This window comes from Nomascus leucogenys, chromosome 4 (genome assembly GCF_006542625.1).
Source record: "Nomascus leucogenys isolate Asia chromosome 4, Asia_NLE_v1, whole genome shotgun sequence".
Classification (NCBI taxonomy): domain Eukaryota; kingdom Metazoa; phylum Chordata; class Mammalia; order Primates; family Hylobatidae; genus Nomascus; species Nomascus leucogenys.
The window spans coordinates 93,248,593-93,536,950 of NC_044384.1; the positions used below are offsets into that span (position 1 = coordinate 93,248,593).

Here is a 288,358-nt window from a genome sequence, read left to right on the forward strand (position 1 = left end):
AAGACTGTAGGACATAATGTCAACACACGAAAATCAATTGTATTTCAAAACACTAGCAGTAACTGATTGGATTCTGATCTGAATTCAATTGAAATTTTTTAAAAACAGCATTGACAAAACCTTAAAAAAAAAATACTTAGGCAGAAATCTAATAAAATGTGCAGGATCGATATACTGAAAACTATAAAACACTGATGAAAGAAATCAAAGAACACCTAAGCAAATATAGAAACAGGCTGCACTTGTGGATGGTAACATTCAATATACTTAGGATGACAATTTCCCCAAAATGTTCTATAGATTTAACACTATTCTAATAGATATTCTATCAAGATTTTTTTTGTAGATGTAGATAAGCTGATTCTAAAACAATTTTGAAAAAGAAGAGCAGACCAGGTGTGCTGGCTGATGCCTGTAATCCCCGAGGCCAAGGCAGGTGGATCACTTGAGGCCAAGGGTTCAAGACCAGCCTGGCCAACATGGTGAAATCCCATCTCTACTAAAAATATAAAAATTAGCTGGGCCTGGTGGCACACACCTGTAATCCCAGCCTCTTGGGCGGCTGAGGCGCTTGAACCTGGGAGGCAGAGGTTGTAGTGATTTGAGATCACACCACTGCACTCCAGCCTGGGTGACAGAGTGAGACTCCTGTCTCAAAAAAAAAAAAAAGCAAGGTTGGAAGACTCACTCTACCTAATTATCAAAATTACCATATAAATACAGTAATCAAGACTGAATAATATTGAAGAAGGGATAAACACACAGATCAATGGATCAGAATACAGAGTCCAAAAATAGATCCACTCAAAATGGCCAATTGATTTTGACAAGGGTCCAAAGGTAATTCAATGAAGAAAAGATAGTCTTTTCACCAAATGATGTTGAAACAACTGGACAACCAGAGGCTGAAAAATCTCAGATCTAAACCTCACACCTTAAACAAAAATTAACTCAAAGTGGACCATAGATCTAAATGTAAAACTATAAAACTTCAGAAAAAAACATAAAAGAAAACTTTGCAACCTGACAGTAAGCAAGGAGTTTGTAGATATGACACCAACACATGAACCATTAAAAAAAAAAGTGACAAATGGAGTCTCATCACAATTTAAACTTTTTTCTTTGCAAAAGTCACTGTTAAGAGAATGAAAAGACATCTCACACTGGGAGAAAATATTTGCAAATCACATATTCAAAATAGAACTTGCATCTAGAATAGGTACATAGATATCAATTGTAAGAAGCTATAAGAAAACAAATGACTGATTTAAAAATGGACAAAAGATTTGAACAGACATTTCTTCAAAGATGATATACAAACAGCCAATAAGCACAGTAAGAGATGCTCAATATCATTAGCCATTAGCGAAGCACAACTCAAAACCACCATGAGATATCGCTACACACCTACTAGAGAGGCAAAAACCAAAAACAAACAAATGATAATACCAAATACTGATGAGAGTTCCCGTTGTGGAGCAACTGGGGAGAATACAAAATAGTGTAGCCACTCCAAAAACAGTCTGACAATTCCTTAAAAGTTAGGCTGGGTGCAGTGGCTCATGTATGTAATCTCAGCACTTTGGGAGGCTGAAGTGGGCAGATTGCTTGAGTTCAGGAGTTTCAGACCAGCCGGGGCAACATGGCAAAACTCCATCTCCACAAAATATACAAAAATTAGCCAGACATGGTGGCATGTGCCTGGTCCCAGCTACTTGGAAGGCTGAGGTGGGAGGATTGCTTAAGCCCAAAAGGCAGAGGCTGCAGTGGGTCAAGACAGCACTACTGCATTCCAGCCTGGCAATAGGACAAGATGGCAGCTTTTGCCACTTCTATTCAACATAGTATTGGAAGTCCTAGCCAAAGCAATTGAGCAAGAAAAAGAAATAAAAGGCATCTAAATTGGAAATGAAGGAGTAAATTGCCTTTTTCCTCACATGACAAGATCTTATATGTAGAAAACCCTAAAGACTACACACACACACACACACACACACACCCCTATTAGAACTACATTTGATCTTGGCCAAAAGGCCAAGAAGTGATTCTGTTAGAATGAATGAACAAATTTAGCAAAGTTGCAGGATACAAAATCAACACACAAAAACCAGTTGTATTTCTATACATTGATAATAGACAATCTAAAATGAACATTAAGAAAATAATTTGATTTACAATAACATCAAAAAGTATAAGGCCAGGCATGGTAGCTCACACCTGCTATCTGAACACTTTGGGAGGCCAAGGTGGGAGGATTGTTTGAAGAGTTAGAGGCTGCAGTGAGCTGTGATTGTACCAGTGCACTCCAGCCTGGGCAACAGAGTGAGATCCTGTCTCCAAAAAAGAAAAAAAGAAAGTCAAGATAACAGAAGAAGCAGCTTCTGCTGACCAAGATGCAGCAGATAAGCTCCCAGATGCCTTTAAGAAACTCACTGAGGCTGGGTGTGGTGGCTCATGCCTGTAATCCCAGCACTTTGGGAGGCAGAGGTGGACAGATCACCTGAGGTCAACATAGTGAAACCCCGTCTCTACTAAAAACACAAGAAATTAGGCAAACTGGTGGCAGATGCCTATTATCCCAGCTACTTGGGAGGCTGAGGCACAAGAATTGTTTGAACCTGGGAGGCAGAGGTTGCAGTGAGCCGAGATGGCACCACTGCACTCTAGCCTTGGTAACAGTGAGACTCCATCTCAAAAAAAAAAAAAAAAGAACTGATGAGAAATGATGTCTGCCTGAGCAGGTTTTTATGCAGATAAAAGTGCCCTGTTCTGGAAAATAAAATGCTATGAAGAACATTTATTAGTAAGGAAGAGAAGGGAGCACCAGGAATGAAGGTAGGAAGGGATGAGCTAACTCTACTGCTTTGTGCAAATGCAGTCAGGTTTATGATCATGACTGCCCTTATCTGTAAAGCTGCTAACCTCTGAGCCTTGAACGGAAAGGATAAACACCAGCTGCTGGTCTTTTGTTTGTACAACAACAAGGCATGGACAATGAGAACCCTTTTTCTGGACTGGTCTCATCGATGCTTTGTCCCTGAACTCAGGAAGTAACTTGATAGTAAGGAATTGCCTTTTAAAGTTCTCTTAATATTGGACAATGCCCCTGGCCACCCAGAACCCCATGAGTTCAACACTGAAGGCGTTGAAGTTGTTTACTTGTCCCCAAACATGAGGTCTCTAATGCAGCCTCTAGATCAGGGGGTCATAAGGACCTGCAAGGCTCATTACACACAACAGTCTATGGAAAGGATTGTCAGTGCTATGGAAGAAAACCCAGATAGAGAGACTATCATGAAAGTCAGAAAGGATCACACCATTGAACATGCCATCATTGTTATGGAAAAGCTGTGAAAGCCTAAATAAATAAATAAGTTAATTGAATAAAAATTAAAAGCTGTGAAAGCCATCAAGCCCAAAACAAAAAAGGTGGGAAGGTGTGGGGTGGAGGGTTTCAAGATACGGATCTTGGGGAAATTAAAGTGCTAATAGAAGCCATACCAGAGGAATTAATAGAAGACGACTTGATGGAGATGAGTGCTTCTGAACCAGTGCCAGATTATGAGGAAGAAGACATAAAAGAATCATTACTAGAAAAGAAATTAACATTAGACCGTCTGACAGAAGGGTTCTCATTATTCATGACTGCTTTTTACTTCTTTTACATGGACCCTTCCATGATATGGGCACTAAAACTACAGCAAATGGTAGAAGAGGGATTGCTATCATATAGAAATATTTTTAGAGAAATGAACAAAAAGTCAGAAATTAATTACATTGCATTTCTGTAGTTTCCCTGAGTATGCCCACTTCTCCTGCCTCCCCTTCCACCTCCTCTGCCTCTTCTGCCTCTGCCACTCCTGAGACAGCAAAATCAACCCTTCCTCTTCCTCCTCCTCCTCCGCCTACTCAACAGGAAGTGAAGAGGATGAAGACCTTTGTGATGACCCACTTCCACTTAATGAACAGTGAATGTATTTTCTCTTCCTTACGATTTTTTAAATAGCATTTTCTTTACTCTAATTTACTCTATTAAGAATATAGGTCGGGGCTGGGCGCGGCGGCTCACGCCTGTAATCCCAGCACTTTGGAAGGCCGAGGCGGGCGGATCACGAGGTCAGAATATCGAGACCATCCTGGCTAACACGGTGAAACCCCGTCTCTACTAAAAGTACAAAAAATTAGCTGGGCGAGGTGGCGGGCGCCTGTAGTCCCAGCTACTCTGGAGGCTGAGACAGGAGAATGGCGTGAACCCCAGGGGGCGGAGCCTGCAGTGAGCTGAGATCGCGCCACTGCACTCCAGCCTGGGCGACAGCAAGACTCTGTATCAAAAAAAAAAAGAAACCCTGTCTCTACTAAAAATACAAAAAATTAGCTGGGCGTGGTGGCAGGAACCTGTAGTCCCAGCTACTCGGGAGGCTGAGGCAGGAGAATGGCATGAACCCAGGAGGAGAAGCTTGCAGTGAGCAGGGATCCTGCCACTGCACTCCAGCCTGGGCGGCAGAGCGAGACTCCATCTCAAAAAAAAAAAAAAAAAAAAAAAAAAAAAAGAATATAGGTCGGGCGCAGCGACTCATACCTGTAATCCTAGCACTTTGGGAGGCTGAGGCGGGTGGCTCACCTGAGGTTGGGAGTTCAAGACCAGCCTGGCCAACATGGTGAAACCCTGTCTCTACTAAAAATACAAAAATTAGCCAGGCATGATGGCGCATGCCTGTAATCCCAGCTACTTGGGAGGCTGAGGCAGGAAAATCGCTTAAACCTGGGAGGCAGAGGTTGCAGTGAGTCCAAATTGTGCCACTGCACTCCAGCCTGGGTGACAAAGCGAGACTCCATCTCAAAAAAAAAGGCAGTATATAATAGATATAACCTACAAAATGTGTTAATTGACTGTGTTATTGTAAAATTTCTAGTCAACAGTAAAGCTATTTGTAGTTAAACTTTGGGGGAGTCAAAAATGATACATGGATTTTTTTTTTTTTTTTTTTTTGAGACAGAGTCTTGCTCTGTCACCCAGGCTGGAGTGCGTTGGCGCGATCTTGGCTCACTGCAAGCTCCGCCTCCTGGGTTCACGCCATTCTCCTGCCTCAGCCTCCCAAGTAGCTGGGACTACAGGTGCCCGCCACTGTCTCACGCATCCGTGTGAAGAGACCACCAAACAGGCTTTGTGTGAGCAACAAGGCTGTTTATTTCACCTGGGTGCAGGTGAGCTTAGTCTGAAAAGACAGTCAGCAAAGGATGGTGGGATTATTATTAGTTCTAATAGGTTTTGGGATAGGCGGTGGAGTTAGGAGCAATGTTTTGTGGGCAGGGGGTGGATCTCACAAAGTACATTCTTAAGGGTAGTGGGGAGATTACAGAGAACCTTCTTAAGGGTGAGGGAGAAACAAATCACAATGGTGGAATGTCATCAGTTAAGGCTATTTTCACTTCTTTTGTGGATTTTCAGTTGCTTCATGCCATCTGGATGTATACGTGAATGTCACAGAGGATATGATGGCTTAGCTTGGGCTCAGAGGCCTGACAGCCACCACATCTGGCTAATTTTTTGTATTTTTAGTAGAGACGGGGTTTCACCATGTTAGCCAGGATGGTCTTGATCTCCTGACCTCATGATCCACCCTCCTCGGCCTCCCAAAGTGCTGGGAGTAGAGGTGAGCCACCGTGCCCGGCCGACACATGGATTTTTGACCGCAAGGAGGATCAATGCCCCTAATTCTTCAAGTTCAAGGGCCAACTAAATACCAAATTCAACTCAAAATGTATCATAGACCTAAATATAAGAGCTAATATTATAAAACCCTGAGAAGGAAACATACGGGAGCAGCTCCATGACATCTAAGTTAAACATTTCTCACATATGACACCAAAAGCACAGACAATAAAACAAGAAAATAGTTAAATTGGACTTTACCAAAATTAAAAAATTTGTGCAACAAAAGACACTATCAACAGAGTAAAAATGCAACCCAAGGAATAAGAGAAAATAATTATATCTGATAAACGATTAATATCTAGAATATATAGAGAGAAACGTCTACAATTCACAGCAGAAAAAAAAAACTATTTAAAAATGGACAAAGGACTTGAATAGACATTTCTCCAAGGAAGATATGCAAATGGCCGATAAGCACGTGAAAAAATACTCAATATCACTAATCATTGGGGAAACTAAAATCAAAATTACAATGAGATATCACTGCAAACACATTAAGATGGCTATTATCTAAAACAAACATAAACATGGCTGGGCATGGTGGCTCATGCTTGTAATCCCAGCACTTTGGGAGGTCAAGGCAGGCAGATCACTTGAGGCCAGGAGTTTGAGACCAACCTGGCCAACATAGCAAAACCCCATCTCTACTAAAAATACAAAAATTAGCCGGGCATGGTGGCACATGCCTGTGGTCCCAGCTATTTGGGGGAGGGGGTGCTGAGGCATGAGAATTGCCTGAACCCAGGAGGCAGAGGCTGCAGTGAGCCAAGATCACACCATTGCTCTCCAGCCTGGGCAACAGAGTGAGACTCCATCTCAAAAAATAAATAATTAATTTTTTAAAAATTTAAAACACAGCAATAAAACAGAAAATAAGTGTTGTTGAGGATGTGGAGAAATTGAAAGCTTTTATTGTATGTATTCTGACTCTTCCACTGACCAGTTACCCCAACCAGTCCACCCCATCTCTCTCTCCCTTTCCTCAGGCCTTTCTATTCCTTGAGACACAACAATATTGAAATTAGGCAGGGTGCAGTGGCTCACACCTGTAATCCCAGCACTTTGGGAGGCCGAGGTGGGAGGATCATGTGAGCCCAGGAGGTCAAGGCCACAGTGAGCCATGATTGTGCTACTGCACTCCAGCCTGGGCAACAAAGCAAGACCCTGTCTCCAAAAAAAAAAAAAAAAAGAAAAAGAAAAAAAATTAGGCCAAATAATAAGCCTAAAACAGTCTCAAAAGTGTTCAAATGAAGGGAAGAGTCACACGTTTCTCATTTTAAATCAAAACCGAGAAATAATTAAGTTTAGTAAGGAAAGCATGTCAAAAGCCAAGATAGGGTGAAAGATAGGTCCCTTGCATCAAACAGCCAAGTTATGAATGATAGAAAAAACTCTTGAAGGAAATTAAAAGTGCTACTCCAGTGAATACACAAATGACAAGAAGGCAAAAACAGCCTTTTGCTAATGTGGCGAAGGTTTGCGTGGTCTGGATAGATCAAACCAGCCACAATATCCCCTTAAGCCAAAGCCTAATCCGGAGCAATTCTTAAATTCCATAAAGGTTCGGAGAGTGAGGAAGCTGCAGAAGAAAAGTTGAAAGCCAGCAGAGATTGGTTCATGAGGTTTAAGGAAAAAAGCTGTCTCCATAACATAAAAGGGCAAGGTGAAGTAGCAAGTGCTAATAGAGAAGCTGCAGCAAGTTCTCCAGAAGATCTAGCTAAGATCATTGATGAAAGTGGCTACACTAAACAATAGATTTCCCATGTAGACGAAACAGGCTTCTATTGGGAAAAAGATGCCATCCAGGACTATCATAGCTAGAGAGGAGAAATCAATGCTTGGTTTTAAAGCTTCAAAGGACAGGCTGACTTTTTTGTTTTTGTTTTTGTTTTTTTGAGACAGTCTCACTCTGTTGCCCAGGCTGGAGTGCAGTGGCAGTCATGGCTCACTGCAGCCTTAAACTCCTGGGCTCAAGTGTGATCCTCCTGCCTCAGCTTCCCAAGTAGCTGGGACAACAGGTGCATGCCACCATGCCCAGCTAACTTTTAAAAAATTTTTTGGACTGGGCGCGGTGGCTCACGCCTGTAATCTCAGCACTTTGGGAGGCCGAGACGGGCGGATCACGAGGTCAGGAGATCGAGACCATCCTGGCTAACACAGTGAAACCCCGTCTCTACTAAAAATACAAAAAATTAGCCGGGCGTGGTGGCGGGTGCCTGTAGTCCCAGCTACTCGGGAGGCTGAGGCAGAAGAATTGCTGGAACCCAGGAGGCGGAGCATGCAGTGAGCCGAGATCATGCCATTGCACTCCAGCCTGGGCGACAGAGTGAGACTCCATCTAAAAAAAAAAAATTTTTTTTTTGTAGAATCGGGGTCTCCCCACATTGCCCAGGCTGGTCTCATATGGGCTCAAGCAATCTTCCTGCCTCAGCCTGCCAAAGTGCTGGGATTACAGGCATGAGCCACCATGTCCAGCCCAGGCTGACTCCTTTGTTAGGGGCTAACGCTGCTGGTGATTTTCAGTTGAAGCCAATGCTCATTTACCATTCCTAAAATCCTAGAGCCCTTAAAAAAATTCCACTCCGCCTGTGCATTAATAAACGGACAAACAAAGCCTGGGTGACAGCACATCCATTTACAGCAAGGTTTACTGAATATCTTAAGCCTACTGTTAAGAACTACTCCTCAGAAAAAAGATCCCTTTCAAAAGATTAGTGCTTATTGACAGTGCACATGATCACCCAAGGAGATGTGTAAGACGTACAAAAAGATTAACATGTTGTTTTCATGCCTGCTAACACAACAGCCATTCTGCGCCATTCAAGAAGTAATTTCAACTTTCAAGTTTTGTTATTTAAGAAATACACTTCATGCCAGGTGAGGTGGCTCACGCCTATAATCCCAACACTTTGGAAGGCTGAGGCAGGAGGATGGCTTGGGCCCAGGAGTTTGAGACCAGCCTGGGCAGCATGGCGAGACCCTGTCTCTACAAAACATTTAAAAATTAGCCAGGTGTTGTGGTGCATGCCTGTGGTCCTGAGGTGGCATACACCTGAGGAAGCTCAGGCTGGAGGATTGCTTGAGCCCAGGAGGTTGAGACTGCAGTGAGCTGTGATCATGCCACTGCTCTCCAGCCAGGGTGACAGAATGAGACTCAAAAAAAAAAGAAGAAATGCACTTCATCGGCTATAGCTGCCACTGCACTCCAGCCAGGGTGACAGAATGAGACTCAAAAAAAAAGAAGAAATGCACTTCATAAGGCTATAGCGACTCCTCTGATGGATCTTGTAAATTGAAAACCTTTCAGAAAGAATTCACCAGTCTAGATGCCATTCAGAACCTTTGTGATTCATGGGAGGAGGTCAAAATATTAACATGAACAGAAGTTTGGAAGAAGTTGATTCTCACCTACATGGATGGCTTTGAGGGGTCCAAGACTTCGGTGGAGGAAGGAACTACACATGTGGGAATAGCAAGAGAATTAGAAGTGGAACCTGAAGATGTGACTGAATTGCTACAATTTCATGATCAAACTTGAATGGATGAGGAGTTGCTTCTTAAGAAAATGGTTTCTTGAGATGGAATCTACTCCTGATGTAGATGATTGTGAACATTTTTGAAATGGCCTCAAAGGGCTGGGCACAATGGCTCATCTATAATCCCAGCACTGTGGGAGGCCAAGGCAGGTGGATCACTTGAGCCCAGGAGTTTGAGACAAGCCTGGGCAACATAGTAAGATGTCATCTCTACTAAAAACGTTTTGAACAAATAAAATTAATTTTAAAAAAGAAACAACAGCAAAGGATTTAGAATATTTCATAGCCTTAGTTGATAAAGCAGTGACAGACTGGAGGAGACTGACCAATTCTGAAAGAAGTTCTGTTGGGGGTAAAATGCTATCAAATGGCATCACGTGCTACAGAGAAACCTTTGTGAAAAGAAGAGTCAATTGACATGGCAAACTTCAGTGTTGTCTTATTTTAAGAAAATGTCGCAACCACTCCAACCTTCAGCAACCATCACCCTGATCTGTCAGCAGCCGTCAACATCAAGGCCAGGCCCTGGGCCAGCATAATGATTATAACTCAGTGAAGCTCAGATGAGGTTAACATTTTTTAGTAATAAAGTATTTTTAAATTAAGGTATGCACATTTTTAGACATAATCCTATTGCACATTAATAGACTACAATAGTATAAACACAACTTTTATATGTGCTGGGAAACAAAACAATTTGTGTGACTTGCTTTATTGCAATATTTGTGTTATTGTGGTGACGTGGAACCATACCTGCAGTATCTCCAAGGTATGCTTGTATACCCAAAAGAAGTAAAAGCAGGCATTCAGACAGATATTTGTATACCAATATTTATAGCAGCTTTATTCACAAATCCAAAAGGGGGCGGCAATCCAATGTCCACCAACAGGCAAATGGATCAGCAAAATGTGGTGTAGGCATACAGTGGATAACTATACAGCCTTAGAAAGAAATGAAATTCTTTTTTTTTTTTTTTTGAGATGGAGTCTTGCTCTGTCGCCCAGGCTGGAGTGCAGGGGTGCAATCTTGGCTCACTGCAAGCTCCGCCTCCCGGATTCACGCCATTCTCCTGCCTCAACCTCTCTGAGTAGCTGGGACTACAGGTGCCCGCCACCACGCCCGGCTAATTTTTTTGTATTTTTAGTAGAGACGGGGTTTCACCGTGGTCTCGATCTCCTGACCTCATGATCCGCCCGCCTCGGCCTCCCAAAGTGCTGGGATTACAAGCGTGAGCCACCGCGCCCGGCCGAAAGAAATAAAATTCTAACATGTGCTACAACATGGGTGAACCTTGACATGCCAAGTGAAATAAGCCAGATACAAAAAAGACAAATATTGGATGATGCCACTTATATGAGGTACATAGTCAAATTCATAGAGACAGAGAGCAGAATGGCGATTGCCGAGGGGTAGAGTGTTGGGGTGATCAGACCCAACACCAGGTCATGGGGGTGACAAAGTCCGGCAGAGTCAAAGGATTGAGAAAAAGACAGTGAGAGAAAAAGGTGGGACACCGGGGGCCATCGCTATCGTATGGAGGCTGCGAAGGCCCCCAGCTCTGAGAGCCCACGGTATTTATTGGTAATCCAACAAAGAAACAGGTGGTGAGAATGTGGAGGTCAAAAGAGCACGTTCCATTAAGCACATGATTTACAGCTGTGATGGTTTAGCATTTATATGGAACATGTTCTGCTACTTAAGATAGTGGGAACAGGAGCCTAGCAGGGCTAGAAGCAAGCAGCCAGCAAGTCTAGACACATTCCAAAGGACATTATGCAAGCCCTGCCTCAGTTTTCCTCCCAACACTCAGCTTTTTCCCAACAGTGGTGGGAGGGGAGAATGAAGTTATTGTTTATTGGTAGAATTTTAGCTGGGGAAGATAAAACAGTTCTGAAGATGGATGGTGGTGTGGCTACGCAGTGTGAATGTGCTTAGTGCCACACAACTGCACAACTAAAAACGGTAAATTTTATGTTACGCACATTTTATCACAATTTTAAAACACAATCTAATTAGAATATGGTCAAAAGACATAAACACACACTTTCACCACAGAGGATGAGCTGTCACCAAAGATGGATGGCAAGTCAGCACATGAAAAGATGATCAGGCTGGGCACAGTGGCAATGGCTCATGTCTATAATCCCAGCACTTTGGGAGGCCAAGGTGCAAGGATCATTTGAGGCCAGGAGTTCGAGATCAGCCCAAGCAACGTGACAAGACCCCTGTCTCTACAAAAATAAAATAAAATTCGCCAGGTGTGGTGGCGCACACCTGTGGTCTCAGCTATTTGGGAAGCTGAGGTGGGAGGATCGCTTAAGCCTAGACAGCAAGGCTGCAAGGATTTGTGATTGTGCCACTGCACTCCAGCCTGGGTGACATAGTAAAACCCTCTCTCAAATAATAATAATAATAACATTACCAAGTGCTGGAAAGGATCCAGATGTCTCATACATTGGGGACATAACATAAATGACACAGCCACTCTGGAAAAACAGTTTGGCAGATTCTGAAAATTTAAATATACACATACCATTACAATCATACAATTACCACACAATCATACAATCTACGATTTCCTGCAGAAGTGAAAGCTGATGCTCACCCCTAAACCTGTAAGCCAATGTTCTGTGGTGAGCAGGTCTACATAAACCCCCAAAGACAAAGAGAGGTGAGAGGCTGAAGACAAAGGGTGAAAAATCCAGTTTCTCAGAAGGAAACATTTAATAGGGACTTACAAACAGAAGTGGCATCTCTGGCAGCCAAGAGATGGTGGATGCCTACACCCACCTTCTTTCTGGAAAATATTCTTTAACTAGCAAGCTGTTTTTGGTAAAACATATGCAGCTGGTCATGTCTCAGACCCTCTTATGAAACAACTAGGGACCACTGGGGAAGTTAGATAAGCATCTTTATGAGGGGTTATCTATGTACAGGCATTGTTTCTCTATGAGGAGTTGGAAGCTATGGGCATTGTTTCTTGACCTTGTTGTGGGAATGGGAACGAGTTGGTACGCAGACATCAGTCATCGTGGCAGTTTCGCTTCAAAATGGTGTTACTCTTGCCATGCAGCAGGCTGTTTTCCTACAACCAATGTTGGTAACAGCGTTATTGGTAATAGCTAAAACTGGATATAGCCCAAATGTCCTTCAATGGGTGAAAGGGTAAATTAATGCAGCCATAGAACAATTTAGCAATAAAAAAAAAACAAAAAACAAATTTGTCCAGGCACGGTTGCTCATGCCCATAATTCCAGCATTTTGGAAGGCCGAGGCAGGTGGATCACTTGAGGTCAGGAGTTCGAGACCAAACTGGCCAACATGGTGAAACCCCCGTCTCTACTAAAAATACAGAAATTAGGCGAGCGTGGTGGCACGTGGCTATAGTCTCAGCTACTTGGGAGGCTGAGGCAGGAGAATCGCTTGAACTTGGGAGGCGGAGATTGCAGTGAGCCAAGATGGTGCCATTGCACTCCAGCCTGGGCAACAGAGCGAAACTCTGTCTCATTAAAAAAAAAAAAAGGAAAAGAATTTGATACATAATTTGAATGGATCTTGAGGGCATGTCAGCTGATGACAAGAACCAATCTCAAAGAGCTACATATTGTATGATTCTTGAACGAATGATATTGAACATTCTTGAAATAACAAGTTATAGTACTTGAGAATAGATCAGTGGTAGCCAGGAGTTAGGAGTTGGGGTAGATGTGACTGTGAGGTAACAAGGAAGTTTCTTTATGGCGAGGGAACAATTCTGTATTCTGATTGTGGTGGTAGCTACATGAAAATGTACGTGTGATAAAACTCTACAGTATTACACACACACACACACACACACACACACACACACACAAATATATATACAAACTGATGAAATCTGAATAAAGTCTCTCCTGGAGTTAATAGTACAGTTGTACCAATCTCAGTTACTGGGTTTTGACAACTATGGCTATATATTATAATTGGGTAAAGGTACACAGAAAATCTTATTATTATTATTTTTAATAGAGATGAGGTCTCACTATGTTGCCCAGGCTGCTCGCAAACTCCTGGCCTCAAGTCATCCTCCTGCCTTGGCCTTCCAAAGTGCTGAGATTGCAGGCGTGAGCCACCGCACCCGGCCCAAAAACCTTGAATGAAGGACTTTCTGACAACTGACAAAGAACCCAAAATGTTCTTAAGGGCAAATATTCCATATAACCCTGCAAAGATTTAGTTCTGAGAGAAGCCTAGTTGGCCAATTTACACCTTGAAATCTCTTTTAGGAAAATCTAGTGAGCATAGAGATGCAGTCATTTTGAAAAGATTATGTATTTAAAATTCACCACTTTGACCTTTGTGTTTTTTACTCTGTAAACTAAAAATAAAATTATAAGCCCCCCAATCAACTGAATGGACCCTCACCCCCTTGGCCAAGGGGATTCCCCAAGACAACCTGAAAAACAAGTTCAGGCCACTAGATGGGAAGGGAGACAGGATACCCTCAGTATACTTTCCTCCCTTTAGAGTTTAGGTGCAACTGACCAGCATTAACATTAAAATAGAGATCTTAAGACTGACAAAACAGACTCTTTATAGCAATAAGATACCAAATTCCAACCTGACTCTGGTATAGCATCATATGACAGATAACAGGGTCTAAAGGAAATACAAGTATTTTACCCTAAAATATATTTACTTGACATATTTTGGAATGGCCCTGCAAAGCCTTGCCTTGGGGAAATTTGCATTCTGTAGAGAATCCCCTTCCTTTTCCAGGTCTTTCCCTGATCTAGGAGAAATTTAACTAAGAGTCTGACACCTTTGAAGGTCTGATAAGAGACATTTACCATCTATTTACTCTGAAGCCTGTCACTCAAAGGATTCATCTACCTAACAAAAACCTTGGCTTCCACAACCACTCTTATCTTAACTCAAGCATTTCTTTATGCTGACTTCAACTCTTCAGGCAAAGCTTAACTTTTTCAACCAACTGCCAATCAGAAAATCTTTGCATCCATCTATAACCTGGAAGCATCCCACCCCCAACTTGGAGATGTCCCACCTTTCCTGGCTCAACCAATGTATACCTTACATGTTGATTTATGTCTTGCCTGTAATGTCTGTCTCCGTAAAATGTATAAAACCAAATGGTAACCCAACTACCTTGAACCCATGTTCTCAGGACCGCCTGAGGCTGTGTCCTGGGCCAAGGTCACTAAATTATAAGGCTCAGAATAAACTTCTTTAAATATTTTACAGTTTGACTTGCTTCGTTAATAGCTTTTAAACAGAAAATTCCACCCAGCCTTTCCAAACTGGCCAGTTTGAGTTTGAAAGGAAGGCACATGTACTAATGAATATACTTCTTGTCAGGCCTCTGAGCCCAGCTAAGCCATCATATCTATCCCCTGTGACCTGCACGTATACATCCAGATGGCCTGAAGCAACTGAAGAATCATAAAAGAAGTGATATTTAAATGGCCTGTTCCTGTCTTAACTGATGACATTCCACCACAAAAGAAGTGAAAATGGGCCGGGCGCAGTGGCTCAGGCCTGTAATCCCAGCACTTTGGGAGGCCGAGGCAGGTGGATCACGAGGTCAGGAGATCGAGACCATCCTGGCTAACATGGTGAAACCCCGTCTCTATTAAAAATACAAAAAAATAAGCTGAGCGTGGTGGCAGGCGCCTGTAGTCCCAGCTACTTGGGAGGCTGAGGCAGGAGAAGGGCGTGAACCCAGGAGGTGGACCGTGCAATAAGCCGAGATCGCGCCACTGCACTCCAGTCTGGGCAACAGAGCGAGACTCCGTCTCAAAAAAAAAAAAAAAGAAAAAAAAGAAGTGAAAATGGCCGGTCCTTGCCTTAAGTGATGACATTACCTTGTGAAATTCCTTCTCCTGGCTCATCCTGGCTCAAAAACCTCTCCCACTGAGCACCTTGTGACCCTCACTCCTGCCCGCCAGAGAACAAACCCCCTTTGACTGTAACTTTCCTTTACCTACTCAAATCTTATAAAACGGCCCTACCCCTATCTCTCTTCACTGACTCTCTTTTTGGACTCAGCCCGCCTGTACCCAGGTGATTAAAAGCTTTATTGCTCACACAAAGCCTGTTTGGTGGTCTCTTCACGCGGACGCGCATGAAACTTCTAATGTGTCTAAAATGTCCACAGTCATTATTTCAAAAGAACATTCTCAGCTGGGGCCTGTGACTCACATTACCTTCCAGACTAGCTACACAGACTCAGTGTTCCTGGCTTTTCTGGATCTCTGTATTAAATATATCTCAAGAATACTGTCCTTTGTTTAGACCACAGTCCACATCCTGGCTTCTCTTTGGGCTATCATTCCTTCATCTTGATGTCTCTCTCAGAGGTATGTGAACCACAGCAACTCCATCTTGAATAGGAGCTGGGTAAAGTGAGGCTGAGACCTACTGGTGACAGACAAGACTAGCTGGATTTCCTAGGCCGACTAAAAATCCCTAAGCCTAGCTGGGAGGGTGACCATATCCACTTTTAAACACGGGACTTGCAACTTAGCTCACATCTGACAAATCAGGTAGAAAAGAAAGCTCACAAAAATGCTAATTAGGCAAAAACAGGAGGTAAAGAAATAGCCAATCATCTATCACCTGAGAGCACAGGGGGAGGGACAATCATCAGGATATAAACCCAGGTATTTGAGCCGGCAACGGCAACCCCCTTTGGGTCCCCTCTCATTTTATGGGAACTCTGTTTTCACTCTATTAAATCTTGCAACTGCACACTCTTCTGGTCCGTGTTTGTTATGGCTCGAGCTGAGCTTTTGCTCGCCGTCCACCACTGCTGTTTGCCGCCGTCGCAGACCCGCTGCTGACTTCCACCCCTCCGGATCCAGCAGGGTGTCTGCTGTGCTCCTGATCCAGCGAGGCACCCATTGCTGCTCCTCATCGGGCTAAAGGCTTGCCATTGTTCCTGCACGGCTAAGTGCCCAGGTTCATCTTAATCGAGCTGAACGCTAGTTGCTGGGTTCCACGGTTCTCTTCCGTGACCCACGGCTTCTAATAGAGCTGTAACACTCACCACATGGCCCAAGATTCCATTCCTTGGATCCGTAAGGCCAAGAACCCCAGGTCAGAGAACAAGAGGCTTGCTGCCATCTTGGAAACGGCCCCTCACCATCTTGGAAGCTCTAAGAACAAGCCCCACCACCATCTCCTTAACACTGGATTCCCAGTTAGGGCATTCTCAGTCACAGAATGAGATAAGAGGTCAGCACAAGATACAGGTCGTAAAGACCTTGCTGACAAAACAGGTTGCAGGAAAGAAGCTGGCCAAAACCCACCAAAACCAAGATGGCGATGAGAATGACCTCTGATCATCCTCACTGCTACACCCCCAACAGCGCCATGACAATTTACAAATGCCATGGCAACATCAGCAAGTTACCCTATATAGTCTAAAAAGGGGAGGCATGAATAATCCACCCCTCGTTTAGCATATAATCAAGAAATAATGGGAAAATGAGCAACCAGTAGCCCTTGAGGCTGCTCTGTCTATAGAGTAGCCATTTTTTTTTTTTTGAGACGGAGTCTCGCACTGTTGCCCAGGCTGGAGTGCAGTGGCGCAATCTCGGCTCACTGCAAGCTCCGCCTCCCAGATTCACGCCATTGTCCTGCCTCAGCCTCCCAAGTAGCTGTGACTACAGGCGCCCGCCACCATGCCTGGCTAATTTTTTTGTATTTTTAGTAGAGACAGGCGTTCATCATATTAGCCAGGATGGTCTCGATCTCCTGACCTCGTGATCCGCCCATCTCAACCTCCTAAAGTGCTGGGATTACAGGCATGAGCCACCGCGCCCGGCTGCCATTCTTTTATTCCTTAACTTTCTTAGTAAACTTGCTTTTGCTTTGCACTGTGGACTCGCCCTGAATTCTTTCTGTGCAAGATTCAAGAACCCTCTCTTGGGGTCTGGATCGGGACCCCTCTCCTATAACATCTTTCTGGTGACCACTGAAGGGACTACAGTGCAGAAACCCTAGACCCAAACCCCTTACTTACCAAGGTTTTCACCAAAAGTAAAAGTTGCTAAGAGTTAACATTGTAACACGTATTTGAGACTACTAAAGAAACAGTTCTTCTATATGTAAGGCGTGTAGGGAAAGCGAAATGTGTTTTAGGTAAAAGATTATAAGACGTCACGGGAATGTGGATTTTCTTGACTAAAGGGTTAAAGGATTGTTTTAAGTTAAAAGGATAAAGCTAAAGGTTTGAGCAAGTTTTGAAAAGTTTATAAAAAATGAATCTTGTAAAAAGAATTTATTTGTGTGAACATATTGGCTAAAGTTAAATGGGTATTATTCAGTTTTTCCATAAATTAAGCATTGGACTAAAAGTACAACAGGTTTTTCTTAGAACACTAATCTGCTCTTTCACAAAAAAAGTAAAGGGTTAACGAAAGGTTTATGAAAGTCTTACCTATGGTCAAACTAATTGAGTATTCCTAATTTATGCAATATAGTTATTTGCATAAGTGCAAATAAGTATCTGTTTTCTTTTGCAACAGGACACAATCGGAGAAACTGTTATCAAGGCTTTGACTGGAATGGCATGTTTTCTTTTAAGGAATTAAACTTAACCTATAGAGCCAATAGAAGCCCCTTGGGGAACTGGCCTCATACCTTGCCTACACAGTCCTTGTACAGGGTTTCTGACCTGTGGTAAGTAAAGAATGTCACTTTCTAACAGACCCAGGAACTCCAAGTTATCTTGGAACTTCAAGAAGAGAGGAATTTACCCAACTCATAGGTATTTGAGGGTACAAACCCATGGCAAAAATCTTATCTAAGATTCCTTCTTTGGAACAGAGTTCCAGGAAAGCCAATTTAAAAAGAGCTTATGTGGCTGGCTGCGGTGGCTCACACCTGTAATACCAGCACTTTGGGAGGCCAAGGTGGGCAGATCAGTTGAGGTCAGGAGTTTGAGACCAGCCTGGCCAACAAGGTGAAATCCTGTCTCTACTTAAAATACAAAAATATTAGCAGGGCACGGTGGTGGGCACCTGTAATCCCAGTTGCTTGGGAGGCTGAGGCAGGTGAATCACTTGAGCCCAGGAGGCAGAGGTCGTAGTAAGCCAAGATCGCACCACTGCACTCCAGCCTGGGTGACAGAGTGAGACTCCATCTCAATAAATAAATAATAAAAAGAGCTTATGTGAAAAATAATTATTCTTGCTACACTTTATACAAATAATCAGGCCAAGTATAACAAAGCAAATCAGTCTTACCAAGATTTGTCTTTAGTAAAAATGGGAAACTGGAGAGAGAAATATTATGTTTCAAGAACTATAGTACACTGGTTATTAGATTCTAGTCTCATCAGTTGTTTTTAAGTTTGTTTCTGCAATTTAGGCTAACCCAGCTTATTCCTGTGAACCAACCAGTGATCTCTGACTGCTGCTCAAAACAAACAAGAGTGATGGTGTCAGGCCTCTGAGCCCAAGCCTGCACGTATTCATTCAGATGGCCTGAAGCAAGTGAAGAATCACAAAAGAAGTGAAAATGGTCGGTTCCTGCCTTAACTGGTGACATTACCTTGTGAAATTCCTTCTCCTGGCTCGTCCTGGCTCAGGAGCTCCCCAACTGAGCACCTTGTGACCACCACTTCTGCCAGCCAGAGAACAACCCCCTTTGACTGTAATTTTCCACTACCTACCCAAATCCTGTAAAACAGCCCCACCTCTGTCTCCCTTCGCTGACTCTCTTTTCGGACTCAGCCTGCCTGTACCCAGGTGATTAAAAAGCTTTATTGCTCACATAAAGCCTATTTGGTGGTCTCTTCACACGGATGTGCGTGGAAGATGGGTAATGTAAAAATCTGAATCGATGTTCTAATTCTGAACACACTGGAATCAGCTAGCAATCCCACATCAGCTTGGTTCCAACAGTTGCTCAGTTCATGGAAAGCCTTCTAATTTAGTTTACTTGGGATAATTTTACTTATTTTGCTTTACTCTTGTGGAATATATTGCTATTGTACTCTTTGTGTAGGAGTACAGGATAAGTTTACTGAATGTTTTCTTAAACTGAATACTTATTAATCTTCCAGATATCACCTTTTGTCAGAACTTGGAGTTATGAATGGCCCTCACCATACTGATGTTTTCTGAGCTCCTCTCTACCCTGAACATAAGGGACCCTCATAGTTAAGCAGGAATATCATCATCCCTATTCGGCCTGAAGAAGTTACAGAAGATGCATCTTCATCCCTCCGAAACTTTTAGGATTAAAGTTTCTCTTATAATAGGGAGGAGGCAAATGTCAGAGGCATGTGAACCAGAGCAACTGCATCTTGAATAGGAGCTGGGTAAAATGAGGCAGAGACCTACAGGGCCGTATTCCCAGAGAGTTAGGCATTCTCAGTCACAGGATGAGATAGGAGGTCAGCACAAGACACACGTCATAAAGACCTTGCTGATAAAACAGGTTGCAGGAAAGAAGCTGGACAAAACCCACCAAAACCAAGATGGCGATGAGCGTGACCTCTGGTCGTCCTCACTGCTACACTCCCACCAGCGCCATGACAGTTTATAAATGCCATGACAATGTCAAGAAGTTACCCTATATGGTCTAAAAAGGGGAGGCATGAATAATCCACCCCTCATTTAGTATAAAATAAAGAAATAATCATAAAAATGGGCAATCAGCAGCCCTCAGGGCTGCTCTGTCTATGGAGTAGCCATTCTTTTATTCCTTTACTTTCTCAATAAACTTGCTTTTGCTTTGCACTGTGGACTTGCCCTGAATTCTTTCTTGTGTGAGATCCAAGAACTCTCTCTTGGGATCTCGATCTGGACTCCTTTCCTGTAACATCTCCTTTTGCTTGGCAAATCTGATCCTGAAATCTTTTGGTGCTAGGTGGTGGGAAAGGTGGGAAGGACTGATTCACTTTTTCATTCTGAGCACCACCCACAAACTTTTGGGGGCTGAAATCTCAAGTTCAGGAGTTTCTCAGGGATGCTGTGGCAGTCTAGGAAGTGCTGGCCATTCCTGAGGCTTCCTGGCAGGGACAGTTGGGACTAGATGATGGTGGCAGGCGAGGGAGACTCAGGTGTTGATTGCATACTTGAAGATCTTCTGTCCATTTTACAGATGAAACACTCCCAGAAAGTAAATGTCATCTCTATGCAGCTGTACCCAAATTTCTATCTTTAGCCCTGACTCGGCTCTAGGCTCCAGCCAACCTGGGTATGTCCCAGTCATCCAAAGAATAAAGGCTGGCTACAGTGGCTCATGCCTGTAATCCCAGCACTTTGGGAGGCTGAGGCGGGTGGATCACTTGAGGTCAAGAGTTCAACACCAGCCTGGCCAACATAGTGAAAACTCATCTCTACTAAAAATGAAAAAAATTAGCAGGGCATGGTGGCAGGTGCCTGTAATCCCAGCTACTCGGGAGGCTGAAGCAGGAGAATAGCTTGAACCTGGGAGGCAGAGGTTGCAGTGAGGGCCACTGCACTTCAGCCTGGGTGACAGAGTGAAACTCCGTCCCAAAAAATAAACAAACAAAGATACACTCTTACTTCCCCAGCTCCTGGCACTCACACTGCCCCAGGCTCCTCCCTTACCCCATCTATCCATCCAACGACAAAAATCCAAAATTTTCCTCTGCTCTTCCCTAGCACTTACAGCATTCCTATTGATTCTAGCCCAAATAGATCTCAAAACTGTTCCCCTCCTCTCCATCTGGAAGTTGCCTCCTAGTCTGGCTCTGTTGCTGCCACAGACTTCCCAGCATCCGCCTGCTCTGCCTTTGCCTCCACCCCCTCCCATTCCCAGTCAGCAACCTACTGGAAGTTGCAAATTCCTAATTTGGCAGCCTGCAGTTGTGATCCATAGAAGGGAACGTTTGGAATGTCTTGGGGATGGGTGGAGACTGGGTCCCCAATTGTCCCATCTGACCCCCAAGGGCCAAATTAAGACTAAGGAGCTTCCAGAGGTTGTCCCTATGGCCAAGTGTTTGGCAACTCCCCATAAGGGAGAAGACCACCTCTCATATTGTCTTATGCCCAATTTCTGCCTCCAAAGAAAGAAAAAGTAAAAACTAAAAGGCAGAAATGAAATCCACAAGCAGACAGCCTGGTGCCACACCCTGGGCCTGGTAAAGATCGACCCCGACCTAATCGGTTATGTTAACTATAGATTACAGACATTATATAGAAAAGCACTGTGAAAATCCCTATCCTGTTCTGATCTAATTACCGGTGCATGCAGCCTCCCAGTCACGTACCTGCTGCTTGCTCAATCAATCACGACCCTCTCACGCACACCTCCTTAGAGCTGTGAGCCCTTAATAGGGACAGGAATTACTCATTCGGGGAGCTCGGCTCTTCAGCTAGGAGTCTTGCCGATGCCCCGGGCCGAATAAACCCCTTCCTTCTTTAACTCGGTGTCTGAGGAGTTTTGTCTGCAGCTTGTCCTGCTAAACCCATAGGGCCGCCCTTCTCTAAAGTTGTTGTAACCTTCCCCCAAGCAGGACCCCAACTTCTGCTTTAGGAAGCAGTGGGAAAAAGACCATGCTTTAGAGTCAAGACAGTCCTAAATTAAAATATCGGCTTATTTAATCAATTTTTGCTTCAAATTAACCATCTTCAAAACGGAGATAATAATAACACTAATTACCCAAGTGGCGTACTGTGAGAACGAGCTATACAGCACATATCTCAATGCTTGGCTCACAGTAGGTGCTTAATGCAATCAATGAAAGCTATGATGTGCATTATAAGGAATCAACAGACAGCACTGTCCAGGGAAGCTAGGCTCGCTCATGAAGTGTTAAGTTCCCCATCACCAGAGAGTGTGCAAGCACTTCTTGGTGCCCAAAGGATTCCAGCACCCACAACAGGTTGGCCCAACTCTTAAGGTCTCTCCAGCTTCCAGAGATCATGCTCCTCAGTGTCTGACTTCTAGTCCCCACGCTTCAAGTAACACCGACCAGGCACGTGTGCCCAGCGTGCACCCCGCGTGTCGGTCACCGCCTACTGTCAATGAAGTTGATTTGAGGCGGCTCCAGGCAGTGGGGCACGGCCACCCACACGCCACCTCGGCCCGGCCCCGCGGCCCCTCACCCGGTGGGCGGGTGGGCGGGTCACGCAGGCGCCGCGCCTTGCCATTGGCCCGCGCCGGTGGAGGCGGGGCCTGCTCACGTCTGCCGGCCCCTCTGTGTTGTCATTTGGCAGCGGATAGAGGACACGATCAAGATGGCGGCGGTGTCTGGCTTGGTGCGGAGACCCCTTCGAGAGGTAGGCAGCAGTGCGCGGCCTGTATTCCCACGCGACCCCTGCCCACCCTGCGTCCCGCCGTCATCTTCCTCTCTCCCTGCCAGGTCTCCGGGCTGCTGAAGAGGCGCTTTCACTGGACCGCGCCGGCTGCGCTGCAGGTAACAGGCGCGGGCGCTCGTCGGGCGAGGGCGGGGAGGGTCCCCCTTCTCTCGGGAAGGAGGCCGGAGTCGCGCCTGCGCTGTGGCCTTCCGGCGCAGTGGGCCTTGAGTTTGTGGAGCCAGCATCCTCCGTGGAGCTCCTGCTGCCTCTGTCGCCGCCTGGCGCTTATCACACCGGCGAGTCAACCACCTCACAGCTGGCTGGGCAATGGGGGAAAACTAAGACTAGGCGTTTCCTCCCTCACTCCATGTTTTTTTCTTTAAATTGCAGCAAAATAGACCTAACTTAAAATGTACTTTTTAGAAGCGTATAATTCAGTGACATTAAGTACATTCACCATTTTGTACAACCGTTAACCACCATCCATTTCCAGAACTTTTTAATCATCCCAAACAGAAACTGTCCATTACTCGGTAACTCCTCATTTCCCTTCCCCAAACCCCTGGTAACCCCTGTTGTACTTTTCTGTCTCTATGAGATTGCCTATTTTAGAACTTCATATAAGTGGCATCATTTGCCCTTTTGTGTCTGGCTTATCTCAGCGTAATGTCCTCAAGGTTCATCCATGTTGTAGCATGAGTCAGAGTTTGATTCCTTTCTAAGGCTGAATAATATATATATGTATATTTTTTTGAAATAGTCTCCCTCTGTCACCCAGGTTGGAGTGCAGTGGCGCGATATCAGCTCACTGCAACCTCCACCTCCTGGGCTTAAGGGATTCTCGCGCGTCACACTCCTGAGTAGCTGTGATTACAGGCGGGTGCCACCATACAGGGCTAATTTTTGTATTTTTAGTAGAGACAGGGTCTCACCATATTGCCCAGGCTGGTCTTGAACTCCTGGCCTCAACTGATCTGCCTGCCTTGGCCTCCCAAAGTGCTAGAATTACAGGCATGAGCCACCTCTCCCAGCCCGACATTTTCTTTTTTTTTTTTTTTTTTTGAGACAGGGTTTTGCTCTTGCTGCCCAGGCTAGAGTGCAATGGCACTATCTCAGCTCATTGCAACCCCTACCTCCTGGGTTCAAGCAATTCTGCCTCAGCCTCCTGAGTAGCTGGGATTACAGGCGCCCACCACCACACCCGGCTAATTTTTGTATTTTTAGTAGAGAATGGGTTTCACCATGTTGGCCAGGGTGGTTTCGAACTCCTGACCTCAAGTGATCCACCTGCCTTGGCCTTCCAGAGTGCTGGAATTACAGGTGTGAGCCACCGTGCCTGGCCTTGTTTTGTCCATTGTGAATAATGCTGCTGTGAACATTGGTGTGCAAGTATATGCTTGAATCCCTGCTTTCAATTATTTGAGGCATATACATGGAAGTGGAATTGATGGATTGTATGTTAATTCTCCTCTCCTTCCTTTAACTAGATTTTACCATTCATTATATTAAAATAGCAACTCCTACATTCTGGATGCAAAGTATTTGGCAGTGCTTGGCACCTAGTGAACACTCATACATTAACACATACAGTCAAAGACCAACTATGTGTAATAGAAATGTTACTTTTAGAATTCTTTGAGTTTTTAGAGAGAAGCTTGTTGTAGTGTTTTTATATTGTATGCTGTGGGCAGCCTAGGTAAATATAAAGGAAGAAAATCTTAGTTGAATCCCAAATAATTCTGTATTGACTGTTTTTGCATACCTGTGACAGGTGACAGTTCGTGATGCTATAAATCAGGGTATGGATGAGGAGCTGGAAAGAGATGAGAAGGTATTTCTGCTTGGAGAAGAAGTTGCCCAGTACGACGGGGCATACAAGGTAACTAAAATACATGAAAGTTATACAAAATTGAGGTCATTGTTACCCCCAGATACACTTAAGGGATCGACTCTTAATTGTAGGTTAGTCGAGGGCTGTGGAAGAAATATGGAGACAAGAGGATTATTGACACTCCTATATCAGAGGTAAGCCTTCCAGTGGGAAGCAGACCCTGGAGGGCATGTCTGTTAGTGTCCATTATCCTCATTTTTATGGATTTTCACTTATGTTTATATTTTACTTTATAGATGGGCTTTGCTGGAATTGCTGTAGGTGCAGCTATGGTATGTAATACTCTTTATGAAACTTATCCAAAGACATTTCTTAGTTTCTTTTTTTTTCTTTTGAGACGGAGTCTCACTCTGTTGCCCTGCCTGGAGTGCACTGGCACCATCTCAGCTTCCAGATTCAAGCGATTCTCGTGCCTCAGCCTCCATAGTGGCTGGGATTACAGGTCGCGCCACCGTGCCCAGCTAATTTTTGTGTTTTTTATTAGAGATGGGGTATTACCATGTTGGCCAGGCTGGTCTCGAACTCCTGGCTTCAAGTGATCCGCCCGCCTCGGCCTCCAAAGTGCTGGGATTACAGGCGTGAGCCACTGTGCCCATCTCCAAAGAGATTTAACATCACCTTTTAAAAACATCATTTGGGAAAAAACCAAAAAAATACCAAGTAGGTAGATGTGGTGGTGCTTGCCTGCACTCCCAGCTACTCGGGATGCTGAGAAAGGATTACTTGAGCCCAGGAGTTAGAGGCTGCAGTGAGCAATGATGTGTGCCACTGCACTCCAGCCTGGGTGACAGTGAGACCCTGTCCATAAAAAATAAAAATAAAAAATAAAAACATTATTTGAGTGTTGGAAGACTTGGAGTGATTGTTTGCTACTGTTTGTTGCTGTTTCTAGTCTTTTTAACATCCACGTTTTTGATTTTACAGGCTGGGTTGCGGCCCATTTGTGAATTTATGACCTTCAATTTCTCCATGCAAGCCATTGACCAGGTTATAAACTCAGCTGCCAAGACCTACTACATGTCTGGTGGCCTTCAGCCTGTGCCTATAGTCTTCAGGGGACCCAATGGTGCCTCAGCAGGTGTAGCTGCCCAGCACTCACAGTGCTTTGCTGCCTGGTATGGGCACTGCCCAGGCTTAAAGGTGGTCAGTCCCTGGAATTCAGAGGATGCTAAAGGACTTATTAAATCAGCCATTCGGGATAACAATCCAGGTGAGCACAGGGACCCTTTGGTTTTTTTTGAAGATTGAAAAACTAAAATGATATATTTGCACAGAGGAAACCATTAAAGTCTTAGTTAGGCTTAGATATATCGTATACAATGTTAATACTTTATATAGTAAAGACAGTAAAGAATGTGCTTGCTTTTCCTATTTCCGACTATAAGGGGGCCAGCTAGGTAAAGGGGACATTTACTGCACACCCACAATACTGGTTTGATAGATAAAATTATATTGACCAAACTACAAATTTAAGTACCTAAACTGCTCTCAAGGCTGCCGGTCATAGTAGAGATAAGGCTAATCAGCACAATGAAACTTTTCACAAGATGAATGATATTGCTTTCTATACAGTTTTAGTCATTCTGGATGCGATTAATTACTTTTGTTTAAATATTTATGTTTTTCAGTGGTGGTGCTAGAGAATGAATTGATGTATGGGGTTCCTTTTGAATTTCCTCTGGAAGCTCAGTCAAAAGATTTTCTGATTCCTATTGGAAAAGCCAAAATAGAAAGGCAAGGTAAGAAAACTAAGATATATAAACAGTATTTTTAATCCAGCCGCTCAATTTTGGTAAAATTTAATCTAGAAGTTACTGTTATTTACTTTGACTGAAAAATTATAGGATGAGCTCAAGAACGTGTGATGCCCCAATTTCTCATTAGTTGTGCTTTTCTAGATCTCAGTCTGGTAGGTTTGTGTTTCATTTCTAGGAAGGCTGCCACATTCCTCAGCTCACTGGAATGAAGTTGAGTTGAAGACTTTATGAATGAACAAGAGCCACAGCTGGCTGCACAGTGGTGTAGCATCTTCAGTTTCAACCTCATCTCTGATCTGTGACCACTCTGTTTTCAGGAACACATATAACTGTGGTTTCCCATTCGAGACCTGTGGGCCACTGCTTAGAAGCTGCAGCAGTGCTATCTAAAGAGGGAGTTGAATGTGAGGTGAGTGGACATTTACTTGTTCTTAAAGAATTAGAAGGGCTCCTTTTAGATTTAAGACCCAGAAGAGTTCTGTAACAGGTTAATTAGATGTAAAACCTTGCTTTGTCACTCATTTCTGTCTCTGCTTAAAGCTGGGAACCTGCCTGCAGTTCACATACTTAGCTTTTTACCACTCAGGTCACTTAGGTTCTGGATCTTTTTTTTTGAGAGACAGCAGGAGCTCTCTGAATCTCTTCCGGTTCTCAGTGATACCCCCCGAGAGAGAAAAAGACAGGGTTTTGTTCTGTTGCCCAGGCTGAAGTGCAGTGGCTGGATCATGGCTCACTGTAACCTTGAACTCCTGGGCCCAAGTGATGCTCCCACCTCACCCTTCTGAGGTTCTGGATCTTTTAGAAACCTACCATGTGCTAGTTATACTTGGGCAAGTTATATACTCTAAATCTGTTTCATCAGCTATAAAATGGGGATAATATAAATACTGTCCCATCATAGGGCGGTTGTGAGAATTACACTTAGTGTAGTGCTTGGTACATAACAGTATTCAGCTGTTGACTGTTACTCATTTTGATGAGGGAATTTAAAGTGAAGGAGGATTGGCTGGGCATGGTGGATCACCTGAGGTCAGGAGTTCGAGACCAGCCTGGCCAACATGGTGAAACCCCATCTCTGCTAAAAATACAAAAATTAGCCGGGCGTGGTGGTCTATGCCTGTAACCCCAGCTACTCCAGAGGCTGAGGCAGGAAAATGGCTTGAACTGGGAAGGCGGGGGTGGCAGTGAGCCGAGATCACGCCACTGCACTCCAGCCTGGACAACAAGTACAAAACTCCGTCTCAAAAGAAATAAAAAAGTGAAGGAAGATAAATGAATCCTATAACTGCACAGAGCTGCTTGTGGTAGACATACAGATCTTTGTTTTAATTAAAATTTTTCCTTTTACAATTTGTACATTCATGTACCTATTCATAGGCAGATTAGATTTTCCTAGATACAAAGATTAACAGGAAACAAAAAAGGAAATGGTGTTATGGGGATGAGGCTCTATTTGTGCTGCAGTAGCTCTGTAAACTTGATTATATTACCTGTTTAGGTGATAAATATGCGTACCATTAGACCAATGGACATGGAAACCATAGAAGCCAGTGTCATGAAGACAAATCATCTCGTAACTGTGGAAGGAGGCTGGCCACAGTTTGGAGTAGGAGCTGAAATCTGTGCCAGGATCATGGAAGGTATTTCAAAGAAACTGGTTCTAGAATAGTCAAGCTATACCAAACATCATGTACCTGAATATGTACAGGATAAAGAGAGAGAAAGCTAGGAGTGGCCAAACGACTTGAACTTTAAACTTGTAAGTTTGGCATTTATCCTCAGGCAGATATTTTGAAAGCAAATCCAGAAAGCGGTTCCCCATAATTAGCATTCCTTAAACATTTTCTCTTCCTGGTCAGCCACACCTCTGTGCCAAGGTGGTAGTGCCCAGCTGGCATTTGCTCTCTCTCAGTTGAGCCTTCCTTCTCTTAGGTCCTGCGTTCAATTTCCTGGATGCTCCTGCTGTTCGTGTCACTGGTGCTGACGTCCCTATGCCTTATGCAAAGATTCTAGAAGACAACTCTATACCTCAGGTCAAAGACATCATATTTGCAATAAAGAAAACATTAAATATTTAGTTTGGACTTGAATATCAAGTCGTTGAAATTTATTTGAAATACTTGCTGGCACTGCACCTGGATTTGTACTGCAAGACCTGACTACTCATAAAGGAAAACGATTTCTAAAGCAACAGCAGGTAGTTTTGTACAGGGAAGTTTAAATGTATTTGTGTATGGAAAACTCTCCACTCTCCTGCCCTAGACGCCATGCTTCCTTTTGTCTGTTACGGTTGCCATGTTCTTTGAATAACAAATTATATAACATTTTACCCTCTCTCACCACAAGGACAAAGTATGGATGTGGCAGAGTCCTGATGAAAGATATATCCAAACAAGATAACTTATATGTATAAAATTAAAGCATATAATACACATTTACTGTTTGTTTTGATAAGGAATAAAGGAATTCCTAACATTACTAATTTTTTTTTTTTTTTTTGAGACAAGGTTTGGCTCTGTTCCCCAAGCTGGAGTGCGATGGCACAATCTGGGCTCACTGCAGCCTCCGCCTCCCAGGTTCAAGTGATTCTCCTGCCTCAGCCTCAGGAGTAGGAAATTAGCCACCACATCTGACTAATTTTGGTGTTTTTAGTAGAGGTGGGGTTTCACCATGTTGGCCAGGCTGGTCTTGAACTCTTGACCTCAGGTGATCCAGCCGCCTCGGCCTCCCAAACTGCTGGGATTACAGGCTTGAGCCACCACACCTGGCCATGACTATTGTATTTTTATATTGAAAGAATTGGCTGAGCTGGGCGTGGTGGCTCATGCCTGTAATCCCAGTACTTTGGGAGGCCAAGGCGGGCAGAACACGATGTCAGGAGATCGAGACCATCCTGGCTAACATGGTGAAACCCTATCTTTACTAAAGCCGGGCACGGTGGCATGTGCCTGTAGACCCAGCTGCTTGGGAAGCTGAGGCAGGATAATTGCTTGAACCCAGGAGGCGGAAGTTGCAGTGAGCCGAGATGGCGCCACTGCACTCCAGCCTGGGCAACAGAGCAAGACTCTGTCTCAAAAAAAAAAAAAAGAATTGGCTGGGTGTGGTGGCTCAAACGTGTAACCCTAGCACTTTGGGAGGCCGAGGTGGGTGGATCCCTTGAGTGTAGGAGTTCAGGACCAGCCTGGGGAACATGGCAAAACCCCATCTCTGCAAAGAAAAGATAGTAAAAAAAAAGTCAATGTGGGTAGAAAACTTGAAATTCTATTAAGAAATTAGTGTTGCCAGGCCACAGTAGCTCATGCCTATAATCCCAGCACTTTGGGAGGCTGAGGCAGGGATTGCTTGAGCCCAGGGGTTCTGAGACCAGCCTGGGGCAACGTTGCAAAAACCCTGCCTACAAAAAAACAAAAAAAAACCCAGGTATCTGGTGGTGTGCCTATAGGAGGATCGCTTGAGCCCTGGGAGGTCAAGGCTGCAGTGAGCTGTGATTGGGTCACTGCACTCCAGCCTGAGTGAAAGAGCGAAACCCTGTCTTAAAAATAACAACAAAAGAAATTAGTGCCATGTGGAAAATAAGCTGATACTGTACAAGACCACCTGTTTGTATTCATACATCTGAACTATCCAAAATAGTCAGCAAAACTGACTTCAGAAGGACTCAGGCCTCACAAGCCTCCATCAGGTAATCACCTAGGTTGCATCACACTTGAAACAGGAACTTCTCCACAAACTCTCCAAATGCCGAATTCTAATAGCATTCTCTTTAAAATTATGGCAAAGTTTATATCAGGTGTTTTTCCCATTTCCAAAGATCATATATTCTGTCAAATACTGCCCTCTTCAGAAGCTGAGATGGAAAAGATGGGTTTAAATTAGTTAGAGGAGCATATAGGTGGTACCTAATTTAAGTAGCAAAACAGGATTTTTAGTTCTTAGAGGAAAAGTGAGACAAAAGAATAGAGGCAGAATAGGTAGGAAGGAAACCTTAGACTGTGTGAATCTATTCTTTGTTAACAACAGATGCTACAAAAAGTTCTCATTTGAAATATCTCGTCAAGCTACAGACAACACGTTTTCTTGACATGATTTTAATAAAAAATACAGCTGACATTTATCACAGATTACATGAAACTATACACAATGACATTCTCTGCATAGTAACCAACACTGATGTGTGTACTTCAATTTTTTAATGGATTATTTATAATCCTTTAAAGTGCAATTTATTGAAAGGTTTAAGCAAATCAGGATAAAGGATCTAATAAATGACTAACATTAAAGAGATGTTATATTGATATATTTAGATAAATCTTTCAAAAATCATAATTGATTTCTATAGATGCCAAATTTACTTCTGTTGTAACAATGACCTGCCCCCTCAAACCCCAAACTTAATTGCTGAGGATTAAGAAGATCCTCTAATTGGCAAGAGCTTTTTCTGATGTTAATATTTTTGTCTGTTTCAATACATTCTAACTAAAAAGAACTATGGGTCTAGAGTAGTTGCTTTAGCAGCCCTGAGTTCTATAATCACAATGGTATTCCTGTTAGAACTTAAGAGAATGTTGTGAATGTTCCCCATTCTATTTGAGGGGAAAATGAAGAACTCAGTTGCTTTCTGATTCAGCAAAGTGACTATGCTTTGGGCTATAGTGTTAATGTCTAAGATAAAGGTAGCAAAAATTGGAGTTATCTAAGAATCAGAAAATGCTTTAGAGAAATGAACTGTAAGAGGAATGTTTCTAGGAGCTGTCTGATGGGGTAGAAGGGATTGCAACACAAAGGCCAGTTACTGCTGTGATTGAATATTGTCATTGTTTTTCTGTCTGTTTCCTTTAGTTGGTGAAAATATTTCAATGTGCTGCTGCCCCAGAAGCATGCCCATTAGAGGATAAACAGGACTCCTTTACAGGGTTAATAAAGGAGCAGAATCTTAAGGGAGCAATGCCAGCCTAACTTTATTCTGCTTAAAGAATTATTTCCCTCTTGAAAAGCTTCTTACATGAGCATCTGCAAAATAGTACTGTTTGTGGCTGTACTGGCTCAGCAATTACTTTCCCAGGAAGAGCGTAGTTTGGGGGGTAGGGGTGAGTAGGAATAAAAAAGAACTTTTCCCTCCAAGTGTAAACAGGAAGCTTCAGCCGATCTTCGGAGCACTGTGATCACAGGTTTTGGCTTTCCTCAAAGTTCCTTTTTGGAAATTCTGGATGGAGCTGAGCAAGGCCCCTCGGCTCATGCCATTCACAGCCTGAGATGAGAGCTGGGCAGGTGTCTCGGTGCTCGCAGGAGGCAAGGGAGCTGCTGGTGGTGGTGGAGGTGGAGGAGGTGGAGGTAATGCAGATATCCCTGTGGAGGAAAAAGGGGACAATCAGTATTCATCTCCGCAGCTGCCCTGCACACACGCTACTGCTCAGTCCTGAGCACAACGGACTGGTGAAAGTTCACATGTTTTCCTCAGAGGGACCAACATACCTAGTACTGTATGAGTTCTTAAAATACTAAACAAAGCTAGAAGCATCAAAGGGGAATTAAAAGTTGCCATGTTTCTCAAACAATAGTCATCTTAAAGGCTGTTGGAACAAATAATTACAGATTACATGAAACCATATATGGTGACATTCTCTGCATAGATGAGGCTCTGACCCCATTTGCAAATATTAGTAATAGTCCCCCAAGAAGAGTTCCATCTATCAGTTACTTTAGCCAGGTACCAGGAAGCTCTGTCTGCTTCTGAGCTAGCAATTAAAGATAGACATCTGCATGATGGAGTTGGGCTTCCTGAATGTCAGTTATTCATACGGGATGAACAGTTCTTTCACTGCTCCAACACAATATTTGAAGGATGTGATTTTATGTAAAATGACAAACCACTCAGGATTCTCAGCAAGGAATCAGTGCCTCCTGGGTTATGCATTTCCCAGAGGAGTCTGTCTCAATAATTTCCTATTAGGTTGCATTAAAGAAATATAAAATGCTAATAACTGTTAGCAATGCAAAGCAGGGGGCAGAGGGGTCTCTCTGCCATGGTATTCTTACAGAGAAATCCTTCTCAAGTACTATTCTCTCCATTGTGGCCCAACCAAGGAACAGGACAGAACTGCACTAAATGTGTCTTTGATGAAGCATCAGGAGAAACTAGAATGTCGTGCTGTACCGCAGTGGGCAAGGAGAGGGAAACTGGGCAGGTGTCTAAAACTTCCCTCAGCTTCCAGGCACATGGACTTTGCAACTCAAATTTTATATTTTGGAATCAATGAATGGTTCTCTCAGGACAGAATAAACACCGAGTTCAGAAAAAGCCTTGCCTTAAAGAATGTTCCTGTGCCACAGTTAGTTGCCTCGTCTCCTGTGACCTTACAGCTCTCTGAGACTCTGCCTGTCAGATGCTGTCTCTGTCCCTCCCAGGGCTACTCCAGGGAGACATTCTGCCAGGTGGTTTCCCCTACACTGCTACTGAGTTGTGATAACAGGTAAAGCTACCCTACTTAAGTTTGTATGGATGACTGGCTCAGAATCACCAATACGATACTCAAGTAAGTACATCCTTTTCACCGAGTGTGACAGGTATCGGTTAAAGTCTTACAATAGAAAATCACTTACCTTTCTTTACATCTTTTACTCAAACCTAAGGCAGCTGAAATTAAGGAATCACACAAATACACACACTCATGCTCTGCAATCTTGGAATGCTCAAATATAGCAATACAAATAAAGATTAAATACAGACAAATGACCAACATGTTCATTGGTTCTACACAGTAACAACTGATGAATGAAATTCTGTTATGTTTTATGCTAAGGTGGATTGTGGGAAAATGTTCCTGGCTTTATGTCACAGGGTTACAGAGATAAAAAGGACTTTAAACCTGAAGTAACTGTTGAAGTGGGAAAATGGAGAATAAGCGTGTGTGTGTGATAAGCATTCCTCTGAAGAGGACTTCTGGAGAGCAACCAGTGAAATACCAGGAGGAGGGGAGACCTCTACTGAAGGTTTTTGGAACTGAGTCTCTTGACTACAACACCAAGTGGGCCCAAAGGAGTGAGCTCTGCCCACTTGGGGGTGAGTAGGTGCCAATGCCCTTCCCCAGCACCCTCCCACCCAATAGCCAGAAAAGGGCAGTGGAATCTGGACTTGATATTCAGGGCCACGTAGTGTAATAGAAGGAGCTCCAGGGTTTTTGTCTCCCAGGTTTGTGCTTTGACCCCCGGCAGAAGAATCACTGTGCAGTTAAGGACAGGCTCTCGGCTGCGGCAGTACTTGGGAGTTCTACTAAAGACTGACTAGCCCTCCAGGCAAGGATTCTGGGAGACGGGAGACGGGCCTCAGAGCTGGGCTCGGGTAGGGGCTGCCATCTTGGCACATAACAAAACTGCTTGGCCTCACAGAGAAGCAACCCTTGGTTTTGGCCTCATTACCAGGCCCTCAAAATTAGAAGTGCAAATGCGCCACCACAGAGTTTGGGAGTTGAGGGTGGGGTTCAGTACATGGATTTTCCACTGTCCAAGTAAAGGCTGAAACTTGTCACTTTAAATGAGTCTCTTTGAAAATGTAGGTGGTGTGAATAAATACACCGTCCAAAGGGCTCCAGGGCTCCAGTAAAGCAGATGGAAGGAAAGGAGGACAGGCAGCAGGATCTCCCTGATGTGGCCTCAGCAGGCTGGAGCAGTCCAGTGGGGCTTGATGTCCCAGCAGGTCCACTTTTCCTCACTGGGCCTGCAACAACCATGGTGGCTCTTATGTACAACCAGGGCAAGGAAGGCCAGACCCAGCTTGCCAGTTTGGAACACTCTGGAGGGAAGAAGAGGTCTAGGGGTCAGAAGGTGGAAACTGGAGGCGGCAGGAACACAGACCTGGGACTCAGTCTCACTCACTCTGCCCCATTGATTGTTTTTGGCTTTTCCTTTTGGCCCTTTCCACGGTCCACAAGCTTCCTGAAAGGTCCGTTGGGGCTTCAGCTATAACATGTGGCTAACAATGGAGGGAAGACGGGGCAGGGGCAACAAGGGCCAAATGAAAGTTACCATTTGGCCTGTGACAAACCTGGGAACAACTGCCTGCCGCCTGCGCTCTCTCCACCCCTAAAATGTGAATGAGTCCTTCCTGCCAAGAGACCTCCAATACCCTTATCTCCAGGCCACATACGAGAGCAGGCCGATTCCATGTTAGACTGATGATACCTGAATTCGCACCCAGGAAGGGGGATGGGGATGCTGCCAACAGCTTACCTTCAGTTATGACCAGGTCAGTCCCGATTTCTCCCATCTCACTTTCTCTTAGACAAAATCCCTGAGAGCCAACTACTTACTCCATCCACCCCAAAATCCTCTCCACCAAACCACATGGGAACCTGGCAGTCCAGCAGAGAGGCCCTGTCAGAGGGCAGAGAATGCTGCAGCGAGAGCGTAGGTCAGATCTAGGAAGGAAGGAATGCCAGGCCAGAAACCCCCTCAACAGCCTTGTGGACAGGATGTCTGAGGGTCCCCCCTCAACTCCTTTTTTTTTTTTTTTTTTTTTTTTTGAGATGGAGTCTCACTCTGTTGCCCAGGCTGGAGTGCAGTGGCGCGATCTTGGCTCACTGCAAGCTCCGCCTCCCAGGTTCAAGCGATTCTCTGCCTCAGCCTCCCGAGTAGCTGGGATTACAGGCGCGTGGCACCATGCCCAGCTAATTTTTGTATTTTTAGTACAGATGGGGTTTCACCATGTTGGCCAGGCTGGTCTTGAACTCCTGACCCTTGTGATCCATCCGCCTCAGCCTCCCAAAGTGCTGAGATTACAGGCGTGGGCCACTGCGCCCGGCTCCCTTCCCCGCTGACTCTTAGGCCCATGTTAGCAGCCAGCAGTGGGTAATCTACAGGTCTCTCTAATTCTGAGCTCCTTTGTGGTCACATACAGGAGGGGAGACCAAGTGGCCATGAGACCACACTAGGGTAACACCAGACTTACCAGCCACCCTCGGGAGAGAACCGAAGCAGGCAAGCCCCCAGCTCTCGGGAGAACCACCTTCTCCTCTGGCCTCAGGCAGGTGAGGAGGCTGTACTCCTGTTACAGCTTGAGAATTATAAAGGATGCTTACAAAAGAACTGTTTTTCCCTACCGTCAGTTATAAAAGCCAGTAAGTTGTCTCCCTGTAACCAAGAGCTCAAGTGCCTAACACTCCTCTTCATCAGAGTAACTAGGAACCAACATTTTTGCAGCAACAGGACTTTGAGAGTTATGGTTTCCAAAATTAAAATATACCAAAATGCCATGCAGTTGATTTGCAGGTTTTAGAGCTGTATTTTAAAACTGAAATCAGAGTGAAAATGAAGATTTTGAAGGTCATGATGAAAATGAAATGAATATAGATGAAGTCACTGGGTGCTTTTTAAAGATGCTGTATTTCATTTAAATATTCAGATAAGGAAATAGTCTCAAATCTGCTTTCCCACTTGTTCATCACTTCAGCAATCGAGACACTTTGGGTCCTATTTCACACACAGAAACAGAGCATCTTTAAAGTTTGAGAAATCAGCATAGTTTACTTTACCGAAAATTCACGTTCAAAATGGTGCATGCTCTACTGAAAACAGCAAAGAGAGAGAGAGAAAGGGGGGACACAAGTCATTATTCAGATTTTAGTGTCATTTAATCAAATAGTAAGACAGTAAAATATTAGTCTGAATCACAAGCTGATTATTCTCACTTCGAAACTAGGATATACTCAAATTAACCACAGCACTGGTTTGTAAACACGATTGTAAGCCTTTTAAAACATGGCAAATGTATTTATAGAATAACCAATGAATCGCTTTTCGAGCCACCTAATGAGTCACTTTCTTCACGTTCTTTGTCCTCTGAGCCAGTTAGATACTATTTTTATTTATTTACAAGCACGATGCTCACTTCAGAAGAGCCATGAAGGTTTTACCTCTGAAGAGCAGAATGGATATGAGGAGTGTGCTTAGTTCTATTATTAAACAAGGACGGTTGATCAAGAGGGGAGAAAAATGAAAACCCATAACTTTTTTCCAAGCAAGTCTTCTAGAGTCTACAATAGATTTGTCTCTTTAAAGTTGGGAGGAGTGTGAGCAGGCCTAAGGCCAGAGATTCTGGGCAGGCATCCTCAAGGCGGAAGCACTGGGCCCCTCCCTGAGGCCCTGTGAGCCCCTCCCTAGAGGCTGAATTGGGCAGTGAAACTTACTTAAGGCCATAAAGCCGTTTTAAAAAGGAAAGCAAGGCAAATGTTTTTCTTGTCTTCTTTTAAACTGACTAGATCCCCAGCTAAATGTGAAGGATCATGCTTTGGTAAATCTCAGAGTTCCTAATGAACCAACTCTGCCCCACAGCCTTCTCCTGGAAAGGGGCTGGGAAATGGAAAAGAGGCCCTCCAGCCTTCTCAGTACCATTGTCCCCCAAGGCTAGCCAGAGAAACATGAATCCCTCCTTCTCCAAGGTGGGTCATAGAAACAGAACCCCTTTCCCCAAAGCCAGCCATCATACCTAAAAATATTACTCTCCCTCCACTTTCTGTGTAAAAACTGTCCATAAAGAAATCACTTGGCTGGGCATGGTGGCTCACGCCTGTAATCCCAGCACTTTGGGAGGCCAAGGTGGGCAGATCACCTGAGGCCAGAAGTTCGAGACCAGCCTGGCCAACATGACAAAACCCTGTGTCTACTAAAAATACAAAAAAGGAGCTGGGCGTGGTGGTGGGCACCTGTAATCCCAGCTACCTGGGAGGCTGAGGCAGGAGAATTACTTGAACCCAGGAGGCAGAGGCTGCAGTGAGCCAAGATCGTGCCATTGCACTCCAGCCTGGGCAACAAGAGTGAAACTCCATCTCAAAAAAGAAAATAAATCACCTGACCTACCTTGTCTGACTATAAGTTGTAAGACCCCCATTCCAGAGATGGTCCTGCTCATACCCAGAAGGAAGGAATGCTTGCTCAGAGAGGCTGAGAATAATCTAGACAGACAGACTTGCTGGGTTTCCCCATTCAGCCTATTAGCATTAGATCATAGCCTTTTCCTCCAATCATATTTCCACACAGCTGTCCATACTTTGTTGAACCTAAGCATAAAAATGGACAATTTTCCCTGTACCTTTGGGTCTTTATTCGGAAGGCTCCTGTGTATACACACTAAATAAACTTGTATGCCTTTTATTTTATTAATCTGTTTTGTGAGTTGAATTTTAAGCACACCTTCGGAGGGCGGGCTCCCACACCTCTTCCTCTGCAGATTTGAAACTTCCCTTTCTCTCCACTCGTTCTTGCAAACTGGGTTTTCTACAAACTGCCAGCTCTCTCACCTCAAAATTATTGCTTAAAACATAAAACTACAAGCAAGAACAGCTAGAATTATCTGATTGCAAGACATTCATAGTTCATACCTGATAGTGCTTTACTACTTATAAAGCCTCGCCATGCATGCCATCTATCTAATAAAGAGCGAGACTTCTTTTAAAAGACAGCCTCAAAAAACAGAAATTATTTGTCCAAGGTCATAGCGGGAATGTAGCAGAGCTAGGACTCAAGCCCTGGTTTACTGACTCAACATTCAGGGTTCTTTTCACACCAGCCAACCACAGTATTTAAGAGCACGGGCCCTGCAGCGCACCCTGAAGAAAGCAGGCACTCAATACATCAATGGGGTAAATGAACAAAGACAGAACAAGTTACACTCCTGGCTCTAGCACCGCCCTAACTTGTGTGACCTTGGTCAAAGTCTCTTGGCCGGGCGCGGTGGCTCACGCTTGTAATCCCAGCACTTTGGGAGGCCGAGGCCGACGGATCACGAGGTCAGGAGATCAAGACCACGGTGAAACCCCGTCTCTACTAAAAATACAAAAAAAAATTAGCCGGGCGTGGTGGCGGGCGCCTGTAGTCCCAGCTACTCCGAGAGGCTGAGGCAGGAGAATGGCGTGAACCCGGGAGGCGGAGCTTGCAGTGAGCCGAGATTGCGCCACTGCACTCCAGCCTGGGTGAAAGCGCGAGACTCCGTCTCAAAAAAAAAAAACAAAGTCTCTTAATCCTACTAGAGCGTCAGTTTCTTCAACTAAAATGGAGCTAAGCTGGAGTCCACTCACACTGGATAAGAAGGTATTCATGATGATTAACTGAAACAAGTGACTATAAAGCAACAGTGCCTGGCATAAAATAAGTGCTTCAAATATATTAGATATAATTATTTTATTTATTTTTTTTTTTGAGACGGAGTCTCGCTCTGTCGCCCAGGCTGGAGTGCAGTGGCGCAATCTCGGCTCACTGCAAGCTCCGCCTCCCGGGTTCACGCCATTCTCCTGCCTCAGCCTCTCCGAGTAGCTGGGACTACAGGCGCCCACCACCACGCCCGGCTAATTTTTTGTATTTTTTAGTAGAGACGGGGTTTCACCGTGGTCTCGATCTCCTGACCTCGTGATCCGCCCGCCTCGGCCTCTCAAAGTGCTGGGATTACAAGCGTGAGCCACCGCGCCCGGCTAGATATAATTATTTTAAATAACAATTTAAGGTCCTCTGCCTACTTAGCTTTCCCAAAATACTCTTTTACAAACCCATTTTTTAAAAAAGGCTGGGTGTGGATGGCTCATGCCTGTAATCCCACCATTATGGGAGGCCAAGGTGGGAGGATCACTTGAGCCCTAGAGGTCAAGACTAGCCTGGGCAACATGGCAAAACCCGTCTCTACAAAAAAATACAAAAATTAGCCAAGGGTGGTGGTGCACGCCTGTAGTCCCACTCAGGAGGCTGAGGTGGGAGGTTAAGGCTGCAGTGAGCCGTGATTGCACCACTGCATTCCAGCCAAGGTGACAGAGAGAGACCCTGTCTCAAACAAATAGATAGCAAGGCAACAGGCCTGTCTAATCCCAATGGAGGGTGGGAGGGAATATTTGTGTGTGTGTAAATTGGGACCTTTAAAACCAATCAGTTCTATGAATAGAGTATAAATACTAGTTGGTGATATTACCATGAAATAAACCAGGATAAAGAATTTTAAAGTCCTGGAAAAAGTGACCTTCCTCAGGCAGAAAACAACCTTTTGCAGAAAAGACAGTGCTAGAAATGTTCTTACTGAAAAAACAGGGGTCTCAGCAAAAGAGTATTAGAGAATCCCAACCCACCCAATGGAACTGCCAGCAGACTTAAACTCCCATCAGCTTGGTAAGGACCTCAAGAAGGAGCCCCCAGAGAAGAAGCTACAGTAAGAAGAAGAAGCTACAGTAAGAAGAAGAAGCTACAGTAAGAAAAGGGAGAGGCCCCAGCCCTTACACAATTGCTGGAAAGGGCTCATAAGGGTAAGACCCCTTCACTTAGAAACAGATTAAAACCACCTTTAGCTGCCATAAATGTGCTTACAACCGATGCTTTCGGGAAGAAAGGCACTGCTGCTGAATTCAACTTACCTAAGCTGATCTATTGCTGCTGATCTATTGCTGAGCAAACTGCCAAAGGCCAGAGTTCACAGTGGATTTAGGATTTAGAGTGTGCTTGATTAGAAAGAACTGTGGAGGCCAGGTGCTGTGGCTCACATCTATAATCCCAGCAATTTGGGAGGCTGAGGTGAGAGGAGTGCTTGTGCCCAGGAGTTTGAGACCAGCCTGGGCAACATGGTGAGACCCTTGTCTCTGCAAAAATTTAAAAATTAGCTGGATGTGGTGGTGCACGCCTATAGTCCCAGCCTCTCAGAAGGCTGAGGCAGGAGGATCACTTGAGCCCAGAAGAAGGCCGACCTCCAGTTCTGCAAGAAAGAACAGCCTAAGCATGGGCTGGCCAGCCAAAAGTTGCAATCCTGGCCGGGCACCGTGGCTCACGCCTGTAATCCCAGCACTTTGGGGGCCGAGGCGGGTGGATCACTTTGAGGTCAGGAGTTCAAGACCAGCCTGGCCAACGTAGCGAAACCCCATCTCTATCAAAAATACAAAAAAATTAGCTAGGCATGGTGGTGAGTGCCTATAATCCCAGCTACTCGGGAGGCTGAGGCATAAAAATCGCTTGAACCCAGGAGGCGGAAGTTGCAGTGAGCCGAGATCGCACGACTGCATTCCAGCCTGGGCGACAGACCAAGACTGCCTCAAAAACAAAAATGGTGTAATCCCTAGGCTCAGAGTCCTGCTCTCACTCTCCAGAGGCCTTGAAGGCAGAACAAGCCTATGTAAATCAAAGATTTACCAAGCATCTCCTACACACGCCCCATACCCTAGAAGAAGGAAAGCTGTACAGAAAGGCCAAGCAGAATCTGAACAAACAGGCCTTGCTGGGGTTAGATCATACCCTTTTTGTCCAAACACGCTGAGATGGAACTGGGACCGCCCCCAACTTTTAGGGACCTGTAAACCTCAAGGCATGGAAATAAGGGAAAATCCAAATGTTCCTTTAAGAAAAATTCCAGGCATCCAGCTAGCCCTAGAAGTAATTAAGTAACTTGGTAAACAAGAAGGTAATAAGTGGCTTAAGAACAATAGCCAAGGAAGTTAAAGCTCCAGAGAAGTTCCCTTGCCCTATAGAAACTAAAGATAAGATCTTAACATATGTCCCTGAGTTGTCTTTCAAAGGCTCGGGCCCCCACTGAAAACCCTCACCACAAAGATCCCAGATGAGGAGGAAAAGAAGAGTAAACTGTACCTATTATCCATACCACCGTCCTTTGTTCTAAGTTTCTTCCTGAAAGGCTTGGACAAAGTCACTCCCGCTAGCAAGTTAGCGTTTTTCTACTGACCCCAAAATTCTTAGAGCTTCTGCAACTAAGATCAACTGCAAGTCAGATCTCTGAAACTACCTGTGAGCACCCCCTACCCCCAAGATGTCCCACCCTTTTAAGCTTAAACCAATGTGCAGCCTCGGTGTACTGATTTATAATTTTGCCTGTAGCTTCTGTTTTCCTGAAATTTACCCCACCGTTAAAAATCCTTGCCTTACTATAAGCCATCTGGAAGGTCAGATTTTTTAGCATTTTGCTGCCTGGTCCTCCTTGCACAGCACTCTGCAATAAATGCCTTCCTTTCTATCACTGCAACAGCCTTGGTGTGGGTATCTGATTTTATTGCACTGGGTGAGCAGAACAAAATTGGGTTCTATAACAACATTTCTATATGGTTGTCAATCATGCCTATCCAATGACGTCTCCATAAAAGGCCCAAGAGGGCAGGGTTTGGAGAGCTTTCTGATAGCTGAACATGCGGAGGTTCCTGAAAGGTGATGTGCCCAGGGAAGGCAGGGAAGCTCCTTCCCCACACCTAGCCCTGTGCATCTTTTCATCTGTATCCTTTGTAACATCCTTTATAATAAACCAGTAAACATGTTTCCCTGCATTCTGTGAGCTGCTCCAGCAAATTAACGGAAACTAAAGAGGGGGCTATGGGAACTCCTACTTGAAGCTGGTTGGTCAAAAGTTCTGGAGTCCCATCCTTGCAAATGGTGTCAGAAAGAGCAGGTAGTTTTGGGGACTGAGCCCCAACCTGTGGGGTCTGACGCTATCTCCAGGTAGATAGTGTCAGAATTGAATTGGAGGACACCCAGCTGGTGTCCACAGCAAAACTAACTGCTTACTTGGTGGTGGACAGAACCACTCCCCCACGCCCTGACATTTGGTCACAGAAGTCTGTCTGTGTTGATTATTATTGTGTTGAGTGCAGAATAGGGAAAAACACTTTTGAGTGTGAGTTTTTCCTAAACAGTGTCTATCATTTTGGAGCTTCTGAGAGGCACCGGAAATGTGACTCCATGAGAGCTAGGGCCTTGTCTAGCCATTTCTGTAATCCAGGGCCAAGCACAGTCCTCAGCAAACCATAGGTTCTCAGTAAATGCACCTTGACTACATCTTGAATGGATAAACTCCCTTGGGTTGAAATGCTTAGGACCTGAAATGCTAGGTTGCAGGCAACTGTTAAATATTAGTTACCATTTTCATGAGATGCATTACAGGAAATGCCCAGCAGTGGTCAGATTGCAGGCTGAGTCAATTTCATCAACAAAACATTAAGGAGGTAAAAGAAAGGAGGAGCCAATATTTGCTGGGAACCTCTCATCTCTGCCAGGCACTTTCACTCTGCCATTGTGCTGGGGCCTCACATGTGTTTTCCTTCTAAATCCTCAAGACTCCCCTTCAGGCTGGGTGCTATCAAATTCACAGGAATGCCCCTCCCACTCACCTCCAAGTTTTCCCAACATTGACTCTAATTACACAAGATTCCTCTTTTTTTCTCTTATTCTAAAAGTTACCTTATCTCATGCAAACTTGCTACTGTATGAGACAGCACCCATTTAAACACAGATAAATTACAGAATTCCCCCCAAGAGTCCAAATAGATTGTAAATTCCCAAAGGCATTTAGAGATGAGAACCAGCAGTCAACTGAGCAGGGGCAGATCTAACCACACAGACAGGGGCCGTGAACCCTTAAACAGATGCCTCAAGTACCTTGCTTGTTAAAGGAGGATTTCTGGATTCTCACTATTAATTTTCTCCAATTTTCTTAATATGCCTAAGTGGTGTTAAATTAATATCCTATCTTCTATATAGTCTGGGCAGTAGATCACCAGACATTTCTGATCAGCCTGAACAGTTTGTCTCCACAAAAGACAAAAAAGCCCTATTTTCTGTCTTGATCAACATTTGGGGGCTTTCTTGGGAAATCTGCTGACAAAGTAAGATAAGGACAAGAATATCCTCCCATGGACCAGGTACTTTGCTACCCAAAACAGGCCCTAGAACATTCAGCAGTAAGGCACCAGTAACCACCCTCAGCCAGAAGTAAGTCATTCACAGTAGTCCCCTTGTGTTTGCTCTCATTTTCCTAGGAGGGTCAGTTAGAAGCATTTGAGTGGAGTTGAAGAATGCTCTTGGCAGCTCCTGGGTGCTGTGTTAGGTATTAATAATGAATATGGGATCAACTCATATACCAACCCCCTGCCAATGACTCTCCCTTCACACAGCTGTAGGAACCCTTCCAGGCACAGCCAGCAAGCTCTGAGTGGCAGAAGCAGCTCCTTGCACATCTGGAACAACTGGTTCATTTAAGAAGCAAAAGGAGATACTGGTGTCCCAATTGTTTTTACTGGGCTTGCAAAAGACTTTAGGAGAGACATCTTAGTTCAAAAATAAAAGAAAGATAGTATTATGGGGCTACTCCACAAAATTAGGGATTATTTTTATAAACAGTCTCCAAGATAATTGCTTTTTACAGTTTTCAATCAAAACTAGTATCTAATTTACAAAAGTGAAGCAAAGGCTAATAACAGAAAAATATTCAGATAATTAAATACATTACAGAGCAAAACAGTCAAATCGTTGCCAGAAAATCAGAAATGCAGTGACTCTTTGACTCGTCCACCTAGGCATCTTACCAGTTGTGCTCTGTGACAAAACTGACCCTATGGACAGGCTCCCTGAGGAGAGAGGCCTGGCAGGACAGGACCCCTGGGCCACAGCGCATTTGTGTTGTTCAGCTAAGCACGTACCAAGACAGGCTCCAATCTGAGAAGATCTGCATGAAGCTTTTCAGCAAAGACAGCAAGCTGGAGCCCAGGGGTGGCTAGTGGCCCTGAAACTGGTCCATTCCCTGTGAACGCTGAGCTTGGAAATCTAGCCCCTCAGCTCTCCCAAATGACACTGCTAATTTGCACTCACACTGATCTCTCTTGAGAAAGCTGCTGCTATCTAACCCCTGAAATTGTTGGGCCAAGGCAGGAAGAGGCAAAGCCTGCTCCTCCTGTTGGTGGAGAGGAAGGTGGCATGTCACTTTACTCCATCACTAACCTGATGTAGAGGGTGGAGTTGGCGATGACGGGGACGTGAGAGGTGAGCTGGCCCCAGATCCTGCTAAGATAAAACAGAGAAACCCTCATGGGGACCAATGAAAGACATTTGGAATTTGGCCCAGGCTGGGACCCACTGCTGTCTGAGAATCTACACTTGGCTAATGTGTGAGCCTTGTGAAACGAGATGATGAGGGACAAAAAACTCAGAGACTGGACCCAATGACAGGCTTTTACTCTGGTGCAGGGTCCACCTCCTTCCCCAAGCCACTAAAAGCTCCTTGCCTCCCACTGCTCCCCATGGCCTGCCTGGTTTGAAACTCTGCACAATCAACAGCTTAGGCAATTGGCTGCCGTATCTTTTCCTGACCCAACCTCCACTCCTGGGTAATGACAAGTGACAGAAGCCACAAGTGGTACAGCAGACAGAGAGGTGCAGAGCAGCCTGCTAGAGGCTTCCAAATGAAGGGAGCACTCCCTACAGCATCCACCCAGTAACGCGTTCTGCAGAAGTTCCATTTTATCAGCAGGTAGTGTCAACTAGATAGGGTCAGTCTATTCAGTTTACGGATTTCACAGCCCTTTTCTTATCTAGAATAAGTAAATGTCCTTATTCACATTAAAACAATGTGAATCCCAGCTGTTGCATGCCTTTTCTGGATCTAGTAACCTTATTATATTTCAAATATTCCCAAGTTCTCAGCATCTCCCCATTACTTGGCGATCCCTAGAAAATATCTTCCTGAGCTGACATGAAGTAGCTCAATGAGCAGAGGTTCCTACATAAGACTTTCTGTGGACACAGAAAGCCCCCTCCCACACATAGAGATCCTATGGAGAGGTTAACCAAATCTCCCTAGTCAGGTGCTTTCTGAGCTGATGGGCACACACACCCAAAGGGAGGGCTGCCATCACATGCCTGAGAAGCCACCAGAGCTGGTGTGGTTAAGGCCCCAGCCATCACTTCACTCACTACCCACAGGACATGTTGGTGTCTCATGGACACTGGCCATGATGAGAAATGTCCTGATTAAACCACACCTCCCTCCAGTTTAATGCTTTTCTACTTGCAATATTCCTTCAGTTCCCTATAAAATATGAGGGTGTTTTACTGAAAAAGGAGGTAAAACTCAATGCATGCTGTCTTTATACTGTTTGTAGTGCTAATGAATTTTAATAGGGAGAAGATTCACTGCTTGACTCCAGTAAAGTTTGGGAATTATCTGTATATATCCATCAACTGCTACTTCATTTTCCTAAACTCCTGAGGGCACTGGGGTATCCTGAAGTCCTTGAGTCCTACCTGGCTGCATGTGACACAGCTTTGCAGGCAGGTAGGGTCTTAGAAGGTAGAGAGCACATTGTCAGGCTTTCTCTGCTGTATAAAAAATTAGCTACTGGACAGAATGACTGCTGGTTGGAATCATGAGTCTCAGCATAATAATGACCATCACTGGTCCATGTCCCTCCCATCAACCATGGCGAAGATAGGCTTCCAACTGAAATTACCCGCCAGCCACAACAGCATTCACCCCTGAGGAGCCCGCGCTGGTCCTCATTGGGACCTCCCCTCCTTCCTCTCCTTTGCAGCTCTTCCTGAGCCCTTCTCCAGTCTGGACTCTGCAGTGGTGTCAGTGTGACTCTCATTCTCCTTCTGGAGTTTACGGGCTTTCTCTATTCAGGGCTGCCAATCTCCAGCTCTGGCCACGCCACTTGCATTCTCCAGCTGTGGCTCATGCAGCCCTCTGGGCTGCAGCCTAATCATCTTGTACACTTTTCTCCTCCCGCCCCAGGCAGACATTCTCCTCCCTGACTTCACTGAGAAGACTGAGGCATGACCTGTGAATACCCCCAATTTCCTCCCTTCTAAACATCTCTGCCTCTTCACCTGCCCCCACCAAATCCTACTGCTAGGAAGAGATGCATGGGTTTCCTCAAAGCTGAGACTGATAGCTGGGCTTTGGATGCTAACCCCTTGGCTTTCTACCTGCCATGGTGCCCCTGTCAGTCACCGTCTCTTTTGCATCTTCAAATTCCCCCTCTCTGCTCTATCCTTCCTCTGCCTAAAAGTATAAGCAGGTATTCCTCAACCCCAAAATCTCCCCTTCCCATGACCCTCCAGGGCTAAGCTAAAACTGCTTGGTAACTAAGGTGAAACCTTCCCTTCTCTATGTGGGCTCTACTTCACAGATTCATAAACTAGAAAAACTGGAAGGCCCCCAGGGATCATTCAATCTGGCTCTGATTTCCAAAGATGGGACGTTATGGCCCAAAGCCAGCAGAGCTGGGTGAAGGGCAGCTGGGAGTGGCAGCAAGGACTGCCAACTCAGGACAGTGCTCTTTGTACCATCTCGGTTTCTTGCCATCCCCACACACCATCGAGTCCTTTCCTTAATTCACACAGGAGGGCACATCCTCCCACCATATGGGGTCCAGAGCGGCGGGCAGGATTTAAGGTCATTTCTGTTCATGCAGGCTCTACTAAAAAATAGGAGGCCTTACATTTTAAGTCAGGTCTGTTTTCTTTCCATGACTAATGCTCCTGTGTCTTTAGTTGATCAAGTGCTGCCATCAGTGAAGAAGGTGAGTTACCCAATTACCTCAGAATTCTCTTCTAGCATTTGAGTGCTGTAAGCCTATGAATGCTGTTGCAATCTTTCATTAGAGACAGAGTTATTTTGTTCTCTGTAGTCATTACTACATTGCCCAGTTTCTGGTCAGCAGAACTCAAGACCTCTTGACCAACTAGAGACTCCTGATCCTGATCTCTGGGTCCTGGGCCCCATTACCATCTATAACCAGTTACCTGAATTATTGGAGTTGCTGTACTTCACTGAATGCTCTTCACTGTTTTCAAGAGCAGATCGTTTTGACTTCTTTAAGAATAAAAGAAAAGGGGGAGGAAGGGAGAGGAAAGCAAAGAATAAACACAGTGAAGCTGGGAGTTAGAATAAAAATATTTTCCAGGCATACCATTAAACTAGATACAGACAAGGTAATATTCAGTCCCATAACTTAATACAGTGAAGAAGTCACAGCCAAAACTAAAGGGGGAAATAAAACAAAAAATGCTGACTTTACTATCTCAGGCCAATCGTTTCCTCCAATTACATTATGCCATAATCTGCCCAGCAAGCTGGGAAACTACATGGGCCATTTCTCTGCTGATTATCATATGGCTCTTTTTTTTTTTTTTTTTCCAAAAAAAGCTGCACCCCAGTCATCTGGAAATAGTCTTAGCTTTCAAGGAGATATAGCACAGCATCTGTCATTAAATGGGCACCATTAACCTAGAACTTTCTTCACATGTACTCAAGAACTCATAGAGGGAATGCAGAGAGACACCAGGCTTACCTTTCGAGCTAAAATCTTTCTTTTTTTTCTTTCCTCCTCAGATCCATGGTGGGACTGAGCTCTTGTCAGTCTTCGATGCTGGTGAATCTTTAAGAGACCATAAGATGTAAGCATATCCCACATAAGGCAGCTTCCTAATGAAAATCTTCTCCAACATGTTTTGGCAAACCATATTTTATTGGGATAAAAAAAATCTTTCCTTGCTCAGGCTGTCTACTTCCTGGCTCGGGTCTGGATGCCAGGTAGAGGAGTATGCCAGAGGAAGAGGACCTTTCTCATGCTCCTAATGCCTTCCTGCCTTTCCCTCTTTTACAGAAGAAGAATGTGGTGAGACAGCATGGACAATGCATGCCCCCAACTACCACCAGCCGGCATGCTCTGATCAGAAACCCAGACTGCCCTTCCTGGACATGTTTGTTTCCCACATAGACTAAGCAGGACTGAGGGCAGGACTATCAAGTATTCAGCTCTGCAGGGCAGAGCCTAAAGGCTGGCTGAGAGTAAGTATGCTTAAAATATTTGTGGAGTGAACGGTCAAATGTCAATCACTATAAAAACCACGGCAGAAGATGGGGACACTAAAAGGCAAAGAGGAACCGTTATCAATTTACCTGTTTCTGTTCTTCAATTAGTCTCTTCTCTATACATTCTTTGGCAATTCTCAATGCCTCTTTTAACTTTGTAGGGATCTAAAAGGAGAGAAAAATACATCATCCATTGAAAAAGGTGGCTGGAGATACTTCTAAGTCCTGGAGTAAATGAAGGAGCAGGTGGTTATCAAGAGTCATTTCGGCCGGACACGGTGGCTCACGCCTGTAATCCCAGCACTTTGAGAGGCCGAGGCGAGCGGATCACGAGGTCAGGAGATGGAGACCATCCTGGCTAACAGGGTGAAACCCTGTCTCTACTAAAAATACAAAAAATTAGGCAGGCGTGGTGGTGGGCGCCTGTAGACCCAGCTACTCAGGAGGCTGAGGCAGGAGAATGGCGTGAACCCAGGTGGTGGAGCTTGCAGTAAGCTGAGATTGCGCCACTGCACTCCAGCCTGGGTGACAGAGTGAGACTCTGTCTCAAAAAAAAAAAAAAGTCATTTGGAATAAAATCAGTTAAAGCTTTCCATTCAAATCCTACTCCAGCCACTTACGGTATCCCTAACACACTCACTTCTCTAGCATTTTTTAGCAATGAACACATAAACTAAAACATAAATAAACATGATATGTTTCAAGTAATTCAAGTAATTCTCAAGGGCTGTAAATTGCCAAAACAATCTGAAAAAGAAAAAGTTGAGGGCCTCACATTTCCTGATTTTGAAACCTATTATGTAGCTATAGTAATTAAAACAGTGTGGTACTGATATGCAGGCAGATACATAGACCAATGGAAAAGAAGAGAGAGCCCAGAAATAAATGCTTGCAGATATGGTCAAATAATCTTTGACAAGGGTTCCAAGAACATACAATGGGGGAAAGGACAGTATATTCAATAACGGTGCTGGGAAAATTGGATATCCACATACAAAAGAATGAAGTTGGACCCTTACCTTACACCATAAACAAAAATTAACTCAAAATGGATTCAAAACCTAAACGTAAGACCTAAAACTATAAAACTCCTAAAAGAAAAGACACAGGGGAAAAGCTTCATGACACTGGATTTGGCAGTGATTTCTTGGATATGACACCAAAAGCACAGGCAATAAAAGAAAAAAAATTAAACTTCATCAAAATTTACAACTTTGGTGCAGCCGGGCATGGTGGCTCATGCTTGTAATCCCAATACTTTGGAAGGCTGAGGTGGGTGGATCACTTGAGGTCAGAAGTTCAAGACCAGCCTGGCCAACATGGCAAAACCCCGTCTCTACTAAAGATACAAAAATTAGCCAGGTGTGATGGTGCACACCTGTAGTCTACTTGGGAGGCTGAGGCAGGAAAATCGCTTGAACCTGGGATGGCAGAGGTTGCAGTGAGCTGAGATTGTGCTGCTGCACTCCAGCCTAAGCAACAGAGCGAGACCCTGTCTCCAAAAGAAAAAAAAGAAAAATAAATAAATAAATAAAACACTGGTGCAACAAAGAACAACGGAGTAAAAAGACAACTCAAGGAATGGGACATAATATTTGCAAATCATAGGTCTGATAAGGGGTTAACATCCAGAATATACAAAGGAACTCCAACAACTCAACAACAAAATATAAGTAACCCAATTAAAAAGAGGCAAAAGACATAGACATTTCTCTAAAGAAAATATACAAATGGCCAAAAAACATATGAAAAGACACTCAACGTCTTCAGTCATTAGAGAAATGTAAATCAAAACCACAATGAGACATCACCTCACACCCATTAGGATAGCCACTATTAAAATAATAAAACAAGTGTTGGTGAGAATGTGGAGAAACTGAAACCCTTGTACACTGCTGGTGGAAATGTAGAGTAGTACAGCTGCTATGGAAAACAGTATGGAGGTGCCTCAAAAAACTACAAAATGGAACTACCATATGAGGAATTCCACTTCTGGGTATATATCCAAAAGAATCGAAAGCAGGATCTCAAAAAGATATTTGCACACCCATGTTCACTGTAGCATTATTCATCACAGACAAGAGGTAAAAGCAGCCTGAATGTTCATCAACAGATGAATGGATAAAAAAAGTGTGGCATATATATACAATGGAATATTACTCAGCCTTAAAAATAGAAGGAAATCTTGTTACATGCTACAATATAGATGAACCTTGAGGACATTATGCTAAGTGAAATAAATGATTCACAAAAGGATAAATACTTATATAAGGTTTCTAGAGTAGTCAAGATCACAGAAACAAAGTAGAATAGTGATTGCCCAGAGCTGCGGGGAGGGAGAAATGGGGAGTCATTATTCTATGGGTATAGAGTTTCAGGTTGTAAGCTCTAGAGATCTGTTATACAACAATGTGAAGATAGTTAACACCACTAAACTGTACACTTAAAAATGGTTCAGAGAGTAAATTTTATATTGTATTTTTTATCACAATTAAAAATTTAAAAATTAGGCCAGGCACAGTGGCTCACACCTGTAATCCCAGCACTTTGGGAGGCCATTTGGGGCCAAAAGTTCAAGACTAGCCTCGGCAACATAGTGAGACCCTGTCTCTACGAAAAAATTAAAAAATTAGCAGGGTGTGGTGTTATGCGCCTGTTGTCCCAGCTACTGAACAGGCTGAGGCAGGAGGATTACCTGAGCCCAGGAGATTGAGGCTGCACTGAGCCCCGTCATTGCACCACTGCACTTCAGCCTGGCAACAAAAAATCGCCTACTTAAAAAAAAAAAAATTAAAATTAAAAATTAAAAAAATTGGCCAGGTGCGGTGGCTCACGCCTGTAATCCCAGCACTTTGGGAGGCCGAGGTGGGTGGATCACCTGAGGTCAGGAGTTCGAGACCAGCCTGACCAACATGATGAAACCCCATCTCTACTAAAAATACAAAAATTAGCCAGGTGTGGTGGCACATGCTTGTAATCCCAGCTGCTTGGGAGGCTGAAGCAGGAGAATTGCTTGAACCCAGGAGGCGGAGGTTGCAGTGAGCCGAGATCACGCCATTGTACTCCAGCCCAGGTGACAAGAGCGAGACTCCGTCTCAAAATAAAAAAAAATTTTAAAAATTATATAAAGCTTATTGCAACACACACAAATTCAACCATTTATTATTTTATAACTTCAGAGATATTTTCTTTGTGAGAGATTTATGTTCTGAATTTTACAAGATTAAACTTTCCCAGCTTTTCCTGTTGGGAGACATTCCTAACCACAGCCCAGTTTGTGTCTGAGCCTATCATTTCTTTTTTTTTTTTTTTTTTTTTTTGAGACAGAGTCTCACTCTGTTCCCCAGGCTGGAGTGTACCGGCATGATCTCAGCTCACTGCAACCTCTGACTCCATCATTTCTCTTTTTTTTTTTTTTTGAGACAGAGTCTCACTCTGTCGCCCAGGCTGGAGTGCAGTGCTGTGATCTCAGTTCACTGCAACCTCTGCCTCCCGGGTCCAAGCAATTCTCCTGCTTCAGCCTCCCGAGTAGCTGGGATTACAGGCACCTGCCACTAAGCCTGGCTAATTTTTGTATTTTTAGTAGAGATGGGGTTTTGCCATGTTGGCCAGGCTGGTCTGGAACTCCTGACCTCAAATGATCCACCTGCCTTAGCCTCCCAAAGTGTTGGGATTACAGGCGTGAGCCACCGCACCTGGGCCATTTCTTAATTTATTAGCATTTTAAACCATGAGGAGTCCGGTCCTGGAAGATAAGACCCCCAGATCATGTTGAACTTTTTGTCTTTATTATTCTGTAAAAATTCCAAATTAAAAAAAAGCTGTAATTAGGTAATACAGTCACATGGTTTAAAATCCCAAAGGTATAAAAGGGCACATACACACATACACAGTGAAGTCTCCCATCTACTTCCATGGAGGAAACCAATGTTACCAGTCTCCTGTATATCTTTCCAGAAAGTCAGTGTACATACAAGAATTAATGTTGGATTTTAAAATCATACTATCTTTGCTGTATAGGCTCTCTGGCTTAGGGGAAGAGCGAGGTCTAGTACTAATTCCTGAATCCTAGAGGTCGGACTGTCAGGGTTGGAGGAGAATATATTTATTGACAAGGCTGAAGAAATTTCCCAAGATGTTTCAGTGAAGAAGACATTAAATTTAAATGTTTTTTCTCTCCTACTTCAGATCCAAACAAGCTATTATTGTCAGAATTCCTCTAACTGGCAAAACAGAACAGAGGAATGTACCTCTCTCACTGATACAATCTTCTAACCTTGCCTTGGTTTTCTTTCTTTTTTTTGTTTTCTAAATTTATTTTCATCCTAATAGTAGTACTTGTTCTTTTGGAATATAGAAAGGAGAGGGAGAATTACCTTTTATCCTCCCACACAAAATCGCACTCACAGTGAGCACTGCCAAGAGCCATGGCCTAAACAAGGAGTTTCCATAGATGACCTCAGTTGTCTAATGACAACAGACATGCATTACTCACCAATTTTACACGAGTACATGCAGACTCAAAGATTAAGTGCTTGCCCATAGGTCAGCAGCTCTCAACTGGGAGTAATTTTGTACACCACCCCCCAGGAAACATTTAGCAATGTCTGGAGACATTTTTGGTTGTCACAGTGCAGGAAAGGGGGCAAGGAGTATTGTTGGCATCTAGTGGTGAGGTTAGGGATGCTGCTTCACATCCTACTGTGCACAGGCAGCCCTCACAACAAAGAATCATCTGGCCCAAAACGTCAAATACCGTGGTTGAAAAACCCTGCTGTAGATAACAGCTAATATTGTAAGAACAAAGTAATATATCATTCTGGTTTTTTGGGTTCCGAAGCCCATTCTCTTTCCATGACACACAACACCACTGCTTCCCAGGAGAAGACCTCCTTCCAGGCTTGTTTCTAGATAGATATGTTGTTTTACACATTATCTTATTTTTTATACCTAAGCACAAACCTAAATCATTTTCCATATTACTACAATGTCTTTATCAATTTCACTTTTAATTATATTATCAAATAGATGTACCATAAATTATTAAACTAGCCCCTAATTGTAGGACATTTAGATTATTTCCAAATTTTCCCTATTATATATCTTTTCTTTTTTTGGCTAAAAATACAGCTAACTTTCAAAGTCAACTTAATTATGTCACAAACCAAAAAACGATATAATTGTCTTTACCTTAAACTGTGGTTTTTCAGAAGTGGTTAGTAAAACATCGCTGAATAATCTGTAAAGAAAAGAAACAAACAAAAATCTTTCTTGAACCAGGTGCACTCTCAGACTAGGATTAAAGCAGATTAAGACACCTTTAGCCCATGAGGTCTCCCTTCCCTGCACCACATACTCCAGCCCCGGGCCCAATCCACCATTCCATGTTCATTAACAAATGCAAAGGGGTTTGCAGGTGGCCCAGTGTGACCCCTTTCCCACTGTTACTAGGGTATCTGGGCCAGCTGTGTACTAGAGGAGGTTTCCCCGCTATGGGCAATATTTTTAAGAAATTACTTTTGTGAATGCTAATTTGCAAAAATATTGCAAATAATATGTGCAGTAGATATTTCTAAATAGAATAGTTTTCTGCTATTTTTCTTGCCTCAGAAGAGGATAAAATTTATTCTAGAGTTCAGTAACATAAAAATGTTCAAGTAAGTAGAAAGGAATTGTCCTGATTGGAATCTAACAGGAAAGTAATTTTCTCCTAAGTATTTCTCATGCTTCATTTTTAAAAGTAGTAGCTTTTGGAGGAAATCAATTCTCTCTTCAAAAATATGTTACTGGCTGGGCGCGGTGGCTCACGTCTTGTAATACCAGCACTTTGTGAGGCTGAGGCAGGTGGATCACTTGAGGTCAGGAGTTTGAGACCAGAGTGGGCAGCATGGTGAAACCCCATCTCTACTAAAAATACAACAATTAGCCGGGTGTGGTGGTGCATGCCTGTTGTCCCGGCTACTTGGGAGGCTAAGGCAGGAGAATCCCTGGAACCCAGGAGGCAGAGGCTGCAGTGAGCTGAGATTGCACCACTGCACTCCAGCCTGGGCAACAGAGCGAGACTCCGTCTAAAAAAAAAAAAAAAAGCTATGTTATTGCAAAAAAGTAAACAACACTGGTTCTACTTAGGGGGAGAGGTGGGGAGAGCAGCAGAAATAATAACTATTGCATACTGGGCTTAATAGCTAGGTGATGAAATATGTACAACAAACCCCCCGTGATGTGTTTAACTATGTAGCAAACTTTCGCATGTACCCCCAAACCTAAAAGGTAAAAATAAAAAAAAAAATGATTTAAAAATTACCCATGTGACCAAAAAAAAAAAAAAAAGTATATTATTAAAAACAATAGCATGGGCCGGGTGCAGTGGCTCACACCTGTAATCTCAGCACTGTGGGAGGCTGAGGCAGGCGGATCACTTGAGGTCAGGAGTTCAAGACCAGCCTGGCCAACATGGTGAAACCTTGTTTCTACTAAAAATACGAAAACTAGCCGGGCGTGGTGGCGCGCACCTGTAGTTCCAGCTACTCGGGAGGCTGAGGCAAGAGGATCACTTGAACCCGGGAGGCGGAGCTTGCAGTGAGCCAAGATCACACCACTGCACTCCAGCCTGGGTGACAGAGGGAGACTCCATCTAAAAAAAAAAAAAAAAAAAAAAAAAAAAAAAAAAAAAAAAAAAAAAAGAAAAGAAAAGAAAAGAAAAGAAAAAAACAATAGCATGAACTCGGTGACCTGGGCACAGTGGCATGCGCCTGTAGTCCCAGCTACTCCAGAGCTAGAGGTGGGAGGACCCTTTGAGCTCAGGAGTTTAAGACCAGCCTGCGTAACACAGCAAGACTCTCAAAAAGAAGGAGGGGGGAGAGGGAGGCGGAGGGGGAGAGGGAGGCGGAGGGGGAGAGGGAGGCGGAGGGGGAGAGGGAGGCGGAGGGGGAGAGGGAGGCGGAGGGGGAGAGGGAGGCGGAGGAGGAGGGAAAGAAAAGAGGAGAGGAGAGGAGAGGAGAGGAGGAGGGGGGAAAGAGGGAAAACAATAGCATGAACAACTCTGAACTGCTGGGTAAAACAGGTCAAAGAATAGAAATGGTTGCTTGGGTAGCACCGAAACAGCTATAAGTAAGTCTTTCTTTGAATATGCCTCCTGCCCCTCCCCTACTTTTTAAAGAGATGGAGTCTTGTTATGTTGTCCAGACTGCCCAGGAAGTCCTGGGCTCAATCAATCCTCCCATCTTGGCCTCCTGAGTAGCTGAAACTACAGGCATGTGCCAGTATGCCTGGCTGAATATCCTGCGCCCCCACTTTGTTTTATTTTTTATTTTATTTTATTTTTTTGAGATGGAGTCTCGCTCTGTCATCCAGGCTGGAGTGCAGTGGCGCGCTCCAGTGCAAGCTCTGCCTCCCGGGTAGCTGGGACTACAGATGCCCGCCACCACGCTCGGCTAATTTTTTGCATTTTTAGTAGAGACGGGGTTTCACCGCGTTAGCCAGGATGGTCTCGATCTCCTGACCTCATGATCCACCTGCCCTGGCCTCCTAAAGCGCTGGGATTACAGGCATAAGCCACCACGCCTGCCCCTCACTTTGTTTTATTTTTGAGACAGGGTCTCACTCTGTCATCTAGGCTGGAGTGCAGTGGCGAGTTCACAGCTCACTGCAACCTCAAATTCTTAGGCTCAAGCGATTCTACCACCTCAGCCTTCCAAGTAGCTGGGATTATTACAAGGTGCACACCAACACACCTAGCTAATTTTGTTGTTGTTGTATTTTTTGTAGAGATGGGGTTTCGCCATGTTAGCCAGGCTGGTCTTGAACTCCCGAGCTCAAGTGATCCGCCTGCCTCAGCCTCCCAAACTGCTGGGATTATAGGTGTGAGCCACTGCGCCCAGCTATATTACTCTTTTTTGAAGACTGGAACTTCATCACAAGTAGAAAAGACAGGATTAGCTTTCCCCACAGGGCTCCTCAGGGCCCCGTCTGTCCCTCAGCCATACATCTCTTTACTTCCAGAGGACACATTTTAATTGAACATGGTTTACGCCTGTCCAGGAGCTCTTCTCATGGCTGAAGCCCACATGGTAGAAAGACTTAGGTGAAGAAAAAAATATTTGGATTCACTTAAGGACTGGAAGACTGAGAGAAAGATGTAAGAGCTTTGGAATGGGGAGTATAAATGCAAACTCAAGTAAATCAACCTGTATACAGGCAATTTCCTAAGTACAAGCGCATTTTGCTAGAAAAGTTTGTGTGAAAGTTGTTTTCCAGACTGGGTCTGTCTTTCCATATTCACATTGTTTGTTTTGTTTTGAGACAGAGTCTTGCTCTGTCGCCCAGGCTGGAATGCAGTGGTGAGATCTTGGCTCACTGCAACCTCTGCCTCCCCAGTTCAAGTGATTCTTCTGCCTCAGCCTCCTGAGTAGCTGGGATTACAGGAGTGTGCCACCACGCCCAGCTAATTTTTTATATTTTCTTAGTAGAGACAGGGTTTCACCACACGTTGGCCAGGATGGTCTGGAACTCCTGACCTCAAGTGATCCACCCGCCTCAGCCTCCCAAAGTGCTGGGATTATAGGCATGAGCCACTGCCCGGCCCACATTATTACATTATTATTAATGGTTGCTGGTTTGGCGACAGACGCTTCAGTGTGTGTGGAACAGCAGAATGTCACATCCACGGGGCAGGGGCTTGGTTTCCTCTTTTCATTATAGTGCCTAGGACAGCAGCTGGCCTCCAGAAGGCCCTCTCTAAACACTTGTGGAGAGAAAGAACCAGGAACCTGAAGTTATCTCTACCTTCTCTGAACTCTGCCTGCATGCCCTTCAAGTCGTCCCCTGCCTTATTTCCCCATATTATTGTTTTCAGAGTATATCTGTTATACGATAAGCTGGTGCAGACAAAGCACCAGATACACTGCACGGTGTGTGATATTCAAAAAAGATCAGCTGATTCAGTAGTAAGTATAACTAACACTTAATGAGCACATATTAAGTGCCGGGTCCCTACTAGGAATCACCTCATTAAATCCTCCCAACTACCTTCTCAGGTGGGAACTTATTACATTCCCATTTCACAGTTCACAAAACTTTACTTCCAGAGGTTAGGAAACTGTCTAAGGTCACCCAGGTAGAAGTGGTGAAGCTGGAATCCACCCCAGCTTCTGTCTGACCCCAGGCACACCCTTCTTAACCACTCTGCTGCCTTTCCATGAAAGAACGGAAAATGCACCTGAAGGGAAGGCCCCACAGCACTATTTCAGCTGCCCTGGTTATCTATTCATAACCCAGTTCCAGAGAAAATGTCTTCTGAGCTCCAAGACCCTAGAACAGTGCCTAGTACATGCTAGAGTTTAATAAAGAGTACCCAGTGAGTAAATTCACAAGCAAAAGCATGGGTGCTCAGAAACACGTTGCCCTCTTCCTGGAGCCAACTGGTTTGCTGGGGGCCAACTGGTTTGCTGATGCAGGGTCAGAAAGGAGCCACTTGAGAGGGCCCTCCTTCAGTATTTCCTAAGCTGGGGGCTGCAACACGTACACACACTTAATGCTAATGTACGTACACACAATGCTAACGTTGAGTGAGGAGATACATATGAAAATGACACAGATGTTAAAGGATAGCCATCAGACCAGGAGAGCAGAGAGGTCACAAACAAAGGGTGAGGACATCATGCTGCAAGTGCCCATCAGCAAGCAGGCCACGCCAACTCTGCAGGGACCGCAAGAGTCTTTACTACAGTACCAGGTGCTTGGACACAGTGGTCTGATGTTCAACATAGTTATCAAGATTACAACCAACGCATATGATTGACTTACGGCATCTGTAAGAGCCGGGAGATGGTAGGCATGCCATTTTTACAGGCTTCACAAGACAGCGTAGACTCCAACACGGCCACTTGAAATGAACAGATACACAGTTTAGTTCCACAGAACACGCTGGCAAATCCACTTGCTGATGAAAAGTTTGACACCGCTTTGCAATAACTGTCTGCGGGCTGATCAGGACAGTGTCAAAAATCTTCACACACAGACAGATGGCATACGTGGGGTGGGGGAATGTTGGCAACACTGGCGTTACCGATGACTCAAAAGAAATGGTTTAGAAACTACATGCTGACAGAAAGCTAAATATATTTCAAAGATAATTGGAGGAAGGATTCAAGATATCATTCATAAAAGTGTTTGTTCTCTTGAAAGAGATGTAAACACTACACAGAAGTAAAATTCTGAACTTGAAAGACATTTTGCTGCTTGCCTGCTTTTCATCAAAACCAGCACACAAAATGCCAATTGTTGATATCTCATCATCCAACACCTTGGATGCTATTAACAGGAGCAGCCAGATTTTTTTACCCATACGTCACTGTTCAGTTTCAGCGGTTCAAATTCAACACAATATAGTCCCAGGGCCTGTTCTCTTGAATTGCCTCTTTTGACACAGTAATGCTTGGTGAAGGGTGGACTTGCGTATTTCCAAGGCACAGGGGTCCAAGAGCTACCCTGCCCTCCCCTCTCTCTGCTCCAGCTGTGTGCCAGCCTGGCTGTGGAGGGGATGAAAGGGTCCTGGATGAGTCTGTACCAGTTCCTGCATCCCTCGTTCCTAAAGTTGCTCTCACTTGTCCTCCAGCTCCCCTCAGCCCCCACAGGTAATGCTGTAAGAGCTCCTGGATCCAATTTGTCTGGGTGTCTGCATCCTGCCTGCCTGCCCTAGGTCTGGGCCTGCTAGGCTCTTATCTACTAGGCTTCTGGCCTATGGCATTTTTGTTTTGTTTTGTTTTTGTTTGAGGCAGAGTCTTGCTGTGTTGCCCAGGCTGGAGTGCAGTGGCGCAATCTTGGCTCACTGCAACCTCGACCTCCTAAGAGGCGGGTTCAAGCAATTCTCATGCCTCAGCCTCCCAAAAAGCTGGGATTACAGGCATGCACCTCCACGCCCAGCTAATTTTTGTATTTTTAGTAGAGATGGGGTTTCATTATGTTGGCCAGGCTGGTCTCAAACTCCTGACCTCATGTGATCCACCCACCTCAGCCTTCCAAAGTGCTGGGATTACAGGTGTGAGCCACCATGCCTGGCCTCTCTTGTTTCTTACAAGTCTCACTTCAGTCTTGATCTGACGGCTGACACCTGCCTGAGTCCTCAAGAATGGCTTCAAGTTGCCTGGCTCTGGCTTCTGCATCACACTCATGGAGGCCATACTTCTCTCTACATCTTCCTGCTTCCAAAGCTCTAAAGCATTTTACGAAAAGTTCCCAGAAATTTCAGATAGCCTGGCAAATGGACAAGCCACCTGAATTTTCACAGAAGTATATTTAAGTAAACTACTCAAATTTGGTCTACTTTTAAATTGGGTAAGAATTTCTGGCTGTGGAGGATAGCAACTTCCTCTGGATCTTTCCTGGACTCTGGAAAGGGGATGAGTGGCTCTGCATACTACCAGGGCCCAGAAGACCCTTCCCAACCCCATACTGACCCACAGCCATGGACGGGGCAGGAGGGAAGGAGTCCACAGGCACCGAGTCTGGCGGTCGTCCATAAGTCATTTCATACAGTAAGTGGCCAAAGCAGTGGACATCCACACTTTCCAATGTCTGTGGAAGAAAGAGCAGCAGCGTGTTCACCCTTCACTTTGGCTTTGTGGACCCCCGCGCTCCTGCCCCAAGCCTTCTCTGAGAAACAAAGCCCAGGGATAGCCCCACTCCTAATGGGTAATGTAAATGCAACTCCAAAGCCTTTTGTAAAACATCATGAGGTATCCCAAAAGTCTTGGTCCGACCCTCCACAGTTTTCCAATGAGTGAGTCCACCTCTCTCCTTACCCCACCCACCATTTCAACTCAGCCTCCCAGAGATACAGCAGTGCTCGAAGGGCTGATGGGCAAGGCCTGTCCCAACTATACCTTTCACTACTTGGTGCATATTTCCTACATGGGCAGGTCATGGGGATAATTGACACCTAAAAATGAACCTGCTATTTCATTACTTTAGCAACTTACATTGATTTTCCTGAATTGTGAAAAATAAGATCGGTAGAAGGCAGGCAGGCCCAATAAGGAATTTTCAAGGTCTAGCAGCCGGCAAGTGTCCCCATCCAGCATCACATTGGAGGCGTGAAGATGCCCATAAGGGAATCCTTTGTCATGAAGAAACTTCAGTACCTATCAAAACATATGGGAAAGTTACATTTTCCCCAAACTCATTCAGATATAAGACAAATTAAACTTTGTTTTTTAGTCAATATGTTTTGAAACAAAACCAAACAGGTCACTGGGAAGATTCCTGAAGAAAAATGCCACCTCTACCCATTTGTTTGGAAAAGGAAGTGAAGCTGAACGCTTCCTAGTTTTGAAGCTGTGAGATGCAACATCAATTCTTTCTTTCCCCAAAAGAATAGAGAAGCAGCCTGCATATGCTTGGAATTAATAATTCTGATGCCAAAAGTCTCTGCTTTAAGCACTTTCTGATTCCAATAGGCCAGCTATCTTCAGGGCAAAGTCTTGATCCTCCTGCATAGATGAGTGAAGCTATCATATCAGTGCTTCTGCCAGTAATTCAGAAAAAGGGGTTGAACTAGAAAACATCTCTAGTTCAGTCTCTCCTCCAAATATATTTAGCTGTTTATTAATAGGAACACACAACAGGATCCCAGAAAAAGCAGTAAATCTTTTGGCTGCCATGTAAATAATCAGCGGCTTACCCAGTAAGAGAGATGCCTAGATACAGCCCTGCAACGTCCTGGTGAACTAGAGCAGTGATAGCCAAGTGGGGTGCCCAGAACAATTCACTAAGGACTACAAGAAAATATTACAACTTCTCTTCCTAGTTGTTGTTTTTTAAAAATATTATTTTTTTAACTTATAATATACAAAATATATTACTAGTATGCTGTCTCCATCCAAACAAATATAATATATATACACACACACACATATATGTACGTGCATAGTAGTACACACATATAATTTACAGTTAAATAGACATAACATTGGGATATTAAATTGGTTATTACTGATGGGGTTGCATAATCCCAGAAGCTTGGAGAATCCTGATCTAGAGGGTGATGTCGGAAAGGCTTCTCACTGTTGGTTATACTTCTGTAAGGGAGCCATATGGCTATGCATATGACATAACAAAATCAAAAACCTTGGCACGGGGATAAAGAGCAACCAAAGATAATATAAAAGTTGGTATCCACACAGTAAAGTTCTTAAAACTCAGACACTAAATTGCAATAGCTAAAGCTTTAAGAATTTTGTAGACCTAAGTGACTGTTGCCTTAGTCTCAAATATTTACTTGTTGAGGCAAAATATGACAATGTAATCAGTTTATAAGTAATCAGACAACTTAATTGATTTTGGATATTACTTAAGAACTTATCCAGGTGAATAATGCAATTTTGGATGAAATTTGAATGCAACTTAAACAAAAGTACCTCTTACCTCTAATATTTGACGTCCATATGTTTTTATTTGCTGGAGTTCCAGACCCTGAATCTTCTTAGGGTTGCAGTACTTCTTTAGAAATGGGTCTTTTGGTTTTGCCTTTGGAAAAGAACAAAGAACACATAAGAAAGCAGCAGAGGGGCCAATATCTGCACACAGACTCCCTGACCAGGCAGGATTCTACAGACGCTAGGGGCGCCAGAGACGGCCAGCTGCAAGATGTGAGTTTTTAAAATACAACAGTCTGCGTTGTTAATAGAAACAGGCTGACCCAGGTTCCATCCCTTCTCTAGCCCAGTGAAGATGTTTCTGGTCTTGCCCTTAGCAGACCCCAAAGTCTTGCACATTGTTCGAATTCTTCAGTACTGCTTTGTTAAGTGCAAAACACAAACTTAAAAACTGACCTAAGAGAGCAGCTTGCAATGTAATGGACATAATTATTAAATGTTCAACCTTTCCTCACATGGGAAAAGGAATGCTCTTTAACCAAACTAGGTAGAGTTTTTATTGCATGAATAAAAATAAATTCCAAATAAAATCAAAACTAACATCAAATCCTCAGGGCCTAGCCTCTGGAGTCTTAGAGACTAAGTATCAATAACAGGTTCTAAAGGAACTTGAGAATTCCTTATGACCATGAACTTGCACAGGTACCTTGTAGATCAGATCCTTCAACGTTCCCTTTTCGTTAAACATCCTAATTAGCAATGCTGAGGATTCATTAGCTGTGGCAAAGGTAACCCGATAGATGTAAGGGTGCTGTCAAAACAAAAAAGAAATTCACACTGATTTGCGTCAGGAACTAGGTACTTTTAAATCCAGGATCTGGTTATGCGGAGTCAAGTAGCACTGTGGTGGTTTAGTTGCATATGAATGTAGTGATATTCCCTGAACACATGGCATTTTCAAGTTATTCAGTTACCAGCTAGTTCCTCCTTTTTCAGATGGAGGAAGGGACATAAACTGTAGGAAAAAGGAAAACAGGAAACAGATAATGGATGTGGTAAACTCCACAAATGAAGGGGTCCTCTTTGGTGTGTGCACTCTCATAAGTCAGGCAAAAGTGTGGTGGAAGAGATAAAATGTCCGAGTTTTGAGGATAATAGTGTTAATATCCTGTCTCTGTAAATCAGTAAAGAATACAGCCAAATCTCAGAACAGCCAAATGGAGACCAGGATCAATGTGTCTTTGCTCACAGCTTTGCCTAACATTCCGCACTGCTGTTTGGGTGCCAAGCCAAGAAGCATACTGGCCTGAAAACAGGCAAAAGTAGCATCTTCTGGAATCTCAGCCCTTTCCACAGTAGCTGGCATGAATCTTCCTACCCTTCTATAGATTTTTGCAACATAAAGATTCACAGTGTCCTCCTCAGATGGGGAAACTGACATTAAGCAACTGGGGTGGAGAAAAGACAAATTATTTAATGAGTGAAAGGCAAGTGCTCTTTTTCCCTAGAATTCTGGTTACATGAAACAAACTGGGTCCAGACAGGTATTACAATGTTCATTAGCTCAAAGGAGTATCATGAAAATTTAAACGAATGGGAGCTGAGCTATGGAGGGATTTTGGAGGCTGGCATGCAGCAGGTTGCAGGGTGGAAAGGTGTACCCGGGAAAATACAGTAATTGATCATGAAGTTCTCCTGATCATCACATCAAAATGGTTGCTGCTGACTTTTTAACAGCTTTATTGAGATATAATTCACACGCCATTACTATTCACACGTTTAAACTGTACAAGTCAATTATTTTCAGTATATTCAGTTATACAACCATCATACAATCTAATTAATTATAGAACATTTTCAACACCCCAAAAAGAAACACAATGGGTAGAATAAAATTCCTTGAGTACATACTAATACAAATTTTTTTAAAAGGGAGAAGAGAAGCTCTTTAGAGTAGAATGCCAACTAATAAGTAAATACAGAAGGAATAATAGAGTTAGAAAATCATATTAAATGCTAAAATGCTAGTGGGCTTGATAAAGAACAGAATATGTAGTCTCACAATATCTCCTTACACATTGGTTATAAATTATAGGTATTTACCTTAAGAAATTAAGTATGGGTATAATGTTTAGCAAAAATTGTTCACTATGGCTTTTTTCTTTTTTAAAAAATAAGAGCAAAAAGCTGGAGGTGATCTAAATGTCAATAGAAGATTGAGTAAACTAAGGTATAGCCAATGATAATTCTATACAGCCCATAATAATGATGCTATATTTATTGACAACTAAAGATGCTCATGGTACACCATTAATGAAAAAAAATCAGGTTTTAAAGCACTACATATATAATTTACTTTTTTATCATAAAAATTCTTAAAAAGTAACAACTGAACATTTTGGTTCATACTTCTGGTTGACTGGGATTACTGGTGAATTTTCTTTTCTTTTCTTTTTTTTTTTTTTCTTTTTTTTTTTTTGAGACGGAGCCTGCTCTGTTGCCCAGGCTGGATTGCAGTGGCACGATCTCGGCTTACTGCAAGCTCTGCCTCCCGGGTTCACACCATTCTCCTGCCTCAGCCTCCCTAGTAGCTGGGACCACAGGTGCCCGACACCACGCCCGGCTAATTTTTTCTATTTTTAGTAGAGACAGGGTTTCACCACGTTAGCCAGGATGGTCTCAATCTCCTGACCTCGTGATCCGTCTGCCTCAGCCTCCCAAAGTGCTGGGATCACAGGTGTGAGCCACCGCGCTCGGCTTATTTTCTTATTTTTGCTTATCTGCCTTCTGACTTTGCTACCATTACTATGCACCATTTATATATGCTTCTTTTTTTAAAGAAGCACATCTATTAAAAGAAATTTAGGGCCGGGTGCAGTGGCTCACACCTGTCATCCCAGCACTTTGGGAAGTCAAGGCAGGCAGATCGTGAGGTCAGGAGTTCAAGACCAGCCTGGCCAACATGGTGAAACCCCATCTCTACTAAAAATACAAAAATTAGCCCGGTGTGGTGGTGCACACCTGTAATCCCAGCTACTTGGGAGGCTGAGGCAGGAGAATCGCCTGAACCCAGGAGGTGGAGATTGCAGTGAGCCGAGATCGCACCACTGCATTCCAGCCTGGGTGACAGAGAAAGACTCCATCTTGAAAACAAAAAAAAAGAAAAAAAAAAAAAGAAATTTAGGACTAGGTCCTGACAGCCTGTGTCACACAACCAATCAAGCTCTAAGACTAAAGTGTCTTTTTGGCCTCACATTGCACCTCATTAATAGCTTGGTTTTGCTAGCTTGACAAGACACTATACGGCCAAAAACAAACTTGCCAAACCAAGTGCACAAGTCAGCGTTAATTGTGTTCAGTTCGCTAGTGATTCATTCCAGGGAACTACATCTTCATGCAGACAAGATAAAGAATGTCCACGTTAACTCAATTTCCTGGCCAGATTAGTCTTTGCTGAACACATTCTGCACATATTTTGAAATATATCAGTGTGGTTCTTTGCACTGAAGGCCCTGGATTAGAGCTGTGTAGTGGCGTAAATAATATCATGTATTCCTAAAGGTCATCTGGGTAGCCTGTGAGGGTAGTTAACTCAGATAGAAAAATGTCTATTTTGCCTTTTCTTCACCCAGCTTATCTAAATCCTCATTAGTTCTGTTTTCTTAGGCTGGAAAGAGTATCTTTCAGTTCCACTGATATAAACACCTTCACCAAGAACAAGAGGCTGGGAGAAGTGGCTGCTTCCCTACTCTCATCTTTGTTTAAAATTCAAAGTCTATATTTAAATTACTATGCTTCATGGGTTGTGCAGATGTCATGAATGCCATTTCAAATAGCCTATGATCTAAGAGATTAGCCCTACACAATTTCAGTCTGAACTGAAATCCACTGTATCTCCCCATTCTCTTTTCCAGCTTTTCTGTCCATGTTCACCCAGAAAAAATACTGTGACTCTGTCATCAGCACTGAGAATAAAAGAAAGACATATACTCACCAAACAAGAAGGCAGAAGTTTGATTAGACACTGAAAATCTTTATCTGACAAATACTTGTCCGGGCCAAGGTCAGCCTGAAAACATGGAAGGGAATATCAGGGTACTGCTTTGGTCACCAAAAGAAAAATTCCTTGTCTTTCCTTTTAATTTTATTATCCAAAATATGGCTGGAAACCAAAGATGAAAACAACACTAAGTCTGGCTGCCTCAAGACCTTTCTGGAGAAGCAGTGTGTAAAAATACCAGACTTAACTGTAATCTTATCTAATTCCATTAACCAAATGTATCACTAAAACTCTCAAAGTCAAAGAGATAAAGTAATGCCCAAGTATTTTTTTTTGGAAGTAAACTCCAAAACTATAAACCCTAAAGAGATTCCAGAGAATTATTTTAAGCTGTTCTTATTTCTTTCCAAATGTTTACTAGTTGACCAAGTATAATTGCATTTATATAACCAAATGCACAGGAAAATGACTCAAAATGACTTTTCTTTGACATGGACCAAGGAAACCTTTACATCATCACTTAAGAGCACAGTACAATTTTGTAATTCTCTTGTCAAATCTGCTTTCATTAACCCATCTAAAGTCACTGAAGGAGACCGAAGCAAAAAGCTAGCTTACCCAGCTTAACACTAGCCGTTCCTTTGGCTGATTTTTAATCTTCATCAAGAAATATTTCTTCCTTATTCTCCAACCTGCCATAAAAGCAAAAATGTGCTTAGAGCTGCACAATTTTTGCAACAATTGATATGTTTCACTAAGTAATCAAGAAAAATTAAGTTTGGCAATATTATTCGCAGCTACATAGGCACAAGTAAAAGAACCATTTGATAACGTTGACACAGTAAAGGCTATACTTAAAAAGAAACAGTAATTGAAGAAATTATTCACGGAAAAGGCAGGAAAATAGCACTTCAGTTTAGATTTAGTGAAAAAGATGAAGAAGGAATGGTGTTTCTGAAAGTTATTACCATCCAAATCCTTTGATGGGGCTTTAACCAAGGTTCATTAAGTATTAACAGTTAACAGCTGTATCCTCAAGCAGTTGGGATGCAAAAAGAAAAAGTCACCTGCATTTAAGCATGTTCCTGGGATACATATCAGAAAGCATGACTAAGGATCCAGTTCTGTGATCTGTCTTTTTAACAGAATGAGGGTGCCAATGTCTCACCTATGTCTTTCAAAGGTTCCACCACCTCCCACTTTGGTTCTGATCGGAAGAACATGGAAACCTGTTGTAAGGCAATCTCTGCAAAGACATTTTAGAAACCCATTAGTCAGACATATCAGGAAAGGGCCATATGCTGAAGATATTATTCTTGTAAATAAATCCTCATAGTCTATGACCTTTTTTAAAAACTTAATTACCAATAATAATAATAATAATAATAATAAAGAAAGAAAATAAACACAAACTAAATGCAATGTGGGATTTTAGATTGCACCCTGGAATAGAAAAAGCACACTAGCAGAAAAACTGGTAAAATCTGAATAAAGCCCACAGTTAATAGTAACATTACTAATATTCACTTCTAGCTTTGATAAATGTGCCATGGTTATATAAAATATTAACATTAGGAGAAACTGGGTGAGAAGTATATGGCAATTTTCTGTACTATCATTGCAACTTCTTTTGTTTAGTTTTGTTTTTTGTTTTTTGAGATAGGGTCTCACTCTGTTGCCCAGGCTGGAACTCAGTGGCACAATCACAGCTCACTGCAACCTCAACCTCCTGGGCTCAAGTGATCCTCCCACCTCAGCCTCCCGAATAGCTGGGACTACAAGCATGGGCCATCACGCCTGGCTAAATTGTTTTTGTTTTGTTTTGTTTTGTTTGAGACGGAGTTTCGCTCTTGTTACCCAGGTTGGAGTGCAATGGTGCGATCTCGGCTCACCGCAACCTCCACCTCCTGGGTTCAAGCAATTCTCCTGCCTCAGCCTCCTGAGTAGTTAGGATTACAGGCATGCGCCACCATGCCCGGCTAATTTTGCATTTTTAGTAGAAACAGGGTTTCTCCATGTTGGTCAGGCTGGTCTCGAGCTCCTGAACTCAGGTGATCCGCCCACCTCGGCCTCCCAAAGTGCTGAGATTACAGGCATGAGCCACCATACCCGCCCAACGCCTGGCTAATTTCTGGTGTGTGTGTGTGTGTTTTTTTTTTTTAGTGACAAGGTATTTGCCATCTCACCCAGGCTGGTCTCAAACTCTTGGCTCAAGAGATCCGCCCATCTTGACCTTCCAAAGTGCTGGGAATACAACCATGAACCACTGCACCCAGCCCACTGCAATTTCTATGTAAATCTAAAATTATTCTAAAATGTAAAGTTTATTTTAAAAATTATTAATAATGTGAAAATGTATATTTTTCAAAACTGGAAAATCTAGAATATGTAATCTAGCTGGTCTAAGCCAAGAATTCAGTATATGCACCAGACCACAACCCAAGCCCAAAACTCAAAACGTGTTCTAAAGTCAGCTGGGAACAGTATTTAATGTTGCTCCAAGTACTATTTATCCCATCTGGAATTATAGCTTTCATCAACAAAAAAGTGATTAGCCTTAAATATATACTAGAAATAAAAGCCAGTGTACAGCAACAACATGGTTCTATTGTGGAAAGTCTCCGAGTGCCTGTTTACTGGGAAAAAAAAATCCATCCTCTTTTTGTGTTCATTTATCATGAAAATGCTTCCCCCTTTTAAGAAGACAATGAGAAAGGAAGTTCTTTAAAATTCTCTGCATTAAGAAATTATGAAAATAGCTGTGCTTTTACATTTCCTGTAAAAAGCAACATCTGTAATTTGCCATTTCCCCTCATTGCAGTGAGTAAATGAAGCCACTCCAGATCCTTGAAAGCAAACAGCAATCCTCCAAATGCACTGTGGAATTTCACTTCTGCCTAGCATTAACTACATTCCAGGCAGACTGGTGAGGCATGAGGGATTCAGTAGAAATGCTCTCCATGTGTCAAAATGACCTTGTTTGGAATTCACATGTCAAGAGCTTGGCAAACAATATCATTTGGATATATTTTATAGTATATTTTGAGTTAAGAGATCAGGGAAGAAAACAATTTACTAGCTATCTGTTTACTGACTCAATATGTAAAGTGTCAATGGCATCTACTCAGAAGAAAACATGTGATGTGATGACCAAATACAAAACTGGCTCCATTCACATTTGTTCTAACTACCCCGGAGTGTGACAAACCATCTGGAAGATCTGGGTGCAGCAGAAACACACAGACTTTCATTATCAACACTGGAAACTTTGTACCTCTTCTATAATTCATGTTAATATAAAGTGTTTTTAGTATTTCCAAAGTAACTCGAACATAAAGAAACTTAAAAGGAAATTAAGTGAAAAATCATTCATATCAACTCTGAGAAGGAGCATGAAAAATAATTCTCTAACGTGTACAATGTCATTCTAAAAGACTGACAGTGACACGGAATTCCCTACAAAATCATTATTCAGCAATATCTACCGTATGCTACTATGTGCCATACATTGTTTTAGGAATAGGGGAAATAGCTGTGAACAGATGGAACATACTGGATTTCTCACTGATAAACTGAGGACTGTGAAATAGCTTTCTTCATTTACGGGGAATTGGAGAAAGGACAATTTCTTCCCACTGAACTGTGATTTACTGTCAAATAAACTGCATGACTATCATGTGCCAAATAATAACCCCCTCCTTCCACAGACTCAGGCAACACATTTCAACCCTAAATATCTACTCCTTTACTTAGAAGCCTTTACTGGTTCCCCACTTCCTTGCCCAAATCAAGACCAAACTTATAAACCGAGTGTTCAACCAACCTCTGGCTTTAACCTACCTTTCTGGCTTTATCTCCCACAGTGTGTGGGGTCTCTCTGCACTCTGAGATTTGCCTACCATGGCCCCTAAAGACTGGCCTGCCCCCACTCCCTCAGTATTTTCCATCTGGCCCAGACTCAGCCCAGATGTTCTGCTCCATTAGCCAGGACTCTCTCCCTCTCTCCTTCTTTCTCTCCTCTGTACACTCTCAGTGCTCTATGTGTCCCTCTCTTATGGGATTACCTGCGAATGTCCTCTATTAGGGCTACTCTCTTCCACTAGACTGTATGCTCTGGCTGGAAGGGTAAAGCCAGGATATATCTTCTCAAGCTGCTCTGCCCAGAGCACTGACCACTGCCTCTTGGCCTGGCTACCTTCTACTCACCCCTCAGATCTCCGTGTAGGAATGAACTCTTCCGGGAAGCCTTCTTTCAACTTTAGGTGTGGATCATCCATGCCCCCACCCCCTTCCCCAAGGTGCTCCCTTGGCAGAGTAACATTTACTCTGCCACAGCCATCACCTGTCAATCTCCCTGTGTAACTGTCATGGAGTAGGAAGTGGGGGAATTATTCTTTCCTCCTGGCTGTATACATAGCACCTAGCACACAGTAGATGCTCAATAAGTATCTGATGAAGCAGGAATCAAGGGTTCAATTGTGTTCAGCAGATGTGGAAACTCTCTCCCATTAGAACATGAAATCCATGAGACGGAAGGCATCTGCCCTCTAGTTCTGACACAGGAACTGACTGACATATGTGGAAAAACTGCATGCTCAGAAAGTGCTGATAAACAAGCTGGAGACAGGAAATGGAGAGCACAGCCTTCAAGTCCATCCTGTGCTTCCCACAGAGCTCAGTTGTACCAGGCGCCCCCAGTGCGAGCAGTCATTGAATTCCTCGATCACAGCCCCATGGAATGACTGCAGGGAACAAACACTGACTCCTCTAGCACTGGAGCTAGGGTCCAGACCCCTAGTCCACTACAGCAGGTTGCACTGCAGAGAGGCCTGCAACCTCACCAAATACCCTGCTGTTGTTCTAAATATAGTCCTCTTTCCCCACTCTCTCCCTTTTTATATCCTGGAGTCCACTACTGTCCTACCTTTTCAAGGGATTCCTGGGGCTTTAGGCCTAAAAGGGGAACTTCAGCACTCCCTGGTCTATTCCCCCTCCCCAGCCTCTTGTTTTATAGGTCAGGATGTGGGCCCACAAAGAGGAAATGCTGCTAATGACAAAGCTGGGACCAGGATACAGGCCTCTTGATTTCTGGTCCAAATGACTTTTGCGTGGACATTAAAACCCCCTTACTCCACCGGGCACGGTGGCTCATGCTTGTAATCCCAGCACTTTGGAAGGCTGAGGCGGGCGGATCACGAGGTCAGGAGATCGAGACCACAGTGAAACCTCGTCTCTACTAAAAATACAAAAAATTAGCTGGGCGTGGTGGCGGGCGCCTGTAGTCCCAGCTACTCAGAGAGGCTGAGGCAGGAGAATGGCGTGAACCCGGGAGGCGGAGCTTGCAGTCAGCCGAGATTGCGCCACTGCACTCCAGCCTGGGCGACAGAGCAAGACTCCGTCTCAAAAAAAACAAACAAAAAAAACCCCTTACTCCAAGAGGGTATAAGGACTGAGGCAGTAAGATGGCTACAGTGCAGTGAGGCTTTTAAATTATAGAAGTACCTTGTTAAAAAGATGAATATTGTAGGTCAGGCGCAGTGGCTCATGCCTGTAATCCCAGCGCTTTGGGAGGCCAAGGTGGGCGTTAGCACGAGGTCAGGAGTTCAAGACCAGCCTGGCCAACATGGTGAAACCCCATCTCTACTAAAAATACAAAAAAATTAGCTTGGCGTCGTGGCAGGTGCCTGTAATCCCAGTTACTCAGGAGGCTGAGGCAGGAGAATCACTTGAACTGGGGGGCTGAGGTTGCAGTGAGCCAAGACCACGCTACAGCACTCCAGCCTGGCCAACAGAGTGAGATTCCATCTCAAAAAAAAAAAAAAAAAAGTAAGGGGGATATATATGTGAGATAGATTCTCAACACAAACTTCTCAGGACCAGGAGATACCTGTTTTCCCTGCACAACAGCTGGCCCTCAATTAGACTTTCTAATTCAAATGAACACCTCACAACTCCCTCACAGAAGACCAAGGGTCTACATTTCCTTTCTGAGGATTGGCTCTTCTGGAGAAAACCTGGAAAAGAAAGAAAGGCCCAGCAGCCCCAGGCTGGGGACCCAGGGAAGAGAGAAGGAAGCTGCCAATGTCCTGAGAGCTCCTGGTTAGCCATCCCCTGGGAGCAGAATGCCATCACAGTCCCCCTCCAACAAGGCACCCTCACCCTCCATCAGAGTGAGGACCAGGAAAAGTGCTCTGCTGATTCTGGCCACCACTTGAACACAGAACTCAAATCCTGCTGAAATGAAGCTGGGTGGTGACTGCAGACCATGTGGAAAATGAGAAGAGGTGGAGACATTACCCACATTAAAAGGGAAAAGTGGGCCAGGCACAGTGGCTCATGCCTGTAATCCCAGCACTTCGGGAGGCTGAGGTGGGCAGATCATTTGAGCTCAAGAGTTTGAGACCAGCCTAGTCAACAAAGCGAAACCCCCTCTCTACATACAATTAAAAAATTAGCTGGGCATGGTGGTATGCACTTGTAATCCCAGCCACTCAGGAGGCTGGGGCACAAGGATCACTTGAACCCAGAAGGTCATGGCTGCACAGAGCTGGGATAGCGCCACTGCGCTCCAGCCTGGGCAACAGAGTGAGACCCTTGCTCAAAAAACAAACAGGGAAAGCGGCCCTGCTTAGAGAAGTGCCACAAAGTGAGGGTCATGCAGGGTATGTTCTGTGGGCCATGCTGTGAATCTCGGGAATGGTCCTGTCAAGCTGGCATGGAGGTGGTGGCCTATGCTTCCTTTTCCTGAGGTGGCTGGTACGTCAGCCTTGAGGCTAGACAAACTCTGAAATTTCATTCAAAGGGGGAAATAAATCAACATCTCTCTGAAAACAGCATCCATCACCTATTGTTTCATTCCAGGATTGTGCCCGCTGAATAGCGGCCAGCACAGGTTCTGGCAGGAGTTTCTGGTGGTCTTTTTATATCCCTGCCCACATCTGCTTTGGACTCCTGACCCTCTACCATGCTGGAGGCCTGGGGGTGGGGAGGGGGAGTGGAGATCAAAGACGACAACAGCATGTGGGGCAGGTACAGAAAAAAGCAGAGAACCGACAACTGTCAGAATAGACAACCTTCTAGAAGCCACAGAGCATTTTAACTTAAACACTCAGACCAGACTAAAGTCACACAAATGTACAATCCTGGCTAGGGCCCTCCCTTTCTGGGGGCCTTAGTTGAACTCATTTATGAAAAGAGAGGGTTAGACATGATACATCTGCTCTAAGATCCCTTTTAGCTCTGACCCCACGAGACTCAATGTACTTCTGGTGCCAGCTCCCTGAGAGCAAGGAACACATTTATTTGTGCCTGCATCCCCAACACCCAGCACACATCACATTTGTTGAATAAATGGCATCATTACACGTGCACTACACCTTGAAGCTTACCCTCAGGAGAACATTAGCAGGCACTCGCAGGGAATGAGGGAGATAAACCACTGAGTGGGCCTGGGTTAGGGCTGATTTGACAAGTCAGTCCAGATGGCCTGCTGTCTGACAATTTTGGGAACAATCAAGGTGAAACATTGAGAAATGAAAGCCACAAAAGATGCTACTTTGACAGAATTCAAGCTGTCCCTAGAGCCCCATTCCTATCTGTGGTATCTTTTCTCTTCCGTGAACAAAAAAACAAGTGGAGGCAGGAATGGAATCCTTGTAACAACTCAATGCTCCATTTGGTAACTTACTGTAAGTGTGAGTTTGAAATAAACTTTCCTTCTCTTGGTTACACTCTAGAAAGGCATTTTCCTTAGCCCTGCAGAGCACTTCGGTTAGGAAATGGCAGGTTCATCATAGCGGGAAGCTTCTCACGCTTTAATGTGCATGCAAATCACCTGGGGACCTTGTTAAAATCAATCTTGATTCAGGAAGTCTGGGATGAGGACTGAATTCTGCACCTTCGACAAGCTCCCAGTGATGCCAATGCTGCTGGTCAGAGAACCACACTGTGAGTTACAAGCCTCAAGGGCTGTGGTTTTCAAACTTGGCTCCATATTGGAATCACTTGGGAAGCTTTACAGACTACAAGCTCCACCCACAGAGACTCCGATTTAATCAGCATGCACGCAGCCTGGGCATGAGAAATTTTTTTAACGCTCCCCAGGTGATTTTACTATGGAGAAAAACTTGGTGCCTGCCAAGTAGACATCTGTTTCCCCTCTCTGAAATAGGAATATTTTGGTGAATGAATGGGTATGAATAAATAAATAAAAGTGAAATAGGAATAAAAGTGCCTCTCTCTAATTACTTCAAAAGCAGTGTTTTAAGGACTCAATTATCTGATATGGTGTATTCTCTTAGCAAGTAAAGTAACAATATCCATAGTTCCACTTAGAAAGTCTCTAAAGCATGGTTTCTCTTTAACAAATCAGGTGAAACAATGGTTTCTACTGTTCTTTTCAAAGTGACACCAGAATGTATTAAATATTTAGTTTCTCATTCTGCTGACATCAGGCTTAGGTTATGGATGCCAGCTTTGAGTGTAATCCGTACTGGAAGAGAAGCCCTTTCAGCCACAGTACCTTGGCGGCTGCCCTGATCCAGGAAAGATTTGGAAGAGAATGACTTCCTATGCTTTGCACTGAGTAGGTCTCAGGGAGCAAACAGGAAGACACAGAAAGGACCCTTCTGAATCACTGCTGTGTTTAAAGTAAATTCCCAGAAAAAACAGAAACACACAACATATCGTAAATACAAAAACAGAGCCAAATACAAATCAGATTAAGATTATTGTATGTACAAGGTGTTGATTAGAGGTCAAAAGTAATATAAAAAATTACTGTATGCGTTATTGTGGATTAATTATTATTATTATTATTTTTTTTTTAAGACAGAGTCTTGGCCGGGCGTGGTGGCTCAAGCCTGTAATCCCAGCACTTTGGGAGGCCGAGGCGGGCGGATCACGAGGTCAGGAGATCGAGACCATCCTGGCTAACACGGTGAAACCCTGTCTCTACTAAAAATACAAAAAATTAGCCGGGTGTGTTGGCGGGCGCCTGTAGTCCCGGCTACTCGGGAGGCTGAGGCAGGAGAATGGCGTGAACCCGGGAGGTGGAGCTTGCAGTGAGCCAAGATCGCGCCACTGCACTCCAGCCTGGGGGACAGAGCGAGACTCCGTCTCAAAAAAAAAAAAAAAAAAAAAAAGACAGAGTCTTGCTCTGTTGCCTAGGCTAGAGTGCAGTGGTGCTGTCTCGGCTCACTGCAATCTCCACCTCCCGGGTTCAAGCGATTATCCTGCCTCAAGCTCCCGAGTAGCTAGGATTACAGGCATGTGCCACCATGCCTGGCTAATTTTTGTATTTTTAGTAGAGACAGGGTTTCACCATGTTGGCCAGGCTGGACTCGAACTCCTGACCTCAGGTGATCCACCCGCCTTGGCCTCCCAAAGTGCTGGGATTACAGGCGTGAGCCACCGCGTCTGGCCTATTGTAGATTACTTACACTCTGTTCTGTCAGGGAAGACAATAAAGGCAAGAGTATAAGTATATATACAATAATTTCTCTTCCATATTTTTCTGTGCAGACTTTACAAACATTTTGGAAGTAAATTATTTTCTTCTTATACATCTACAGTAAACTACAATCAAGAAAATCTTAGTAAATTCATAATATGCTATAACAAATGTGTATACATCCCCATTTTGAGAAAACGTTTCTCCCACATACGTTAATTCCACCAAGGGACAGTGCCTCTTTAGCCATGTGACCATAGCTCACAGATTCCTTCGCTTACCAGTGTAGTTTGCGGAATAGTTGTTTGGATCTAAAAACTTCTTAACCAGCTCACAGTTAGACAAGATATGATTTGTGGTGATCACGTTGAGATAGTTCTGAAGACCTTTCTGCCTTTCAGCTATGAATTCACGGTCCATGTTACCAATCAATTTTTTGGGAGGAAGAGGTAGACTTAGGCCTGCAATCTTAAAAAAAAAAAAAAAGTTACACTCATGTCATCCACAAATAAGAATCAATACAAAAATCTTGACCTATCATATTTCATTAAACCTAAGACAACGTAGATTTTAGATGCATCCTAATTTCAGTGATATAAAAATTGTGAAAAACTGCATTTAGAATTGATAAAATACTGTATTAAGCATATTTTATTTTATTTTTGACATGCAGTCTCACTATGTCACCCAGGCTGGAGTGCAGTGGTGTGATCTTGGCTCAATGAAACCTCCACCTCCTGGCTTCAAAAGATTCTCCTGCCTCAGCCTCCTGAGTAGCTGGGACTACAGGCATGTGACACCACGCCCAGCTAATTTTTGTATTTTTTAGGAGAGACAGGGTTTTACCATGTTGGCCAGGCTGATCTCAAACTCCTGACCTCAAGTGATCCACCAGCTTCGGCCTCCCAAAGTGCTGGGATTACAGGTATGAGCTACCACACCTGGCCAAGCATAGTAATTTTAAAACTTTATTTTTTTAATGTGCTTTTATTTTTACTAAAGTTACATAAAAACATAATTTCAAGAGTAACTCACTTTCTTAAATTATTACTGGCAGTCCCATGACACCCCTCACCCCTACCAGGTGACATAACCATTCTCTGCTCCTCTAAGATAGCCACATTCGAGTCTCTCAGCTGATCTTTTGACAATGGGGAATGCTCATACTGTCATGGCTTGATTTTTCATTTTTAGGCATTATCTGTAGATTTCCCATTATGGAAGATGAGGATTAAGTTCTCTTTCACAATCCTGACCTCATCTCACACACATCCTGTCCCTAATCCTCCTGACATCATTATATTATAATTTTATTTGGTACAATATTCACATTTACCTTAAGTAAATAATATTCACAACTGAGCTAGAGCCATACTTACTTTTCCTTTACAGCAACTTGTAGTCTTTTTTTTTTTTTTTTTGGTTTTCTATTCAACTTGAAAGTCTCCATCCAAGCCTTCTCTCAACACACTCAGATGCACAGCTGCGTCAGTTTTATCTTTTGAAGGGTACCTTCCAGAGTCCAACAACCTACTCCAAGCAGGACTGGCGGTCCCTACACTGCTGCAAAGCTGGCATCCTGGGACCTCCTTTCATCCTTATCCTAGAGATGTTTTTGCTTTTGTTGTACTAAATCCCATTTTGTATCCCCTACCTTCCTTTTTGTACATAATTCCCTTGTTTTTGGTACAGTGTACCCTCTGTTGGTTTTTTTTTTTTTTTTTTTGAGATGGAGTCTTGCACTATCGCCTAGGCTGGAGTGCAGTGGCGCGATCTCGGCTCACTGCAAACTCTGCCTCCCAGGTTCACGCCATTCTCCTGCCTCAGTCCCCCAAGTAGCTGGGACTACAGGCGCCCACCACAACACCCGGCTAATTTTTTTGTATTTTTAGTAGAGACGGGGTTTCACCGTGTTAGCCAGGATGGTCTCGATCTCCTGACCTCATGATCCACCCGCCTCAGTCTCCCAAAGTGCTGGGATTACAGGCGTGAGCCACCGCACCTGGCCCTCTGTTGGCGTTAAAAAGGAGAGCAAGAGATACATTTTTTTGAAACCTTGCATATATAAGGATGTCTTTATCCTCCCCTTATACTTGATTTATAGCTAGTGTTGATGTGGAATTTTAAGTTGGGAATACATTTTCTTCAGAATTTTATTTTTATTTATTTCTTTATTTACTTATTTACTTACTTACTTTGAGACAGAGTCTCGCTCTGTCACCCAGGCTGGAGTGCAGTGACGCAATCTTAGCTCACTGCAAACTCCGCCTCCCGGGTTCAAGCAGTTCTCCTGCCTCAGCCTCCAAGCAGCTGGGATTACAGGCATGTGCCACTGCACCCGGCTAATTTTTGTGTTTTTAGTAGAGATGGGGTTTTACCCTGTTGGCCAGGCTGGTCTCGAACTCCTGACATCAAGTGATCTGCCTGCCTCGGCCTCTCAAAGTATTGGGATTACAGGCATGAGCCACTGCACCCAGCCTTTCTTCAGAATTTTAAATAAATATTTGGTTGTCTTCTAGTTTATAGTGCTGCTGTTAAAGGTTCGAGCATATTGATGCCTTTTTTTTTTTAAGAGATAGGGTCTTGCTTTGTCACTCAGGCAAACACTTAGCTGTGTGTGGTGGCGTGATCACAGCCCGCTGTCACCTCGAATTCCTGAGCTCAAGAGATCCTGTCACCCCAGCCTCAGAAGTAGCTGGGACTACAGGTGCACGCCACCACACACAGCTAACCATAATGATTCTTGATCCATTTTTTGTTGTTGTTTTCCCATAAGCTTTCAGGATCTTCTCTGTGACCTCAGTTTGTGACTTTCATGTGTCTGTTTTCATCCCTCATGCTGAGCACTCAGTCCTTTCAAACTAAAAACTAATCTCAAGTTCTTTGGCATTTTATTGTATTGTTAGGTCATTATTTCTTCCCCTCCATGCCTTCTGCTTTCTTTTACTGAAACTCCTATTTTTTCAATGTTGGACTTCCTGGACTGCTCCTGTAATTTTATCTTTTTAATTTTCTGCTCTTTTTGTTTTGTTTTGTTTTGTTTTTGAGACAGGTTCTCACCCTGTCACCCAGGCTGGAGTGCAGTGGCATGATCACCGCTCACTGTAGCCTCAACCTCCTGAGCTCAAGCAATCCTATCACCTCAGCCTGTACAAGTGGTGCACACCTGTAGCTGGGACTACAGATGTGCACCACCATGCCCGACTAATTTTTGTATTTTGCTTTTCTTTTTTTTAAAGAGTATTTCCTTTATCTTTTAGCCCTTCTAAATAGATGTCTACTGTTACTTTTTATTTGTAAGTATTCTTTTCTATTCTTTTTCTTCCTTAATAGCACCCTGAATGTAATACCATTTCTTATCTCTCTGAGAAGACAAAAGACAAACTTTCTCAAGTGTCTAAAGCATTCTTCTCACTGCATACCTTCTGCTTCCTGATGGTTCCTTTTTTTCCTATTTGTTTTGGTCACTTTCGTGTTAAAAGTCTTTCTTGGTGGGAGTCAGGTATGAACAGGAACTGGGATTTAAGGGCGACACGTCAGAGGTATCCCAGGTCTCCTTTTTGCCAGAATTACGGGAAGATAATGTTGTGGGATGTGAGCAGTGAAATTTAGGAAAAGCAGAGAGTCCTACAAAACATATCCACAGGAAGACAATTAAAGGGCAACTTACACCAAGCAGGTGAAACTCTAACACTTCAAAAACAGATGAGGAAGAACGTGGCAAATTTTTACCAAAGCTAAGTATTGAACACGGAGAAAAAGTAAACTAGTTCTTAGGTATAAAAATAAAGGGCTACCGGGAGCAGTGGCTCACGCCTGTAATTCCAGCACTATGGGAGGCTGAGGTGGGTGGATCACCTGAGGTCAGGAGTTCAAAACCAGCCTGGGCAACATGGTGAAACCCCGTCTCTACTAAACATACAAAAATTAGGCAGGAAAGGTGGTGGGCACCTGTAATTCCAGCTACTCAGGAGGCTGAGGCAGGACAATTGCTTGAACCCAGGAGGCGGAGGCTGCAGTGAGCCAAGATTGCACCACTGCCCTCCAGCCTGGGCGACAGAGCAAGACTCTGTCTCAAATACTACTACTACTAATAACAATAAAGGGCCACCAAAATATATAAGCTAGTATCTGATCAGACTAGTTATGTCTACATACTCCTTAAAAAAATGAAGTCCGGATAGGCGCGGTGCCTCACGCCTGTAATCCCAGCACTTTGGGAGGCCGAGGCAGGTGGATCACCTGAGGTCGGGAGTTTGAGACCAGCCTTACCAACAAGGAGAAACACCGTCTCTACTAAAAATACAAAAAATTAGCTGAGTGTGGTGATGCATGCCTGTAATCCCAGCTACTTGGGAGGCTGAGGCAGGAGAATCACTTGAACCCGGGAGGCAGAGGTTGCAGTGAGCCGAGATCACACCATTGCACTCCAGCCTGGGCAACAAGTGCGAAACTCTGTCACAAAAAAAAAAAAAAAAAAAGAAGAAGGAGAAGAAAAATGAAGTCCAAATCCAATGAAAACATTTAAATAAGAAACAAAAATGAGTCCTGTAGGAGTCTGGTGACCCTTGGTTATCAGCCCATATTCAAGAGTGGAGCACCAAAAGTTGACTGGAACCTCTGGGTGAGTGCCCTGGGGTTTATCTACTGTGGGCTTTATTTTATCAGATGACCCTATGCAGCTGTTTTACTGGACAAACCTTTAGTTCTTTCCTCTTAGGCTGGACAGATTCCCCTAAAACAATCTTCTAATACCCTGCCTGAAAAGTCTGAAGCCTGACTGCCAGAATTCTGGGAGTTGAGACAAAGAAGGAAGCTAGGGAGGGAGTGGGGTCCTCATATATATTATGTACATGTTTTCAAATGTGCCTGCATTTCCCAGCCTAAAGACTGTTTGACTCTCTCCAGAAAATAAACTTACGGTTTTTTGCTAGAGGGAGGAGGGCAGGCATAAGTTGTACGGACATGGGAGATTGGGGGATCTGACTGCTTCTTAAACAGACATGCAACTCCTTGACCTTCACCCCACTCTGGGGGCAGCACCTGGTACTGCCAATGCTGGAACCTTCCACGGGTTCTGTGATGTAAATTGAGACCCAATGAGATTATCTGCTTCCCATCTCAGAATTCTGCCTTCCTACATTTGCTTAATCAGTTAGCTCTCACCCACTGGATTTTCAGCTTAAAGTGTTTTATTGTGGTTTTTTCTTCTCCTGTTCTGTTTGTCCTTCAGAGTGTGTTTGTGTATATAAACAATCCACTGCTATTCTAGACTGATTTGGGGAGGGAGGAAAAGTAAATACAGGTACTCAATCTACTATCATTTTCCACATTATTTAAAACTTTTAGTCTTTTCTTTTTTTTTTTTTTTTAAGAAAGAGATAGGTCTCACTATGCACTTGAACTCCTGGTTGCAAGTAATCCTCCCACCTCAGCCTGCCTCTCGAGTAGCTGGGACTGTGAGTTTATTTTTTAAACATAAAAAGCAAAGCATGAGATCAGCATTTTAATTTAATGAGCAAAGTCACTTTCAAAGAGTAGTACTATTCTAGACTTGTGCTTATATTAGAGCAGTCCAGTGGCATGTGTATTGATCAAGGGTAAGGTCTAAAGAGAAGGGCATCTTGAATTCAGAAAAGGATGTAATCTAAACCATTAAATTGGGGAAACCTAACTAAGATTGTTCCATTCTGTATTTTTCAAACAACAATGATGCAGCCAAATGAAGACCTTAAACTTGATACTGGAAAAAATGAAAAGGTTGGCAGATAATTCTAAATTGCCAATTTCTCAAATATAATTACGAAAATATGTCAGAGCATACACAGAGTAAATTTTCTATCACAGCATAATTCATTTCCAAATAAGATAATCAAATTTCACATCATTTGCCTCATTTATACAGTTAGGCTTTATCTAATAGCAGTTTCTTTTTTAGCTGAATAAAATGCATACATATGAAGAAAGTACATCACTTAGCTATTGCACATCCAAGCTAATCACTTTATTTTTTGGTTCAAGGACATAATGAATTAAATCAAGGGTAGGCTGGGCACAGTGGCTCATGCCTGTACTCCCAGCACTTTGGGAGACCAAGGCAAGTGGATTACCTGGGGTCAGGAGTTAGATACCAGCCTAACCAACATAGCAAAACCCCATCTCTACTAAAAATACAAAAACTAGTCAGGCATGGTGGTACACAACTGTAATTTCAGCTCCTCAAGAGGTTGAGGCACAAGAATCGCTTGAACCCAGGAGGCAGAGGTTGCAGTGAGCCACGATGGCACCACTGCACTCCAGCCTGGGTAATGGAGTGAGACTCTGTCTCAAAAATAAATAAATAAATAAATAATAAATAAAGGGTAATATATTACCCAAAACACAACTGATGTATCTTTCCTGAAACTACTTTATGAAGTTGCAGAAGATCATCTCATTTATGTGTGTGTATGCTAAGTTATCACTTAATGTTGTCTATAGGTTCTTACAAACTGGGACTTTAAGCAAAATGAATAACAAGACTAATTTTTTTTTTTTTTTTTTGAGATGGAGTCTTGCTCTGTCGCCCAGGCTGGAGTGCAGTGGCGCAATCTCGGCTCACTGCCAGCTCCGCCTCCCGGGTTCACGCCATTCTCCTGCCTCAGCCTCTCCGAGTAGCTGGGACTACAGGCGCCCGCCACCACGCCCGGCTAATTTTTTTTTTGTATTTTTAGCACAGACGGGGTTTCACCATGGTCTTGATCTCCTTACCTCGTGATCCGCCCGCCTCGGCCTCCCAAAGTGCTGGGATTACAAGCGTGAGCCACCGCGCCCGGCCTGCCAACAAGACTAATTTTACCATAGGCTAATTAATTAATTAATTTTATTTATTTATTTTTAGACAGAGTTTCGCTCTTGTCACCCAGGCTGGAGTGCAATGACACAATCTCGGCTCACTGCAACCTCTGCCTCCTGGGTTCAAACAATTCTCCGGCCTCAGCCTCCCAAGTAACTGGGATTATAGGTGCCCGCCAACATGCCTGGCTAATTTTTGTATTTTTAGTAGAGATGGGGTTTCACCATGTTGGCCAGGCTGGTCTCAAACTCCTGATCTCAAATGACTCACCCACCTCAGCCTCCCAAAGTGCTGGAATTACAGGTGTGAGCCACCACGCCCAGCCAGGCTAATTTATATAAACAAGAATTAACTTCCTACAGCATATTTCTGGTCAAAAAACATCAGCAAACTTCTAAAGACTTAAAACATGTCTAATAATAAACAATGAAATAAATATTACCTATATATAATTTAAGAAAGATTAATAAAAACAAGAGAATTATTATTTGGGAGGGTAGCTGTTGTTAACTTGGTGTATTTTTGCACTTAACATTCATTACTTAAAGCAATTATATAGATATTAAAATGTAATTAAATAATCCAGAAGAAATGGAAAATTACTTAAGCAATTATAATGCTTAGCATTGGTGAGATTTTACCAACTTAACAAGATAATTATTTACGCCATGTTTCCAGTTTAGGGTCTCAGGTGGCCAGAGCCCATCCCATGTCAGGGTGCACTCACACACACCCACACTCACATGGGGACTATGCAGACATGCCGGTTCACCTAACCTGTACGTCTTTGGGACATGGGAAGAAACTGGAGTACCCAGAGAAAATCCACGTAGACATGGACAGAACGTGCAAACTCCATTCACACAGTGGCCTTGGTCGTGGATAGATTTATTTTTTTCTCATCAACATTACAACCAAACAATGTTGAACAAAACAGTGTTATCTGAGAACCTGCTGTCTTAGCCCGGGATATGGTTACACAGGCACAGAAAAAATGTCTGGGAGAACTCACACCAACTGCTTAACAATAACCATTTCTAGGAGTGGGTTGGTTCATTAATTTTTATTTCTCTACTGTGAAATGTTTACAGTGTTCATTTACTACTTTTTTTTCAATTAAAGAAAGAAAATTGCTTTTGTTTATCAAACTGATTGTATATGGATCAAGGATTTTTAAAATACCATTACCTAGTATCAACAGATTTGCCTGCACTACCACATAGCAGCAGCCCCAGCTGAGTCCACATCACTCAGAAAGGAGTCACATCTGACATAATTGGATTCAAATCCCAATATTCTGGCTCCTTTTCTTTCATTGTGGGGATGTGAGAATGAATTTCATAAAGTATCTGTTTTGAACTTTGTGGCTTCCAAGCTTCAACCAATCCATTTTGTCAAGCTTCATTTCACTTTTTTAAATGTATTGCTCTGCCCAGACATCCCATCAGTTCTTTCAAACTGTCAGGTGAAACAAAGAGCTCTTTTGCTAACAGCTGCAATTATAATGTCCCTGCTATGTCAGACAGACCGGAAGTGGTTTTCCTGCCCTAAGTTTAAGATCTCACAAAAAAAAAATTCCTAAAGGTACTCAGACTATGCAACATATGTGTTATTTTAAAACCCCGTCTCTTAAGATTATTCAAGAGACACTTACTTTCTCTTTCAGCTTTCTCCTAGAATTTCTAAACTGCTTACCAATTACAGAATAGAAAATTTAGAACTCCAATGGCTAATCAGAAGGGAGGGAAAAAAATACTACACATGGAATAATAAAGTCTCTAAGCCACTGATTTCCTAGACACCTCCACACTGATGACTTCAAGCCAGGATGCCTCATCATCTCACTTTCACTACCTTCCTCTTTAACATGCCCTATGGATTCCCTTCTTGAGTTCCTTATAGAAGGAGAAGAGAACAAGGCAGCCAGCAGAGGAGTCCCCAGAGTTCCATGCACAATTGCAGAGTGAAAATGGAAAGGGGAGCCCAGCCACCATGGCTCACACCTGTAGTCCCAGCATTTTGGGAGGCCAAGGTGGGTGGATCACCTGAGGTCAGGAGTTTGAGACCAACCTGGCCAACATGATGAAACCCCCATCTCTACTGAAGATACAAAAAAATTAGCCAGGCATGATGGTGGGCGCCTGTAATTCCAGCAACTTGGGAGGCTGAGGCAGGAGAATCGTTTGAACCCGGGAGGTGGAGGTTGCAGTGAGCATGATCTCGGCTCACTGCACTCCAGCCTGGACAACAGAGTGATACTGTCTCAAAACAAAACAAAAAAAAAGAAAGAAAATGGAATGCAGGGAATGATTCCCAAATTGGGATTTAGAGCCCAAAATTATATGACAAACTATATTACAGTTTCAAGAAGACTAGCTTTTATCTGGAGAGAAAACTTTCTTTTTTTTTTTTTTTTGAGACAGAGTCTCGCTCTGTCGCCCAGGCTGGAGTGCAGTGTGGGATCTCGGCTCACTGCAAGCTCCACCTCCTGGGTTCACGCCATTCTCCTGCGTCAGCCTCCCGAGTAGCTAGGACTACAGGCGCCGGCCACCACACCCTGCTAATTTTTTGTATTTTTAGTAAAGACAGGGTTTCACCATGTTAGCCAGGATGGTCTCGATCTCCTGACCTCGTGATCCACCCGCCTCGGCCTCCCAAAGTGCTGGGCTTACAGGCGTGAGCCACCATGCCTGGTGAAAAACTTTCAACCTCAATCTGTTCATCACTCCTTACTTCCAACATCAGATCTTAATGATCTGCAAATTGCCTTCAACCATATTCCAGTCAGTATCCTAGGGAGTTCTAAGCTTTCAACAGACCCTCAATTTGTCTCAACCCCCTGCTGTCCCCTGGAGTACAGTAAAGTCTCTCCAAGGTCAACAATGGGCAATAAAATTCTAATTACAAAACACTTGTGCTATAAGAGACCTCAGAAGTCATCTAGTTCAACCCCTTTATTTCAGCGGCGAAAGTGAAACCCAAGAGAAGAAATGATGGACTCGGCCGGGTGCAGTGGCTCACGCCTGTAATCCCAGCACTTTGGGAGGCCGAGGTGGGTGGATCACGAGGTCAGGAGATCAAGACCATCCTGGCTAACACGGTGAAATTCCGTCTCTACTTAAAATACAAAAAATTAGCCGGGCATGGTGGTGGGCGCCTTGTAGTCCCAGCTGCTCAGGAGGCTGAGGCAGGAGAATGGCGTGAACCTGGGAGGTGGAGCTTGCAGCGAGCAGAGATGATCACACCACTGCCCTCCAGCCTGGGTGACAGAGCAACTCCATCTCAAAAAAAAAAAAGAAAAAGAAATGATGGACTCAAGGTCTCAATGCTGGAAGGGGCAGGGCCTGGGTTCCTTCTCAAGTCTAAGGAACAGAGACTGAGTTCTTTCTCTCTCTGCCCAGTTCCCAACATTTCAACAGCCTGCTTCTTTCTCTTCGTTGTATGCTGTCTCCCTGCATGGCTGCTAATTTGATGTTGCATTTAAAATAAGGTGGTGATTTTTCTTCATTGTTTCCACAAAATATGCTCACTATAAAAAGTCTGGCAGCCTGGCCAACATAGTGAAACCCCATCTCTACTAAAAATACAAAAATTAGCCGGGTGTGGTGGCGCATGCCTGTAATCTCAGCTACTCGGGAGGCTATGGCAGGAGAATCGCTTGAACCCAAGAGGCAGAGATTGCAGTGAGCCAAGATCATGCCACTGCACTCCAGTTTGGGTGACAGGGCGAGACTCCGTCTCAAAAAAAAAAATGTTTAGAAAATGCAGCTTTTGCCGGGCACGGTGGCTCACGCCTGTAATCCCAGAACTTTCGGAGGCCGAGGCAGGCAGATCATGAGGTCAGGAGATCGAGACCATCCTGGCTAACACGGTGAAACCCCGTCTCGACTAAAAAAACAAAAAATTAGCCGGGTGTGGTTGTGGGCGCCTGTAGTCCCAGCTACTCGGGAGGCTGAGGCAGGAGAATGAGGTGAACCCGGGAGGTGGAGATTGTAGTGAGCCAAGATCGCACCACTGTACTCCAGCCTGGGCAACAGAGTGAGACTCCGTCTCAAAAAAGAAAAAGCAGCTTTTTTCTGTTTTTCCGCTTACATAGCCTACATGTGCTTGTTTGTGGAGAACTTGGAAAGTACAGAACGTTAAACAAAACAAAACAAAACAAAACAGAAAAAGACATAACCTATAATTCCGCCACCTGGGGCTCACCATTAACATTTTGGCATATTTACTTGCAATACTGTTTTCCAAACATTTCTTGTAATTATATGGCATATATAATTTTGCATTCTGCTTTTTTTCACTTAGACATGTTCCTATTGGACTCAGACAACTCTGCATATGTGTATTATATTTCTCTTTCTTCAGCAGGAACTCATTTATCTGTCAAAAGGGTAATTGGACACTGAAAATCATGGTCACAGTTTTATTCTGAGGTTTGAGTCTTTTTGGTCTGTTTTATGGATATTGTTTTAAATTATTTCACTGCCAAAAAGCTGTATGTGCTTTCTTCTGTTTGTTTGCTTGAATCCAGTAAAACCTCCCACTGAAATGATGTCTGGCCATATTCTGCCCAACACAAGCCAACATCAATATATGGGGATATTTGCATTTGAAATAAGATGCACTTTGAAAGTCCCCATTTTAAAAGGTAAAATTACACGGAAACAAGAATAAAATTCACTATATTAAAAAGGCCGTAAGTGAAGAGTTGTGGAGAAACCTTATCACCCCAAAGTATGAGTAAATGAGAGATAAAACTCTCCTCCCCACCCTCTATTCTTAGAGGCTAAGTCTAGGCAATTTCAATTTCAAAAATATTTCTCCCACAAATTCTTACTCAGCCTGGCTGAATGACATTGTACAAAGATCACTCCCCCTTTATGCACAAGCAAAGGTTCGCTTGAGCATAAAGGCAGAAACAGTTAGTAGGCCCACTGTTAATTGCCAAATGCTTACACCACTGTGGAAATGTCACATGGGCCACTGCACTGGGGAGAGGCGGGCTTGAGGAGAAAATCCACTGCTGGAATAAACTGCACATTGATGCCTTATCTACAATGTCATCATAGGCCCAGCTCTTGTCTGAGTGCAAAGAAGATGCTATTAAAATCCATAAATAAAACCAATTAAACCCAGTGATGAAAATCTGATCTCTGCCAATAATTCTATCTGAAGACTCAAATGGGTCATACTAAAATTAAAACACAAAAAGACAATATGTGTCAAATGCATGACAAGTACGGCAATTACATAATCATCTGCAGATACTCAGGCCCCTTTCTTCAAAAGGAAAACAAGGCATTCATGCTTTCAGCAGCATTATAAATAATGTTAAAGTGTGGGCTCTACAAATACTTATTTCCTTTTTTGTTTGTTTGTTTTTTGAGACAGAGTCTCGCTCTGTTGCCCAGGATGGAGTGCAACGTGGTACAATCTCGGCTCACTGCAACCTCCCCCTCCTGGGTTCAAGCGGTTCTCCTGCCTCAGCCCCCTGAGTAGCTGGGATTACAGGCACCCATCACCACACCCAGCTAATTTTTCTATTTTTAGTAGAGACGGGGTTTCGCCATGTTGGCCAGGCTGGTCTTGAACTGACCTCAGGAGATCCACCCACCTCAGCCTCCCGAAGTGCTGGGATTACAGGAGTGAGCCACCACAGCTGGCCCAAATGCTTATTTTCTGAAGTCTTACCAACAAAACGTGGCCTTCTGAAGGAAAAGACGTATTATGCTTCCTCCTAGTGCACAGTCCTCCTGACCTTTGTGGGCAAGATCAGAGGTCACTCAGAATGAGTGATGATGGCTAGCTCACCAATGACGGGAGCAGTCCTTTTTCTCCTGGCTGAGTCCTTTACCTCATAAGCCATGCACTCTTCCTCAGGTTTAAAGGGTTTTATGTTACCAATCAAACCTGAAGTATGACACACAAGAACGCAACAGTCTTCAGTAATCCAAGGCATTTGAAGACCCGCCTGCCAGGTGAAGACATAGCTGGTATTGGCAGGACTTCCTAAGGTGCTAAAGCCCCTCTTGGACCCTTTAACCATTACCAACACTGGCTGTGTTTCTAGATGAAGACCTTGCAGCTCATGCTTCTTCCCATTATGGCCCTCACATTAGGAACATTTAAAACAATGGGATTTCTAACTGCATATTTAGGATAAAAAAGTTAAACAGAAAAAGGTTGAGTCTCTCAGTTACTGCTGCATGTTGATCTGCAGAGCTGATATGTAGCCTAGTTCAATGAAGAGATTCAGAGTCCCAGCTCCACCTAAGTGAGCAACGCTAGCAATCCATGCAATCATTCCTCATCTGTTAAAAGGAGATATTACGTCAGCCTCCTATGACTGTGGTAAGGACACAATGGTACTTGGTTGCAAGGGCGAGGTGATTATTAATTATAAATCACATGTTGATTCCCAAAAGTTTATTTTTGGGAATACTTTACATCATCTGTGTAAAATATGAATTTATTTTCTTTGACAGGGAAATGTGCTAATTTCTTGTTTTTGATATTGCTATTTCCAACCAGTTTTTTTTTTTTTTTTTTTTTTTTTTTGAGACGGAGTTTCACTCTTATTGCCCAGGCTGGAGTGCAATGGCGTGATCTGGGCTCACCACACCCTCTGCCTCCCAGGTTCAAGTGATTATCCTGCCTCAGCCTCCCAAGTAGCTGGGATTATAGGCATGTGCCACCACGCCTGGCTAATTTTGTATTTTTAGTAGAGATGGGGTTTCTCCATGTTGGTCAGGTGGTCTTGAACTCCTGACCTCAGGTGATCCACTCGCCTCAGCCTCTCCAAGTGCTGGGATTATAGGCGTGAGCCACTGTGCCCGGACTCCAGCCAGTTTTTTAGACACCCCAAGTAATCAGTGTGTGTAATTAGAATTTCAAAACATTTACCTGTAAGCTGTTGTTAAGCAAATCAAAGTCACTGTATCTTCTAACAATCTGTAAGAGACAAGAAGTAGTGTTTTGATTCAGCAAAGACTATCTCTTTTCATTTCTTTATTTAATATGTATTAGTATTAGTAATATTGGCATTCTAGAGCTCAGGCACTTGTGCTAAGGGTAGTAGGGCTTATACCTGGTGCTTAACTGTTTAACATGACAAGCCTAGAAAACAGACTTAGCAGTGCCAAGCGTCGGCTGGGCCATGGGAAACTGGTTAATACCTGTCAAATTCACAAGATGCCAAGAGATAAGTGAGAATATTTATTTTTAGGGCAAACAGCCCTTCAAATGTCTTTCTTATTAACCAGGCACCTAGAAAGATGAATGAGTTAAAAAAAAAAAAAAAAAAGTTGTACTGAGCATGGAATCAAAGCAAGAGGAAATGGACAGTTTTGAGGCCGTTTCACCTTTGTCCTGTGTCAAACTTCCCCCAGGTGAGCTCCCACCACCCTGGAGACTGGACTGCATTGCAGGCAGAGCTGCCACACCTCGCCCTGATTCCCCAGGGTTCCCCCTCTTGACAGACAGTCCACCTTCCATTGTCTACACATTCTTTCTCAGTTGTATTGATGCCATTGATTAGGCTATAGTCAAATTCTACTAGTTCTTCAGGCCCTGATCAAGAAAATAATTTTGGTTTGAAATAGTTTGACTTTAACCTTTATTGGTGATTTTCAAATGTTAATGTGCAGGAAAGTATTACCTGGATATCACCTAGAATCCTACTGGGGCTCAGAAAATGATATCCCAGTATGGTACTTTGGCATGCTAAGTACTTTGAACTAAAGGAGATTAGAAGGCCTCAGAAATGGGCTGGGCACAGTGGCTTGTGACTGTAATCCCAGCACTTTGGGAGGCTAAGGCGGGTGGATCACCGGAGGCCAGGAGTTCGAGACCAGCCTGGCCAACATGGAGAAACACATCTCTACTAAAAATACAAAGATTAGCTGGGCATGGTGGCGAGCACCTGTAGTCTCAGCTACTGGGGAGGCAGAGGCACTAGAATCGCTTGAGCCTGGGAGGCAGAGATTGCAGCAAGCAGAGATCACTCCACTGCATTCCAGCCTGGGCAACAGAATGAGACTCTGTCTAAAAAAAATAGAAGGGTTCACAAATGAGTTATTCTTTCTGGTCTTCTGCCCTCCTGTCTCTAGCCCCTCTACCTCTCACAAAGTAAGCCATAAAACCTAGAGGTTGCTCTCTCCCTTCTCCCTTGAGGACACTCATTCTAAAGGGGTCCTGCCCCATACCCAGGAGGAAGGCAGGCTACACGGACAGACCAAGAAGAACAGACAGGGCCAGGCACAATGGCTCATACCTACAATCCCAGCACTTTGGGAGACCAAGGCAGGAGGATCCCTTGAGCTTAGGAGTTAAAGACCAGTCTGGGCAACATAATGAGACCCCTTTTCTACAAAACTAAAAATTAAAAAAAGAAGAACAGACAAGGCCAGGCACGGTGGCTCATGCCTACAATCCCAGCACTTTGGGAGGCTAAGGCAGGAGGATTGCTTGAGCTCAGGAGTTCAAGACCAGCCTGGGCAACATGGCCAAACCCCATCTCTACAAAAAATACAAAAAAATTAGTTGGGCATAGTGGTACCTGCCTGTAGTTCCAGCTACTCAGGAGGCTGAAGTGGGAGGATCACTTGAGCCCAGGAGGTCGAGGCTGCAGTGAGCTGTGATCACACCACTGCCCTCCAGTCTGGGCAACAGAGCAAAACCCTATCTCAAAAAATAAAAATAAAAACATAAAGAAATTGTTTGTTCAATCACATTCTACATGGCTATCCATTCTTCATCAAATCAAGCATAAAAATGGACAGTTTTCCCCAGGTCTTTGGGTCTTCATTTCTGGAAGTTCCTGTGTCACATAAAACTTTGATTGGCCAGGTGTGGTGGCTCACGCCTATAATCCCAAAACTTTGGGAGGCTGAGGCAGGCAGATCATGAGGTTAGGAGATTGAGACCATCCTGGCTAACACGGTGAAACCCCGTCTCTACTAAAAGTACAAAAAAATTAGCTGGGCATGGTGGCGGGCACCTGTAGTCCCAGTTACTCGGGAGGCTGAGGCAGGAGAATGGTGTGAACCCAGGAGGCGGAGCTTGCAGTGAGCTGCTGAGATCATGCCACTGCACTCCAGCCTAGGCGACAGAGTGAGAATACGTCTCAAAAAAAAAAAAAAAAAGCTTTTATTAAATAAATTTGTTACGCTTTTCTCTTATTAATCTGTCTTTTGTTATAGGAGTGTTGGCCACAACCTTTACCATGGGTGAAGAAAGGTATCACACCTCTCCGCCCCTACAACCCCACCCATTGAAAATCTAATCAGTAGGTCTAGGATGGGGCCCAAGAGTCTACATTTTTGTTGAGTACCCCTGGGTTTCTAATGCATTGGATCTAGAAAACTGCACCAAGGGTTGATCTTTCTGGTAGGACACTGCTGTTGACCCTGTTTGCCAAATACACATCAAAAAGTAAGGTCATCCCTGATAAGAGCCAAGAGGCAAAAGATCATAGAGTGGTTAACCACAGAGAACGAGCAAATTCCAACTCTATTCTGCCAATGATCTGTGACCTCAGAAGTTACTTACTTCACAAATGTAAAATGAGGACGATACTACCACATAGGACATTTTTAAAAGGTTAAGTGAATTAATGTGCTTAAACCAGTGAACACTTAATACATGCTCGATAGATGTTAAATATAATAATTATTCAAACAAACAGTAGTTTGAAATTTCAGGCAAAGAAAAGACCAAGTTTGGACAACTGCGTGTAAGAGGCTGCTTAAGGTAGAAGGTTAAGGTTTGAGCTGGGCTGTGAAGGAGCAGGTAAGATTTTTGGGAGAGAAGAAGGGTTGCGGCGAGGTGGAGGTGGTAATTATAATTACTAAAACAGGAAAGAAAGGGCCCCTATGCAGAATTCAGCCACCCTCTGTAAGTCAACTTGGATGGGAAGGACCTCTCGATCTCTCCAGGAATTCTTTTCTCTCTGAGGCCACCACTGAAGAAAGCAGAGCCTGGGGCACCAAGAAGACCCTCCCCTAGAGACAATGAGGGAGCTAGCACCAGAAGCTGCCCATGAGTGGACCTGAGATCCATAAAGTGTAGTGGCCCAAACTGTATAATAGCCAAGACTCAATCTCATCTTTCTACCTGGTAGAATGAACTCAAACCATAGCTACTGGGGAGGAGGTGTGAATTTCTAGAAAGAAAACAAGAAATTTGCATACACTATTTGCTCTGGGTTGAGGTGGGGAACAAATTCCTAGATACACTCAATAGTAATATCAATCATACACAATTTAACCAAACAACTGGGGACAGGAAAGACTCTTATCATACTTGTCTTAAAGCTAAAGATTTATAGCTAAAAGAAACATGATTTATATTTATGCATGTTCTGATTTGTCCAGACTTTTAGATGCCCCAAGTCAGGGTTTTAGTCATGCATTTAAATATTTTTCTAATTGACCAAAAAAAAAAAAAAAAATGCTTACCTGCCAGCTGTTTTCCACAGAAATTCCTCTTTGCACTCGAATAATATATTCCTTAAAAAGAGAAGGGAAAAATAGCCTCAGTTATAAAACCCCCAAATCAGGGAATCAAAAATAAGTTTTAAAAAATCAGATAAAATAGACTTCAGAGCAAGGAAAATTACCAGAGACAGAAAGAAAGGGACATTACATAAAAACAAAAGGGTAATCTACCAGGAAGACATAGCAATCCTAAATGTATATGCATCAAACAACAGAGCTGTAAAATATGTGAGGCAAAAAACTGATAAAACTGAAAGAAGTGACAGACAAATCCAAAATTATATTTGAAGACTTCAATACTCCTCTGTTAGGAATTGATAGAAAAACTAAACAGAACACCAACTAGGATATAGAAGAACTTAACAATATCATCGGCCAACGGGATTTAATTAGCATTTATAGAGCACTCCATCCAGTAACAGCAGAATACACATTCCTTCCAAGTCATCATGCATATCATAGACCAATACAGATCATATCCTGAGCCATAAATCTCAAAATATTTAAAAGAACGAAAATCATACAAACTAGAAATCAGTAAGACTGGTAACAGGAAAATCTCCACAACAGTTGGAAACTAAACAACATACTTCTAAATAATCCATGTTTTAAAGACAAAATCTCAACGGAAATTAAAAAATATATACATTGAACTGAAAGAAAATACAGCATATCAAAATCTGTGGGACATGTCAGCTAACATAGCACTGAGAGGGCAATTTAAGCACTAAAAGCTTATATTAGAAAAGAGAAAAACTGTCAAATCAATAACCTAAACTTCACCTCAAGAACCTAGAAAAAGAAGAGCATAATAAACTCAAAGCAAGCAGAAGAAGGAAAAATAAAGAGCAGAAATCAATAAAATTGAAAACAAAGAAATAGAGAAAAGTCAAGAAATAAAAAGCTGATTATTTGAAAAGACCAATAAAATTGACAAAATAAAGATAAGACATGTATTATTAATATCAAGAATGAACTAGGATACCACTACAGACTGTGCAGATATCAAATGGATAAGGGAATGCTATGAATGATTCTACATATATCAATTTGACAACTTAGATGAAATGGACCACTTCCTCAGGAACACTAAATACCACAACTCACTCAATATGAAATACATAATTTGATCTTTATAATGATTTTTTTCTTTTTTTCAGACCGAGTCTCACTCTGTCGCCCAAGCTGGAGTGCAGTGGCACGATCTCAGCCCACTGCCACTTCCGCCTCCTGGGTTCAAGCAATTCTCCTGCTTCAGCCTCCCGAGTAGCTGGGATTACAGGTGTCTGCCGCTGCGCCCGGCTAATTTTTGTGCTTTTAGTGGAGATGGGGTTTCACCATATTGGCCCGGCTGGTCTCGAACTCCTAACCTCAAGTAATCCGCCCACCTCGGCCTCCCAAAGTGCTGGGATTACAGGCGTGAGCCACTGCGCCCAGCCTATAATGATTTATAATTAAATTCATAATTAAAAAACTACCCCCCCCCCAAATATGCATCAAGGCCCAATGGTTTCACTAGAGAATTCTACTAAGTGTCTTAAGAAGAATCAACACCAATTCTCTACAAACTCTTCTAAAACACAGAAGAGGAAGGAACACTTCCCAATTCACTTGATGAAGTCAGTATTACCCAGATCCCAAAACCAAAGACAGTGCAAAAAAAGAGAACTACAGATCAATACCATTCACAAACATAGGCTCAAAAATCCTCACCAAAATATTAGTAAATTGAATTCAGCAATTTATAAAAAGAATTATATACCATGACCAAGTGGGGCTCATTTTAGGGACTCAAGGCTGGTTCACCATTCAGAAACCGATAGATGTAATCTGCCATATTAACAGGCTAATCAAGAAAAATCACATGATCATATCAAATGATGCAGAAAAAGCATCTGGCAAAACTCAACATCCTTTCACGATAAAAGCTTTTAGAAAAATAGGAATAGAGGACACTTTTTTGAGTTGATGAATAGGTTCTACAAAAAACCTACAGCTGGCATACTTAATGGTGGAAGACTCAATATTTTCCCCTAAGATCAGGAACAAGGCAAGGCAATGTGTTCTCCTACTCAACAAACTACTGGAAGATATAGCCAGTGTAGTAAAAATAGTAAAAGAAATAAATGGCATACAGATCAAAAGGAAGAAATAAAACTGTTCCTATTTTTAGACAACATGATAGTCTATGTAGAAAATCCCTAGGGATCTACAAAAAAACTGGAATTAATAAATTCTTAGGCCAGACTCAGTGACTCATGCCTGTAATCTCAGCACTTTAGCAGGCTGAGGTGGGAGGACTGCTTGAGTCCAGGAGTTTAAGACTAGCCCAGGCAAAACAGCAAGACCTCATCTCTACAAAAATAAAAAAAATTAGCCAGGCATGGTGGCACATGCCTGTAGTCCCAGGAGGGACTCAGGAGGCAGAGGGAATGCTTGAGCCCGGAAGGTCATGGCTGCCGTGAGCCATGTTGGCACCCACGCTCCAGCCTTGGCAAAAGAGAGAGACCCTGTCATTAATTAATTAACTGAGTTCAACAAGGCCACAGAATACAGTATACAAATATCAATTGTGTATCTATATACTAGAAATGAACATATATAGGTATAAATTAGAAATACAATGCCATTTACAATTACTCAAAAAAAAATACTTGGAGGGAAATCTAAAACATGTATAGTACTTGTATGTCGAAAACTACAAACCACTGATAATGGAAATCAAAGCTCTGAATAAACGAATAGAAATAAAGATTTCAATTATCCCTAAATTGATATACATGTTTAAAACAAATCCTATTAAAAAGTTTTTTTTCCAAATATAGGCAAGATTATTCTAAAATGTAGATGGGGCCAAGTCAGCGGCTCATGACTATATTCCGAGCATTTGGGGAGGCCAAGGCGGGAGGATCGCTTGAGCTCAGGAGTTCAACCAACCTGGGCAACATGGTGAAACTCCATCTCTACAAAATATAAAAAAATTAATTAGCCAGGCATGGTGGTATGCACTTGTAGTCCCAGCTACCAGGAAGCTGAGGAAGGAGAATTGCTTGAGCCTGGGAGGCTGAAGCTGCAGTGAGCCAAGATCATGCCACTGCACTCCAGCCTGGGCAAGAGAGCAAGACCTTGTCTCTAAATAAATAAATAAATAAATAAAGTATGAGCAATCAGTCTACCTGATGTCAAAACTATTACATCAATACAGTAATCAAGACTGTGTAGTGTCGGTGGAGGCATAAACATATATGTCACTGGAAGACAACAGAGAACTCAGAAATAATTCCATATAAGTATGCCTAATTAAATTTTTGATGAAAGTGCAAAGGCAATTCAATAGAGGAATGATAGCCTTTTCAACAAATGGTGCCAGAGCAATTGGACACTCAGCAATGAAATGAACCTCAACCTAAGATTCATGCATTGTATTCACACATTGTACTACCAAAATGAATTATGTACTTAAATGTAAAACGTAAAACTGTAAGACTTTTAGGAAAAAAAATAGGAGAGAAAAATCTGGGATCCAGGTTTAGGCAATGAGTTCTTGACAGCAAAAGTATGATCTATGTAAGGGAAAAATTGGACTTCATCAAAATTAAAAACATTTTTCTATGAAAGAACAAACATTTTTAAAAAATCCAATCAGAAAATGGGCAAATGTTAAGAATACATTTCACTGAAGAGGATATACAGATGGCATACATGAAAATATATTCAACATTACTAGCCCTCAGGGAAATGCAAATTAAGGCCACTATACACCTATCAGAATGGCTTAAATAAAAAACAGTAATAACACCAAATCCTGGCTAGGATACAGAAAAACTGGATCACTCATACATTGCAGATGGGACTATAAAATGGTACAGCTACTCCAGAACAGTTTGGAAGTTTCTTTAAAAACTACATATGCAACTACCATACAACCCAGCAACTGTATTCCTAGACATTTATTCCAAAGAAATGAAAACTTATATTCACATAAGAATTTATACACAAATGTTCATAGCAGTTTTATTAGTAAAAGCCTCAAAGTGGAAACAAGACAGATGTCCTTCAATAGGTGGTTAAATTCTGCTATATCCATACCATAGAATACTACTCAAGCAAAAAAAGAACTATTAATATACACAATAACTTGGATGGATCTCCAGAGAATCATGCTGAGTGGAAAAAAAAAATCTTGAAAGGTTATATACTGTACAATTCTATGTATATAACATTCTTGAAGTGACAAAATTACAGAGATGGAGAACAGATTAATGGTTACCTGGAGTTAAGGCTGGGGTAGTGAGATGGGCGTCAGAGGGAAGCAGTGTGGCTACAGAAGAGCAAAGTGAGGAATGCTCGTAATAATGGAAGTGTTCTCTATCATGACTGTATCACTGTCAATATCCTGGTTATAATATTGTACTATAGGTTTGCAAGATGTTACCACTGGATAAAATTGAGTAAAGGGAATATGGGATCTCTCTGCATTTTTTTGTTTTTGTTTTTGAGACAGAGTCTTGCTCTGTCGCCCAGGCTGGAGTGCAGTGGTACAATCTCAGCTCACTGCAACCTCCGCCTCCCGGGTTCAAGTGATTCTCCTGCCTCAGCCTCTCAAGTAGCTGGGATTACAGGTGCGTGCCAACACGTCTGGCTAATTTTTGTATTTTTAGTAGAGATGGGGTTTCGCCACCTTGGCCCGGCTGGTCTCTAACTCCTGACCTCAGGCGATCTGCCCACCTCGGCCTCCCAAAGTGCCAGGATTACAGGCGTGAACCACCGCGCCCAGCCAAAATGAGAAGTTTTAATAGCTTCCCCAGGTAGTAATTATTAAGTAGGCATGAAACACAGACCTAGAGCTGTCTCCAGTTTATACACACAGGACATTATGATGAAAGTATAAATTAAATCATAAAGAATGTTATTGTTTCCTCAAATGTTCAGAACTGTTTTATTAACTTTTTTTTTTTTTTTTTCAGTTGGGGTCTCACTTTGTTGCCTAGGCTGGAGTACAATGGTGCAATCTCAGCTCACTGTAACCTCCACCTCCCGGGTTCAAGTAATCCTCCTGCCTCATCCTCCCAAGTAGCTGGGACCACAGGCATGCACCACCACCCTCGGCTAATTTTTGTATTTTTTGTAGAGACGGCGTTTCACCATGTTGCCCAGGCTGGTCTCAAACTCCTGGACTCAAGTGATCTGCCCACCCTGGAATTACAGGTGGGATTACAGGTATGAGCCACCGTGCCCGGCCTGGGGCTGGGATTACAGGTATGAGCCACTGCACCCAGCCTGTTTTACTAACTTCGAGTGGTATCATGTAGGCATTACTCACAGTCACTACTCAACAAATCCTTTCTACTGAATTAATTCCACTGATTTAAATGGGTTATTTAGAAAATAAAGCCAAATGAGATGTTAACCTAGTAACTACATTTTAAAATTGATTGTATTACACTATCATTCATTTATATGCTGTTTATTTGGCAAAGGCTGATAAATTCCAAATAAGCAGGAACTTCTGCCTCTCCTGGATTATGTTAAGGATGGTACATTCAACGTTCAACAATATCTGCTCAATTATTATGTACTTGGCATGGTTTTATATGGGGTTATAAACATTTCAAAACTGACTTGTGTAGTGTGACAAATCTCTCTCTCTTTTTTTTTTTTTTAAAAGATAAGGTGTTACTCTGTCATCCAGGCTAGAGTACAATGGCATGCAGCCTCGACCTCCTGGGCTCAAGCAGTCCTCCCACCTCAGCCTCCTGAGTGGCTGGGACTACAGGTGCACTCCACCATCTCCAGCTAATTTTTAAATTTTTTGTAGAAACGGGGTCTCAGTGTTGCTCAGGCTGGTCTCGAACTCCTGGCCTCCAGCAATTCTTCTGTCTCAGTCTCCCAAAGTGCTGGGATTACAGGCATGAGCTACCATGCCCAGCCTCAGGCAAATCTCTTAAGCAATATGCTAATGCAATTATTTCTTAATACATAAAGATAAAATGCTAAAAACAACTGCCAGTCTTACATTTGGAGATCAGTCCTTTAGCGTTTAAATGTTCCTGTCGTCTCAGGTTTGTTTTACTGACACATTTTCTTGGCTTTTACATTCTTATAGAAATGTAATTCTTGGCATGTATAATTGGGTAACTCCAAACAACTACACATAAACAAATTTTTTTTTATGTCTAGAGGGAAAAAATGTTAAATCACAAAAATCACTTTGCGCATCCATTGCTTTGTGTATCAGAGGAATAATGTTTTTTTTGTTTTTTTTTTTTTGAGACAGAGTCTCACTCTGTGGCCAGGCTGGAGTGCGGTGGCGAGATCTCGGCTCAGTGCAACCTCTGACTCCCTAGTTCAAGCGATTCTCCCACCTCAGCCTCCCAAGTAGCTGGGATTTACAGGCACGTGCCACCATGCCTGGCTAATTTTTGTATTTTCAGTAGAGAGGGGGTTTCACCATGCTGGTCAGGATGGTCTCGATCTCCTGACCTCATGATCTGCCCACCTTGGCCTCCCAAAGTGCTGGGATTCCAGGCGTGAGCCACTGCGCCTGGCCATCAGAGGAATAATTTTAATGTTTAAAATTCCAGCTCAGTGTTGGGCACTTAGAAGCTACTAAGTAAGAATTGGCTGGTCTCCTTTATATAAACACATATAAACTACATAGCTTTGAGTTTAAAGTTTGGACATGTGTTTTTATGAAGATGTTGTTGCCAATTGTGAGCATGGATTAAGCACCTATCACGTTCCAAACCCGTGCTTTGTTCATGCTGGGGAAATGATTCTCAACAGAAAAGTGCATTCTGACGAAAAAGATACTGCGTTCCATTCCTTTCCTGTGTATAGATATAATTTAGATTAAAAAAATAAACTTGGCTATAAAACACACAATAATGTTTGGGGAAAACATTTGGCATATGGGAAGCAGTAGCAACAAGACAATGCCTGCGTCCTGATGTCAGGCTGTGACATCCCAAAATGATATCCTAGTTAATGTTTCTGCCAAGACACTCTATGTTAGGTCAGTGTTCTTAAAAGGGGGGTGATTCTGCTCAGCAGACATCTGGCAATGTCTGGAAACATTTTAGGTTGTCACAGGGGACAGGAGTGCTACCTAATAGGTAGTGGCCAGGAATGCTGCTAAATGTCCTGTAATGCACAGGAGACCCCCAGAACAAAGAACCAACTGACCCCAAATGCCAAAGTACCAAGGTTGAGAAACTGGGGATCAGGTGAGTAGAAGAGGTCACACCAGCCCATAGAGGCTTAGGATACAGGATGGAGTGGGAGTTACTTCTGCTGTCATCTGCCCTGGACCATGGCCCACTGCTATCCTACATGCAACACCATTTGTAGCATGTGCATGTCTACCTACAGGGTGCGCTTAGTTACTGGTAGCCCCAAGGCACCACCCATTGTGTTTCCCCTGTAAAGGAACATTAAGAATGAGCCTCCAGAAGTAGAGTAGGATGGTGGTTACCATGGGGTGGGAGTGGGAGTAGACCAAGAAAGAGATGATGTTGGTCGAAGGTTTCTAGTAAGACATGAAGAATATGTTGTGGTGATCTACTGCACATCATGGTGATTGTAGTCAATAATAATGCGTATTTCAAAATGACTAAAACAGTGGATTTTAAATATTCTCACCACAAAGAAATGATAACTACATGAGGTGATAATATGTTCATTGGCTTGATTCAACTATTCCACAAAGTATATATAGTCATGCACTGCATAATGACATTCCAGTCACAACAGACCACAAATATCATGATGGTCCAGTAAGATTTTCTTTCTTGGTTTTTTTTTGGAGACAGAGTCTCACTTTGTCACCTAGGCTGGAGTGCAGTGGCATGATGTCATTTCACTGCAACCTCTGCTTCCCGGGTTCATATAACTCTCCTGCCTCAGCTTCCCAAGTAGCTGGGATTACAGGTGCCCACCACCAAGCCAGGCTAATTTTTGTATTTTTAGTAGAGATGGGGTTTCACCATGTTTGCCAGGCTGGTCTGGAACTCCTTACCTCAAAGTGATCCGCCCACCTCGGCCTCCCAAAGTGCTAGGATTACATACAGGTGTGAGCCACAACGCCTGGCCAAGGTCCAATAAGATTATAATGGAGCTAAAAACATTTCTATTGCCTAGTGACATCACAGATGTCTTAACATTATAGCGCAATGGATTACTCATGTGTTTGTAGTATGGTGGTGTAAATAAACCTACTGCTTTTTATAGTTATTTCAGAGTATACTCCTTCTACTTCGAAAAGAAAGGTAACTGTAAAACAGCCTCAGACAGGTCCTTCAGGAGGTATCCAGAAGGCACTGTTATCATAGGAGAGCTCTGTATGTGTTATTGCCCCAGAAGACCTTCCAGTGGGACAGGATGTGGAGGTGGAAGATAGTCATACTGATGATCTTGATACTGTGTAGGCCTAGGCTAATGTGTGTGTTTATGTCTTCGTTTTTTTTTTTTTTTTTTTTTTTTTTGAGACAGAGTCTCGCTCTGTTGCCCAGGCTGGAGTGCAGTCGCACAATCTCGGCTCACTGCAACCTCCGCCTCCCAGGTTCAAATGATTCTCCTGCCTCAGCCTCCCACGTAGCTGGGACTACAGGCGTGTGCCACCACGCCCAGCTAATTTTTGTATTTTTAGTAGAGATGGGGTTTCACCATGTTGGCCAGAATGGTCTCCATCTCTTGACCTCATGATCTGCCTGCCTCAGCATCCCAAAGTGCTGGGATTACAGGTGTGAGCCACCACACCCAGCCTGAATTTTTCTAGATTGCTCGATATACCAACCAGCCTAATCAAAAGGGAAATGTTTTCACCTCAAGTTTCCAATGCTGTGAACAACAACAAAAAAAGAGGCCGGGCGCAATGGCTCACGCCTCTAATCCCAGCACTTTGGAGGCCGAGGAAGGTGGATCACAAGGTCAGGCGTTCAAGACCAGCCTGGCCAACATAGTGAAACCCTGTCTCTACTAAAAATACAAAAATTAGCCGGGCATGGAGGTATGCATCTGTAGTCCCAGCTACACGGGAGACTTAGGCAGGAGGATCACTTGAACCCGGGAGGCGGAGGTTGTGGTGAGCCGAGATTGCACCACTGCACTCCAGCCTTGGCAACAGAGCAAGACTCCGTCTCAAAAAAAGAAAAAAACCACAGCTGCCTACTGCTTGCAACCAGGCTGTATCTCTTATTAAAGCAAAGAGAAGAGAGCCCTGGAGACCAGCAGAAACTCGACATTTAAAGTCAGGCCTCCACCTCCTGAGCTGGAGTCAGCAGCCTGGGATCCTCCAATGAATCATTCCCATCTTTACTGCCCTCTCCGAGGTGGAACAGGATGGACAGAGTGCATAAAAGAGAAGATAAAGTACCAAGGCCCATCAGGCATGGAAAGGAGAGCTAACAGCCCTGCAGGGCAGGCCTGAGTCAGATGGATTTCAGCCTGCCACCAAACCCTGCCATCTGCTGCCACTTCCCCAAAGGGCCCACTCCTTTCTGCCCCTCCTCTTGACACAACACCCCCTATCTTGGCATGCCAGGGAGGCTGCTGTGTCAAGCCCTAGCATGTGGGCATTCTGGCAAATCACTGAGGTCTGGTGCTGAAGTTTTTCAAACTGGAAATGCACTTGCACCAGGACCACGTGATTTCTGACTTAAGTGAGGGAGGAAAAGAGAGAATTAACTTAAAACGAGCACTGATCATGTGCTGGGAATTTTGCTAAGCCCCTAACCCAATACTTCTCATTAATCCTCACAGCCACCCTAGGTGGTAGATCTCAGCTCAGCGAGATCGAATGAGCTATCCAAGGTGGCATAGCTAGGATGCAGCTGGCTGGGAACTGGAACCCAAGTCCTGCTGACTCCCAACACCGTCCAACCTGCCAGACATAGCTGGCAACGCGGGGAAGTCCTGAGGCCAGGCTCTTTCTGCAGCTTGGAAAGGTGGGAGTCCTCACTAGTCCACGGACTGAGCTGGTTCACCCCAATGATGTAGACCCACTGACTCTTACCTGAGGGTGCAGAATTAATTAATGCTCCCAACACTGGCCATGCCATTTTCCAAGTAAGCATCCCCACTGGCAATTTGTTTTCCTGAGTTTCTGAAAGGGTATGTGGGATTTCACTGCACAGTAGCAGGTACTCAAATGTACCTCGGTTTGGTGAAATTTCAGGAAAACTAAGTAGGAAAACTTATTTTGAACCTGTCTGGCCCCAAATTACTTTAGTGAGGCTACAAACACAAATTACTTTGAAATAAACGTGTTAAGTAGCTGAAGCCAAAACTTACGCAAACCTTCAAACCAGCCTAGCCCACGTAATTCTCTCTTCCCTTTTGGCACAGCTATCAGATGTGCCGTGAAACTTGAAGGACAGAAAAAGACACCAGCAGCTGTTCAGAGATGTTTTGCAGATACCTGTCAGTGTTCCCATCTCTCTACCCCTAAGGCAGAGCGACTCAACCCTGCTGCATTCTAGAATCACCTAGAGAACTTGAAAAGATACCTACGCTTGTGCCCTCACAGATTCTGATGTAATTTGGCTGGCCTGGGCACAGGCATTAACAAGTCTTCTGTTTTTTCTCTTTTTTTTTTTCCTTTTCTTTGAGACAGAGTCTCACTTTGTTGCCCAGGCTGGAGCAAAATTCACTATCTTGGCTCACTGTAACCTCTGCCTCTGTCTCCCAGGTTCGAGCGATTCTTGTAACTCAGCCTCCCGAGTAGTTGAGACTACAGGCGCACACCACCATGCTCAGCTAATTTTTGTAATTTTAGTAGAGATGGGATTTTACCATGTTGGCCAGGATGGTCTCGAACTCCTGACCTCAGGTGATCCTACCTGCCTCAGTCTCCAAAAGTGTTGGGATTACAAGTGTGAACAACTGCCACCACACCTGGCCAGCAGGTCTTAGATGTTCCTCAGTTGATACTAATGTGCAGCCAGGGGTGAGAACCATTGTTCTAAAACCTCAAAGAAATCGGGCCGGGCACGGTGGCTCATGCTTGTAATCCCAGCACTTTGGGAGGCCGAGGTGGGCGATTCACAAGGTCAGCAGTTCAAGACCAATCTGGCCAACATGACGAAACCCCCATCTCTACTGAAGATACAAAAAAATTAGCCAGGCATGATGGTGGGCGCCTGTAATCCCAGCTACTCAGGAGGCTGAGGCAGGAGAATCGCTTGAACCTGGGAGGTGGAGGTTGCAGTGAGCTGAGATCAGGCCACTGCACTCCAGCCTGCGACAGTGAGACACTCAGTCTCAAAAAAAAAAAAAAAAAAACAAATTAGGAAGCAGCTCCACACCACAAAAATAAAAAACCTTGCATGAGTGGAAGGAAACAGATGACGCAACCACCAACCAAACCTCATACATAATCTCCTCTACTCTCACCCATATCTCCCCACCTCCTCTTAAGGGCTCAGCTCATCTGTCTTTTTGGGGGTATGGTTGGTATCTAACCTGAGCCTCTAGAAATCCCTCATACTGGGCTCTGTAGTGGTGGCTCCCATAGGCACCACTCACACTATCTGCCAATGGCATTTAAAAGGAGCAAGAAAGAACTATTTCCCTCTGCTGGAGGAAATGAGTCTCTGAAGGATAGATGTCTTGACTAGAAAGTGGTGGATCTGGGAGAGGAGGCAGGCCTGTTTGTCTCCAGTGCCCATCAGCCACACCACCCCTCTGGGTTCACTCCCAAACTCATTTCTCCCCTGGCACTTTCTCTCCACAGGAAGGCCTGAAAAGAATGCTGAAAACAAGTTACCTGACTGGAATCTACTACCATGCTACTTCTCTGCTCCAGGACCTTCCATGGCTCCCACTGGCTCACAGGATAAATCCAAATTCCTCAGCCCAGCTTCCATATTCTTCTACCACCTGACCAAACTGTCCTAACCCTTTCTTCCCATGCAAACCCTCCTCTACCTAGTCAGACTCTTTATATCCTAAATATCCCTTACTTATGCCCCTCTTTTCGCTGTTCTACCTATTCAAAATCACAGTGTCATACGGCACAACAGCTGCAGCCATAGGCAGCAGTCCACATCATCCTAGAGGACAGCAAGGTTTCTGAGGAAATTCTCATAGAATTCAGCTTGCAGGACTTCTGCTTAGCTCGCTGGCCACCTGCCTGGCCACTTACAGTCCTTAATATTTCACTCAGAATTACTGATTACTCCTTGCTCTGCTAAGTAGTCATGATTTACTGTTGTTTCATCTGCAGATTTTCAGTGCTAGAACCTACCTTTGTTTTGTTTCAATTTTTCTGCAATCCAATAATATGCAAAAACTTCCCCAAAACAAATGAAAATGTTAAGGGTTTTTAAAGGCATCTGAAGAATCATTACTATATTAACGGAATTTTCGGCAGATGAATGAAGCCAAATGCATCTTCTTTTCAGCCGCATGAAATAAATTTTATTTAAAAATCTAATTCATAGAGACCCGGCGCAGTGGCTCATGTCTGTAATCCCAGCACTTTGGGAGGCCGAGGCGGGTGGATCACGAGGTCAGGAGATCAAGACCATCCTGGCTAACACAGTGAAACCCCCTCTCTACTAAAAAATACAAAAAATTAGCCGGGCGTGGTGGCGGGCACCTGTAGTCCCAGCTATTTGGGAGGCTGAGGCAGGAGAACAGCGTGAGCCCGGGAGGCGGAGCTTGCAGTGAGCCGAGATCGCACCACTGCACTCCAGCCTGGGCGACAGAGCAAGACTCTGTCTCAAAAAAAAAAAAATCTAATTCATAGAATCGTGTGCTTTAACTTTAGCAAAAGAAGAGACGAAGCACACATTGCAAACACGCTTTGATCCCTGCAGTGAGATGAGCGTCATGATCATGCATGCTTCTCTTCTCCCTTCTCTGGGCCTTTTGAAGTCTACACTCTCCGCTGTGGGATGGTCTCCTACCCTACCGGGAGAGCTGGTCTCCACACCAACTTCAAAGACAGCTGATGTTCCAGAGAGGAAAAACACTGCAAAGAAGCACTCCAAAATCCTTTTGACCTCAAACATGACTACAGAATGGATACGGCTTTTTAAATAGCCACTTCCTGCAGCATTCTATAGTACAATGACCCTTAAATGACACCCACGCAAATTACATAATTTGCTAAAATGGAAACCCAGTAATTCCATCTTACATCAAAGTAAAGAAAAAAAAAACCAAACTTTAAAAATCTGAAGCTCAATTAAATAGTAATTAAAAACGAAATATAACCTTCACTTGTTCAATAATCCTCACAATGTCCTAAAACTGTACAAATGGATGAAGTGAACATAATCTCAGAGAACTACCTACTACGTGTTTAGTAGGCTAGAATAGACAACAACATAGAAACTCGGATCCGCTGGAAATGATGCTTTTTCTTTGGGCTCTGGTATCTGAGGTGGCCAGCTCCTCATCCCTCACGCCCTTCACTGGCACTGACCTGAGTACCTGCTGGAGACTGAAGCGCTCCCTCCTGGGCCATGTCTCCTCTACCTTCCCCTTTTTCCACTGCCTCAAAGACAGGCCACCTGGGAGCCCTTCTGGAACCTGAAGAAGGAGCTGGTCACTGTGTCATGATCAGCCACAATGTGCCATCCCTCCTCCATAGCACAGCCACAAGTCCCCAGCAGGGGAGGGCACATGCTTTCCAGTCACAGAGATCTGGAACGAAGCCCAACGACTACTTATTAGCTTTGCAGCCTAACTTCTCTGTGCTTCAGTTTCCTCATCTGCTAAATCACACCTTAGGGTCGTGGTGAATATGAAAGAAGACAGCATATTTAGAGCAGCCAGCACAATGGCCAGCTTTGTAACTGTTCATTTTCTTCCCTGCTAAGAAAATAGCAAACACAAGCGTCTGCAGGTGAGTATATCACGACTCTACTCAGCAAGCACAGAAGACGGTGGCAGCGCTGTGACGAGCACCCAGAAAAAACAAAAAGCAGCCATTCTCTTTGAATATGAGAAACAATTGTATCAGTCTCTGATTTCTAAGAAGGAGTACCATGACTCCAGCCTCTGTTGTCCTAGATTCTATGCCCACTTTTGGTTTTTTTTTTTCATATGTTTTATATGTTTTTCAGGTTATCCTCAATGAGCATAAATTATTTTTACAATAAGGAAAAACAATTTTTGGAAAAGTTTCTCAGTTTGCTACACATGTAATTTAAAACATGATACTTTAAAATAAGAAATCCTGGCCAGGCACGGTGGCTCACACCTGTAATCTCAGCACTTTGGGAGGACGAGGCAGGTGGATTGCATGAGCCCAGGAGTTCAAGACCAGCCTGGGCAACATGGTGAAACCCTGTCTCTACAAAAAATATACACACATACACACATACACACACACACACGCACACACACACACATAAAATAGCCAACTGTGGTGGCACACGCCTGTAGTCCCAGCTATTTCGGGGGCTGAGGCGGGTGGATCACTGAAGCCCAAGAAGGATCATTTAAGCCCAGGGAGATGGAGGCTGCAGTGAGCCGTGATTGCACCACTGCACTCCAGCCTGGGTGACAGAGTGAGACCCTTTCTTGGAAAAATAAAATAAATTAAATAAGGAATCCTGAGTAATAAAGATTGAGATCATCTGAGCTTGGGTAAGAGCCTGGTATGTTATCAATGATAAATGCACCTTTTTTTCCTTTGACAAGGGAGCTTTTAGTCATTTTACTACTCATCAGTACTTTCTGTGCTGGGGAGACTGGGAAAACAGAAGATGAAAGTAAAGTAAATGAGCTCTTCTACTTGTATCAGGGCTGCTAAAGCATTTAGTGGGAGAGAAGCTTGAAACTATAGGCTGAAGTCAAGCTAGAAGTCCCTACTGGTTTTAATAATGGTCACCATCACTAAGGATAACGTACACATAAATCCATCCTACCTAGTTTGAGAATGTTGCTGTGTCATCCTGAGACACTAGCTCCAATTTCGTAACCAACTGTGGAAGTGACCACGGTATACATGCCATGCAGACACATATCTTCAGAGCGGGAGGTATAACTGCTCTGCTTATGGGGCACTGACTCTCTGCCTTCTTGCCCTCAGTTTACTAGATCTCCCAACAATGTCTGAAAGGAGGCGTCACTACAGCTCTTATACAACAAGAACCCTGAAGCTCAGAGAGGGTGGATGCCTTAAACAAGAGCACACCACTAGTATGTGATGAGAATAGACTCCACCCCAGGCCAGTCTGACCCAGGGGCACAGCAGTTCCTACCTTCTATGCCCTTGGACACAATGCTTTCACATGCTCCAAGGTCTCATTTTGATGAACAGAGTGCAGCTGGGCAGGCAGAACCAGTCTATCAAGTCAGAGGGAAGCTGACAGGGTGAAGGGCAGAGTAAGGACAAGAACCCGGGCCTGGAGAATATGAGTTACTATAGCAATAGAGCTCTCAGAATACCACAACCACCTGGTTTTAATACCCCTATACTTTGCAACCTACCGCCTACTACATGGACACAAACTGCTGGAGCTGAGTGTAATGTGAGCACCACCTAGAAGTTGTGTACAAGTAAGAAACTATTTTTTCTCCAAAATGTTAGGCAAGCCCCATAACGTACATTAGGCAGTTAAGAAGCAGTCGAAAGGAACATTTTTATAAGAACATGCCAAGTGGACATCAGGTTAATGTGGTCCTCAGCAATTTGAATAGTAGTTAATTTCAGTTGTACAAAAACGGAACAGGTTCCTCCACGAAGCTGTTTTGCTTCCACACTGTGCTCCTGTTAAACTCCCCAAGGTACTAATAACGGTTGCACCTCAATGAGCTTCCTTCTTGTGTGTTACTCTTAAAAACCACAGAGACTCTGGGACTCAGTGGTCACAAAACCCCAATGACTGCAGGGCTAGCAGGTTCTATCCGTTAAGCTCAGTCTTTCTCAACCAGTTCAGCAGTTTGAAGAGAGCAGTGACCTAAGGCTTGATATCCAATATGGTAGCCACTATGCACAAGGGACTACTGAGCTCTTGGAATGTGGATAGGGTGATGAAGGGACTGAATTTTTAGCTTAATTTTATTAGCCTAGTGGCTACAATACTGGATAGTGTGCAGTTACAGACTGTTTATTTGCAGGTATAAACACAGATATTTATGAAAATGTGGCCAGTTGCTGTGGCTCATGCCTGTAATCCCAGCACTTTGGGAAGCCGAGGAGGGTGGATCATCTGAGGTCAGGAGTTCGAGACCAGCCTGGCCAACATGGTGAAACCCCGTCTCTACTAAAAATACAAAAATTAGCCAGGCGTGGTGGCAGGAGCCTGTAATTCCAGCTACTCCGGAGGCTGAGGCAGGAGAATCGCTTGAACCGGGGAGGCAGAGGTTGCAGTGAGCCAAGATCACATCACTGCACTCCAGCCTGGGCGACAGAGTGAGACTCCATCTCAAAAAAAAAAAAAAAAAAAAGATATTTATGAGAATGAAAGCATACTAAACATAGTGTGTTATGACTTGCTTTTTCTCTCACTTAATATAACATGGATCTCTTTCCATAACAACACATTTGGGATTTTGTTTTTAATTTCTTTTGGAGATGGGGTCTGGCTCTGTTGCCCAGGCTGGAGTGCAGTGGTGCAATCATAGCTCACTGCAGCCTTAAACTTCTGGGCTCAAGTGATCCTCCCACCTCAGCCTCCCTAGTAACTGGGGCTACAGGCATGAGCCACCATGCTTGGCAGATATTTTTAATGTCTGTATCTCTGCTGCCCAGTATAGTAGCCACAAGCAATACATGGCTACTGAGCACCTGATATATGGCTAGTCCCAACTGAGATATGCTGTAATTGTAAAATACCAGATTTCAAATACTTTTATGACAAGAGGAATGCAAAACATATTAATTAAAAAAAAGTACAGACAGGGTCTCACTCTGTTACCTAGGCTGGAGTGCAGTGGCGCAATCATAGCTCACTGCAGCCCCCACTGCCTGGGCTCAAGGGATTCTTCTACTCAGTCTCCTGAGTAGCTGAGACTACAGGTATGCACCACCACACCGGTCTTTTTTTTTTTTTTTTTTAAGTTTTGTAGAGACCAGATCTTGCTATGTTGCTTAGGCTGGTCTCAATCTCCCGGCCTCAAGCAATCCTCCCTCCTCAACCTGCCAAAGTGCTGAGATTACAGGTATTAGTCACTGCACCTAACACAGTAATAATTTTTATAATGATTCCATGTTGAAATTATAATATTTTGGATATATTGGGTTAAATATATTATTTAAATTAATTTCACCTGTTTCTCTTTACTTTTTTTAACGTGGCTACTAGAAAATGTAGTTACATATGTGGCTAGCATTATATTTCCATTGGACAGCACTGCCCTAAGGCCTCTGTTGTATGTAGTGAATTAACTCCATCCCTATGCAGCCAGAATGGAAGAACTGAGAAAATGGTCACATAAATCATTGTCTGGTTCTGTGGTTCAGAAGGGGACCACTAGCTTGTCCTCTTTCAACTAATGCTTAGTGGAGCCATCAATCAGGTCCACCACTCTGTAGGCCCTGACAATAGATCAGCTTAGGGACGGCTGCCAACTCGTACCTCTTTCATTCAAAGTTCACTAGTCAGCTGGGCGCGGTGGCTCACACCTGTAATCCCAGCACTTTGGAAGGCAGAGGTAGGTGAATGACTTGAGGTCAGCGTTCAAGACCAGCCTGGCCAACATAGCAAAACCCCATCTCTACTGAAAAAATACAAAAATTAGCCGGGCATGGTTTCATGCTACTTGGGAGGCAGGAAAATCACTTGAACCTGGGAGGTGAAGATTGCGGTGAGCTGAGTTCACACCACTGCACTCCAGCCTGGGCAACAGAGTGAGACTCAGTCTCAAAAAACCAAAACAAAACGAAGTTCACTAGCCTCATAGAAACCTTCATTCTTACTCTTTTTGCACCTCATTTTCTTCAACTAAAAAATTGGGATAATAACAAATGCAATTCAAACTATCATGAAGGTAAAACAAAAATCTAGAAAAGTTTGGCAATTTCTTATAAAGTTAAAACATACATTTAGCCTATCACTCAGCAATTCCATTCCTAAGCATTCACTCAGGAGAAATGAAAAAATATATCTACACAAAGACTTTACCCAAATATTCATGGCAGCTCTATTTATAATAGCCCCAAACGGGAAATAACCCAAATATCTACCAACTGGTGAATGGATAACAAACGTTAAATCCATACAATGGAATACTACTCAGTAATAAAAAGAAACACATAACATCATAGAAGAATTTCAAAGCTTTATGTTAAGTAAAAGAAGCCAGACAAAAAAAGACTATGTTGTATAAGATCCCACTTATAGATGACATTCTATTAATAGAAAGGATGAAACAATAGCAACAAAAAGCAGATCAGTAGTTCCCAGGGACCAGAAGGAGGGCAGGATCTGCAAAGGGGCACCAAGGAAACAACTGGAGCGATCAAAGTGGGTGTGTATATATATATTTGTCAAGATTTATCAAATTGTATACTTAAAATTGGTGAATTTCATTGTATGTAAATTCTACTTCAATAAAGTTGACCAGAAAGAGAGAAATAGAGAGAGAAAGAATTATCTAATCCCTTGAGCCCAGGAATTCAAGACCAGCCAGGGCAATATAGTGAGACCTCGTCTTTATAAAAAATGAACATGGCTGGGCACGATAGCTCACACCTATAATCCCAGCACTTTGGGAAGCCAAGGCAGGCGGCTCACTTGAGGTCAGCAGTTTGAGACCACCCTGGCCAACATGGTGAAACCCCATCTCTACTAAAAATACAAAAAAATTAGCCGGGCATGGTGGCACGCGCCTGTAGTCCCAGCTACTCGGGAGACTGAGGAAGGAGAATGGCTTGAACCTGGGAGGCGGAGATTGCAGTGAGCCGAGATCGCACCACTGCACTCCAGTCTGGGTGATGGAGCCAGACTCCACGCCCCCCACCCCAACCTCCCAAAAAAAGGACACAGCCAGGTGTGGTGGCACGAGGCTGTGGTCCTAGCTACTCAGGAGGCTGAAGTGGGAGGACCGCTTAAGCCCAGAAGGTTGAGGCTACAGTGAGCCAAGATCATGCTACTGCACTCCAGCCTGGTGACAGAGGGAGACTCTGTCTCAAAAAAAAAAAAAAAAAAAAGGCCGGGCGCGGTGGCTTACGCCTGTAATCCCAGCACTTTGGGAGGCAGAGGCGGGCAGATCACGAGGTCAGGAGATTGAAACCATCCTGGCTAACATGGTGAAACCCCGTCTCTACTAAAAATACAAAAAAAAAATTAGCCAGATGTGGTGGCAGGAGCCTGTAGTCCCAGCTACTCATGAGGCTGAGACAGGAGAATGGCGTGAACCCGTGAGGCGGAGCTTGCAGTGAACCGAGATTGCGCCACTGCACTCCAGCCTGGGTGACAGAGCGAGACTCCATCTCAAAAAAAAAAAAAAAAAAAAAAAAAGAAAAGAAAAAAGAAAAATAATTACAGAATTACTATAAAGCACTTGGCTTGGCACACAGTGAATGCTTAAACAATGTCATCTATTATGACAATACTGAACTCCCGTTTCAGTATTACTCAAGGTGTCTAAAACCAAACTTAGACTCATCATCTTCCTGGGAAAACCAGCTACCCTTCATCTACCTTGTACTACTTCTCTAATAATTTCCTGGTGCCTCTGTTTCCCTTGTGGCCTCTACTTGGCAGACTTTTCCTCTATTGTGTTCCTCCCCTCTCCCTGCCATAGACCTGAGCTGTGGCCTCTCTAACTTCACTGTTCCATCAGCACCCTTGACTCTCTTCTCTCCTTCCTTCACCCTTTCCACTGCACCTTGCACACAGACAGCAAATTAATCTTCCTAAAATGCCACTTTTATGAGCCACACATCCACCCAAACCCCCCTCACTGTTGTTCAGATTCCTTAGCCTGGCATCCAGGAGGCCCCACAATTGGCTCTAATCTTTCTTTTCCGTCTTTTACTCCACCCCAGAATCTTCACCAATAAACCCAGTTGGAATGAATGAACAAAGAAGGCAGGAACCAAGTCTGTCTTGCTTAGACCTGTACCCCAAGTGCCTAGGCCATGCCAGGAACACAGGGCATACTCACAGCAGTATCTGCTGAATGAACTAATGAACTCCTGAAGTCTACAAATGCAACCTTGACCTCAGAGAAGAATCATTCTTCAGATTTTTAAACTGAGATCCTTATGGTGGGTTACTAAGAGTTTGGAAGAGGATGAACAACGAGGGGCCCCAGAAGGTGTTTCAGGATATATATGTTAAAGGCTATAAGGCTTCTGTTTCTACTTTTTAAAAATAATAACTTAAATATCGATAAAACAATAACATAAATATTTTTTCCCTTTAACCTAGAATAGAGTAGGAGCTTCCAAACGGACACACAGGAAGCATGGGATGAGTTGTGGAAGTCATGAGTATGTTCATAACCCAGTTGGTTTATCACAGTTTTTACCATTACACAGTATTTTAATTGACTTTGCTCTTAGTCATATATGATTTCATTTACATCCATAATAAACCACTGACTAACTGCAGGCTCAAGCAATGCCAACGACAAAACACATGTTAGTGAGAAGTTAGTGAGAAATACAAGTGAGAATTATCATAAAAATGGTAATTCTACAAGTTGTCTGAAGATGCTGTTTCTCAGGGCCTTAAGTTGTATTCCTCTGAACACAATTTAAAAATATATATAGATCAGATCCCAAACAATATAATTTTTAGTAATATACTGATCTAAATAAAATATTTTTATATTTAAAATAACTTCCAGAGAGTCTGTACCATTCCCTATTACTATGAAATGAGTTTGCAAGTTAGAAAAGGCTGAGGCATACTGATTTAGAACATTTTCTCTAAAATGCTGGCTCTTCTGTTAACCACTCGGAGTTCCCTAAGCCCCAGGGAGGACCTGACCAGCCTCTCCCCTGTGCCCTGCTCTCCCAGGCAGAGGGGCCCTTTAGTACTTTGCTTCATCTTTGCTTTTGCGGCTGCTATATTGACTAGGATGTCAGCTCCCTGCTTCATTCATCTTTTTATCTTAATAGGCAGCACAGTGCCTGGCACCCAGAAGACTCTTGGTAAGTATCTGTTAATGTTCCTGAGATCAAATGTCTGTGTACTGACATTGGAACCCCTTTAGGGATTAACAAAAGCTGGGAGAGGAAGAGCTGAAATGGGCATTTGCTAGGGGCTGCCTCCCTTCAGGTCTGGCCTCCAGAAGCTCATGGCTGAGCCCTATGGCCTGCCCACTTGTGTTTTGTTTTGTTTTGTTTTGTTTTGTTTTGTTTTGTTTTGAGATGGAGTTTCACTCTTGTTGCCCAGGCTGGAGTGCAATGGTGCGATCTCGACTCACTGCAGCCTCTGCCTCCCAGGTTCAAGTGATTCTCCTGCCTCAGCCTCCCGAGTAGCTGGGATTACAGGTACCCACCACCACAACTGGCTAATTATTTGTGTATTTTTAGTAGAGATGGGGTTTCACCACGTTGGCCAGGCTGGTCTCGAACTCCTGGCCTTAGATGATCTGCCCATCTTGGCCTCCCAAAGTGCTGGGATTACAGGCGTAAGCCAAAGTGCCCAGCCGACCACTTGTCTTTTCCGTCACCATTGAACACCAATAGCCAGCTCTGCAGCCTGGTAAGGAGGCCCTGAGCTGCATCTCCCAAGCATGGCTGTCAAAACGTGTTACTCCAGGGTAAAAAGGAAAAAACGGGAAACCTGCTCTTGGAGGTATCACGGATGTTTTTGCCACATATTAGTAAAGTAATCACAGTTGACAGTGAGACAAACTTTTAAATAAATAATTTTCCTTTTCCCATTCAAAACATATATCTGAATGCCAAAAAAGCACTAAGTAGTACGCGAGTGCTCTGGCAAATACAACAATAATAAACAACAAAACAAACGACAGTTATGTGCTGGGCTTTGTTCTGAATACTCCATGTGGATGAGCTCAGTTAATCCTTACAGCAGTCCTAACATACTCTTTCTATCCTCACTTTACAGATGAAGAAACTGAGGCTGGAGAAATCAAGCAGCAATTTGTCCAAGGTCATTAAGCCATTGTCGCTATTCCCAGTTATATACAGTTTTACTTGTGTGGGATTGGGGGAGGGGGGTTATAAACAGAAAACAAGGTAGTAAGAAATAATAGGTGTATATAATAGGTGTATACCTTTGAGGCAGATATACTCTATGGGAATTTCAGAGGAAGGAAAATTATATCCAGCTTGGCAGACAAGAGGCAGAAGTACCCCGTAACCCGCTTGGCAGGTACAATGGTCAGTAGCAGTACATAAGAGCTTTACCTCCAATAATGGCATTCATTCTCAAATTCACTTATTCAGCAAATGTTTGCTGTATGCTTACTATCTATGTGCCAGGGACTGGGCTAGTTTGAAATTGAATCAACCCAGCAATACATAGACAATAAAGTCTGGATTTAGAGAAAAAAACAAAACAACCCTCAAAGAGGCAGAACAAGCTGCCTGCGCCCCTTACCATCTACAGAGTGGGAAGAAGCAGAGGTGTGTCTACTTTGCACAGACCCTCCTGTCCACCCTCAACAGCATGAGAGCCCCTAGAGCAGCGACTGCTCACCACTGCATTCCTAGAGACCACAACGCTCACCAAAGAGCAGGAGCTTGAGAAGTGCCTGTGGAATGTGGAATAAACCAGTGCCAGGCTGCTGGTGAATATGGTGGGCTACATGGTCACATGCATAGATGCCTACAGCATGGCAGTGTGACACTCAGCCATTCCCTGTGCTCTCGCAGACCAGCAGGGTGCTGTGATGCTGCCTGATGCTAGAGGTCTGGTGTGAGCAGGCCCATTTCTTTCTGGCTTCATTTCCCTTTACTTCTGCCAGGAGGAACGTATGCAGGACTAAAGTGCAATGAGTCCCTGCCCAGGAATCACTTGTTACCTGGTGGAAGGGCAGGCTAAAAAGGAAGGCAATGAATGAACGACACTGCTTTCCCTTTTCACCACTACAGGTGGCTCCTAGACATTTTGAGATCCAGGATTCTCCCATACCAACACTCCATTCACTTCCCCCTAGTCCAGCAAAAAAGCCTCAACTGAATTAATGAGGAGAAATGACCTATTTCTGATGAGCACATCAAAGAAATGTGAGCAGCCTTGTTTAAATATTATAAAGAGGTGCTGCGACAGCAGGCAGAGCCGTGCCTAGAACCCTGCTCTCCGGCACAGAGCCCTTTGCCCTTCCCCATGCCACTGTCTAATAAGTCATCTGTGCACACACTTAAACGCGCCAGGCAAGCTGCAACCCAAAGCAATTTGTTTTCAAACTAAGAGGACATAGTTCATCTATTGTTCTAAATACAGGATTTTCTTAAAGTAGGATATAGATGGTATTATAGTACATTTTTCAGATGCACATATTTCACCAACTAACACCAACTAAAATAAGTAATACTCCAAGTTTACAGTTTTAAAAAGTTTTTTTCTTTTTTTTCCTTTTTCTTTCTTTTTTTTTTTTTTGAGGCAGAGTCTCACTCTGTCGCCCAGGCTGGAGTGCACTGGCACGATCTCAGCTCACTGCAACCTCTGCCTCCCAGGTTCAAGCGATTCTCCTGCCTCAGCTTCCCGAGGAGCTGGGACTACAGGCATGCACTACCTTACCCGGCTAATCTTTGTATTTTTAGTAGAGATGGGGTTTCACCATGTTGCCCAGGCTGGTCTTGAACTCAAGCCATCCACCCACCTCAGCCTCTCAAAGTGCTAGGATTACAGGCAAGAGCCACCGTGCCTGGCCTAAAAAAGTTTTTCCAGCAGTGATTCTTAGCCTAAGATCCAAAGCCTAAGAATGGGCTTCAGGTCAGTGAGGTTCTGAGAGGTCACAAAGACATGTTTATGGGTATTTATGAATAGGGAAGCAGTCCCTGTGATGAGATCCTTAAAGGAGTTGGGCCAGAAGAGCTAAAGAACTTGTGCTTAGAATACATTCTGAAACAATTCCGATAACAATAGAACTTGGTTGTTTCTTGGAGTTTGGTAAATAGGTGTTTATATTAAATTAGTTTAGTAGCCTTGTAGGTTTAAAAAAAAAAACATATTCTGAGTTATAAAACAGGGTGATGACTAAGGCTTCTTTTTGGGGTACTGAAAATTTTCTGGCCAGGCGCGGTGGCTCACGCTTGTAATCCCAGCACTTTGGGAGGCTGAGGCAGCCAGATCACCTGAGGTCAGGAGCTCGAGACCAGCCTGGCCAACATGGTGAAACCCCATCTCTACTAAAAATACAAAAATTAGCCAGGCATGGTAGCGGGTGCCTGTAGTCCCAGCTACTCAGGAGGCTGAGGCAGGAGAATCACTGGAACCCAGGAGGCGAAGGTTGCAGTGAGCCAAGATCACGCCATTGCACTCCAGCCTGGGCAACAACAGTGAAACTCCGTCTCAAAAAAAAAAAAAAAAAAATCTATATATTGAACAATCTCAAGTCCATATGGAAGCTAAGTACACATGGGTGGCTCTTTCCACTGTTCCCTAGGGAAGCAAAACATGTAACTATCTTTTCACATAAAATAAACCTCAGCCCCAGAATCTTAGATTTCTTCCTAGTAATTATAGTCAGGTACTCGGATTTATATTCTTATTATGAGAAACCTTTCTCATGGGATAGTCCTCAAAACAGATGATATAAGGAGATTGAGTATCACCAGCCCATAAATTAGGCTGCAAAAAAACCCAACTTCTGGCTGGGCATGGTAGCTCACGCCTGTAATCCCAGCACTTTGGAAGGCCAAGGCGGGCAGATCACTTGAGGTCAGGAGTTCAAGACCAGCCTGGCCAACATGGTAAAACCCCATCTCTACTAAAAATACAAAAATTAGCCGGGCGTGGTAGGTGGTGCCTGTAATACCAGCTACTCGAGAGGCAAGGCAGCAGAATCACTTGAACCTGGGAGGCGGAGATTGCAGTGAGCCAAGATCGCACTACTATACTCCAGCCTGGGCAACAGAGTAAGACTACGTCTCAAAAAAAACAAAACAAAACAAAAAAAAACAAACCCCACAAAACCCAACAACAACAAAACCAATGTCTTCAATAGGAAGAGACAACTTACAGTCTCTAAATTAACTAATTACCAGTACCTAAAAGCTTTCAACTCAGGGTTTTCTGACTGCGTCCATCTCAGATTTCCAGGATAAGTGGGGAAAAATACATAACCACATAGAATAGATGCCCAGCAAATAACTGCTCTTATATTTTATTATAATGTGTGGAAGTGCTGCAAGATGGCCGAGTGCAGTGGCTCACGCCTGTAATCCCAACACTTTGGGAGGCTGAGGCAGATAGATCACCTGAGGTCAGGAGTTCAAGACCAGCCTGGCCAACATGGTGAAACCCTGTCTCTACTAAAAATACAAAAATTAGCTGGGTGTGGTGGTCGGCGTCTGTAATCCCATCTACTCGGGAGGCTGAAGCAGAATTGCTTGAACCCGGGAGGCAGAGGTTGTGGTGAGCCGAGATCGTGCCACTGCACTTCCACCTGGGGGACAGAGCAAGACTCCAGCTAAAAAAAGAAAAGAAAAAGGAAGTGCTGCAAGTTAACTATCACACAGTATGCAAACATCTTTAAAAGAATTTTTTTTTTTTAGACGGAGTCTTGCTCTGTCGCCCAGGCTGGAGTGCAATGGCACAATCTTGGCTCACTGCAACTGCCACCTCGCAGGTTCAAGCAATTCTCCTGCCTCAGCCTCCCAAGTAGCTGGGATTACAAGCACACTCCACCACGCCCAGCTAATTTTTGTATTTTTAGTAGAGACGGGGTTTCACCATGTTGGCCAGGCTGTTCTCAAACTTCTGACCTCAGGTGATCCACCCACCTCAGCCTCCCAAAGTGCTAGAATTATGGGCATGAGCCACTACACCTGGCCTAAAGAAATTTTTTTTTTTTTTTTTTTTTGAGACGGAGAGTGCAATGGCGTGATCTCGGCTCACTGCAGCCTCTGCCTCCCGGGTTAAAGGGATTCTCCTGCCTCAGCCTCCCAAGTAGCTGGACTACAGGCATGTGCCACCACGCCCAGCTAATTTTGTATTTTTAGTAGAGACTGAGTTTTATCATGTTGGTCAGGCTGGTCTCGAACTCCTGACCTCAGATGATCCACCTGCCTCAGCCTCCCAAAGTGCTGGGATTACAAGTGTGAGCCACCACACCGGGCTAAGAAAATTTTTTTAAGTATTCAGTATAACTTGGAATTCTAAAGAAACTTCCAAGTAGCATTCTAAAAGGAAGTTCAAATTCTGATACTGAGTACTAGATTACCTTAAAATTTCAGGATCTGAAAGCAGCAATGACTCCTATTTTGGCATTACATTTGAATAGTTATTCTGGTGATAAATAAATAGAGTTTAAAAGTCTATAAAAAGGGTCGGGTCACTGATGAGAGGCTGAGGCTCAATAAACCAAGCTACTAAAACCATCTGTTTTATGAATGGTAAAGATCCTAGTTGAAGCCAGGTACAGTGGCTCCCACCTGTAATCCCAGCATTTTGGGAGGCCGAGGCAGGAGGATCACTTGAACTCAGGAGTTTGAGACCAACCTGGACAACATAGCAAGACCCCATCTCTACTAAAAGTCAAAGAATTAGCCAGGTATGGTGGTGCATGCCTACAGTCCCAGCTACTCAGGAGGCTGAGGCAGGAGGATTGCTTGAGCCAGGAGACTGAGGTTGCCGTGAGCTGTGGTCCTGCACTCTAGCCTGGGTGACAGAGCAAGACCCTGACTGACAGTGAAAAAAAAAAAAAAAACAAAAACAAAACCTTGGAATCCAACAGAACAAAAGCTCCATGGATGCAGGAGCTGTCTGGTTCACCATTCTATCTCTAGCATGTGCCTGGCACACAGTAGGCATTTAATACATTTTTGTTGAACGAATGAGAATAGCTGAATAAATAAGCCATGCAGGAATGCAGTTTCCAAATATCAAAAGTTCAAGGAGAGATCCATTTTCAGTAAAGATTTTAACATGTAATATTATCTTTTCCACAGATTTTAAAAAATGTTCTCTGTTGTGCCTTAACTATCACTATAATTATCTGTTTCTTAAAAACAAAATGTCCAAATGGAAGATAAACAGTCCCTGATCCAGATGAACTCCACAGAAGAATATTTAAAAAGGAGAAAACTGCCAGGTGTGGTGGCTCAAACCTGTAATCCCCGCACCTTAGGAGCCTGAGGCAGGTGGATCACCTGAGGTCAGGTGTTCAAGCAAGCCTAGTCAACGTAGTGAAACCCCATCGCTACTAAAAATACAAAAGTTAGCCGGGCGTGGTGGTGCATACCTGTAATCCCAGCTACTTGGGAGGCTGAAGCAGGAGAATCGCTTGAACCTGGGAGGTGGAGGCTGCAGTGAGCTGAGATTGCGACACTGTACTCTAGCCTGGTGACAAAGCGAGACTCTGTCCCCCACCCCCAAAAAAAGGAGAAAACTGAGATGAAAAGCTATCACACACAGCCTACCCACCAGCAAAAATTGGATGTGCACATTTGATAACAGCACTTTCCAAAACTTTCTGTTTCCTCTGGTTTCTATTTCAGCTAGGTAAGCATTTTTTTAGTCTACTGACTTTAAAAAGTTTTCCCTTTTATGTAGCCAAGAACTTATCTTTCCCTTGTCCTCTCTTGGTCCTCCCAAATTTTCTCACAACTCACCTGTGTGGCTTTTCACCAGAATTCCTTTTGTCTGGAAAATCCTCCTTCTTCCTCCAAACCTAACCTGAAAGCATCCTCCCCCTAAATACTAGCTTTTCTGATTTTATAGAAGCTTCATTTCCTTGCAGCAGAGGGCTGGTCTAGCTCTTAATGCTAAATTTATTTTGCTCCATAAAAATGATGCATCAGCATCAGCAAAGCACAGAATCACCTACCAACACACGTCCTTTCTGCCAGTTGCTCATCCAAATATGCCTTTCTGGTGGTGACCTTGTGTTCCCTTCATCCTTCTGGTGACTCAGTTTTCCAAACCACAGAATTTTTCCCTACCAAGTTCACAAATCCTAAATCATTTCTGTTATAGGTGGTTTCCCAGCTGGGTGCAGTGGCTCACACCTATAATCCCAGCACTTTGGGAGGCCGAGGTGGGAGGATCACTTGAGGTCAGGAGTTCAAGACCAGCCTGGGCAACACAGCAAGAACCCCATTGGTATTAAAAAAAAAAAAAATTTAGAACTATGGACAGAAATGAGCTTACTTGCAATAATGCCCTCTAATGTGTTTAACCCTTTGCACAAATGTTGTCAGGGAGTGAAGAGATGGAGGGAGGAAGGAATACACTTTACAAATACTTCATCAAGATGATTTCATTTGATCTTCCTAACAACCTTGGGAGGCAGGCAGGGCAGGCATTTATTACTCCCATTTACAGATGACAAAACTAAACTTCAAAAAGGTTTAAGTAACTTGCCCAGCCTATATCACATGACTAGCAAGTAACAGCCCAGACCTGTATTAAGGTCTTGCCTCTTCCAACCCCAAGACTGTCTCTATCGCCATATGTTTCTGTCTACAGCCAAGGAGTAACTTCCTAGAGATTCAGCATTTCAAAGGGAGAGTAGAGCTCTGACTTCTGGAACACCATCTCCCTTTAGCTACCAAGCTGGAAAGCCATCTTCAATCTTCCCAAGAAAAAACAGTGCCTTTCTCTTCTACATACCCCTCTTAACAACTACTTCTTTCCAAAATAATTTCCAAAAGTTCCTGTTTTAAAAAAGACTTACTCATAAGACACTAACAGTCCAAAAATTTTGCATCAGCATAAGATTTTCTCAATAAAGTTCAGGGCTGATGCAACATTTCTCAGTCAAACTTTACAGCTAAAATGACAAGAACACAGAACAGTCAAAAAATTATGCAAGACAATGCTACAGTTTTTTACTCTACCACATCTGCCTTTATGGGTCTCCTGTGAGTCATTGTCTTTTGTGTTCAGTCATCACTATAAGAACTGCCATTTTCTACCCTAAATTATTTTATTTTTTAAAGAAAAGATCTGCAGGGCCAGGTGTGATGGCTCACATCTGTATACCAGCACTTTGTGGGGCTGAGGCAGGAGAATGGCCTGAGCCCAGGTGTTCCAGACCAGCCTGGACAACATGGTGAGGCGCTGTCTCTACACACACACACACACACACGCACAAATAAACAGAAAAGATCTACAATAAAAACAGAATCCTATTACATCTTTCACCACCTAGCTAAAGCACAATTCTCTAAGTTATTTTTTCAATGTTCACAATTACCATTTTACATAAACAGAAAAAGAGGCATAGTAAGGTTGAAGTTGGATTATTCAGTCATTTGATAAACACATTTGAAATCCTATAAAAAACCAGGGAATGAGACCCAAAAGTGAGGAAGAAGTGCCCCTCCTCTTGTAGCCTGGTGGAGACAAAAAGTAAAGAAGTAATTACAGGACAAACTAATCAAGATTAAGGTGTGGGTAGGCACATGGGCTGGGGCTGTAGAAATCATGGAATGCTTCCTAGAGAACGTAATTTGTGAGTATTTATAATCATCTATCTCTTTATTTTCAATACAAAATAAACCTAAAGGACTCGACTCTATTCCTTGAAAGGTTATAAGACTTACTTGCCAATAGTCAAGTCAAAAATCAAATTTGATAGCTGAATTACTCTTGACTCCCTATCCTAAATTTCAACTCTTATGCCATACTCCCTTTAGGCACAAATGATAGCAAGTTTAACAAATTCTGTCCTGTATGGCCTTCTCACATGTCTACAGAATAGGATTAAAGATACGCGGAGCGAAATAAATAGCACTTTTTAAAATTTAATTTTCTTAACTGGAAGTGAATGCTTTGAACAATTCAAGCCCTACAAAGCATGGCTGTCAGAAGAGGAAACTGAGGTTCAAAAAAGTCTCACTTTAATACAACAGAATAAAAGGTCTCTTTGAAGTCATCAGAAGAGCTTGAACGAAAAGAGAAACAGAAGGCTATTGTGAGCTTTAGCCTCCAGATGATGACCCCCCAAACACACTGCAATGGTAAACAAACAAGCCTCTGAGTCTGAATCTGATTCGGTGGCCTGACAAAACATCACAATTGAAGGAATCTCTCTCCTCATTCATTACTTTTCCAAAAAAGTCCCACTAGCTGGTAGCTCCAGGTTTCTTGCTGGTTCCTGGATTTATTGCTTGGAAATTATAATGCATAGTGTGCCTTTCAAAAAAAAAAAAAAAAAGGTACAAGCAAATGAAAACAACCACGGTTTTAAAGCCCCATAAAAAGACAGTATATGTAGCAGAAATGAACCCTGCCAGTGTTTACTATGAGGACCTATTACTCCTTTATGTTACTCGAGTGGATTTTAAACTCAAATGAATGCTACCACTACCCAGCAAGTTAGAGAAGCACATTCATACACCTGCTTAACAGCCCCCCGACTGCCGCCCCCACCACTTCCCGGGACCAGGGCCAAGCGGCTGACCTGGAAACGGGGCTGCAGACCCCAGCCACTTACACTCTGCTGTCCCAACAAGTAGGCTCTGGAGTCACACTTCATTTGGCCCGGCACACCCTCATCCCATCACCCAGACCCTCAGCTGCAAGGAAGAAATTCCACGGCCTCAAAAAGGAAAAGGCTGGCGGCGGGCAGAAGTGGATGGTCCTGAGCGGTCTCGTTCTTACTCCGCCGGTCCAAGGTGAGCCCGGGGCTCCCGCAGCCCCCGCCCCCCAACTCGGAGTCGCTTTCCTGGTCGCCGCCGAGCTCCTTCCACCCTGCGGCGCCGGGAGCTGCGGTCCCCATCCTCGGCCCCTCCGGGCCTCAGCGTTCGCCTGGGCCCTGGGGGCCCTGACCCAGACCCAGCGGCGCTCCACCGCCTTCTCGGCCAGGGCCGCCCACCCTGTGGCCAGGTCCCCGACCGACGACACTGCCGGCCCGCGCCAGGCAGCCCGCAGCCCCCTCGCGGCCCGGGGCCGCCCCACACCGCCCGCCCGCCCGCTGGGCCGCGCACCGTGTGGGACTGCAGGCTCTGGCTCGCCTCGATGGCTGCTGTCAGCGGCACCGTGTCGTCCAGCAGCACCTTGCCGGCTGGCGGCTTCTCCATGAAGGCCATCCCGGGACGCCCGGCCGCCGCCGCCTAGGGACGCGAGGCAGGAACCCGAGGCGTCGACTCCCGCCGCCCGCCGGGTTCCACCGCTGCCGCTGTCAACACGCACCGCCCCACGCGCCGCCGGGCCCGCGGGGTCCTAGCGCCGCCCTTCCCACCGCCGCGGCCCCGGAGTCCTAGCGCCGACCCAGCGGAGAACGTGTGGGAGCCGCCAGCACTGCCGCCCGCTGGCCCGCCCCTCCGCCTTGCGGCTGCCATGGGCCTGCGCTTCCCAGCTCCTCGCAGCCGCACCGCAGACCGGGTGCCCCTAGCTCCGGGCTTTGGACCAGGGAACACCACCCTAAGCCATCACTACCAGGATCCTCAGATCCAGAGACGCCTGGTCCTGAGCCCCGGGATCCAGGAATCTTCAGGGCGAGATTTCCAAACCAGGCCTCTCAGAACTGGGCTTTTCTGGGACTGTACGTCTTGAAACTCTCAGAACTGGACCTCTCTCACCCCCCAGGCCCAAGGACCCTAAAACTCAGAAAAAAGGCCTTCAGGATGGGACCCCTAGTCTGAGCCCTGCAAACCCAGAGACTTTCTGAAACAAGCTCTTCCGATTTAGACTTCACAGGGACTCTTGAACGTGGCTCCTCAGGCCTCAACACCTAAGAGCTGGACCCCATAATTGGAGGTCTTGGACCCCAGAACCCTCAGACCCAAGCTCTAAGAACTGGAGACCCTATAAAATGGTCCAGAGACCCCTAGCCTCTACTCTTGGCCCCCACTGCCTGCTCAACCACATCCCTTAGACTTGGGAGTTTTTGATCCCAACATATGGGCTAGAAGAACTTCAAACCAAGAGCCAAGCCAGAGAACCTTGGGATCAACTTCTCAGCCCTAAATCTGCCCACAGTCTGCCTGAACCCAAAGCCATAATCCTGGCACCACCTCATCCCCCCATCTCCATACACACCTAGAAATTTCACCCACACTGCCCTCTCCTAGGGCAGCATTCCAGGATAGTGAAGAGTTAAATTTAGAATCAGAGGACCATCATCTCCATGACTCTGGCATTTACCAGCTGTGTGATCTTCAATAAGTTACCCAGCCTCTCTGAGTCCCAACTCCCCAATTTGCAAAGTGGAGATAATATTATTTGTATGAAAAGGTTAATACAAGGAATGCAGTAGACTAGGAAGGGGCTTGGCACATAATAAAAACTCAAACGGTGGTCAGGCATGATCATGATCGCTCATGCTTGTAATCCCAGCACTTTGGGAAGCCAAGGTGGGTGGATCACCTGAGGTCTGGAGTTTGAGACCAGCCTGGCCAACATGGCAAAATCCCCTCTACTAAAAATATAAAAATTAGCTGGGCATGGTGGCACGCGCCTGTAGACCCAGCTACTCTGGAGGCTGAGGCAGGAGAATTGCTTGAACCCAGGAGGGGGAGGTTGCAGTGAGCCAAGATCGTACCACTACACTCCAGCCTGGGTGACAGAGTAAGACTCTGTCTCAAAAAACAAACAAACAAAAAAACAGACAAAAACACCTCAAACCGTGGTCAGGCGTGATGGCTCACCTTTGTAATTCCAGCACTTTGGGAGGCTGTGGAGAGTGGATGGCTTGAGCCCAGGAGTTTAGCCTGGCAATATGGTGAGACCCCATCTCTACAAAAAAATTTAAAAAATAGCTGAGCATGATGGCTCACACCTGTGGTCCCAACTACTCAGGAGGCTGAGGTGGGAGAATTTTTTGAGCACAGGAGGTTGAAGCCTCAGTGAGCCATGGTCATGCCACTTCACTCCAGGCTGGGCAACAGAGCAAGACCGTCTCCGGAAAAACAAAACAAAACAAAGTCAATATTAGTTTCCTCCTTCCCCTACAGTTGACAGAATGGAAGGTTCCTAACTCTTAAATTTGCCTCCACTAAATTTCTACATTTCAGATAAGGGAACAAAGTTTCTTGGTAATCCCACCACCACCACCAAAATTTGACATCACAGGAAAGGCCCACATCATATATAAAGGGTCCCTTCTCCAGATCTCAAGTTTATTGGGATTGTTGGGCAGCCCCATGGAGTCAAGTAGCCATGACAGATTAGTCCCAGGGGCGACCCAATAGAGCAAGATGTGAAGAAGGAATCCTGGACCTTCATGATTCAGCCCTAAAATAATCAGAACTCTCCCTCCATTCCATTTTTGTGCCAGTGTGTTTAAAAGCAGCAGTCTATTAAAGCAAAACCATATGTCATTTAGGAAGGATTCAACTTTTTACTTTCATTTATTTGTTTTAAGGCAAATAGATTATTTCTCTGCCAGAGTCACAGAAACCAAAATCCAGCTATAATCATTACTCCTATTGTGATGTGGACTGACCAAGACAGGCTCTTTTATCTTACTGCAGGTGGGAGCATAAATTGGCCCCACCTTTCTGGAGGGCATTCGTACATTCATTCAACAATTATTTGCTAAGTACCTACTATGTAATAGGCCTAGTACTAGGAGCTAAAACAAATATGTATTAAGGGCTTTGAAAATGTTCTTATCCTATGACCAAGTAATTCTGCGCCTAGGAGGGTATCCTAAGAAAATAATCAGAGATCAGTAAAAAAAAAATAGCATGCAAGGATAAATGACTAACAGTTGGGTTTTGGACAAATCTTGGTACAATCATGAATTTTTTGCAATGTTAAAAATCAGGCCAGGGTAAGTGGTGCATGCCTATAGTCCCAGGCACTCAGGAGGCTGAGGTGGGAGGATCACTTGAACCCGGAAGGTGGAGGCTGCAGTGAGCCAAGATTGCATCACTGCATTCCAGCCTGGGCAACAGAGCAAAACCCTGTCTCGATAAACAAACAAATAAATAAATAAATAAAAAGTCACATAATTAAAGAATATTTTATGATCTTGAGAAATGCTCTTGATATAATAGTAAATGAAAAAAGCAATTTAGCATCTGTATAATCCCAACATATCTATAGGACAAACACCAGAAGGAAATATATCAAAATATGGGCTGAGTACAGAGGCTCACACCTGTAATCCCAGCACTTTGTGAGAGGCTGAGGCGGGCAGATCACTTGAGGTCAGGAGTCCGACACCAGCCTGGATAACATGGTGAAACCTTGTCTCTACTTTTAGAGAAAAATAAGCCAGAACATGGTGGCACACACTTGTAATACCAGCTACTCGGGAAGGTGAGGCAGGAGAATCATTTAAACCCAAGAGGTGGAGGTTGCAGTGAGCCGATATCGTATCACTGCACTCCAGCCTCGGTGACAGCGAGACTCTGTCTCAAAAATAAATAAATATGAACGGTGGGCCTCTAAGAAGCAGAATCATGATGATTTCTTCTGTATGCTCTTCTGTATTTAACTTGTATGATTAGGGTGAAAAATGTTAGACAACTGGAGTCCATTGCTCTGACAACTGCTTCCATAAGATAAAGTCATGACAGTAACAGGAAGAAGGCTTCCCTGGGGTTTAGCTCCATTTTCTTTGTAGTCTGTCCAGACACACAGTCCAAATGCTTTTGTAAGAGAAACCAACTTGTCCATAGTTCATACCTTACAAGAAATTTCACATGCTCTGAAAAATGCATTTTGCATACTTTTACAAATTAGATTTTTTTCATTTAAGATTATGTGATTGGCGGATGACAATCTTCACGCATATGTTTTTGACAAATGATCACAGTAGTGATTTTTTTTCAAAGTCACTAAGTGGTACTTGAAGACTTTCGATATTGCAGGTCCTGTAGAGGACAAAATGGAAAAGAAGCAGACTCCTTTTCATCCAATAATTTTTAAGGAGGATAGGAAAGATTGTCACAGAAGCAGTGACTCCAGGACAGCCTATACTGAGTCCTGAAATTGAGGCTCTGGGTACCATGAGAAGATAAGAAAGAAAAGAGTCATGGCACTGGACTGGGTTATGGGGCAGTTCATGGAAGAATTGGGGTTTGAGAGGGGCCTTTAAGGATGGGTAAGATTTGGATAGCAGGATATGGAGAAAGAACATTTCACTCAATCTTTTTTTTCCAAAATGGAGTCTTGCCCTGTCGCCCAGGCTGGAGTGCAGTGGCATGATCTCAGCTCACTGCAACCTCCACCTCCCGGGTTCAGGTAATTCTCCTGCCTCAGTCTCCCGAGTAGCTGGGATTACAGGCACCTGCCAGCATGGCTGGATAATTTTTGTATTTTTAGTAGAGACGGGGTTTCACCATGTTGGTCAGGCTGGTCTTGAACTCCTGATCTCATGATTTGCCCATCTTGGCATCCCAAAGTGCTGGGATTACAGGCATGAGCCACCACACCTGGCCCATTTCACTCAATCTTTTAGCAAACACCTTGCAGAATACTAGATACCAGACACTATGTCAGGCAGAGGGGACTTAAAACAAACAGGACAGATGTCATCGTCTATCAAGCTGCTTACCTACATGAACGAGAAAAACGATGAGTCCGGGCTCAGTGGCTCACCCCTGTAATCCCAGCACTTTGGGAGGCTGAGGCAGGTGGATGGCTTGAGGCCAGGAGTTCAAGACCAGCCTGGGCAACATAGCAAGACCCCATCTCTACACAAAATAAAGGCCAGGCGCAGTGGCTCATGCCTGTAATGCCAGCACTTTGGGACGCTGAGATGGGTGGATCACTTAAGGTCAAGAGTTTAAGACCAGCCTGGCCAACATGGCAAAACCCCATCTCCACTAAAAGTACAAAAATTGGCCGGGTGTGGTGATGCACCCCTGTAATCCCAGCTACTCAGGAGGCTGAGGCAGGAGAATCGCTTGAACCCAGGAGGTGGAGTTTGCAGTGAGCCAAGATCGTGCCACTGCACTCCAGCCTGGGTGACAGAGTGAGACTCTGGCTCAAAAAAAAAAAAAAAAGAAAGGAAGAAAATGAAAAAGAAAAAATTAGCCGGGCATGATGGTGCATGTCTGTAGTCCCAGCTATTCAAGAGGCTGAGGTGGAAGGATAGCTTGAGCCTAGGAAGGTTGAAGCTGCAGTGAGCCATGATGGTACAACTGTACTCCAGCCTGGGCAACAGAGTGAGACCCTGTACCCATCACCCCCCACCCCTGCTAAAAAAGAAAGAAAGACAAGAAAAGAAAAGAAAAAAGAAAAGAACGTGGACATGCAGTGACAGGCTAGTTCAGGGGTTTCTGGAAGCCCTGGGCACTGTAAAGCCATGTAGGCTGCAGGACTGGAGAGTAGGATGTGTGAAGGGCTGGGGAGGAGATGGCTCAACAGGAAAGGTGGGGAAAGGAGCCTTTCCGCACCCTTCTATCCCCAGCTGTGTTACACAGGCTCCTGACAGTTAAGGACGTTTGCAAGGGAACCGATACTTCCCTCGGAGAGCCCCTGAGATCACAGTGACCACTGACACACACTTCTGGCCTGGGCTCTGCTGCTTCAAGGAGGGGAACATGAATAACATGCAGATAAAAGTAATGAGGGGGTAGGGAGCAGTGGCTCACATCTGTAATCCCAGCACTTTAGGAGGCTGAGGCAGCGGATCACCTGAGGTCGGGAGTTCGAGACCAGCCTGACCTACATGGAAAAACCCTGTCTCTACTAAAATTACACAATTTGCCAGGCATGGTGGGAGAGGCTGAGGCAGAAGAATTGCTTGAACCCGGGAGGCAGAGGTTGCAATGAGCCGAGATCATGCCACTGCCTCCAGCCTGGGCAATAAGAGTGAAACTCCATCTCAAAAACAAAACAAAACAAAACAAAAAGGCCTGGCACGGTGGCTCACGCCTGTAATCCCAGGACTTTGGGAGGCCAAGGCAAGCAGATCACAAGGTCAGGAGTTCGAGACCAGCCTGCTGGCCAATATGGTGAAACCCCATCTCTACTAAAAATACAAAAAATTAGCCAGGCATGGTGGTGTGCGCCTATAATCCCAGCTACTCGGGAGGCTGAGGCAGAAGAACCGCTTGAACCCAGGAGGCAGAGGTTGCAGTGAGCCGAGACAGTGCCACTGCACTCCACCCTGGGTGACAGAGCAAGACTCCATCTCAAAAAAAAAAAAAATATATATATATATATATATAAAATAAAAAAGTAGTGAGGGAGTGATGAGAATGAGAGGAGGGAGATAAGTGGGGAAGTCTGGAGGGAGAGGGGAAGGTAGGCAGATGGGAGAGAAAAAAAGGCAGAATGTGAGATTCAAAAACTAGGCAAAACGCTGCCCTCATAAGCCTGAGGAAGAAGCTGGAGTGTTGGTCATGGTTAAGGGCCTAAGCTCCCAGGTGACTTCTTAGGTTCACACCGGCCCCACAGCTCACTGGCAGCCTGACCTCTCTTTGCTTCAGCTCCTCGTCTGCAGAATGAAGATAATGATAGCCTCTACTCTGTACAATCAGTGGGAGGACTGGATGCGCTAATGTAGGCAATGACCTGGAAGACAGGCTGGTAGGGAGAATGCAGAGTATTAGTGTAGCCGGAATTGGTGGGTTCGTCTCACTGACTTCAAGAATGAAGCCTCGGATCCTCTCGGTGAGTATTACAGTTCTTAAAGGTGGAGTGTTTGGAGTTTGTTCCTTCTGATGTTCGGATGTGTTCGGAGTTTCTTCCTTCTGGTGGGTTCGTGGTCTTGCTGGCTCAGGAGTGAAGCTGCAGACCTTCGCAGTGAGTGTTACAGCTCTTAAGGCGGCACGTCTGGAGTTGTTGGTTCCTGCTGGTGGGCTCGTGGTCTTGCTGGCTTCAGGACTGAAGCTGCAGACCTTCGCGCTGAGTGTTACAGCTCATAAAAGCAGTGTGGACCCAAAGAGTGAGCAGTAGCAAGATTTATTACAAAGAGCGAAAGAACAGAGCTTCCACAGTGTGGAAAGGGACCCGAGCGGGTTGCCACTGCTGGCTGGGGCAGTCTGCTTTTATTCTCTCATCTGGCCCCACCCACGTCCTGCCGATTGGTAGAGCCCAGTGGTCTGTTTTGACAGGGCGCTGATTGGTGCGTTTACAATCCCTGAGCTAGACATAAAGGTTCTCCACTTCCCCATCAGATCAGTTAGATACAGAGTATGGACATAAAGGTTCTCCAAGGCCCCACCAGAGCAGCTAGATACAGAGTGTCGATTGGTGCATTCACAAACCTTGAGCTAGACACAGGGTGCTGATTGGTGTGTTTACAAACCTTGAGCTAGATACAGAGTGCCAATTGGTGTATTTACAATCCCTGAGCTAGACATAAAGTTTCTCCACGTCTCCACCAGACTCAGGAGCCCAGCTGACTTTACCCAGTGGATCCTGCACCGGGGCTGCAGGTGGAGCTACCTGCCAGTCTTCCACCGTGCGCTCGCACTCCTCAGCCCTTGGGTGGTTGATGGGACTGGGCGCCGTGGAGCAGGGGGTGGCGCTCGTCGGGGACGCTCTGGCCGCACAGGAGCCCATTGAGGGGGTGGGAGGCTCAGGCATGGCGGGCTGCAGGTCCTGAGCCCTGCCCCGCGGGAAGGCAGCTAAGGCCTGGTGAGAAATCAAGCGCAGCGCCTGTGGGCTGGCACTGCTGGGGGACCCAGTACACCCTCCACAGCCGCTGGCCCGGGTACTAAGCCCCTCATTGCCTGGGGCCCCTGCCAGCTGCTCCGAGTGCAGGGCCCGCCAAGCCCACGCCCACCCGGAACTCCAGCGGGCACGCAAGCGCCGTGCGCAGCCCCGGTTCCCGCTCTCGCCTCTGCCTCCACACCTCCCTGCAAGCTGAGGGAGCCGGCTCTGGCTTTGGCTAGCCCAGAAAGGGGCTCCCACAGTGCAGTGGTGGGCTGAAGGGCTCCTCAAGTGCTGCCAAAGTGTGAGCCCAGGCAGAAGAGGCGCCGAGAGCGAGCCAGGGCTGTGAGGACTGCCAGCACGCTGTCACCTCTCATTAGCTCTTATGTTATAAAGGAAATCAGGGCCGGGTGTGGGGGCTTGCCTCTTTAGGGCTCCTGGGTCTCTTTGGGGACAGCTCCTGGCACAGTTTGTGCTCAGTAAATATTTGTCAAATGGATGTGTGAACAAACCAAAAAAGGAGGCAGGGCATGGTGGCTCACACCTATAATCCTAGCACCTTGGGAGACTGAGACAGGAGGATGGCTTGAGGCCAGGAATTCAAGACCAGGCGGAGCAACATAGTGAGACCCTGTCTCTACAAAAAAAATTTTTTTTGAGATGGAGTCTCACTCTGTCGCCCAGGCTGCAATGCAGTGGCGCGATCTCAGCTCACTGCAAGCTCCGCTTCCCGGGTTCACGCCATTCTCCTGCCTTAGCCTCCTGAGTAGCTGGGATTACAGGCGCCCACCACCACACCCAGCTAATTTTTTGTATTTTTAGTAGAGACGGGGTTTCACCGTGTTAACCAGGATGGTCTCAATCTCCTGACCTTGTGATCCGCCCGCCTTGGCCTCCCAAAGTGCTAGGATTACAGGCATGAGCCACTGCGTCCCGCGTGTCTCTACAAAATTTTAAAAAATTCACCAGGTGTGGTGGTGCATGCCTATAGGCCTAGCTACTCAGAAGGCTGAAGTGGGAGGATCTCTTGAGCCCAGCTGAGGTGGCAGTGACCCATGATTGTGCCACTGCCCTCCAGCCTGGACAACCAAGCAAGATTGTCTCTAAAATAAAATAAAAATTAAAAATAAAGGAAACCAGCAGATGAACCACACAGGGAGAGAAAAGTTGTTCAACGGAAAGGAATTCAAATACTTTTCTCCCTGGAAGGGAAGAGAACAGAAAATGAATTAGAATTGAAGGTCAGAGTTGCAAAGGTCATAAAATAACAGCCTTATCTAGTTTTCCTTACTAAGGAAAGGAAACTGAAAGTGAGAAATCAGGTATTTGATGAAATGAAGCCAGAGACAAGCTCTCAGTCTAGCCTTTCCCTTTCTCTGCAAATTCTTCTGGGAATTGAGCCCCTTAAAATAAATACTGTGGTAAGCCTCATGATTTATTTTTATCTACCCAAATCAGTGTCTTGTCAGTGATCCTCTGAGGATACTGGACTTAAACTGGATCCATGATCCATGGGGAACCAGGTTTCAAACCCCAAGACAGCCTCGATATCCATCTGGCATTTGAAATGGCTAAGGCTTAGCTGGGCATGGTGGCTCACACCTATAATCCCAGCACTTTGGGAGGCCAAGACAGGCAGATCTCTTGAGCCCAGGAGTTTGAGACCAGCTAGGCAACATAGTGAGATTCCTGTCTCTACAAAAAGTCATAAAATTAGCCAGGCATGGTGGCACATGCCTGTGATCCCAGCTACTCAGGAAGCTGAGGTAGGAGGATCACATGAGCACAGGGAGGTCGAGGCTGCAGTAAGCTGTGATCCCACCACTCCACTCCAGCCTGGGTGACAGAGCCAGATCCTGTCTCAAAAGAAAAGAAAAGAAATAGCTTAGGCTGAACGTGGGGAAACCCCCAAGGCTGGAGCTGATCTAATTTAAATCGGTTTTGTTTCTATAGTCTCAGGCTGCCTAAGGCTAATGAGGAATGAGGGAACCTCAGCTTTTGCCACACACACAACTACTCAGGGTTAGCAAAAAAAAAAAAAAAAAAAAAAAAAATATATATATATATATATACACACACACACACACACATATTTCCCACTGTTGCCAAAAGTTTAGATGGCCCACAGGTTGTTTGTCTAACAACTTGATGTTTGCCCAGATTGACTGAAGATAATGAGTTTTAGTGAGGATGCTCCTTAGGCCTGGCAACTACTCTACAAAATCAAATCATAGAAGCTTGTGAAAAACTCAGTGTTTCCTAAGTAGCATGGCCTCCTAACTCAAAATGCTTTTATTTCTTTAAATATTCATGATCTGGATCTAAAACAACAAAACTCAACCCACAGTCATTCTTATTTCCTTTACGTGTTGATATTTTCCACCACATCACAGGGGACTTTTGCCCAGGGTTTATAAGAAGGTTATTTGAATTGCTTTATAGCTAAGAACCACCTTAGGAATTAACTGTGGGGCCTCCTATTAATCTTGTTGTATTTATGTAGTGTTAACATTGGTTCTGGGTTCCTTATGATTTTTGAATTTAAATGGTTTCTTCTAGTTGGTGATTCTGCTCTAACTCACAATTTCTCTGAAGATGTTGAGAATTAACTTATCTGCTGTGTTTGTAACCCAAAATAAAAGCAAAGATAAGAATAAAGGAGGTGAAACATCTAGGACCCTGGAGATACCTGTGGACCAAGACTAATTCAGCAGCACTACCATTCTGCTCAGACAGAGCTAGATAATAAGCTATGCTGACACATGAGGCATTCACAGTGGCACAGTTGCTCAGAGTGACAGTCATCCCTTGGTAGAAAATGTTTTAATATAAAAACTTAATATATGTAATGGCAATTTTCTTTGGGAATTGGTCTCTGAATCATACTCTAAAAACATAAAGGAAAAATGACTAATAATTCAGCACAAAATGAAAACCTGTGGTTACCTAAGAGGTATCAGTGTGCATTTAGCAATTTCTTCTTTGTCTAGGTGAATACGCATGTCAGGTCCATAAGAAAAATGGTGGCTGTTGCCAGGCTTTCTTCCCATTGCTACTCAAGATTTCCTCCTCAGAAAAAGAAATGAGTGGCATTTCACCAATATGGAAATGTTTCTAATAGAATATGAAAATCCATTAAGCAATTTTCCAGTACATTAGGCTAAAAGTGCTTAAAACGAGTATCTCTTTCTGTGACAATTAAACATCACATAATTTGCAGTCGTATAATACCCCTACATAGAAAGTGCTCAGACTGGCCATACGCGGTGGCTCATGCCTGTAATCCCAGCACTTCGGGAGGCCGAGGAGGGTGGATCATGAGGTCAGGAGATTGAGACCATCCTGGATAACACGGTGAAACCCCGTCTCTACTAAAAATACAAAAAAATAGCCAGGCGTGGTGGCGGGTGCCTGTAGTCCCAGCTACTCGGGAGGCTGAGGCAGGAGAATGGCGTGAACCCGGGAGGCAGAGCTTGCAGTGAGCCGAGATCGCGCCACTGCATTCCAGTCTCTGGGCGACAGAGCGAGACACCATCTCAAAAAAAAAAAAAGAAAATGCTCGGACAACTTGGCCTATTTTAGTCATTACTTTTGTACTTATTTCCACGTGTGACCTGGTACAGTCAAGGCCACTTCTCAATTATCTGGGAGAGAATTTCCTAATTTGAGGGTCACTCAAGCTTTCATTAAAAGAGTCATTCTTTTGAGCAGTTTGTATAGACTCAGAATGAAAAAGCCAAGCAACGAGGTTTCCTCATAGCCAGCTTTAACAAAGCACGTGTGGTTTGAGAATCTTGACTCTGGATAAAAATGACAAGTTATTATTTAAAGAGAAGTACTGATAACTTCTTGTCTACTTCTCTGTTTCCAACCTTTATTGATTTATAGATTTCAAAGACCATGACTCAGGGAGCACAAAAATGTGGAAATCTGTATGCAGAGGCTCATTCCAGCATTTTGGGAGGCCAAGACAGGAGTATCGCTTGAGACCAGAAGTTCGAGACCACCTGGGCAACACAGTGAGACCCACATCTCTACAAAAAATACATACATTTTTAAAAAGTGAACATGAAGGCCGAGCACAGTGGCTCATGCCTGTAATCCCAGCACTTTGGGAAGCCAAGGTGGGAGGATTACTTGAGCCCAGGAGTCTGAGACTAGCCTGGACAACAAAGTGAGACCTCATCTCTGCAAAAAATAAAAAAATAGGCCAGACATTGTGGTGTGTGCCTCTGTTCTCTGCTATATAGGAGGCTGAGGCAGGATTGTGTAAGCCCAGGAGGTGCTGCAGTCATTGCACCACTGCAACTCTAGCCTAGGAGACAGAGTGAGACTGTCTCAGAAAACAAATAGAAAAATCAGTGGAAATGCTCACATTGAGAAGCTGCTTTTGAAAGTTACACAGTATAAATCAACTATCATTCAGATCTGACATCCTTTCTCTACCCTATATTTTTCATCTTTAACCCTTTAAGCAATTCTTCGGTGAAGACAAATAATCACTGAATGTCAGCTTAGAAAATGGGTAGGTGATACGCATGGGTGGAAGACTTTCCCTAATAGTATTATGAAAATGCTACAACTCTAGCAGGGAATAAGATCTAGAACATTCCAAAAGCAAAAAGATTGCTATAGAATGATTCTAATTATTTTAATGCCATGTAAGATGCTATTATAGAAACTGACAGTGCTCCAGTTCCAGCAACACAAATGAGGGAAATAAAAATATTTCACCCCAAAATATATTTGTCATATTTTCAGATGGCTGTTCAGAGAGCCAACAGAAGTAGCCCTGCAAAGCTGTCTTTTGTGGGGAAAACTTGCATTTGCAGAGAATCTGCTTGATGCAGCCAGGCCTTCCCTTGTCTAGATCTCGGGAAGATTAACTTAGTCTGACACTTTAAAGGTCTGAAACATGCTGGACATGGTGGTTTACACCTGTAATCCCAGCACTTTGGGAGGCCGAGGAGGCCGGATCACCTGAGGTCAGGAGTTCAAGACCAGCCTGGCCAACACGGTGAAACCCCATCTCCACTAAAAATACAAAATTTAGCTGGGCATGGTGGTGCATGCCTTCAATCCCAGCTACTTGGGAGGCTGAGGCAAGAGAATCGCTTGAACCCGGGAGGCGGAGGCTGCAGTGAGCCGAGATCACACCATTGCAATCCAGCCTGGGCAGTAAGAGACTCTGTCTCAAACAACAACAAAAAAGGTCTAAAACATTTACCATCTATTCTTTTGAGGGCTGCCACCTGTGGGGCTTCATTTACATAACAAGACCACCTTTGCTAGCCAGGCTTCCTCTTCTCCAGCTCCCAGAACCTGTTATGCCACTGATCCGAGCCCACACTCTTTCTGTAACCTTAAGGTGGTATTTAAGCTTCTAAACCCTATTGGGTGGAGGTTTGGGGGGTAATCACTCTATGGCTCTCCCCTTCATGCAAGCTAATATATTGGTATGCCTTTTCTCCAATTAATTTGCCTTTTCTCAGTCGATTTTTCAGTGAACCTTCAGAGGGCAAAGGGGAAGTTTCCCCTTGGTCCCTACAGGAACCTAAGACCCACAGAGTGATGGAAAAAGGAAAGGCTTTGGAGCCAGGCAGGCCCAAGTTTGAATCCTAGCTGTACTGCTTATTCGCTGAACAACCTTGGGCAAGTCAGTTATCCTACTTAAAAACAGGATGTTAACTTCACAGTTGTTTCAAGGATTAGCGTTAATGTAGAAAATCAACTCATCAGGTATTGAAAAAATGGTGGCTATCAGTATCAATGATCACATCCCAATCCAGTTATGACCTAACTTTAAGACTGCTGCTAAATCCCAGGGAATGAGTTCTGCAGGAGCAAGCAGTCTTGGCCTCAAGTCCGTCTATTTGTGCCTCATGTTCCCCATTTTGTTTTGCCATTTGAACACATTTTCAGCATGTCTAGTGATTCACCTATAAATGTCTTCTTCAGGTGGATCTCAGCCTGCACATGCTGCACATTCTGAAACTTATGAGAACAGTATCCTTGCTCCTCATTGATTTTGGTCTTGTCTTCCACCTTCGAAAACTAGAGTATGGTGTAATACAGTATTAAAGTTTTAAAGTACTAACTTTACACACAGCACTGCCCTCTAGCGACTAGAATAATCCGTTTTTTTTTTTTTTTTTTGAGACGGAGTCTCGCTCTGTCGCCCAGGCTACAGTACAGGGGCATGATCTCAGCTCAGTGCAACCACCCGCTCCCAGTTCAAGCAATTCTCCTGCCTCAGCCTCCGAGTAGCTGGGATTACAGGTGCACACCACCACAACCAGCTAATTTTTTTGTATTCTTAGTAGAGATAGGGTTTCATCATGATGGCCAGGATGGTCTCAATCTCTTGACCTCAACCTCGTGATCCGCCTGCCTCGACCTCCTGAAGTGCTGAGATTACAGGCGTGATCCACCACGCCTGGCCTGGAATAATTTTTTCTTTTTTTGGAGACGGAGTCTCGCTCTGTCGCCCAGGCTGGAGTGCAGTGGCGCAATCTCGGCTCACTGCAAGCTCCGCCTCCCGGGTTCACGCCATTCTCCTGCCTCAGCCTCTCCAAGTAGCTGGGACTACAGGCGCCCGCCACCACGCCCAACTAATTTTTTGTATTTTTAGTAGAGACGGGGTTTCACCGTGGTCTCGATCTCCTGACCTCATGATCCGCCCGCCTCGGCCTCCCAAAGTGCTGGGATTACAAGCGTGAGCCACCGCGCCCGGCCTAGGAATAATTCTTTCTAGTCGTCTGTTCAGCTGCCCTCTGGGTAAAAATTAAAAATTCTGTCATAGATTGTCTTGAATGTGTTGGCTGACATTAGATAAATGGAAATCATAACTACAATGAGATACCACCTCATGCCCAATAGTAATTTGAACAATTTGACAATTCTTTATAATATTAAAGTTACATGATCCAGCAATTCCACTCCTAGAATTTAAAACTTGTGCACATAAGGCTGGGCGCGGTGGCTCACGCCTGTAATCCTAGCACTTTAGGAGGCCGAGGCGGGTGGATCACGAGGTCAGGAGATTTGAGACCATCCTGGCGAACACAGTGAAACCCCATCTCTACTGAAAATACAAAAAAAAATTAGCTGGGTGTGGTGGCGGGCGCCTGTAGTCCCAGCTACTCGGGAGGCTGAGGCAGGAGAACGGCGCGAACCCGGGAGGCTGAGCTTGCAGTGAGCTGAGATCGCGCCACTGTGCTCAAGCCTGGGCGACAAAGCGAGACTCCCATCTCAAAATTAAATAAATAAGTAAAAATAAAACTTGTGCACATAAAAACCTTTTCTATCATGTTCATAACATTATTTTTAACAGCCCAAAAGCGAAAATAATCCAAATATCAACTGATGGATGGGTAAATACAATAGAATATTATTCAGCCATAAAATAAAATGATGTACTGATACATGCTGTAACATGAACCCTGAAAACATGCTATATCAAAGGAGCCGCTTCCAAAGGACCATATATTGTATGAACTTATATGAAATGTCCAGAACAGGGAAATCCAGAGAGACAGAAAGTAGACTGGTGATTCCCTAGGACTGGAGGACAGAAATGGATTGACTGCTAATGGGGGGTTCTTTTGGGGGTGAGGAAAAATGCTATAAAAAACTGATTTGGTGATGGTTGTACAACTTTGTGGATATTCTGAAAACCACTGAACTATACACTTTTAAAAGGCGAATTTTATGGTATGTGAATTATATCTCAAAGTTATTAAAAAATGGGAAACAAAAAAATGGGAAACAAAAGTGTTGGCTGTGTTGGGATGGCCATTTAGTACTAACACGTTAGGCACATCTCCCCTTCAATATAACCTCCCTGACCCCAGCCCCCAAAGTCTTAAGATTTGGCCTCCATAGTCTTCTTAGTATTTTTTTATTTCTTACATTTTTTTTTTTTTTTTTTTTACTGTAAGCATGTATTACTCATATAATGGGAAGTAGATCCAAATTTTCAAGGAATAATCTGAACTTTTAAAACAGAAACTGTACTTAAGAACACTAATAGAGGTTGGCTGACACCCTGAAAGACTGGTCTGTTACATTTAACTGTGGGCCAGTCAGCTTCAAACTCAGGAAAACCTCTCACCTTAGTTGCAGGGGAAATGGGCAACAATAATAGTAGCTACTGCTGACAGGCTGGGCCCTGTGCTTAACTCCATCTATCATCTCCACCAACTATCCCACGTGGCATGTGCTACCACTATTTTACAGATCAGACCGTTTACATAACTGAGACCAAGGATGCACATACGCCCCTCCCTTGAAACGCAAGTCTCACTGAAGGTAGACCAAGATGCCACCTTGGTGTAAATAACAAATTACAGTAAACTCTGACTCAGATACTGAAGAACAGGGTCCAAAAATATTCACTGATAATAGGTGTTCAAAGATGACCCAACTTCTATTTTTGCCTTCAATAATTGTTACACAGTTAAAATTCAGTGAGAAGCTGCTTCCACACAGCTATAGGTAGGGCTTTGTTATCCAAATGCAAATCTATCTAGGTCTGAATTCCTAAAAGTAGAATCTCTTTTTTTTTTTTTTTTTTTTGAGGTGGAGTTTTGCTCTGTCGCCCAGGCTGAAGTGCAGTGGTGTGATTTCGGCTCACTGCAACCTCCCAGGTTCAAGCAATTCTCCTGCCTCAGCCTCCCAAATAGCTGGGATTACAGGTGCCCGCCACCATGCCCGGTTAGTTTTTGTATTTTTAGTAGAGATGAGGTTTCACATGTTGGCCAGGCTGGTATTGAACTCCTGACCTCAAGTGATTCGCCTGCCTCAGCCTCCCAAAATGCTGGTATTACAGGCGTGAGCTGCCATGCCTGATTTAAAAGTAGAGTCTTTAGATAAATAACCTTCCGAATACTTTTTTCTTTTTTGAGACAGGGTCTCACTCTGTCACCCAGGCTACAGTGCAGTGGTGCGATCTCAGCTTCTCACCATAACCTCCAGCTCTCGGGCCCAAGCAATTCTCCCACCTCAGCCTCCCGAGCAACTGGGACTACAGGGCCAAGTCACCAAGCACAGCTAGTTGCATTTTTTTTTTTTTTTTTGGTAGAGATGGGGTTTCACATGTTGGCCAGGCTGGTCTTGGACTCCTGACCTCAAGTGATCTGACTGCCGCAGCCTCCCAAAGTGGCAGGATTATAGGCATGAGCCACCGGGCCCAGCCTACTTCTTGAATTAAAAAACAAAAAACAAACGAACAAAAAACCCAGGCAGATAATGAAATCCTGCATACACTCAAGTCTGCATGAAGCATAAGGCCAAACTGGAAAGTGGGCATTTGAACAACCCTCTTCCTGCTCCCTTCCCCTAACTAAAATGGGCTTCTGGGCCTATCAACCATTCTTTGGTGAAGAGCAGCAATTCCCCAGAGGCTCTTTAACAACAGCATTGGTGTTTGAGGTTGCATCTTTAAAACATGTATTTCAGGATTTGGGAGCTTCTGGAACCATAACTTTAACCCAGCCTTCCATAACAGTCTTTTTACTTTCTATTACAGAACATGACACTGCAATAATAGCAATGAACCGCTTCAGCTTTTTCACTTCTGCAGAAGCTAAAACAACTTCTCCAATATATAAAGGGGCTGGAAAGCTAATTTCCTGGGAAAGAAATACACAGCCTGGTCCTGGCATTTTAGTTCCCAGGAGAGCTGAGATAAGTCCGTTGATCAAAACGCCATGTACAATTGTATTTCCAAACTTGGTGTGTTTTGCAAAGTCTTCATTCAAATGCAAAGGATTGACATCCCCCGTTAATTCTGAGAAGGTTGCCACATCCGTCTGTGTGAAGGCCCTCTTAAGTTCAGCACGGTCTCCAACTTTGATGTGCATATGCTGAAAGTGCTGCAGGGTCAGCACTGGCAGGTTCAGGCAGACGGTCCTCCGAAGCCCACCCCACCAAAGGTGATGGCTGGAAATTAGTGGGAACATCTTCAGCACCCTCAAATTTCATCAAGAGCTTTTAGCCTGCTTCAGTCTTCAAACATGCAGGCACCAAAAAATAAATCTGAGAGTGGACGAATGTTTCCAAAATGGAAGACGATTCATTCAATCCAATACTAGTTCCCTACTATTACCAGATAATGCAAGGAGAAATGGAGAAACCTACAAGAGAAATAAAAAGGTTAAGGCATCGGGAGAAACTACAGTGAAGCACAGGGCAACGGGGAAACGTGCCCAGCTTTACAGGATAAACAAAGCTGATGCAGGAGCATTTTACAGAGCATCCTGAGAGGAAGCCTTTGAAAACAAGTAGTCATATCTCAAAAAGAGCATACGAATATATAACACACAAGGCATTAAGCGTTAAATAAAAAAAAGTAAGCCTTAACCACAGGGTTGCAAGTTTTATCCCAAAACATCTCCCACAGAATTTAAAATCTAAGTGCTCTGTCTCACATTTTTGGAAACAATCAAGTCCTTTATTTTTCCCTACTTAGATCATTTTAACCATATTACATTTATGCAAGCACAAAAATGAGGTGTGTGTATTAAGAAGCAGTTGACCCATCACTCAGTCTTGTTTGGAATATATGAGGGAACAGTCTTTACCTGAATCACCCGGAAAGCACATTTTTTCCCTTTATAGGATCCTAACAGGGTCAAAGAGCTCCACAATTTGACAAGACCACTGCAGAAAGATCAAGAAAATACATAGTGTGTCATAGGCAGAGAACAAAATGAACTTCAACTAAGGTTCTAAAATATTCACTTCTGACTTTGCAACTATAACCATCAATGGGAAAACGACAGCTGTAACCAAATCGTAAGTTTTGCCCTCTCTAGAGTACAAGTTTCTGGTGGATGAATGCTCATATTCATCCCAGTTTAAATTCCCAAAAGCTGCTCAGAGTTCATAATAAAAAAATTATTCTCATTCTCAAAAAAAAAAAAAAAAGAGAGCATTTTTGCTCTATTTTCTCCATCAGTCTCTCTGCCCTGTTATACTAGAAATTTCCCACTCTCTGTCATACCTGCTACATATTCTCAAGATAGCTGACAAGGTCTTCTCTTCATAGGTTAGGATGTCCAAAGGTAAGGCAGCATCAACCTGCATATGGAATAATGCTATTAGCAGGCTATTCTCACCATTATTCTTGAATGCTTGTCAACTTTTGACAACAAATGAGTTTTCAGCTTTTCTCCTCCACAAAAGCAGTATTTTATTTAATGGTGCTGGCGCTTTAGTTGCCTACTTACAGCTCCCCCTGCCTAGAATGTTCTGCCTACACCTCTTCATATGGCTGATGTCCCTCATCCTTTGAGCCTTCATTTAAATTGTTCCTTGACTGATCATCGAGATGAGACAAAGTCAGCTTGCTATGTTCTTTCGTGTACAGGACACCATACTTTCTCTTTCATAATTCACTTTATTCTTGTCACTGATCGTCTAACATGTTTTCCTACTACAAGAACCAAGACATTAGTCCACGTGGCAGAGGCCATGTCTGTTTGCAGCTATATAAACCCCAGGAACGAGGTTTTCTACCTGACACACAGGTACACACAGGGATATTTTAAAAAAATTTTTGTATTTAGAAAAATTATAGACTCACAAGAGATCACAAAGAAATGTACAGGGATTGGCCAGGCACAGTGGCTCACGCCTGTAATCCCAGCACCTTGGGAGGCCAAGGAGGGCAGATCACCTGAGGTCGGGAGTTTGAGACCAGCCTGATCAACACGGAGAAACCCCATTTTTACTAAAAATACAAAATTAGCCGGGTGTGGTGGCGCATGCCTGTAATCCCAGCTACTTGCGAGGCTGAGGCAGGAGAATCACTTGAACCTGGGACGCGGAGGGTGCGGTGAGCCAAGATCGTGCCATTGCACTCCGGCCTGGGCAACAAGAGTGAAACTCCATTTCAAAAATAAATAAATGAAAAAGAAATGTACAGGGAGGTTCCATGCACTCTTCATCCAGCCTCCCACAATGTCAATGTCTTGCATAACTACAGTACAGTAGCAAAACTAGAAAACTGGTATTGGTACAATCCAGAGGTTATTCAGATTTTACCAATTATATGTCTACTCATATTTATACCTGTGTGTGGCTCTATGTAATTTTCCCACATAGGTAGCTCCATATAACTACCACCACAATCAATGATAAAGAACTGTACCACCATAAGACTCCCTTATTCTACCCTTTACAGTCACACCCACCCCTCCTTCCCTACTCCTCACCCCAGCAACCACTAACCTTTCTCCAGATTATATATAGTATTTCAAGAGTCTTCTATAAATGGAAACACCCAGTATGTCATGTTTTGGGATGGGCTTTTTTTCACTCGGCCTAATTCTCTGGAGATTCATCCATATTGTGTCTAAATAGGTCATTCCTTTTCATTGTCGAGTATATTCCATACTAGGAATGTACCATAGTTTATTCACCCATTGAAGGATATATGGGGTATTTTCAGTTTCACTGTTATTAAAAATAAAGCTGCTATGAATATTCATGTACAGGCTTTTGTGTGAACTTAAGTTTTCATTCCTCTGGAACAGATGCCCAGGAGTGCTAATGTTGGGTTCTATGGCAGATGCACGTTTAGTTTGTTAAAGATACTGCTGGCTGGGCGTGGTGGCTCACACCTGTAATCCCAGCACTTTGGGAGGCCGAGGCAGGCAGATCACGAGGTCAAGAGATGGAGACCATCCTGGTCAACATGGTGAAACCCTGTCTCCACTAAAAATACAAAAAAATTAGCTGGGTGTGGTGGCATGCGCCTGTAGTCCTAGCTACTTGGGAGGCTGAGGCAGGAGAATTGACTGAACTCGGGAGGCAGAGGTTCCAGTGAATCAAGATTGTGCCACTGCACTCCAGCCTGGCAACAGAGTGAGACTCCATCTCAAAAAAAAAAAAAAAAAAAAAAAAAAAAGATACTGCCAAACTATGTTCCAGAGTGGCTGCACCATTTTACATACTCACTGTGGTGTATGAGTGATCCAGTTTCTTCACATTCTTGCTAGCACTTAGTGTTGTCAGTTTTTATTTAGTCATTCTGCTAGGTACACAGTGGTATCTCATTGTGTCATTAATGTGCATTTCCCTCATGGCTAATGTTAAACATCTTTCCATGTGCTTCTTTGCCAACCATACATTCTCTTCAGTAAAATGTCTGTTAATGTTTTTGCCCATTTTCTAATTGAATTGTTTGGTTGAGTTTTGATACTTCTTTATTATTATTACCATTATTTTTTTGAGACAGTCTCACTCTGTCACCCTGGCTGGAGTGCAGTGGCATGATCTCGGCTCACTGCAACCTCCACCTCCCAGGTTCAAGTGGTTCTTCTGCCTTAACCTCCCGAGTAGCTGGGGTTACAGGCATGTGCCACCAAGCCCGGCTAGTTTTTATAGTTTTAGCAGAGACGGGGTTTTGCCATGTTGGCCAGGATGGTCTCAAACTCCTGACCTCAGGCGATCAACCCACCTCGGCCTCCCAAAGTGCTGGGATTACAGTCATGAGCCACCACGCCCCACGTGTTATTATTATTTTTGAGACAGGGTCTTGTTCTGTTGACCAGGCTGCAGTGCAGTGGTGCAATCATAGTTCACCACAGCCTTGAACTCCTGGCCTCAAGCAATCTTCCCGCCCTGGCTTCCCAAAGTGTTGGGATTATGGGCGTGAGCCACTGCACCAGGCCAAATGTCATTTATATATTCTAGACACTATAGTCCTTTGTTGGATACGTGGTTTACAAATATTTTCCCCCAGTGTGTAATACATCTTTTCATCCTTTCCCACCCCCACCCCCAGCCATGGTGATCACCACTCATTGCAACCTTGAGCTCTTGGGCTCAAGCAATCCTCCCACCTCAGCCTCCTGACTAGTTGGGACTATCGGGGCACACCACCACACCCAGCTCAATTTTTCAAATTGTTTTGTAGAGATGGGGTTTCACCAGATACCCAGGCTGGTCTGGAACTCCTGGGCTCAAGTGATCCACCTGCTTGGCCTTTCAAAGTGGTGGGATTATAGCTGTGAGCCACTGCACCTGGCCTTTTCATCCTCTTAAGAGTCTTTTGCAGAGTAAAAGTTTTAAAAATTTTGATGAGGTACTTAGCATATATTGATTTGACAGACTATATGAATTACAAAATAATTTCCTGAGCATCCTGTCTTCTCTCAACTTCTAAAACTCTACTTCTCTACTTCTGCTCTCAAAGTTGCTTAAAATGCTGGTCTATGACAAAATAATGAGTTGAATCAGAATATAAACCAATAGTATCATTAATCACCATGTTTAGTTCAGTTCATCTTTTTTTCATAAGGAGTTTTTTTTTTTTTTTTTTTTGAGACAGAGTCTCGCTCCGTTGCCCAGGCTGGAGTGCAGTGGTGCTATCTCGGCTCACTGCAAGCTCCACCTCCCGGGTTCATGCCATTCTCCTGCCTCAGCCACCCAAGTAGCTGGGACTACAGGTGCCCGCCACCACGCCCGGCTGATTTTTTGTGTTTTTAGTAGAGATGGGGTTTCACTGCGTTAGCCAGGATGGTCTCACTCAATCTCCTGACCTTGTGATCCGCCCGCCTTGGCCTCCCAAAGTGCTGGGATTACAGGCGTGAGCTACCGTGCCCAGCTATTTTTTTTTTTTTTTTTTTTGAGACGGAGTCTTGCTCTGTTGCCCAGGCTGGAATGCAGTGGCATGATCTTGGCTCACTTCAACCTCTGCCACCCAGGTTCAAGCAATTCTCCTGCCTCAGCTTTCCAAGTAGCTGGGACTACAGGCATGCACCACCACGCCCAGCTAATTTTTGTATTTTCAGTAGAGAAAGGGTTTTACCATGTTGGCCAGGCTAGTCTCAAACTCCTGACCGTAAGTGATCCGCTCGTCTCAGCCTCCCGAAGAGCTGGGATTACAGGAGTGAGCCACTGCGCCTGGCCCATAAGGAGACTTCTCATTAAAAGTGGTAGTGCACTGGTTCTGCTGCAAATTCCTTTATCTCTTCAAGATGGGCAAAGAGTTTGCAGGCTGCCAGTCTAGGCCACACTTTGAGTAGCACTGTGCCACAACAAACATTTGTCTAACGTGTTCCTTGTCAAACAGAAGGCATATTAGAATAAACCCAACAAAATTCATCACTTCTGAAAGTTTACTTCTGCAATTTCAAACACAGTTTTAAAATAATCTCTAGGGGAATACAAAAATTAGCTGGGCGTGGTGGCAGGCACCTGTAGTCCCAGCTGACAGAGCAAGACTCTGTCTCAAAAAATAAATAAATGAAAATAAAATAAAATAATCTCTAGGGGAACCCTCATACACTACTGTGAGGAATGTAAATGTACAACCACTATGGAGAGCAGTATGGAGGTTTCCCAAAAAACTAAAAATAGGTCAGGTGCAGTGCCTCACGTCTGTAATCCCAGTGCTTTGGGAGGCCAAGGCAGGAGGATTGCTTGAGTCCAGGCGCCTGGGCAACATAGTGAGACCTCGTCTCTACAAGTAAAAAAATTGGCATGGTGGCACATGCCTGTGGTCCCAGCTACTCGGGATACTGAGGTGGGAGAATCACTTGAGCTTGGGCGGTTGAGGCTGTAGTGAGCCATGACCATGCCACTGCACTCCACCCTGGGCATCACGGCAAGACTTCACCTCAAAAACAAGAAACAAAAGAAACTAAACTAAAAATAGAATACCATTTAATCCAGCAAGTCTACTACTGAGCATAAATCCGAGAGAAAGGAAATCAATTCAAAAAGACATGTGCAGCTGGGCGTAGTGGCTCATGCTGTCATCCCAGCACTTTGGGAGGCCAAGGCGGGGAAAAAAAAAAAGACATGCACTCTCATATTTATTGCAGTACTATTCCCAATAGCCAAAATATAGAACTTAAGTGCCAATCAATGGATTAAAAAAAAAAAGTGGTATATATTACAATGGAATATTATTCAGCCATAAAAGAGAATGAAATTCTGTCATTTGCAGCACCATAAATAGAACTGGAGGCCATTTTGTTAAGTGAAGTAAGCCAGGCACAGAAAGACAACTGTTGCATGTTCTCACTCATATGTGAGAGCTAAAAAAGCAGACCTTGCCAGGCACAGTGGCTCACGCCTGTAATCCCAGCACTTTGGGAGCCCAAGGCACATGGATCACCTGAGGTCAGGAGTTCAAGACCAGCCCGGCCAACGTGACGAAACCCTGTCTCTAGTAAAAATACAAAAATTAGCTGGGTATGGTAGCGTGTGCCTGTAATCTCAGCTACTAGAGGGGCTAAGCCAGGAAGATCCCTTGAATCTGGGAGGCAGAGGCTGCAGTGAGCCGAGAATGTGCCACTGCACTCCAGCCTGGGCAACAAAGCAAGACTCCAACTCAAAAAAAAAAAAAAAAAAAAAAAAGTAGATCTCATGAGGATAGAAAGTAGATTGGTGATTATCAGAGGCTGAGAAGGGTAGGGGGGTACAGAGGATGAAGAGAGAAAAAAAGGAATACAAATGTGTTTATTACAATAAATGAATAAAAATTTAAAAATACAGAGTTGTGTAATTTAATTTTTTTTTTTTTATGTTTGAAAAGCATTCTATCTGTATTTTTTTTTGAGACAGAGTCTTGCTCTGTCACCAGGCTGGAGTGCAGTGGCGTGATCTTGGCTCACTGCAACCTCTGCCTCCTGGGTTCAAGCGATTCTCCTGCCTCAGCCTCCTGAGTAGCTGGGACTACAGGTGCCCGTCACCACATCTGGCTTATTTTTGTATTTTTAGTAGAGATGGGGTTTCATCATGTTGGCCAGGATGGTCTCGATCTCTTGACCTCATGATCTGCCCACCTCGGCCTCCAAAGTGCTGGGATTATAGGAGTGAGCCACCGCACCCGGCCTCTTTCTGTATTTCTTACAAAGATCTTTGGAATGTTCAATCTACCAAGTGATTCCATACCTCCCCAAACAGGTCCTTCACGGCCGAAATAAGCAGCTGTTTGAACTGTGCAGCATTCAGTCCAACTCCACAATCTTGAAATTCTCTAAAAAAAGTAAAAAAAAAAAAAAAAAAAAAAAGACATATTAAATTTCATTCTATTCAGTTTCATGTTAGAAAAGTAATCTAAAATAGAACTTAGGAAACTAAACTTACAGGCAGACTTTCATGTAGTGGTACTCAGAAGGGTTTTTGTAAACTACTCTTTCATATGTGGCAGCAGGGGCAGGCATCTTTTCCAGTGCTGATCACACCTACATAAGTCAAGAGGGCTAGAAATGACCAATGCACATGCTATTTTTCACAGTTTTGATGAGAATCTGGCCTATTTGTTTTTTGTTTGTTTGTTTGTTTGAAGGCAGGGTCTCACCCTGTCACCTAGGCTGAAGTGCAGTGGTGCAATCACAGTTCATTGCAGCCTCCACCTCAGGCTCTCCAGGCTCAGGTGATCCTCCTGCCTCAGACTCCTCAGTAGCTGGGAGTATAGGCACGTGCCACCACATCCAGCAAATTTTTGTATTTTTTGTAGAGACAGGGTTTCACCACGTTGCCCAGGCTGGTTTCAAACTCCTGGGCTCAAGCAATTTGCCCACCTCAGCCTCCCAAAGTGCTAGGATTACAAGTGTGAGTCACCAGGCCCGGCCTTCCTGTTTTTTTTTTTTTTTTTTTTGGAGAAGGAGTCTTGCTCTGTAGCCCAGGCTGGAGTGCAGTGGCACAATCTTGGCTCACTGCAACCTCCACTTCCTGGATTCAAGCAATTCTCCTGCTTCAGCCTCCCGAGTAGCTAGGATTATAGGCATGTGCTACCACACCTGGCTAACTTTTTTGTATTTTTAGTAGAGACAGGGTTTCATCACATTGGTCAGGCTGATCCCGAACTCCTGACCTTGTGATACGCCCGCCTCGGACTCCCAAAGTGCCGGTATTACAGGCGTGAGCCACCGTGCCCGGCCTCCTATTTGGTTTTTAAGACTTCTGAGCACAGTAACTCATCTAATTCTGATCAAACTAAGGTTACCCATACGAATACAAAAGAAGTTTCTATATTCTGTATATGCCAAATCACTGTACTCTTACTTAAAACATACTAACATAATTTTGGCTAACGATTTTCCTTATGAGCACCCAGCTCTTTGCTAAACATTTCATATGCCTTAGCTTGCCTTCAAAATGCTCCTGAGGTAAGAGGTATTATTATTCCCATCTTTGGGAAGATGACACAGAGGTTTAGTAAACATAGGTAACATGTGCCCAAAGGTGCCCAGAGATTCCAACCACTCTGAGCCTGCTCAAGACCAGTTATGATGCCTCTTTATCCAAAGAAAAAGAAAAGGCATAAAGGAGTAAAATCTAAGATTTGAAGGTCCTCTTCTTGTCTACTCTCAGTCAACACAGAACACAAAGAGAAGAATGAGGGATGGTCGTTCTGCCATCTCCTCCCATCCTAGGTCTGCCTGCTCTCAGTCCAAAAGCCAGGTCTGTGCAAGACTATCTGTGAACGACTTAGCTTAAACAGCACAGGGGTTGAGAAGAGAGATTCCTGGAAGGCGCACTCAATGCAGCTTCTAAAAGGTCTGAACTTTCAAGAACGTAGAACATGCTCATCTCTCTGTACACAGTTCCTCTCCTTGGCTCCACGCCAACCTTGCTCTCCCTCTGGATAGGTCCTATTCATCCTTCAACTTTCAGTTTAAATACCACCTCTTCATGGAGGTCTTCTCTGACACCCTGCTCTAAGTTTAAGTCCCCGTGTTATGCAATCTCTTAACGTTGTCTATTTGTTTAATATATGGATCCCCCACTACAGAGACCAGGAAACTGAGGCCCAATCAAGGAAAGGGACTTATCCAAGGTCACAGAGCTATGGACCAGGATTTCAAAACCACTCTGGGTTAGACCCAGTTCCAACCACTCCCAGATGATGACCTCTGGAGAAAAGAAGTCAGGGTCAAGGAGCTACATCTACCAATCCATTCAACAAACATTAATACTTTGGGGCCTGGCGTGGTGCTCATGCCTGTAATCTCAACAGTTTGGGAGGCCAGGAGTTTGAGACCAGCCTGGGAAACACAGTGAGACCCTATCTCTAAAAAAAAGAAAAAAAATTTAAATTAGCCAGGCATGGTAGTGTGTGCCTGTAGTCCCAGCTACTCCAGGGGCTGAGGTGGGAGGATAGCTTGAGTCTGGGAGGTTAAGGATACAGTGCACTGTGATTGTACCACTGTACTCCAGCCTGGGTGACAGAGCATGACCCTGTCTCCAAAACAAACAAACAAGAAATACTGTAATACTATGACACAAAGCTAAGTATTCAAATGAGGCAAAAGTGATAGTGGTAGACCTATATATTCAAAAGAATCCTTGGTTTCAGGACAGCGGCAATAGTTACCTGATGCTTCTTTCCCAGTCACTAGAGTCTCCCTTAACTAGAAGGGCAGGGAGAACAAGAAACCTCATCTGTTTCTTTCATTGCTTGGCATATAAATGTTTTTTAGTGTTACTGCCTTGATGGAGCTGCCTGCCTAAAGTAGGGGAGTGAAATTAGGCCCACGGCTTAGATGCCAGTAAAACGAAGACTTACACAACATTCACGAGATGGACAGTGGTGATGGCTGCACAGCGTTGTGAATGTACTCAGTGTCACTTACGATAAATTTTGTGTCACGTATTCTTTGCAATTAAAAAAAAAAGGCTTACAAATGACAGCACTGCCCTCTGCAGGCTGTTCTGAGATTAAAGGAGAGGATGCCTGGGAAATTCTTTTGTATAAACTGGTATTAAATATGTTCACCAGGCTCTCTACAGATGTGGGCTCACGAAGTCACTGTCATCGTCATCTTTAAAGTCAGTCTTGTTGTTTGTTTTGTCACCCAGGCTGGAGTGCTTCGGGTAGAAAAAATTTTCGTTCCTCAGCCTCCTGAGTAGCTGGGATTACAGGCGTACGTCATCACGCCCGGCTAACTTTTGTATTTTTAGTACAAATGGGGTTTCGCCGTTGGCCCAGGCTGGTCTCGAACTCCTGGCGTCAAGTGCTCCGCCGGCCTCGGCCCCCTCAAAGTGCTGGGATTACAGGCATGAGCCACCGCGCCCGGCCTAAAGTCAGTCTTTTTTAGTGGCTGCGCAGGGATGCGCCTAATCTGCCCTATTAGTAATAAATCTTTGATTCCCCCTACTCCCCCGCTTCTCCATCCCTACGGCGGCCAGTGAGTCTATTAACATCTACTCAAGCTACATCGTTCCTCTGCTCAAAATCTTGCTATAGTTCCCGTTTTATTCAGAGTAAGGCCAAAAGTCCTTAGAGCAGCCTGCAAGGCTCTGCCTCACCTGCAGGACTGCTCCCTCTACACCTCTGACTTCAGGTCCTGCCATTCTCCCTCCGCTCAATCCCCGCCACCACACAGGCCTAGCCTAGCTCTTTCTCACGCGTCAGTCTCGCTCCCACTCCTGGGCCTCGGCTCTAGCTTTTCCCCATGCTGGGAAAGCTCTTCCTCCAGGCAGCCACCAGGCTCACACCCTTGCCTCCTTCCTGGCTTAGCTCAAATCTCAATCGGTTTGGCCCAGTGCCCTTCTCGGCTAACACCCCCATGCCCCGTCCCTGCTTTCTTCTTCGTAGCATTTGCCTTTTTCTATGACAATTATGTAACTCATTTATCTTTATCTGTACTTCCCCTCCCCATCCCAACAAAAGTCCACTCCAAGAATCTTCCTATCTTGTTCACTGCTGTTTCCCAAGGCCCTAAAACACTGGGTCGTGCACAGTGGGCGTGCAACGTACAGTTTTTGGACTCAATCACTTTAAAAAGCTCAATTTCCCTACTATTGAGCACTTGGGTGGCTTTCAATATTTTTCAACAACCACTATTTAGCGCTCACCTCACGCCGGGCGCACGGAGCGCGCTCAGGACACGGTTCCGAAGTCTTTCCCGGGCCTCTCGGCCACGTTCTGCGGCCGAGACCCTACGCGGCGCCGTACGGAGGCCCCCAGCGCCCGGGGCCGGAAAGGACAAGCTGCCCAAACCGCACCGCCCGCCCCGCGCATGCGCCCCGGCGCGGCCAACTGAGAGGGCTCCCGGACAACCGCCGCTCTTTGGAGGGCGTCCACCTACCCACTCTTCGTCGGACTAGCCTGACGCCTGCCCAGACTCCTATTCGCCGCAAGGACCCGCCAAGGTTTGGGGCTCCCCGGCAGCAGCCAGAGCTGGGCCCGAGAAACTCCTGGTGTCTTTACGTTTGGCTTCTCCTCGCCCCGCCCCATGACGCGCATCGCCCAGGCGGACATGACGTCACCGCGCGGCGTCTTCCTAAGGACCCAGGCACGAATCCTGATCCGGAGCTGAGAGCGGCCGAGCTCAGCGCCCTCTGGTGTCCACTCCGAGAAAGCCATGTGTGCAATTTGCTTGGGGTGCGGTTTGGGGCGTGTTTATTCCTCCTTGGACGGTGCTTCATAGTTATCCATTTCTTCATGCATTAATTCATTCATTCAACAATTTTTTTTGTTGTTTTTTTTGAGACAGTTTCACTCTGTCGCCCAGGCTGGAGTGCATTGGCGCGATCTGGCTTACTGCTACCTCCGCCTCCAAGGCTCAAGCGATTCTCCCACCTCAGCCTCCTGAGTAGCTGGGACTACAGGTGTGCTCCACCATGCCTGGCTAATTTTTGTATTTTTAGTGGAAACGGGGTTTCACCATGTTGGCCAGGCTGGTCTCGAACTCCTGGCCTCAAGTGATCTGCCCACCTTGGCCTCCCAAAGTGCTGGGATTACAGATGTGAGCAACCGCGCCCGAGTCATTCTACAAACTTTTTAAATTATATTATAATTTATTTATTGAGATGGAGTCTCGCTCTGTCACCCAGGCTGGAGTGCAGTGGCGCGATCTCGGCTCACTGCAACCTCCGCCTCCCTTCAAGTGATTCTTCTGCCTCAGCCTCCCAAGTAGCTGGGACTACAGGCATGCACCACCATGCCCAGCTAATTTTTGCATTTTTAGTAGAGACGAGGTTTCACCATGTTGGCCAGGATGGTCTCGATCTCTTGACCTCGTGATCTGCCCACCTCGGCCTCCCAAAGTGTTGGGATTACAGGCGTGAGCCACCGTGCCTGGCCTAATTTTTGTATTTTTATTAGAGACGGGGTTTTGCCATGTTGGCCAAGCAGGTCTCAAACTCCTGACCTCAGGCAATCCACCCACCTCGCCTCCCAAAGTGCTGGGATTACAGACGTGAGCCACCGCGCCCAGCCTACAAATTTATATCTAGCATCTCCTCTCCTCAAGATCTCCTATGTCAAGCACTCCCCAAAGATAGGACCCACTCTGTGTCCCTTGTGACCCCCAGCACATAGTGGGTGTTCTATCTAGGCCGTCCTGAAAAGACCCACAAAGTAAAGACTTACTTTGTGCTAGGCACTGTGCAAAATATTTTACATATGTTATCTCATGGAACCCTCACACAGTCCTAAGATGGCTATTACTATGATCGTCGCCATTTTAGAGGTAGAAACTGAGGCACAGGCCAGGCGCAGTGGCTCATGCCTGTAATTCCAGCACTTTGGGAGGCCGAGGCGGGCAGATGACTTGAGGCCAGGAGTTTGAGACCAGCCTGGCCAGCACGGTGAGACCCCTGTCTCTACTAAAAATACAAAAATTAGCCGGGCATGATGGCGCACACCTGTAATCCCAGTTACTCGGGAGGCTGAAGCAGAAGAATTGCTTGCACCTGGGAGGTAGAGGTTGCAGTAAGCCGAGATCACACCACTGCACTCCAGCCTGGCAACAGAAAAAGAAACTGAAGCACAGAGAGGCTAAGTTATTTGCTCAAGATCACAGTTACAAGCAGTGGCATGGGCTGTCTGATTCTAGCCAGTGCTCTCCATACTGCACTGTATTACCACCAATTGAGGGGCTGCAGTGGGAAGGGAACCTTTAGTGCAACCCCCATGAGGATGGGGCCTTGTCTGTGTTTCTCACCACTGCATCCCAGTTCCTGGTACCCAATGGTGACCCAACATCTATTTACTGAAGGCATTTGTTCATAAATGGATGTGCTGGTTTTGCTTGGGTTGGGGGGCAAAGGGTTGCCTTGCACAGGACAGTTGAGTCAGCGGGGATCTCCTTTCTCAATTCTTTTCTCAAAATCCCACTATGCTGTTTCCAGAAGCTTCAGTCCTCAACCTTGGCCATGCTCTCCAGTTCTGTGGTTCCTACTTTCTTCTTCCTTCAGAGGAGAGACAGGGCTTCTTCCAGATGTGGGAAGGTGGAGAAAGCAAACACAGACCCCACAGACCTCAGCATTATCTTTCTCAAAGCAGCTTGATTTCAGAAGCTGCCAGAACTTGCTTCAAATGCATCCTCTGCCACTTACCTACCTCCCTCATCTGTCACATGGAGAGATTATTAGCATCTACCTCACAGAGTTGAGGGGAAAAGAGTTGATGGTATAAAGTGTCTGGCACCCCAGGAAACCCTCAGTAATAGGAGAGGGTTCCTGTAAGCCAGCTGCCTGGCAAATGTATCCTGCCAGGTGACCCAGGAAAACCAGAGCAGTTCCTGCATTTTGAACTTCAAGGAACAATAGATAATTTTCACCCTGCTGCAACAAACCCTGAAAATGAAGTGTCTTCCCAGTTGCCTGAATTCTCTCATGCTGTCTTATTAATTCAGAGCAGAGGATAAAAGAGATGCCTTTGAATGATAAAGACAAACAACTTTTGTTTTTTGGCTGGGTGTGGTGGCTCAGGCCTGTAATCCAGCACTTTAGGAGGCCTATGTGGGCGGAACACCTGAGGTCAGGAGTTCAAGACCAGCCTGGCCAACATGGTGAAACGCTGTCTCTACTAAAAATACAAAAATTAGCTGGGTGTGAAGGTGCACACCTGTAATCCCAGCTACTCGGGAGGCTGAGGCAGGAGAATTGCTTGAGCCCAGGAGGCAGAGGTTGCAGTGAGCTGAGATCACGCCACTGCACTCTAGCTGAGATGACAGAGCGAGACTCTGCCAAAAAACAAAACAAAACAAAAAACAAAAAAAAAAAACTGTTTTTCAACTAAATTTTATGTAAAAAAATTGTTTTTGGACAGTGTCTCACTGTCACCCAGACTGTAGTATAATAATGTGATCATGGGTCACTGCAGCCTCAACCTCCTAGGCTCAACCAATCCTCCCACCCCAGCCTCCCAAGTAGCTGGGACTACAGGTGCATGCCACCATGGCCAGCTAATTTTTAATGTTTTTGTAGAAACAGGGTCTCACCATGTTGCTCAGGCTGGTCTTGAACTCCTGGGCTCAAGCGATCCTTCGGCATTGGCCTCCCAAAATGCTGGGATTACAGGTGTGAGGCACCGCACCGTGCCTAAATTTTATCTTTTGAATAGGTACTGTAGGCTTACAGCATACATTTCAAATGACATAAAGGGATAAATATTAAAAGTGAGTCTCCCTTTCACCTCTTCCCCTGTCAGCCTCTCCCCTCTCCAGGAGCAACAACTAGTATGAGTTTCTTAAGTGTCCCCTGAAAAATATGATATGGGGGCTTTTCCCTCTTGACGATATATCTAAAATTGCTCCAAATCAAAACACACAAGGCTGCCTCAGTCTTTTTTCTTTTTTTTTTTTGGAGACAGGGTCTCACTCTGTGGTCTAGGCTGGAGTACAGTGGTGCAAACATAGGTCACTGCAGCCTTAAATTCCTGGGCTCAAGGGATCCTCCTGCCTCAGCCTCCAGAGGAGCTGGTACTATAGGCATGTGTCACCACACCTGGCTAATTTTTTGAATTTTTATTTTTAGAGAGGGGATCTTGCTATGTTGCCCAGGTTAGCTGCCTCAGTCTTTATGAAAGTTACCCTATACTGCATTGGGTGGAGCCAGTTAGTTCTTAAGACGACCATTTCAGGCACCCTCTGTTGTTTCAGAGCAAAGTTGTTGGGGTAGGTCTCTATTTTATGTTCCTGAAAGGTACGGCAGCCAAGAATGAGTTAAGTCCACATTTCCCCTCTGCTGTGTGGCACCCCTCCCTGCCTTACTTATTGGTGCCAAATGGATTTTTCTAAAGCTGAGGAGCTTTCTCAACTTGGGGAAGAAAAGGCAAGAGAGAGGGGTCCAAGTGAGATTCTAGTCCCCTGTTCTCCATTGATTTAATGGAAAACATACCCCCTTATGTCAGCAGATTGTGGAGATAGGACAAAGGAAGTGAAAATGATCAGAAGTTAAAACCTATGGAACTGCAGCCATTGTTTCTGTTTAGAGAACAAGATCACATAGTGTAGGGAGATTTGCCAAGTACCAGATAACTTGCTCACATTATTCCATCAACCATGCAATGTCACTGTTATTACCACTTTTCACAGATGAAGAAAATGAAGCTAAGTCATTTATCTAAGGTGGTGAGAGGCTCCAGAGCCTAAAAGGCTGCATTCCATCCCTCCCATGTGGAAGACCAGGCTGGGAACTGCTCCTTTGAGGCAATTGAAGCGTCATCTCCAAACAAGAAACTCTGAAAAGCAGGCAGTGCTTTAGAATACCTAGAAGCCAAGCCTGAGAGAGAGAGACCCTCACAGAAGTGATCTATTGGGAGATGGCCCCCAAGTGAAATCTGTAAGGGAGGAGGGAAGCAAGATAGGGCAGGAGAAGAAGCCAAGCAAAGATGTGGATTTGAAACCGGTCCAGTCATCCCACAGAACTGATGCTTATGGTTTCTTTTGAGTATATGTAGAAATTGACCTTCTCATCTTAAAATTTGAGAAAGTTACATTTGTCTTATCTGAGTTCCTTTCTCAGTAAACCAACCATGAGGCTTCCCAGATAGTATCAAGGAGCGGAAACTCACCAGATCACTGCATTTGGACAATGACAGTCCAGACCCTTCACCTTTCATGACTGCCTATCTCCCACGACCTGCTTTTCGTTGACCAACTCCCCTTCCTTATCCTTCCCTGATTCCTGTTTTCCTGCATTTAGTTATATTTTTGCTGTGTAAACTCCTAATTTTAGTCAGTCAGGAGATGGATTTGAGACTGATCTCCCATGTCCACAGCAGCAGCTCCCAAAGAAAGCCTTCTTCCCTGGCAATATTCATTGTTTCAGTGATTAGCTTTCTCTTTGGTGAGCGGCAGGACCTAGACGCAACACTTGGTGTTTCGGTAACAGATTCAGCTAAGTCTAGCCTCAGCTGGATCCCATGGGGAGTCCTGGAGCATAAATGATACTAAGGAAGCTTCTAGGCTTTGAGGCAAGGGGGCCAAGCCTTCTATAGGTGTCATTGGCTGCCACCTATAGGGTTGCCAGATTTAGCAAATAAAAATACAGGATAGGCCAGGCATGGTGGCTCATGTCTGTAATCACAGTGCTTTTGAAGGCTGAGGCAGGAGGATTGCTTGAGCCCAGGAGTTCTTACTCGTATATATGTGTGCAAATGCACAGAAATCCCAGGGGACTGACTGATGTGGGGGGGGGAAGGGGGGGGCTGTGCAGAGGGTGTAGGAGACTTTCATTTTTTCAGCAATCTTTTTGTTTGATTTTTTTTTTTTTGAGACAGAGTTTTATTCTTGTTGCCCAGGCTGGAGTGCAATGGCACAATCTCAGCTCACTGCAACCTCTGCCTCCCAGGTTCAAGCGATTCTCCTGCCTCAGCCTCCCAAGTAACTGGGATTACAGTCATGCACCATCACACAGAGCTAATTTTTTTTTTTTTTTTTTTTTGAGTCGGAGTTTTGCTCTTGTTGCCCAGACTGGAGTGCAATGGCCTGATCTCTGCTCACCTCCATCTCCACCTCCTGAGTTCAAGCAATTCTCCTGCCTCAGCCTCCTGAGTAGCTGGGATTACAGGCATGCCCCACCATGCCCGGCTAATTTTGCATTTTTAATAGAGACAGGGTTTCTCCATGTTGATCAGGCTGGTCTTTAACTCCCGACCTCAGATGATCTGCCTGCCTCGGCCTCCCAAAGTGCTGGGATTACAGGTGTGAGCCACTGCACCCGGCTGTTTGATTTCTTTTAAAGTGACAGCATCATTTTGGTAACACTAATAATTATTAAATAAAAAATCAGGACCTGCTACTTACATAGTTAGGCACAAGAGGGAGCTGTGGACCACACCTAGCTGTTACTTTTTTTTTCTCTGCAAAAACAAGCAAAAATACAGAATTCCCAGTTAAATTTGAGTTTCAGATAAACAATGAGTGGGGCATCTTTATACTAAAAACGTATTTGTTGTTTATCTGAAATTAACATTTAACTGGGCATCCTGTATTTTATCTGGCATCACTTGGACGTGAGAGGAGAAAAGGCATAGCTTCGCAGGCATCTCCAGTCATCTGAGGGTAGCTCAACAGGGCAGCCAACCCAGCAGGTGGGGGGTGGATGCAGCAGTCAGTAAAGGGGACCTGGGAAGGACATAAGCACACCCCTTTCGGGCAGGAACTCTGGGGGCAGTGCACCAGACAATGGTAAAAAAGACTAAAAGCCCTTTCCTAGACCATCAAAACCACCCCCATCACCCAGGGAACAGCGAGACAGCCTGGTCCCCTACCCCAGCACCCACCCCTCTGCCAGCAGCTACTGGAGGACATCTTTTCTCCTTCAGTCATTCCCCTGCTTGTCTGGGGGTTATAGCTGGAGCCATGCTGTTTAACTTTGTCTCACCCAGCATTTCTGAACTGTATTTAAATGACGGAAGAAACTTTCCTTGGAAGTGATCTTAGAAACCTCCCTCCTAAAAAAATGGCTCCAAGGCCCCAGGAAGGGAGATTTTGGGGAGGGGATAACCACCCTGTAATAAAGCAGCCCGTTTCTGGACGGGCCTTAAATCCTTTCTTCAAATTCAGAGACCTTCTCTTGGGGGTTCAAACAGGTCCTTACAAAGAGATTTGCACCCCGTTTTCTCTGGAGGACTCTGCATCCCTGTTATAGGAACCTGGGGGCTCTGTGGGTTTGGACCTAGAAGGGCTCCAGGGAAAAGAGCAGGAGGAGTGGGCAACAGTAATGTCTAGCATAGCCCCAATTGTGTTATAAAAAAAAATCCACAAAGCCAACCAGTTTTACACTGCTTACCCGTATGTATGTGTGCAAAGGCACAGAAACCCCAATGGACTGACTGATGGGGGAAGAGTGGGGCTGTGCAGAGGGTGTAGGAGACTCTCCTTTTTTAAGCAGTCTTTTTGATTTCTTTTAAAGCGACAGAGCATCATTTTGGTAACACTAATAATTATTAAATAAAAATCAGGACCTGCTACTTACATAGTTAGGCACAAGAGGGAGCTATGGACCTATCTGTATGCTGTGCCTTCTATGCTGGAAGAAAAAAATGCTTCCTCAGCCCACCCCTAAGGCAGGAGAGCCGGACCTGGAAAGCAGGCTCCCCATCCCTTATCTGAAATCCTAAAAAAAACTGGAAACCAAATATCTTCATCCAGCGCCCATGCTTAGTCTGAACTAAGGTGAGGCTTACAGCTTTTGTTCCACTTACTGTGGCTAGACATACATTGCATGGCAGAAATACGAATGCATTTATTTGACCATGTGTGGTGGCCCCAGACCCTGCAGAGGGCATCACATGATACATGGTATACACACTGTGATACCTTTCCAGGTCGGGACGCTTCTGAATTCAAATCACGTCTGGCCTGAGAGCTTTGGGGAGGGGTTGTCTTGGCAACCACCTTTCCAGTTGTCCTTCAGAAAGTCACCTGCCCCCAACCCAGCCAGCTTTGGCCTTTGGTCATTGGAATTGTTACCCCCTTACTGCCCCTGCGAATTCTTCCTTCTTCCACCCCCTGCTGCAGCTCCTGGCGTGGCCTCGGATGCCTGTTCATTGCCTTGAGGATTTAAAGACCTAAGATCCAGAAACCAATGAAGGGAAGGTTCCTCCAGGAGCCAAGAGAGAGGGACTGTCCTGTTGCTGAAAGGAGACCCGAGTAGTAACCTGTCCTCTCCCTCTGCCAGACTAGGCTGATGATGGTCACAAGACTCTCCTCCCACTGCCAGCACAGGCGACCCCAAGTCCACACCCTGGTTGGTACCAGCCCCAGGGAGCAAATACTGGGCCCCAGAGCCCTGGGGCAGCTGGGGACACCGGAAGAGCCAGCCCCAGGACTGTCACCTGGCAGGTAATTTGAGGATATCTCCACTGCCCTATCTGTGAACAGCCCCGTCCCTCTAAAAAAAACCCTCTACTTTTTTTGTCTCCTTTCAGGAAATGGAGAAATTGCAAGAACAGCACCCAATTTGGGGTTGGGGAGGGAGAAAAGGCTGTTGAGAAGGTCCAGTCTGTGGTTGAAGGGTGGTGCTGGAAGAGCTGAAAGGTGATGGCTCCTCCAAAGCAGAAGGCTGGGGCCTGCACGTGTTAAAATCTGCAGCCACCATTTTAGAACAATTTTAGTTACCTAAGCAACCCGTGGTCCTAAGAACAATATCCAGGGCTTGGAAAGTAAATAAGGGGGCCTACATTCAGCATTTATATATAAATATTAGACCGAAAATGTGTTTGAAGGCAGGTATAGCCCCTGGCCAGTAAGCAATGCCTTTAAAAGATGCCTGGGCAGACCCCAGCAGAGCCTCAGGGCTGGCTTCTGAAGCAGCAGCTAGGAGCAGCCACATGTTTTTTTCTTTTCTTTTTTTTTTTTGAGACAGAGTCTTGCTGTGCTGCCCAGGCTGGAGTGCAGTGGCGCAATCTTGGCTCACTGCAACCTCTGCCTCCTGGGTTCAAGCAATTCTCGTGCCTCAGCCTCCTGAGTAGCTGGGACTACAGGTGTGCATCAACATGCTTGGCAAATTTTTTGTATTTTTAGTAAAGAAGGGGTTTTGCCATGTTGGCCAGGCTGGTCTTAAACTCCTGACCGCAGGTGATCCAGCCGCCTCAGCCTCCCAAAGTTCTGGGATTACAGGCTTGAGCCACTGCGCCTGGCCAGGCCACATCTCTTAACTGCTTTCCATGCAAGACCCCAGAGAGGCAATGAGACTGAGCTGAGACTCCTCCCAAAGGAGAATATTGTTGGGAACAAACAACACTCATTTCCAGAGTATGCGGGCAGGGAGAGGATATCAGCAAGGTGAATGAGCCCTTCCAAAGTAGATGAGACACCAGTCCTGGTTGTTGTTGTTTTTTTTTTTTTTTAGAAACTGATGTTTATTTTCCATCGACCATTTTTCCATGTTGCTTAAGAGCCTACGCAAGAACAGCTTAAGACCAGTCAGTGGTTGCTCCTACCCATTCAGTGGCCTGAGCAGTGGGAGCTGCAGACCAGTCTTCCGTGGCAGGCTGAGCGCTCCAGTCTTCAGTAGGGAACTGCTGAATAGGCACAGAGGGCACCTGTACACCTTCAGACCAGTCTGCAACCTCAGGCTGAGTAGCAGTGAACTCAGGAGCTGGTGCAGTCCATTCACCATGAAATTCCTCCTTGGTCACTGCCTTTTCAGCAGCAGCCTGCTCTTCTTTTTCAATCTCTCCAGGATCTCTGTAGAAGTAGAGATCAGGCATGACCTCCCATGGGTGTTCACGGGAAATGGTGCCACGCATGCACAGAACTTCCCGAGCCAGCATCCACCACATCAAACCCACTGAGTGAGCTCCCTTGTTGTTGCATGGGATGGCAATGTCCACATAGCGCAGAGGAGAATCTGTTACACAGCGCGATGGTAGGTAGGTTAACATAAGATGCCTCCGTGAGAGGCTGGTGGTCAGCCCTGGGGTCAGTAACCACAAGCAGCCGTGGCTCCCGGAAGGCTGCCTGGATCTGGTTAGTGAAGGTTCCAGGAGTGAAGCGGCCAGCAATTGGGGTGGCTCCAGTGGCAACAGCAAACTTCAGCACGGCCCTCTGGCCAGTATTCCTGGAGGATATAACACTGACATCAGCAGGGTTTTCAATGGCAACAATAGCACGAGCTGCCAGCAGAAGCTTCTCCCAGGTCCTCTTCAGATTTATGATATAGATGCCATCACTTTTCCTTTTATAGATGTACTGTTCCATCTGGAAGTAAAGATTGGTGCCAACTAAGTGGGTTCCTGCTGCAAGGAACTTAAGGACATCCTCCTCCTTCATTTGCAGGACATCGAGGGCTCCGGACATTGTGAAAGTTTCCCTTTAAGTTACGACGGGAATCCAGAACAACGCCGTATGGATCCCCCTACAGATAGCGCGGAAAGGAGTCCTGGTTGTTAAAGAGGCTGGAGTGGAGAGGGCAAGCTGTCTCTGGATATGTCCTTAGCAGAATGATGTCGAATCCAGGTGGGTTCTGTTTCCTGTCCAGCAGGAGGCTGGGCAGTTGGAAGTCCTTAGCTATGATGAATGAACAACCGGGTGACCTTCTTCAACAGGAGCTCAAGCCAGGAGGTGTGGCCCCAGCAATCTATGGCTGAAGCTGCCACACACTGGCCTGGTCTGGGTGAGCCAACGGGGCCCCAGGTGGATTGGTAAGGAATGTGGGACAGCTCCTGCCTGAACAGGTAAAAGCATTGTTTTTACACGTTACCGTTGCCTTAAGTTATATAACGAGAGGCTTCCCTCTCCTCATAAGCTGTGTGACCTTGGACAAAATACTTTACCGCTCTATGCCTCAGTACCTCTGCTGTAAAACTGGCATGGTGTCATACATACAGGGCTGCGTGAGAACACTTAGAATAGCCCCTGGCACATAGTTTAGTCCTCCAGCCTTGCCTGACATATGTTCTGAGAATTTCCTCTGGGCAAAGCAACAAGAATACTCACTGGGGCTCAAATGGAAGATACAGGCTTATAAAGGCAGTCTCATCAGTTTGATGCATTTGTTACGTCACTCACTCCCAGTGTTACCTCTGTCCAGGACAAGGAGACCAGACTGACTGCAAACTGAGTTCTCACCACTGCTTCTCCCTCTTCAACACCTGACCGGGAGGGTCTGCCCACAGCAGCCCTGAAGGCCCCAACTCCAGGCAGTGGGATCAAGAGCCCAGCTGCAGCTGTGATTCCTGGGGCTATCCATTGTTATTTCAGAAGTTCCTGGCAGTCTTTCAGGGGGTGCTGTGATGAATGAGTACTTTCTTCTTCCCAACTGTCATCAAAGGCACACACCATAGAGCCCAGGGGGTGTGTGGCAAGGGGGACTCAGAGCTGGCAGTAACCAGCAGGCTTGCTATAGTCACAGAGGCAGGAAGTGAGGCACAAGGGTCTTCCGAGTGCAGCCAGAATTGCAGCACCAAGCGAGAACCTGAAAACCCACCTTATAGTTAAAAATGACTCTTTCATACTCTCTGCTCACAACTTGTAGTCAGTGCTTTCTGGTGACAGCAGAGGAGACGGAAGCTGTGTCCAGCTGCAGAACCTGCCTACTGTCCTTCTGGGCTCGGATGGATGGCACACACCCTGCCTGAATGACCCCATGGTGGGCACAGTTCAGGGACTGCTTTTGATGTCATCTTTAGCTGGTACTCAACCCAGAGCATAAGAATTCCTGTATCCTGTGTGGTTTCTGATCTGAGGTACTTATCCCAGGTCTGGGGCTTCCTCAGTGATCCTGGGGAAACCATCTCTCATCACCTAGGCCCACCAACACTGAAGCCCTCTCCCACTATGCTCAGAATTTTTGGTGAATATAGGAAAATGGGACAAATAAAATGTCTAATATCTACTTTCTTTTCTACTTCATTGACTTTTGTTTTTGTCTGTGTTTCTTCCCTCTATTTTGCTCTGGCTTTGATACTATTTCTTTTCTCGTTTCTTGAGCTAGAAGCTTAATTTATTGATTTTTCTTTCCTTTTTTCTTTTTTTATAAGAGATGCCACATTGCCCAGGCTGGTCTCAAACTCCTGGGCTCAAGCGATCCTCCCGCCTTGGCCTCCCAAGGTGTTGGAACTACAGGTGTGAGCTACTCCACCTAGCCTCTTCCCTTCTAATATACGTGTTGAAGCCTATAAATTTCCCTCTGAGCACTGCTTTAGCTGCATCCCAGCTTTATGTCGTATTTTCATATCTTCTTCTTGTTTTCAAGCTCTAAGTTCCATTCTTCTCTGGTAAACTAAAATATTCAAACACAGTCCTGAATTCAGATTTAAACTAAAAAGTTTATCTCACTTTATTCCCAGAATGACTTGGCTGTAGATTTTCTGTAAAAAAAAATTGGAACGAGTGAAGCTCCTAGGGAGTTTAGGGCTCCTAAATCCTACAGAAGAGTCAAAAAGAATAGTTTGATGACTCTTGCCTTTTGTTTTTGATATACAATTTCCAGCGAATTATTATTATTTTGAGACGGAGTTTTGCGCTTGTTGCCCAGGCTGGAGTGCAATGGCACAATCTCGGCTCACTGTAACCTCCGCCTCCCGGGTTCAAGCGATTCTCATGCCTCAGGCTCCCAGGTAGCTGGGATTACAGGTGTGTCCCACTACGCCAGGACAATTTTTGTATTTTTAGTAGAGACAAGGTTTTGCCATGTTGGCAAGGCTGGTCTTGAACTCCTGGCCTCAAGCAATCCACCCACCTCGGCTTCCTCAAGTGATGGGATTATAGGCATGAGCCACTGCACCTGGCCTTTGATATACAATTTCAACTGGATAAAAATTGCAAATATGATTCCTTAAAACTAATAAATCATCCATGCAAAGACTTCCAAAGCCTGTCAAACAAGCCTTATTTTAAAAAACACATTTTAAAGTTAACAGAAAATCTGCCAACATTGCACCTAATTAGGAGTTCAGAAATAGAAACCACCTGCATGTTGCTGATCTAGACTTATTAAATTTATTTCGTGTCATTGTGGTCACTTTTACAGCTGTTTAGACTTATTTTCAATCACATTACTCTTCACAGAATTCACAGAATTCATTAACAAACTAGTATGTTACATCCAAGGGTTCTTAGTAGCACACTGAAATAGAAAAGAGGCCCACGAGTTGTTGCTTGTGTGTGGAACCTGAGTCTGATTACTTAGACAGATGTCTAGAACATTATTGCTTTATTAGGCCTATTTTTAAAAATAATAAATTATTCCTAGGAAACCCACCCTGCCAGGTGCTCATTCTGCAACTGCTGTGGGTTCACTCAGAACATACCTGACCGGTGGGTGCTGAATGAACCTCCCACCCATGTACCCTGCCGCTCCGGCCGCTCTGAGGGCTGGAGAAATGCCCCTCCATGCGTGTAAACATTTTCTACGGCTTGCCACTTTCCTCCCTGGTCTTGCAGCCAATGGGCTGCAGTCATACATGGGTCTCTATGTAAAACTTAAATTAGACCTAAACAACAGGGTTTGGCGAATGAGGACTAATGCTCCTATAAAAGCCACTGCCCATGCAAGGGAATACACCTGAAGCAACAAAAATATCTTGAGTCTCCAACTATCAGGAATGTCTCAAAGACTATGTCCTTGATTTAATTATGGTCCAAGGTGGCTGCTTTGCACAAGCTTGTCAGTGACATGAACTTGAAGACTTCATGGTCGATTTCATGACTGGGGTTTCTTATTTTGTTCCATATGAGTTTCTATTTTGTGAAAAATATCTTGGAGGTTTTCACGTGGTCCCCAAAGCTCTGGGGAACCGTGGATACCAGGGATAAGGGACTGGCTTCCTCAGGGTCACTGGCGCTCCGACCGCATTTGGGGCAGGATCCCTGAGAGTGGTGGCCGCGTCAGACTTGGGGGATGGGAGCAGATGCTGTGTGCAGAATGCAGGCTGCAGTCGGGGCCTCAGTCCAGCTTCTTGTTGTTGTCTGTGTTGTGCACAGAAGCTAAAAAGTCGATTATGAGCTTGGCTGTCTTCCTGGGTCTCTCCATCACTACCGAGTGCCCACAGTTTTCCAGAAGCTCCACCTGGCAGTTGGCAATTGACTTGGCCAACATGTCTGCCCCAGACACATCTAGCACCTGCTGGGCAAGAAAGGGAGCTGGATGATACACAAAGATTCAGACACCCACATGTGCACTCCGTGGACAGAACTTCCACCAAGGCCTGGTGGTGGTCAGTGGGGCAAGAGGATGTGAATTTTAGGACCAAGTCCCTTTGGTGTTGGGGCTTGTGGCTGCCTGAATGGAAGTAACCATGATGCCTACTGTTTTATTCTGCAACTCTGTGCCAGGAGTTGGGCTGATGTCAGCAATACTGAGGTAGAAAACAAACGTTCCTTGCCCTTGAGGAGGTTATGGTATGGTGGGGAAGCCGGAGAGCACAGGGGATGAGCAGGGTTGAGGGAAGCCCTCGTTCCTGAGTCCCGGGAAAGCAGAAAGGGGACAGGGGAGGAGCATTCATGGATGTGGGAATGGCACAGGGTGGGAGATCATGGCGAGTGCAGAGGCCACCAGGGAGCACGGCAGCTGAGACACCAAGCACATGGACAGTGGGGATGGCATGCTGGGGAGAAGGGGCAGAGAGGAGGGCGCTGCTCCTACAGCCACACGGACCATGGGGAACCACAGGCTGTGTTAAGGTGAGTGACTTGATCAGGCTGGCCCTGTGGCTGGTTAGGGCAGCCCAAGCTGTAGGAAGGATGCAAGAGGGGAAGGCTAATTATCACAAGCTGGGGGTATCTCTTTATTTTTTGAAACGGAGTTTCACTCTTTCGCCCAGGCTGGAATGAAGTGGCATGATCTCAGCTCACTGCAACCTCCGCCTCCCAGGTTCAAGTCATCTTCTGCCTCAGCCTCCCCAGTAGCTGGGATTATAGGTGCCGGCCACCATGCCCGGCTAATTTTTGTATTTCTAGTAGAGATGAGGTTTCGCCACACTGGCCAGGCTGGTCTCGAACTCCTGACCTCAGGTGATCCACCTGCCTCAGCCTCCCAAAGTGCTAGGATTACAGGCCTGAGCCACCGCACTCAGCTGGAGGTCTCTTTGAAGGTCGTCTGGGGATCCCCGGAGCTGTGTGTTTCCTGGCTCTAACCTCTGCAGATATGGGGAATGCTTTTCCAACATGAAAGCCAGAACTTTTCCAGGGCTGACCCTTTTCAAACAACTCATTTCCTCTCCTTTTCCTCTGGGTTCCCAGCTACTATGCTGATCCACCTCCATCTTTTTCCCCAACATCCTCCCTCAGAAGTGTCCTCATTCACTCCCCTTCTCTTAGCTGCCTTTACCTTCAATTCATCCCAGACAAGAGGGCTCCTCCTCCCCATCCTTAACGGCAAAAGCAAAAGCCCCAACAAACTCAAGCACCTTCTGTGTCTTTGCTCTATTCTCACCAACTCAAATTATTAAAACCAAGATTTTCTGCCCACTGGGGAGTTAAGGTAAAAGGATGCCTCAGTCAATGAAAAGAATCCTGCAGGGCATCAATGGACCAGGAAAAGGAACAGCTAATGGGGAGCTTAACAGCTAATTCCAGCCAAGGAAATGGAAACCTCTGCCTTGTCACTCACTCACAGCTAAGGCTGCCACGGCAACCCTCTGAGCAGGAATAACACCCAGCTACTGTGGAAACACCCAGAAGAAACTCAGATGCAGTCAATAGGTGAAAAAAGCACAAAAAGTAGAAACTCCGAACTGAGTGTCTTTTTTTGTTTTTTTGAGACAGGGTCTTGCTCTGTTGCACAGGCTGGAGTGCAGTGGCACGATCATGGCTCACTGTAGCCTTGACCTCCCGTGCTCAAGTGATCCTCCCACCTCAGCGCCCCCCAGGTAGCTGGGATGACAGGTATGCACCATCATGCCCAGCCAAAACTGAGTGTCTATCCCGCAGAGAGATCAGAAACCACAACTCACAGGCAAAAATACCCATATGAGCTGCTGGCTTTGGCACTGTTTGCTGGTTGGCGTTACAAATCCATCATTCTCCATGGCCACCCAGAGGTATGTGCAACTACTGAAAGGCCCCCTGATGAGATATGCACATCTGTGGGAACCATTTCAGTTATTTCCTAGATAGAATATTCATATAAATGGTCAAAAACTTTTCCTGGGCTGGGTGTGGTGGCTCACACCTATAATACCAGCACTCTGGGAGGCCGAGGTGGGAAGATCTCTTGAACCCAGGAGTTCGAGACCAGCCTGGGCAACATAGTAAGACCTCATCTCTATAAAAAATAAAAAATTACCCGGGTGTGATGGTGCATACCTGTAGTCCCAGCTGCCTGGGAGGCTGAAGTGGGAGCATTGCTTGAGCTCAGGAGGTTGAGGCTGCAGTGAGCTATGATTGCGCCACTGCATTCTAGCCTGGGTGACACAGCAAGAACCAGTCTCAGAACAAACAGACAAACAACACCCCCCACCCCAAAAAAAAACAAAAGTCAAAACCTCTTCCTGCATCGCTTCACACCAGGGCTAAAACTATGATGAGGCAAGTGAGGCATTCGCCTAAGGCACAAAATTTGAGTGCCAAAAAACTCATAAATTAAGAGAAAATATTTTAGTGCAGTATGTTAAAAAAACATTAATAGAAAAAGACACATGATGAACAAAATATCAAAATCATAAATACAGATAGGCTCTGACTCTGCACCTGCATGACACATCTCTCTCATCTCACCCTTGTCTCGGGCCTGTTATCCACTATAGGGGTAGGTAGATGGTAAGCTGCTGGAGGGCAGGGATCCTGGCTGTCTTGGTCCCTACTGTATCCTCAGGGCCTAATACAGTGTTAGGCACATACTAGGTGCTCAATAAATGCCTGTTAACAGGCTTAAATGTGTAGTCAGTCCGTTAGTGGGTTTATCCCTTCACTAGTTGGTTTGTTCACTCAATTTCTCACTTGTTTGCTCGCTCACTGTGTACTCTGGGTCTCCTGCATACCAGGCACGGTGCTGGCAGGGAGAAGGGACATAAAGAATAATAGCCTGTCTGTCTCTAGATGGCCCTCCTATTTTGGTGGACTGAACATAGAGGAGTGATGCTTGAAATGAAGCATGCAGAAACCCTCTGAGGAAGGGCTGCCATGTTTGGGTGTACAGGTTGTATACTGCCCAAATCCATCATTCACAAAAATGACAATGCACATGGCTCCCCCTGCAGCTGTGCAGTATAGCAGGCAGCCTACAGGGGTCCAAAGAAGGAGGAGGCTGAATTTGGCCTGGTAGGGGCGGGTGCTGTGACACCAAATGTTGATGACAGAGCAGGAAAAGAGCCAGCGAGCTTGGGAGGCAAAAGGCTGTGAAATAAAAGACTCCCTGAAGCCTCTGCTATTTGGTCTCTGTCCCGGGGACAGTCCACAAAACACATGAAGGATCTGATCGTATTTATAGCAAGCCCATAGAATGTCAGGCTCTTTTTCTGGAATGAAATAGACTTCTGAGTCTGGGAAAAAATTCTGGACCATGCATTGAAGCCACCAACAGAGGCAAAGGACATGAGCAATCTAATCTAATACCAGCTAACCTAATCATTTACTTTTTTTGCAACTGGAAGATCACTTTCATGCATATTATTTCATTTGAGCCTCAAAATAACCCCATTACTAGAAGTTTCAGAAACCCTTAATTTAGAGGGGTTGAGTTACTTGCTCAAGGTCATGGGCTGACCAAGGACAAAAGTAGGGCTGGAACATAGACTTTCAGAATCCAAGGCCAGTGCCCTTGCTTCTGCGCTGTCTCCAAAGGAAGATGGGTTACAGCCTCTCCTGTTGACTCCTGAGAGCCCCAAATCACCTTTGGGGTTTTTAGAACAACGGAAGGCCTTCGCTGCTCTGGCTCTGATTCCTGATCAAATGACTCTTTGCTGGCATAGCCCAGGGCACAAACAAAGCTTCTTTCAGTCCCTTGGCGCTGCAGAAGAGAGCACATGAGATCCCCTTCTCTCCACGTCCACAAAACCATGCTGTGAATCCTCACCATGCCTGGCTCATCTAAGATACCATTGCCTCTTATTCTGCGTACATGCCATGAGCACAGCCTGGCTGCTCCTCCGCACTCTCTCCTGCCTGGGCCATTCATGCACTTGTGGGTCTTTGTGGCCACAGTGTGACCTCCTGCCAGTTAAAAATTGATGCATTTAGGTAAAGGGTATGCAGGTATACTCTGTATTCTTTTTTATTTTTATTTTTTTGAGATAGGATCCTGCCCTGTGGCCCAGGCTGGTATGCAGTGAAGCAGTCACGGCTCACTGCCACTTCCATGTCCTGGACTCAAGTGATCCTCCTGCCTCACCCTCCAGAGTACCTGGGACTACAGGTGCATACCACCATACTTGGCTACTTTTTAAAAAATTTATTTTTTATAGAGATCGGATCTCACTCTGTTGCCCAGGTTGGTCTTGAACTCCTGGGCTCAAGCAATCCTCCAGCCTTAGCCTCCCAAAGTGCTGGCATTATAGGCGTAAGTCACCATGCCTGGCCTTCTTTCAAATTTTCTATAAGTTTGAAATTATTTCAAGATAAGATATTTTTTAACAATAGAAGGAATAGATCTGTTTGGGCTGATATGAAATGATTTCCAAGATACGTACTTCTTTTATAAATATATATCTATATATATATACACATATATATATGTACATACACATATATGATCTTATATATTTTATATGGACACCTATATATATCTAAGCTTTCAAACATGCATCTTAGATGCCAGTGTATCTAGCATGTTTGAAAGCTTAGATCTGTATAGGTATGCATATATATACACTATATGTGTCCTTAGAATAGGAGTAGGCAAACAATGGCTCGCTGCCTGTTTTTATAAATAAAGGTTCACTGGAATACAGCCATGCCATTTGTTTACATATTGCCTATGGCTGTTTTTACACTATAAGGTCACAGTTACTCAACTGTGTCCAGGTGTGACACAGACTGAAGCACACGGCTGAAAATGTTTACCATCTGGCCCTTTACAGAAAACATTTGCTAACTTCTGGCTTAAAAAATTTAGGCCAGATGTGGTGGCTCATGCCTGTAATCCCAGCACTTTGGGAGGCTAAGGAAGGTGGACTGCTTGAAGTCAGGAGCTCAAGACCAGCCTGGTCAACATGGTGAAACCCCATCTCTACTAAAAAAAAAATACAAAAATTGCCAGGTGTGGTGGCTCACGCCTGTAATCCCAACACTTTGGGAGGCTGAGGCCGGCAGATCACGAGGTCAGGAGATCAAGACCATCCTGGCTAACATGGTGAAACCTCGTCTCTACTAAAAATACAAAAAATTAGCAGGGCATGGTGGCGGGTGCCTGTAGTCCCAGCTACTTGAGAGGCTGAGGCAGGCGAATGGCGTGAACCCAGGAGGCGGAGCTTGCAGTGAGCCAAGATTGTGCCACTGCACTCCAGCCTGGGTGACAGAGTGATACTCCATCTAAAAAAAAAAAAAAACAAAAAAACCAAAAAACAAAAAGCAAAAATTAGGTGAGCATGGTGGAGGGCACCTGTAATCCCAGCTACTCGGGAGGCTGAGGCAGGAGAATTGCTTGAACCTGGGAGGCAGAGGTTTCAGTGAGCCAAGATTGGGCCACTGCACTCCAGCCTGGGTGACAGACCAAGACTCCGTCTCAAAAAAAAAAAAAAAAAAAGAAAAAAAAAAAAGAAATATATTCAAGATAGTAAGATAAGAGTTGCCTCATGGTAATGGAGACTGGAATTTGGGATGTGAAAAAGAAAAGTTTTCATTATAAAACTTTTGGTGTTCTTTGAAGATTTTTTTATACCATGTGACTACATGGCTTTGATAAAAACAATTTTTGAAAATGATTTAAAATTGCCTTTCCTTTTACCAGACCAAATGTTGTTTCTCTCAACTCCCAGAACTCTGCCCACTGTCAACACCGGCACCCAACAAAGGTGCCTTTCCCCTCTTCCTGACAGCAGCGTTCAGCTCACTCCATAAATAACCACTTGTTCTTCCTCAAGGACGTTTTTCCTCAGAGGCCCTGGTGACCAGCACAGACGGCTGTGGGGATGTGTTACATACCTGGTCTTGTTTCCCCCAGATGATCTGCGTTGGAGCCTTGATCTTGTCCATGTTCTGATGGAGAGAGTATCTGGACTTCTCACTGACGATTTCCAAAAACACTTGTCAGAAAAGGAAAACAAAGTGAGCATGTGCTGGACTGTGCCTGTGGCACCACCGCAGAATCAAGGGATAGTCACCAGGTCCAGGCCACCACTTCCTCTCTTCAGGGGCCCAAGGAGACATTCAAAGTGTCAGAGATTTAAGAAATAAAAGCCATCCATCCACAGAGCTTCACTTGTAACAAGCTCCAAGCTGAAAGTAGGGCTACTTACGCTTTCGGTAGAAGTTGTTATGAGGTATGCGGACATCGACAAGGCCTTGCAGGATCTAAGGATAAATAACCCAAAGTTAGGGAGCAAGAGAAGATTCATTTCCTCAGGCCTCTCACAGCTCTGGGACAATGAATGGGTATGAGGTCCAGCAATTTATTGCACTGTCAAGGTCTTTAGAGCCTGGTCCTCTGAATTCCCATGATGCAGCATACAGTCTAATGGGGAGTTAGGCTTCCAAGAAGCTTTTTATTATTATTATTATTATTATAAAGGAACTTGGGTAATATCGTGAAGCCAGAGGTGCCCTACAGCATGTTAAAGACACCTGAGATGGCCTGACAGCAACTTTAGCTTGAGAGATTCTCTGCTTCACTTAAGACATAATCAGGATGGGCCAGGCATGGTGGCTCATGCCTGTAATCCCAGCACTTCAGGAGGCCAAGGCGGGCAGATCACTTGAGGCCAGGAGTTCAAGACCAGCCTGGCCAAATGGTGAAACCCCCATCTCTACTAAAAAGACAAAAACTAGCCGGATGTGGTGGTGCAGGCCTGTAATCCCATCTACTTGGGAGGCTGAGGCAGGAGAATCACTTGAACCCAGGAGGCGGAGGTTGCAGTGAGCTGAGATTGCGCCACTGCACTCCAGCCTGGGTGACAGTGAGACTCCAATTCAAAAAAAAAAAAAGACATAATGAGGATGACCATAATATCAAGTAATTCGCCAGTAATATCCAAATGCAGAACAAGTTCCATTAAAAAAAATTAAGCCACTGGGGGATGATAGGTCTATTAAACAACAAAGAAATAAACTATTGAGAAGATTCTGGGGAAGGTTCCAGAGTCCCACTGGGAGGGTTCAACAGCCCTTTGTTTATCATTTGACACTGTCTTTGCCTTCCCTGCTGAGGGCTGGTGAGGGCTGCAGCCAATGTGGACAGGCCACATCTCCTGGACCTGGGCTACTGACCCAAAGAGGTAGTGGTGGCTGGAAGGAACACAGTCCTTCTCTTCCTCCTGCCTCAGGACTCCTAAGGTAGAGTACAGGGTTCACATTAGTGGCTGTACTCCTCTACTCCTCTCCTCTACCTGCAAACAGGTCTGAACCCTTTAAATGCACTCTCTCAGGAGTCCTGTGCACTGACTGAAAGTGGGGAAGACCCAGCCATGGCTGCTATGGACTAAACCAACCCTCTGGAGCATCACTAGACTCTAACTCATTCAGCCTGGACATGAGGACAATGACAATTTGTTGAATAACAACATTGTACTCAGCATCAGACATTTTCTTTGTTCAGCTATCCACCCTGTACCCACATATCTATTCATCTTGTATCCATCCATCCTGAACCACATATGCATTTGTCTACCTATCTATCTTGCATTCATCAACCCATCCAACCTCCATCTCTGCATTAACCAGATATCCTCCCATCCATCCATCCAACCATTCAGCCATCTATCCATCCTGCAGACCTAAATCATCTGTGCACTTGCACATCAATCAATTCATGCAAAAATCTATCCTGCATCTACCCACCCATCCATTTTCCATCCCTGCATTATACAGGCATCCTCTCATCCATCAATCCATCCAATCTATACCTAGGACCTACTTCATGCAAGCACTGTGCTAAAGTCTGGGGATAGAACAGCCAATTAAGACAAAGTCCCTAGTGGAAGACACAGATGTGCAATCACAACACAATATGACATGGTGGGCTGAGTGTGCAGGTGCTCTTTCTCTCCTAGGAAGGAAAGACTTTTGGAGCTGCCATTTATTTTTCTCTCGGTGTTTTCATATCCCTGACAACCCAAAACATAGAGTTTTCTAAAACAACATTTGGCCACCCTATTCTGGGAAGAGATCAGTGCTGGGAGAAATGAATGCTACTTCATGGCTAAAAAGGGATTTCAGGGGTGGAACATGCCACAGCATCAGATTCTGGGTGTTTCCTGAGGGACGGGCCATATCTATTAACTGAGCCATGTTCACAACTTCTGAATGGGACCCATTCTCTCAAGTCTTAGGAGGACCTGCTCACCCCCAGGCAGGCTCCAGCTCCTACAACAGAGGGAGATAATTTGGGGTTACAAAGCCTCAGCCTTGGACTCTCCTCTCTTGGTTCTTCACACCATTTCCCAAGATGACCTCATTCAGGCCCATAACCTTCAATATTAGCGTCTGCTGATGGCTCCAGTGGTACAGCTTCAGGCCAGACTTCTCTCAGCTACACCTTGACCTCTGCATTGGAGGCCTCATAGGCAACCTGAACTTAACACATGAAAAATGGTGCCCTTGGCATATTCCCCAAACCTGCCCTTGTCCTCTTCAGAATATACTACCTCTTTGTTTTTGTTTTTGTTTTGAGACAGGGTCTCACTCTGTTGCCCAGGATGGAGTGCAGTGGCATGATCTTGACTCACTGCAGCCTCTGCCTCCTGGGCTCAGGTGATCCTCTCACCTCAGCCTCCCAAGTAGCTGGAACTATAGGCACGTGCCACCACACTTGGCTAATTTAAAACAACAATTATATTGTAGAGATGGGGTTTCACCACATTGCCCAGGCTGGTCTCGAACTCCGCACTTACACAGTCCACCCGCCTTGGCTTCCCAAAGTGCTGGGAATACAGGTGCAAGCCACCATGCCCAGCCAGGAAAATACTACCTTTATCCATCCAGGACCTCAAGTGCTGGAAGTCACCTGTGACTCCTCCCCTTTCCTCAGCCCCCATTTCCAATTTGCCTGTACATCCTGTCCATTCTTTCTCAAATCTCATCTCCATTGCTACCATCCTAGTCTACACCACCATCATCTCCAAGGCACAATAGTTCCCAAATGGGTTCCTCCTTTCCCTCAGTGGGTCCTATTATACTTAGAAAAACCCCTGGCTCCTTTCCATAACCTATAAGGTCCTACAGGATATAGTCCAGCATTTTTCAAAGTGGTTCTTGGGAGTCCAGGAGGTCAAACTACTTTCCTAATACTCAATGTTACTTGCCTCTTCACTTACATTCTCTCAAAAGTACACTGCTTTTAAGAGCCTATATAATGTGGGATGATGTCCTTGCTCTTGGCTACTGGAATGAGTGCTTGTACATTCATTGCATTTTGGAATCTTCTGAGTTTTCATTTATTTTCTTTTATATGTATTTAAATAGAGATGGGGTCTTGCTACGTTGACCAGGCTGGTCTTGAACTCCTAGTCTCAAGCAATCCTCCCATCTTGGCCTCCCAAAGTGCTGGGATTACAGGCATGAACCACCGCACCCAGCCTGAGTTTTAATTTCTAATATGGTAAACATTAATAATAAATATAACCCCTATAAATAAAAACTCTTTGGGTTCCTCAATAATTTTTAAGAGTATAAGGAAGATAGGTTCCAAGACGGCTGAATAGGAACAGCTCCGGTCTGCAGCATCCAGCGTGATTGACGCAGAAGATGGGTGATTCCTGCATTTCCAACTAATGTATCTGGTTCATCTCACTGGGAATGGTTAGACAGTGGGTGCAGCCCACAGAGGGTGAGCTGAAGCAGGGTAGGCATCACCTCACCTGGGAAGTGCAAGGGGTCAGGGGATTTCCCTTTCCTAGCCAAGGGAAGCCATGACAGACTGTACCTGGAAAAATGGGACACTCCCACCCAAATACTGCACTTTTCCCAAGGTCTTAGCAACTGGCAGACAAGGAGATTCTCTCCCGTGCCTGGCTCGGTGGGTCCCAGGCCCATGGAGCCTTGCTCACTGCTAGCGCAGCAGTTTGAGATTGAACTGCAAGGTGGCAGCCTGGCTGGGGGAGGGGCATCTGCCATTGCTGAGGCTTAAGTAGGTAAACAAAGCGGCCTGGAAGCTTGAACTGGGCGAAGCCCACCACAGCTCAGCAAGGCCAGCTGCCTCTAGACTTTACCTGTGTGGGCAGAGCTTAGCTGAACAAAAGGCAGCAGACAATTTCTGCAGACTTAAATGTCCCTGTCTGACAGCTCTGAAGAGAGCAGTTGTCCTCCGAGCACGGCATTTGAGCTCTGAGATAGACAGACTGCCTCCTCAAGTGGGTCCCTGACACCCGTGTAGCCTAACTGGGAGACACCTCCCAGTAGGGGCTGACTGACACCTCATACAGCCGGGTGCCCCTCTGAGATGAAGCTTCCGGAGGAAGGATCAGGCAGCAATATTTGCTCTTCTGCAATATTTGCTGTTCTGCAGCCTCTGCTGGTGATACCCAGGCAAACAGGGTCTGGAGTGGACCTCCAGCAAACTCCAACAGACCTGCAGCTGAGGGACCTGACTGTTAGAAGGAAAACTAACAAACAGAAAAGAATAGCATCAACATTAACAAAAAGGACATCTACAACAAAATCCCATCTGTAGGTCACTAACATAAAAGAACAAAGGTAGATACAACCACAAAGATGGGGAGAAACCAGAGCAGAAAAGCTGAAAATTCTAAAAACCACAGTGCCTCTTCTCCTCCAAAGGATTGCAGCTCCTCGCCAGCAATGGAACAAAGCTAGATGGAGAATGACTTTGATGAGTTGACAGAAGTAGGCTTCAGAAGGTCAGTAATAACAAACTTCTCCATGCTAAAGGAGCATGTTTGAACCCATTACAAGGAAGCTAAAAACCTTGAAAAAAGGTTAGACAAATGGCTAACTAGAATAAACAGTGTAGAGAAAATCTTAAATGACCTGATGGAGCTGAAAACCACGGCACGAGAATTTCGTGATGTATGTACAAGCTTCAACAGCTCATTTCATGAAGTGAAAGAAAGGGTATCTGTGACTGAAGATCAAATTAATAAAATAAACTGAGAAGACAAGGTTAGAGAAAAAAGAGTAAAAAGAAACAAACAAAGCCTCCAAGAAATATGGGACTATGTGAAAAGACCAAATCTACATCTGATTGGTATACCTGGAAGTGATGGGAAGAATGGAACCAAGTTGGAAAACACTCTTCAGGATATTATCCAGGAGAACTTCCCCAACCTAGCAAGGCAGGTCAACATTCACATTCAGGAAATACAGAGAACACCATAAAGATACTCCTGGAGAATAGCAACCCCAAGACACATAATCGTCAGATTCACCAAGGTTGAACTGAAGGAAAAAATGTTAAGGGCAGCCAGAGAGAAAGGTCGGGTTACCCACAAAAGGAAGCCCATCAGACTAACAGCAAATCTCTTGGCAGAAACCCTACAAGCCAGAAGAGAGTGGGGGCCAATATTCAACATTCTTAAAGAAAAGAATTTTCAATCCAGAATTTCATATCCAGCCAAACTAAGCTTCATAAGTGAGGGAGAAATAAAATCCTTTACAGACAAGCAAATGCTGAGAGATTCTGTCACCACCAGGCTGCCTTACAAGAGCTCCTGAAGGAAGCACTAAACATGGAAAGGAACAACCGGTACGAGCCACTGCAAAAACATGCCAAATTGTAAAGATCATCAACACTATGAAGAAACTGCATCAATTAACAGGCAAAATAACCAGCTAACATCATAATGACAGGATCAGATTCACACATAACAATATTAACCTTAAATGCAAATGGGCTAAATGCCCCAATTAAAAGACACAGACTGGCAAATTGGATAAAGACACAGACTGGCAAATTGGACAAGACCTGTCAGTGTGCTGTATTCAGGAGACCTATCTCACATGCAGAGACACACATAGGCTCAAAATAAAGGGATGGAGGAAGATCTACCAAGCAAACGGAAAGCAAGAAAAAGCATGGGTTGCAATCCTAGTCTCTGATAAAACAGACTTTAAACCAACAAAGATCAAAAGAGACAAAGAAGGCCATTACATAATGGTAAAGGGATCAATTCAACAAGAAGAGCTAACTATCCTAAATATATATGCACCCAATACAGGAGCACCCAGATTCATAAAGCAAATTCTTAGAGACCTACAAAGACACTTAGACTCCCACACAATAATAATGGGAGACTTTAACACCCCACTGTCAATATTAGACAGATCAATGAGACAGAAGGTTAACAAGGATATCCAGGGCTTGAACTCAGCTCTGCACCAAGCAGACCTAATAGACATCTACAGAACTCTCCACCCCAATCAACAGAATATACATTCTTCTTAGCACCACATCGCACTTATTCTAAAATTGACCACATAATTGGAAGTAAAGCACTCCTCAGCAAATGTAAAAGAACAGAAATCACAACAAACTGTCTCTCAGACTACAGTGCAATCAAATTAGAGCTCAGGATTAAGAAACTCACTGAAAATTGCACAACTACATGGAAACTGAACAACCTGCTCCTGAATGACTACTAGGTAAATATTGAAATGAAGGCAGAAAAAAAGATGTTCTTTAAAACCAATGAGAACAAAGACACAATGTACCAGGATCTCTGGGACACATTCAAAGCAGTGTGTAGAGGGAAATTTGTAGCACTAAATGCCCACAAGAGAAAGCAGGAAAGATCTAAAATCGACAACCTAACAGCACAATTTTTTTTTTTTTTTTTTTTTGAGACGGAGTCTTGCTCTGTCGCCCAGGCTGGAGTGCAGTGGCTCGATCTCGGCTCACTGCAAGCTCCGCCTCCCGGGTTCACGCCATTCTCCTGCCTCAGCCTCTCTGAGTAGCTGGGACTATAGGCACCCACCACCACGCCTGGCTAATTTTTTGTATTTTTAGTAGAGACGGGGTTTCACCATGGTCTCGATCTCCTGACCTCGTGATCCGCCCACCTCGGCCTCCCAAAGTGCTGGGATTACAGGTGTGAGCCACCGCGCCCAGCCTCCTAACAGCACAATTAAAAGAACTAGAGAAGCAAGGGCAAACAAATTCAAAAGCTACCAGAAGGCAAGAAATAACTAACATCAGAGCAGAACTGAAAGAGATAGAGACACAAAAAACCATTCAAAAAATCAATGAATCCAGGAGCTGGGTTTTTTGAAAAGATCAACAAAATTGACAGACCGCTAGCAAGACTAATAAAGAAGAAAAGAGAGAAGAATCAAATAGATGCAATAAAAAATGATAAAGGGGATATCACCACCGATCCCACAGAAATACAAACTACCATCAGAGAATACTATAAACACCTCTACACAAATAAACTAGAAAATCTAGAAGAAATGGATAAATTCCTCGACACATACACCCTCCCAAGACTAAACCAGGAAGAAGTTGAATCTCTGAATAGACCAATAACAGGCTCTGAAATTGAGGCAATAATAGCTTACCAACCAAAAAAAGTCCAGGACCAGACAGATTTACAGCCAAATTCTACCAGAGGTACAAGGAGGAGCTGGTACCATTCCTTCTGAAACTATTCCAATCAACAGAGAAAGAGGGAATCCTCCTAACTCATTTTATGAGGCCTGCATCATCCTGATGCCAAAGCCTGGCAGAGACACAACAAAAAAAGAGAATTTCAGACCAATATCCCTGATGAACATCGATGTGAAAATCCTCAATAAAATACTGGCAAACCGAATCCAGCAGCACATCAAAAAGCTTCTCCACCACGATCAAGTCGGCTTCATCCCTGGGATGCAAGGCTGGTTCAACATACACGAATCAATAAATGTAATCCAGCATATAAACAGAACCAACGACAAAAACCATATGATTATCTCAATAGATGCAGAAAAGGCCTTTGACAAAATTCAACAACCCTTCATGCTAAAAACTCTCAATAAACTAGGTATTGAAGGAACATATCTCAAAATAATAAGAGCTATTTATGACAAACCCACAGCCAGAATCATACTGAATGGGCAAAAACTGGAAGCATTCCCTTTGAAAACTGGAACAAGATAAGGATGCCCTCTCTCACCACTCCTATTCAATATAGTGTTGGAAGTTCTGCCCAGGGCAATCAGGCAAGAGAAATAAATAAAGGATATTCAGTTAGGAAAAGAGGAAGTCAAATTGTCCATTTGCAGATGACATGATTGTATATTTAGAAAACCCCATCGTCTCAGCCCCAAATCTCCTTAAGCTGATAAGCAACTTCAGCAAAGTCTCCGGATACAAAATCAATGTGCAAAAATCACAAGCATTCCTATATACCAATAACAGACAAACAGAGAGCCAGATCATGAGTGAACTTCCATTCACAATTGCTACAAAGAGAATAAAATACCTAGGAATCCAACTTACAAGGGATGTGAGGGACCTCTTCAAGGAGAACTACAAACCACTGCTCAACGAAATAAAAGAGGACACAAACAAATGGAACAACATTCCATGCTCATGGATAGTAAGAATCAATATCGTGAAAATGGCCATACCACCCAAGGTAATTTATAGATTCAATGCCATCCCCATCAAGCTACCAATGACTTTCTTCACAGAATTGGAAAAAAACTACTTTAAACTTCATACGGAACCGAAAAAGAGCCCACATTGCCAAGACAATTCTAAGCAAAAAGAACAAAGCTGGAAGCATCAAGCTACATGACTTCAAACTATACTACAAGCCTACAGTAACCAAAACAGCATGGTACTGGTACAAAAACAGATATATAGACAAATGGAACAGAACAGAGGCCTCAGGAATAACACCACACATCTACAACCATCTGATCTTTGACAAACCTGACAAAAACAAGAAATGGGGAAAGGATTCCCTATTTAACAAATGGTGCTGGGAAAACTGGCTAGCCATATGTAGAAAGATGAAACTGGATCCTTTCCTTACACCTTATACAAAAATTAATTCAAGATGGATTAAAGACTTAAATGTCAGACCTAAGACTATAAAAACCCTAGAAGAAAACCTAGGCAATACCATTCAGGACATAGGCATGGGCAAGAACTTTATGACTAAAACACCAAAAACAATGGCAACAAAAGCCAAAATAGACGAATGGGATCTAATTAAACTAAAGAGCTTCTGCATGGCAAAAGAAACTGCCGTCAGAGTGAACAGGCAACCTACAGAATGGGAGAAAATTTTTGCAATCTACCCATTTGACAAAGGGCTAATATCCAGAATCTACAAAGAACTCAAACAAATTTACCAGAAAAAAAAACAACCCCATCAAAAAGTAGGCAAAGGATATGAACAGACACTTCTCAAAAGAAGACATCTAGGCAGCCAACAGACACATGAAAAACTGCTCATCATCACTGGTCATCAGAGAAATGCAAATCAAACCACAATGAGATACCATCTCACACCAGTTAGAATGGCAATCATTAAAAAGTCAGGAAACAACAGATGCTGGAGAGGATGTGGAGAAATAGGAACGTTTTTACACCGTTGGTGGGAGTGTAAATTAGTTCAACCATTGTGGAAGACAGTGTGGTGATTCCTCAAGGATCTAGAACTAGAAATACCACTTGACCCAGCAATCCCATTACTAGGTATATACCCTAAGGACTATAAATCATGCTACTATAAAGACACATGCATACATATGTTTATTGCAGCACTATTTACAATAGCAAAGACTTGGAACCAACCCACATGTCTATCAACAGTAGACTGGATTAAGAAAATGTGGCACATATACACCATGGAATACTATGCAGCCATAAAAAGGATGAGTTCATGTCCTTTACAGGGACATGGATGAAGCTGGAAACCATCATTCACAGCAAACTATCACAAGGAAAGAAAACCAAACACCACATATTCTCCCTCATAGGTGGGAACTGAACAATTAGAACACTTGGACACATGGCAGGGGGTGGGGGCTAGGGGAGGGATAGCATTAGGAGAAATACCTAATGCAAATGATGAGTTGATGGGTGCAGCAAACCAACATGGCACATGCATACTTATGTATGAAACCTGCACGCTGTGCACATGCACCCTAGAACTTAAAGTATATTAAAAAAAAAAAGAGGATAAGGGGTCCTAGCCAGGTGCGGTGGCTCACGCCTGTAATCCCAGCACTTTCAGAGGCCGAGGTGGATGGATCACGGGGTCAGGAGTTCAAGACCAGCCTGACCAACATGGTGAAACCCCATCTCTACTAAAAATGAAAAATTAGCCAGGCGTGGTGGTGCACGCCTATAATCCCAGCTACTCAGGAGGCTGAGGCAGAAGAATCACTTGAACCTGGGAGGCGGAGGTTGCAGTGAGCCGAGATCATGCCACTGCACTCCAGCCTAGGTGACAGAGCGAGACTCTGTCTGAAAATAAATAAATAAATAAATAAAAGAGTATAAGGGGGTCCTAAGATTTTTAGTTTTTCAATTGAGTATCTCTGATTTAGCCCCTGCCTCCCTTTCTAACTCCATCTTCACCATTCTCTTATTCTTGGGGCTCCAGCTACCCTGGCCTCCTTTGTCTTGAATATGTATGTTTTTCCACCTCTGCATATGCTGTCCCTAGAAGAGGCTTATCAAAGCCACCCCTGCCTCCTTGTATTCAATCACTACACCATCTTCATTTCTGCTATAAAACTCATGACCACTGGTAGTTCATTGTTTACTTGTTATTGTCTGCCCAGGGACCTTCTTGGCTTTATTGATCACCATGCCAGCACAGTGCCCAGCATGTTGCAGGCACTGCAGAGACACTTGTTGAATATATACAGAAGAGGACGAGAAGGAGTCAATGAGTAGATGAAGGAGGGAATACGTGCAGGAAGCTGGTACTCGCTCCTGGGCCTCTGGGGAGGGTAGTTGTGTCGCTGCTGCAACCATGTTACCTGCTGGGGCACCTTGAAGCGGACATAGGAGCAGAGCTGAAGCATTTCACTCATCTCTTCTGGGGTAGACGGGATCAAGGGAATCTTCTCCACGGCGGCAGAGTCCTGCAGTTCTTTGAGCCGTTGTACGAATTGATTGTCAGTTGAGTACTGCAGGCCTGTGGGATTCAAACCCAAATGACTTGATGATACATCCACCTTCTTACCAACCCATTTTATATAGGGAACTTCTGATAGCAGCCCAGAGTTAATATATTTCAGGTTTATTTCATGAGTAGATTTCTTTTCTGTTGGTACTGCCATCCTTGCTCAAATCAAAACCACACTGAGAAACACACAAAAAAATCCTTCTACATATTTCAGGGACTGGTCACTCACACTGTAGTCCATGGAGCATCAAAAGCCCACGAGAAATGCAGACGCTGCCCCTCCCTGAGCCTCTTGAACCAGAATTTGCATTCTCACAAGTAGCCAGGGGATGCATATGTATGATAGAATTTAAGGAGGGTTAGCCTAGAAGACAACTTGCCTAAGCACATCTGAGTGTTGACGGGAAACATGAGGAAATACATGACCGGAAGAAAACATAGGGCTGGCATGAATGACACTCCTTCCTTTGGCCTGGACCCACGTGGTACTCTCTTATTTGGGGTCAATGACAAAACACAGGGGGACTGGGAGTCTTCCCAGCTGTCCCTTGCTTTAGAGCAGCAACCCTGCTGCCTTCTCCACAGTTGCTCTTCCTCTAGGACAGCAAAATTGAGATTGCTCATTATCTCCCATCACCTCAGGGCATGACATGAGAGTCCACAGAAGCTGATGCTATGTATGCAAGAGGGCAAAACTAATTTTCACTTCCAGCATGGAGCAAATTTCTAGGCATTTAGCTTAGCCAAATAATTAGATTTTTTTTTTTTTTTTTTTTTTTTACTTTAAGTTCTGGGATACATGGGCAGAACGTGCAGGTTTGTCACATAGGTATACATGTGCCACGGTGGTTTGCTGCACCTATCAACCCGTCATCTAGGTTTTAAGCCCCTCATGCATTCGGCATTTGTCCTAATGCTCTCCCTCCTCGTGACCTCCACCCTCTGACAGGCCCCAGTGTGTGATGTTCCCCTTTCTGTGTCCATGTGTTCTCATTGTTCAACTCCCACTTATGAGTGAGAACATGCAGTGTTTGGTTTTCTGTTCCTGTGTTAGTTTGCTGAGAATGATGCTTCCAGCTTCATCCATGTCCTTGCAAAGGACATGAAATCATTCTTTTTTATGGCTGCATAGTATTCCATGGTGTATATGTGCCACATTTTCTTAATCCAGTTTATCATTGATGGGCATTTGGGTTAGTTCCAAGTCTTTGCTATTGTAAATAGTGCTGCAATAAACATACGTGTACATGTTAGATTTTTTTTTAATTTTAAATTTTTGTTGAGATGGGGTCTCCCCTAGGCTGGTCTTGAAGTCCTGGCCTCAAGCAATCCTCCCCTCTCAGCCTCCCAAAGTGTTGAGATTACAGGTGTGAGCTACCTCACCCAGCAAAGTCTAGAAAAGAGCTAGATTTTACAAAGAAAGGCAATAGCATCAATAATACTGGTCGTGATCCAGAAACCCACACTTTACAAATCTATGTCCAGCAAACCCTTTAAATCTAACATGGGTATGATGTATGGCTTTCATGATGCCATGAAGCAGATGACATTATCTATTTCCTCTCTCTTTAAAACTAAACCTAGGTTAGATGTCACGTGATATATCCTGGACTGGATCCCAGAACAGAAAAAGGACATGAGTTGAAAAACTAAATAAATAGGTGGGAACTGAACAATTAGAACACTTGGACACATGGCAGGGGGTGGAAATAAATATCCAAATAAAGCCTGGAATTTAGTTAACAGTAATATACTAATGTTGGTTTCTTAGTTGTGACAAATTTACTGTGGTAATGTGAGCTATTAATGGGGAAACTGAGTAAAGGTTATATGGGGCTCTCTATAATAGCTCTGCAATTTTTCTGTAAATTTAAAATTATTTCAAAATTTTTAGAAAGTTTATTTTAAAACTCTTGGTAGAATATAATCCTGAATTTATTTCTACTTTTTAATTTTCACATACAAACTTAATTTTAAATTTCCAGTTGAGATTCGGATGTCAATTTTTTCTCAGCAAATGAACCTATACTTGAAAAAGCCAGTTAGATTTTACTTCCTGTAAGTGATTTAAAATCTAAAAACCTTCCATAGATGCTGTTCCTTCAATTCTCAAACTTATTATTATAAGATCAAATTATTTCAGACATGATACTTGAAAAAAAGAGAGGAGAACACCCTTTGGTGTCTTCTCTTCAATTTCAATGTCCTTAACATATCAAAAATGATTAGCTTTCAGAGTGGCAGAAGGATTTTAAAGGTCAATTTAGTTAAGTTTCAGTAAAAGTCATTAAATGTTCAATTCATGGCTGGATTCTAGTTGAATCATACAGAGGAAGTAGAAGATATGAGTCATAAAAAGGAGGCAGTAAACATACAAGGACTTCCAAACATCACAGCTTGGGTTCTGGAGTCAGGCAGCCTGGGCTCTGTTCCTGTTGTGATTCTGGCACTAATGCAATTTCTTTGTGCCTCAATGTTCCCATTTATAAAATGGGCATAATATCTTGACCTGCATGGTAACTGCATATGTAAAAAGTCATTGAGATGCACATTTAAATTTGGACAATTTACTATGTGTAAATAATACCCCAATCAAGCACCAAAGAGAGAGAGAGGCCGGGTGCAGTGGCTCACGCCTATTCCCAGCACTTCGGGAGGTGGAGGCATGCAGATCGCTTGAGACCAGGAGTTCAAGTGACTCAGGCCAACAGGATCCTGGCCAACAGGATTCAAGTTTGCCTAGCCAACGTTGTGAAACTCCACCTCTACTGAATATACAAAAAATTAGCTGGGCATGGTGGCACATGCCTGTAATCTCAGCTACTTAGGTGACTGAGGCACAAGAACTGCTTGAATCTGGGAGGTCAAGGCTGCAGTGAGCCGTGATTGCACCACTGCACTCCAGGCTGAGCAACAGACTGTCTCAAAAAGAAAAAAAAAGAGAGAGGGAGATAGAGGAGAAAGAAAGAAAATATGATTTTTATCTATTATATATTATAAATACAAGTCTAAAGACTTATGGAAGAAAAACAAATTTAAAATCCAACTTCAAATGGTAATATCTGAGAACATGTTACACTTCACGTTGACATATGTACGTGTAACAGTAGAGAAACTAAAGTTTGATTTTTTTTTAAGATCTTATTGTAATAAAGATCTCTCAGTTTTTACCAAAAAGGAGAGGGGCATAATTATAGTACCTTTACCTCACAGGGCTACTGCAAGAATTAAATTCATATAAAGAGCTTAGCTCATAAGAGCCCGATAAATGTTGGATGTTAATAGTAACATTGTATTTCAAAGTATGTGCTGCAAAGCACTATATACATTTTAATCAACCACTTCAAACAGTCCTTTTTTTTTTTTTTTAATTTTAAATGTTTACAGGCATGAGCCACTGTGCCTGGCCCCACCTAAAATTCTTGGTGTAACAAGGCTGGCTCTTTATTTTCAAAATCAGTCTGGTTATGATTATGATTATATAACTATTGGTTGGTTAGAGTGATCAGTAAAACACTGGATATCTCTCAAGCATACATCAAAAAGATGATTCTAAAAAACAGTCATAGCAGACACTAGCTACTTGTTTCTTCAGGGATTCATCCCTGCTGAGGGATGTTTCAGCCTCATAACTTACCAGCAGGACACACAAGACACAGGCTGGAGACATCCGATGGGTAGTAAGCAGCATACACCCCAGCCACCTGGCCACCCATGGAGGTGCCTACCAGGTGGAAAGGTTTTTTGTTCAGCTTCAGGCATTCTACAAACTAGGAAGGGAAATGAGAAAGTGGCTTGGTTATACAGCTGTAGACAATGGCAATGGTGATTACAGCATAGAAGTCCCCTGGACTTCCTATGGACAACTGAAAATGACTACTGTTTAAAGAGAGTCTGAAACTCTACTGGATCCATTATAAGATGATCCTTGTGGCATGCATGGACTTCTCTTTATCTGGCACAAGAGATTGAGAGGGCATTTATAAATATAAAATCAACAGGGATTCTGCTAATTAATGAGTCAGCAAACTTTTCTTTTTTTCTGAGACAGGGTCTCACTCTGTCACCCAGGCTACAGTGCAGTGGCGTGATCATGGCTCAGTGCAGCCTTGACCTCTGGGGCTCAGGTGATCCTCGCATCTCAGCCTCCCAAGTAGCTAGAACTACAGGCATGCACCACCACATCTGGATTTTTTTTTTTTTTTTTTTGTAGAGATGAGGTTTCACCATATTGTCCAGGCTGATGAAGTTTTCTATAAAGGTCCAGAGAGTAAATATTTTCTGCTTTGAGAGCCACATGATCTGTTGCAACTATTCAACTCTACTGTTGCAGACAAAAGCAGTCAAAGGCAGTATGTATTAAATAAATGAGTGAGTGTGGCTGTGTTCCAGTAAAATTTAGTTTACAAAAATAGGTACAAGCTAAACATAGCTCATGGGCTGTAGTTTGAGGGCTCCTGCGCTAATTTAAAGCTCTTCTCGTCCATCTGACCATCCATTCATATAACTACCCATCCATTTGTCTATTCAACCATCCATCCATCCAACCATCCATCCATCTATCCATCCAATCATCCAATCAGCCATCCACCCAACTATCCAGCATTCTAAAAAATATTTACTGGATATCTATTATGTACAGGAAACTATGATTAGATGCTGAAAACACAGCAAAGAGCTAAAAAGACAAGGTTCCTGGCCTAATTTAAAAAACAGTTTAATGGAGGAGGCAGATATTAAATATCCTCATTTGGGGGAAAATAAACTTAAGGTCAACCTGAAACTTACAGGCTACCCCATTCTGAAATGGCTCTTAAACTCCCATGATCTTGAAAGCTTAGCCAGAGAAGGCTAGAGATAGATTCTAAAATAGGTGCTAGCAATAGATGCTAAAGTATGTTATAATGTGAAGAACACCCTCCCCAGCTAGGCAGAGGGGCTATTACTGTCATCATATAACTGGTGAGCAGAAAAAGAGATCCCTAGGAAGGGAATTGGTTTTAAGAAATTCTAAATCTAAATGCTCAGATTGTATTTCGTTACAAACAACTGCAATAGGCTTAGAGTCTATAATAAGCCCTGGCTCTCCATTGCCAACCGGAGATATCATCAGGTTGCCATTTGGCTTGCCATCACTTGTAGACAGAATGTATGGAAGACTGGTCATGAGGTAGCATGGGACTCCCTTCCCTGCTCTCCAGACTCGGACATGCAATGGTGGCTGAGACAGTCTGGGCAATCTTTGGTAGAGCCTCCTGCTTACCTGGTGTATCCTCTTAACTTGCCCATCTATGGACAGGTCATCCAGGGAGGAGCGGGTGGTGCCCTCATGTCCTGGCATGTCCACGCAGACCAAGTGCAGGTTCTTTGGAAGGAACTGAGGACACACAGACCCAGAGAGTCAGTATGTGGTGTGCAAAACATGTCTGCCCATTTTCTTGGGAGGTTGCCCCATGTACAGTGACCCAGACAGCCATCCCTGGGAATGTATGGGTCTTGGCCACTCAGTGTTTTACCCCAGTAATTGAAAAAGCATTGCCAGTAGCCTCATCGGGAGCAGAGGCCCACAAAGACTAATACATAGATGGAAGCAGGCTCAGGAGATGCCTGTAAAAAGGGGACAAAGTCGGGGCAGCAGGCTTAAGTCTCTTGCTTTTTCTTCACACCGGTTGATACGTACTGCCTCGTCCTTTCCCGCTCCCCTTCCACACTTACTCCAGCCATGCAGCTGCTGACTTGGAACTGGAAGGGATGGTTCTGTTCTCTAATATCCTAGCCAGCTCCAGAGCCAACAGGTGCAATGTTTTCCCCAAGAACCACATCTGATCACCCCGATTCTGGTTTGTTTGGTTTCTTTTTACATTAAGGTCTAATTTTCCAAATTATTATTATCCTAAAACACCTTCTTCCATTTAGATATGTACCACTTTTAACCAGGAAACTGAGAAACATAAGTTACCAACAAACAAACATCCAGTTATAAGACAGATGCTTATCTGAGGAGGGGACAGGAAGTTCATCAAGGCATGAAAATGACTGTCCTCACAGTGGAATTTGGAAAGAAGAATACAACTAACTAGAGGGTGTGTGAGTCTTCACCTCCTGGTGTAGATGATACTTGGGATCCCTCAGGTATGGTCTTGCCTGAGGTGGGAGCCAGGGATGCTTCCTGCCCAAGACTTCTGCCAGCCCCAACCTTCACACCTGATCACTCTTACCAAGGGCAGCAAGTTGCCACACCCAAGTAAACCAAGACAAAAAGTGACTTGGAAAACTCTTCCAGAAAGCTGCTAGATCAAGACTGTTTCTCTAAATGGCAAAGGAAAAGAAAAAAGCAGACGTAGAAGAGGGAGTGGGAAGGAAAGGAAAAGGAGTGAAGGAAGAAGATGGAGGGGGAGGAAGAGAAGAAACTTGGGAGTACAAAAAAAATGACTTTTAAAAGCCCAACTCTGATCTCACAGCAGTGAGTTTTATATATAATATTCAACTCAATAATTTTTTTCTGACAAAAGAATGAGTAATATATTGCATTAGTTTGTTTGTTTGTTTTGAGACAGGGTCTCACTCCTCTCGCCCAGGCTGGAGTGTGGTATAGCACGATCTTGGTTCACTGCAGCCTTGACTTCCCAGGCTCAGGTGATTCTCCCATCTCAGCCTCCAAAGTAGCTGGGACTACAGCTGCATGCCACCATGCCTGGCTAATTTTTTTGTATTTTTTATAGAGACGGAGTCTCCCTATGTTGCCCAGGCTCGTCTCAAACTCCTGGGCTCAAGTGATCTGCCTGCCTTGGCCTCCCCAAAGTGCTGGGATTACAGGTGTGAGCCACTGTGCCAGGCCACACTGCATTAGTTCTAACATGACTTGAACCACCACAGTTCTGAGTTCCCTTTGCTTTCTACCATTGTTGATGACATCATGTCCTAGTGGAAACCCTTTTCTTCTTCTTCCTTTTTAAAATTTTTTTATTTTTGAGACAGAGTCTTATTCTGTTGCCCAGGCTAAGTGCAGTGGCATGATCATGGCTCACTGAAGCCTTGACACCCCAGGCTCAAGCAATCTTCCCACCTCAGTCTCCTGAGTAGCCGGGACTACAGGCATGCACCACCACACCTGGCTAATTTTTCATTTTTTGTAGAGACAGGGTTTCTTTACGTTGTCCAGGCTGGTTTTGAACTCCTGGATTCAAGCAATCCTCCTGCCTCAGCCTCCCAAAGTGCTGGGATTATAGGCATGAGCCACAGCACTCAACTCCCTTTTCTTATAAGAGAGAAGAATCGAGAATTGCACCTTGACCACACTGAGCCACATATCCTTGTGGGCAGAGAATCCGTGGAGCATGAGGATGGAGGGTTTGTGCCCAGGCCTGCCCCGGAAGGAATAACAGAACTGATAGTCTTCATGGTGAACATAGCGGACTTGCATGCCCAATGTCCTCCGCCAGTACCTGGAGGGGGTGGGAAATAAAGACAAAACAAAATCAGTAAGCTCTAGATGAGTGGCTTCAGGATGGGCACAGGTCCTCTCTATAAGTCTTACTTAGTGATAACACAAACACTTCTCCAGCCCTTGTCCTCCATCGGTCTCTAGAGTCCTCCTGAGCTTTACCCTCAAGGAACACGAAGCCAAACCATTCCAGAGAACACCTTAAATGAACTATTTTGGTATATATTTTACTGATCTGTCTAGGAAGGGAAATGTGTTTTCTTAAGAAGCATGCCACACATGATAACCTTTTGATACTATGTCTTTCTAGAGACTTTGAGAGTGATAACTTATTTCTTGAGAACCATCTGCACTGGTCCTCTGGCTTTGTTCCTCATAACATATGGCAGCTGGTTGAAAGCTCAGCTTCTGCTGGTTACATAAGACTTGGCAGTGCTGGACTTTGGCCCAAAATCAATTTCAATATGAAATTACCATCTAAACAAATTGAACTCTCTGCATGGTGAATCCCTCCAAGATGAGAGATAATTAATTCAATCAGAGATGCACTTTGTAAGATACTTCACACTAAAGAAGTAGCCAAGTCTCGCAAAAACAAATAACCTAAACTGACTGGTCTTAACTCTGTGTAAAATAAGCAGAGAGGGAGAGAAGATATATATTCATTTACTTTTATCTGCATACAAAAAATGTGGGAGCATACATAAGATTTTTTGTTTGTTTGTTTGGTCAGGTTTTTTGTTTGTTTGTTTTTTTAGATAAAGTCTTGCTCTGTCACCCACACTGGGGCAATCTCAGCTCACTGCAACCTCCACCTCCCGGGTTCAAGCAATTCTTGTGCCTCAGCCTGCTGAGTATCTAGGGTTACAGGTGCACACCACCATACCTGCCTAATTTTTGTATTTTTAGTAGAGATGGGGTTTCGCCATGTTGATCAGGCCAGTCTCAAGCTCCTGGCCTCAAGTGATGCACCCACCTTGGCCTCCCAGAGTGCTGGGGTTACAGATGTCCAGCTGCTTAAACAGCACCTGGTTGGTTTCTTTTGAAACTTTTTTAATGACTGCATTGCCTACTCAAAACGTAAAGAACATAATAGCATTGGCTAGCTTAAAAGCTCTTCTTACAACAAGGCAAGCATATTTCAAAATTCTAAACCATAACATGACTTTGTTCATCCATTCACATCCCAGCTCATTCACTTACTGACTTTGAATGTTCCCTCCAAAACTCATGTTGAAATTTAATTGCCATTGTGAAGTGGGACTGTTAAGAGGTAATTAGGCCCTGACAGTTTCGCCTTCATAAATAGATTAATGCCATTACTGAGGGAGTAGATTCCCGATAAAAGTGAGTCTGGCCCCCTATTGCCTCTGGCTCACTCTTACAACAGTCTCTTATCTTTCTACCTTCCACCATGGGATGACATAGCAGGAAGGCCCTTGCCAGATATTGGTGCCATTCTCTTGGCTTCCCAACCTCCAGAACAATCAGCCAAACAAATTTATTTTCTTTATAAATTACCTAGTCTGTGGCATTCTGCTGTAGCAACACAAAATGGAATAAGACACTAACTATATAATCTTATATGAGGAAATGCTGCACTCCACTAAGAATATGGCAAAGATTAAATGATGAGGTAATCCATGTACAAAGTTTTGTTCAATGCCCAGCACATGGTAAGTATTCAGTACATGATAGTTATTAGTATTATGTAAAGATGATTTTGTGCTTCCAAATATATCATTTACCAAAAATTAAAAGGAAAAATTAGGGGAAATATTTGCGATGAATATGACAGCTGCAGAATGATATCCTTAATAAATAAAAAGCTTACAAATTGATCTCAACCATGCTAAAACCCTAACTCAATACTAGGCAAAATAAATGAAAAGGTACCTTAGAGTAGAAAAGATATTAATGACTAACAAACATAAAAAACATGTTCAAGTTCACTAGTAATTAAAAATATGAATAGCGCACCAACATGGATGGAACTGGAGATCATTATGTTAAGTGAAGTAAGCCAGACGCAGAAAGACAAACATCACATGCTCTCACTTATTTATGGGATCTAAAAATCAAAACAATGGAACTCATGGGCATAGAGAGTAGAAGGATGGTTACCAGAGGCTGAGATGAGTAGTTGGGGGTAGGGAAGAAGTGGGGATGGTTAATGGGTACAAAAAAAAATAGAATGAATGAATAAGACCTACTATTGATAGCACAATACGGTGACTATAGTCAATAATAACTTAGTTGTAAATTTTTAAATAACTTGAAGAGTGTAACTGGATTGTTTGTAACTCAAAGGATAAATGCTTGAGGGGATGGATACCCCATTCTCCATGATGTGCTTATTTTACATGGCATACCTGTATCAAAACATCTCATGTACCCCATATATACCTATTATGTACCCCCCAAATTTTTTAAATACAAAATTAATAAAGAAAAAAATATGAATACCCTTCAAGAGCTTCTAAATTAGAAAAGTGGTGGGGTTTTTTGTTGAGATGGGGTCTTACTCTGTCACCCAGGCTGGAGTGCAGTGACACAATCATGGTTCACTGCAGCTCTGTCCTCCTAAGCCCAACTGATCCTCCCACCTCAGCCTCCTGAATAGCTGAAATTACAGGTGCATATACCATGCCTGGCTAATTTTTTAATTTTTTAATTTTTTTGGTAGAGACTGGGTCTCCCTTTATTGCCCGGGCTGGTCTTGAACTCAAGTGATCCTGCCACTGAGCCACTGCACCTGGCGTGTGTGTGTGTGTGTGTGTGCGCGTGCGTGTGTTTATATAACCAGTTATAAGGTTCAGCCTTTCTAGAAAGCAATCTGGCATAAAATATCAAGAATCTTTGAAACCTCATGCCCCTTGTTGACCTAGTAAGTATAATTCCAAGAATAATCTGTCTCAAGGAAATAAGTAGAAACTTTGAAAAAGAATATTTTTAAAGTGTTCCAGCCAGCGTTATGTGTTGTTTAAATTAGAAAAATCAATACTAACTTTAGTGTCCATGAATAGGAAATATATTAGATAAACTACCATATAGCTAGGTGATGTCTTATTTTGCTATTATTTAAAATGGAGTTTTCAAAGAATATTCAATAACATGGAAAAATATTTATGACATGATGTCAAGTGAAAAAACAGGACCCATTTTTTTTAAATACTATTGATTCCAATTCTGTTAAAAAAAAAACTGTTAAGTTTACACAGATGGAGTGGTGGGGGAGAGAGGTGGGAAGAACAAAAGAAGCATTGAAGAAAATTAATTATTCCAGGGGTTATGGGTAATTTACATTTTCTTTGTGTTACCTTTTTATTTTTAAATTATTTATTATTTTTTATTTTTGGTACCGGGAGTGGGGCTTGAATGGGTTATGTTTTTATAATCATCAAATTCTCTGTAACTCTCATACAAAGTACAGTGTGAGATCACGGAAGAGCTGGAAGGACCCGGTGGAAAAGGTGAAACTTCAGCAGACTACTGGATACTCAACATATATCAGCTGGAAGCTGGAGAAGATGTGCCAGGAGGTAGAGACGGCAGAGGCAAGGGCCTGGGGGAGAGCCAAGTATGACTTGAACCAGAATGAAGAGACACAGGGTTGGAAGGTGGCCAGACTGCCGGACTCAGGAATTGAGGGCTTCTTCATTACCAGACAGAGCTCTTTGGAACTACTCAATATTTTTCATTTAATTGGTACATCCACTGGACAAGTTTACCTAGGCTCCAGAAACAAGGAGCTGGAAAACTAATATTTTTTCTTTTTTTTGAGACAGAGTTTCACTCTTGTTGCACAGGCTGGAGTGCAGTGGCGCGATCTCAGTTCACTGCAACCTCCACCTCCTGGTTTCAAGCGATTCTCCCACTTCAGCCTCCCAAGTAGCTGGGACTACAGGCGCCTGCACCTGTATGCGTGCACCACCACGTCCGGCTAATTTTTGTGTTTTTTTTTAATTTTTATTTTTTAGACGGAGTCTTGCTCTGTTGCCCAGGCTGGAATGCAGTGGCATGATCTAGGCTCACTGCAACCTCCACCTTCTGCTTTCAAGCGATTCTCCCACTTCAGCCTCCCAAGTGGCTGGGACTACAGGCGCGTGCCACCACACCTGGCTAATTTTTGTATTTGTAGTAGAGACGGGGTTTCACCATGTTGGCCACGCTGGTCTCAAACTCCTGACCTCGTGATCTACCCACCTCGGCCTTCCAAAGTGCTGGGATTACAGGCGTGGGCCACAACGCCTAGCCTCTAATTTTTGTATTTTTTTTTAGTAGAGACAGGGTTTCACCATGTTGGCTAGGCTGGTCTTGAACTCCTGACCTCAGATGATCTGCCTCCCTCAGCCTCCCAAAGTGCTGGGATTACAGGCGCTGAGCCACCATGCCCAGCCCAGAGAACTAATATTTTCAAATGATCCCCTCAACGAAAGAGTAGGAAGATGACTCTAAGATACCAAGCCAGCTGAAAAACTCTGAAAGACCCATGGCCCAGATGGAAAAAATCTTCTTTGGTTTAATGATAACAGATAATAGAGAATAGATTACCTCTAATTCACAAAAGCAGAACCTTACAGAACAGAAACAAAGAGAAGAATTAAGGTGGGATGAATGAATGTCTCAGGAGCAAGATCTTTTACAATCTCAGTACAAGAGCCAAACTGCTCCTGTTTCAGGGACAGAAGTCATTGAAGGCTCTATTGACCTAAATAGAAAAGCCCCAGAGGCCGGGCGCAGTGGCTCACGCTTGTAATCCCAGCACTTTGGGAGGCTGAGGCGGGCGGATCACGAGGTCAGGAGATCGAGACCGCAGTGAAACCTCGTCTCTACTAAAAAATACAAAAAAATTAGCCGGGCGTGGTGGCGGGCGCCTGTAGTCCCAGCTACTCGGAGAGGCTGAGGCAGGAGAATGGCGTGAACCCGGGAGGCGGAGCTTGCAGTGAGCCGAGATTGCGCCACTGCACTCCAGCCTGGACGACAGAGTGAGACTCCGTCTCAAGAAAAAAAAAAAAAAAAGAAAAGCCCCAGAGAGGACTTCCTCGGGGTTCCTCTTTAATAAAGTCTCCTGGAGTCCAGAGTCCTCATCCTATAAGTCTCTGTCTAGTTAACAGGAACCTCTGAAGAAAAGTACTTACAGATTTTTTTTATACTGTGGTAAAATAGACATAACATAAACATTTACCATTTTAACAAGGGTACAATCAACGACATTACACAACACTGTAAAACTACCACCACTATCCATTTCTAGAACTTTTCATCATCCCAAAGAGAAACTCTGTGCCCATTAAACATTAACTCCTCATTTCCCCCAGTCCCCTAGCAACCTCTATTCTACTTTCTCTATGAGTTTGTCTATTCTGGGTAAAAGTGGAATCATACAAAATTTGTCCTTTTGTGTCTGGTTAGTTTCACTTAGCACAGTTGTTCTCAAGGTTCATCCATGTTGTATTAATAGCATGAATCAGAGTGTCATTCCTTTTTAAGGCTGAATAATATTCTATTGTGTATATACCATATTTTGTTTATCCATTTGTCTGTTGGACATTTAGGTTATTTCTATCTTTTCGCTATTGCAAAGAATGCTGCTACGGACATTGGTACACACATTGAGACTCCGCTTGCAATTCTTTGGGATTTACACTCATAAGTGGAATTGCTGGATGTTATGTTAAATGTATAACTTTCTGGGGAGCCAACAAATTTGTGCATAGCAACTATACTATTTTACATTCCCAACAGCAATGCATAGGGAGTTCCAATCTCTCCACATCCTCACCAACACTTATTTTCCATTTTTTTAAGTTACATATATTTTACCACAACAAAAAGAAAGAGCCAGGCTGGGCATGGTGGCTTACAACTGTAATCCCAGCATTCTGGGAGGGCAAGGTGGGTGGATCGCTTGAGCCCAGGAATTTGAGCCTGTCTCTACAAAAACCTGCAAAAATTAGCTGGCAAGGTGGCACACACCTGTAGCCCCAGTTACTCTGGAAGCTGAGCTGGGAGGATCACTTGAGCCTGGGAGGCAGAGGTTGCAGTGAGCAGCCTAGGCTGGTCTTAAACTCTTGGACTCAAGCAATCGCCCACCTCTGCCTCCCAAAGTGCTGAAATTACAGGCACGAGCTGCAGCACCCAGCTCCAAATTCACTTATTAATTCTAACAAATTATAGATTTTTTTGGACTTTCATGTACACAATTGTGTCATCTGCAAACAATGTCAGCTTTATTTCTTCTTTTCCAATTCTTATCCCCTTTTCTTTCTTATATTTATATAAGTGAACTGTTCACTATGATTTCTTACCTTGATTTCACAACTGAGTTTCTTTGGGAAAACAAAAATCTTAGAAAATCTCAGTCTTTTTCATCTTGTCAACAGTCCTGATATTTTCATTACACAATGAAAATCAGACCTGATATCATCCGCAGTGGCCACAGCATCCCCGGTGTGGCTCTCTGTTGACTCACGTTGAAGCATTTGGTACCTCCTGCAGGAGCAGCCATAGTCCACGGTGCTGTGGAAGTGTGCTGGCCATGCTCCAGGGACACTTAGACCCAGAGAGAGCTGCTCTGAAGACTTGCTGTGGCCTACTGGGGACACCTGTTCTTGTTCCCTGAGGAGCTGAGATGATCCCAGAGGGAACTCCAGGAGCTTGCACAATGTGATGACTTCACCAAACCCCTATGCTCATGTGGCAGGGCAGCGGGGAACGGGGACTGGGTGCCAAGCTACCTCTACCGCCTGCTGATCCTGTTTGTGTAGCAATCCTGAAAATTAACCTGACCCACCTAGGTCTGCGAGGTGAACCCACTGGTGGTCATCACTGGCAGCCGAGCAAATGAAAGCCTTTGGAGGAGTCGCTGTGGTTAAGGGATATAAGTGACTCATGGTGGTGCTGCTCATTCTATGACAACCACTGTGTAAATGTCACTTGCGGTGAGGCTATTTGGAGGAAGCAGTCTGTGCATTTCAGTGATGCGGAGGAAGTGCCTCACAGGACTGCTGACAGCTCTCTGCAATGGCATCCTGGGTTTTATTACTAAAATCATAATCGCCCGTGTCACAGCGCCACCTGGCATGATCTGAAAAGTTTTCTAGGATTTTCATCTTCCACAACTAGCTGGGTTTTCTTCTTGGCCTGTGTGCCTGAGTTCACAAAATAAAGAGCATTGTGTTTGTCTTTCAGCCACGGCACTGAGCTAGGTGACAGGCGTGGGCAGGCTTTAAGACCCCATGCCTCCATACTGCCAATTAAAGACGCTCTGAATGCTCTGCACTGTGGGGCCTCTCTGGTTTTTTTGTGGTATTGTTTGTTAATAAAAGTGAATTATTTGCTATGCAGCATTATTCATAATAGCCAAAAGGTGGAAACAACCCAAGTGTCCATCAACAGATGAATGGATGAACAAACTGTATATACACACAATGGAATATTATTTAACCACAACAGAAAGTGAAGGAGTGATGCATGCTACAACATGGACGAACCTTGAAAACATTATGCTAAGTGAGAGAAACCAGACACAAAGGTCACACATTGTATAACACCATTTATGTGAAATGTCCATAATGGGCACTGAAAAGACAGGAAATAGATGAGTGGTTGCCAGAAGATGAAGTAAGGGAGAAACTGGGAGTGATGGCTACTAGGTATAGGGACTCCTTTGGGGAGGTGGAAATATTTGAAATTAGATAGTGGTAATGGTTGTACAACACTCTGAATATATTAAAACCACTGAATTGTACACTTTATTTATATTTATATTTATATTTCATTTATTTATTTATTTATTTAGACAGAGTCTCACTCTGTCACTCAGGCTGGAGTGCAGTGGCACGATCTCGGCTCACTGCAACCTCCACTTCCCAGGTTCAAGCGAGTCTTCTGCCTCAGCCTCCTAGGTAGCTGGAATTACAGGCACGCACCACCATGCCTGGCTAATTTTTTGTATTTTTAGTAGAGACAGGATTTCACCATGTTGGCCAGGCTGGTCTCGAACTCCTGGCCTCAAGTGATCCGCCCGCCTCAGCCTCCCAAAGTGCTGGGATTACAGGTGTGAGCCACCATGCCCAGCCTTGAATTGTACACTTTAAAATGGTGACTTTTATGTTAACATGAATTTTAACTTTATTAAAAAAGCAAATTATTTGCTATCAACTTATTTTTCTCATTACAAATGAAACATCAAAATTACCCTGACACCCTTACTCTGAAAGCCTTCTCCTCGACAGCCCAGGGAACTGTTGGGGGACTATGCAGCATTGAGGCTAGTTTCCACACGAGGTGGGTGGAATTAACCTTTACATAATCACACCTCTGTATGTGGCCATATCCATGGTTACGAGCCACATCAGTGAATTGCGTTCTCTGCTTCCATTTCACGTGGTTAATAAAAACAGCATTTTGTGTGTGGCAGTCCATGATGCCTTGACGAGGCCATGAGAAGGGGCACGCAACTCTGCCTTCTCCATGTCAGGGGTCATCCAGGAGCCTTAGCCCACAAAGCACAGAACGCTACTAGCACTGCAAGGGCAACGGCATTTCAGCTTCAGAGTGAGTCTCGCTTTCTCAATGCAGAAGGTGGGTCCCGGGGGACTCGGGATGGGGTCACAACTCCCCACTCCCGCCCCCAGAGAGCAAGAGCAAAAGATGAAAAGCTCCCTTCCATTCAATTAGTTTCCTTTCAAGGATCAGAGCTTGGCTGGCAGGCGGAAAATTCCACACTCAAGTGAAACAAAAGGGAGCCAGAAAGGAGGGCAGATAAAGGGCGTAATACCCTCCCTGGACTCTTCTACATACAGAAGTGAGTTCTGACTTCCCGAAGTCCCAGTTAGATCTCAGTGGGCTTACCTATAGCACAGAGAGGAACCAGGTCTATTTTGGCGCTCCCTTCATCAGGGGATGTACACCATGGGGGTGGGAAGGGCAATTTCATTTGATAATTGGACAGTGGCATGAAAAGGCAATGAAGCACATCATGAGAAAGTCACTTTCGTTTTGACTGTTACCCTTCTGATTCCAACAAGGAGAAAGGCTCAGCTCAGGGCTGCTACATCTTTCACGCTGCTCATGCTTTGTAACAAAGTAAAGGAGAAACAATTTAATAAGACTGTTTAATGTCATTGTGTTTATTTTTACTTTTTGATATATATATATATATACATATTTTTTTTTGAGATGGAGTTCTGTTCTTGTTGCCCAGGCTGGAGCGCAATGGCGTGATCGCAGCTCACCGCCACCTCCGCCTCCCAGGTTCAAGCGATTCTACTGCCTCAGCCTTCCAAGTAGCTGGGATAACAGGCATGAACCACCACGCCTGGCTAATTTTGTATTTTTAGTAGAGACTGGGTTTCTCCATGTTGGTCAGGCTGGTCTTGAACTCCTGACCTCAGGTGATCTGCCTGCCTCGGCCTCCCAAAATGCTGGGATTACAGGCATGAGCCACTGTGCCAGGCACTTTTTGATATTAATTTACTATTTATGGCAAGCTTTTCACTTAAGGGAGTGATATTCATATCACTTTTTAAATACTTGATTTAAGGATTTTTTTTAAAAGATGGCTCACTCTAAAGGAAATACAAAATAAAAGGACAGGTGGTATCCAGATAGGACAAGAATAATAACAGTGGTACAAGAATGACATATTTTGGAAACTTCTTTTTCTTTCTGTCACTTCTTTACTAATGAACACTTCTAGAACAACTCTAAAAGTATTCTGTCCTATACATGCCATCCCAATGGTTCTGGTCTTTCTTGTTCATTTTTCAGTGACATCGCTGCACCTGTCAGGACATCACAGGGTCAGAATCCAATGATGAAGGCCAGGCGTGGTGGCTCACACCTGTAATCCCAGCACTTTGGGAGGCTGAGGTGGGAGGATCACTTGAGGTCAGGAGTTCGAGACCAGCTTGGCCAACACGGCAAAAGCCTGTCTCTACTAAAAACACAAAAATTAGCCAGGCATGGTGGCACGTGCCTGTAGTCCCAGCTACTTGGGAGGCTGAGGCAAGAGAATCGCTTGAGCCTGGGAGGCAGAGGTTGCAGTGAACCGGGATCACACCACTGCACTCCAGCCTAGGTGACAGAGGGAGACTCTGTCTCAAAAAAAAAACAAACCAAAAAACAAACAAACAAAAACAACCAATGATCAAGAAGATACCAAAAGAGTTCCCATAAAAATGTACAATTCTTGCTTGAAGACAGAATCACTGACTTTGGGAATGTGGGTGGACAAAGATGCTATCAGAAACCTGAAAGGGCTGGGCATGATGGCTCATGCCTGTAATTCCAGCACTTTGAGAGGGCAAGATGGGCAGATCACTTGAGGCCAGGAGTTGAAGACCAGCCTGGCCAATGTGGTGAAATGCCATCTGTACTAAAAATACAAAAAAAATTAGCCAGGTGTGGTGGCACACACCTGTAAAATCCCAGCTACTTGGAGGCCGAAGCAGGAAAATTGATTGAACCCAGGAAGTGGAGGTTGCAGTGAGCCGAGATCATCCCACTGCACTCTGGCCTGGGCAACAGAGCACAACTGTGTTTCCAAAAAACAAACAAACCAACAAACAAACAAACCTGAAAGAAATGATCTGGTAATATTCTTCAAGAGCATTCCCAAAATTCCAAACAGGATGAGTACCTTTCAACTTTTCTCTCTGTCTGAAATATTTCCTGATAAAATGTTGGACAATAACCACAAAAAGGACAAGCAGAGAAGATGTCAATATTATGATACTCTTGAAAACGTCAATGATAAAACTGGCTTACCAATAATAGATTCTTATCAGTGCTGAAGGCCACAGAAGAAATGAAGCCACGAATGCCAGGATTGGGATGGCCAGCGTCCCGCCCGCAATCACAAACATGTTAACCACATCAAGATCCATCCTGCTCTTTCAGGCTGGCTGACTCCTGCAGGGGCCAAAGAGAATGACGATATTAAAACTCTGTATCAAGGGAAAAGAGGCAAAGAAGCAAAGGGGACAAGAAAAGTGTAGTTCCCAGAGTGAGGGTAAAGAACAGGAGGAAACCAAAGCAGGCAAGTGCTTTAAAAAAAACCAAATAGACATGACAACTAAAAGTAACGAGGAACTTTTCAGAGGAGCCTGGATTTGTAAAAAACATTATAAAGGACATAGTTGGGACAAATGTGGAAATCCGAGTAAGGGCTGGGTATTAGACAACGTCAATGTATCAGTGACACAATTCTTGAGTATGATGATGAAATTGTGGTTATGTATGTATGTAGGAGAATATCTTCCCTCTTAGGAGATGTCTGCTGAAGTTGTAAGGGGTGAAGTATAATGGTATCTGCTACTCACTTTTAAAGGTTCAGAAGAGAAAAAGAAATGTGTGTGTGTGTGTGTGTGTGTTGGTGGGAGGAGAAGAGAGAGAAATAAAGCAAATATGGTAAAATGCTAACCACTGGGGAATCCAGGTGAAGGTTACATGATATTATCCTTTCAATCTTTCTGTAGGCTTGCAGTATTCAAAAATAAAAAAGGAGCCAGGCGCAGTGGCTCACACCTCTAATCCCAGCACTTTGGGAGGCTGAGGTGGGCGGATCACTTAAGGTCAGGAGTTGGAGACTAGCCTGGCCAACATGATGAAACCCCATCTCTACTAAAAATACAAAAGTTAGCCGAGCGTGGTGGCAGGTGCCTGTAATCCCAGCTACTCGGAAGGCTGAGGCAGGAGAATCGCTTGAACCCAGGAAGCGGAGGTTGCAGTGAGCCAAGATTGTGCCATTGCACTCTAGCCTGCGCAACAAGACTCCATCTCAAAAAATAAAAATAAAAAATAAATAAAAATAAAAAAGGAGGACAGGTTGGGCATGGTAGCTCATGCCTGTGATCCAGCACTTTGGGAGGCCAAGGTGGGAGGATCACTTGAGCCCAGGAGTTTGAAGCTGTAGTAAGCTATGATTGCACCACTGCACTCTAGCCTAGGCAACAGAGTGAGAACCTTAAAAAAAAAAAAAGACAGACTTTTAAAGAAATCAATGAACAAATATATACGTACACATGGATACAACAAACCAGTAACAGTGATTGCATCTAAGGTGGGGAATTAGATAGCTAAGTGTCAGGAATAGACAGGAAACTTGGTTTTTCACTTTTTAAAACTTTTAAGTTGTTATGTAAATATGCAACCAATTCAAAAAATAAATACGTAATACAAAGTTAGGGGGGAATAAGCCAAAAAGGTAGTTTTCAGTGTACTTTCTGATGTCTTCCTAAAGACTTACACATCTGAAGGCTAGAATGTGGGATGCATGAGAGTAAGGACTGGGTGTCCCCAGCACCAACACTAAGACCTGACACATTATCGGGGCACTAGAATTCCAGCTGTATCAGAGGCCCTGCCCTGTCCTGTCTTATGAGCTTATAATACAGTTCATTATAGCATAGAATGAAAAATACTTCAGGCTGGGTTCCGTGGCCCATGCCTGTAATCTCAACACTTTGGGAGGCAGAGGTGGAAGGATCGCTTGAGGCCAGGCATTGAAGACCAGCCTGGGCAACATGGCAAGACCTCATCTCTATTTTATATATATATGTGTGTGTGTGTGTGTGTGTGTATACACATATATATGTATATACACATATATGTATATATACATATATATCATAAAGTATATAAATATAAATATATAATAAATATATATTTCAAGTCCCGTCATTCTCCCCAATACAGAAAACACCTAGAAGGACCTGTAAGCCAGGCGTGGCCCTCTGCCTTGATTCCCAGCCATCTGTGCTAAGTGTGCAGGACTCACCAAACATAATACAGATTTCTTCAAGAAAAAGCATTAACATCTAGCAAATCATGGCGTTCCTTACATTTCCTGGGAAATGGAGTGATCTCTCCCATTTGCCTCTATCGACTGATACTTAATTCAATTTGATAATAAGTTCAATGCAGCACAGTATAACCTCACGACCACTGAGCACAAAGGTCAGCACACTTTTTCTGTAAAGTGCCAGACGGTGATGATTTTAGCACTGTGGGACACAGAGTCTCTATCACAGCTACTCAATCTGCCACTGGATGAGAAAGCAGCCTTGAAGACATGTAACGAATGAGTATGACTGTGTTCCAATAAAACTTCACAGAAATAGGCTGTAGGCCAAATTTGACCTGTAGGCTATAATTTGCCAACTCTTGATATAGCACATCAACCCTGTCACATAGGAAAGGCAAGTGTTTCATCCTGTTTTACAGGTTGAGGAAACTGAGGCTCTGAGAGGCTAAGTAACTTGCCCAAGGTCACCCAGCTGGTAGTCATGATTACAAAACAGGTTTCTAACTTCAATCCACTACCTTTGCACCAAGCTCCACTTTGTCTATTTTTTATTTTTTTCAAATGGCCTGTCCTTAGTCTCTGTAACCGCTTTGCTGTTAGGTATCTACATTCATCATCCCTAATTTCTCCATGAAGATACGAGCTCTCCATCTTCAAGAGGTTTTTGCCTAGCAAGCACCTCACAGCCTGAAGAAGAAGACAGATGCACCCATAGGTAGGTTAGATGGTTCTTTTCATTATATACACATACTCTACCTGAGTACAGTCCTGAGTCTACAGTGATGAAACCTGCCACCTTCCCAGGGCATAAGCACTGTCTTTGTCTCTGATGCAACTGCCTTCTCAGTTTCTTAGTCACTGTAAACAATTTTCCCAGCACACTGAAATCATTGGCCTGCTTCTCCTTCTGGAACCAGAGCTCCTTGAGGGTAGGGACAATCATGTGTGTTCTTTCTCAGTGTCAAGTATGGCACGGGACACAAATAAGGTAAAAATGAATCAATGAAAAGCACATTTACAAAATGGGTTCCATCTGTTTCGTTTCTTTTAGGAACAACCATTCCCAATGACTCTATAAGAGACCTGACATCTTTCCTCTTTCAGTAATTACGAAAATCCCTGAAGGAGTCACCTACTTAACACTGGCTACAATTTACCCTGCTAAAAGGCATCACCTTCAAGGAGTAAGCAAGTCAATAACAGACTGAAGGGAATCTGTACAGATCTGTTTGAACATCGTGGGCTGTGAATGAGTTGACAAAGATGGGAACTGTCAGCTTTGAGAAGACTTTTTCACATCATACAAAGTCCTTAAAAACTGCTGGGGGCCACTGTAAATTCAGATTACTGAGCAGCAGGGAGTCCTTTGGACTAGGAATTAGAACAGTTTATGCTCAAAGCCATATATATCATAGACTCTGACACTGGAGATGATAGCCCTGAAATGAAGGCATAATCATCAAAAAAACCCCTCTCTGCTCTGTCGGTGCCTGCCACAATGCCAGTCAGTTTCAGCGAAGGTTGCATCTGGCTCCATCTTCTATTTAACAGCAGAATAAAGTCTTCCATAAGCAGCTTTTGTAGAACATGATCGATTTAGTAAGCTTTGGACTTATTACAGAAAACCGTGCACACTCTCCCTGACAAGGTCAAATAAATCCAGACCTTAGTTGAAGAAACCACAATTTTGAGTTTTCTGTACAGATAAAGGATAGGCAATTTATTCCTATCTCTACAACATCCTTCATTTTACAAAAGACTTGCTTCAGCTTTCCTTTAAAAAGACAGCTCCCCTGCCATGCTGGTGTTTATTTCTAGAATACTCTATGGACCCAGGGGAGAGGCTGGAGGCAGAAAAAACTGAAGCATTATGAACCAGGAACTGCCAATGGCCAAAAATCGGAGATCAACCAAGAAGTGTAACTTGAGTTTCCCAAAGCATGAGACCCATACAACTGAGAGTTTGCAAGATGACTTTAGTGAGTAGGAGAGTACTAAAGAATGTTTCAGGGGTACACAGCATCAGATAACAACATATATACTAGGAAAGTCATCTCTTTTCAGTTCTTTTCGGTCCTGCTTGGGTCAAAGAGAAACTCTCAGTGTGGTGGTGTTAAACAGCTCTCTAGGCTGGGCGTGGTGGCTCATGCCTGTAATCCCAGCATTTTGGGAGGCTGAGACGGGCAGATTGCTTCAGCAGAGGAGTTTGAGACCGGCCTGGGCAACAAGGAGAGGCCCCATCTTTACAAAAAATACAAAAATTAGCCAGGCATGGTGGCATGCGCCTGTAGTATCAGCTACTCAGGAGGCTGAGGTGGGATGATTACTTGAGCCTGGAGGCTGAGGTTTCAGTGAGCTAAGAGTGTGCCACTCACTCCAGCCTAGGTGACAGAGGGAGATCGTTTCAAAAAAAAAAAAAACAAGGAGTCAATTTAAAGAGAAATGCTTAGTAGGTGACACATGAATATAGCAAAAATCGTGATGCTCATCCATGAATGGCTGCCACTGAGGGCCAAACTCGTGCGATGGATGGCACCAGGCTGGGGGCACCAGTGTGGCAGCTGGCCCTCTCCAACATGGCTCTTCCACACATCAGCTGGGAGATCTTGGCTTCCTCATCTATTTAATGAGAACATTCAAATAGTCACGTCTGTTCTTTCTTACTTTGGTGACTTAAACATTTCTGGAATTATGCCAGGCAATTAAAAAGTAGGATTTGGCTCGCTCCCACAAGAATATTCTTTCCTATTAGAGTTCCCAGAACCTAAAGCATCACCTGGCAAAGACCTGGTGCTTGATCATGTTTATCGCCTGACTGAATACACTGAAAAAGAAAAACACTACATTTTATCTATTTATCGTGTAAAGTGAGGCACCCCAGGGTTAAAGACACAGCAGCACAGTGTGAAGCAGGCAATGCCAGGAAGGAGAGCTGGCCATGCTGGCACCAGGGAAAACATACTCTCACATCCCAGGCTCAGGATCCTCTGCCACTGCTTAACACCCAAGCTGTGCATTTGGGGGCCCTTATGTCTGAACGCAGTGGCAAAGATTAATTGGATAGGGGACATGTCAGTGGATCCAGATAAACATTGCATCAGGGAAATGAAGTTTAATCTGGGGTTAGGAGTAAGGCATATCTCACAATTTTCTTTAATGTTCTCACTGATTTTGAAAACTGGGATCTTGAGTTCCAATATCTTAGTCTTCAGGGTATAAAGTAAAATCCAAGAATAAACAACGTATAACACTTTCATAGAATCTCATTGACACATCTCTCCTTGCTTCTCCTGACTTACTGATTTCTGTCTTTTTTTCTTTCTTTTTTTTTTTGAGACGGAGTCTCGCTCTGTCAGCCAGGCTGGAGTGTAGTGGTACAACCTTGGCTCACTGCAACCTCCGCCTCCTGGGTTCAAGCGCTTCTCCTGTCTCAGCCTCCTGAGTAGCTGGGATTACAGGCATCTGCCACCATGCCTAGCTAATTTTTGTCTTTTCAGTAGAGACAGGGTTTCACCATGTTGGGCTGGTCTCGAACTCCTGACCTCAGGTGATCCCCCCGCCTTGGCCTCCCAAAGTGCTGGGATTACAGGCGCAAGCCGCTACACCTAGACGACTTACTGATTTCTGCTGACAGTAATTGCATCAGTCTAACCTAGATGCCAATGCATCTTTCATTCTCCTACTTGCTCACCACTCCTGTTAGGCAAAGGTGAAGAGGCACCAGCACTGGAGTCAACTTGTCCAAGTCTAAACAAACTACACTGCCTGATATATGGCAATTTAAACTTAAATTGATTAAAGCCAAAGAAAATTCAAACTTCAGTTCCTCAGCCACACCAGCCACACTTCAAGTGCTCAACAGCTACATGTGGATAAGAACTACCATATTAGACAGCACAGCCTTAGGGGACTTACACCCCTAAAAACTAACCCCTAAAAACCCAATCCCAGTTGGGTTCAACATTTACTAGGAATGTAAGGTAAAAAGAAAAATTGTCACCAGGTGTAGGAATTTGTATGAGTCAGACCGCAGCTCCCCTCCGCCACCACACTGGGTCCAGATCCTCTCTTCCTCTCCCTCCTGTTTCTGTAAAGGCTATTCTTTCACGCCCCATAGTCTCACCACCACCAGCTGCCAGAGGAATCTTCTCAATTCACACCAGGGATCAGGCTGTGCTGGTCTCATGTCCACCAAATAAAATGTGAACTCTGACCGCCCCATGTGGTCCCAGCTCAGCTTCCCAGTCCTGACTCCCACGTCTTTGCCTGCACTCCAAATAACCAGCTCCCAGCCCCCATGCAAGCCCCATACAGCTTCATTCTGTCTTCCTTCCTGCTGACCCCTTGGTGTGGAGCACTCCCACGTCTGGGCTGCCTGATGAACTCTTCCCTGCCTTCAGGGCCTGTTCAAGTGTCCCCTTTTCAGGAAAGCACTGGGGCCCATGAGCCCATGCATTCCAGACTCCCTTCAAATTCAGAGCCAGGTTCCCCGCATAGTCTTTCAGAACTATTTGCAGGGGGCTTTTAGGGTGTGCATCAGAGCTTTGAAAACCTTCAGATGCCAAATCCCTTCCCACCAGACCTACTGATCAGAGAAATCATGCAGCACACCTTGGCCTGCAGAGGGCTTGGAAGCAGGGCTTACAGTAACAGCAGTCCCAGTCTAATTAAAGGCTGCCTTTTGGGGGAAATCTATGGTGGTTAAAATCCATACTCACTCTTCAAAGAGCACAGCCTTCTTTCCCAACTGCTACTGGCTCTGGCAGAAGCTGAGAATGAGATTCTGGAATCACAAGAAATAAAATGACAAAGCATTAACTCATGCTAGGGAATATGAATGAAGTGCTAACAGCCGGCCAAATTGCTGGCTTCAGTGAAGGTGGAGCGCTCTCTTCCTCAGCACAGGCAAAGTACAAACAGCTTATGGCTTTATACTATGCCTCTTGTTCAGGTCACCTCCCCCAGTGAGGCAATAAGGCAAACGTGCACAAAGGGCAGGGCATCTCAGATAATGAGCCAGGACTAGGAAGAATTGACAGAGGTCAAAGAAGAAATCTGGTGAGTAGTCAAGCCTGGAACGATAGTTAAAGCTTTCCTCCATCGGGGTTAGGGCTTACCTAAACAGCGTGTTCAGAAAGGAATGGAAGCAAGGCAGCAACCAATGGGCAAGTGAGGATAACATTGTTACCAGAGTGATGGCACTGGTACTGTCAGCGGGGCTGCACCGCTCCAAAACTGGGTTGGGCAGAAGCAGGGAGGCACTACAAACTGCTCAGCAGCAAGAGAATGAGATGAGCAAAGGAAATGAAATCAGCAAAACCCCTGAATTGGTTCAGATGAATCAAAGAGTTAAACATAAAAAATAAAACCATCAAAGTTCTAGGAGGAAACATGAGAATTCTATTTAAAAAGTATCTCCATAGGAAAGGGCTTTCTAAGTAATGTCTAACATCCAGAGGCCATAACAAAGAGTATTAGTTGCATAAAAAAGTTTTTAAATCTCCACATGGAAAGAGATACCATAAATAAGATTAAAATTTGTAAATACATAATAGAGACAACATAGTAATTTCCTTAATGTATAAAGGGTTCCTACAAATCAAGACCAACAACAACAAAATCTAATAGAAAAATGAGCAAATGACCTGAACAGATAATTTACCAGAAGGGAAATACAAATGACTCTTAAACATATAAAAAGATGCTCAATCTCATTTGTAATAAGAGATATGCAAATTAAATCTACAGGGTGATGGTGATCTTTATTGCACTGGCAAAGAACAAGAGGTTTAATACAGACTGTGCTGCTGAGGCTATGGAAAAATAGATGCGCTCCTATAATGTACCAGTTTGCATTCTCATCAGCAAACTCTACAGATTGCAATTTGGCAAAATCTGTGGCTATGTAAAATGCACATATCCTTGACCTAATGATCATCTCTCTCTCTCTCTTTTTTTTTTTTTTTTTTTGAGATAGAGTTTCGCTCTTGTTGTCCAGGCTGGAGTGCAATGCCGCGATCTCAGCTCACCGCAACCTCCGCCTCCCGGGTTCAAGCGATTCTCCTGCCTCAGCCTCCTGAGTAGCTGGGATTACAGGCATGTGCCACCACGCCCAGCTAATTTTGTATTTTTAGTAGAGACGGGGTTTCTCCATGTTGGTCAGGCTGGTCTTCGAACTCCCAACCTCAGGTGATCTGCCTGCCTCGGCCTCCCAAAGTGCTGGGATTACAGGGTGAGCCACCATGCCTGGCTATGATCTTTTCTTCTAGGAATTTATCTATGTTTATGCCTGATTATGTGTGAAAATGTTTGTGTAAGAGTATTACAATAGTATTCATAATGGCAAAAGATTGGAAATAATTTACATGCTTACATATAGTGAACTTATAGTTAAGTAAATGATGATACAGCTTTGCAAAGAAACACATGTAGCCACTAAATACAAATAGAAATTAAATATAAACCATTTAAATAATGAGACAGTCCTATTTGTCCCTATGGGTAATGACCTCCAAGGTACATTAACTCAAAAAAGCATGGAACAGAAGACAGTGGATAAGAGTAATACCCTAACATTGAAAAACAGAGAGTGAGAGAGAAAATATATTTGTTATGCTTATGTACGTGGGAAATCCTTCTGAATGGACACAAAAGAAATTGGCCATGATTATGGTTAGCACTGGGAAGGGAAACTGCAGGGCTGGAGACAGAAATGAGAGGTAGACTTTTCACTGATACCTTCTGTCCCTTTTGAAGTGCTACTATGTACATATTTAATGAAAAACTACAATATAGGCTGGGCACTGTGGCTCACGCCTATAATCCCAGGACTTTGGGAAGCCAAGGTGGGCAGACCACTTGAGGCCAGTAGTTCGAGACCAGCCTGGCCGACATGGTAAAACCCTGACTCTACTAAAAATACAAAAATTAGCCAGGTGTGGTGGTGTGTGCCTGTAGTCCCAGCAACTCAGGAGGCTGAGGCACAAGGATTGCTTGACCGGGAGGTGGAGGTTGCAATGAGCCGAGACTGTGCCATTGTACTGCAGCCTGGGTGACAGAGCGAGACTCTCTCTCAAAAACAAACAAAAAACAAAAAAACAAAAAAACAAAAAATAACTACAATATAAACTCCTCAAATAAAGTAGTCCATCTGTATTGTCCAATATGGTAGCCACTAGTCACATGTGGCTGCTTAAAATTAAATTAAATGAAATTTAAAATTCGGATCCTCAGCTGCACTAGCCACATGTCAAATGCTCAACAGCCACTAGTTTGTGGTTATCATATTGGACAGCAGAAATATAGAACATTTCCCTTATCACAAAAGTTCTACTGGCCAGTCCCAGACTCTACACTAGTTCAAGAGGCCAGGCACTGTGGCTCACACCTGTAATCCCAGCACCTTGGGAGGCTGAAGCAGGAGGATCACTTTGAGCCCAGGAGTTAGAGACAAGCCTGGGCAACATAGCAAGACCCCATCTCTACTAAAAATACAAATATTAGCCAGGGGTGGTGGTGCATGCCTGTAGTCCCAGCTAGAATCCCTTGAACCCGGGAGGCGGAGGTTGCAGTGAGCCAAGATCAGGCCACTGCACTCCAGCCTGGGTGACAGAGTAAGACTCTGTCTCAAAAAAAAAAAGGCCCATTAGAGACAGCAACCAAATATTAACTGTTTCCCATTATGAGGAAAGAAATACAAATGTGAATGCTGGAAGGATGGAGGATGAAACTCCCTCCATCTCCACACATGCTATGCAGCCTAGCAGCCCACTCTATTAACATTCAATGACTGGGGGACTACTGCCCATGTGACTGTCCAAAGGTTATGCCTGCATGGCAGGAACTTTAGTCCTTAAGACTCAAAGTCCAGTACTCTAAGATAGAAGATAGGAATTTAAATTTTTCAAGTGATAAACGTTCTTATCATTCTATCCTGGAAACACACGACCATCCATAAACCACAAATTCTTATCTCCTTTGTGGTTCTGGGAGAGGTACTGATTAGATGGTTCACTCTCTCCTGCTTTGCACCAAAACTCTGACAACTGGTTCCTCATGGGGGTTCTCATTCAAGAACCAGCCCAGCCCACAGTCCCCTCCCTGCTTTGGCCACCTGGGCAGCACTGTGGGAAAGAGAATTCAGCCCAGCCAGGCTGGTCCTGTGGGTGGAGGATCAGAGAGAACCAGAAAGCCGTGCTACCTGATCCTCTAGAGAAGTGACAGGCAGAGGAGGGACAGGCAGGTAGATCAGTCCGAGGCTCAGTTGGAAGGCAGTGGGGGTGTGTATCCTGTGGTACAGCTTTTAACAAATCACACTGGCCAAGAAGCAAGGTGATGAAACATGTCACACATGCACTGACCTGGCAACATCAGCCTCTTTGGTCAGGATGTGGGCTGTGGTGATAGTCTGGAATAAGCGCCTGCTTGAAATCATGTTTAAAACAAGACAACCCTACAGAAACACAAGCCAGTCTCCTGCTGGATAAAACAGGAGCCAAAAGCCACTTGACCCTTTACCTTTAAGGAGCCCAAAGTCTTCAGGCTCTAGTGGAGCCCACAACAGGCTTTGATTTGAACGTTTCTCACTGAATTAGCATGAATACACACACTGTCATCAGCCAGGTCACCCCTCAAAGGTAAAGTGCTAGAAAGAGCATCATGTAAGTGACTATTTGCCACATGGCTGAAAGGAATTAAAATAGCCCTCTATTGGTGTGCTACATAGCAGATGGCAAAAATAGAACCTCAGCACCCAAAACATTCTCCTGTTGGCCAAACTTGCACTTTTAAATAAGAGGAAAAGCAGGGAGATCAAAGAAGGTTTTGCCTTTCTTTTTTTTTTTTCTTTCTTTCTTTCTTTCTTTCTTTCTTTCTTTCTTTCTTTTCTTTCTTTCTCTCTCTCTTTCTCTCTTTTTCTCTCTCCTTCCTTCCTTGCTTCCTTCCTTCCTTCTTTCTTTTTTTTGAGACGGGGTCTCCCTCTGTTGCCCAGGCTAGAGTGCAGTGGCACAATCTCAGTTCACTGCAACCTCTGCCTCCAGGGTTCAAGCAATTCTTGTGCCTCAGTCTCCCCAAGTAGCTGGGACTACAGGCATGCACCATCGCACCTGGCTAATTTTTGTATTTTTAGTAGAGACAGGGTTTTGCCATGTTGGCCAGGCTGGTCTCGAACTGCTGGCCTCAAGTGATCTGCCTGTCTCGGCCTTCCAAAGTGCTGGGATTACAGGTGTGAGCCACTGTGCCCAGCCCGGGGTTTTGACTTTCTAAATGAGGTGAAGTGGCCAGATGCAGTGGCTCAGGGCTGTAATCCCAGCACTTTGGGAGGCCTAGGTGGGTGGATTACCTGAGGTCAGGAGTTCGAGACCAGCCTGGCCAACATGGTGAAATCCTGTCTCTACTAAAAATACAAAATTAGCCAGGTATGGTAGCAGGCATCTCAGTAATCTCAGCTACTCAGGAGGCTGAGGCAGGAGAATCGCTTGAACCTGGGAGGCAGAGGTTACGATGAGCTGAGATCGAGCCATTGCACTCCAGCCTGGGTGACAGAGCGAGACTCCGTCTCAAAACAAAACAAAACAAAAGGAGGTGAAGTTGGTCTACAGTACTTTCCAACTGCAGGAACAAAGTTGATGTTAAACAAAGAAATGAGCCCTGTTAATAAACACTGGCAGGCTTTGGCAGGACAAGACTTCCCACTCCCAGCACAAAGTCTAGCATTCAGGGTCCTTGTGCACTGATCCGCATCTTCTTTCTAGCCAGAATCTCCTCCCCAGAGATCTCAGTGGCCCAGGAAGATAAACACCAGAAAAAAGGATATATGGTAAAGCCACACTCAGAATTTCATAGTTAAGAGTAAAATACAGTTTTGTTCAGTACTTTATCTAAATAAATAAAACAAAAAACAAATCTATCTATTTTAAAAGCAATAGTAAATACTAAGCAAAATTTAGGTAACAATTACACTTCTGTGCTTTTTTTTGCTTTTTTTTTTAATTTGAGACAGGGTCTTGCTCTGTTGCCCAGGCTAGACTGTAGTGGCGCACTGCAGCCTCGACCTCCTGGGCCCAAGTGATCCTTCCACCTCAGCATCCTCAGCAGCTGGGACCACAGGCATGCACCACCACGCCCAGCTAAATTTTCATTTTTTGCAGAGATGGGGTCTCTCTATGTTACCCAGGCTGTTCTCAAACCCCTGGCCTCAAGCAATCCTCCTGCCTTGCCCTCCCAAAGTGGGGGGATTACAGGCATGAGCCACCATGCTCAGCCCTGTGTGAATTCTTAGAACAAAGACTTCATTTTGTGTAGACTGTTTTACAGTATGATAAGTCCTTCTAATTAACATTTGGTCATCACTGTGCTATCATAAAGAAGCCATTTTTGCAAAAATATCTTATGGCCTTACTGATTTCTCAAGGGCCTCTCAATTCTTTGATTTTCAAGTCTCTCCCCTAAAGGGGGGTTCATCCCTTCTCTTTATCAATTGTTGGCAGATCTCACATTGCCAGATCCTATTATTGCTTTGACACATCATCCAAGCGGTTCTCTAACATCACTGGCTTTGATTTCATGAGATATTGCCTCTCTCAAGAGTTGCAATTTTACTTTCCATTGTTTATATTTGCAAAACATCTGACGACCAGGCAGAGACCCAGAGCCAAAATATGGATGCTCCTGGAGCCTGGCTGACAACCAGGGTTGAAAACAGAGGGAGAGATGATGAAGTAGGACCCAATTTTGCACATGGCAAGTCCATTAATGAATATTTTCCTGTTATGAAAACTTCTGCTTCCCAGCCAGGCACGGTGGCTCACGCCTGTAATCCCAGCACTTTGGGAGGCCAAGGCAGGCGGATCACTTGAGGTTTGAGACCAGCCTGGACAACATGGTGAAACCCTGTCTCTAACTAAAAATACAAAAAAATTAGCCAGGCGTGGTGGCACACACCTGTAGTCCCAGCTACAAAGGAAGCTGAGGCATGAGAATCCCTTGAACTCAGGAGGCAGAGGCTGCAGTGAGCCAAGTTCGTGCCACTGCACTCCAGCCTGGGCAACAGAGTGAGACTCTGTCTCGAAAAAGAAAGAAAAGAAAACTTCTGCTTCCCATCCACAATCTGGAAACTGTGGAGAATCAGATACTAGATACACTTAATCTGACTGTCTCATGACTATACCTGCACTGGCTTTCTGTTTTTTTTCTCTATTTTCTCCACTCTCTACCTGTAAGACATCCTCTGTCTACCCCCAGTTCTCCTTTAAAAAATCTTTCTGGTGGAGCTAGACGTTATCTCCTTCACTTAGACTTTCCTCAACCCCCAGTAACCTCTATTTCATCCTCCATGCCCCAGAGTATTTGGTATGAACACTTCCCTCTCAAGACACTTGAGATTTGTATCTTGTGATAAGAACACTGGCTGGGCGGGACTGTAAACTAGTTCAACCATTGTGGAAGACGGTGTGGTGATTCCTCAAGGACTGAGAACTAGAAATACCATTTGACCCAGCAATCTCATTACTGGGTATATACCCAAAGGATTATAAATCATGCTACTATAAAGACACATGAACACATATGTTTATTGCAGCACTATTCACAATAGCAAAGACTTGGAACCAACCCAAATGTCCATCAATGATAGACTGGATTAAGAAAATGTGGCACATATACACCATGGAATACTATGCAGCCATAAAAAAGGATGAGTTCATGTCCTTTGTAGGGACATGGATGAAGCTGGAAACCATCATTCTGAGCAAACTATTCCAAGGACAGAAAACCAAACACTGCACGTTCTCACTCATAGGTGGGAAATGAACAATGAGAACACTTGGACACAGGGTGGGGAACATTACACACCGGGGCCTGTCGTGGGGCAGGCGGATGGGGGAGGGATAGCACTAGGAGAAATACCTAATGTAAATGACGAGTTAACGGGTGCAGCAAACCAACATGGCACACGTATACATATGTAACAGACCTGCATGTTGTGCACATGTACCCTAGAACTTAAAGTATAATAATAATAATAAGAAGAAGAACACTGGCTGGACCCTCCACTAGGCTGCAAGCTCCTCAAAAACAAGTCTGACCACATCTTTGCCTCTGTCACAATACTTAGCATCCACTGTGCCTTGCCCTTGGCGGACACTTGGTCAATGCCAAATGATAAGCTGGAAAGCTGAAACAAAACCAACTGCTGGCTGAGAAGAAACCACTCCCTGCACCCATCACATAGCCTTGGGGGAGAAGTCATGAAGCAACAGGGCTACCCCACCAGTGTCAACGCAGGCCATTCCTTCACTCTGCTCACATGGCAACAAATGAAAGAAACATTCGTCAGAGCAGTACAGTTTTAGAGGTTTTAGTTTGGATGGGCCAGCTGGTCCTAGAGAAGTTAAGCAAGCTGCTGAATGTCACACAGCTTTCTCTTCCTCTCTGCTAATTCACTGGTGGTTGGCAGTGGCTCTCAGCATGATGTTGAAGGCCACTTAGGATTTGGTGTCTGCCCATCTCTCAAGAGTCATCTTCTATCACCTGCCTATTGCCTGCCCTCCATCCCTTCCCATAATGATCTGCAACCCCCAGACATGCCGTGTTCTCCCACACCTCCAGGACTTTGACACACCTGCTCCTCTCTCCCTGGCACACCTATTCTCCCTCTTGCCTGGCGAGCACCAGCCCATCCTAAAAGTCTTGGCTATTAAAGCACTGCCCCTCTCTGTAAATGCTCCTGACAGTTCAGTTTTACAGCTCAACAACCTGGGTTCAAATTTCTGCTCTGCCATTGACCACTGTGACTCTGTTCTGGTCATATGTTTGCCATGTGACTGCAGCAAGTGACCTAACCTCTTAGAATTCTACCTCAGTGTGGGGATGAAATGGGATAATGCAAGGAAACTGTTCAAAGCAGTGACAGGCAAATACTAAGCATTCACTCTGCACTGCTGGGATCTTGCCTGACTTCACAGGCAGAGTTAGGCAGCCCTGCCATACCTCCACCACCCTGCATGGCCACTGTTCAGGCCTATTGAGATGCCTGAGTGGCCTCTGGGCAGGGTCTGTGTTGCCATCTTTACACTCTTAGAATCCAGTCCCATCCCCAGACTTCATCATATGTAAGGTCTGATCCTTTTCTGGGTATATCACAAGGCAAACACCCAATGCCAACAGCCAAACAGCCACAGCTTCTGGAAAAATGCCTAAGAGCAAAGGCTACTGTTAATATATTACTTAAAAAGAAGAGGATCCCAACCTGCAGCAGTGTAAGAACCTCTGCCCACACCTCCTGAGTGCTGTCCTGCTCCCCTGAATCAGCAGTTTCCTTGGTACAGCACCAGAGAGCCACACAGAAGCTCATGACAGACCCCAAACCCATCCAGCCACAGGCAGCAACACCCTAAGTGGCCTCTAGGATTGGGAAGCGTCAAATAGGATCCAGAGGGTTTCTGAGGGTCTGGTTTAGGAGAATACCTTGATCTTCTTGGAAGAGGCAACTACATGCGAGGTCAGAAAGGACTTTAACGTTGTGAAAATCATGTCCGGTTTCAGTTTCTCAACTGTGGCACAAGTGACATTGGAGGCCATATAATTCTTTGTTGTGGCACTGTCCTGTGCATTGTAGGATGTTTAGCAGCATCCCTGGCCTCTACCCACTTGATGTTACCTACAAGTTGTGACAACCAACAATAATAAAAAAATTTAAAAATTATCCAGGTTTGGCCGGGCACAGTGGCTCACATCTGCAATCCCAGCACTTTGGGAGGTAGAGGCGGGCAGATCACCTGAGGTGGGGAGTTCGAGACCAGCCTGACAAACATGGAGAAACCCCGTCTCTACTAAAAATACAAAATTAGCCAGGCGTGCTTGTGCACACCTCTAATCCCAGCTACTCTGGAGGCTGAGGCAGAAGAATTGCTTGAACCTGGGAAGCGGAGGTTGCGGTGAGTCGAGATCGCGCCACTGCACTCCAGTCTGGGCGACAGAGCAAGACTCCGTCTCAAAAAAAAAAAAAAAAATTACCCAGGTTTGGTGGTGCACACCTGTAGCCCCAGTTACTTAGAAGGCTGAGGTAGCAGGATTGCTTGAGCCCAGGAGTTCAAAGTTACAGTGAGCTAAGATTGCTCCACTGCACTCCAGCATGGGTAACAGAGTGAGACCCTGTCTCTTAAAAAAAATTTTTTTTAAGACTCAAATAGGAGAAATTTTTAAATGTATTTTTTTTCGACTTGCAGAACTAGCTTCCTGGCATCTTCCAAATATTTAGCTTTGATGGGGATGTCCTTGCCTCTTTTCTTTTGAACACTCATCACGGTAATAATTGATCTAATCACCAAAATAACCAGGAGTTTCATAAAAAGTATGACACAGCGTGCCAGGTGTGGTGGTGCACACCTGCAGTTCCAGCTACTTGGGAGGCTAAGGTGGAAGAATCACTTGAGCTCAAGAGTTCCAGACCAGCCTAAGTAGGAAACATAGTGAGACTTCATCTCTAAAAAAAAAAATTTTTTTAAAGAATATGACATAGTGAAGCTGATTTCCACTCTTAGCTGCCTGCTAGCCTACTAGTATAAACACTCATTCTTTTTTTTTTTGAGACTGGGTCTTACTTTGTCACCTAGGCTGGAGTGCAGTGGAGCAATCTCAGCTCACTGCAGCCTCGACCTCCCAGGCTCAAGCAATCCTCCCACCTCAGCCTCCCAAGTAGCTGGGACTACAGGTGCGCAACACCACTCCCAGCTAATTTTTTTTTTTTTTTGGTAGAGATGGGGTTTCACCATGTTGCCCGGGCTAGTCTTGAACTCCTAGGTTCAAGTGATCCTCTTGCCTTGGCCTCTCAAAGTGCTGGCCGCTTTGAGGTGTGAGCCCACCACACCCAGACAAAACATTCATGCTTGCCTTTCTTCCCTCCAAACCCAAAGATAATCTTTGAGTCTAACTTCTTGCCCCCAGGATAGACCTCACCCAACACATACTGCAAACCAGGATCACCTCTAAGGACAATTTTTTTCTCATATCAAGTTTCAGAATTACTTCCCAGTTGCACAAACTGCATTCCCATCTTTTATTCTAGGTTTGCAGATGCTCACAGAACTCAAAGGTCACACATTTTAAAAACTAAAAAAAACCAGAAGGGCAATTCTATCTCTAACTACAAAGACAATGGATAATTTGGAGCTGAAGAAAGCCACAGAATGTGTTGAAAAAGGCAAAATAATAAAAATAATAAAAAGATGAAAATAGAGAAAGTCTCATAGGCCTTTCTGAGCACACAAAATGGTTAATTTCTGCAGAGTCAGTGTGAGCCATTTATTAATTATTTTTTTCCAGTAATTCAAGGTAGTGGTCAACTACCACTCTTCATAATAACAGCTGCTGCTTTCTGAGTGCTTAATACATGCTGGGCCCTGTGCATTATTTTATCTAAATATTGCCACTACCCTCTAAAGTGGGTACTATTACCAGAAGCTGAGAGGCCCTTGCTGGTCTGAGAACCAAATTTTAGAAAAACAAATTGGTGCTAGAAACACAGGTGATTAATTTCTCTTATTTCTAATTTCCTATATTATAACAATGTTCTTGATAAGAATTTGTTGAAATTGGGTAAAAAGTCTAGTGGTTCGAGGTCGGGTTGGGGGGTTGGGGGGAGGGGGTGGTTCTGAGGCCAGACTCACTTCGTGTCTTGGGAAGGGACCACCTCTGGAAGCGTCATATTCCTGCTCTCAGGAATGGGCACAGCGGAGGTACCTACCTCAAGGGGCTGTTGGGGAAAGTATGGCAGGTAATTCTTTTAAGGGGCTTAGGACACAAGATTTGCTTATTCTATGTCAGCTATTATTCATTATAAACTACTTTAAACTCTTAGCCAGGTGGAGCCACTAGGAATTTCTGAGCAGGTGGGAGCAGCAGGGAGGGGAGCGGAGAGATAAATTCGGGCTTCCAGGTCCCAGCCGGAGTAAGACCCCCCTTTATTTCCTCTTCCTAACCCCCAGCTCCTGGGGCATACAAAGGGCTCAAAATACATATTCCCTGCATGCACAGTATCTAGACCCTCTGGCATCCTCCTCCTCCCCCACTCCCCCATGCATCACTCTGTCACCTGGCCTCGCTGTGGGCTCAGGGGCGCAAACCCTGCACGTGCACTGCCCTGTAGCCGGCGTTACACAATCCGCATTTCTAAGGCAGCCGGGAAGCCTGTGTCGCTGTAGGCGGGGGACCGCAGGTTGCCGGCGGGTACCTGGCTGGACAGCATCCTGATTCAAGGGTTTCGGAGGGGGCGCAAGGGCACGGGAGCCGGGGCAGGCTGGGGAAAGGGAAGCTGAAAGGCTGCTGGGGGAGGGGATTAGCGGAGAGAGATCTTGGGGACGGCGCGGAGGAGGCGCGTGACACGGGGCAAGATGCTATCTGGGTGGGCGAGCTGCAGTCCTTCTCCAGGAAATGGGGGAAACGGGGCTGCAGGAGCCCCAAAATCCTCTCGGCACTGCGAGGGGCGCCTCAGGGCTGCTGCGGGCGCAGGGGGTGGGGAGGCGGAGTAGAAACAGGGTGCAGGTCCCGACCCGTCCTCACTCTGTCCCCCGGCTTCAAGAGGCTGGCAGCCTGGACCCAGGAAATGGGGCGCCGGATTTCGGGCATCTCAAACCTATCCCGGCAGCGGGAGGTGGAGGCAGCGCCCGCGCGGGGAGCGGAGTGGAAAGGCAGGTGCAGATCCCCGACTCTTTCCACTCGATGTGCCGCTGCCGGGAGGCACTGGGGGAGAGGTCACGGGGCCATCAGGGCGCCCCATCCCCCTAGGGGCGGACCACCGCCCGCCCGCCTCCGCTCACCTGACCGGCCTCAACCGCCTGGGTCCCGCCGCCGTGCCTGGACCCCGGCCCTCGGTCCCTAGCCCCGGGCTCAGACCTGCCGCCGCGCTCCTACCCGCGCCGCTCCCAGCTCCGGCGCCCAGCCCGGCTGGACTCCTTAAAGGCGCAGCGTGCCGGTTCGCGTCCTCCGACAGAAAAGCCGGCTCCGCCCCGACCCGGCGCCGCGCGCTGTCCCCCAGCGGCCGCGCTCTGTTTGGGGGCTCCAGGGTGCTTATCCCAGCTCCTCCGCGCGCGGGCTCACAGCGTTAACCCCGGAGGGTACAGTTAGCGTCCCGCATAACCCGACGCCGGCAACTGTCTCCTAGCACTGGAGAGCCAGGGCGAGAGCAAGATCGCCTGCCGAGGTGCCGGGGGCGGAGCCGGAGCGCTGGGTCCCGCCCCCGCCCCGCCCCGCCCCGCCCCGGAGCGCACACGGTGGCGGGGCGCGGGGAGGGCCTCTGAGCCCGCGGAGCCACACACAGTTCTACATCCCCGGCCCGAATTCTTCCCAGCACTGCTCACTTACTGAGCACCTACTATGTGCCTGGCGCGGCTGGGCATTAAACCCGCCAAAGTGACTCAGGCAGGATCTCTGGATCTCTGCCCGGAAAGGCATCAGAGAGAAAGGGACAGGCAGGGGTTCTCAGGCAGCAAAGCAACACTGCTTAACATCGGTTGTCTCACGTAATCCTATGAGGTAGGCACTGGGGTCAGCTTCTTTTCTCAGAAGATACCGAGGCTCAGGGAGGTGAGGGGCTTGCCCTGGATAGTCCCGCAAATGGGAGAAATGGGGGCACAGGAGCCCCCAAATCCTCTAGACACTGCGAGGGCTACACTCCAAGGAACACCGTAGGCGCTCGTGCTCCCGCCCTGGCTCTCGGGTGCTTGGAGACAGTTGCCGGCGTCGGGTTGTACGGGACGTCAGACTGTAAGGACAGAACTGGGAATTCCAACCTAGGATCGTCTGACTCCAAAGCTATACGGGAGAAATGGGCACCTGGAAAGGCCTTCGGCCGCCTCTGGTTAAACCCCTGCTATGATCGTTTCTTTCTTTTAGGGACAGTTAAAGCCCAGCTTGGCCTGGCTGCTCTTCTGTGTTTTCCATGTCTCAGTTTAGCTGCCACTTCCTCCAGGAAGCCTTCAGTAAGACCCCTTTGGGCTCACACTGCACTGTGGGCTTCTTTCATCAAAACATGTATTCGTTCATTTAACAGATATTTACTACACCTGTTAGGGGCCTTAGTGGCACTCAGGTCTTCCTGCTGCACCGAGTGCTTGGCCTGCCACTCCAGACATTAAGGGTCCAGGGCCCAGCAGGACTCTCTTGGCCGTTTAAATCCCCCACGAAGGCAGCCTTTGGGCCTCAGCCTGCCAAGGCCTCCACGCTGGTGGAGCCTGGCTGAGTGGGGCAGGTCCTGGGTTTTAAGAATAGGACACAGTCAAGAAGTCCCAAAGAAGTGGCAAAGGGGCATCTCTGAAGCCACTAGTGAGCCCCATGCCTGTAAACCCTGCTCTGCAGGGCAGCTGGAATTCATCCGGAGTTTGGGACAGTCCCCCTGGCTTGGGCTGGAGCATTTTCCTTTAAATTGTTGGCTGCCTTATCACTTAGACTTCAAGGGCTGCATGTGACTCACTTCAGGGAATGGCCCCCGAGTTTCAGTGGCAATTTATTCACCAAAGAGTGGGTTGCTCAGTCCCACCTCTCTAGCTTTATCTCTCCTCACGGCCGAAGCAGAACCTTTCCAAGCCAGCAGTCCACCAACATCCCCAGAGCAGGTCCACAGAGGTAGCACAAAATGTGGGGATTAAATGTCCTTCAGTCACTACTGGCCACCTACTGGATTAGCATCTTGGACTCAGGAACATTTACCAAAACAGGAGTCCAGCGGGTGAATAAATAGACAATGAAATTGATGAATGACTTCCTGGAAGGCCCCAGCCTAGAAGCCATCAATACACCTGGTATAAAGTTTAAAACAATCGCTCTTTAGTCTTTTAATTTTCCCTCTCCAAAACCTTAAAAATGGGTAGTTCATCAGTTTGGTGGGTTTTGTATTTAACTCACAGCCCGTGACCCTGGGCGTCTCCAAGGGCCTGGAATTTCTATATCCCGAGGGTTTTTTTCCCTCAGAGTTTTATATTTAGAAACACCTTTTTGAGCCCCATGTGGGAGTCCATTCTGGGTGACTTATCTCTACCGGATGGCTGACAGGAGGGAAACCTTATTAGCTCCAGTTTTACAGTGAAGGACGCAAGAGGAGATAAGGGAACTCAACTCCGGCCCCTCCCCGAGCCGGTGATACCCCTGAGTGCTGTCACTGAGGAATCAGGGCTTAGGTGGGAGACCAGGGAGCAGTCCCAGGGGCCTGGTACTTTCCAGATGGCACCTTTAGTCATCCCAAATAGAAACCCCTTATCAGTGGACAGGTCTCACCCTAGCATTAAGAGTTTTGAAACCTTTCCTCTGCCAGCAGTTGCAGCAGAACGCTCCAGGATTCACTCTGCCGTGAAGCCTATACATGTCTCCTGGATGTAGCAGCACAGCTATCAGAGCTGAAGGATGCCATTATTTAATGCGCACTTACTACCTTCAGCCACAGAGCATCGAATCACTTAGTCCTTACAACACATAGTGAAATATGCTCACCTGTGAGATATACTAACCTACTTTACAGACACACCGAGGTGCAGAGGGGTTAATAGACTCACTCAAGATCCCACAGCCAGCATATGGCAGGGCCAGCAGTCAAAGGAGTTCACTCATTCATTTATACAGCAAACATTACTGAGAACCTATTACATACTAGGTACTGTCTGGATGAACAGAGACACACTTCTTGCCCTCAAGGACTTAGAGTCTATTTATAATAATAAAATATTAGAAGCTAATTAGGGAATCACACACGAGCTATGAGGGAATCACACAAAAGCCATGTCAGCACATGGAAATGTGTGCAGGAGAAAAGCAAAAAACACAAGTTACCGTGTGTACACAGACACCAGCTGGGCAGCACCCCTGAGCTGATGAGTCATTGGTACCATCTATTCCCCAAGCATTTGCTGTGTGACAACTCGGGGCCAACCACTGAGGCCTCTGCCCAATCTGGAACTCCAGTATCACTGCCTCCCAGCAGCCTTATCTGACTATCCAGGCAAAATTAATTTTTCCATCATCCACACCCCTGTAGCACATTATACATGAGGATATGTTTATTTATTTAGGCAACTCTCAACTCCACGGAGTTGTGAACTCCTTTTCCACTTCCATCTCCCCAGGGAAAAGCATGATGCATAGCACAGAACAGGCAAATGTTAATTAGCTGCCATGTGTTGAGCTTTTCCTGTGTTCCTCACCTTGTGCTCAGTGCTTTACATGCATTATCTCATTGAATCCTCCCAACAACTCTGTTATTAGCCCTATTTTACAAATGAGGAACATTTTGAGGCTCAGAGAGTTTCTGAGCCTCAAATCTACCCAAATGTGTTAAATAACCTACCCAAATATCTTAGTCTGTGTGTGTGTGTGTGTGTGTGTGTGTGTGTGTGTGTGTGTGTGTGTGTTTTGAGACAGAGTCTCACTCACTCTGTTGCCCAGGCTGGAGTGCAGTGGCACGATCACGGCTTACTGCAACCTCCACTTCCCCAGGTTCAAGCAATTCTCCTGCCTCAGCCTCCTGAGTAGCCGGGATTACAGGCGTTTGCCACCACACCCAGCTAATTTTTGTATTTTTAGTAGAGACAAGATTTCCCCATGTTGGCCTCTTAGTCTGTTTTTGCATTGCTGTGAAGAAATAACTAAGACTGGGTAATTTATAAAGAAAAGAGGTTTAATTGGCTCACAGTTCTGCGGCTGTACATAGTGCCAGCATCTGCCTGTCATGAGGGCCTCAGGAAGCTTACCATCACAGTGGAAGGTGAAGGGGAGCCAGCGTGTCACCAGGCAAGACAGTGGGAGCAAGAGGGAGCAGGAGCAAGAGAGAGTGAGGGCAAAAGAGAGTAAGGAAGGAGGTGCTACGCTCTTTTAAACAATCAGATCACATGTGAACTGCCAGACTGAGAACTCACTCATCACCAAGGGATGATGCTAAGCCATTCATGAGGCATCTGCTCCTGTGATCCAATCACCTGCCAGACTCTTTTTAACAACCAGCTCTTCTGGGAAATAATAGAATGAGAACTCACCCACCACCCCTCCCCACCAAAGGGCATTAATCTATTCACGAGGGACCTGCCTTCATGACCCAAACACCCCCATTAGGCCCACCCCCATGCTGGGAATCACATTTCAACATGAGATTTGGAGGGGAAAAACATCCAAACCATATCACCAAGGTCACACAGCTAGTCAATGATACTGCCAGAATTGAAACAAAGTTTTGTATGTCTGAGCACAAAATCTATATTCTAACCATTCAGCCACCTGCTGCCATGACAAGTAATGGAATTAAATAACAAGAATACAACAAAATCTCACCTTAAAAAGCTTGTACCCAGCATTTTATGAAATAATAATATTTCTAGGCTAAAAATACTTCTTTCCAAATGCCTTAAAATATTGCTTATTCATTTATTTGTGAATTAAATGTTTACAAGCATTTACTTATGCATAGGACCCAAGCTATGGTAGATACAATTTTACCCCTTCCTTTAAGGAGAACAGTCTAAATTATATACACCTGAAAAAAAGAACATCAATGCAAGAGTTAAGTAATAAGAACATATCACAAGACAACAAGTCAACATATGTCAACACATGTCATATGTAGTATATAATCATAGAAAGGACTCACTAATCAGGAAGTTCTAAGACTGTAATTCCTACTATATTGATTCATTCGCTGAAAATGCCAGTTGAGCATAGCACCAGGCCAGAGAGTGTCCTGGATGGGAAGGAAAGGGAGGACTTTGAGAGAGCAGTGTCACTGCACCTGCAGCACTCTGATAAGCTCAGGCTTGCCAAGCACCTGAAGAGAAGTGGGAAGATGCTGTAGTTTGAATATGGTTTGTTGATCCTCACCAAATCTCATGTAGAATTTTGATCCCCAATGTTGGAGGTGGAGCCTAATGGAAGGTGCTTGGGTCATGGGGACAGATCCCTCATGGATAGATGAATGCCCTCTGACAGGGAGGGGTGGTGAGTAAGTGAGTTCTCACGCTATTATTTCCCATGAGAGCTGGTTGGTATATAAAAAGAGCCTGGCAACTCCCCACTCTCTCTCTTGCTTCCTCTTCTACCGTGTGATCTTTACACTTGCATGCTCTGCTTCTGTGTCCACTATGAGAGGAAGCATACTGAGGCCCTCACCACATGGCCAGTCTTGATCCTTCCAGCCAGCAGAATTATGAGCCAAATAAACCTACCTTCCTTTCCTTTCTTTTCTTTTCTTTTCTTTTCTTTTCTTTTCTTTTCTTTTCTTCTTTCTCTCTTTCTTTCTTTTTCTTTCTTTTCTTCTTTCTTTCTTTTTCTTTCTTTTCTTCTTTCTTTCTTTCTTTTTGACAGAGTCTTGCTCTGTTGCCCAGGCTGGAGTGCAGTGGCACAATCTTGGCTCAATGCAACCTATGCCTCCTGAGTTCAAGCAATGCTCCTCTCTCAGCCTCCCGAGTAGCTGAGATTACAGGCACATGTCACCGCACCCAGCTAGTTTTTGTGTTTTTAGTAGAGACAGGGTTTTACCATGTTGGCCAGGCTGGTCTCGAACTCCTGACCTCAGGTGATCCTCCTGCCTCAGCCTCTCAAAGTGTTGGGATTACAGGCGTGAGCCACCGTGCCCAGCCTAACCTTATTTCTTAATAATTACTCAATCTCAGGTATTCCTTTATAGCAACATAAAATGGACTAAGACAGAAGGTGATGGAAAATTTCCAAAAGATTAACCTGGACCTTTAACAAGAGGTGAGGGATACTAACACCCAGAATGATTGGGACTCCACTGCTAAAGACAGGAAAAGGTTAATGTAAATCCAAATTAGGATAAAAATGATGAATGCAAAAGGAACGGAGCATATGGAATGTTAACAGATGGCAGAGGGAAAGCCAAACTACCAGTTTCCTATTTTATATCATCTTGATCATGGAAAAAGATTTGATCAGGTGAAAATATCACAAAGAGGGAAACTGAGCTCAGGATAGGAAGAAAAGATGGAGAAAGAGCACACAAAAATTTAAATTAGTTCAAATTTCCAGATCAAGAGAAATTACTGCCCAAGATACTAAAAGGATATTTAGATGTGATCTCAAGAAACATATTCAATGATCTTTGAGAAATTATACTAGAAGATTTTAATGGGTGAGTGTCCCATTTCAGATAAAGGAGAAAGACTGATACACAGATCTCGAGACCAAGAGGTGTGGTGTTGATCTTTAGCAAAGTTCTGCACCTGATTATTAAACTAAAACAAAAGAGGTAAGTACAAGAGCTCATTTGGGTTCACTGTGAATGATCACACCAAAGGAATAATGTTTCACAGTTACTAGCATAAATAGACCTGGAGACTGTTGCAGGAAATTACATACAGAATCTTGACTGTAGTAGGCTTTGGACAAAGCATTTTATAATCTGCTTATGGAGAAGACGAAGTAATTTAGACTTTGAAATATCACAGTTTGGTGGAGTCATAGAAGGTGAAACAACAGGTAAGACACAGCTTAATGAGACAATTGATTTGGTAGCCAGATCTGAAGACATTTTCCAGAATTCAGCACAGAGTGATGACATGACTAAATATGAAAAAGACGTTATGGAATATGAAGGATAGACTGAGAAGGTTTAATATTGATTTAATTAGTGTGAAAGATGGAGAGAAGGAAGGCGAGGCCATATTTGAGGTGGAAATGGCTGAGAATTTCTAGGGCAGGAGATAGAACGTGACTCCACAGATTTAGGAAGCACAACGTATCTTTTTTTTTACATTTCCATAGGTTTTTGGGGAACAGGTGGTGTTTGGTTACATAAATAAGTTCTTCAGTGGTGGTTTCTGAGATTTTGGTGCACCCATCACCCAAGCAGTATACACTGTACCCAATGTGTAGAGCCTTTTATCCCTCACCCCCTTCCCACCCTTTCCCCAAGGCCCCAAAGTCCATTGTATCATTCTTATGTCTTTGGATCCTCATAGCTTAGTTCCCACTTATGAGTGAGAATATATGATGTTTAGTTTTCCATTCCTGAGTTACTTCACTTAGAATAATGGTCTCCAATTCCATCCAAGTTGCTGCGAATGCCATTATTTTGTTCCTTTTTATGGCTGAGTAGTATCCCATGGTTTATTTGTGTGTATATATCACATTTTCTTTATCCACTCATTGACTGATGGGCATTTGGGCTGGTTACACATTTTTGCAATTGCGAATCGTGCTGCTATAAACATGCATGTGCAAGTATCTTTTTCGTATAATGACTTCTTTTCCTCTGGGTAGATACCCAGTAGTGGGATTGCTGGATCAAATGGTAGTTCTACTTTTAGTTCTTTAAGGAATCTCCACACTGTTTTCCATAGTGGTTGTACTAGTTTACATTCCCACCAGCACTGTAGAGGTGTTCTCTTTTCACTGCATCCACGCCAACATCTATTATTTTTTGATTTTTTTTTTATTATGGTCATTCTTGCAGGAGTAAGGTGGTACTGCATTGTGGTTTTGATTTGCATTTCCCTGATCATTAGTGATGTTGAGCATTTTTTCATATATTTGTTGGCCATTTGTATATCTTCTTTTGAGAATTGTGTATTCATGTCCTTAGCTCACTTTTTGATGGGATTGTTTTTTCTTGCTAGTTTGTTTGAGTTTCTTGTAGATTCTGGATATCAGAACTTTGTCAGACAACATTTCTTTCTTTCTTTCTTTCTTTCTTTCTTTCTTTCTTTCTTTCTTTCTTTATGACAGGGTATCTCTCTCTGTCACCCAGGCTGGAGTGCAGTGGTGCAATCATGGCTAACTGCAGCCTTGACCTCCCAAGCTCAAGCAATCCTCCCATCTCAGTCTCCCAAGTAGCTGGGACTACAGGCGTACACCACCACTCCCAGCTATTTTTTTGTAAAGACTGGGTCTCGCCATGTTGCCTAGGCTGGTCTCCAACTCCTGGGCTCAAACGATCTGCCTGCCTCGGCCTCCCAAAGTGCTAGAATTATAGGCGTGAGCCACTTCACCCAGCCGGGAAGCGCAATATATCTAAAGCAGGGTAAATAATAAGAAACATTGTAGTGAAACTGCAGAACACTAAAAACAAAGAAATAATCTTATAGGCAGCTAGAGGTTTTTTTTTTTTTTTTTTTGGCAGATTACTCACGAAAGAAGAAATTAGATTGTTACCAGATTTCCCAATGGCAACAACAGAAACCAAAAGATAGTGAAACAATATCTTCAAAGACCTGAGAACTGGATACCCAGCATTTTAATAACGAGGGTGAAATACAAATAAAAACTAAGATAATTTGACTAACTTTTTTTTTCCTAAGAGACAGGTCCCTTACAATAATAGGTTCCCAGCTAGAGTGCAGTGGTACCATCATAGCTCACTGCAGCCTCGAACTCCTGGGCTCAAGGAGCAATCCTCCTGCCTCAGCCTCTCCAGGAGCTGGGACTACAGCCCTGTGCCTCCACATCCAGCTTGTGCTTCTAAGATGTACTTCAGAAAAAAGAAAAATTATCCCATTAAGAAGAGATGGAAGGAGTGAAAAAATTGGTAAGTATAATAAATCTAAACAAAATTGTCAGTACAAAAAAATAAAGATGAGAACAGTAACATATAATTTGTGAGTTTAGGACAGAATTAAAGAACAGAGTTAAAACACTGGACAAAAGTAAATTAGGAAAGAGGTGACTGGGGTTAAAGTGTTCTGCGTGACTTTGCATTTGTGTGGGAAGGGGATGGAGATTTAACTCTGGTCTTTGTCAAATATATGCGGCAAAATGTCAATGGTCGTTATGGGGGCTGGGCGCAGTGGCTCACACTTATAATCCCAGCACTTTGGGAAGCTGAGGTGGGTGGATCACTTGAGCTCAGTCTGGTCTACGTGGTGAAACCCCGTCTCTACCAAAAATACAAAATTAGCCAGGTGTGGTGGCACGTGTCTGTAATCCCAGTTACTCCAGAGGCTGAGGCAGGAGAATCACTTGAACCCGGGAGGTGGAGGTTGCAGTTGAGCCGAGATTGCGCCACTGCAGTCCAGCCTGGACAATGGAGCGAAACTCTGCCTCAGGAAAAAAAAAAAAAAAAAAAGTCAATGGTAGTTGCTAAAATAATATAAATAAGATATATAACTTTCAAATCAGTAGAAAGGGGACATGGCAAAAGCCAATAAGAAACAAACAAACAAATACCAATCAACCCCAAAGCAGTATACAAAAAAGTAAGACAAAAGATAGTAAAAATAAGTCCAGATATATCAATAATCAAAGTGAATGTAAACTAACTAAACTCATCAGTTAGTCAGTAATTGTCAAATTGCATTTAAAAAACCCAAGAGACACTGTTTCAAGAGACACTCCTAAAACATAGGAATTTGGAAAGGTTGATAATTTAGTCAAATTATCCTCTATGTTTAGTGTTTTTTATGTCTTAAGAAATTCTTCCCTACTTCACATGAACCACATGGGTTGAGATTAGGGGAGATACAGCACCCCAAGGAAATGGGGATTGAGTGCCACCTTGGGAGTAATGGCCACTGGGCTGGCCATAAAACAAGTGGCAGGACGGAGGCAGAGACACTAGCTCCACACGTTCCAGTCACTTGAACATATCTCAGGTGAAGATGGTGGGCTCTAAATCGTAAAGTCCTGTTCTGCTGCTTATTAGATATCTGACTACCTAAACCTCAGTTTTGGCTGGGAGTGGTGGCTCACACCTGTAATCCCAGCACTTTGGAAGGCCGAGGCAGGTGGATCGCCTGAGGTCAGGAATTTGAGACCAGCCTGGCCAACATGATGAAACCCCTTCTCTACTAAAAATACAAAATTAGCCAGGTGTGGTGGCAGGTGCCTGTAGTCCCAGCTACTTGGGAGGCTGAGGCAGGAGGATCACTTGAACCCAGGAGGCAGAGGTTGTAGTGAGCCAAGATTGTACCATTGGACTCCAGCCTGGGCAACAAGAGCAAAACTGTGTTTCAAAAATAAAATAAAATAAAATAAACCTCAGTTTCTTCATCTATAAACAGAGGATGATGAGGAGGAATTGATAATAATACCAACCTCACAGGACTTCAGAGAAGATCAAGCTGAACAATGCCTTTAAAAGTTAGCACTACACCTGGCACAGAGGCACTGTGCATCGTGCTAGCTCTCAGCATCATTGCTGTTTATACACCAAGCATTTTTTGAGCTCACCCAGTCCTCAGAGGGCCTGAAAACTACCTTTGAATAATTGAAGGTCAGTTGTGAAAGAGATTATGAAGACCCTAAATTAGCAGGTGGGGAATCAATGGGTGACGGTTGCCAGCAGGTGTTTGCACATGTGTGGGAACATAGGGCCAAGTTTTTCTTGCTAAGAAAGCATACATTTCTCCAAGGCTTCTTGCTGAATGTCTCACAGGCTTCATTTCAGCATCTGTATCACCCATGTCATTGGACTGAGACCTCTCCCTGTTGACTTTCCCTGGTTTCTCCTGGGGCCTTTATGTACCCCATCATTTAGCCACTTGAACTTCAACATCTGCATGAAACTTTCAAAGATGTATGCCACATTGTGCCATTTAATTATGATGCTTTCTCACTCACCTAGTCTATCAGAAGGACAATGCATCCTTGTCTGTTCCCATCTCTTCTCTTCTCTGAGCTGCTGAGGTCATGTGGGGAGCTGGGTTACCCATGTGTATGGATGGATCAAAGTCTGGTTACCCGTCAGGCAGTGTCCTAGTGTCTGGGTTGGGGTTCTGTGGACTGGGAGTATGGGGTACCCAGTGGGGGCAGGAATAGGAGGAACCAAGTTTGCTTATCTCTTCCCAGTGGCACAAAAATGGTTGGGAACAGGCCAAAAGTCAGGAGTGGGATGGAGGTTGGAACAGAGTAGGGAGAGATGGAGCAGGCAAAGCTAGAAGGAGAAGGTGGCGGTGGAGAACAGACCGCACCTTCCTGTTAGCTCTTAAAGGGATTGTTCTCATTTGAAGACATAGGCTGGGCCGATGCCAGTGAGCGGCTAGCGTACGTTTCTTCATTCCCTGCTCTGGACCTGGCTTTTTTTGCATTATCCCATTTGTCTTCATCTTCACCACAGCCACTGAGTGTGTTATTACTCACACCATTTAACCACGAGGAAACAGCTTAGAGGTTAGGTAACTTGCCCAAAGTCACATAGCTAGCAACTGGTAAGTAGGGACTCATCTCCTAAATTCAGTATGTCACATGGGACTTGATGAGCATCTCCTAGGACTTTGCCCAAGATTTAGATTTTGCAGTCGGCCATGGAGGCTCCACTGAAGTCACGAACGATAGAATGCATGTTGAACGGTAGAATGCATGATAGAAGCTTAGGAAATTTCTACTGCAAGTCTCTTATGGTGGCTTATGCCTGTAATCCAAACACTTTGGGAGGCTGAGGTGGGCAAATCACTTGAGGTCAGGAATTCGAGACTAGCCTGGCCAGCATGGCAAAACCCTGTCTCTACTAAAAACACAAAAAAATTAGCCTGGCATGGTGGTGTGAGCCTATAATCCCATCTACTCCGGAGGCTGAGGTGGGAGGGTGGCTTGAGCCCCAGGAGGTGGAAGTTCCAGTGAGCCAAGATCATGCCACTGCACTCCAGCCTGGGCAAGAGCACAAGACTCCATCTAGAAAAAAAAAAAAAAGAGAAATGCACCTCACTTCAGTGATGGCTGCTCCCCACTGTTGTGACTACATTTGAACACAGTGTGGTTGGGTATGATTGGGTCTCCATGGAAACAAAGCTTCCACAGACTTCTGCTTCCAATCTCTGAGAATTAATTTCAAACACAGTTTCAAGACTTGATCTGCACTGCATTTTTACACATGAGCCCTCTAAGGCAGTGCAAGGTAATGGATGGGAATGCAGGATTGGCTGTCGGGCCTGCCTCTGCCATTTACAGAATGAACACTTGTGACAAGCTATTCCCTCTCTCTGGGTCCCGGTTTATGCCTCTATAAAATAGGGCTATAATAGTACTTACCTCATACATTTGTTCTAAGTATTATTACATTATTAAGGAAAATAAGTGTTAGCTATTATAATTCCTCCCCACCCACCTGTTCCCCTCCTGCTGCCCCTGTCTCCAACACTGGTTTGCTCAGGACTTGTTCTGATTTAGCACTGAAAGCTCAGCATCCTGGGAACCCCACTAAGGTTTGAGGGAACCAGGATGGTCAGTTGCCCTCCCCAACACTTCAGCCAGAGACATCATAATAGTCCAGAAAAACTGGTGGCCAATGGAGCTCAGGATGGTTTGAGTCCAAGATTTACGTTGATAATTCAAAATCATGACAGTTTTGTGGCCACTGGATATAGAATGATAGCTCAGAGGCACAGAAAACTCAGTGAAACCAAAGGTAAGTCCAACTAATTATTCAATTCTGAGCCCTCAAGGGCAGGAGCTGTCTTGTTCATCTTTGTATCCCCCTCCACACTTAGAAGGGTAAATTGTTAAATGAGTGAGCAACAAATCCAAAAACCCATAGTGCAGGTTAGGTGCCATGGCTCGCGCCTGTAATCTGAGCACTTTGGGAGGCCAAGGCAGAAGGATCATTTGAGTCCAGAAGTTTGAGACCAGCCTGAGTAACATAAGGGAGATACCGTCTCTATGAAAACAAAAACATCCACAGCTCAGAATGATCTCAAGTCCCAGGCCAAGAGCTGTTTCAAAAAATGTCCTGGGCTGAATTTTTTTTTTTTTTTTGAGATGGAGTCTCGCTCTTGTTGCCCAGGCTGGAGTGCAGTGGTGAGATCTTAGCTCACTGTAACCTCTGCCTCCCAGATTCAAGTGATACTCTTGCCTCAGCCTCCTAAGTAGCTGGGACTACAGGCGGGTGCCACCACGCCTGGCTGATTTTTGTATATTTAGTAGAGACAGGGTTTCACCATGTTATCCAGGCTGGTCTCGAACTCCTGATCTCAAGTGATCCACCTGCCTTGGCTTCCCAAAGTGCTGGGATTACAGGCGTGAGCCACCACGCCTGGCCCAGGGCTGATTTTTTAAGGTCTTATGCTAGGAATGACCTTGGCCTGCATCTAAATCTGGTTCTGGAATGAAATTGGAGTAGGCTCTGCCCCTGGAAGGGGAGATCCCTTCCTGGGAATGGGATTCCTTATAGCCTGCATGGACCTGGTGGACTGAACAAAGTGGAGGAACGTGGGAATAAAAGACAAAGACATAAGAGTATATTTGGAAGAAGGGGACAGGGGGCACCTTGCCTGTAGTAGACAAGGGCCCTGAGCTTTACACAGCCCTCCGTATTTATTGGTAAAAGAGATAACGAGAAGAGAAAACAGGGTGGTGGTTGTTGGGTAATTGTCAGTCGGCCATTTGGTTCACAGCAGGCTTGCGAGACTGCATCCTTTGAACAATAGGTGCTAGATTTCTCAGTAGATAACTTCAAGGAGCCCGGCCTCCAGGGAGTGTTGGCCCTCAGCAAACCTTTCGGTGGCAGGTGCAGTGTGAGTTTGCTCACATCTTGCATTCATGATAAACAGTTTGCTGTTTGATCATACAGCGTCTAGCGGAATGCTGAGTTGGTCACAATCTCTTTGGCCTTTTTGGCTCCCAACAATTCCTTCCTGGAAAATCATTCATGAGTCACTGTGTGGTTAAGGATTGACACGTGCTCCTACCTGCACTGCAAACTTTGTCTTTAGAACTGGTGTGGTTTTAGATAGATTTATAGGTAAATTTATAGATCATGCCTAATGCATGATGATTCAGGAGGGAAGCCTTCTCCCAAAGAACAACAGATGATTTTCTGGGGCCCTCTGCTCACAGCCAGCGTGTCCCCCAAGCCCTCAGGCTCCTTATGTATGTATGGGACACACAGAAGGTTTCAGAATATGGAGAGAAAACATTTCCATTTGCTGGGAATCTGGGGCCAGGGACATGGATTGTTCTCAGTGTTCTGAGCTGGAATAGTGGCAGGGCCTCGTCACTGTTATGTGCCAGAGAAGAAATGCTATAGGAGACTGACCAGGTGCTCACACTCTGGTGTCAAACAGTCCTGGCCGTGCCTCTTACCAGATGTGATGTGAGACCTGGAGAGGTGACTTGCCCTCTCTGAGGCTCAGTTTCCTCATCTGTAAAATGAGGAGAATAATAGTAGTCAGGTAGTTGTGAGGTTTAAAGGACCGAGTCCATGTAAAGATGTGTAATATGGGTCTACTACAGGTCAGAACCCACAGCCACTATTACAGACCTACCTTGGAGATATTGCAGCCTCAGCTCCATACCACTGCAATAAAGTGAGTATCACAAGGTTTTTTGTTTCTGAGTGCATATAAAAGTTATGTTGGCTAGACACAGTGGCTCATACCTTTGGGAGGCCAAGGAGGGAGGATCGCTTGAGCCCAGGAGTTTGAGATCAGCCTAGGCAACATGGCAAAACACTGCCTCTACAAAAAATACAAAAATTAGTCAGGCATGGTGATGCACGCCTGTACTCCCTGCTACTAGAGAGGCTGAGGTGGGAGGCTCGCTTGAGCCCAGGGAGTGAAGGCTGCAGTGAGCTATGAGCATGCCACTGTACTCCAGCCTGGGCAACAGAGCAAGACTATATTAAAAAAAAAAAAGTTATGTCTACACTATACTGTAGTTTATTAAGTGTACAAGAGCATTATGTCTAAAATACAATGTACCTATCTTGATTAAAAATACTTTATTGCTAAAAAATGCTAATGATCATCTGAGGCTTCAACGAGTCATAATCTTTTTGCTAATGGAGGGGGCTTGCCTTGATGGTTGCTGATGGATCAGGGTGGTAGTTGGAATGGCAGCGGCAGTTTCTTCAAAGAAGACAACGAAGTTTGCCACATTGATTGACTCTTTCACAAAAGATCTTTTTCTTTTTTTTTTTTAACATGCAATAGAATTTTATGTTGAATCATCAGAAAACCTTCCTGCCACTAAATACTATCAAGATTGCAAGATAATTACTCCAGATAAACAATGACAATCACTTCCCTTGAAAATATTTACAGCTACTAATGATAAATGCTAAAATATTTGTTGTATCAATTTGTGCTTAACAGGTAGGAGTGTAGATTGTTAGGTCATTTTTAAACTTTCATGTTCTATTAACTATTGTTCATTGTTTGCCTAGCTATGCTATTGTAAAAAGAAATGCTGTAAAGTCTTGGTGTACATAATGAAGCAGAAAAACAATGCATTTGTACATAAATTAAGCTATTAGGTTAATTTCTTTTTTTTTTTTTCTGAGTTCCCTTAGTATTTATTGATCATTCTTGGGTGTTTCTCAGAGAGGGGGATGTGGCAGGGTCATAGAATAATAGTGGAGAGAAGGTCAGCAGATAAACACGTAACGAAGGTCTCTGGCTTTCTTAGGCAGAGGTCCCTGCGGCCTTCCTTCCGCAGTGTTTGTGTCCCTGGGTACTTGAGATTAGGGAGTGGTGATGACTCTTCACGAGCATGCTGCCTTCAAGCACCTGTTTAACAAAGCACATCTTGCACAGCCCTTAATCCAGTTAACCCTGAGTTGACACAGCACATGTTTCAGAGAGCACGGGGTTGGGGGTAATGTTATATAGATTAACAGCATCCCAAGGCAGAAGAATTTTTCTTAGTACAGAACAAAATGGAGTCTCCTATGTCTACTTCTTTCTACATAGACACAATAACAATCGGATCTCTCTTTCTTTTCCCCACATTTCCCCCTTTTCTTTTCGACAAAACTGCCATCGCCATCATGGCCTGTTCTCGCTGGTCGCTGTCTCTTCGGAGCTGTTGGGTACACCTGTAGAAAGGCTGTCACTTCACACTTGGAAGGTTGCACAGCGGCCAGGCAGAGGCATGCCTCACTTCCCAGACGGGGCGGCCGGGCAGAGGCGCTCCTCACTTCCCAGACGGGGTGGCCGGGCAGAGGCGCTCCTCACTTCCCAGACGATGGGCGGCCGGGCAGAGGTGCTCCTCACTTCCCAGACGATGGGCGGCCGGGCAGAGATGCTCCTCACTTCCCAGGCGGGGTGGCCGGGCAGAGGCGCTCCACACTTTCCAGACAGGGTGGCGTCCGGGCAGAGACTCTCCTCACTTCCTAGACGGGGTGGCGGCCGGGCAGAGGCTGTAATCTTAGCACTTTGGGAGGCCAAGGCAGGCGGCTGGGAGGTGGAGGTTGTAGCGAGCCGAGATCACGCCACTGCACTCCAGCCTGGGCAACATTGAGCATTGGGTTTTTGAGACTCCATCTGTAATCCCAGCACTTCGGGAGGCCGAGGTGGGCAGATCACTTGAGGTCAGGAGTTAGAGACCAGCCTGGCCAACATGGCAAAACCCCGTCTCCACCAAAAATACAAAAACCAGCCAGGCGTGGTGGTGTGTGCCTGCAATCCCAGGCATTCGGCAGGCTGAGGCAGGAGAATCACGGGAGCCCGAGGCAGGGAGCTTGCAGTGAGGTGAGATCACGCCACTACACTCCAGCCTGGGCAACAGAGGGAGACCGTCTCAAAAAAAGAAAAAAAGAAAGAAAGAAAGAAAGAAAGAAAGAAAGAAAGAAAGAAAGAAAGAAAGAAAGAAAGAAAGAAAGAAAGAGAGAAAGAAAGAGAGAAAGAGAGAAAGAAAGAAAGGAGAGAAAGGAGAGAAAGAGAGACAGAGAGGACAAAAGATTTCTTTACAGCGTGTAATGCTGTTTGATGGCATCGTGCCCACAGTAGAACTTCTTTTGAACTTGGAGTCAATCCTCTCCAACCCTGCATTATCAACTAAGTTTATGTGATATTCTAAATCCTTTGTTGTCATTTCAAAAATGTTACAGCATCTTTACCAGGAGTAGATTTCATCTAAAGAAACCACTTTCTTTGCTCATCTGCAAGAAGCAACTCCTTATCTGTTCAAGTTTTATCAGGAGGTTGCAACAATTCAGTCACATCTTCAGACTCCACTTCTAGTTCTTTTACTATTTACATCACATCTGTAGTGACTTTTCCCACAGAAGTCTTGAATCCCTCAAAGTAATCCATGAAGGTTGGAATTAACTCCTTCCAAACTCCTACTAATGTAAATATTTTTACTTCCTCCCATGAATCACAAATGTTCTTAATGGCATCTAGAAATGCTGAATCCTCTCTAGAAGAGTTTCAATTGAAGGTTGAGATCCATCAGAGGAATCACTGTCTAAGGCAGCTTTAGCCTTACAAAATGTATTTCTTAATAAGACTTGAAAGTCAAAATAATTTCTTGATCTGTGGGCTACAGAGTGAATGTTGTGTTAGCAGGCATGAAAACAACATTCATCTCCTTGAACCTCTCCATCAGAGCTCTTGGGTGACCAGGTGCATTACCAGTGAGCAGTAATATTTTGAAAGGCATCCTTTTTTCTCAGCAGCAGGTCTCAAGAGTGCACTTGAAATATTCAGTAAACTGCACTATAAAGAGATGTACAGTCATCCAGGCTTTGTTCCATTTGTAGAGCACAGACAGTGTAGATTTAGCATAATTCTCAAAAACCCTAGGACTGGGCCGGGTACAGTGGCTCACGCCTGTAATCTCAGCACTTTGGGAGGCCAAGGCAGATGGATCACTTGAGGTCAGGGGTTCAAGACCACCCTGGCCTGGCCAACATGGTAAAACCCCGTCTCTACTAAAAATACAAAAATTAGCCAGAGGTGATGGTGCGCGCCTGTAGTCCCAGCTACTCGGGAGGCTGAGGCACGAGAATCACTTGAACCTGGGAGGCAGAGATTGCAGTGAGCCAAGATTGCACCACTGCACTCCAGCCTGGGTGAGAGAGTGAGACTCTGTCTCAAAAATAATAATAAAATAAAACAGAACCCTAGGATTTTCAGAAAGGTCAGTGAGCACTGGCTTCAACTTAAGGTCACCAGCTGCACTCACCCCTAACGAGAGAGCCAGCCTGTCCTTTGAAGCTTTGAAGCCAGGCATTGACTTCTTCTCTCTAGCTAAGAAAGTCCTCTATGTCATCTTCTTCAAATAGAAGGCTGTTTTGTCTATGCTGAATATCTGTCGTTTGGTGTAGCCACCTTTATCAGTTATCTACCTTAGCTAGATCTTCTGCGTATCTTGCTGCAGCTTCTCTATCAGCACTTGCTACTTCAGTTTGCACTTTTATGTTACGGAGATGGTTTCTTTCCTGAAACCTCATGAACCAACCTCTGCTGATTCCAACTTTCTTCTGCAGCTTCCTCACCTCCCTCAGCCTTTGCAGAATTGAAGACGGTTGGGGAGGATCTTGCTCTGGAATAGGCTTTGGCGTAAAGGAATGTTGTGGCTGGTTTGATCTTCCATCCAGACCATTCAAACTTTCTCCACATCAGCAATAAGGCTGTTTTGCTTTCTTATCATTCATGTGTTCATTGGAGTAGCGCTTTCAATTTCCTTTAAGAACTTTTCCTTTGCATTCACAACTTGGCTGTTTGGCCCAAGAGGCCTAGATTTTGGCCTGTCTTGGCTTTCTAAATGCCTTTCTCACTAAGCTTAGTCATTTCTAGCTTTTGTTTTAAATTGAGAGATGTGCAACTCTTTCTTTCACTCAAACACTTAGAGACCATTGTAGGGTTATTAATTGGCCTAATTTCAATATTATTATGTCTCAAGGAAGAGGAAGGCCTGAGGAGAGGAGGAGAGATGAGGGAGTGACTGGTTGGTGATCACAACACACATTTATCTATTTATATGGCGTGGTTCCGCAGTGCCCCCTAAATGACTACGATAGTAACAACAAAGATCACTAATCACCACGAAGACATAATGATAATGAAAAAGTTTGAAATATTGCAAGAATTACCAAAATATGACAAAGGGACGTGATGTAAGCCCATGCTGTTGGAAAATGATGCCAGTAGACCTGCTCGATGCAGGGTTACCACAAACCTTCTCTTTGTAAAAAAAAATTCAATATTTGCAAAGTGCAACAAAGCAAAGCACAATAAAATGAGGCATGCCTGTATCGTTACAATTGTAATCCAACATAAGCACCCTACACAGTATGTTCCAAAGGGAAAACACCCCCTAAATCAAATGCAGAAAGGAGCGTCAAATAGCAGGCTCTCAATAAATGTTAGCTACTGTTATTAAGAGCCGTTAAGGCCAGGCGCGGTGGCTCACGCCTGTAATCCCAGCACTTTGGGAGGCCAAGACAGGCAGATCACCTGAGGTCAGGAATTCAAGGCCAGCCTGACCAACATAACGAAACCCTGTCTCTACTAAAAATACAAAAATTATCTGGGCATGATGGTGTGTGCCTGTAATCCCAGCTACTCAGGAGGCTGAGATAGGAGAACTGCTTGAACCTGGGAGGTAGAGGTTGCAGTGAGCTGAGATCGCACCACTGCACTCGAACCTGGGAGGTAGAGGTTGCAGTGAGCTGAGATCGCACCACTGCACTCCAGCCTGGGCGACAGAGTGAGACTCCATCTCAAAAAAAAAAAAAGCTGTTAAATTATAATCGGCTTCCTGTGTCTCAGAGTCAACTAGCTTTCCTGGGAATGCCAGCAGAAGCTCATTTAATAAATTCCATGAGGCACATCTCAGAAGTCCCATTCTTGCCCAAAATGCATCACCTAAATCTAGTCATGAGGAAACCTCAGACAAACCAAAATTAAGGGAGATTTAAATGAAATAACTAGTCTGTATGTTTCAAAAATGTCAAAGTCATGAAAGACAAAGAGATGGCTGAAGAACTATTCAGATTAAAGGAGACAAGACTGTGAAGTCAATGCATGATCTTGGATTGGACTCTGGACCAGAAAGAAAAAAATGCTATAAAGGATATTATTAGAACACTTAGTAAAATTCAAATAAGGTCTTTAGATTAGGTAATAATATTGTATGATCGCTAAAACTTCTGGTTTTGATAACTGTCCTATGGTTATGTAAGAAAATGTATCTGTCATTGAGATATACAGCCCAAAGTATTTAAGGGTACAAGGTCACAATACCTCAAACGTACTCTTGAACACTTCAGAAAAAAAATAATATGCAATCTGGGCACAGTGGCTCACACCTGTAATCCCAGTAGTTTGGAAGGCTGAGGCAGGTGGGTCACTTGAGGTCAGGAGTTCAAGACCAACCTGACCAACATGGTGAAACCCCATCTCTTCTAAAAATACAAAAATTAGCCGGGCACGGTGGCATGCATCTGTAATCCCAGCTACTTGGGAGGCTGAGCAGGAGAATCGCTTGAACCCAGGAGGTGGAGGTTGCAGTGAGCCGAGATCGCGCCACTGCACTCCAGCCTGGGCAACAGAGAGAGACTCCGTCTTATAAAAAAATTAATATGTAAATATTGAAAAGTAGTGACAAAGCAAATGTGGCAAAACGTCCCTTGGTAAATGTGGGTTGAGGGTATTTAAGAGTTCTTTGTGCTATTTCTACAACTTTTATGCACATTTGAAATTATTTTAAAATAAAAAGTAAAGTATATATAAATAAGAGGAAGCCAGGAAGTGACAAAACCATTAAAGGAAGAATAAGAAACTGCAGCTCGGCCAGCAGCCAGCTCCCTGCTGGTTCCCACGTCAGGTGTTGTGAGAAGCCCTTTGCCTCTCGGTCCTGTGTCCTCACCATGCCCCCTTGTGGTCAGCCTGGAAAGGCCAACTTGATAGTTACAGGCTGCTTCACATCTGCCACCCACGTGGTGACAAGTCCTGGCGCGTTGGCATGGGTGGTACTGAGAAAGGCGATGGATCCAGGGCAGTGCAGCGGCCAGTGGCAAGGGATGAGGCGGGGTCTCCAATGGCATCGTTTGAACTGCCTGCAACCTTTTTACCTACATGTCTCATGAAGGGATCAAGGAGAAAAGCACTGTGGTCTGGGAAAAGACTTCTAGCACTGAGATGCTGCCTTCAGGGGCAAAGATTAACTTGGCTCCCCGGAAGAGGAGCGGTGCTCATTGCCAGACAGAAGAGGGCATTGTTTTCGGCCGTGTCATCCTTTGAATTGGCACCGACAGGCTTTGGCCGCCAGCTGTGCCCACTGTGTGTGGTTTCACAAATCTGCAAATTCCCAGGGCAAGATTAGGGTGAGGTTAATGAGACAGGGTCAAGTACAAGTTCAGGGGCAGATCATATCTTTACTTTGTTACTCTGTTCATCGTGGATTTTTCTTCATTAATTTTTAATTTTTCAAAATATTGCATTGAATGTTATTTAGCTTGATTACTGAGTTATTTGGCAACATCTTAAATTTTGTGCCTAAGGCTAATGTCTCATTTGCCTTGTCCCAGTCCTGTCTTGACAGATCTAATCCATTAGTCGTATCACCACCAGCTCAGAGCTTGCAATTAGGACCTTTTGTACCTATAAAGAAAGGACTGGCAAAAGGAATTAATCCTGAGAACATAAATACCTGCTTTTTTTTTTTTTTTTTTTTTTGAGGCAGAGTTTTACTCTGTCACCCAGCCTAGAAGACTGGAATGCAGTGGCGCAATCATAACTCACTGCAGCCTCTAAATCCTGGGCTTAAGTGATCCTCCCATCCTCCCACCTCAGCCTCCAGGGTAGCTGGGGCCAGAGGTATACACCACCATGCCTGGCTAACTTTTTTATTTTTAGTAGAGACAAGTTCTCACTATGTTGCTCAGGCTGGTCTCAAACTCCTGGGCTCCTGCCTCGGCCTCCCAAGGTGCTCGGGTTACAGATGTGAGCCACTGCGCCCAGTCAAATGCCTGGTTTTGATGCCACTTCACAGCCAGCAACTGGAGACCAACTTCTTTATCTCCAAGTCTCAATTTCTTCATCTGTAAAATGAGGATAGCAATTGCTCCTTTGCAGTTTATTCTGAAAACAGAGTATCACCCCAACTGAGTACCCCTAAGGGCCAGGCACCATGCTGAGTCTGCCCTTTAGTTATAACCTCTCTAAATTTTCACAGCCCTACCATGTAAGAGATACTATTATCCCCATGTTAAAGGTGAGGAAAAGGGCACAGAGAAGTTTGGTTATTTGTCCAAGGCTGAACAGCCAGTAAGTAAAAGTGTATATGCTTTAACGTCATCAGTGTTCCCGACATGAGATGACCCCCATACCCCCGGAGATATTTGGCAACAGCTGTTGAAATTTTTGGTTGTCACAACTGGGGGATGCGATTGGCATCTAGTGGGTAGAGGCAGGGGATGTTGCTAAGTGTCCAATAATGCACAGGATGGTCTCCACAACAAATTACTATCTGGCCCCAAATGTCGATAGTGCCGAGGCTGAGGAGACTGCTCTATGCTATGCTCCCGAGTCAGAAAGTTACATGAGTACTTAGCACTTAGTGCTCCGTGAAAGGTAGATATTGTTGTGGTTGTTGTTGTTATTACTTTTTGTCTCTATGGCTGGGGGTTCCCGTGGCTTCCAGGGAAGCCGAGTTCCCTTGGCAGCGCACCCACACTGTGATCAAGAACTCCGTCTCTAGGTCAAACATGGTGGCTCACACCTGTAATCCCAACACTTTGGGAGGCCAAGGTGGGAAGATCGCTTGGGCCCTGGAATTCAAGACCAGCCAGAGCAACATGGTGGAATCCTGTCTCTACAAAAAAACACAAAAATTAGCCAGGCATTGTGACATGCACCTGTGGTCCCAGCTACTTGGGAAGCTGAGGTAGGAAGATTAGATTACTTGAGCCTGGGGGATTGAGGCTGCAGTGAGCTGAAATCGCGCCACTGCACTCCAGCCTGGGTGACAGAACGAGACCCTGTCTCAAAAAAAAAAAAAAAAAAAAAAGAACTGGTCTCTGGAGTCCATTAGAGCATCATACATCACATTCAGCAATGATTTATTGAGCATCTGCTGCTACATGACAATCCTGTTCCAGGCAGCACAGACACATGAAGGTGCCCCTGCCCCTATGTGGCAGCCTGGTGGAGAGACAACTTTAGACAAGGAAACACACAAGCTCAGAGATAATAAGATGTTATAGTGCATGCCATGAAGTGAAAGACCTGGGCGCCATGAGAGAGAAGAAGAGGGAAGACCCTGATGGGGTCAGGAGGCCAGGAGGGCTTCTCTGAGGGTGTGACATTTAAGCTGAGCCCTGAGGCCAGAGGAAGGAAGAGCACTGTAGGCAGAGAGAACAGCTGTGCCAAGGCCCTGAGGGGGGAACAGAAAGCCAGGCAGTGCAAGGGCAGACCAGTGGGGGAGGAAGAGGGGAGTAGAGTGTTATGACCTGGGAAATGTGAACAGGTAGAGGCCACATTAAGAAGTTTGGTCTTTGACCAATAAAAGCCCTGGAAGGATTTTAATCAGAGAAGGCCTGCCCTTCAGAAAGTGACTCTTGAAGTCCAGGCACAGCCCTGTGTGGAAGATAGTGTTTGAGGCTGAAACCCAGAGTGTGTCATCATCTGGAAACAACCCTGCAAAGGTGAGGTTTGTCACAGTTACACAACCTTAACTAATGCACCTTCCTCCCCGCAAACTCTAAGCTGGTTGCGAAACATGACGATGGAGCATTTTGCATATGTTACAAAATTATTGTTAATGCTCATTCATTTTTGGACAAAGACCAGCATCAGTCACTGGAAACACCTGTTTGGATCACGAGGCTTGTCTTCTGCCAGGAGTGGGGACTTTCCTGCAGTCTTCTTGTTTCTTCTTGCTGCTTTTGGGTGACTCAGCCTATGACACTTTTGTTCCTCCTGAAATCTCCATATCTTGCCTTTCTCAAATTCCAAGGTAGCCTTTGTGCAACATATCAGTCTCCACTGACTCCTGAACCATCAGGGCCCATAGTGGATTGCTGTATGGGGGCCATGTGTCTGAACTCATGATCCTCATTTCGGCCCATTCATGTGACATGCATGGAGCTCTTCAGCAGGGACTTACTGACCAGGACAAGAGCTTGAGACTTTGAGGGGATCCGATTGTCACTGCACAATCAAGGACAGTATTCCCAAGAGTGGATGTTGCTCAAGGTAGTCCAAGGAATTCTATGAAGAAAAGGACTCCGCAGACAATAAATTTTGGACACCCCGTTTCAACACAGTTAAGCGGCTTTTTATAATTACAGGACTTCTCAGAACATTTAATGTGCTAATGTGCATTCTAAATCTCCAAGAAAGAATGATGCATATTTATCTTTTCTTCCAGGTGCATCTTGGAGACTGGTGTTTGCAAGTATATGGAGCAGGAAACTTCATCCCAAAGATGGAGACCCCGGGGCTGTCAGCAGGCATTAGGCAAGTGCCTCAAAATTCCCAATTCCCAGCAAGAGAAGCCAACTGAAGGATGAGACAGGGTTTCTGTCTTCCCTGGGTCCTCCAGTACTACATGGAGGGGTTGGAGTGAACCTTCTGGAGGTGGGGTCAATGACTCCTGGAGGTAGGGGAAAGCTTCCTTTGACTCAGTTGCACACAAAGACAGAAAACGTGTTTGCATGGGCATTGTTTAACCTGCTTAAAAGAATGAAAAGCTTTTAGCACTTTTTTCTTTTTCTGTAATTACTAAAGAAGTACATGTTTTTGCAAAAAAAAAAAAAATCAAACAATACACAAGTATATAGAGTAAAAAGTGGAAGTCCTCCTTTCATCTCATGCCCTGCATCCCTCCCTGCACCCTGCAGTGTTCCATATTAAGGTTTCGGTATGCCTGGTTTGGTGGGTGAGAAGGTTAATCTGGAGTCAGCACTCTGAGATTGAATCTCAGCTTTGCCACATGCTAGCTCTGTTTCCCTGGGCACAAGCCTCAGTTTGCTCATCTCTAAAATAAAGTAGCCATAGGAAGGGCTTGGGGGGTATGGGGTGAGATGAAACACAGAAAGCCCTAATGCAGCACCTGCACCAAGTTGGATTCAGTTAAATTTGGCTGTTAGAATTTTCCTTCCAGAATCCAGGCATTTTTTAAAAGGTCCAATTTTATTCAATGGATGTGCTAATTCGAGAATGGGGTCCATCTCTTAATCTGTTCATGTGACTCTTTTTTAAGTCCTCAAGGGCAGTTTCTATGCAGAAACCACTATTTAGAGGTTTACTTTGTTTTTTCAAGTTAATACTCAAATTGTCAAAGCTGGAAATTTAAAAAAAAGCAGATTACTTGACTTTCTTTATTCTACACATTAGCTTGTTTTTAATGCTAGGAACTAAGAACTTTTCTAGGACTTTGATGGAATGATTACTATCTTAGAAAATGCCATGCCTCCATAAATATATGTGCCTACTATGTACCTGCAAAAATTAAAAATAAAAACTTTGTTAAAAGAAAAAAAAAAGAAAATGCCATGCTTTTAAGTTCAGCTTTCAAAAGTTCTCATTCTTTTTATAAATCCAGCTAGGATTTCCAGATAAAATACAAGTTGCCCAATTAAATACGAACTACCCCAAATTCAAATCTACCTACTGTTCTATATTTTTATTTGTTAAATCTGCCAATCCTAAACCCAACAAACCTAAATAATTACTTATAAGGGGTTTGTGGCTGATTTATAAACATTTTATACTTTATTTAATATGCCCTATTTTCTTTTAAAATTTCTTCAGTTGTCTGAACTAACAAAAAAGCTACTTTTAAAAAATACTAAATCATTTGAATTCTAATAAACAAAACATTGATGATAACCTAAAGTGTTTACAAATGTTCCAGAACTGTATTCAGACAAAGGCTTCAACGTAAAGTCATGAATCTGAATCAAACCCTACCACGTGCACATTGTATAAGAGAGTTACAAGATTTTCTATATAGTTGGCCAAGCAGCTCTCGTTAAGTCCATGAAATACTGCATATTCCATCTTAAAACACACAAAAAGATTATACCATGGCTCTGAGTCTCTTAAACATTTCTACACTTTAATTCTAAATCTTTTTTCTGGTTGGAAGATGCCCATTCACCAAGAAAGACAATTAACCATTCCCTAGAGCTCCTTTTGTTTGTTTGTTTGTTTGTTTTGTTTGTTTGTTTTTCATTGAGATGGAATCTCACTCTGTCACCCAGGCTGGAGTGCAGTGGTGCAATCTTGGCTCACTGCAACCTCTGCCTCCCAAGTTCACGCCATTCTCCTGCCTCAGCCTCCCAAGTAGCTGGGATTATAGGCGCCCGCCACCATGCCCGGCTAATTTTTGTATTTTTAGTAGAGACGGGGTTTCACCATGTTGGCCAGGCTGGCCTTGAACTCCTGACCTCAAGTGATCCACCCACCTCAGCCTCCCAAAGTGCTGGGGCTACAGGAGTGAGCCACTGCACCCGGCCCAGAGCCACCTTTTACCAGAGATTCAACCAGGCCTGAGGTCTTAGGTTGCAGACAACAGGGAGATTCACTGCAGCATGAACTCAGGAAACCATTTCCTTCCATGTACTATTTGGGGTTATCTTATAGAATTCCTGGCATGCTTGGCCAGGATGCTGCCTGGATGTATGTTGGGGATAGATGTATAATTTTCCCTGTGGCTGTGGCCACAGACCCATCACCATAAGAGGGGTTGGTCCGCAGACCCCGATGCTGGCTTGGAGTTATTCTTATTCCCTACTCTTTTCACAGAATTGTCTTTGCCAAAGTCCATTAATATACCTTGATTGGATTTTGCTTTTTTTTTTTTTTTTTGCTTTACAGATCTTCGTAGTTTCCTGCCCAAATCTCTAACAGTCATTTTGCCTGAGTTGATATCCTACAGTTCTTACAAGACCTTTCTCTCCCAGGGTCACACAACTCTCGCCAATATTAAAGTAATATCAGCTTGAATCATGGGTCTCCATGGGTTTCACGGGCTATTTGCTCGCAGAGTCCAGGGACATTTTCCTCATCTGTTCCGTCAGATCCCCAATTGCTTTCTCTGGCAACACACTGCTAGTATTTGTACAGTAAAACTGCCTTAAAAAATTAAGTAATTCAAACTACTCTTGACCTTACTTTACACCACCAGGGCAATTAGAGTCACAGTCTGGGTGTGTCTGAGGACAGCAGGCCGCCAAATCCCAGTGATTTAGAGAAAACCGAGCAGAATTTCCCATGCCTCCTGCCTCATTGTCCCCCAGCAGAAGGTTCCGTCACCCCAGGTGCCCTCTAGGGTGGACCACTTCCGAGTTCATCCACTGTCAGGAAAAGGCACATGGCATGCAACCGCAGGACCGATGACTAGATGTCAGAGCTGGCTCCCGGTTGGGATATGAGTGACTTTGTGGAGGATGGCGCCTAAATGAGGCATGCCAATTTCCGCACCAGGGTGACGAACATAGGGGCTCCTAAAAGGCTAGCCCAATGTATCTGTATTTCCTTGGGGATTAAAACCCATGATCTTCAGTTCCTCAGAGAACTGAAAGTTGCAACGAGAAATCCAGTAATTCCTGTTATCTGCAGGCTTTATAAGTCAGTGGAGCCTGTGGAGGTGGCCAGAATCCGGCACTCCAAGCACTGCTGTCTTCTCACGGAGTCTTGAAGCCAGAGCAGTGCCAGGATGTCACGGGAGCTGGCCCCACTGCTGCTTCTCCTCTCCATCCACAGCGCCCTGGCCCTGAGGATCTGCTCCTTCAACGTCAGGTCCTTTGGGGAAAGCAAGCAGGAAGACCAGAATGCCATGGATGTCATTGTGAAGGTGAGCCCCTTTCCTGGGAGGAGGATCCCAGACACCCCTCACACCCTCTCTCCTGTCTTCAGACTTTAAGAGACTCAAGGAACTTAAAGTTGGCCCTTAGGGGGAATGTAGAAGCTGGCTTGGAACAATAACCACTTCAACTCTCTGTAACTCCTGCCGTCATCTTAGAACAGGGGTGCTAACAGTGGCTCCCTCCAGGGTTGCTGGGGGGACTACAGGAGTTGGCAAAAGGAAAGCTCTTAATGTAGTATCTGGCTCATTATACGTTCCAGATAAGCATTAGCTGTTATGATTTTTATTGCTATTTATTGAATGCCTGTATCAGGCACTATAAGCACATGGCTTCATTTCATAATCTTTATGAAGAGGGACTATTACTCCCCATGTAGAGGTGATGAACAAAGAAAGATGACATAACCTTATACAACTACTCCTTTTCACCAGCAAAGCCCAGCTCCTTTCTCTCTCTTTCCTTTCCTTTTCTTTCTTTCTTTTCTTTTCTCTTTCTTTCTTTCTTTTCTTTCTTTCTTTCTTTCTTTCTTTCTTTCTTTCTTCTTTCTTTCTCTTTCTCTTTCTCTTTCTTTCTTTCTTTCTCTTTCTTTCTTTCTCTTTCTTTCCTTCTTTCTTTCTTTCTTTGTCTTTTCTTTCTTCTTTCTTTCTTTCTTTCTTTCTTTTCTTTCTTTCTCTTTCTCTTTCTCTTTCTTTCTTTCTCTTTCTTTCTTTCTCTTTCTTTCCTTCTTTCTTTCTTTCTTTGTCTTTTCTTTCTTCTTTCTTTCTTTCTTTCTTTCTTTCTTTCTTTCTTTCTTTCTTTCTTTCTGTTCCTTACTTTTTTCCTTCCTTCCTTCTCTCTCCCATCCTCACCATCCCTCCCTCTCTTTCTCTTTCTTCCTTCTTCTCCTCCTTCCTTCCTCTCTCCCTCTCCTCTACTCCCCCAGTCCTTCCACCTTCGCTTACGCTTTCCTTGAGTGATATACCCAATGTCTGGGGACACTGCTTGCTTTCTCTGGAGTCAGTTGACTCCCTTTATCCTACAGGTTAATTTATTTTTGATGCTGGCAACTTAACCCTTTCCCAGGACTCTGGAAAGGTACTTATTACCTTAGGAAACCTGAGGCACCATGGTGTGGTAGGGGGGCCAGGAGCCCTGGGTCCAGATTCCACCTACCAGACTTGTGAGCTCTGGAGGCCCTGCACCTCCCTGAACCACCAGCTCCTCTCAGTAAAATGGCGACCACGCCCAAATACCACCTGTAGCATTGGCTGGTGAAGAGAACTCAGGGTGCCTGAGGAGCCCAGCAGAGCCTGCAGCAAGGCGGGTATTCATGAGCCAGAGCCGCTGCTGTTGCTCTTATCGGGAAGGAGGATTGGAGTGAGGACTGGCAGGCTCTGTTCTTACTTGGACGAGCCTCTCAGACCCGGGTGGCCCTGCCCTTTGGGAGGTACCCAAGGCCTTCTAGATGGTGTTGTTTAGCCAGGATAGCAATGCCAAGCCTATGGGAACCATGACAAGATTGTTCAATGGGAAACCCTGACATGCAAGGCAATGATTTTCCCCACTTCACACATGGCCCGTGGAGCCTGGGTAGCCACTGAGTTCCCATCTCCTTCCTCACTGATGCAACCCGGCTGTCTTTCGGTTCCTTGGTGAGTCCATCATGGGGGCTTGAACTCTGCATCTCCTCTGAGCAGCTGTGTCCTGCAGAGCATGTCCGAAGTCCTTGTCAAGGCTGCCTCACCTTCCCCATCCTACCAAGAGGCCATCCCCAAAACACTGCAAGAGCCACCCAACAGGGCACTCACAGTCACCCGAGAATGCCAGGCATTCAGAATAGGATTATCTCTAGCACCCATTGACTAAACACCTCCTGTAGGCCAGGAATTCTATATTCTGATTTAATACTATGACTTAGGTGATATTGCCCCCACTTCATAACTGAGAAAACAGAGGCTGAGAGTGGCCCCTTATCCAGGTTTCCATAGCCAGTAAGGGGAAGAGCCAGGATCAAACACATCCCTGCAGCCCAGCCATAGAAGCTGAGATGCCTTCTCCACTCTTCCATCCCAGATTTATGGCTTCAGAGACTCAGCAGCGTCATGCTGCCATCATTCTGACCTGCAGTGGGGAGGCTGGAGAGTGAGGGAGGCCTGCCTTCTCCATCTTGAGGTTGGCCCCCGCATACCATGGGCAGCCCTCCAGATGCTGACCCCTCCCTGGCTGAGTCTCCCCTGTCTGTGCGTTCTCAAGTGTGTCCTTAAAGAACAGAGCTTGCTCATCCAGCAAATGCTCAGTGAAGCTAGACCTTGCGTCAGACACACCAGGGCACTAAGGATGTGGCAGTGGCTGTGGGAAGCATTGCCTCCCTCTTCACAGAGCTTACAGCAGAGGGCAATGGTCATTTCAGGAGTGCATGCGATGTGCCAGGCCCTTAATGTGCAGTATTTAATTCAGCCTCACTGCCACTCTGATTATTGTGCCCATTTTGCAGAGGAGGCAAATGGAACTCAGAGGTGAAGTGAGTTGCCCAAATAGTTGTGGAGCATGTAAGTGGCAGAGGGAGGGCTGGAGCCCAGGCTCTTCCCACCATGCTGAGCTGCTCCCTATTTAGAGGCAGGAAATAGGGTTTCACAAGCCACCTTCTGCCCCAGATCTTTCTTTTCTTCTCTTTTTTTCTTTTTCTTTCTTTCTTTCTCTTTTTTCTTTCTTTCTTTCTTTCTTTCTTTCTTTCTTTCTTTCTTTCTTTCTTCTTTCTTTCGTTTTCTTCTTTCTCTTCTTTCTCTTTCTTTCTTTCTCTTCTTTCTTTCTTCTTTCTTTTTCTCTTTCTTTCTTTTTTCTCTTTCTTTCTTTCTCTCTCTCCCCTCTCCCCTCCCCTCCCCTCCCTCCCTCCCTCCTTCCCTCCCTTCCTTCTTTCCTTCCTCTTTCTCTATTCCTTCCTTTTTTTTTTTTTTTTGGACAGGTTCTTGCTCTGTTGCCTAGACTGGAGTGCAGTGGTGCAATCATAGCTCACTGCAGCCTTGACCCCCTGGGCTCAAACAATTCTCTCATCTCAGCCTCCTGAGTAGCTGGGACTACAGGTGCACACACCATGCTGGCTAATTAAAAAAAAAATTGTAGAGATGGAGTCTCACTGTGTTACCCAGGCTGGTCTCAAAGTCCTGAGCTCAAGATCCTTCTGCCTCAGCCTGCCAAAGCACTGGGCTTACAGGTGTAAGCCACCACACCTGGCCTGCCCCGGATATTTCAAGACCCCTCCAGACCATCTCTTTCCCTCTCCCCAGGCCCACTTATAACACACCTTGCTTGAATTCTCTGAACACTAGGCGAGCACAACCCAGAAATTCCTCTTTCCCTCCTGTGAACACAGTCAGGAATTTGGCCTTAGTCAGGGAGATATCAGGGTTTCAGGTCTCAGCTCTGGAAGGTTTTCTCCCTGGGGCTCTCATCCTGGGAGCCTCTTCTTGAGCTCCTGGTCTGAAATTTGAGCAGGGAGAACGTGTCAAGAGGGATTAGAAAATGGAATATTTGGCCGGGCGCAGTGGCTCATGCCTGTAATCCCAGCACTTTAGGAGGCCTAGGCGGATGGATCACCTGAGGTCAGGAGTTCGAGACCAGCCTGGCCAGCATGGAAAAACCCTGTCTCCACTAAAAATACTAATTTTTAGTAAAGCTAGTTTGCTGGGCGTGGAATTGCTTGAACCCAGGAGGTGGAGGTTGCAGTGAGCCGAGATTGCACCACTGCATTCCAGCCTGGCTGCAGAGCAAGACTCCATCTCAAAAATAAATAAATAAATATAGTGGTCAAGAAGGTGCTCTGTAATGTAGATAACCTGCTGTCCTGTATTCACTCTGTGTTCAAATTACTAAACCTCCTGGAGCCTCAGAGTACCCAACTACACTAGCATTAAGGACTAGCATCAAAGAGTTATCATGAAAACTGATGAGTTGCTGGGCACGGTGGCTCACGGCTGTAATCCCAGCACTTTGGGAGGCTGAGGCGGGCGGATCACCTGAGGTCAGGAGTTCAAGACCAGCCTGACCAACACGGTGAAACCCCATGTCTACTAAAATACAAAAACTGGGCATAATGGCAGGCACCTGTAATCCCAGCTACTCAGGAGGCTGAGGCAGGAGAATCACTTGAACCCAGGAGGCGGAGGTTGAACCCAGTGAGCCAAGATTGCGCCACTGTGCTCCAGCCTTGGCAACAAGAGTGAGACTCTGTCTCAAAAAAATAAAATTGATGAGTCAATGATAAGAGGTAACTCTTATGAAGCCCTTCCTATGTGCCAGGCACCATATTAGGCATGTTATATAAGACAACTCATTTAACTTATATTAAATAAGTTAGTTAGAAATGCACCTGTCATATTCTGATAAATTTTGGCCATTACCTCCCACAATTCCTTCCATCAAGCAGTTTTCTTTTTTAAATAAGACTTCAATTTTAATTATAAAGATCTAACTTTTAAATTTTTTTAAATTAAACAATGATTTTAAAATGAAAATAGTCATTAGAGATTATTTTTAAAATACAGAAACCTGTAAGGAAGAAAATAAATCATTCATTACCCTGTCACTTGAAGGTAATAGTTGTTGGCATTTGGGTAATTGTCTTACAGGCATACGTAAGTCTGCATGGGTTTCACAGCACGGACACCATCCTGTGTCATCAGTTTTATATTCTGCTTTATATTATAAATATTTCCCATGATGTTCATATTCTTTTAAAACATGGCTTTAATGCTATATAATGCATTATCCTGTGTTTGCAACATAATTCATTGAGTGATTTTCTGTTTGGCAATACCTAGATTGTTTCCAATTTTTTGTTGCAATACATCTTTCTCTTTGATCTGTACAGGTAATAATAATTTGTTTCATGTCTCCTATATGGCTGGCACTATTCTAAGTACCCACTTAATCCTCTAGCAACCCCCTGAGGGACTGATATTATCATCCCAATTTATAGATGAGGAACCTGAGGTGCAGAGAAATTGTGGATATTTTCTTACAATGAGAGACTTTTTTTTTTTTTTTTTGAGTTGGAGTCTCACTCTATCACCCAGGCTGGAGTGCAGTGCTGTGATCTCGGCTCACTGCAACCTCTGTCCCCCAGGTTCAAGTGATTCTCCCGCCTCAGCCTCTTGAGTAGCTAGAATTACAGGCATGCGCCACCATGCCTGGCTAATTCTTGTATTGTTAGTAGAGACAGGGTTTCACCATATTGGCCAGGCTGGTCTCGAGCTCCTGACCTCAGGTGATCTGCCTGCCTCGGCCTCCCAAATTGTTGGGATTACAGGCTTCAGCCACAGCGCCCCGCAGGAAGACATTCTTCAGAGTGGAAAAACTGGGTCAAAGGGTGTACATATTTGAAAATGCCTTCCAGAAAGGTGTGGCAGTCACAGTGACTAAATCGGCAGACTGGCTTGGCCAGCGGCTACCAGCTCCCAGGAGAGCCCTGTGTGGCTGATGCCATGGAGTTCAAGCTGTCCATGGAAGGCTCCAGCCTTAGGACGTTGTTCTCCTCATCAGTCACTAAACAGGTGGACCTCCCGCCTGGGGCAGCCTCCTAAAGGCTGAATCCCCAGTCATGGAGGCACCCGGACAGGTGAGTGCTGGTGTCTTTCACTCAGTCCTTCTGAAGATGGAACTGGAATGTGTGCTCTGGAAAGACAGGACCACTGGCGTAACCCTCCTACTCCATGTATTTGGTGGCTGTGTAAGAGGACATAATTAACCTTGGGGGCCAGGCACAGTGGCTTATGCCTGTACTCCCAGCACTTTGGGAGGCCGAGGTAGAAGGATCACTTGAGGCCAGGAGATTGAGGCTGCAGCAAGTCATGATCACACAGCTGCACTCCAGCCTGGGTGACAGAACAAGACCCTGTCTCAGAAAAAGATACCAACCTTGGGGATGCCTTGTCCTTGACCAACAAATCCTGTGGCATTGAGTCCACCAGGATCCCATACACAGAAAGGCCCCTATGGGCTTGGTCACAGAAAGGGCTGTGGGCTCGGTCTGCACCCTGGCCTCCAGGCCGTTGCTCACTTTGAAGGAGCCTCTCCTATATTCTTTTCTCTCTGAGAGCCTTCTCATCTTTCAGGGTCCATTCAAATGTCACCTCCACCGTAGAGCCCTTCCAAATCCTCCGAATAGAAGCAATTAATTACTCCTCAACACTTCCACAGCTTGTGACTTATTTAGTGCAGGTTTTTGTTTTGTTTTGGTTTTGGCCTCACATCATAGCTAGCTGTTTCCATTTGTCTCGCCTGCTGGACTGTGAGTCTTCCAGAGCAGTGACTGTGGTTTTTTTTGTTTTGTTTTTGTTTTTTTATTTTTTTGTTTGTTTGTTTTTTTTCTTTTTTGAGACGGAGTCTTGCTCTGTCGCCAGGCTGGAGTGCAGTGGCGCGATCTCGGCTCACTGCAACCTCCGCCTCCCAGGTTCCAGTGATTCTTCTGCCTTAGCCTCCTGAGTAGCTGGGATTACAGGCGCCTGCCACCACGCCCGGCTAATTTTTGTATTTTTAGTAGAGACGAGGTTTCACCATGTTGGCCAGGCTGGTCTCGAACTCCTGACCTCAGGCAATCTGCCCGCCTCGTCCTCCCAAAGTGCTGGGATTACAGGCGTGAGCCACCATGCCCGGCCGGGACTGTATTTTAACAGTTCAACATGGTGGGCTTTGTAGTCACACAGACCTGAGTTCAAATCCTGACTCTACCACCTATCCTGGCCGTATGACTTTAAGCTAGTCACTCAACCACTCTGAGCTTGGTTTCTGCCTATGTTTAATGGGCTAATAAGCATAGTTACCCCATAGGGTTGTTGTAAGGCTTGGAGCAGGTTTGCAGTAAATGTCAGCTTTTATTATTATTATATTATAATTATACCTCTTTATTTCTAATCCAGTCTGTTATCTTTGCTTACTAAGGGCTTAATAAATATTTATTATTATTATTATTGTAATTATTCAAGCAAAGCCAAGAGACAGGATATTGTGGGGAGGTCATGAGCAAGGGGCTCTGGGCTTGAATTGCATAGGTTCAAATTCTGCCTCCGCCACTTTCTAGTAGGGTGATTGGGAGTGTAATTTACTCAACTTTCTCTGAGTCTCACGCTCCTCTTTAAAATGTACATAACAAAAGCACCTACCTACCTCAGGGAGTCCTTCATTTAGTTCAGAGAAGAAATTATTTTAATAAGCACTCAGTGCAATACTTAAAAACAGTAAGTGTCCAATAAAAGGTTTTATCAGTGGTAAATGACCTCAAACCCCTGGGAATTCTCTTTCTTGCAGATCATCAAACGCTGTGACATCATACTTGTGATGGAAATCAAGGACAGCAACAACAGGATCTGCCCCATACTGATGGAGAAGCTGAACAGGTAACACGGGGAAGGGTAGGCCCTCTAGGGCTCAAGGTCAAGTGCGAGGACATCTGAAAGCCCCTGGGAACTGAAAGTAATGTGAGATCCTGCACTTGACCACCAGTTCACACAGCCAGTGTTGCCCAGGAGTCCAACTGCCTTAGCCACAGTCCTGAGAACTTTCAACCAGTTGATTTTACTATGATAAAACAGAATGGGGAAATAGATGACGGGTCTGGACACAGAAAAAAATGAAAAAAGCAGATGAGGCTGAGCTAAAAAGTACAGTTATGAAGAAAATGTTGGAAAAAAGAGAAAAGATTAAAAACCAATAGTAGAAGAAAGATAATGAAATTACAATGTGCTCACACACAGGAATATTATGCAGCTGTTAAAAGTCATGCTGGTGGCCAGGCGTGGTGGCATGTGCCTATAGTCTCACCTACCTGGGAGGCTGAGGTGGGAGGATCGCTTGAGCCCATGAAGTTTAGGCTATAGTGAGCCATGATCACACCACTGCACCCCAGCCTGGGCCACAGAGCAAGACCCTATCTCTTAAAAAAAAATAATCGTGCTTGCTACAGAGTAAGTTAGAGCTAAATATTCCAGCATGGAATAATGGCCGCAATATATTAAAAAAAGCAAGTTGAGAATTGCAGGTAAAATAGCCCACTTGAGTCATCATGTTACATGAATAAGGGTGTGTTTGTGTTTCCATGTGCATAGAGATGAAAGACTGGAAGGATGCTCTCCAGACTATTAATAGTGGTTACTTCTAGGGGGTGTGATCGGAGAGCTGTGGTGAAAGGGGTTAGTGAAGGAACGAGGGGCACTTGCTTCTTATTTTAGTACTTTTTAAATCTGAGACTCTGTCGCCCAGGCTGGAATGCGGCAGCAAGATCTCGGCTCACTGCAACCTTTGCCTCCTGGGTTCAAGTGATTCTCCTGCCTCAGCCTCCCAAGTAGCTGGATTTAGAGTCACGCACCCACTATGCCTAGCTAATTTTTGTATTTTTAGTGGAGTCAGGGTTTTGCTATGTTGCCCAGGCTGGCCTCGAACTCCTGACCTCAAGTGATCTGCCCCTCTCAGCCTCCCAAAGTGCTGGGATTACAGGCGTGAGCCACTGCACCTGGCCATCTCAGCAAGAAACACTTAATAGGGACTTTTGAACAAAAGCCATGTCTGGGTCTTGGGTAGGGGCAAGATGAGATGGTAGATCCTGGTGCCATCATCCCCCAGCCTCCGGGCTTATCCGTCATAGGGAAGGAATGTGTAGGACAACTGTAGGGACAGGCAAGAATCCATGTCAATCTGCCTAAGGGCTTCCCTTATAGTAAGAGAACTGAGTGGGGGACCTGCCTGAGTCACCCAGCCAGGAAGTGGCCAAGCCTACCTTTGAACTTGCGTCACATCTGATCTCATAGCCAGTGCTCTATTCTTTGTCATCTCAGCCTTCCTTGGAGTGGCGCCAGTCAGGTTTATGGGAGACTGAGGGGACAGGTTTGTAGGGGACTGAGGGGACAAGTGGGTTCCAGTTGTCTCTACCACAGTCAGTCTGAGGCGAGTCTTTTCACCATCAGTGGTCTTGGCACTCCCCAACCTATCTAGACTGTCGTGGATTCCAGGCAGAGCCAAGCCTGTTTGTCCCTTTATCCCCCATAAGCCAGGATGGGCCTTAGTCACTTTGCAACTGAGTCACCACAAGCAGTTTGCTAACTCAGGACTTGGCAGGCTATGTTCAAAATAGGGCCAGTCTTCCCAAAGTGGAAGCCCGGCAGAACCTACTGTTCACACTCCTGGGGCCCCAGGGGCTGAGTCTGCCTTAGAATAATGCATCTGAAGTCCCAGGAATTTCTGTAAGGTCTAAGTTGGCCCCTAAATACCCCTTCTGCTTTTTTTCCAACTGAACCTGAGAATATGCTGCAGCTTTAGACATGGCCTAGATCTTTTTGTGAGCAGATAGAGTGAAACTGTGTTAGGCTCTGCCCAGAGTGGAGTTATCAGCAGGTTTGGTAAACACACAGAGAGAGTCCGCTTTCCCTGGTGCAGGTGAGGGGCAAGGTCAGTGGGACTTCATGGCTGTATCCCCAGCACCCAGGATATAAACAACAGCGAATTGAAATCATGGTCCCAAAGCTTGTGAAAAAATGACTGAGGGCTTTCAGAGGAGAGAATATTCCTGCTTATCATAAATGCTCAGGAGTGGTTCATGGACACAGACAGTGGCCTGATGACATTTATTCCACCAGAAAGCATGAGCTACAGCTGCAGCCATGGGCATGAGCGGGGTCAGGGACTGATTCTGGCCCAGATTGTCTTCTAGGGTCTCAGTGGCCTCCCACGGGTACAGGCCAAAGCATGTGGGTTTTTGGGTGAGCTGGATCTAGGTTCAAATCCCAGCTTTGCACTTGCAAACCATAGAAAGGGGATAATGATAATACTTTCCTCATAAGGCAAGAAATAATCGCTGTAAAGATCCTGGCAGATGCCACATTCCAGCCAATCAATGGTGGCTCTTCTTATTGAACTCAAAGGTTATGATGAACAGCGGCCCTTCCACATGATGCCATTGGGTGTCTGGAGGCATATTGGAAAGAAAGTAACATGTGCAGTAGGGGAATGTTTATTCTTCAAGATGCAGTGTAAAATCTTTGTTTTCTAGAAATTCAAGGAGAGGCATAACGTACAACTATGTGATTAGCTCTCGACTTGGAAGAAACACATATAAAGAACAATATGCCTTTCTCTACAAGTAAGTATCATCTATGCTCCCTGGAACATAGCCACTAATAAATCGTGAATTGAATCAAAATGCATGTCTTTTCTTCAAAACCAAATTTTGATTTCTAACCAATTCTCAGTGTTGATCAAAATAATTGCTGTCAAAACTAGGGGCTTAGGCAAAGTATTAACTCTTCAAGCTGAAAACACAAGGAGTCTCCAAACACCTAATTTGTTGGTTGGCTCCATGGTTGCCAGGCCGGGAGTTCTTTACTCCTCATAGTCAAGTCCTGGCCCAGGGCTGGAAAGCTGAGGTTCTCAGCACAGCTGATTTCTGAACTTCGTGTTCTTTTCCTCTTCCTGCTAGTAATTTCTTAAGTCTGAACATTAACTTGTGGGTGCCACAGATAACTAGTATGGCTCAGATCTTCAGCTTCCAGATTCTCAACAGCTCCCTGGCTGTTGAGAAGAGTTGACTTAGCCTTGTTCTCAGGAAGACGATCCTGTGCTTGAGCCTGCTCTGGAGTCTAAGAAAGCCATGGGAACCTACATCTCTGCTTCCTGAAAGTAGTAAGAAAAGGGCTGACTCAGCTGGGAGGACTTCCTTTTCCTTCTTTCAGGGAAAAGCTGGTGTCTGTGAAGAGGAGTTATCACTACCATGACTATCAGGATGGAGACGCAGATGTGTTTTCCAGGGAGCCCTTTGTGGTCTGGTTCCAGTCTCCCCACACTGGTAAGACCCGCAGGCCTCTCTCTCTGGGACCTCCCCAATGGCCCATGAATGCACAGCAGCCTTGAGCATGAGCTCAGTTTTATGCAGCCCATTAGGGAGGCATTAGGCTGGATGTGATAGTGCGTTGCTTCTAATACCTCAATGCAGACGATGCAGTTCAGTGTGATGGCACCAGGCTTGCTTCTCAGAATGCCATGACTCAAGACTTCCCCAGCCCAGAACCCACTTTCTGGAAGCAATGGTAGTCCACTCTCTTTGGAGAGTTTAGGCTCATGGAAATTGTTTTCTGCAATTCCTTGGTTCCTGTCAAGTACAACTCTTCCTTCCTTTTTAAAAATCCTGGCTGGGGGCTGGGCGAGGTGGCTCACGCTTGTAATCCCAGCACTTTGGGAGGCCGAGGTGGGTGGATCATGAGGTCAGGAGATCGAGACCACGGTGAAACCCCGTCTCTACTAAAAATACAAAAAATTAGCCGGGCGTGGTGGCGGGCGCCTGTAGTCCCAGCTACTCGGAGAGGCTGAGGCAGGAGAATGGCGTGAACCCGGGAGGCGGAGCTTGCAGTGAGCCGAGATTGTGCCACTGCACTCCAGCCTGGGCGACAGAGTGAGACTCCGTCTCAAAAAAAAAAAAAAAATCCTGGCTGGGTGCGGTGGCGCATGGCTGTAATCCCAGCACTTTGGGAGGCTGAGGTGGGTGGATCACCTGAGGTCAGGAGTTTGAGACCAGACTGGCCAACATGGTGAAACCCCGTCTCTACTAAAAATACAAAAATTAGCTGGGCGTGGTGGTGCACACCTGTAATCCCAGCTACTCGGGAGGCTGAGGCAGGAGAATCGCTTGAACCAGGGAGGCAGAGGTTGCAGTGAGCCGAGATCATACCACTGCACTCCAGCTTGGGTGATAGAGTGAGACTCTTGTCTCAAAGAAAAAAAAAAAAAAAAAAAGCCCTAAGCAATGGCTTAGGCGAACCCCTAGCCTAGAGGCTCACTCTCCCTCCAGTCACTGCATCGCAGACTCCTCCACAGGCTGCAGTGGGTGAGGAAATCCAAATGGATTGCTCCCTGAACTCTAACAACAGTACTTGTACTGGCCCCTGATTAAGTGCCAGCCTCCTGTAATTCTTGCAATGACTACGAGGTAGGGAGTAGGATTATCTCCACTTTACATTTCAGGAAACTGAGGTTTCAAAAGGCATGGAGTCACCCAGCTACTGAAATGGACAGGCCAGGGTTGTAACCCAGGCCACCACCTCAGGAGCTCATGTTCTTTTTTTTTTTTTTTTTTTTTTTCTGTTTTTGAGACAGGGCCTTGCTCTGCCATCCAGTCTAGAGTGCAGTGGCATGATCTTGGCTCACTGCAACCTCCACCTCCTGGGCTCAAGCAATCTTCGCCCCTCAGTCTCGCAAGTAGCTCAGACTATAGGCATGCACCACCACACTCAGCTAATGTTAAAATTTTTTATAGAGATAGGTCTCGCTATGTCGCCTAGGGTGTTCTTGAACCCCTGAGCTCAAGCCATCTGCCTGCCTTGGCTTCCCAAAGTGCTGGGATTACAGGTGAAGCCACTGTGCCCAGCCAGTGGTTAACATTGCATGTGAACCACTATGCAGTGCTTGATGGAGTCAAGAATCAAATATTTTTTCAGTACCTACTATGTACCAGGCTCTGTTGAGGGCACTGGACAAGACAGAGGAGGTGACACTGGGCTGTGACCTGAAGAAGCCAGCCATACAGAGGGCTGGAGAAAGGGCATTCCACGTGGAGGGCACAGTGAGCACAAAAGCTCAGAAGTGGGAAGGAGGCTGGAATATTTAGGGGGACCAAAACGAGGATGGGGGAGGGCAGTGGAGGCCTAAGGAGGAGAGCTGGCGATGAGGACGCGTGGGGCCCTGGATGCAGCCTGCTGGGCTGAGTTCCGGCTCCTCTCTGTGTGACTTGAGCAGTGACCGCCCCACAGCCCGTGTCTGTTGAGGTAAGAGTGGGAATCCAGGCTAAGAATGAGGGGAAGTCCCAGGAGGAGGTGCTCAGAAGGCGACAGGTGCTGTTAGCAGGTGGGCCAGGCACGGCTTCCGAGGCTCGTGCACATTGCCACACTCAGGCTCTCTCAGTCCTCCAACGGTGGGGGAAGGTTTTCAGACACTTCACAAAAGTCTTTGGTGAAGACCATGCTAGTTTTTAAATAGCCTTTTGGAACTTTTGTTCTTAATTACAAAAGGAGTATAAACTGACAAGCCTCAATTTTTTTTTTTTTTTCGACACAGTTTCGCTCTTGTTGCCCAGGCTGGAGTGCAGTGGCGTGATCTTGGCTCACCACAGCCTCTGCCTCCCAGGTTCAAGTGATTCTCCTGCCTCAGTCTCCGGAGTAGCTGGGATTACAGGCATGCGCCACCACCCCCAGCTAGTTTTGTATTTTTAGTAGAGACAGGTTTTCTCCATGTTGGTCAGGCTGATCTCAAACTCCTGACCTCAGGTGATCCACCAGCCTCAGCCTCCCAAAGTGTTGGCATTACAGGAGTAAGCCAACACGCCTGGCCAATTTTTTTAAATTAGAAAATGTGTGACTGGGCTCGGTGGCTCATGCCTGTAATCCCAGCACTCTGGGAGGCTGAGATGGGTCAGTTTATACTCTTTTTGTAACTCCCAGCTGGGCGTGGTGGCTCACACCTGTAATCCCAGCACTTTGGGAGGCTGAGATGGGTGGATCACCTGAGGTTGGGAGTTTGAGACCAGCCTGACCAACATGGAAAAACCCTATCTCTACAAAACGAAACAAAACAAAACAAAACAAAAAAACAAAGTTAGCCAGGCATGATGGTGCATGTCTGTAATCCCAGTTACTTGGGAGGCTGAGGCAGGAGAATCGCTTGAACCCGGGAGGCGGAGGTTGCAGTGAGCCGAGATTGTGCCATTGTACTCTAGCCTGGGCAACAAGAGCGAAACTCCGTCCCAAAAAAAAAAGAAAACCTTTAAAAAAAAAAGCAGAAAATACAACCATAAATATATGCAATTTTTCCTGTCAATTAAAAAAAGAAAGAAGAGAGATAAAATACATCAGAAACAAAAGAAAATACAGATTTGCCACACACACAAAAAGGGGAAAATAAAAGCACTCAAAATGCCAGCATGGAAAACAGTTGTTATAAGTAAAATGTTTATTTACGAACAGAATGCTTGTTCCCTGGTACCGCAAGGAAAAGTCAACATTCAGATAAAAAGTTTTCTCAGCAAGCCAATTTTACTTTCTGCAGAAAGGGTGCTCTTTGCAGATGGAACAATGGCGAGAGCACACCTGAATAAAGGAGGGAAGCAATTTTTGTCCCTTACTCAGCTTGTCCCTGCTACTGTGTCCTGTCTCTATTGGCTGGAGCCAGACCACACAATCTAAGCTAACCCGACTGGCTAATAATTTATACCTTTCTTAAATAGGTAAAGGCAAGGGAGAACAAAGGAAAAGAGGAAGTTGCTTATGCCAAATGGGGAAGGGGCAAAGGCTGTGAGCTGGAATGTGCCTGGGAGCTGGAATGTCCAGCACAAATAGCTTGGTTAAGGTACAAGGACATAGAATGTACTACGTGCCTGTGAGCATGTCTAACAGCTACACAGGATAGAGCTTAACAAAGAGTTATTAGCGCAAAGCAAGGAGGCTTGAAGGAAGTCAGTCTTTAAAAGAAACTATTATTTCTAACACTTACGATTTATTCTTTAACAAGAAGGGAAACTTTGAAGAGGGAACTTTTTTACTTTCTACAACAGTCTACCAGCTTTCTCTTAGCCATGAAAGGCAACTGAGACAAATGAGTCTTTCGCGTACTAAAAATAGGCAGCCTAATGACCCCAAGATCATTAAAATCTCGGCCACTGGCTGTACCCTCTGGGAACTGGGGACCCAGACAATGCAGCCTGTGCCTTCTGGAGGGGAGAGCCTGTTTCCCTCCAGCAGTGTTTGTGAGACCTTGACAGGGGAAGTGTGTGACTCCCGCCTCTTTCCTGTTTCTCAGCTGTCAAAGACTTCGTGATTATCCCCCTGCACACCACCCCAGAGACATCCGTTAAAGAGATCGATGAGTTGGTTGAGGTCTACATGGACGTGAAACACCGCTGGAAGGCAGAGGTGATGACTCTGTGTCAGCCGAATTCCCATCTAGCAGGGGCAGGCTCTGGTCCCTGAGTGGGATGAGTACCTCTCCAGGGAGGGGGAGGGGGAAGGGCATGTGCAGGCTACCACCACTTACAGCATTCTTTAAGGCCTTTCTTCAGCCCTAAGTATCCTTCTTGCTAAATCTGCCTGGGTACCCTGTATGTGGGCCTTGGAAATTGCCACACTTTCCCATTAATAACAGATGCCAACATTTACTGAGTGAATAGCTAGTGCCAGGCACTGTGTTGAGACTTGACATGGACAAGTTTATTTAATCCTCGCAATAATCCCTTGAGGTAGCTACAGTACCTTTCTCATTCCCACTTTGCAATTGAGAAGTGTGAGGCATAGAGCAGTCAGGATTGTTTCAGTTGCAAGGGACAGAATCTTAACATGGCTCATTTAAAAAAGGAGCAATTGATTCGTTTGTGTAACTGAAATGTCCAGGAGTACTTCAGGCATAGCTGGATCCAGGGCTCAGACAAGGTAATCAGAGCTTGATTTGTCTCTTCCTTTCCATCTCCTGGTTGCCCTTTCCTCTGTGTGGCTCCATTCTCAGGTTGGCTCCACCCATGGGATGGCAAGATGGCCACCAGCAGCCTCCAGACCGACTGATAAATTTTCTTTCCCATGAGGCAACAAATACTGTGGGACTGAGTCTCATTGGCTCTGACCGGGTCAGGTGTCCATCCCTGAACCAATCATTGTGATCAGGGTGTTGAGATACTCTGATTGGCTAAATCTGTGTCCACCCCAGCTCCACCCCAAACTCATAGTTTGAGGAGGAGGAGGGATGGGTGGTCTCCCAAAGGAACTTGGGGTGCTGTTTTCACAGAAGGGGGCACACATTTGCCATCCCTATAGGCTCAGTTCTTTCCACTTTTGGAAGAGACCACTGGTGGCTGTGAGGGTCTGTGAAAGCTCTTGGCAAATATGGAAGTGCACCCAAGGGTTCTTCTTCTGTATTTCTCTTTTCTTGTTTCGGAATGTGACTCCTGTGATCCCCCTTCCTCCTCTTGAGTTTCGCTGCTCAAATGCAAAATGAATCAAATAAAGTGTGAACATAGTCCATCAGAGCTGGGGCATGGAAAAGACCAGGGGTGTATTTCATTGCTTATTAATAAATAGATCAAAAGAAAGATTATTTCCAAAAATTATGAAATCATTCACTTATTAAACAAGAATGTATTGAGCATCTATTGAGTGTTGGGCTGTGGGGAGGCATCAGTGGCCTAAAAGTGAACAAGAGGGGAAACTGTTCAGTGAAGCAGACTGGGATGTGATTCTTTTTTTTTTTTTTCTTGAGATGAAGTCTTGCCCTTGTCCCCAGGCTGGAGTGCAATGGTACAATCTCGGCTCACTGCAACCTCCACCTCCCAAGTTCAAGCGATTCTCCTGCCTCCCGAGTAGCTGAGATTACAGGCGTGTGCCACCATGCCTGGCTAATTTTTATATTTTTAGTAGAAACGGGGTTTCATCATGTTGGCCAGGCCGGTCTCTAACGCCTGACCTCAGGTGATCCACCTGCCTTGGCCTCTCAAAGTGCTGGGATTACAGGCGTGAGCCACGGTGCCTGGCTAGGATGTGATCCTTGACTTCACCACTTGAACCTCCCAGTCCTGTGGCCTAGATCAGGTCACTTAATCTCTCAATCCTGTTTCTATAGAGGTTAGTGGGCCCTTGTACCTCCTATTGTTTATTGCTGCGAGGTGTAAATTTAAAAACACCTACTGCTAGGCCTGGCACATAGTGAAGGTTCAGCAAATCATGTCTATATTAGCAGAAGCTGGTGATCACTGAGGTTAAGGATGACACTCTGTCCTCAACTGAACCCATCAATCACGGGGAAAATTGTGATCACCAAGGTCAAAATAAAATGTTCTTGAAGAAAACTCTAAAGTCAGCAATGCCCCACCAAACAATAGCACAAACAAGGAAATCTGGCACTTCCTCTGGATTGCGGAATGTTGAAAATTCTGTTCCAAGAGCCTTGCAGGGAAAAATACTTCCAAGATAGGAAGTTTCTGTTGGTGGCCTTGGGTGGGGGTGGACAGCTCACTCGATGGTCCCCTCCCCGAAGATGCCTCCCACCTCCTCAAGGGACTGAATTTTCACAGAAATAAGTTTCCAACTTCAAAACAATAGGAGAGAAAGAGTGATGCCAGGGTTGTAAATACACCACCCAAATTCACTTTTCCTGCTTGAAAACAAAAGGTGTTGATTCATTCGTATGTTTACACTCTACAGTAGTTTGAGCCAGGGACAAAAGATGTGAGGGAGTAGATTCACTGAAATTTTTTTTATCCACACCTGACTCTGCATGCTGAATTATGGAAACGTGGTGACTAAGAACAGCAAACATTCTCCTTCCTATTAAGAACACCCTCCCTGGTACGCACTCGCCTGTCATCGACTCATCAAAGCTGTGACTCAATTTTAAACAACAAAAAGAAATTTTTAAATACCTCGTATTCATTTGCTAGAGCCGCCATAACAAAGTACCATAGTGAAGACTGGGTAGTTTAAACAATAGAAAGTGAGTTCGTCACTGTTCTGGAGGCTAGAAGTCCCAGATCAAGGTGCGCCAGCAGGGGTGGTTTCTTTTGGGGGCCTCTCTCCTTGGCTCGTAGATGGCCATCTTCTTCCCGTGTCTTTACATGGTCTTTGCTCCATTTTTCTGTGTCCTAATTTCCCCTTTTTACAAGAACGCCAGTCATATTGGATTAGAGCCCATCCATATGACCTCGTTTTACCTTAAGTCCCTCTTGAAAGGTTCTATCTCCAAATACAGTCGCATTCTAAGGTGCTGGGGGTTAGGACTTCAACATAGGAATCTGGCCGGTGCGGGAGCAAGGGGTAGACATGATTCAGCCCATAACAGATCCTGTTGTTTACTGGGCCTGGGAGGCAGAGTCTTTGCTAGAGTCCTGCGTGAAAGCATTCTGCAGCAGCACCCACCAGGTGACAGTTCCAAATCTTGTCTTTTAGAACTTCATTTTCATGGGTGACTTCAATGCTGGCTGCAGCTACGTCCCCAAGAAGGCCTGGAAGAACATCCGCTTGAGGACCGACCCCAGGTTTGTTTGGCTGATTGGGGACCAAGAGGACACCACGGTGAAGAAGAGCACCAACTGTGCATACGACAGGTAGGAGGCCCTGCGGGGTGCTGCTGGCTCACCACAGTGCTTGGTGTGCACTAGGAAAGACGCAAGGTGGCTGGGCACTGTGGCTCACGCCAATAGTCCTAGCACTTTGGGAGGCCTCGGTGGGTGGATCGCTTGAGTACAGGAGTTTGAGACCAGCTTGGGTAACACGACGAAACCCCGTCTCTACAAAAAATACAAAAATTAGCCGGGCATGGTGGCACACACCAATACTCCCAGCTACTCAGGAGGCTGAGGTGGGAGGATCGCTTGAGCCCAGAAGGTGGAGGCTGCAGTGAGCCAGGATCGCACCACTGCACTCCAGCCTGGGAAACAGAGTGAGACTTTCTCTCAAAAATAAAAAATAAAAATAAAAATAAAAAAAAGCACACGGCTTGGAGAGCTGAGTCTATTAAATGTCAGGCCCCTCTACTGGGTACCACTTGCAGTGTATGAACCACCGGACCCTATGCAGTGGCCCTGGGCACTGTAGCTTAGCAGAGGTAAGCACTGGCTTCGGTATCAGACAGGCCTGGATTTAAATCGTGACATTACCACTTCATATGTCTGTGACCAAGAGACAAGCTCTCTGTGTCTTTCATTTCCTCCCCTGTAAAATGGAAATTATCCTAGTGCCTCACTCATGAAGATCCGATGTGGAGTAAATGAAATAACACGTCAGGCTGCGAGCACAATGCCTGGCATACGGCAAGTGCTCATTACATTCATGGGCTGTTCATTGATCCATCACAAAGACTTACCGCAATTGATTCGCCCAATCCCCGTCATTAGGCATTAGGTTATTACTAAGGGTTTGCTGTTATAAATACTGCTAAAATCAATATCCTCTATGCATTTTGTGCAAGTATTTATGATTTCCTCAGGAAGCAACCCTAAAAATGAGACCAATTAGTGCAACAGTATTTATACTTTTAAAGCTTTAGCTACATATTCCTAAATGCAAATGCATACATTTAAGTCCTAGCATTTCCTTGTGCTTTTTAAAGTCCCTTCAGGGATTTTCAAACAGCTTTCATCTTTGCTCCTTCAATGGGGACAGAGTGGGGAGTGCCTGAGGCGTGTGAATGTTAGTGATCTTCCATCACAGAGACCACAGGTGGGGAAACCTCTAGGAGCCTGGTGTCAGGTGGTGGCCACAGTTCCCAGAGCTCAGCCTGCCACGAGGAAGTGTGAGATGGCCATCTGCATGAGAGCCACCAGGCCGCTCGTTTTCACTTCCTCTCGGAGCTTTTTTTTTTTTAGACAGAGTCTCGCTCTGTCCCCCAGGCTGGAGTGCAGTGGTGCAATCTCGGCTCACTGCAAGCCCCGCCTCCTGGGTTCACGCCATTCTCCTGCCTCAGCCTCCCGAGTAGCTGGGACTACAGGCGCCCCCCACCACACCCGGCTCATTTTTTTTTTTTTGTATTTTTAGTAGAGACAGGGTTTCACCGTGTTACCCAGGTGGTCTCTACTAAAACAGGCCACCGCGCCCAGCCTGTTCCTCTTGGAGCTTTTGAGGCTGGTGTTTCCTTTGCAGAAGTTATCACTCTGCAAAGTGGGAACCCAAGGCGGGGAGTTACAGGGGTCTAAGTGCCCAGACCATCCCCGCCCCCTATTTTGAAGGACTTCCAGCAAAGCCGGGACGATGGCCGCTCACTTGAACATGGCAGTTGTGTGCCCTTGGGTAGGTCAAGTCCCTTCTCCAGCGCCATTCTTCTCCCCTGGCTAATGAGTAGGAAGTGATTGAAAATGATACAGAAGAATCAGAAGGCAACATGGCCACAGTAGATCAGGTGGGGGGTAGAACAGGTTAGAAAAATATGTTTACTAAAAGGATCCTGATTTTATACACATGTATCCCAAAGGACGGTGGGATTACATGTGACATTTTAAAGATTAATTTCTTATTTTGATGCTCTGAATTTTGTTTCTCATAACAACATGTATAACTCTTGTGCCTTTTTTTTCCTTTTTTTTGAGACAGAGTCCTGCTCTGTTGCCCAGGCTGGAGTCCAGTGGCACGATCTCGGCTCACTGCAACCTCCTGGGTTCAAGCGATTTTCCTGCCTCAGCCTCCCAATTAGCTGGGATTACAGGATTACAGGCATACACCACCATGCCCCGCTTTTTTTTTTTTTTTTTTGTACTTTTAGTAGAGATGGGGTTTCACCATGTTGGCCAGGCTGGTCTTGAACTCGTGACCTCAGGTGATCCGCCTGCTTTGGCTTCCCAAAGTGCTTGGATTACAGGTGTGAGCCACCATGCCTGGCCTCTTGTGGCTTTTAAAAAGTCATAGGCCAGTTGTGGTGGCGTATGCTGTAATCCCAGCTACTTGGGAGGCTGAGGCAGGAGGATCACTTAAGCCCAGGAGTTCAAGGCTTTAGAGCAACATGATCACATGCCTGTGAATAGCCACGGCACTCCAGCCTGGACAACACAGTGATACCTGTCTCAATACAATAAAATAAAAAGTAAAATTAAATAAATAAACTGAGAAAATAAAAAGCCATAAAAATGATGTTTTAAAAATGGAATTAGACAAGATGGTCTCAATTCCAGTCTTTGCTCCATGTTCACATATTTATCGAACACCTCTCATGTGCTGAGTGCTGGGGGAACGTGCAAAGATGCCTAGGATCTGGCTGGTACCCTGGAGTGAAAACTTCACATGAACACTGGCCTGGTCCTACACATCCCTAGAAGAATTCAGAAATGGAAGAGCCTTAAACATGTCATGCTTTGCCTTCTGAGTCTTAAAGAAAGCTTTCACAAATCTCTAACTTGATGTGAAGAATTTCCATTTGGGTTGAATTAAAAGCCGTAGCCTGGGCCAGGAGCAGTGGCTCACACCTGTAATCCCAGCACTTTGGGAGGACGCGGCTGGTGGATCACGAGGTCAGGAGATCGACACCATCCTGGCTAACACGGTGAAACCCCGTCTCTACTAAAAAATACAAAAAAAATTAGCCAGGCGTGGTGGCTGGCACCTGTAGTCCCAGCTACTCAGGAGACTGAGGCAGGAGAATGGTGTGAACCCAGGAGGCAGAGCTTGCAGTGAGCCGAGATCACGTCACTGCACTCCAGCCTGGGCGCCACAGCGAGACTCCGTCTCAAAAAAAAAAAAAAAAAAGAAAACCGTAGCCTGGGCGCAGTGGCTTACACCTGTAATCCCAGCACTTTGGGAGGTTGAGGTGGGCGGATCACCTAAGGTCAGGAGTTCAAGACCAGCCTGGCCAACACGGCAAAACCCCGTCTCTACTAAAAATACAAAAATTAGCCAGGCATACTGGCACACACCTACAATCCCAGCTACTTGGGAGGCTGAGGCAGGAGAATTGCTTGAACCCGGAAGGTGGAGGTTGCAGTGAGCTGAGATGGCGCCACTGCACTCCAACCTGGGCGACAGAACAAGACTGTATCTCAAAAAAAAAAAAAAAAAAAGTTAGTTGTGGTGGTGATGTTAGCAAATGCAGATACCAAAACTGTTGATTAGAATGGGGAAGGCCCAGTGGGCACTCATGAAATGGCAGTTTGACTCACCTTGCCATTCCTCGGGAAGTCACTTAGGACCACGTAGACCACAACTGCATCCCCCATCTTGGGATATGTTAGTTTCCAAAACTCATTTGACTACCTCATTCTTACTTTTTGTCATTACTGCAAAGCACACATGCTGTGATTTTTCTCGATATTTTTCATTACATCCCTTAATTTCTTGCTGAAATAAATTTTTAAAAGAAATTTCATGATACTAGCATAAGAAAGCAGCAGCATTTGCCATAAATTGAAGGTAACGTAAAAATTAAGTCCAGTGAAAATCACGCATTGTTAAATTCTGCCTTAATTCTCTTGCCTGCAGAATGCTGCTCAGAGATGGCAGCCTACTCTCTGTCAACATGGGACTGAGGGAGGTATTAAAGACAAACCAGCACCTCCCTGAGAATTTCTCCATAATCAAATCAGGGAAAGTGAAAAATAAATGAAAAAGGAGGCCGGGCGCGGTGGCTCACGCTTGTAATCCCAGCACTTTGGGAGGCCGAGGTGGGCGGATCATGAGGTCAGGAGGTCGAGACCACGGTGAAACCCCGTCTCTACTAAAAAAAAATACAAAAAATTAGCCGGGCGTGGTGGCGGGCGCCTGTAGTCCCAGCTACTCAGAGAGGCTGAGGCAGGAGAATGGCGTGAACCCGGGAGGCAGAGCTTGCAGTGAGCCGAGATTGTGCCACTGCACTCCAGCCTGGGCGACAGAGCGAGACTCCGTCTCAAAAAAAAAAAAAAGAAAAAGAAAAAGGAACAGCGTTCTCAGTATGCAAGTCATTGTTGTGTGGGATAGTGTGCATGTGTCATATAAAATCTTCTCCTACTCCACCAGGACATTACCCACACTGGGAGACAGTGTCCTGGTGTCCACAGAATCATGGCAGGGACTGATCCTATTTCACAGTTGTAGGCACTGTCCTTTAGGGTCACAGGCTAAAACCAGGTCTGGACTTTGAGCACCACATGAAAGGGCCAGGCTGCTCAGTTAATTCCAGACAGCAAACACAGACCTTGGTTTGATCTCAGCAATCACAGGTTGGATTAACACAACTGTTTTCCCTCCCCTTGTTCCAGGATTGTGCTTAGAGGACAAGAAATCGTCAGTTCTGTTGTTCCCAAGTCGAACAGTGTTTTTGACTTCCAGAAAGCTTACAAGCTGACTGAAGAGGAGGTAAGGTTACCATCTTGTCTTTCTATGCCATTGTTCTGGAAAGATGAGTTAGCTTGGGCAACGTAATGAGACCCCATCTCTATGAAAAATTCAAAAAAATTAGCTGGGCATGACGGTGCATGCCTATGGTCCCAGCTACTCGGGAGGCTGAGGTGGGAGGAGGATCACTTGAGTCCAGGAAGCGGAGGTTGCAGTGAGCCAAGATCGCACCACTGCACTCCAGGCTGGGCAACAGAGTGAGATCCTGTCTCAAAAAAAAAAAAAAAAAAAAGATGGATTGATGTCATCCTTTGAGGTCACCACTGAAGACACAACATTGGGCACTAGACCTTGACTCTCAATGCCTACGATTCTGTGATTTGAGGCCCCTCCAAAATTTCTGATCGAGCTGGTCTTGCAATGACGCTTACCAGTGTGTGTTCTGTGGGGTGACTTCAGGCATTTCATCTCCCCTCCCTCGTCCTGAATTTGCTCATCGCTAAAATGAAAGCATCTCCAAGGCATCTCCTAATTTCCATATCTACTTCCCCTTTCTCCTTATAGGCCCTGGATGTCAGCGACCACTTTCCAGTTGAATTTAAACTACAGTCTTCAAGGGCCTTCACCAACAGCAAAAAATCTGTCACTCTAAGGAAGAAAACAAAGAGCAAACGCTCCTAGATCCAAGGGTCTCATCTTATTAACCATTTCTTGCCTCTAAATAAAATGTCTCTAACAGATATGAACTGCTCCCTGTACTTAGGAAACAAGACTGATCCAACTGCTTTCAGTTTTTGACCTGAATTTATTCTGACTTGAGCCAAATTGGAAGGAGAATCTTTTGTATCTCTCTTGGTCTCATACCTCCCCTGAATTGTCCAAAAGGGAACCAGGGGCATTTGTAGACCAAAATGATGATCTTCATGCCCTGAGCCAGAGCCCCATCCACTGTCACTGTCCCTGCTCAACCCTGTCATGCGAGAGGCTGCAGGGGGAGGAAGAGCGTCAGCTTTCAGTGCTCATGAGGGGTCCTGTTCCACAGGCAATGACCAGAAACACCAAGGCCCCAGCTGCCCCTGTGATTAGGGCAATTAACTGTTTTAAGAATCTGCCCCCTCCTGTCTGAGGTCAGGCCACCATCGCGTCTCACAGTGTTGAAGGATAAAGGCCACTCCCACCTGGTTTCTCTGCCTTCGAATTGTCCTCCAACTCAGTCGGCCCAGGAAGCATCAGTGTCATCCTCTGAAATACTAATCTGACCACAGCCCACCCTCAGTCCCACCCCCTGCCCATAAATCCTTCAGCGGCTCCCATCACCATCGGAGAGAGCTCAGTCTTGGCCACCATGAAGGTCTCTGCGATCTGGCATATTGCACCAGCCCCACCTTCTGCCAGGGTCCCACCCTGAACCCCTGCTCCAGGAGGAGGTCCTCCGCCCTGCATACCCCATGCTCTTCCTCCCTGGGGGCCTTGGCTCTGCCCCCCCCATGCCCTGCCCTATTCCAGAGCCCGGGCCAAGTGCCCCCAGCCCCCACGTGCGCTCTACCTCTATTGCAACATCCACCACATTATATTTGTCACCAAGGCCAGTGTTGGAGGTCTTTGGGGCCCCAGTGCGACAAACACCTAGTGGGCTGGCTGGGACTCGAGGATTTTGTTATCTTTCTGCAATCAAGGAGGCTCACTGGAGTCCAACAACACAGCACCATTTAGCCTGTATCCAAGGTGCCCATTTTTGTTTGTTTTGCTTTGTTTTCCCTGGTGGTTCTTTGTTCAAGTCATACACGAACATGGCTAAATGTGTGAGCAGTACCGAAGAATACGCAGGGAAAAGGAATGCCGTGCCCTGACCCCATCCCCGAGCTTCCTGTCTCAGAAACAGCCCCTCTTCCCAGCTCATGTGTTTTTCCTGAGAGTCTGCACAGAAATGAGCACCATACGTAACCTTAAAAATACAAAATATAGCATACCATATGCATGGTTCCACTCCTCGTTTTTTCCTTTAATATATTGGGGATGATGTGACTTTTGATGCAGGAGAAAAAGACCTTAAGTCTGACGCTTGAAATTATGTAACATCTGACTGGGGGAATAAAATCAAAAGGGCCCTGATTAAGCACGGGAAGCCATCTTCCTCAAATGTCCAATTCACCTCACTGGACAAAGGTCTCCCTGGAATTGGTGAGGGGGGAGTGATGGCAAGGCTGCTAACACATTTGTCACCCTTCTCCTAAGCCAAGGCTCACAGTCCCAGGAAACTTGCCAGTTTCCAAGGTCCAAAATGGTCAAACAAGGTCAGGCGTGGTGGCTCATGCCTGTAATCCTAGCACTTTGAGAGGCCAAGGTCAGGAGTTCGAGACCAGCTTGGGCAACATGGCGAAACCCTGTCTCTACTAAAAATACAGAACATTAGCCAGGCATGGTGGTACACTCCTGTAGTCCCAGCTACTGGGAGGCTGAGGCACAACAATTGCTTGAACCCAGGAGGTGGAGGTTGCAGTGAGCTGAGATCGTGCCACTGCACTCCAGCCTGGGCGACAGAGTGAGACTCTGTCAAAAAAAAAAAAAAAAAAAAAAAAAAAAAGGCAAGCAGGTCATAAATGGGCTTATTCTGGAGGGAGAGGCTCATCTTTCTGTCCCAAAGTACTGCAAGCTCCGACAGCCCACATGGCTGGGACAAGAACCCTGGCTGCTGGGGCTTGGGACTCCATGCTGGCTGGGGAAGGAATGGGAAGGAGGACCAGACACTAAATGAGTCAGTCCATGGCTCTGACTTGGTCCTGACACCCTGCAGCTTCCTCCCAACAAGACATCCCTCCACTCCTGTCCAGGAGCAGGTTACTGGAGCCACAGGCATATCTGCCAGCTCTTATTCCGGCCAAATTCTGCCAGGCAAGAGGGCACAGAGCAGGGCATGTCTCACTGCGCATAACCTAATGGAGCTGCAAACATCCTCCTGTCCCTTTGGGTCACCTGGCCTGGCCTGGGCAAGGAACTCTGGTGGCCTTTTGGGGAAAATGGGTGTCCCCTGGTCATAGGCACCCTTTTAGCCTTGGCTTTGTCCAAAGAGTCTAAAGTTTGGCTGGGTGCGGTGGCTGACGCCTGTAATCCCAGCATTTTGAGAGGCTGAGATGGGAGGATCACTTGAACCCGGGAGTTTGAGACCAGCCTGGGTAACATGGCAAGACCCCATCTGAACAAAAAATAAAAAAATTAGCTGTGCATGGTGGTGCATGCCTGTAGTCCCAGCTACTCAGAAGGCTGAGGCAGGAGAATCACCTGAGCCTGGAAAGTCGAGGCTGCAGTGAGCTGTGATCGTACCACGGCACTCTAGCTTGGGAAACAGAGCAAGACCTTTTCTCAAAAACAAAACAAAACAAAAAAACCAAACGAACGAAAAAGAGTCTAAACCTTGGTGTGCATTGGAATGCCAGGGAACCAGTTACCATGGCAATTCCCAGGTCCCAGTCTCCCAGAGTCTGTCTAAAGGATCTACGGCCAGGGCCCAGGAACCTGCAATTTCAACAAGTCCCCCAGTTGGTTCCAAGGCACATGATCTGAGGCCCAGATTTGAAATCACTCTCCCAGTCCCCCTTGGTGAGGCGAGGTGTAGCATGGTAGCAAGGACCAGGCTCACTTTGGAGTCATAGTCTCTACCGCCTACCAGCTGTGGGACCTCGAGCAGGCTACTTACCTTTAGTTTCCTTGTGTGTAAAATAGAGATAATAAGAGAATCAACCTCATAGGTAAAGTTTAAATAAGATGATGGGTATAAAGCACAGAGGATGTGCCTGATGCCTAGTAAGCCTCGATAAATTAAAGTCCCTTACTTGTATATTTGTATTAACAGGGCTTACTCTGTTAAAGGGTAGGCTGCTTTAAGTCTGGGTGTGCGTGTTGCTCGAGCTTAGTTATTCAGAATGAATTTTTGCCACACAAGGAATCATGCCAGGGTTCCATTTCTTTGTCATTCACCACGGCAAATATTTTGGCAACCTCCAACCCTAAGGATGGAGACGCCCCTGCTTCCAGTCCTTGTGACATCCTCTTCCTTGTCAACACCACTTTCCTGCCACAAATACAGAAACGCTCCCCCAGTGCCCTTCACTCTGACCCTGCTGGGGGTGGGGTGGGTGAAGGGAGCTCCTGCAATCCGGCAACCCTGCTCCTATGTCTCCCTTGGGCTGGAGAGGGCAAGTATGAAGAGTAGTTGCCAAACCAGGAAAGGGTAAAAAACTGGGGGCCACATCCCTCATCCCTCCTGGAAAGAGGAAAGGCACACAGCCCAGGCAGGTGTGAGGGTGGAAAGCAGGGCAGCTGAGAGAGGCTCACATTTGCATCAGCTGCTGAGTCTCCTGATCAGGGCGGGCTTCCACCTGAGTGATCCTGAAGGTGCCAGCATCCCCATGTCACTTGCCCATGGGCCATATTTCAAAGGAGGAGCGGGTCCCCACAGTCCCAAAGGCCCTGGCAACAGTAGCGTCAATCTTTGGGATTCAGGAAAGCTACTGAAATTAAATCAAAATAAGGGAATTTGAGGAAACAAGAATCTATGAATGCAGGTTTGTGTGTGTGTGTGTACGTGCACACACACACACACACGCACTCGGCTCTTTCCCAGGGGTCTCCCTGCCTGGCACATATTCCTCGGCCTGCTCAGCTTCTGGCTGGGTCATACCAGCCCATGTCCCTGCCTCAAATGCGTCTTCAGATGGCAGGTGGGAGGAGGTTGGTCATTTACAGAAACTCCTCCTGCTGCCCCTCTATGCTCTGGGAAACTCTACCACCAAATACCCTGGGGGTTTTATTTTTCCCAATTATCATTACTTTGAGATTCCCGCTCCTGAGATCTTTTCACAGTTTCCTAGAGGCTAGAGCTGAAAATATCCTTAAAGGTAATAATAAGTAATGGCTGCCATTTGCTAAGGGCTGCTGTGTGCCAGGCTGTGTGCTAAGAGGCTGTGGCATGGGCCATCTCACTGAATTCCAACTGCAGCAGTGAGGTGGAGTCTGATGTCATCTCCATTTTATAGATGAGGAGAGTGAGGCCAGAGAAGTTAAACAACTTGCCTGAGGTCACACAGCTGGGGAGTAGTGAACCCAGGTGACTCACCCATTAGGCACAGCAGGCACCGTGCCTACGGCCCATGGAAATGTGTTAATTTCTTTCGGAATCAGAAAGAAAAACATGAACTTTGGGGATGAGGAAAAAATTAACATAATGATAATAACGTTTGTCTTTATACAATACAGTTGTAAAATATAATTTTTAATATTTTTTATGGGGGAAAGGATCTATAAAGGCAAAGGTGCCTAAAGCCCATGAAAGTCACAACGGGGCCCTGGGGGAGGCAGAATTAAAATCCCGGTCTGCCTGCCTTCAAAGTTCGTGCTCTCTTCAGTCTCATCGCGTTTACAGGTGAGGAAACTGAGGTCCAAGGCCACACAGCGAATGGCAGAGCCAGGTGGAGAGCTCAGGTTTCCAGCGGGCCGACCACCATGGCTTGTGGTCCGACAGCACCACCCTGTGGCCTTTTGGGGAACTTACCTTTAGTCCAGAGGTGAACCTAGAAAGAGAAAGGGCTGAGACAGGTCCAGATACCCGCAGGAAACCTCCATAAGCCAGTCTGCACTTGGGCTCCACACTCAGCAGTGGTGGAGCCAGGCCAGGGAGCCAACTCCACACTCGCTCTAGGCTGTCGTTGGAATTCACACATCTCAGCCTACACACACACACACACACACACACACACACACACCCTTCTCCCAGGGTAAAAGCATCATCCCCCAGAGTTAATATTTGTAAAGTTCTTAGACCAGTCTGGTCCAATAGGAATATAATATAAGCCAAAATGTAATTTGAAATTTTCTGGTAGCCATATTTTAAGAAGTAAAATAAATAAGTGAAATTAACTTTAATATATTTAGTATTTTATTTAACACAGAAATCAGCAAACTATACAACCTGCGGGTGAAATCTGGCCCACCATCTGTTTTTTTAAATAAAGTTTTATTGGAACAAGCCATGCCCATTTGTTTTTGTATCATCTATGGCTGATTTTGCACTGCAATGGCAGAGTTCAGTAGTTGCATAGTTGAGACCAGGTGATCCACAAAGCTGAAAATTCTTACTATCCAGTCCTTTACAGGGAAAGTTTGTCAACCTCTGATTTAACCCAATCTATCCAAGTATGGTGATTTCAATATATAATTCAATATAAAAATTATTAATGAGAAACTTTACGTTTCATTATACTAAATCTTTGAAATTCAGTGTGTGTTTTATACTTACAGTGCATCACAATTTGGATGAGACTCATTGCAAATGCTCAATGGACATGTGGTTGGATCATGACTACCGAACTGGACAGTGTAGGGCTTAGAACAATGCCCACAGCTATCAAACAGGTATTCATTAAATACCTAAATAAACTCCCCACCAGCCTTTCTTAACTGGCTTCCCAGAAAGAATTAAGCCCTAACATTCGGGGACAGCCCCTGTTTGTAATGAATCAACTTCTTTCCCATGCCTGTAGAATGGTGTCATTCCTAGGGGACGGAGAAAAGAGTCACTGGCGTCATTTTCTGTAGGGTTTCATTTATTCACAGAATCCCAGTTGAGAAAGGCTGCAGCCATTCCTTTTCTAAGGAGCTTGAAGACTTGCTGCTGATAGAGATAATAATTATTATTAATTAAATCACATGTATAGAACCAGGCACTGTGCTAAGGTCTTTCTGAGCATTGTTTCAATGACAGAAATGACAGTGGCCTCCCTCAGGAAGGCTCCTCTGTGCACCAAAGGTGTCCACTGTCCCCCATACAGCCCTTCTCACTATGTCCTGTGAGCTCCAAGATCTGACTCCTCATTCCCCAGGAGCCCAGCCTAGGCCCGGCCCACAGGGGCTGCTGGATCAATATTTGTTGCATTCAATCAAGTAACTCTAGAGAACCCAGGGGCCATTTGGTGTTTGATTAAACCTGGCAGGTGTTTTTCCAGCAGCTCTGTTGTGAAAGGCTGCTGTGCGTGTCTCAAGGGAATCCATTCCCACATTGATGCTTGCTCACATTCCCAAGATTGCTCAGGGAAAACCAGACAAGATAGTTGCATTCGCAGTTTTAAGTGGTCTAGCTCCTCTATGACAGTTCAGGCTAAGAGGCAGACCACTAGAGACCCGGGAAGAGTGATTCGTTTGCCCAGTGCTTTCTCTGTCCAGCCTGAGGAACTGCCCTTTTGTCCAGGTAAGGAGGGAAGCATACCACAATATCCTGGTTGCACGAGACCTGCCCATGAGCATTTTGGTTTTGAAAGAGCTGTATGCAGGGATGACTATTTGAATTCCCTACTTGCCCGAGGCCTTCTAAGCAATCAGATTCTGTGGGCACCAACATCAGGTGGGTCCACGGACAATCATTCGACATGTCTGGGATTCGGCAAGATAATTGTTTCTGAGAGAAGGAGGGAGGCCCATCAAGATAATATGAGTAACCAAGGTTTAGCTGTCAGAAGGGAGGTGGTATGGAATGAATTGTTCCTCCAAAAAGACTATTTATTTATTTATTTTTGAGACAGAGTCTTGCTCTCTCGCCCAGGCTGAAGTGTAGCGGTGCGATCTCGGCTCACCGTAACCTCTGCCTCCCAGGTTCAAGCGATTCTCCTGCCTCAGCCTCCCGAGCAGCTGGGATTACAGGCACCCGCCATCACACACGGCTAATTTTTGTATTTTTAGTAGAAACGGGGTTTCACCATGTTGGTGATCTGCCCGCCTTGGCCTCCCAAAGTGCTGGGATTACAGGTGTGAGCCACTGCGCCCGGCCCCAAAATATTTTTTTAAGTTTTTTTTTTTTTTTCCCCAGGTTCTAACTGCCAGTGCCACCTCATTTGGCAATAGGACCACTGCAAATGTAATTCGTTAAGTTGAGGACATACTGGAGTGTGTGGGCCCCTACTCCAATACGATTGATGCCCTTCTAAGGAGACAGTCATGGGAAGCCAGAGGGACACACAGGTAGACAGCCACGTGCCGAGGAAGCAGAGCCTGGAGTGCTGCAGCTGGAAGCTGAGGAAGGCCAAGGATGCTGGCGGCCACCAGAAGCCAGGAAGGGCGAGAAAGGGTTTGTCCCTATAGGTTTCAGAGAAAGCATGGCCCTGCCCACAGCTTGATCTGACTTCCAGCCTCCAAAAATGTGAGATCGCCAATTTCTGTTGTTTTAAGCCACTGAGTTTGGGGTACTTGATTATGGCAACCCTATGAAACTGATACAGGAAGGAGCTTCGAGTTTAGCATGGTGGCTGCACAAGACATGTAGGCCACTGCGGTACCCTTTCTCCTCTTCTTGCTGAGCGCATGGCTCCATGAATCAACCCAGCCCTCTCACATCTAGGAGTCATGTGACTTGTTCTCACCGGTAGAATGGGAGAGGAAGTGACACCGCTTAGCTCCAGGCCAAGGCGGTTCAGAGCGGGTGTATTCTCTCCATGCTCAGCCTCTCTCCCCTTGCCCTGGCTGGATGTAGAGGACTCAGGCGAGGGCTGTGAGGCCCCAGGGGATGGCAGAGCTACCAAGTGAGAGAAGCCTGGGTCCCTGGATCAGCAGGTGGAAGGTCACCTGCCCAACATCAGATTGGACGGCCATGTAGGAAAGACATCTTTATTGGTTTAAGCAACTGGGACTTAGGGGCTGTTTGTTTTAGCAGTGAGGCAACCCTGACTAACACAGGTTCTGAGGGATGAGAGAAGTGGTAAGCAAAACATAAACTACTTCTTCCCTAAACTATGGGGTAAATTGGCACTAAGCAACCCCACTATGGATCCCTTCAACAGAATGTAGAGCAATAAAAAGCAGGGAGATATTCTCTCCCTTTAGCACCTTAAGGATTTATCGAGCCCTCTCCTCCCCCGGGTTTGCTGAGTGAGCACTTGGAAACCCCACTGTTTCCCCCCAGGAAAGCAGCCCCCATGTCCACGCCTTACCAATGATGGCAGGGGCGGAGGCAGCCCTACAAGGAGCTGAGTTCCTTGGAGGCAGACAGCTGGCACGGAGGGCCACCGATTGGTCCAGACCCCGCCTTAGTCACTCTCGTGCCTACCCATGCACAGCAAGGCGGCAGGGCTCAACAGCTGCAGAGCAAGGGTGAGTCTGGCCGGAGGGTCCAGATGGGCCATGGGCATAGGAGAGGAGCAGCTCTGGGGACCTTTCCCCGTGTGGACTCACGTGAGCTGTTCTGTTCGCCATGGGAAATGGAAGACGCCACTTTTGGTGTAAAACACCTTTGTGATGGGCTGGACCTTGGTGTAAGTTGGAACCTCGGTGTGCTTCATAGCATCCCCTGCAACACAGCAGAGGCTGGGGGGAGTGAGGATCAACTTCCTCCTGCCACATTACCCCAACCCACAGGGCTGAGGGGAAGCAGGGACACACTGCTATAGCTGCTTCAGTTGTTAAAATAGTGCAATATTTCTGTACCACCTAGGACCAGTCATGCCTTCTTAGGGCCCTTGACCCTGACCTTAGGACCCTCAGACCTTCCTATGACCTCATAACCAAAGGGTAATGCCTGGCATAGCATGGAGACCTCAACCCCCCACCTTGGCAGCACCACCAGGATCTGTCCTGATGGGGGGCAATTCCAATTAACTATTCTGACTCCACCCCACCCCAAGCTCACTTACCCCACATCCCATTTCTCCCATTGTCCCTGGATACCCCACCCATACCAGTGCTTCACAGGAGGCACGTGGGGGCTGCTCAAGGCTGAACTAGCTCCCCACATGCCCGTAGGCTGCAAATCCTGCCTGTTGAATCACCACCACCAACAACTACAGTACTAATAATACCAGCTACCATTTGTTTGGACACTTACTTCATGCCAGGCCCTAGACTGCACTTTATATGTGTAAAAGTGCATTTTTGGCTGACCTAGCTGGGGTCCAGATTATGCCTTTAACCCCTCTTCCCTGTGTCTTTTTGTAGCCCCTGGAATGACACAGCCCCTGTTTGTAACTGTGGTGGGGAGGGGGGAAGTGGTCAATAGTAAGTCTGTCATCAGCCAGGCGCAGTGGCTCACGCCTGTAATGCCAACACTTTGGGAGGCCAAGGCGGGCGGATCTCCTGAGGTCAGGAGTTTGAGACCAGCCTGGCCGATGTGGCAAAACCCTGTCTCTACTAAAAATACAAAAATTAGCTGGGCGTGATGGCAGGTGCCTGTAATCCCAGCTACTTGGGAGGCTGAGGCAGGAGAATCGCTTGGACCCAGGAGGCAGAGGTTGCAGGGATCCGAAATTGCACCCCTGCACTCCAGCCTGGGTGACAGAGTGAGACTCTGTCTCAAAAAAAAAAAAAAGTCTGTCATCTAGGCCAGGCACAGTGGCTCATGCCTGTAATCCCAGCATTTTGGGAGGCTGAGTTGGGCGGATCTCTTGGCCAGGAGCTCGAGACCAGCCTGGGCAACATGGGCGAAACCCCATCACTACAAAAAAATACAAAAATTAGCTGGGCATGGTGGTGTGCACCTGCAGTCCCAGTCCCCCTGGCATTGGAACTGGCACCTCAATGATTGGGTTGCCAGGATAGAAATCAGGATGCCCAGTTACCTTTGAATTTCAGATAAACAACAAATTGTTTTTTGGGTATCTGGGACATATGTACACTAAAAAATTATTTGTTATCTGAAATTCAAAGGTAACTGGGCATCCTGCATTTTTATTTGCTAGATCTGGCAACCCTATGACTGGCACTGGCTTCACAGGCAGTGGACACAGACGCATGGGCCAGAGCCGGAGGGGACTGGGAGGATGCTGTGTGGCACCTCAGCTGAGACCTGCTCTGTGGATGAGTCCTGTGGAGTAGACACTATAACACCTGGGACTCAGCTCAAATGCTCCCTCCCAGCAGGCCTTTCCTGACCACCCTGTTTACCAGAGCAGCCTCTTCTCCTCCTCCCCCTCCTTCTTCCTCTTCTTCTCCTCCTTCTGTCCTCCTTCTCCTGCTTCTTCTCTTCTTCTCCTCTTCTTTCTCCTTCCCCTCCTCCTTCCACCCTCCTCCCTCCTCCCCTCCCCTCCCCTCCCCCTCCCCTTCCTCCTCTTCCCCATATTTTTTTCTTCTTCTTCTTGTTTTTCTTCTTCCTCTTCCTCTCTTTCTCCTTTTCCTTCTTTTCTCCTTCCTTTTTTGATACAAGGTCTTGCTCTGTTGCCCAAGGTGGAGTGCAGTGGCACAATCTTTGCTCACTGCAGCCTCAAACTCCTGGGCTGAAGCAATTCTCCCACCTCAGCCTCCCAAGTAGCTGGGACTACAGTTGCACATGACCGTGCCTGGTTAATTTTTAAATTTTTTTTGTAGAGATGGGGTCTCACTATGTTGCTCAGGCTGGTCTCAAACTCCTGGACTCAAGTGATTATCTTGCCTTGGCCTCCCAAAGCACTGGGATTATAGGCGTGAGCCATCATACCTGGCCATCTCCTTCTTCTAACTTATCTCCCCCTATAGCCTTGACCTTGAGGTACGGGCCACGGACCAGCAGCATTAGCACCATCTGGGAGCTTGTTAGAAATGCAGAATTTCTCCCATCACCGCACACTCCCTGCCCCAGACAGAACCTGCCTTTTACCAAGCCCATAGCTGATTCCTGTGCACAGGAAAGATGGAAAAGCGCTGTTCGGTAGCAGTGTGGACCACTGCCTGACACCACATCATTGTCTGTTTGTTGTCTGCCTTTGGTGAGGGCAGGGATCATGTCTGTCTTGTTCTGTTGTATGCCCAGGGACAAAAAGTGTAAATGTCTGACACATATCAGGTGCTCAATAAACACTTGTTAAATGATTGACAGACTGGATGAATGAATGAGCCAGAAATCAAACCCAAGCCTCCTAATTAAACTGAGTCACGATTCTGTGCATGTTTGTTCAGTGACTCATTTCTGGGTAGAGCTGGGATTCAGTAACTCCAGATCTCCTCTCTGTTCTGAATGATGGAATCACACTTGGTTCCTACCTCACAGGGGGTTTGTGAGGACAGTTCCTATTCCAAGTGCTTTCCCACTTGATTTCCCCAAAACTCCATGACACAGGAAGGCACATACTAGGTTATTCCCATTTTTCAGATGTGAAAATGGAGGCCCAGAGAAGCTGAGGCTCTTGCCTGAGATCACACAACTCAGAAGTGGTAGAACCAGGATTTGAACTCATACCTCCTGATTGCAAATCAAGTTCTCAACCCTAGTCCATGTTCATTCATTTGTTCATTCATTCCACAGTCAAGTACCAGCCCCAGGCTGGGAGCTGGGAGGGCATGAATAAAGTTAACTAAGAAGTCTTGGAACCCAAAGGGCTCCCCCAGGCCAGATGGATATACAAGGAATGGTGATTCCATGGGCCCAGTGCTTCTGTGGACTCAAAAACCTGCAGAAGCATGAAGGTGGGCTCAACTAATCTGCTTGGAGACATCTCAGAAGACTTCCCAGAGGAGGTGATGTGTGAAATTTCATCAGGGTGGGGCAGCAGGAGGAGCATCCCAAGTGGAGAGACCAGAGCATGAAAAGGCCTGGAAGCGTGAAGGTGCCTAAGCACATCCCCAAGGTCTACGTGCTCAGAGGAAGGTGATCCAGGTCCATGAGCCAGGGGTTAGAGGTGGTGAAGGATGAGGCTAGGGAGGGAGGCCAGGCCTGCCTGCCAGAGGCCTGGAATGGCAATATGGTGGTGGCCCTTACCCATGTGCCAGCTATACTCCTAGGATGACATGACTGGGTACTGGAACTTCTCCTCAGGCTTCAGCCGATGCCGTGCCTGGAGGTCCAGGGCATGGCCTTGGCCATCATGGGAGATGCCTGGGAAGAGCAGCTGCAGAATTCTTGGGGAGACCTGCCTCATTTCTAAGCCCTCTGGCTTGGTCTGACCTGCTGGCCCCTGAGTTGCTTTTCTGGCCTCCCAGACTCTGTCTCCCTTGGGTGGGGAGTCCTGGACACCCACTCCCTTGGACAGCTGGTTCTGGGCCCCCATGGTCTCTCTGGCCATCCAACCTGTACCTCCTTGCTATCATGGGAGCTGGTGGCAGGCACTGGGCCTGCTACCAAGGCTGACCTGGATGGGGCCTGCTAGAGCTGCTTCCTGGGCACGGTCCCCTCCCTTAGGTACTTGTGGCCATCGTTGATCTTCCAGGCAACTCGGGCGGCGGCCTCCTTTTGGATGCATTTCTTCCAGCAGGCCTGGTTCTGGGAGGTCCATAGCTCCCCAGGGGCAGGGAGAGGTGGAGGAGGGAAGAATGGCTCTTCCCACAGCTCTGCAGCCTGTGTTTGGGCTCCCAGAGCCTCATCTCCAAGGATACATGCAGCCAATGAGGGCTGGGTTGCCAAGGCCCTGACAGAGAGGAGAGGCTGGGCTGCCCTGGGAGACTTGGGGGGTCCCACAGGCAGAGGAACAGACCAGGCTGGAAAAGGGTGCAGAGCCTGGCCACAACCCACCCAGGGTGCCTGTCCTTCCCCCGAGGGAAGGGCCCAGGCCTTTACCTTCACATCCACAGGGCTCTGGGGTGGCACACGGGGTGCTGCAGCCTCTATTCCATTCAGCAAACTCTGATGCACACCTACTGTGTGCCAGGCACCCAAAGGGGCCCAGTCTTCCCCGGCCTCAGGGAGCGCTGGACACGCAGCTGAGGAGGTTTCCAGGGCAACTCTAGGGTCCAACTCCTCAGATACGCAGCTCTGTCCCTTGCTAGTGGAGTGGCCTCATCTGTACAGGAAGCCGAGAGTGGGAACTACCCTTAGTATTGGGAGAATGACATTAGACCAGCGTATAAAACACTTGGACAGTGTCTGGCAGGGAGGAAGTACTCCCTCAACATCAGCTGCAGTTTCACAAGCACCCACGAGGTGCCAGGTGCCAAGCTGTGCTCTGTGTGCCTTAAACCATCCTCCGCATTAGTAGGCTCTCACGTCCTCCTTTCCAAGTGGGGCAATGGAGGCTTGGAAACAATGTGACTGCCCCAGGGCACTGAGGCTGGTGTGCCCCGCTGGTGTGTACCTACTCCATGCCAGGCCCCGGGCTGGGGACTTTACCGTTACATCACTTAATCCTCACAGTGATTTACACACAGGCCGTCTTGCATCACTCTCACAAATGAGTAAACTGAGGAATCTCTGGGTTTAACCCCCAAACCCATGTCCTTGTGTTATAGACACAAAATTCTCCCAGGAAGTGGGATGGGCACTTGAGAGAGGTGCAGGCAGGGCGAGGCAGGGGAGGACCCACCCGATGGCTCGGCGGCAGCACAGTGTCAGCCACCTGGATCCTCACACCTTTTGCCTCCCTGAGCAGGGAGAAGGAGGCTACCCACAGGGCCCTGGGGCCACTTGCCTTCCACTTTTCATTCAACAAACGTCATTAGCTTCTGACCCTGTGCCAGGCACCAAGCCAGGCTCAAAATGTAGATGAGGAAAGACAGAGCCCAGGTACTTCCTGCTCTCGGGGTTTCACCCTCTAGAAGGGGGAGGCAGACGCTTAGCCAGGTTGCAGTGAGTGGGTCAGGGAAGGCTTCCTGGAAGAGGTGCCCTTTGACTGAGACCTGAACTATGCACGTGAGTTAGCCAGGCAAAGCACAGGGAAAGAGTGTTGCAGCCTGGGACCCCCCAGTTAGAAAGGCAAGAAAGGCCACGGATGTATAGACTGCTCTCTGGGCCTCAGTCTTTCCACGTGTGAAATGGGCTGTGAGGGGGTTTGGGAAATTTGGGGAAGAAACTCAGGTTAAGTGGAACAGCTGGGTCTGAGATGCCTCCCCAGGGCACGCACAGTAGTGACTGACGAACCTTTCGCCTGCAGGCTCCCTGAGCAGGAGCTAAGCACCAGTCAGTGATTCTCTCCTGGCGGAGGGCCTACTGTGTGTCCCGGGCTGCAAGTGAACAACACGACAAAACGCCCTGGCCTCGCGGAGCTGATCTTGCCCTGCCCTGTAACTTGGGTGTCTCCGCGGGCCGAGCCTGGCACACAGTAGGTGCTCAAGTAAATGATGCCTAGGCGCACTATACATTGGCTCTGTTACGGGGGACAGTGGGGGTGAGGGGTGAAGGGAGGAAAGTCAGAAGTTGCGGGGCTTGGGGGCGGCAGGACCCTGGAGTCAATCGCTTGCGGGGCGGGATCTGCTGCTAGAACTCCAGACAGCCTCTCTGCCCCACCCCCGAAGCTTCTGCGCTGGAGTCCCCGGACTTACCAGCGCAGAAGAGGAGAGGTGGGTGGGTCCCCCTCCTCCCGGCCGGGGAGAGCCCGCGCCTTCCCCACCGCTGGGACTCCGCTAGCGGACGTAGTTCGCGTGTCCAAGCCGACCCCTAGTGGTCACTGCGGCGACGACAACCCAGGCAGCCGTCCTCTCTCCCCCGAGGCCCACAACTTCCCCCAGAGGGGAGCGGAGCTGGGACGGTGCAGAGAGGCGCTCCCAAAGGGCCGCCTTCCGCGGGCCCAAGGAGGCCAACGGCCCGCTAGGAGAGCCTCCTCTGGCTTCTGTTTTCTGTGTCTGGAGCCGTGCACAACTTCACGGCCCCGTTCCTAGACAGGTTTACCGGGTTTTAACACAGCCTTGACCATTAATGACTACCTGTGTGACCTTGGTGAAGTCACCAATCCTTTTTTTTTTTTTTTTTTTCTTTTTAGTCTTGCTCTGTCTCCCAGGCTGGAGTGCAATGACGCGATCTCGGCTCACTATAACTTCTGCCTCCCGGGTTCAAGCCATTCTCCTGTCTCAGCCTACCAAGTAGCTGGGACTACAGGCGCCCATCACCACGCCCGGCTAATTTTTGTACTTTTAGTAGAGGTGGTGTTTCACCATGTTGGGCAGGCTGGTCTTGAACTCCTGACCTCAAGTGATCCACCTGCCTCTGCCTCCCAAAATGCTGAGATTACAGGCGTGAGACACCGCGCCCGGCCAGTCACCAAACCTTTCTGAGCCTTGACAAACTCTCCTTTAAAAAATGTGATAAGACTCAGTGCATAGCATTAGTGTTACTTATGATGATAATGTTTTTACTCTTAGTTGATTAACTCATTTAAGCTCCACCCATCTAACAACCCCTGGGATGGTGCAGTGTGGGAGCAGCCCTCAGGCCTGTCACTGGCCTAGGCCTGTGCAAAGGGAAAAGGGTGAAGCTCTGAAACCTGGGGAGAAGAACAGGCTGGCATGTGGGCTGGAGCCCTCCTAGGTGCTTGTGACTCACCCCTTTCTCCTCCCACCTTTCTGGCCACTCCCTGTGGCCACCAACATCCCACCTCAGACAGAGTTCTGTGGTTGGCCCACCCCACCCCACCCACTCCTACTGATACCGCCCAACCCTAATGCCCAGCCCAAGACTCTGCCACACCACTCTGCTTTCCTAGGACTCAGAACTTAATGTCTTAGTTCCCTCACACCAATAATAGTAATTTCATGAACACTTATCATGTCCTGGACTCTGTGAAATGCCTTTTTTTTTCTTTTGAGACAGTCTCGCTCTGTCACCCAGGCTGGAGTACAGTGGCGTGATCTTGGCTCACCACAACCTCCACCTCCTGGGTTCAAGCAGTCCTCCTGCCTCAGCCTCCCTACTGGGATTACAGGCACATGCCATCCCATCTGGCTAATTTTGGTATTTTTAGTAGAAACGGGGTTTTACGATGTTGGCCAGGCTGGTCTTGAACTCCTGACCTCAAGTGATCCACCCATCTTGGCCTCCCAAAGTGCTGGGATTGCAGGAGTGTGCCACCATGCCTGGCCTGAAATGATCTTTATGTATATTTTGTCAGTGAGTTCTCAGAACACTCTATAGGGTGGGTCCTGTTACCCCATTTCATTGGAAAGAAAACCGAGGCACAGTTTTCTGTGAAGGATCAGTGACCTGCCTGCCAGAGGTCATGGCAGGGCCAGGATTTGAATCCCCAGCCCAACCTTAAGCCACCACGCTTAATGGCTTCTCCATAAGCCTCCCTTTCCCTAGCTGGGGTGTCCCTTCCAGTCTGCCTTGGGGAGCCAAATCTCTGCAACATTCAGGCAGTCCCTCTCTCAACAGCTTTGGGTTGAGGAAAGTTTGTCCAGGCCAGTTGGGGGGTGGATGTGCTGAGGGGGAGGGAGGCAGGGGGAGATGCCTTTCTGGAGTTCATCTGATTTTAGAATGGAAGTTTCCCATTATTTCCCTATTTTACAGACGAGAGCAGTGAGGCACAGAGAAGGTGACCGCCTGAGGTATCTCGGTTGGTAAGCAGCAGCGCTGGGCTTGGAATCAGGTTTGAACCTCCAGCATGTGACCCGCTGCTCTCTGAATGCTGCTGCTACACGAGGTTATTCTGCTGCTATGGAGCAGGCTGCTTGTAGCTGGGCCTGAAGCTGGCATTTCCAGAACTTGGTGCTTCTGCTGAGGTTTTCTCCTCCTCTGAATACACCCTGCCGGGGTTCAGCACCAGCTTTGCCCTAAGCACGTCCACTTCCTGGAAAGGGAGGGCAGCCTCCGACAGGGAGAGGTGTTCTGGTATCTTGGCAAGGCAGTCAGGGCAGAGGGAGAAACATGGGCAATAAAAGGCTTGCAGATTCTTTCATCTTTGTACTTTGTCCCGGGGAGATAAGCGAGTCCAAAATACAAAACACCCTTGAATATGTGGATCCGTGCCACAAGTCAGGCTCGTAAATTCTCCATTTCCTGCCTGCTCTTGAGAACTCTTGAGGAAGAGAGAAAAAGGGTGTGAGGGGTGTGGAGTGGGTCTCCCTAAATTCCATGCCCATGAGCCGGTCCCTGTGGGCTTGGGGGCTCAGACAAAAGCCTTATCACAAAGCAGAGAAGGATCTCTTTGTTTAGAAAGATTCCTCCCACCATGCGTTAGGCAGCATCCTTAGGACAAAGCCAGAAAAATAAACTGAATCCAGGCTTGCTTGAGCCCTTACTGCCCCCAGTGTGACATTTTTACTTCCTCAAATTATGATTTACTATTGTGAAAGGGAAAAAATAACTGCATAAGATACTTATTTCTGGGAGTTTTCATTCGTGAAATATACGGATTATACAGCCTCTTCCCCCTCCAAGTTAATGGAGATTTGGAAAGACTCCATCCCTTTCCTCGACTCTACTTCCATAGGGCTGAGAACTGAGGCTAACGGGCACTTCAATTAACAACAACGCTCCCCATTTTTAATATAAACTTGGCGGGTTGACAAGGATCAAGCACTCATTTTGCCATTAACCTTTATTCTACTATTTTTTTTTTTTTGAGATGGAATCTCACTGTTACCCAGGCTAGATGGAGTGCAGTAGCGCCATCTCAGCTCACTGCAGCCTCTGTCTCCCAGGTTCAAGCAACTCTCCTGCTTCAGCCTCCTGAGTGGTGAGATTACAGGCATGCACCACGACACCCAACTAATTTTTTTTTTTTTTTTTTTTTGAGACGGAGTCTTGCTCTGTCGCCCAGGCTGGAGTGCAGTGGCGCGATCTCGGCTCACTGCAAGCTCCGCCTCCCGGGTTCACGCCATTCTCCTGCCTCAGCCTCTCCGAGTAGCTGGGACTACAGGCGCCCGCCACCACGCCCGGCTAATTTTTTT

The 288,358-nt window shown here is 45.1% G+C and overlaps 6 protein-coding genes and 2 pseudogenes across 27 annotated transcripts; 2 read left to right on the forward strand and 6 right to left on the reverse strand.

The window, feature by feature from the left end:
- Positions 1-1,883: 1,883 nt before the first annotated feature.
- LOC115835019 lies at positions 1,884-2,046 on the reverse strand (annotated as a pseudogene).
- Positions 2,047-22,427: 20,381 nt separating this feature from the next.
- On the forward strand, positions 22,428-28,654 carry PDHB (pyruvate dehydrogenase E1 beta subunit). Its single transcript, XM_003257242.4, has 10 exons — positions 22,428-22,512; positions 22,596-22,649; positions 24,302-24,409; positions 24,493-24,555; positions 24,658-24,693; positions 25,346-25,631; positions 26,050-26,160; positions 26,496-26,587; positions 27,677-27,818; positions 28,111-28,654. Exons 1-10 carry the CDS (start codon positions 22,471-22,473, stop codon positions 28,254-28,256), a joined length of 1,080 nt encoding a protein of 359 aa, XP_003257290.1. The 5' UTR covers positions 22,428-22,470; the 3' UTR covers positions 28,257-28,654.
- Positions 28,655-30,146: 1,492 nt separating this feature from the next.
- PXK (PX domain containing serine/threonine kinase like) lies at positions 30,147-123,136 on the reverse strand. Of its 17 annotated transcripts, none has more exons than XM_030811541.1 (20): positions 122,926-123,136; positions 91,905-91,955; positions 88,351-88,398; positions 74,894-75,080; positions 66,330-66,407; positions 65,780-65,853; positions 65,156-65,230; positions 61,868-61,972; positions 61,211-61,312; positions 59,767-59,928; positions 59,245-59,362; positions 57,593-57,671; positions 52,979-53,027; positions 47,876-47,953; positions 47,265-47,351; positions 46,717-46,786; positions 43,912-43,971; positions 35,706-35,735; positions 32,779-32,812; positions 30,251-31,524 (listed from the first exon to the last, which is right to left on the reverse strand). In XM_030811541.1, the coding sequence occupies exons 1-18, from the start codon at positions 123,025-123,027 to the stop codon at positions 35,719-35,721; spliced, it is 1,542 nt and encodes a 513-aa protein (XP_030667401.1). In that variant the 5' UTR covers positions 123,028-123,136; the 3' UTR covers positions 30,251-31,524; positions 32,779-32,812; positions 35,706-35,718. The 17 variants fall into 17 exon arrangements, 16 of the variants coding, with proteins under 16 accessions (XP_012352735.2, XP_003257283.2, XP_030667401.1 ...); XM_030811538.1 differs by having other exon boundaries at positions 35,706-35,738; XM_030811535.1 differs by having other exon boundaries at positions 43,912-43,974.
- Positions 123,137-138,211: 15,075 nt separating this feature from the next.
- Positions 138,212-151,724, reverse strand: HTD2 (hydroxyacyl-thioester dehydratase type 2). 2 transcript variants are annotated; one of them, XM_030811542.1, is made up of 6 exons: positions 151,319-151,413; positions 147,602-147,699; positions 147,407-147,491; positions 141,501-141,577; positions 141,079-141,157; positions 138,380-140,631 (listed from the first exon to the last, which is right to left on the reverse strand). In XM_030811542.1, the coding sequence occupies exon 6, from the start codon at positions 140,455-140,457 to the stop codon at positions 139,951-139,953; it is 507 nt and encodes a 168-aa protein (XP_030667402.1). In that variant the 5' UTR covers positions 140,458-140,631; positions 141,079-141,157; positions 141,501-141,577; positions 147,407-147,491; positions 147,602-147,699; positions 151,319-151,413; the 3' UTR covers positions 138,380-139,950. The 2 variants fall into 2 exon arrangements, with proteins under 2 accessions (XP_012352801.1, XP_030667402.1); XM_012497347.2 differs by lacking the exon at positions 147,602-147,699 and having other exon boundaries at positions 138,212-140,631; positions 151,319-151,724.
- RPP14 (ribonuclease P/MRP subunit p14) lies at positions 138,380-151,724 on the reverse strand. Of its 2 annotated transcripts, none has more exons than XM_003257233.3 (6): positions 151,319-151,724; positions 147,602-147,699; positions 147,407-147,491; positions 141,501-141,577; positions 141,079-141,157; positions 138,380-140,631 (listed from the first exon to the last, which is right to left on the reverse strand). In XM_003257233.3, the coding sequence occupies exons 2-6, from the start codon at positions 147,676-147,678 to the stop codon at positions 140,575-140,577; spliced, it is 375 nt and encodes a 124-aa protein (XP_003257281.1). In that variant the 5' UTR covers positions 147,679-147,699; positions 151,319-151,724; the 3' UTR covers positions 138,380-140,574. The 2 variants fall into 2 exon arrangements, with proteins under 2 accessions (XP_003257281.1, XP_030667403.1); XM_030811543.1 differs by having other exon boundaries at positions 139,556-140,631; positions 147,602-147,717; positions 151,319-151,374.
- Positions 151,725-160,535: 8,811 nt separating this feature from the next.
- On the reverse strand, positions 160,536-163,698 carry LOC115834790 (annotated as a pseudogene). The gene has a single exon (XR_004029734.1). The product of XR_004029734.1 is annotated as a 40S ribosomal protein SA pseudogene (transcript).
- Positions 163,699-164,120: 422 nt separating this feature from the next.
- ABHD6 (abhydrolase domain containing 6) lies at positions 164,121-219,811 on the reverse strand. 2 transcript variants are annotated; one of them, XM_003257231.4, is made up of 10 exons: positions 219,397-219,811; positions 207,301-207,365; positions 200,545-200,688; positions 189,613-189,769; positions 187,588-187,701; positions 185,962-186,094; positions 182,176-182,333; positions 171,540-171,594; positions 171,226-171,326; positions 164,121-165,268 (listed from the first exon to the last, which is right to left on the reverse strand). In XM_003257231.4, exons 3-10 carry the CDS (start codon positions 200,661-200,663, stop codon positions 165,092-165,094), a joined length of 1,014 nt encoding a protein of 337 aa, XP_003257279.1. In that variant the 5' UTR covers positions 200,664-200,688; positions 207,301-207,365; positions 219,397-219,811; the 3' UTR covers positions 164,121-165,091. The 2 variants fall into 2 exon arrangements, with proteins under 2 accessions (XP_003257279.1, XP_030667404.1); XM_030811544.1 differs by having other exon boundaries at positions 164,121-165,271.
- A 26,984-nt stretch (positions 219,812-246,795) lies between these two features.
- On the forward strand, positions 246,796-270,932 carry DNASE1L3 (deoxyribonuclease 1 like 3). Of its 2 annotated transcripts, XM_003257229.4 has the most exons (8): positions 246,827-247,030; positions 254,325-254,413; positions 257,059-257,148; positions 257,738-257,850; positions 261,849-261,961; positions 264,977-265,134; positions 269,746-269,842; positions 270,386-270,561. In XM_003257229.4, exons 1-8 carry the CDS (start codon positions 246,893-246,895, stop codon positions 270,500-270,502), a joined length of 915 nt encoding a protein of 304 aa, XP_003257277.1. In that variant the 5' UTR covers positions 246,827-246,892; the 3' UTR covers positions 270,503-270,561. The 2 variants fall into 2 exon arrangements, with proteins under 2 accessions (XP_030666027.1, XP_003257277.1); XM_030810167.1 differs by lacking the exon at positions 257,059-257,148 and having other exon boundaries at positions 246,796-247,030; positions 270,386-270,932.
- The last annotated feature ends 17,426 nt before the right edge of the window (positions 270,933-288,358 follow it).

Bases quoted from the DNA above. Each gene is read 5' to 3' on its own strand.
- RPP14 (XM_003257233.3), bottom strand. From the start codon at position 147,678: ATGCCTGCCCCTGCTGCCACATATGAAAGAGTAGTTTACAAAAACCCT. The intron at 147,492-147,601 runs GTAAGTTTAGTT...TACTTTTTTTAG, and splicing joins CACTACATGAAAGTCTGCCT to AGAATTTCAAGATTGTGGAG. The intron at 141,578-147,406 runs GTATGGAATCAC...TTCCATATGCAG, and splicing joins TGAAGGACCTGTTTGGGGAG to GTTGATGCTGCCTTACCTTT.
- PXK (XM_003257235.4), bottom strand. From the start codon at position 123,027: ATGGCCTTCATGGAGAAGCCGCCAGCCGGCAAGGTGCTGCTGGACGAC. The intron at 88,399-91,904 runs GTAAGCATTTTT...TGTCTCTTACAG, and splicing joins CTGTGGAAAACAGCTGGCAG to ATTGTTAGAAGATACAGTGA. The intron at 59,363-59,766 runs GTAAGTTGCTAA...TTTCTTCCACAG, and splicing joins CACAATTCAGGAAAATCAAT to ACATTGGAAAGTGTGGATGT.
- PDHB (XM_003257242.4), top strand. From the start codon at position 22,471: ATGGCGGCGGTGTCTGGCTTGGTGCGGAGACCCCTTCGAGAG. The intron at 24,410-24,492 runs GTAACTAAAATA...TCTTAATTGTAG, and splicing joins AGTACGACGGGGCATACAAG to GTTAGTCGAGGGCTGTGGAA. The intron at 27,819-28,110 runs GTATTTCAAAGA...TCCTTCTCTTAG, and splicing joins CTGTGCCAGGATCATGGAAG to GTCCTGCGTTCAATTTCCTG.
- HTD2 (XM_012497347.2), bottom strand. From the start codon at position 140,457: ATGTTCCCACTAATTTCCAGCCATCACCTTTGGTGGGGTGGGCTTCGG.
- ABHD6 (XM_030811544.1), bottom strand. From the start codon at position 200,663: ATGGATCTTGATGTGGTTAACATGTTTGTGATTGCGGGCGGGACGCTG. The intron at 189,770-200,544 runs GTAAGCCAGTTT...CACCCCCTCCAG, and splicing joins CTGATAAGAATCTATTATTG to GTACTGGCGGAGGACATTGG. The intron at 182,334-185,961 runs GTAAGTTATGAG...TGAATCCCACAG, and splicing joins GTGTCTTGTGTGTCCTGCTG to GCCTGCAGTACTCAACTGAC.
- DNASE1L3 (XM_003257229.4), top strand. From the start codon at position 246,893: ATGTCACGGGAGCTGGCCCCACTGCTGCTTCTCCTCTCCATCCACAGC. The intron at 257,851-261,848 runs GTAAGACCCGCA...CCTGTTTCTCAG, and splicing joins GTTCCAGTCTCCCCACACTG to CTGTCAAAGACTTCGTGATT. The intron at 269,843-270,385 runs GTAAGGTTACCA...TTCTCCTTATAG, and splicing joins ACAAGCTGACTGAAGAGGAG to GCCCTGGATGTCAGCGACCA.